We start from the raw sequence: 282479 nt of genomic DNA on the forward strand, positions 1-282479 counted from the left end.
TTAAAGTGATTCAAATGTTCCTTTGCTTTTGAAGTATTAAAATAACCTTTTGGAGCTAAACGCATAAGCAAAGCTGAGAAGTTGCAGTCACCCTGCCTTTTTAGGAAGTCTTATGTCTCCATAAACATTTTGGCCGGGCAGGCAAAGCTTTTAAGTTATGAAGGCAAAGGCTCCTGTCAATAGCTTACCGGAAAAGGCATATTATGAATAGGGAAATGCAGTTCTATCCCCCTAGGCATAATTTTTTTTATGCAATGATGAGTTGGGGCTTTGATTCTTATGTTCTGTGAGTTTGTTGGCACAGTGAATGTTGGCACCTTACCCCGTTGCTTCTTTCAGTATCTTACAGGTCAGACTAGATAGAATTTCTGACTCTTGAGCTCACACAAACGGCTTGACACATAAGAGTTCAACCTAAAATAGGGAGTGCTCTTCTTGACTGTTTAATTCCCAGATTAAATTTTGTTCATAAGTTGCTGCAAAACCTTTTCTGCTAGTGCATTTGTTTTAGTTATAGAAATAGGGAAAAAAAAAATACCAATCTTCTGCTCTAGTAGGGGACATTAGATTCTTCAGACATTTAATCCAAAGTCCAATCTTTGATTGGCAACCTTTGTATGATTGAAGAAGGCAGCTTCCTTCCTTCAAGCGCATTATGTTCTCTTGTTGCAAGTACCAACATGCATCGGACATCAAGCTCATTGTGTTTTTTCAACAGATTCCTGTTTAGCATGTATTACTTTGGATCTTATCCTAGTATTAGTTCAGAGCTGTGTGGGGCCAATCCCACCATCATGGCAAGGAGAAATGACAATGACAACATGAGTATTTCTTGGGACAGTGATAACATGGTCATAAGGTACATGAATGAGGCTTTAAGAAATGTTGCTGAACTTGCAGTTGACCGTAGTGTCGGGTAACAAGCCGTAGTGTTGGGTAACAAGGGTATGTTTTTTTGTTTGAACTGTGTCATGACACTTCATTCACCACATTAGACTATGCATTAGTGAACTGTGGAAACAAAAAACCTATTATACTAAAACGTTCATCAAAGTAGCTTCTCAGTTATGGTAGTTTAGTTTAGGACATGACAGTGCTTCTTCTTTTTGTACTTCTCAAGAAGTTTTGCCATGGTTGAGCTCTTTCTCCCACACGATCTTTCTGTTGCTTGTGAAGTTGTAGTGCAGTTAATAATGTGCTTGTTTTTTTTTTTTTTCGTAAGAATCAAATCTCTTTCCTTTCTTCCTTGTTTTTTCCCTTTTGGTAGAAACTTAGATCATGATGTCCGTTTCGAAATGACTTGAATACAGATGAAAGAAAGGACCGAGAAACTCGAGAACTGGAGGATGAAAGAGAAATCGAGGGAAGATAAGAAAAAAGAGGCCCGTGAGCTGTTGCGCCGGAAAAGCTCTGTGTGGGTTGATGAAGCTGAATTAGAGAAGAAAGTACTGGAAGCTATAGTTGATACAACCACCCTCTGAATCAAATCCCTCTGCATAGGTCTGCTACTACTTCATGGTAGACATACTGTGATGTTGAATCAAAATAACCTGCTCATTCATATAGACAGTCTCTTTAGTTGGGAGCATTTTAGTTTCAAGGGTTAGCTGAGGTTTTAGCCAAGTCTTGTGTTCCCTTTTAAGTTTAGAAACTTTTTCTGGCTGAGTTAGTCGACAAGTTTTGGAGTTGGTGCAATCTGCATATCATCATTCCTCATCCTGCTCATATATTATCCTTCATCATGAAATCTTTTGGGTCTGTGCTTCAATACATATTCTGAGAATGTTACGTTCAATGTGTTGTCTCACAAAACATGTAAAATGGAGAGAAATTGAGAACACTTTGCATGGCATGAACTCCGGGAACGAAAAATCATCAATTCTTTTCGTGGCGGAGTCGGTGGCCTCGAGAATCTTGGATGGTTGAATTTCAGTGAAAGAATATCTACTATGGATTAGACTATATTCAACCGAAGAAACAATGGGTTTGGCTAGTTTGAAAATAATTTTCTAGATTAGCATAACGTTTTGAAGGAATATGTATTTTTGGGTATCAAAGAATTAATAACTGCACGGAGGAATTAATCATTTTTGATTTGCTGAAAGTGAACTCAACGATCGGGCACCACCAGACATGGACCAAATTATGGAAATGAAACAATGCATTGCATCGATAGAGTTGCACTTGAAGCCCTCCAAATGGGTAAAAGCCAAAGAACAATTGCAACGAAACTCGATTGACCGCGGTGAGTACATTTAAGTCACTTTTCGATTGACCGCGGTGAGTACATTTAGGTCACTTTTAGCACCGTGCCAATCTGTCAAATCACCTTGGAATTCAATTTAATTCTTGGTTCACGACGTGGACATCAAGTAAGATCTTGGTTCTCATCTTAGAACTATTGATTCCACACAAAGCATGAAAAACATAAGGATCTTGGTTCTTATCTTAGAACTACCGATTCTACACGAAACATAAAAAACATTGAAGTTAGTAAATCATTATCTGTTTCAATTAATCATAAATCACATCTTAATCCTACATCAATTTCTTAATATACCTCTCCCTCTCTCTCTCCACACTCATTAGTCTCTTAGGCTCCATTTCGTAATGTTTTTTTTTTCTTTTATCCTAATTTCTATTATTTTATTTTTTAAAAAAAAAAAAGAATAGAAACTCGTTTGATAACGTTAACTAATTTTTCTATTCACCAGAATTTTAAAAAAAAAGTGGTTAGAAATAAATTTGAAAGAGAAACAAGAAGTAAGAAAAATAACTTCTTATTTTCGAGAACAATTTCTAAAAGTAAGTTATTTTTTCTTTTCTTCTTCCTTGCCGCTCATCACCCTCCATCGCCGTTGCCCCCCGCCATCGCCACTACCCGTTGCCATCGCCCCATCGCCATCACCACTGCCTACTGTCACTGTTTGTTGCCGTCATCCCCTGCCTGGTTAATAGCATGGAAGAATAAGAAGAGGAAAAAAAGAAAGAAATATTAAAAATTAGTAAAAGATTAAAAGAAATCTACGTCACAAAAAAAAATTATAGATCGTATCAAATGCATTCTCCTTTTTTTTTCTCTTCATTTCGAGAATAAAAATTTTATGCAGTCACCAAACGTGTTCTTTTACTTAAAAATTATTTTGGAGAATAGAAATAGAAAAAAATTATTTTCCGTAACATAAACATTACTAAATAGACCTTTACATTCTCGATTCTAATGTCTTTATCTATCCATTGATGCATCGTTATTGCCTTTTGGCCTTGCGACATTGATTTTGAGTGTCATCTTCGTGTTGTAAAAAAGCAACAAATATCACATTTTTTTAGCTATTAGAAGACAAGTGATGATCCTTTTCCTATTCGTTTAAGTCATTCCATGATTCAATTATGTGGTTTGAAAGAATCATTTGTGCCTTTTGTTCTTCAGTCAGAAGGTAGGAAAATCTGTCGCATGACCACTTTTTCTAAAATTACAGAACCAAAATTCAAAAAAAAAAAAGAAAAAGAAAAAGAAGAAGAGAAAATAATAAAGAAATTCAACTGACCATACTGCACTTTACTCTGGAGTATTGAGAACGTTTTAACCTGCTACCGGTCCTTCCGGTGGCAACTTCTAAAGCCCCCCAACCTGCTCCACCTTCTATTCGCAGTCTCAAATCCTACTCTTCCATTGCAGCTCCCGACCTCTATCAGCCTTTCTTGCCTAAATCCCCTTTGTTCTTCTTCGAGCCGTGGGAGATTTCTTCGAGTCGCGTTGCAGTTCGCTCCTTTTGGGGCGTTCCCGAGCCCTGATCATGTCAAGTTCCTCGCTTTCGCTGGTGAGGTGCGGACCCTTCGCTCTGATTTTGCTTTGTTATTGCTCGATTCGTGCCGTCGTTTCTCTTTTGGGTATGGCTTGATTGCCCTTCCGGTGGGGGCTATGATCATTCGATGCTAATCTTTATCAAACTGTTCGAGACGAACTTGATTCGCGCAGTTATTACCCGCCGGTTGCTGTTGAATTCGACTGAGAATCTGCCTGGCCGTGCTTTTGATCTCGTCTGGTTCTAGATGCATCGCTCTGAATCGCTAAACTTTAGTGTATGTTTTAGATTGAAGAGGTTGAAATCGCCGGGTCGTCTTTAGGCGTTGCCGTGGCTTGCTGTTTTGAAAATTAGAGCTAAGCTAAGCTCCGCCATGTTGTAGGACATTTTTCATCCTAGTTTCGATTGCGGTGTCGCTAATTACAGTTTTCATCGCCTGCTTAGTACGTGGTGAAAAGTATGGATCCATGTTAAGGTTACGTTTTGTCTACTGAGGGAGATAACTTTCGCAGTTTTTTCTATGAGCTAGCCCATGTTATGTACCTGTTGTAAGGGAGCTTGTATCTTTCCATGTTAAGTGGCGTAATCTAGAAAAAAATTTCAGGGACATAATGCTAGTTTTAAAAATTCGAATTGCTAGATGGATCCGATCACTAACTAAAGTGGAGGTATCAGGTGATCTATTGCATCGTAAATGTTTGTGTGCAAGCAGTGTGTCTCTGAATGCCAAGCAACTCTTTCAAAAGCACTTGGGTTTTGTTGATATCCGAGTAAAGAAAGGACAGGGTTTTTTGGATGTTTAGATGCCAGAATCAGATTATTTATAACCTAATGCTTGTTTTTCTCATCTCCTTTTAGATGTCATTGTTGAAATGTCTGGCAGAGGATCTTGGATGTTGTTTTTCAGTTTCAAGGTTCAGCCTGGCGTCACTTTCAGGTGTGAAGTTATCCTGCAGAGTTTCCTAAACCTACAATTTGATAGCTGAATCCTCTGGGTCTCGGAGGACTACATTCAAGACAGTAACTTGACACGCCCTGTTTGATCAAATAATGGCAGATATACTTGGTTACACAGCTTGCAGACAGTTGTCCCAATTGCTCTTGTCGATCATCTTCTTTCATGGGTCTGAGTATGTCCTTGCAGTTGCCTTTCATGGAAGATCGAATGTAACTCTTAAATCTCTCCTGATCAGCCGAAATTATCTTCTTGCAATGTTCTTTTCGCTGGTGGAGTATCTTCTTGAAATTTCTTTATTTCCGGCTTTGAAAGAATGCTGGTGGATCAGCAATTTCGGCTTAGCCATGATTGTAGTTGGGGAAATCATTAGGAAGATAGCAATTATAACTGCTGGGCGGGCATTCACGCATTTGATCAAAATCTATCATGAGGATCATCACAAGCTGATAACTCACGGAATCTATCGGTTTATTCGTCATCCTGGATATTGTGGATTTTTCATCTGGTCAGTCGGGAGTCAGATAATGCTGTGCAATCCCGTGTCAACAATTGTGTTTGCAGTAGTCGTTTGGCACTTCTTCTCGACAAGGATACCATACGAAGAATATTTCCTAAGACAATTCTTCGGGCGAGAGTATGAGGAATATGCCCAAACTGTCCCTTCAGGGGTCCCATTTGTGAATTGAATTCTACATCTCAACGTCTCAGGAAAGAGTCGCATCCTAAATTCAGTCAATATTGTCTGATGGCCCTATACAGCTGCTTGGATTGGATTGGACAATGTTGAGGCTTCTATTTGTGAGATGAAACTCTTTGAGCGCTCCAACTACAGATTGGATATTTATCAGTTGTGAAGCACAATTTTACAAATTATGAAATCATCTTCGTTCTGCATGTATATATCGGGAATTTTTGTGCAGACTTGACAAATTGCTACACAAAGGCTTATCATGCTTGTCCTTAGTTCTCCTATGTTATGGTTGTGGTGCATGTACAACATGCTTTGTGTTGACTTATCAAAATGGTTTTTCTGCACGACTGACCTTTTCAACCCCTGCCCGAAGGTAGGATGGTGGAGAGTACATGTTCCAAGTTCCAAAATTGAATCTTCTGTTCAAGATTTTGTTTCTGTCCAATGATGTTAGTTGACTCGACAATATTGCGAAGTTGTTTTTTTGGTTTTCTCTTGGTTTTCTTGCTTATCTGGTGGAAGTCGCGACTCTGTGGCAAGAGTATCATGTTTGACCTACTAATCACTTAATCGGGTTCTAAAATTTGCTGTCAAGGTGTTATTTCAAGTTTCCAGCTGTTGTTGTCATTCATTTGGAAGATTAATGTGATGCCATTTTACACTGTTTGTTAGCACGCTATTCTGGGTGTTTATATATAGGACACGGCTCAGGATGAACAACTAGCCAATAGGCATGTGCTAGTGGCTTTGTGAATTACACGTTGAACTGTTTGATTTGTTTCCTGGCCTAAAGTAGCAAACATTCCATTGTTCATTGAATTTAAACTTTTGTCTCTGGCATGCACTCAGGGCACACTACTCTGTATGGATACAATTATCTAGGCTAGCAAACTTTATCATAGTTGAAGGGCAAACTTGATTCACCAGATCCATAGGTAAGCGCAGCATATCATTCTGGATTATGAAGATGAAAATTGACAATAACACAAGTCTAAACACCCTCTACCAAAAGAAAATCGGTCATGTAGATAACGATTTTTCGTGGTATACTTGACGAAGAGCAAAATACTTGTGGATGAGCTTGTCGTGGGGTGGCCAACAATCTTTGATTACTGGAGCATCTGGGAACTCCTCTAACCATGCATTTAGAAGTGGGAACCTCTCCCCATCAACCACTTTGAAGCTGCATATCTCCTCAAAGAAGAGTAAGAAAGGGATGTTACGTCTGCATCCAAATCTTAAGCAAACATGTCATCAAACTTTACGTCAGTTTAGTTTCTAGTGTACACTATTTTGGTGACTAGTTTCGAATAGACTTCTCGAACCTTATATGATCAAATTATATGTGTAGCATCGTCTTGGACTTCTGTTAAATGCTGTATGGCACATGATCAATTCCCTTGTCATCGCCAAATCTGGCTTAAAATCACGCCATGGCCCTTGCGTAAGGATCTTGCGGGAGAAGCGGGTGTTGCTTCCATGTCTCGTCGAGGTACTCGAGAATTATCAGACTTTGAGATCGGTCTTCCGTTGTGGAGAAGCACCAGTACATTCTTATAAACTGGGTTATACCGAAGAAGAAAGTCACTTTTATTGGAGATATCTTCCAGGACGGATTCGTACTTAATGCCCTTGAGCTGCAACGCCCAAACGACCCTCAAAGCAAATGCGCTTGACCATGTCTCGAATAGTTTCACTTCCTCTATAGATCATAGGATTCGCATCAACCTTCAGGGACACTGTTACACAGCAAGCCTTCTTGTACTCGAGTCATCTTGGACAGATGCTTATTCTTCGTCCTACCTGGTCGTGCAAAGATTCTCCTCTTGTCCGGATTGTCTGCACGGAAACCACATGGACGTCTTGCTTTTGTCCTTATACGACTGTCTTCCAGGATTCCTTGATATTAAGATTAATGTAACCTTGCGTTTATCGAGAAATGTTGCAGAGAGATCATAATTTATGAACTTGAATACCCATTTGTACTCGAGTACTCGGATGGATTGACAGAGGCGAAAGAGGCCAAATTTCAAAGAAGACCCACAAATTTTTCACCAGGGTGATAAAAATTCCACCACTTTTCAAATTACCCAAAATATATACCCATGAACTTTCATTCGAGGGACAAAAATACCCGCTGAATGTTCCGTCCATGCAGGCTAATGTGGCATGTGGCGTGGCTAATGTAATATTTGACTTTTCAAAGGAGTGGTCAGACCTAGGGGATGTAAAGGAACCAGAATTGTCCAGATTGTCTGGAACCGGATTGGACCACCCAAAAACCGATGGTTCCTTAAAGGAACTAGTCTAGTTCTTAGTTCTAATAAATTGGAACTAATAGGTACCGATCCGGTTCCCCATTTGGGGTGTGGAACCACCCATTCAGACTAGACCAATATGATATATAATATTATTTAATTTTTAATATAAAAAATGAAAAATCCTAAATCCATAAGCTACTTACTAGTTTTTATATTACATAACTGTTTGCTTTTGCCCACTTATAAGAAGTATGGCGAGTGTGCTCTCTTACTCACACACTTTCTAATATATTAATATTGTTGATTTATTAGCTTTACCCGAGAGTGTCTTTGGTGAGATGATTGTGTTATGTAATTTTTTATTATATATTATAGTGCTAACATGTGAAGCTTAGTAGGACCGATTTTATGGAACCACTAGGAATCGTACAAGTTCGGCGGTTTAGTTTCCGAGTGGATTCATAAAATCAACGAGCGTTTCTCAATTTTAATTTTTTGGAACTAGTCTTTAGTAGGTGGTTCCTGAATTTAGGATCCAACCTGCTCACCCCAAATGAGGCCCACTTTTGTTTTAAAAAAAAGGGAAGAAAAATGAAATAAAAGGTTGAAAAGTCAAAAAGAGGAGGAAAAGAGATAAAGTGGGTGCTCAGCTCTTTTAAAAGAGCCCGAAGCAGATAGGGAGAAAGAGAGAAAAGAAGAGAGAGAGAGAGAGAGAAAGAAAAAGAAGAAGAAGGAGGAGGAAGAAGAAGAGGAAGGGGGTTTGGTGGGTGCACGCTGTATATGCCTCGCCAAGTTGACTTGACTATGTAACGTAATACCCGGTAAGCGCTTGCACCTTTCGTTCGTTCAATCGAAGTAGTTTCGGATTTGGGGCTTGAAATTTGAAATTATGTGGGATTCGAGCCATGAAGTCCAATTTTTGAATCGTTGAGCTACGTATATATATGAAAATGATAATTTAGGGTGTTGTGGAACCATAGTATTTTATAGAACTTGATTTGAACTTACGGTTTGCCGAAACAAAATTTCAAAGTTTCCCGCGTGTAATGAATTGTGCGCATCCAGCAAATTTGAGGCCGTATTTCGTGGGTTTTCGGCTTGATTTTTGGAGGATCAAGTTAGGATTCTAGTAGTACGTTGAAATGACTTTCTATTGACTATAAGTAAGTTTAGAATGGGGTGGTGGAGAAAGTTATGGTGTGACCAAATTTTGTGCTCCAGATTTGCGTTGCAAATGACTTAAATAATCGCTTTAGGTACGTGATTTGTTGGTGCATAGGAGTTGTTTTGTTAAATTTTAGTGCAATATAGTTGTTTCGTAGTTGAAGTGGTGTGTTATTCAATTTTAGCATTGTTTCTTGTTTATTTGTTAGGACTATGAGTTTACTCATATGAGTAATGTTTATTGGTTGGTCATAGGCGATGAGATAAGTGATATTATATTTTCTTTGAATTTGTAAAACTCATGTTCTGAAAATGCTACGGATTATATATAGTATAAATTACAAAATACGGCCCAAAGTTACTGGATGCGCACTGTTTATTAAGCGTGGGAAATTTCAAAATTTTGTTTTGGGCAAACTGTAAGCTCAAATCAAGTTTCATAAAATCCTACGGCTCCATAGCACTCTAAACTATCATTTTTGTATATATACGATGACTAAAAAATCAGGCTTCGTAGCTCAAATCTCATATAATTCCAAATTTCAACCCATAAATCCAAAACTACTCGATTAGACGAGCAAGAGGTACAAGCACTTACCGAGCGTTGCGTTATGTAGTCAAGAAAAGAGAATTTTTGTTGCACAAAGCGGGATCGAGTATTCACTACCTCTTGGTTATATGAGAACGGTTTGAGAAACATATTATGAAATGTGTCATGACAGTTTACATATATGCAATTATTTTGCAACTGGTTTATGAAAATGTTTATAAATGATTTGAGAAATGATTGAGAATTGGCGGATGACTATGTTGTGAAAAGTTATTTACTTGGTTTATGGGATTGATTCATGGATTGGATTTTGGTATTGGATGATGGTTGTTTATGCTTAATATGACTGTGAACTTGGTGAGGGGTTAAGGGGTATGCATACCGGTTTAGGACATCCTTTTGGGCTGATCCAGGTGAGGGGTCAAGGGGTATGCGTACTGGTTTAGGACATCCTTTTGGGCTGATCCAGCTACTTTGTAGGTAGAGACTTTGTCAATGTGGAATTTTGATTACTTGATCATCGAGCATTGTGTAGTGACTATGGTTGGTATTAAACAAAAGATTGGTCGATGGATGAACCATTGATGTAGTTATTGATAGACATTAATCAATGGAATTGACAATTGATATTTGAATCGTGATGATGGATTTAAATGTATATTTCTGACTTGTTGAACGACTTGTACTTGATTTGCTAATGTATATTTAATGAGTTGGATTATGAGTTTTTGGTAGTGCTCTATACTTGTGTGTGTGTGTGTGTGTGTATATATGCATAATAACTTAGAAGAGATATGTACTATTCATTGAGCTTATTGTTGCTTACCCTCCATTTTCATAACCTTTTAAAAGTTCTTTGGTTAGCCACTAGTAGAGTGAGAGTGCTATCAATGGCGACCTTTGGAAGTAGACATTGGATACGGTTTGAAGTTGTGTTTTTCGAGTGGAAAGACGGCCGTGTCATCCCTATTCTTAATAGTTTCGGGGTGTGATAACTAATGGCCCTAGCGTGTGACAAAGGCACGTCGATTAAAGGAAAAGGACGGCATGGACACCTCGGCAAAAACTAGCGGTCTTTGCGGAAAAGCACCAGTACCTTCTTATGAACGAGGTTATTCTGTAGAAGAAGGTCGCTTTTGTCGGAGAGATCTTCTAGGACGGAGTCTTAGTGAATGCCCTTGAGATGCAGTGCCTAAACGATCCTCAAAGCGATTGGTTTGATCATATGTTTCACTTCAGCCTTTCAAGGGACCCTTCAACAAACAAGCCTTCTTGTACTTCAAGTTATCTTATTCTTCGTCTTACCTGGCCTTGCGAAGATTCTTTTTTTTTTTTTCCTGGTTGTCTGCATGGGAATCACATGGATGTCTCCATCTACCCCAGCCGGACAAAACAGACGTTAATCTTTGATACATTTATGATGGGAGAATCCGGCATTCGAATCAACTCGCTTGTTCCAATTCTGATAGGTGTACCTGACATGCGATTTCCACTAGCTTTGTTTTCTTATGATCATCTTTCTGGATGCCTTGATATAAGATCAAGGTTACCTCGAGTCTATCAAGAAATGCTGCAGAGAGAGCATAATTGATGAACTTGAAGACCCATTTTGTACTCATATGCTTGGATGGATAGACAGAGCGGAGAAAGGCCGAAATACAGGTAAAGCCCACAAACTTTTATCAGCATGAAAAGTTCAGTTTTCTCTTGGTTTTCTTGCTTATTCCTACAGAACTATGTGTCAAGGTTATCGTGTTGGACCTATGGATCACTAAATCAAGTTCCATAATTTGCTCTGTTGAAGTGTTATTTCAATTTTCAAGCTACTGTCGTCACCCGTCACCTCTCAGAAAGTTCAGTGTGATGCCATTTTACACTATTTAGTCAGCACGCTATTCTGTATGTTTATACATGACAGCTCAGGATGAACAATAAGCCAGTAGCCATGTGCTAGTGGCTTCGTAAGATACACGTTGAACGTTCAACTGTTTCTTGCCCTAAACGAGCAATTATTCCACTGTTCACTGAATTCAAACCAATATTGTTTCTAGTATGCCCTCAGGTAAAACTATTATATTTACAGAAACATAACATCCAGGATAGCAAACTCTTTCACAGTTAAAGGGAAACTGATTTAAAAGATCAGTAAGCAAGCACAGCTTATCGTTCTGGATTATGAAGATGAAAATTGACTGCAGCAGGAGTCTTAACACCCTTCAACAAAAGAAAATAGGTCAAGTCGATGACGATTTCGTGTGATGCAGTTGACGAAGTGCAATAAACTTGGGGATGAGCTTGTCATGGGGTGGCCAACAATCTTTGATTGCTGGAGTATCTGAGAACTCCTTTAACCATGCACATAACAGTGGAAACCTCTCATAATCGACCACTTTGAGGCTGCATATCTCCTCAAAGACCCTAATTAGATTGGCCAGCCATCCAAGTGCGATGTCCAGATATCCGATGTTGTCTCCGCTGAAGAATTTTTTTCCCTCTAAGTACTTCTTCCAGCTTTTGCAGGTGCTCACTGGCCTCTGCAAGAGCTGCCTCTTGCTCTTTGCCTTCACTTAAAAAAGCAGTCCATGTTGATTGCATAACCTGCAAAACAACAAACGGATTATCAAATAGATACGCCATTGGGTGCTCTGTTTCCATTCAAATCTTAAAGAAACATGTGATAAGAATTTGGGTCAGTTTAGTTTCGAATATGCATTATTTCACTGAGTAGTTTCTAATAGACTTTTCAAGCTCATATGATGGATACTGTGTGTAATATTGTCTCTGACATCTCTATAACCACATAATCTAATGAAGTCAATGGACAACTCTTTCTTGCGATGAACATATGTCCATGTGCATGGTGCATGAGAGAAACAAACGCTAAACAACGTCTGATCAATTACCTTGTCGTCGCCGAATTTGGCCCAGAATCGCGCCATGGTCCTTGCGTAAGGATCCCGTGGGAGAAGCGGGTGTTGCTTCCATGTCTCGTCGATGTACTCGAGAATTATCAGGGACTCTGAGATCGGTCTTCCATTGTGGAGAAGCACCGGCACCTTCTTATAAACCGGATTATACCGACGAACAAGGTCGCTTTTCTCGGAGACATCTTCCAGGACAGATTCGTATTGAATGCCCTTGAGCTGCAGTGCCCAAACGACCCTCAAGGCATAAGGGCTCGACCATGTCCTGAACAGTTTCACCTCCTCTGCCATATGGCTGATCTGATCAAATGATCCACTTCAACCTTGGAAGTGACCCTTCAAAAAAACAAGCCTTCTTACACTTGACTCATCTTTGACAGAAGCTTATTCTTGGTCTTACCTGGGCTTGCGGCGATTCTCTTTATATCCTGATTGTCTGCATGGGGACCAAATGCATGCCTAGCACCATCTTTCCGGATGCCCTGACATTAGATTAATGTGATCTTGAGTTTATCGAGAAATGTTGCAGAAAGATCATAATTTTTGAACTTGAAGACCCGTTTTGTACTCATTACTTGCATGAATTGATAGAGACGAAAAAGGCCGTATTCCACCCAAAAAAAAAAAAAAAAATCCACAAATTTTCAGCTGAGTGATAAAATTCCACGGCTTATCGAATGAGCCGAAGTATTCGTAAACTTTTAGTCGAGGGACAAAAATATTCACCATTGATTTTTCAGTCCATGTAAACTAATGTGACCTTTGACGTGGCTAACGAGGCTAATGTGTTAAAAAAAGGCACATCAGTAAAAGCAAAAAGACAATACGGACGATTCAGCAAAATCCACACCTCATCGTTTCCAATTCATCTGGATTATGACTCATTCGCTTCGCATTTCAGGAGAAAAGAGAGGCAGGGTTTCGGCCCTTGTGATCTAGACTTATCTTCTTCACCCTTCAATGTGATGATTTTTATGCTCCATGTGGATCGTTTGAAAAGTCCGGTTTTTTTTTTTTTTTTTTTTTTTGGGAAGCTGGCTGACCGAAAAAAATGGGGAAAAAAGGGAGTACAAAGATTTTTTTGCAGCGAAACGTTGGCCGCTCCATTCCCTTTCCCAATAGCTCAAAGCAATCATAATGGTCAGGTTTTCAAATGGAATCGAGGGTCATTACTGGATGAGCAGTGCTGATCCCCTTTTTGGTTTTGTAAAAATAACAGTGATTCGAGAGACATGGTTTGATAAACATTTCTAGAAAGATTGTGCTTACTACTCTGTGAATTTGATTTAAAAGATATATTCCAAAAAGATTTGAAAGAGAATTTTGATGAACTAACTTGTGAAAGATGATATGTTTTGATTTGTTAAACCAATTTATGGTACGGATTCTAGATTGATTTTGTGTAAAGAATTGATTGTGGAAGGCTTTATGTTTGGATTGTGAAACCCATTATGGCACAAACTAGTTATGGACTAAGTGTTATATAATGACGTGAGTCTCATGGGAGTTACATCTAAAGCCTTAAGTTGGAATTTGAGTATTATGAAATTGATTATTGATGTGTGATTTGAAATTGATCAATAGAATGGACTGCTGATTTGTGATTTGAGATTAATTAATGGACTTGACTGTTGATATTTAATTTGTGATTATGAATTGAAAGAGTCCTCAAGTTTAAAGTTTTGTGGATAGATATAACCCACTTTTGGTAGTGTCTGTTTACTAAATACAATATTTAATAATAGTGAGTATTTTTGAATTGTGTAAAGCTTTGTTGAAAAGATAAAACACATCTTTGACCTCGTGCATGTGTTATTATTATGGATTTGATTTATATAAGTTTCGCGTAAAAATGTATAGTGATTACTAGATCTGCTTAGAGTAGATGTACTATAGGTTGCTAACCCATTCCTTTTAAATCTTTTCAAGCTCCTCGCATCCAATAGTACTAGAGCACTTGCGATAGGGAATTTTGGGAATTGGCTTTTGGTATGGTTTGAGAGAGTTGTATATATGTTTGAAATGACATTTGTTGACTTTAGTTGAGTTAAAATTGTAAATATTCTTTTGATGGATTATAAAAACTCTGATATTATTGGTTGTGTTTGAGGCTGTGTCGTTGGGAGGAAGAATGACCGTGTCATTCCCCTGTTCTTGATGGATTCGGGGTGCGACATTTGTGAAGTGAGTTCTACATCTCAAGGTTTCGGGAGGAGAGTGTAGCATCTTAGATTCATTTAATATTGTCCGGTGGAGGTCTCTGTGTAGCATCTCAAGGTTTCGGGAGGAGAGTGAGTTCTACATTTGTGAATTTTGGATTGGATCGGACAATATTGAGGCTTCTGTTTTGTTTGATGAAATCTGCGAGCCCTCCGGCTACAAATTGGACTATTTATCGGTTGTAAAGCATAATTTTACAGTAAGTGAAATCATGTTTGCTGAGCATCTTTGTTCTGAAAATTTTTCTGCAGACTTGACAACATGCTGCATGAGGCTTACAGTGCTTGCCCATAGTTCTCTCTTTTGTTATGGTTGTGCTGCATTTCCGACATGCTCTGTATAGACTTATCAAAATGATTTCTCCGAATAGTTGACCTTTCCACCCTTCGATGGTGGAATGGTGGAGTGGTACTTTCTGAGTTTCAGAATTAAATCTTCTCTTTCAAGATTTAGTTGCTGTTCAATGATGTCAGTTCACTCTACAAAATTTGCATGTTTTGTCTTGGTTTTCTTAGTCGGAGGAATTATGAACAATGTGGCAAGGTTATCATGTTCAACCTACTAATCACTAAATCAAGTTCCATAATTCACTTTTGAGGCATCATTTCGATTTTCAAGTTATCGTCGTCACTTCTTCTTTCCTTTTCTCTTTTTTTTGTTTTGGTCGAAAGTCATCACTTCTTGGAAAGCTTAATGTGATGCCATTTTACTTTTTGTCAGTACACTATATTATGTGTTTGTATATATGACAGCTCAGGATAAACAAGTAGCCGGTAGCCATGTTCCAGCGGCTTTGAGAATTACACTTTGAACTGTTAGATCGTTTCCTCTCCAAGCCAGCAAATGTTCCTTTGTTCACTGAATTGGAACCAGATTTGTCTCCAGCATACACTAAGGGCAAACTACTTTGCGTATCATCTCCGAACTATTTCATAGTTGAAGGGAAAACTGATTCAAAAAATCATCAAGCAAGCACAGCATATCATTCTCGAAAATGAAGATGAAATTTGACAGCAACGTGACTCTTAACACCCTCCAACAAAAGAAAATTGGTCAAGTTGATGATGATTTCATGCGATACACTTGACGACGAGCAATGAACCTGGGAATGAGCTTGTCATGGGGTGGCCAACAATCTTTGATCAATGGAACATCTGAGAACTCCATCCATGCAAGTAGAAGTGGAAACCTCTCACCATCCACCAGTTTGAGGCTAGATATCTCCTCAAAGACAGTAATTAGATTGGCCAACCATCCAAGTGCTATGTCTAGATATCCAATGTTGTCTCCGCCAAAGAATTTCTTCCCATTAAGCTCTCCTTCCAGCTTCTGCAGGTTCTCACTTGCCTCTGCAAGAGCTGCTTCTTGCTCTTTGCCTTCACTTATGAAAGCAGTCCATAATGATGGTAGAACCTGCCCCACAAGCCAACATGTAATCACAATTTAGGTCAGTTGAGTTCCGAATATACATTATTTTGATGAGTTTTATCCAAAAGAATTTTCGATGCTCATATAATCAATACTATTTCTAACCTAGTCTCTAACTTACTTAAGAGAAACGAATGCTAAACAGCACATGTCAATTACCTTGTCGTCACCAAATTTGGCCCAGAATCGCGCCCTGGCCCTTGCGTAAGGATCCTGTGGGAGGAGCGGGTCTTGCTTCCATGTCTCCTCGATGTACTCGAGAATTATCAGGGACTCTGAAATTGATCGTCCGTTGTGGAGAAGCACTGGTACCTTCTTATAAACCGGGTTATACTGAAGAAGGAGGTCGCTTTTTTCGGAGAGATCTTCCAGGACAGATTCGTATTGAATGCCCTTGAGCCGCAGTGCCCAATCGACCCTCAAAGCAAATGGGCTCGACAGTGTCTTGAACAGTTTCACCTCCTCTGCCATATCGTTGCTTTGATCATATGATTCCCTCAACCTTTGAAGAGACCCTTTAATAAAACAAGCCTTCTTGTACTTAGTCATTTTTGACAGAACAGATGCTTATTCTGTCTTACCTGGTCTTGCGAGGATTCTCCTTTTGTCCTGTCTCTGGTAGCTTTGCTTTTTTATGACTATCTTTCTGAATGCGTATTAGATTAATGTGACCTTGAATTTAAGTTGCAGAGAGATCGAACTATAGAAGCTTGCAGACCCATTTTATACTCTTTTACTTGGATGGGTTGACAGAGCCGAAAAAGGCAAATTCCAAAAAAAAAAAAAAAGACACAAACCCACAAATTTTCACCGGACTGATAAAAATTTGCCTACTTTTCATATGACCTCAATAAAATGTGCACCAATAAATGTTTAGTCCATACTTGCTAATGTGAGCAATTATATCAATTTAATCATAAACCTTTTAATAACGACCAATGTAGTTCTTCTTGCTACATAGTTGAAAGGAAAATTGATTAAAAATATCAATAAGTAAGCATAGAATATCATTCTGGAATATGAAGATGAAAATTGACAAGTGTTAACACCCTCCCACAAAAAGAAATAGGTCAAGTCGATGATGATTTTGCGTCATGCGCCTGACGACGAGCAATGAACTTGGCGATGAGCATGTCACGGGGTGGCCAACAATCTTTGATTACTGGAGCATCCGAGAACTCCTTTAACCATGCGCATAGAAGTGGAAACCTCTCAACATCAAGCACTCTGAGGCTGGATACTTCCTCAAAGACCCCTAGATTGGCTAACCATCCAAGTGCGATGTCCAGATATCCGATGTTGTCTCCGCCGAAGAATTTCTTCCCTTTAAGCTCTTCTTCCAGCTTCTGCAGGTGCTCACTTGCCTCTGCAAGAGCTGCTTCTTGCTCTTTGCCTTCACTTTTAAAAGCAGCATATATTGATGGCAGAACCTGCAAAATCCTCCCCCCAAAAAAAAAAAAAAAAAAAAACAACTGACAGATTATCAAAGAGATATGCCATTTCGGTGTTCTTTTTTCTTTTTTAATTCTTGAAGAATCATGAAATCGCATTTAGGTCAGTTTAGTTTCAAATAACATTATTCTGGTAAGTGGTTTTGAACAGAATTCTTGAAGCTCCACTGATGAATACACTCTGTAGCATTGTCTCTGACTTCTCTAAAGACTAAAACCACATAATCTAATGAAGTCAATAGACACGACTCTTTCTTCCGATCAACGTTTACCCTTATGCGTGGTGCATAAGAGAAACGAATGTAAATTACCTTGTCATCACCGAATTTGGCCCAGAATCGCGCCATGGCCCTTGCATAAGGATCCTGTGGGAGAAGCGGGTATTGCTTCCATGTCTCATCGACGTACTCAAGAATTATGAGGGACTCTGAGATGGGTCTTCCGTTGTGGAGGAGCACCGGTACCTTCTTATAGACCGGGTTATACTGAAGAAGAAGGTTGCTTTTGTTGGAGAGATCTTCCAGGACGGATTCGTACTGAATGCCCTTGAGCTGCAGCGCCCAAGCGACCCTCAAAGGAAACGGGCTCGACCATGTCTTGAACAACTTCACCTCCTCTGCCATATTGTTGGTTTGGTCATATGATTCACTTCAACCTCCTTTTAACAAAACCAAGCCGTCTTGTACTTTGACTCATTTCGACGTCTTACCTGGTCTTGCCAAGATTCTTTCTTTCCTCAATGCCTGCATGGGAACCACATGGATGTCTTGACATACCCCCAGCCGGACGGAACAGACATCGATCTTAAAATATATTCATCATGGAGAAGCTGGCGTTCGTTGGCTCCGACTCTGATAGGTGCACCCGACATGGCATTTCCGCTAGCTTTGTTTTCTCATGACTGTCATTCCGGTTGCCCCGATGTTAGATCAGAGTGACTTTTGAGTTTTATCGTGAAGTGTTGCAGAGACCGGATCATACTTTATGAACTTGAAAACCCATTCTGTACTCATTCACTTGGGCGGATGACCCAAGGCCGAATTCCAACAAGAAAATCCACAAGCTTTCACCGTCGTGAAAAAGATCACCCCACTTCTCAAATGGCTCACTTTATTACTCGCAGAATAAAAAGACCCACTGTTAAATTTTCCGTTCTAATGTGACACACGTTGCAAAAAGACGATGCCGCCACGCCAGCAAAAACCAGACGAACGTCCTTTCTCTGGAACGTCGTCATTTCTGATTCCTCTCAATTCGAGGTTGACGTGCTTCACGTCTCAGGTGGGAAGAAAGAGAAGGGGTTTCGACCCTTTGTGATCTAGACTCTCCTGCTTCATGCTTTAAATTTGTGATTATCTTTGTTGAGAAGGGCACCGCCTCTCTCTCTCTGGATTTTTCCAGATTACGCTCTCTCTCTCTCTCTTGAGTTCTCCGGATCTCTCTCCACTTCTCCGGACTTTTCTCTAGATAATTCTTCAGCTTCAGCCGCAATTGTTGACCAACTTGTAATAAAATATTACTTGTAGAATAGTGTAGAAGGCCAGCAAAGCCACCGACTTTGCCTCCTATAAATAGGGGCTCTTGCCCCTTGAGTGTGTCTTGCACGAGAGAGTTGAGAGGTAGGGGTGATAGGGGTCTTGTGTGAAAAGTGTCAGGAGTGTGTGATGTGAGTGGAGTACGTGAGTGTGTGACTGGGTGGAGTAGGTGACGTGAAGTATAGAGAAATAGAGAGTAAGTGGGTGTGTGCAAGAATTGTGTTTGTGTGAGGTGTGAGAGGTGTATGAGAGTGGTGTGTGTAAAGAGTTTGCAATATTGCTTATATAAAATAAAGTGATTATTTTACTTGCACATCCACTTGATTTCTCAACAAGTGGTATCAGAGCAGGTCGTCGAAGGCCGTGCGAAGACAGTGGTCGGGGACGATTGTAAGTGAGCAAGGCGGTCAGCCAAGGAGCGAAGAAGCAAAGGACGTCGGAGTTCTACCAGTGCACAATCTGGGATTGTGAAGTCGGTTGGTCCGGGACCAGGCTTACTTGGTATAGTGCGGGGCATTATACTCAAGTCACCATGGTGGATTTCTCGAGTCCGGTGAACGGGATGGAGAAGCTTAATGACTTTAATTATAATAATTGGAGTACCCGCATGCGGTATTATTTGCTTGGACAAAATTTATGGGATATTGTTGGCGGCAACAACACCACACCACCCACAAATGATGGTGATTTAAGAAAGTGGAACGTCAAGTCAGGTAAGGCTCTTTACGTTCTTGCCGTGACTGTTGATGATGAATTATTGCAACACATAAAGAGTGTGAAGACCCCGAAGGAGGCCTGGGATAACTTGGCAACACTGTTTGCAAGGACAAACGATGCCAAGTTACAATGCCTGGAGAACGAGCTCCTCTCAATCTCGCAACAAAATATGACGGTGAGTCAATACTTTTCTAAAGTTAAATCTATTTGCAAAGAAATTTCAAAATTAGATCCCGAGAATGCCATCTACGAGACAAGAATGAGAAGAATAATAATTCACGAGGTTAAGGCCGGAATATAATGGTATTGTTACGGCCACTCGTGGATGGGCAAATGAGCCAACTCTAAGCGAGTTGGAAAATATATTGGCCAATCAAGAGGCCTTAGATAAACAAATCCCTAAGGTCTCAATTAAGGAGGATGAAAGTGCCCTCTTCAGTAATAAAAGAGGGTTCAAAGGCCAGAATAGAAATAGAGCAGGTGCAAGAGATGGCAAACCATGGAAAGATCATGGAGATTGGTGGAGGCAACCCGAAAAGAAGGGTTATCAGCCGGGGAGCTCGTCAAGATCGTGACGACGACAACGACGAAGATAAGAGCAACAAAGGCGTAGCAAACGGTGCTACGTTTGTGGCAAGGTAGGACATATTGCTAGATTACGTTGGTACGGGGGGAAGAAGGAAATGTCGTCACTTCCCGCAAGAAGGAGATTGAAAGCGAAGAAGAATGGGACTTTCAAGCGCCTCTTGCAATAAAGGAACGAGAAGAGCTTGCAACAGCTTGTATAGTTGAGTTGGATAATTCGACAAGTTCCATCACGACCCCGAATAAGAGCAAGCCAAAGGAGAACTCGAAGAAGCAACTAACAATGCCAACAAGCAGTCGTGAAAAGAAATTGCATGAGATGCAAGATATGATAAAGAAGCTGAAAGTTGAGAAGGCAAATATGGAGAATATGTTGAAGAAAATGGATGAGATGATAAGGCAGAAGGATCGAGAGCTCAAGGCAAAAGAAAGGGAGCTAGAGAAGTTCCGATGTGAGTTCAAGAAGCTGCAGAAGCTTCAGGATCTCAAGCCCACTATGATGTTCCCAATTGGTTATGCCGAGAGAAATATCAAACACATGAAGGAGAAGAAGAAAGGTTTATTTGAGGAAAGGAGGCCATCTACATCCTACATCCCGTGGTGTAAGGATCGGTGGAATAAGATCAAGGGGAAGAAATTTTATGCGGAAAAGGATCAAGAGGTCTACATTGAAGTGCTTCGGATGGGATTGGATCGATTGAAGCACGAAATGAAAGTCACAAATGAGAGGGTTGACCGGATGAGTTCCAATCTCAAAATTCTTAGAGGAGATATGCTTAATACGAAGATCGAATTGAGTGAGAAGAAGGAAAAGGAGACCAAAGGACAAAATGAATTGGCATTGCAAAAATTCAAAGATCACAAAACTCAATGGAAAGTCGCAGCAAGAGAAGCAATTGGAGATGAAGCTATAGAGCCATCCACATATGAGGAAGCTTCGCAATATGTTGAATGGAGGAAGATAGTTGAAGAGTCCAAAAGCAATATCAACACGGCTACTATATCTAAGTTAAGAGAGAGTAGTCGGTGAGGGGGAGTGTTGAGAAGGGCACCGCCTCTCTCTCTCTGGATTTTTCCAGATTACTCTCTCTCTCTCTCTTGAGTTCTCCGGATCTCTCTCCACTTCTCCGGACTTTTCTCTAGATAATTCTTCAGCTTCAGCCGCAATTGTTGACCAACTTGTAATAAAATATTACTTGAAGAATAGTGTAGAAGGCCAGCAAAGCCACCGACTTTGCCTCCTATAAATAGGGGCTCTTGCCCCTCGAGTGTGTCTTGCACGAGAGAGTTGAGAGGTAGGGGTGATAGGGGTCTTGTGTGAAAAGTGTTAGGAGTGTGTGATGTGAGTGGAGTACGTGAGTGTGTGAGTGGGTGGAGTAGGTGACGTGAAGTATAGAGAAATAGAGAGTAAGTGGGTGTGTGCAAGAATTGTGTTTGTGTGAGGTGTGAGAGGTGTATGAGAGTGGTGTGTGTAAAGAGTTTGCAATATTGCTTATATAAAATAAAGTGATTATTTTACTTGCACATCCACTTGATTTCTCAACAAGTAATGCTTCATGTCGAGGAGTTCGGTTCAACCAAATTCACAATGGGTAATTTTGTGTTGGATAAAAGTACGCAATTTCTGAATTCTTTGATCCTACAATCGAAAGTTACAGAAGAACGGGGGAAATACAAAGATTTTTTTGCGCAAAATCTTGCCCGCTCCACCCCCTTTATTTTCCCAGTAGCTTAAGGAGATCATGATGGTCTCTGGTTGTTTCAAGTCCGATCTTAGTTTTCAAATGGCACAGAGCGTCACCTTCCCATACGTCTGCCTTTAACATGCAATCGCGAAAGGGAATGAACTGATTCAAATTTCGGCAATTTCATATAATAACTATATACAGGAGAGAATTGAGAACTGCCAGAATTAACGAACGGGGTAAAATCTAAAGATAGTTGTACATAGGGGTGTGCATGATCCAGTGGGCGGTTCCCGACCTAGAACCGGGAACCGCCCGCTAAGGACCGGTTTCAAAAAATTGGAACCGGGATCCACCCGTTTGTTGCATGGACCCACCCGGGAACCGGACCGGGCAGTCCGGTTCCTGGGTGGATCCATGAAACCGATCTTGACGAGAAACAATTTTGGTTTTCAACATAAAACGTTCAGGTCTATGAGTTGGGAAGGAGGGGAGGAGGTCTATAGTTGGGTTTTCAACATAGAACGGTCGTGAAACAATTTTTCACGGCTGTGGTGGGTGGCGGCCGACGCGAGGGGGCGAACAGCAGCGGTGGAGGAGCAGCGGCGGCAGCATTGACGCTCGGGGAGGAATTGAAATGGCGATAGGATTAGGAGGAACCGAGGAAGAGACAAAGAGAGAGAAAACCAAAGAAGAAGGGAGTGAAGAGATGAGATTTAATCTAGAGTTTCTTTTAGTAATTTTTTTTTTTTTTTTAATATTAAAGGTTCCGGTCCGGTCCGGGTGGGTGGATCCACCCATGGAATCGGGGACCGGTTCCGAAAAGTGGAATCGGGAACCAGACCGGTTCCCTCAAAAACCGCCGGTTTTGGGCGGTTCCGGTTCGGTTCCGGGCGGTCCGGATGGTTCCCAGGTATTTTGCACACCCCTAATAGTACATCCACAAAACGGGGATTGCAACAATCATTGAATTTATCTGACCTATACAATAAACGATTCATGTCCTTTATGGTGGAATTGAATTCCCCATTCTTTGCTCAATATCGTTGCTCTAGCACCATTTCCGGCCTGGAGGACCTCCAACCGGAACAGGTAGGTAACCAAGGGGTGTAAAAAGGCACTCTCAAAAGTGTTCCACACTCCCACCCATGTGAGAACCGCAATTATGAGAGAGGGAGCCGACGACGCTCCCTGTATATTAATTGTTCGCCCATGGATGAGGAAGAAAAACTCTACATGATGGTCGAAAGTGACATGCCTTTCCTTCCCCACTACCCAACATTTTAACACCCTGTCATATGCCGAGCCAAAGCAAGGTCTAGCAATCATGCTGTGCACTAAGTAAAAGGACAAGGACGCAGAAAAACTGAAGGTAAGCACTGATATATGCCGAATATATTTTGTCAAGCAACCATCTTCCAGAAGAAGATTTATCCGATACGACAGTCCAAAAACCCTTTAATAAATAAAAAATGTCTAACAAAAAACTTATGCATGCATGTTTGCATCTGTATCTACCTACTAACTACAGGTATCACCATACATGGAAATGCTCAAGGTCAAAATGCTTACACTTATCCACCATTAAAAACTCTGAAGATTTGATATAACAAAGTGCCTTCTCGTCACCAACCAATTTTTACATTAAGTCGTATCTATCATATGCAAGTGCACAGCCATACGAACCTCACCCAATTATTATGTGATTTGTGGAGATAAGTGTCCATGGAGGATGTTAAGACCAAAGCGAGTATATAAGCAGCATGTATGGAAAAAATCCACCCAACAATCAGAGAATCACTATGAGTTATAATTCTTCCTCCTAAAGAAACTAAGAGCAACAGCAGACCTGAATATATACCTTCTCACTCCTGTTTAATTTGATTTTGGGGTTGAGAGAAAAATTCTTTGGCATTGTGAGCCACCTCTGCCTCCAACATGGCCTCTAACACAATGTCAGATCCTTTTACATCATCTGCCAAATATAAAGATCCACTTTTAGACACAATTTAAACAGCATACAACCAAAACAACTCCAATACTTCATTCTTGATTTAAAAAAGTCCTCAATTTATCCAGGAGACCAGTCGAAAACCCAATGACCAAACCCTTGACAAAGGCTTTCGCCCATTGCGGAAAATTCCCCACTGCTGCCTCCTGTACCATAGAAAATCATACAATGATAGAACCTAAGAGATGGGTTACCTTTCCGATTTGGCAATAAACCGGCAGTTTCAGCTGACACGGGCAAAATGGTAGGAATACCAGATTCATCATCAAGTCTGTCTGCCTCAGTATTGCTTTGTGGTGAACCAGACCTAATCACCGGTGATTCAGCCAACTTTGCATATTTGATTGCCTGGCTATGCATATTAGTTAGGTTGGATCCAGTGGTACCACAACCCTACCAAAAGTTTTAACATTTCACGGTCAATTCAACTCTGTGATCTTAACAGATGAAAACAATAATATTGACAGAAAACCTTTGTGAAGTTAGTTATTTGTGCATCTCCTTCCGTAGGTGCTTCAGGCAATTTGTCACCTATATACCACAAGAGAGAACATGAGAATCAGAGATGCTTTATAGTTATAACAACCATCTTTCAGCAAACAATCAGCAATAATTACTGCTGCCAACAGAGGTGTTATTTGGATCGTCCACCAGCCTTCGAGTTAACGGGCCAGGATTTATGAAAGTTATGCTTCTGATTTCATGGCGTATGGCTTCCAACTGGGCCATCGTGTCCTGTAGATCCTTGTGCACCTGATTGTCCAAGTAAACTTGTAAGCGAGCGAAAACCATCCTATCCTAAATAACAGCCCAACTATTTGACTAATGACAATCTGACATCTTTCACAATGGTGTTTTCTCAGCAATATATTTATTTTTCACAAGTTCCGGTTTATGTGCTTGGAGCTAAACCGGGCGCCTCAATTCAAATTCGATCACTTGACCATGCACTGCTCACATCAACAGATTGTAACTCTTAGCGTTTCGCACAATGTACATTGCCACTCTTCCAAATCTTCATCTCAACATGGATTAACAATCTCTACCTTATCAAACCTCCCTATGACTACATTGCGGATGAGAAAAATAGACCAGCTAGCTAGTGAACCCTTAATTTGATACAAAATTTCAATGGGACGAGTGCGGAGACAATTATATCAATGAGGAAAAGGAAACAACCTGACGGGCTTGAGTCTGCTGCATGATAGAATCAAACTGCCCACGTGCTAATTGAACATACCCAATGGCTCGACCTGCCAACCGGCCCGCGGTTCTAGCTATGAAAGGAAGGTCCTTGGGTCCTGTCAACATTTCGCCATCGAAAACTCAACCCATCAAATCACCGACACAAAAGGAGAGGACTAATGCAAAAGCATTGCACGCATATGGATGTGTAAGAGAAAAGAGAGGGAGAGAGACCAATAAGGGCAGCGGTTGCTCCGATCAAGAGGAAGAGCTCGCCATAAGAAATCCCAAACATTTCGCTGTCAACTGTCGAGGGGTCGTCAGCTTCAGTCTTCGCGAGTCCGTGAATACGAACTTCTGGAGAAGAAGACAAGCCAGAGGTCGGTCAATTGGGAACACGGGTTCAACCCACGAATACCCTTACAATCTGTTAACTTCATCTAATCTAGGTTGATATACTTTCAGATTTAGACAGAAAAACAAAGCTATTCCGCACAAAACTATCACGGACATTACATCGAGCAGATTATGTGCAGCTAGTTATGGAGCAAAGATATGGCTATCTCAAGCTCGACTTTGCAACCCGACTCTAGTTTGATCAGTACATGACGTCCGCAATCAAGGCAATAAATCCAGACCCAGCAGATTTCAAGATAGCTGAGACACAATGCATCGGCTGTTTTCCTCGAAGGTTAGGCTATACGTGAGATTCGCGTCTTACCTCGCCGAGATGCAAATTCCGAAGGGAATCTACGAGTCGGACCGTCTCGCAGAGAACCTGGAAGATCGTCGTTGGGGAGAAGGAAAGTCGACAATGGAGCTTTCAACGAGAATGCACCATTTCGGGCTCTCCCGATCGAAGGCAGGGGCGAACATCCACGCGGTTCACCGGACGATGAACGAGAAGGAAAGCCGAGCAGGGCAGTCCAACGTGGCTGCGAGATGATTTGGTCCGGACGGCAATCCCGCGACGTTCGACCGCCTCCGAAAGATGATGACTGAAAATCGATACCTCAGCGAAATTCTCTCCGAATTTTCTTTTCTCAGCCTCCGGAAGATTTTTATTTGCTTCTACCCCCCGAACAACGCCCGGGACCGGGACCCTGGCTCACGGGCCTGGTTCGATTGAGGGCGGTCCGGGGACTTTGGTACCCGGTCCCCTGTGCCCCGGTCCATCAATGCTGGGTTCGGGCCCGAGCGCTAGGGATTAGGACTTGGCCTCGATGAATTCAGACACGGGCACTAAGGTCTCTAGTTTGAATGTTAATTGCATATTAATGTGATTGGTGTTGATGTATATGTATTTTTTAAATTTTAATTATATTTTTTCCTTTTCTTTTTGTCGGTGGCCAATCTTAGGCGATAGTTGGAGAGGATGCCTCGCTAATCTCAATAAAGGGAAATAAAGAAAATAAATAAATAAATATTAAAAAATGAAATTTATTTATATCAACATCAGTTGATATTTGATAGACGACGGCTACATTAGTGATTTATAATTAAAATTAATTTGATAAATTATATTAGTAAATTGTCAAAAAGTTTATGATTAAATTCATCGAATTAAAAAATTTATGACTAAATTGGTACAAGTACAATAAGTTTAATATTTTTTTTTTTTTGTAATTTTTTCATAATGATTGCTAATGGACTTGGCTTAAGAAAAACATGATGGAACCTTATCAGAAACGAGAAGGTTGTAAAATATATTCTAAGGGGTAAAGGTAGCAATTGACCGGTGTACATATTTTACTTCATTTTTGTAATTGCTTTAAGTTCATTGGTAGTTTGATCAAAGGCCATAGGGTTATTACTTGGTATAAATTTGGATGGAGGAGATATATTTGTAATTACATATAGTTGAAATCCACTACATAAAATACTACATTATATTTATATTGTGATTGATAGCACGGGAATTATTATGCAATTGTAGCCAATCTCAAGATACATGAAATATACATTAATATCATGAAATTACCAATCCAAATTAAAGTGAATTATCAATTATTAGGAGATTAAATTATCAACTAGTTTTGCATGAATAACTTTTCTTTGTCCCTAGGGCCGTCCAAAATGCGTATGCGCATGATGTGCCAACATCTCAAAAGGGATGACATAATTGCCTCCCTTCTTTAAAATTTGCCAGTTCCAATTGCACTTTGGTTTGCACCTTGGTATATCTAGGATATTTCTCTCGGGGAGGATTCCAAAAGGGTGCGACAAATGCCGAACAGGCATGGGGGAATAAGACACTAACAGGTAGGCAGGACATGCATCGCATCAAATGCTAAAGAGTAAGTGACAAAATTGCTCATCCACGACCTAGGATTAGTTGTTACCCACTAGGACAGACGGCAGCTCAGAAACCGATCACTTTAGAAGCAAAATATTCATGGGAAGCAACAACAGTTTGCATGGACATCTTTGTATAGTTTTAGCTTTATTAGCCTGGTTAATCCTACCCATCATAACAAGGAAGCAAAAGGGCAAAAGAACGAGAAAGAGAGACATCGATCCATGGCTGTTTCCTAGAGGATCATATGCCTTGCTGTTTGGTTCTTTTGTATTCGCATTGATCTGAAAGGCGATTCAGATCGTTCGATAGTGTATTGGATGTGTAACAGAATTAGATTTCAAGAGGAGACCGCCTGTGGCACGGCATTGACGAGCGTTCTTCTAGATTTGGAACATGAAACACAATATCAGGAATACAATTACTATAACCAAGACACATGCTTGGGCCAATTTTGCTACGGCCATGCAGCTTGCGATGCACCTCTATCACAAGATAATTGCTATACATTCTTATTTGGTGCTGGGAACCTGCTGGAAAATGTTTGCGTTGACAACACCGGGGCTCAAGTGCAACTTGCAGATTGTAGAATTAGGTACGAGAATTATCAATTCATTGAACAAATGAGGGATCAATTAAGACAATGAGAGTGTATCGGATGGTTGTCTGTTGTATTGCTCAATTCGTGTCTTGTGAGAGTGTTGGAGCTCATTACCTAAGTGGGGATGTGGAATCTTGGGGAAAAGCTTTCCCAAGTTCACTCCAGTGTCTCTGAATAAACACAAGCTTATGTTTCTCATGGTTTTATTGTTTAAGACCGTTTGCAACATCATGATAAAGTGTTTTATGTTGAGAAATGATTCGAGCTAATATTTAATTAAGTGTTCATTTGTTTGAAGGAAAACTATTATCGATAAATTATTTTCCGACTTTCTAGCATTTTGATAATGGGAAATTAATCAATCTGGGAAAAACATTTTTCATAGACTAAAAAGAACAAGCTTAGATTGGAGGAAAATGATTTCCCCTTTTAGTAAGAAGAAAATCATTTTGCTTCAACCACCAAATAAATGGAAACTAATTAATTTCCTCAAAAATGATTTCCATGACCAAAGCCATCATGAGTATTTAGAATATAAAAGTGGAAAGAGAATAAAAACGGAGAGAAATCATAGCCATAAAAATTATGCAAACAACAGTTTGGGCACCCACTTCTATTAAGGAAAATCCGTAGGCTATGAGACGCGTTTTTATACGTTTCATCAACAAATGGCATGAAATATCCAATGATTCTAGCAATGACAGACTATAATGAGGCTTTAATGAGCCAAGTTTCCATAGGATTATCATATCATAACTCTTGGATCAAGCATAAAAAGAAACATGAATGCCTAACGATACAATAATCCAATAGCTTGAGGTTAAATAATGATTGGAATGGCTACTGAACTCATTTTTTCTATGAACGCGCATTATTATGTCATTTACGCATTTCATCAAACAGGCAGAATGAATTCCCGCCAATGAACTTGTATGCAAGATTAAAATAATGATTCACTTCAGATCGCAACTTTTGAACGACTCCGAAGTCGTCAAGACTTTGACAGGTCTACTCAAAATATTCTTTCTCAGTCGTTTGGCTTACATGGAACGACCCGAATTGTTACTTTCTAGGACCGCGGAGCGAACATGAATGGACTGCACCCTGCGTTCATATGGAACAGATCGAGTTGCTAATTTCGGAATTTGCTACATGATGTAATGCACTTATTATCTCGAATCGAAGAGGGTCCAAGATCCGGTTCTTTTATGTGACAAAGGCTTGTCGCAATGGAGCAAGCACTAAACAGGACGGGAACAGGGGAAGACGAAAAATTAATGGAGCAAGGCTATTACGCATACAGAATGCGGACAGAGGTATGCACTATGCAATATGCACATCATCTTCTCCTTTTTGTTCACTTCACTAGCCCCAGGTTGAGAATCCCCCAGGAAGTGTTAGGCCAGGACCTCTCTCTGGCCTTCATGAGCAAGACCCTCGCCCAGGCCACCCACCCTTCCCAGGACGTCCTCTTGTCCCAGGGACTCCCCCACTCCAGCAGCAGCCGCAGCCCGGCCTCGGCCGCCCTCTCCGCCTCCTCGTACCGCCCTTGCCCCAGGCACAGCTGCCCCAGCACCACCCTCGGCTCCCCGACGAACGGGTTCTTCTCGATGCTCTCCCTCAGCCTCCGCTCCACCGCGTCGTAATGCCCGGGCCCTCCCGACTCGTTCACCTCGCACACCGCTTCCCAGTACTTGTCCCTCGCCTCGATCTGGTCCCTCGCGCCGAGCACCCGCGTGCAGGACTCGAACACTGGCGGCACCACGAGCTCTAAGTCCTCGTCCCGCTCTTCCGACGGCTCGGAGACTCCGTTGCTCTTGCTCTTCTTCTTCTCGAGCATGAAGATCTCCTCCTCTCTCACCACGAGCATGTAGACCGCGCCCATCCTCGATATCGAGTTCATCCAGAGCCCGGGCTTCACGTTCCCGGGCCATAGTGCCCAAAAATTGTTCCCAGTGAATTCCAACCGCCCGTCGCTGTTCTCGAACAGCATGTCCTGAAAAGTAAACTCGGTCAATTTCTCAACACAGCAAGACTCATACCAGATCAAATTAAGAGCAGGAGTAATGAAAAACCGATCCGAATACTATGACACCACATCCGTTACCTGAAATCCAAAGAGCTGGTCGCTGAAATCGGCCATGGTCATCATCAAGAAAACCGCTATCACCCTCCTCGAAACGAGCAGGTCCTCTCCGGTCTTTATGTGCTTCACCGTCAACCCCTCGGCGGGCAACAGCGACTGGACCTTCTTCCGCCACGCCTCGTCGCCTCTGAACACCCCCTTCTCCCTGGCGTTCCGGAGGGACGCCTCCGAGAGCTTCAGGTGCTCGACGAGCTCCGCGTCGTCGTAGCGGAAGAGCAGGTCGTCGTGGATGATGGGCTGCCTCGGGACGACGCAGAAGAGGTGGATCAGGCGCTCCGCGGCGTCCCCGACGTGGCTGCGGACGACGTCGCGGCCGGTGTTGGGGTCGAAGATGGCGAGGTTGACGTAGGAGTTGGAGTAGGCGGAGTGGAAGAGGCCGCAGAGGCAGACGGCGTCGGGGGCCCGCCAGAGGCGGAGGATGCGGTAGATGTCGACGAGGTGCTCGAGGAAGCTGCCGTGCTTGTGCCAGCACTCCCCGGCGCCGACCGAGCGGAGCGTGGCCACGAGGGAGGGGAGGCGCGGGTCGACGGCCTCGAGCTCGCCGCGCAGGAAGGGCCGCGCGGCGTCGAGGAGGGTTGGAGGTCGGCGGCGCCGGCGGCGGGGGAGGGAGAGATTGAGGCGGCGCTGTAGACGGCATCGTCGGCTTCGTTGCAGAGAGAGAAGGAGAGACGACGGGGCTCAAGATTAATTTGTTTTGTTGTGGGAGATGAGAGAGTCCGTCGGAGGAGATAAGGCTCTCTCGGGACGTGGAATCTGCGGAGATTTGGATAAGAATGATTTGAAAAATTTACTTAAGAAGTCTTAAACTTATTCAACGTATATCGATTTAGTTTTAAACTTTTCAATTGTACAAACTCAATTATAAACCTTTTAATGATTTGTCAATATAACATTCCCGACCAAATTTGATTGGAAAACATTACTACAATGGTCTGTGACTCAATTATAAACCTTTTAATGATTTGTCAATATAACATTCCCGACCAAATTTGATTGGAAAACATTACTACAATGGTCTAAATAGCATTAACTATCCTATAGGATGTAATCAATACTAATATATATAATTTTTAGTTTCTTTTATTTTTATTTTTTTCCTTTCCTCCTTGTCAATAGCTGGAGAGGGCTAGGCGAGGCTAGCGGTTGTCAAGGGCTTGCGACTTGCAATAAAGGAAAAAAATAGAAAAATAAGTAGATAGTTAATTTTAAATTGAAAAAAAGTTCAATTTTACAAAAAAAAAATTGCAAAAATTATCCGCGTTAGCATTGCCAAATGCCATGTAGGGAGGTCGGTGTTTATATCAACGATTTTCGGCAAAAATTGACTAAATAGACTATATTAGCAAATTATTTAAATATTTAGGATTAAATTGGTCATATTAAAAGTTTATAACTAAATTGGCATAAATAAAATAAATTTATGATTTTTAAATATTTTTCTGTAATGATTGCCAATGAACTTGGCTAAGATATAAAAAAAAAACATAATCGGATTCTTATCAAAATAATATTTGAAGGGTTAAGATAGCGAGTGACCCGTGTACATATTTTACTTCATTTCTGTAACTACTTTGAATTCACTGGTAATTTGATCAAAGCCACATGGTTATTACTATAATACAAGTATGAATGTTGATGGAGGAGATATATTTGTCATGACATATTGTTGACAATCCAACTACATAATATACTACATTTTGAATCTATCCTGGGTTTGATAGCATGAGCATTATTATGCAAGCACAAGTAATCTCAAGATACATGAAGAATTGACTAGCCTCATGAAATTACCCATATAAGTTAGAATAATTTCTCAATTATTACAAGATTAAATTATCAGCTAATTCTGCATAATTAACTTTTATTTGTCCCAGTTCCGTCCAAAATGCATTCGTGTATGATGTGCCAACATCTCAAAAGGGATGGCATAATGGCCTCCCTACTTCAAAATTTGCCAGTTCCAATTGCATTTAGGTGCGTCTAGGATATTCCTTTGGGGGACAATTCCTGAAGGACGGCATTTGGGAAGAAGACAAGTACGGGTAGGCAGGATCACATGCATCATAAGTTGCCATCGGGTTCATACTCATGTATGTATTTTAAACCAAATATCATATCGGGGAGATCACCCAATCAGTTCTAAACCTATTATATATGTGCCAATTTAGTTATGAACTTTAATTTTGTAGAGTTAATTATAGATATTTAAGTGATATTCCAATGTAATCCTTATGACAAATCTTTCTTGGAAATAGCTGACTTATATAGCGATGTCACTTAGGATGACCGAAGATAACTAAATTGCCACATGAGTGGCTTTGGGCAGAAATTAGCCACAAATATTTTATTAACATTTTAATCAAAAGTTTAAGGTTAAATTGACGAGACTATTATATACTACGGGGACTTTTTCGAATTTGAGATGCGATGTAATAATAGTGATATGGTAATAATGCTGAAATTATTGAAGCCTTCGCGAGATTTGCTCTTTGGAGTCATTGTAAGACGTGGAATGCACTGTCCATGAAAGCTCGGTTTGCGGCTGGCATGGATGCAGTACAAGCACGAGTGGAAAAAGCAATATAAGTGGAGACTTGCTGGGAAGGGTGACAAGGGACGGGGTAGGGATTGCGGACGAATCCCGAGCTCGACGAGCACGAATTCGACACTGCTTTCCCTTCGCTTGTCTACATCATGGCTTCACCATCATTTGCGTTTTCGGCCTGCAAATTGAGATGGCACCCACTTCGATTCAACATATGCGCTTGGTGGACCACCTCTTGAGATATTCCCCGGTTGGGGTGAGGCATGTGAACCTCCAACAAAACCTATCTACGCAGTGATTTTTTTTTTTTTTTTTGTTGATTTGTGTGCACTGCCTTGGTCAAGTGCCTCGGCTAGCACCGTCGCCGCCGCTTGACCTCGCAATCTTTGAAGAGCATGCCATCGGCCCTGTATGTCATTGGCCGCCTCTCTCTCTCCCCGCAAATCTTTTGCCCAAGGTTGGCGGGTGATTGTGGACCTTGAAAAACTCACCTACAATCGTTGTTGAACTTGACAACCATGGATCGTGGGTGATTGGGGGTTGTCAATCTGAAAGTGTGGTCATGTGAGTTCTATATAAGAAATCTAGGGATTGTATTGAGTATGGACGAGCCTAGGATTCGAGCTCCGCGCTCTACCTGAGTCTTGATCTCTCATCGTGGCAATAGCAGCGTGGGAAAGAGAGATCAGAGAGATGGCTTGAGAGAGAGAGAGAGAGTAGTTATTTTTTGGTTGGAGAGAACACATGCGTATAGCGGGAGAGTCTAGAGAATTGTGACACTCCTTATTTCCTTGGTTCTAATATGAGACTTAAAACTAAGCTAATGAAAAGAGACTACATGAATATAAGACACAGTCAAACCCTATACATATATATGAAATCCTTCCACATTAGGATTAAGAACCTCTTTATTTAGAGGATGAACTAACATGGACGTTTTTTACTTCACATTATTTATAGATAACATATCCATATTTGAAGATCTAAAATCACATTTAATCCAAAGGAACTAATTGTGCGTTCTACAAAAAAAAGGTTTTATTTTCCTGCATTCTTGATTCTCCAATTAAGTCACTGATTAATGGGTGACAATTATATAATTCACCTATATAAAAATTTAAATAAAAACAAATTTGTATAATGTTTGTGTTTATAATTCATCAATCAAAAGAACAATTGAAATAATCCATCCTATTAGGGATGGAAAAGAACCTGCTCTTGATGAATTGCCCACTCGTTTTTTCCCTTTATTTGGTCAAGTGTTTGAAATGGACCGAAAGGTCCAAAGTAGCCAAAGACGACAACATTATCACACGCCTCCCATGGAAAAAAAGAACGATACAACAAGAAAATTCGAAAGAGACGTGTTGAAGCTTTGCTTTTACGTATTCTGTTGTCTGCATGTACGATAAAGGTAACATAGGTTTACCCCACCCATTAAATTATTTCAACGGAAACGACAATACGAGACCGTGCAGATTCCTCCAGCCCAAACGATGGATGTCCTTGCTCCACATAATATACACTTAGTTAAAGCAACGTGACAAGATTGCTCCTCCAAGATCTTATACCTACTAAGGGCAGACGCCGCTCAGAAACTGATAACTTGGAAGCAAGTATTCGTGGGAAGCAACGACGGTTTGCATGAACAACATCTTTATATAGCTCTAGCTTATTAGCCTGGTTAATCCTACCCGTCATAACAAAGAAGCCAAAGAGCAAAAGAACTAGGGAGAGACATAGATCCATGGCTGTTTCGTGAAGGATTGGTGGGCCTATGGCAAGCAGGTGGAGAGCATTCTTAAAGATTTGGTACGAGTTATGGATATTGTCAGCTTTGAACAGTGGAAGTGTGCGCTTTGGCACGGATATGGTTTTATTCTTCTTAGGACCGCCATCCCTTAAGAAGACACGTATATATAGTTAGAAAGCCTATTGCCTTATAAGCCAGCCCAGAACTTTCTTCCTAGGCGATGTGAGACAAGAGATGCGCCTCCTCCCTGCACACGTCCAAGAACCAAGGCACGGACGCACCGCCATCCCTCCTCCCAGCAAACCGCCGCCCAGGCCATCATAGTTACTACAGCCACAACACATTCTCAAGCCAAGGTTGCTTCGGCCTATCACAGGACGATTGCTTTGCATGCTTATTTGCTGCTAGGAACCGGCTGAAAGACGTTTGCCCCTTAAACACCGGGGCTCAGGTGCAACTTAAAGATTGTGGAATTAGATATGAGAATTGTCAATTTATTGAATAAGTGAGAAATCGATTAAGACAATGAGAGGGGATCGATTGTCGTCTGTTGTGTTGTTCAACTCGTGTCTTGTGAGGCTGTTGGAACTTGTTACCTAAGTAGGAAGATGGAATCCGGGGAGAAGCTGTCCCAAGTTCAGCTGAGTGTGTGAATAAACTTATGTTTCTTGTGGTTTTATTGTATAAGACCATTTGCAACATGATACTAAAGTGTTTTATGTTGAAAAATGATTTGAGTTGATGATATTAATTAAGGGCTTAATGCCTAAAAAATCCTCAACTTTAAGTTTAGTCCCACTTCTACTCTAAACCTTTTCTGTCCCATCTAAAATCCCCAACTTTAGGTTCAATCCCAATATACTCTAAACTTTTTTTCTTTGTCTCATTAAAACTCATCAATATTTACTTGAGTTTCGAATCTTCCCTATTAACCCTTTGTCCAAAATTTCTCTTAACAATTGAGAGATGGAAAATTTCCAAGCATAAGTCATTGAAGCGTCTTGAGTGCGAGCATGAAAGAATGAATACTGAGTGCGAAATCAAAGATCCCCAACGAGATGGAAGAAAGACTCTTCAACTCCGTTTGTTTCATGGAAAAAAATTGAAAAATATTTTCCTAAAAATGATCATTTGTAGCGTTTATAAAAATGTTTCAACATAAATTGTTGTCAATATTAAAAATATTTTTGGATTCGTTTTTATAATCCATACAAGCAATTAGTTTATGAAAAATATTTTCCTAATTATTTATTTTCATCGAAACAAATAGCATTTTAAAATAAGAGCAATTGAAGAAGGCTAACTCTAATTGTTTAGGTTTACCCAAATTTCATATCCAAGTTGACATCGTTTGGGCTGACGTATATATTCATTTCCAAAAGACTTCTTGGATCTGGAATTTAGAGAAAAACTAGAATAATGACATGGAAATGTCACATCATTAAGAGTGATTTTGGACTAAGTGTTAACAGCAGCAAATATAGACTCAAGCAAAAGTTTGTGGTTTTTTATGGATGAAAAAAGTTTAGAATAGAATTAGAACTAGACTAAAAGTTGAGGGTTTATAATGAGATGAAAATTTTTCTCAAATAGAATTGAGACTATAGTTAAAAATTGAAGGTTATTTTAGGGTATTAGGCTTTTTAACTAAGGGTGCATTTGTTTGAAAGAAAACTATTTTTTCGGGAAATTAGCAGTGGAAAAGAACCTGCTCTTGATTACTTGCCCTCTTCTTTTTCCCTATTATTTGGACAAGTCCTTGAAATGGAACGAACGGTCCAAAATGGGCTAAAGATAGTCTTAAGTGTCAAATTGGGTGCTTGTACGAGAAGGGCGATATAGGTTTGTCCTGCTTACTAACTAGTTGTTTCGCTGTAAGCAACAATACGAGCCGGAATAGATTCCTCTAGCGCGAACAAGAGCAAATTCTTGTGTGAAAATACTTAAAAGCAAATTCAATGCGTGAAAATCCTTAAAAGAAAAATGTAGGAACAGAATCGCTCTTAAATTCAATATTGGCTTATCCCTCTTATTTCAATTGTGGTGTTATGATTAGGGGTGAGCATTGGTCTAGGGTCAACCCTAGACCAACCCAACCCTGCCTATCATTGTCCGGTTCTCAAGGAGACCAGGTCGATCCTTGATCCTGGGATTCTTGAACCAGCACTGTACGGATTGGTTCCCGGTTCTGAGATTCTTGAACCAGCATTGTACGGATTGGTTCCCAATCCTAGGAGTTTAGGGTCGGTCCAACCTGCACCAACCACGATTATATATATATATATATATATATATATATATATATATATATATATATATATATATTTCTAATATATTATTTCTAATTTTTCATATAGATAAAACCCTAAAATAAACGGCGTTAACAACATTAAATAACTCCTTAGTGAGGAATTCAAGTAATTTTACACTATTTTTTAATAACTTAGATTTTTTAATGTTTTTTACGGCGTTAACAACCATAATTTATAAAGGAAGAAAATGTTTTTATGAGGAGTCCTCACGGCATTCAAAATGGTATAATTAGCTCCTCATGGCATCTTTCTCTAGTACTTGTTCTCTTCTGTTTTATTTATTCTCTTAGTCTATAATTCGTCAAAATTGAAAGAAACAACTTCTTCGCTCGCCATTTGACACTCGCCTTACTCACTTTGGGTCACTCGTGCTGCTCGCCGCTCGATGCTCGCCTGGCTTGTTGCTCCTACTCGACGCTCGACGCTCACCCCACTCGACACTCGTCGCTCTCCTCTCTTAGTTAACCTCTCTCATCACTGAACCCATATGGTCGGTCCGGTCCTAGGTCGCCTTTTCAAGGAGTACAAAAAATGAAACAAAAAATTATCAGTTAATCCCGGGTTGACCCTGGAACTAGACTAAACCCATTGGGTCAATCCGGTCCTCGGATGCATTTTCAGATAGTACAAAAAATGAAATAAATAAATTATCGATTAGTCTCAGATTGACCCTGGAACCGAACCGAACCCATTGGGTCAATCCGGTCCTCAGTCTCAAACTCAATAGGGTCGGTCCTCGGTTTCAAAAATTAAGGACCATCACTGTGCATATTAGTCCAGGGTTAGGAGGTGGGCTGGCCCAACCCGGACCATACTCACCCCTACTTGTGATGCATGGATTTCTATTCCTCAGTCTAGTTAGGAATTGAATCTTACAACTTGCAATTGGTAAAAAATGCTACATAATTTTTTACTTGATGTTTAAATAAAGATTAGGTACATGAAAGACATATAATCAAGTCTTCAATTTGGTTGCACATGATTCAAATATTTTACTTAGGTTTTTATTTAACCTATCACAAATCAATTAGTAGTAACTACTAAATGAAATTAACTTGCAAGTTAAAAATTTGGACCATAAGTCGTGAATTAGCGGATTTAGGAAAGCCGAGACTAAGCCTATACTTAGCCAGCTGTTAACCTCCGCGTGCTTGTGCGTAGGGCTCAAGGAGGTCGCAATAGTCAGAGCCTTCAAAACGATATTTATGGTAGTAATATTACTATAGGACTCAATACTGATATTCACTTCATAAAATTCGCCCCCATCCATCGTGGTAGATGATTTCTGCAATGGCGTCTCGATTGCATAGTCCTTTCAAAAGTAAAACAAAAGATCACTACACGTTCCAGTGATTGAGCAAATGAAACAAGAACTTAAGTTCAAAAGTTCAATGCGAATTGATCTAAGAGGTCTCATTTCAGCAGGGGTTGATCCCATTCACTGCATTTATTATTAAAGAAATTTTCACTAAGGATCGTTTTGATTATTTCGTCACGAAGATGAACTCAAATTCTCAGGTGTTTGGATGCATTTTCTACTTCAAAGTAGCCATACCTGCCGACATCGTCTACATGAGAAATTCCCCGGGATAAGAACGCTTCAAGTGCCAAAAGTTGGCACAAAGGGACACTTAAGTGCCAAAAGTTACGAAAGTGACACTTAAGTGCCACTTTGTAAGAAAAGTGGGACACCTGAGTGCCACCTCCGGCGAAGGCAGCCGGAAATCATACGTGGCAATTAAATATGATTATTTCTTGTCGAGGTGGCTCGCCGGAGAGAGCCGAGTCGGCTCTAATTCACCCAAAACGACGTCGTCTCCTCGGGTTGGCCAAAATGGAGCCCTTAAATCAACCAAAACGACATCGTCTCCCCATTGCCCCAAATCTAAAACCCTAAATCCGGCAAATTGCCATTGAAGCGTTGGAGCCTTAATCCCGAACCCTAACTCGATTTGCCCCAAATTCTACGGTTGGATATTAAGAATGGAGAGCAGGACTTTCAGCAGCGACTCAAATTTCTCTCGCCAAAGCGAAGGAGAAGGCAAGCGTTTATGTTTTTGTGGGTTACCAAGTCCAAGAAGAACATCGTGGACGCAAAGGAATCTGGGAGAAGATTCTATGGATGTGCCCGATACGAGAAGGGTCGAAGTGCAAATATTTCGAATGGGTTGATGCGAAATTCTCTCACCGAGCCACAGAGGTGATATTGGACCTACTTGATGGATGTCATCAACCTCCATCTACACTGTGGACGATTTGGACAAGGTTGACTCAATGCAAGCTCAAGCATCTTCGCTAACCATTTGAAGAATGAAGTTTCAAAGATGAATATTGAACGAAAGTGTTACCGAGCGTTTATTGTGTTGCTGTTTTTTTGTCTATCCTATTTTATGATGAAATGTAAAGTATTGGAAAATGAAAAGAAGTTTCTCCGACTGCCATAGTTGTCAATGAGATCAAGGAAAGGGAATGAATGAGATGCTGTTTGAATGAATGAGATGCTATTTGTACTATATTTTTGCTTATTCTCGAAGATAAATCGGTGATGATGGAATGTATATTGGGTGGATGTGTTGTGGTGACTTCTTTTCTTCAACTGAATGTAAACCAGTAGCAATGAATCGAATGGAGTTGGCATAAGTTGAACATTCGTATATATAAACCAGCAGCTTCTCTGGTTTGCTGCAAATCACCATTTACATAGGACAAACATGAGTGATTACTCAAGTGCTATAAGTTGTATATAGTGATCACTTAAGTGCCAGTCGTGATTAAAAAAAATTCATTTAAGTGTCAAGTTAGTATCAAAAGTGATCACTTAAGTGCCATTTGTGATTAAAAGTGAACACTTAAGTGCCGAGTTTTTAGAATGTGATCGTTAAGTGTCAATTTTATTTGTACGTTTCATCTATAAACTACACCAGCCATCACCTGCTATCGCCCACCACGACCGCCCACCACTTTGGCCACCATCGGCCTCTAGCCATCACCACCAGCCACATCAAGCATTCTAGGCATCCACTTGAGCCATTACTATGTTGCGGGTATTCTGCAGTGCGAAGTTCCTAGTGCCTTACATCGGCTTGCACCAACACTACCTCGGAGCAAGATGTGTGCAAGATGTGCATATTGCACACTTACATCTTGCACCAAGTGCAGCACAAACCCCCAGCCCCCAACCCCTATAATAGACCCACCAGCCTATCAGTAGGCATCGGCACCAACATATTAGCTACCACACCAGCACGTAGCCACCACCATAAACCCACCATTAGCAGCCACTGTTGGTGGTGGGTCGTGGGTTTGTTGCAAAAGGGGTTCATGCAAACTATACTAGTTACAGCAAAAGGCCCCAACCCAATCCACATAGTGGACCCACCACCATCAAGTTTCACCAACCGCCACCACCAGCCACACAAGCACCCTAGTCACCACCACGGATCCACCACGGAAAGCGAGAAAGCAATAAGTAAAAGTAAAAACAAAATACAAAAAATGAAAAAGGCACCAAAGATGACAAGCAACAAAATCATTTCATTGATATTGAAATGAAGTCTCACAAAGTCGATGACAAACTATTTAAAAGAAAACATCCACAGTAAAACAATTGACTCGTCAGCCCCACAAACCATATCCCATCCCATTTCATTAATCAATATGCACAATGCCTCTGTTTGTGCTCCTTTCACTTGATTCATAATCCTTGTGCTTTTTCTAACTGGACGTGAGGTTTCTTCTTCAACTGTCTCAGGATGCGTTGATTTTGATGGAGGTGCAATTGTCCTAGGCCGAGCCGATTGAGAAGGAGCCGGAGCTGCAACTGTCGTAGGCCGAACCGATTCGAGATGGACAGAATCGGGTTTTTCTTACTCTTCTTTCTTGTTGGCGCAACCAATGTCTTCTTCTTTTTTTGTTGGTGTAGCCGTTGATTCTTGAGTTTGGCCTTGAGAGATAAGAACCTCGAACTTCTCCCGGGCTTCAAAAAGAAAACTCAATTATTAACAAAAGTTTGCACCATAAATTAAATTAAATACAGCCTCGTAAGCTTATAAAACTTACATTAAGAATAACTGTTCCTTAACGCTCATCCGTATAAAGCCCATAACCATACTTGTTTTAGCCTCTTTCCAAGAGCTCCTCTTGTTCGAAGGGGAACGTCGGTTTGTACTTGTGATTGATTAGCCCTTCTTCTCGCATGTGATTTCTTGGGCTCTTGTTGTGGCTGTTTAGCTACGGCAGGGGCTTCTTCCTGGGCATTCGAATGTTAGACGTCTTGTAGATGGCCTTCTTATAGGTGGCTCATGATTTGGCTTTCTTTTGGTTGTTTTTCTATTTAGCCCTTCAGCTTCAATGACACCTTATGTTGGCTTTTGTGGTGGCCCTTGTGATGACCCTTCTAGTGGCCTTTGTGGTGACCTTGGTGATGGATCTTGTGGTGACCTTTCGGTTGGGCCCTTTGTTGTGGTGAGCTCTAGCTTGCCTTCTTTGAACCCGAGAAAAGACAAATGATATCATAAATATAAACATCAGGCCATTGTAAAGGAAAACTAAACACAAATTATTTAAGTTACCGGGTATTTTTTTTCTCGCTTCGCTGAAGAACAGTCGACTGCTTGGCCCTCCAGTTGCTTCGGCCAATCCTTGAGCTGGCTGTCTACCTGGCCTTGTTTGAACAGACCCTTCAGTGGAAGGTATAGCAGGGGCTTCGACCAATTCTTCACGTGTCATTCTCCCGACTGACAAAGACAAAAACATTATGTCAATTAGTTGTACATATCTGTTTATACAAACCATAAAACAACATAAACACAATTGTCATGACTTACTTTGGGTTTATTGTTGTCGATCGAAGAACAGACGACTCACTTCGCATTTCTGTTTGTCCTTCTCCAATTGTCCCTTCACTAGGTCCTTCGACCGGCCTCAACATTCTCTTGCTTCCTTAATTGACAACCTTTAGTATTGTGCCCCTGCTATGTGGCAAAAAGAGCACTTCATCTTTACACCTATCCTACTCATCCTACGCCGACTTGAGACCTCTCCTTCCGCCATTCTTCGTTTCGCTTTGGTCTTCCCATTCTCTTCTTTAGTGGCAAAGGTTGAGGTGCTTCATGATCTGTTGGCTCCCGAACTTGGTACCTCGATTGGCTGCAACATGCATTGGTACGAAGCAAGATATCTCGGTTTCTTGTACCAATCATCAAGGTAGTCTTACGTGTTGTGGCCTTTCAATTGAATGGCACATATGGCATGTGCACAAGGAATTCCACTTACTTGCCATGCTCCACATGAACACTTCCTCGTACCTAAATGGACAACATACTTATCGAGCCCTTCATTATCTCATTTCCTTCATCCCCATTCCAAATGGGATGACAATACCTACTCGTAGCCAAGTTCTCATCCAATTTTTAGCAATCCTAGGACCACATTGCCTAGTCCGGTTTGCAGCCTCATCCCTTTGTTTGTGCAACCGAGTCATAACCATAACCCTTATGTCTTCAAGCATCGAGATAATTGGTTTGCATCGGCATCTATTATCCTCCCATTGAATGATTCGCAGATGTTGTTATTTATGTTATCGCACTTGAATTCCTCATTGAAGAACGCCCTACACCAATACTTTGGTTCTGTTTGGAATAGTGCATCATAACCTTCCCTTATCAATTGAAGAGTTCTTCTTTGGCCATCCTAAAATCAGCCATATTCGTGCTCTTTGCTAGCTGCCAAAATTTGAACTGCAGCTTATCCCCTTTATAGTTCTTTCCCCAATTTGCATATATGTGCCGCGCACACATTCGATGCTCGGCATAAGGCAACAACTCAGCTATTGCTGGAACCAATCCCTGCAATAATTCAAAAAAAGAAAAGAAATGTAAGCAAACGACATGTTCATATCAACAAGCAAACAATTGACCAAATCTTTCAAAGAGTACCTTCTGTTGGTCACTCATGAACGCCCACCCTGCACCATTTGTTATCTCCAAATCAACCATCAAATTTTTTAGGAACCAGGACCAATTGTCCTTGTTCTCTACCTTTACAACAGCCCAAGCCAGTGGAAACATCTGGTTGTTTGCATCTATTCCAATTGCAGCCAACAATTCTCCCTTGCACAAGCCTTTCAAAAAACACCCGTCCAATCCTATAATCCGTCTACAACCAGATAAAAATCCTCGTTTGCATGCATCGAAGCAAACATAGAACTTATCAAACTTGGTCCCAATATCGGAAGTGGTCTCTCCACAACCTCTACATACACTCTACTTGAAGGATTTTGCAGCCTACACTCCCAAGCATAATCCCACACCTGTCCATATTCGCTCTTTGTATTGATCAATGAGTATCTTCATCACCTTTTGCTTCGTTCTTTTGCATTGATTCCTGCTTATATTGATGCCAACCTGCTCCTTCACCAGCAACTTGAACCGAGTACTATTCATCGAGGCATCATCTTAATCATATTAAAGAAGTGCTTGCACAACCATGCACTTGTTACCCTTTTATTTTCAAAATTAATGGAACAAGTATGTTCCTCTTCGTACGCTCTAATCTGGAAAGATCCACTTCTCCTAACAAATGCACCATAGATCCTCCATGGACAATTTTGCTGCGAACACTTAGCTCTTACAAAGGCCTTAGTATTTCTAATGAAGTCAATGTTCCTCTGTGTAGCAATGGAGTTCTTCAGTATAGCTTCCCTAAATTGTTTTGCATCTTGAAATTTCATACCTACCGACAAAGTAGGAGAGGCAACGGATGGATCATAAGAAGGAAACTTACTTTTCCTTCTCCTTGTATGCACAACTCCTTCATCTTCTTCAAGCTCATCTTGGGAAGTAACATTCTCAAGGCTTTCTTCATAATCAGTCTCCTCACCAATGGCAACAGCATCTATAGGGCCTTCGGCTCTATTTGGAACTTCATCAGCTACATGCAAAGCTGCAAATTTATTTGTCAAAAAATCCCTTTGCCTTTTTCTTGACTGTACAAGCTCCTCGTCGTCGCTATCACTTGTGAAATTTGCAGTAGGCAACCCTTCATCATCATCATCACTTGATTCAGCTACTTCCCAATCTAATCCAGTGATTGTGACATCACCTATGTCATCATCACTATGGTGAAGCGCATCTGCGCTCCTCTCCTCTCCATCATGTCTATCCTGCCTTTCTTCGACCCTAACCTCAGTACTACCTTGAATACCATTTCCTTCTTGTTCTATTTGGGCACTTTCTTCATCATCATCTTCATCCTCACTTTCATTGTACTCAACATATATTTTTACCTCTTCACCATGAAGATAATGGTATAGAATATCCCTAAAGCCGTTATCATTTTCTAAGGTTTGCAAACCATCTCTTAAACCTTTCCAGGGAATACAATACAAAGCAACTTCCGAACTTTACAAGGCAAATAAGTTAGTATATCCCTAACAAATCCTATATAAGATGCCTTCTTAATGTCGACAAAAATGGTGCCCTCATTTCCACCCTCATACTCCCACTCATCCTCCCCAATTACAAATTCCCAGCATAGCAAACTATGACAAGCGACATAATCCTTGGCATGAGCCATTTCTGCACCAACAACAAGACAAAGAATAATTAGTTTTGGGACCACATCCACAAAGAACAATAGACAATCGCACAAGGGAGTCCCCCCACTCTCATAGACTTTATTAAACAGGTCCCCCTTTGTCATAGACTTTATTAAACAAGGTCCCCACACCGACAATATGCCCATATATGACAGCCAAAAAGAGGTCGACACTTTAATAATTTACCTTCCCTTCCTCTACAATATTAATAAAAACAGAGGCCCCCACACCGAGAATATGCCCTTTCATGACAGCTAAGAGGTCGCCACTTTAATTATTTGCCTTGCCTTCCATTCCTTAAAATATAAACCAAAAACAGAGGTCCCCACAACAAGCATAGGTCCCCACAACAAGCACAGCCCAAGCAATTTTGTCTACTATCTTTTCTGAACTAAACTCGCGATATGAGAATGTACATCCACTTAATCAAATCTATTTTTCCGTGAAAACACATAGAATTTCATTAAAGCAAGCTTGATGTAAAATTATAGGGTAAAAGTTCTGTTTCTCATCCAACCAAGAGGAGAAATCATACCCTAATCTATAATGTTTGGCCATTAATATATTGTGTCAAGAGGTCATTACACAATCCAAGCCCTAAATTTATCCATTGCACAGTAGACTAATACTACATGTCAAAAGAGCTCATAGTTTATAAACTTTAAAATGAGGTACTTACATACATGTGGTTTCAAATTTGTCCCTTGCAGGTAAATGAACTTATATAAAGTATCAAAACAAATTTTGCACTCCTCAATGCCCTGCATATATGTTGACTATCGATTAGAAACAACAATCAAGAAAGAAGACTAAAAGAACGAAAGATCGGAATCAAAGGAACAAAAGCAGATTGATAGCAAAGTTGCGTGCTCTTTGCAGAGCGCTTAAAGGCCATTATTCCAGCCACCTGATTCAATAACTTTTCACTCAAACACATTAGTTCCTAGTTCCACATTAGTCAATATTTTGTCTCACTCGAGCCTTGACTGCATAAATCATCGACTGAGGCAAGCATCTCCACACAAGGGAGTAACCAAACAGAGCGCGCGCATTTCAATAGCATTTCCATCGTAGCCTTAATAAAATAATCGAGCGAGCCCTAATAAAATAATCGAGCCCTAATTTAATCACGAGGGAGGGGGAAAAGGGGCCCAACCTAGAGGAGTGACGATGGTGGCAGGGATGACGACCAACGATGCCGAGTGGCTACGACAACCAACAACGGCGACCGATGACCACCTATGGGCGTGAACGGCGACGGAGAGAAGAGCGGCGACGGCGTGAACGGCGATGGAGAGAAGGCGGCGACGAGGCGAGATCTAATGTGAACGCAGATGGGAAGGAACAGCGACGGCTAGGTGTGCTTAAGCCAAAATGACCTAAACGACGTCGTTTAACACCAACGAAAAACGACGTCGTTTAGGTCAGCTCACTCAGTGTGGGTGGACGACGTCGTTTTGTCGTCCACGTGGGTTTTTTTTTCTTTAAACGTTTGCCACCTCAGTAAAAGAAGTCGCCGGGAAATGCCACGTATGCAATTTTGGCGGATTTTAGCCGGATTGGCACTCAAGTGATCCATTTTGCTCCGATTTTGGCACTTAAGTGTACCTTTCGTAACTTTTGGCACTTAAGTGTCCCTTTGTGCCAACTTTTGGCACTCCAGGGGTCCGTGTCCCGAAATTCCCCAGTGAAGAATCCACTTCCAGGAAGCGTAGAGCCAACCGTGAGCTGCCAATCTGCTCGTCCTTCCCCTGATCTGATCTCACAAATATCTTCCCTTACACCCGAACAGATACACGCACCAAACTAATAAACAACTCTCATTCTAATCGCACGTGAAATTCACAATCGAAAGGAAAAAGGAGCTCCAATACCAGACAGCATGCATTTACAACATCGAAAGGAGAACCGATCACATGCAAATTCAACACTTCCTCAGCAACTAAAGCCCGGAAAAGCACAAATCGCAACAAAGCAAACCGCGGCTCAGTGTGACCGGAAACATCCTCGGCGGATCATTACAGACGCTTACTCTATCAAATGAAACTACAAAACGCACGGACTATGCTATAGAGGCTAAAGTCCGCACCGTCTCAGTTCTCTGGAGAGGGAAGGCCTCCTTGGTCGGGAACCAAGGGCATGCAGCTAATAGCAATCGGTGGCCGGTCCAGTTAAAGGCCGGGACATTGCCTCGTGCTTCACTTGTTGTCCCAACCGGTTCATCGGCATAATATTTCAAGGGCTGCACAGGCCTTATCAAGTTAGCCAATTGCCCATTCTTGCCTTATTTTGAGCCTTTGTCATGAAAATAGGCTCTTGTATCGCTAAACTCATGATCAGATCCAGTTCGCGTCACATGAATTTATTTTTTTGGAGAAATGAAGGGCATATCGCCGAGTGCTTAAAGTAAGCCCGAAACCCTTATTTGAAAAGAATCCAAACCCAGTCAGGCTGTGTGATTATAATGGATAGCGATGGTAAGGCCATTGCAAGGGCCTTCCAAGGCAGTCAGAACCATGATTCCGACGACAAGGCTCGTGAAACGATAAGGTAAGCAGTGAATGGAGCTACTGTTGTGACTACAAATGAAGAAGAGGAAGAAAGTCTCGACTGCAAAGAGAACCATAGACTTAAGTAGATGAAAGAGGAGGATGCGCCGGCACGAATTTGTGATGGGAAAGGTGTTGGTACCTCGCAGCGGACAAGATCGGCGGTGGAGGAAGAAGGCGATTATAACTTGCGAGCATGATTATGATTGAGATGTGATAATTAGGCAAGCTTTAAAGATAACGTGATAGTTAGGGAGAAATCTCACTTGATAATTAGTTCAATTGGTAACGCGAGTGGGAGGGAGGGAGGGAGGGGTAGTATGTTAGATTATACATACAATTCTTAATGCGGAAATTCATAACAAATCAAGGATCTTTTGATCTTCATGATTTTCACAAATAGATAAAGACATTCCTTTATCCATAGAGCTACACTTGACGATGATCGTTGTGGAAAACCCAAACAATCTCATATCAAAAGAAGAAATCCGATTTCTCTCCCTTAACCCACTAAATCTTACTGTATTCAATCGATGGATGAGAGAATACCAAATTCCTTTATGTTATTGTTGTCCGTTGTGGGTGGAGAGAGGACCAGACTCTATTTATACGTTCGTTGAAAAGGTGCCTTCCATCAAAGCGATATACCCTTTCATTTTATTAGAGTCGCAACTTCGTAACCAATAATTATTTATTTTATAGCATTTCAATAATTATTAAACCATATAATAAATCATATCATGTGGGTCACAATAATTCTTACATAGTATTGCTGACAAGTAGTATAGCTCGTATGCACCGTTAGATCAAGTGAATACACTAGAGGCCTACCTCATTCGACAGCTCATGCAAGCTAAATTCAAGTGCATTCCAAGTGGGAATCGCTAGAAAGAGAAATAATCCTAGCTTGAAATGTATCTAATTTAAAATCCTTGGAGAAAATTGTGAAAAAGTCATAAATTTATTGCCTTTTTATTAATTCGATCTTAAACATTTTAATTTTATCAATTGAATCATAAACACTTTTATATTGTGCCAATTGAATTCATTTGTCTAATTTTAACCAAAAATCGCTGATGTAGATACTAGTTATTATATGTGATATAGTTGACGTTGACGTGGATAATTTTTAATAATATTTATTTTTATATTATAATTATTTTTGAATCTTTTTTTTTTTTTTCTGTGTCGGTGACCCTCACCGACTGCGTAAGCCTCACTCATGGCTGGCTTCGCGTGCCTTCTTCAAGCATAGATCAGCTTCGCCTGTCTTCAAGCTTGACAGCCCCTCCTGCAAGCTAGGGTTTCTAGAACAAGAGTTGAGGGAGCTCAAATTTTCCTGACGAAGCCTATTAAGAGAAGATCGGTCTCAGAATACCTCTGTAGCAGTTTTCTCTCGCGAGTCCTTGCACCAAGGGGCGTCCCCATTAAGCTTCCAAATTTGGGCTAGGGCCACGAAGGCCTCGCCAAAGGCTTTCGGGGCCCGTCGGTCGTGGGTGAGGCGGCCCTCGCCCAGTTCGGGCGAGGCTTGTTTAGATCGTCGGTGATCTCATTGGCACGGAAAAATAATATAGAAAAAATAAAAAAGCAAAGAAAAATAAAAATTCAAAATTCAAAAAATAGTTAAAAAAATTGAAAAAGTATTTAAAAGTTGTTCACATCAACACCGTGTTATATAAGGCGACTGAAATCCACATTTTAGATTTCTAGTCAAAATTGGCCAGATTGACATAAGAGACATAATATAAAAATATTTAGAAATCAATTGATAAAATTGAAAATATTAGGATTGAATTGACAAAAATATAATAAATTTATGATTTTTTAGATAATTTTCCTAACAAGTGCCGTGTCAAAAAAAGAAGTGAATGGCATGGGTTACATGATCATTCATGTCTTCCTTCTTGAAATAGATGTAAATTGAGAAAAGAAAGAAAGAAAGAAAAGGAAAAATCTTGGCATCATTATCTGCTTTGTTTTGGGTAGACGAACCTTTCTAGAACATTTCTAATGGAAATTACGCTTTTTGTTGTAGAGAAAATCGTCCTTTTACTTGACAGACAAAAGAACAGAAATATATATATATATATATCATTAGCATGTCATCATATATTGGTTTTTGGTCATTCATAGTCTGCTGAATGGACGAAGAACAAAGATAGAGGATCCCGAGTAGAAAAAGAGAGGAAAGTTTGCAAGAAGAACATTCGATTTATTTCGTATAAGATGAATGATTTGAACATTTTGTTAAAAATAATTGATTGTATTGCTTACAAAAATGAACGAATTAAAAATATTCATATCGTCTACAAAAATATTTAGATATAATTGTTATCGACAAATAATATATTTTTTATTGACCAATTATTTTTAGTTATACAAATAACCGTTTTTAACAAATATTTCCAAATTATTCATTTCTGTAACACAAATGGAGCCGATAGAAGGGCTAGATGAGTGGAAATAAATGGGAAAGAAAGAATTTTTTTTTTTTTTATACTGAGGGATATGCTTTATTTTTCCTTTCAATATTTCCAATTTCATTACAAATATGGATAATTAGAAGGAAAAATGCTAAAATACTCAAAATAAACTGTGCAGCTAATTTTGACCAAAAATAAAATTACTTAGCTAATTGATGGCTTTTTCTTATACTGCATTATTATTCTCTCTCTCTCTCTCTCTCTCTCTCTCTCTCTCTCTCTCTCTCTCTCTCTCTGTCGATTGATCATTCCATAGAATCCCATTGTTTCATTTGGAATTTGCTATTACCGGGGAGTGTTGAGGCGAATTTTAATCTTAAGTCGTTGCCCTTACGTTTTTCATCAAGTCAGGGAGATATTCAACCATTCCTGTTTATTTTACATGAGTCCTATCTTTACATCCATTTATATTCCATTCAAAATCGCCCTTAGTAGTACAGCATTTATTCGTCTTTGCTTCAGTTTAAGCAACTAATTTTAAAGTCGGGGAGTTATTCAACCACTCCGGTTGAATCTGCAACCAAACACGAGGACTGTTCAGACAGCCATTTTGTTTAAGCATTAGATGTTTCCACCGGAGGACTTATTCAAAATCAAATATCCCCTCTGCGATTACACCCAAAACAAGAAAAAGCAAAACTATACCACCACTCTAAGCACACGCAAATCCATTCTCCACTCATCTAATAAACCACATTCAAATACCAAATTGCAAAAACACAACAGACCAAACTCTAAGCTTCAAGAACAGCAAGGGCCAAATAAAAAACTCTATATAACCTAGTGGGATCGAGCTCAGCACGAAGAGCCATCCTCAGCTCATTCCCGCTGACCAGCACCGCCCCGCAACCCAACCCTCTCAAATGCTCCAAAATCTTCAAGTTATTGTTCGCTTTGATCGCGCCCTCCAAACCCTCCAACGCGTCCTTATAAGCCTCCACATTCCTCGAGATCTGCCTCTTGGTGCACAGGTAAAATGGCCTCCTCTCGACGCCGTCCATAACGTCCTGGACCTTGACGTCCTTGCAGGAGAGGAACCGTTCCCGGGACTTGGAGAAGCAGTGCTTGAACGCCGTCGCCTTTTGGTCCACGGCTGGGTTCTGGGAGACGGCGGCTCGCAGCTGGAGGCGCTTCAGGGTCAAGCGGCGGCGTCGTTGAGGGGCACGGGGATTATGGCTAGTTGGTTTTGCGATGCATCCTTGCATGGAAAGCTGACAACTGATCAAAATAAATTCCCTTCTTTTTCTTTTTTCTTTTTTTCAAGTAAATGGAGGCAAATGATCACAGATGGAGAGCCTACGGCGTTGACGGGTTCATTACCCCGTGTGCTTCCTGTCTGTCGCCTCCATCGGGGCCGTCGCCGCAACCTGCAAGCCCATGTACACTCTGTCCAAGCTGTCCAAGCAGGTCAACGACTGTAACCCCAAGCTGGTGATCACCCTGCCCGAGATCTACGTTAAGGTCAGAAAATTCGAATTGCCCATGATATTCCACGGCTCTCTGCGGCCTGAGAAATCCGCCAATTCCAGGATCTGAAATTGGCGGAGCCGAAATCCGATTTGCCGCAGAGTTGCGTGGCTCAGGATGACATTGCGGCGCTTTTGTACTCGTCGGGCACGACGGGGACGAGCGAAGGCGTCATCTTGACGCACAGGAGCTTCATTTCGACCTCTGTGATGTACAAGGAGGCCAAGAATGTGCTCTCGGCCTTCTTACCGATGCACCTGGGGCGGGTTCAAGCACTGCGCCTCCAAGTCCCGGGATGGGTTCCTCTACTGCGAGGACGTCAAGGTCCAGGACGTCATGGACGGCGTCGAGAGGAGGCCATTTTACCTGTACAGCAAGAGGCGGATCACGAGGAATGTGGAGACTTATAAGGACGCGTTGGAGGGTTTGGAGGGTGCGGTACGCGATCAAAGCGAACGATAACTTGAAGATTTTGGAGCACTTGAGAGGGTTGGGTCGTGGGGCGGTGTTGGTCAGCGGGAATGAGCTGAGGATGGCTCTTCGTGCTGGGTTCGATCCCACTAGGTTATATAGAGTTTTTGGGCCCTTGCTGTTTGAAAAAGTCCTCCGGTGGAAACATCCAGTGCTTAAACAAAATGGCTGTCTGAAGAGTGTTCCGTTGCCGATTCAACCGGAGTTGTTGAACACCTAAGAGTTGTGGTTGAATACCTAAGAGTTAGTTGCTTAAACTTAAAGCAAAGACACAAAAATGCCATGGAAATGCCATATCACTAATGGCGATTTTTTTCGTTCTTTCTTCAATAGCTTCTCGTTGCTTATTCATATTATTCTCCATTTTTCTTTTCTGCGGCCCCCCACCACTTTTGTTGACTTAAGTTTGCTTTTCTTTGGGCAATCACAGAAAGAGTCCAACTTCTTGCTGAGGAGTCAACATCACATGCTCATTTATCTTTATTTAATCCCTCTTACTTTCATATCATCTTGGACTTATCTTTTCCAACAACCTGCGGCTTCTTGCTTTCATGTTAGGTGTTGACTCCAACAGATTTTATTTTCCCAGTTCGAAAAGTACGTTTACAAAGGGAATAAAAGCATCACTAGTCTCATTTTTCTTTTCAAATTATACAATCTAGTCTTTGATATTTTTTCAGCCGATTTGATTTGTAACATGCTGTTTGTTCAATTTTGTCTTTCCTTCCAAAAAGGGGCTTGATGTCACCGGCGGTCCCTCCACTTTTGAAACCTTCCTTCTTCTTTTTTTCGGGTTCAAAGATCTCCCCATACTTTTTAAAATGTGCCAGATGATTCTCTTCTCATTTACGTTCATCATGATGGTGGATCAACCACAGGACCGGGGTTACGATCATTATAGTCGACATACACGAAAGGACCTAGGCTGTTCTAGCCGTGCAGCTTGAAACAGGCACCTTTTCGCACGATTGCTTTCTGTGCTTTATCTGATGCTAGGTATGAAATAAAAGATGACCGCTCGTGTAGATCGGAGCTCTAGTAAAGCTGAAGAATTGCAGAATAAGGCGGTAATCTTACTTGTTCCAGGACCGAAGGATTAAAAATGCAGTTCATGTGGAATGTGGATAGAGTCACTGATTGTTTTGGTTATTGTACAATTGGGTTGGTGTCGTGTATTATGAGTGAGGATGGGGGAGATCATGGCCTATATATATATATAACCGAAATAACGATATAGATAGAATTCTCGGATTCAACCCTAATGTATTGATATAAAGTGAAATAGGCTCAGTAGAATGAGATGCTAAGTTTGAGCATTGAATTTAGTAAAATCAAACTCCCTCCCTCCCTCTCTCAATGGCATTCGAGAGAGAATAATGAGCAACAGACCAATTAACTATTTCAGAAATTAACTGAAGATAATGACAAAAAGAATGTCATCAAATACTGTGTTGGCTAGAGATTCAAGTAGCAGGGCTAATTGAACACATCGAAACGATTGGAACTGGTAGTAAATATCTTAATTACCCTATCCAATAGAAAGAATTACGATGATGTCAACAATCTAGTTCCTAGACAAATTCTTGACATGGAGATTGTTGAATAGCCTTCAGATTTAATGCAACTTCAACAAAAGCCTTCTTTCTGTCCAATATTGTTGGAGAACGATATTTCGAGGTAGCACGCGATGACCTCATCAGAACTTCGCAGACCCCTGAGTAGGAATCATATTCAGAGCCTTCAGGAGAAATGCGTATGTGAAAGCATCTTCTTGGAGCTTCTCAAATCTGCGCCACGGAACGCCCATGTAAAGTAAACCCACTACCAAATTATCTACTCACTCACTGAAGTTTAGAAAAGATACTGTCAATACCCAGAGAAACTACACCGTGCGACCTTCCATGTGTTTAATGTCATGCTCGTTTTTTCAGAAAGTGAGACTAATTCAAAATATGTATCATAATGGGTTATTACACTGATTCTGAAATCATGTATACCTTAAAATTAGGGGAAAAAGAACAATTTCACCAACTTACCTCCCTGACTTTGAAAAATGTCCAGCACCCATTTCACACTTGAATAATAGCATATTATCATCCGTTTTCAGATCCCTCAATTTGGCAACAAACTTCGCAGGTTCTGAGTATAAAACTCGTGGATCTGTTATACAATGACAGAACAACATTAAGTCTTACTAAAAGAAAGGAGTGATACCAATACTAGCAAATACCTGCAGAAACATTAAAACAGATTATTTGCTTCGGTGCTATGTGAAAGCCTACTAGTGGGATATGCGTAAGAATATCTTCCAAACCAATCTCTATTCAGAGGCATGAGAATCCATAGGTGCTAAAGAAGGCTTAGTGATGTCGACTTTGTGGTCAAAAAGCAAGAGCCCAGCATTTTCAATTAGGTAGATAGACTCAAGTTTGAGATTTGAGTCTAAAGTAGGTTCTGGTTCTCTCTCTAACTCTAAAAATAGAGCCATCTATGTAATGTAGCATTTAAGCAAAGAGAGAAAAGATATAGCATTTGTATTCTCATGCCATGTCTCCTGTAATCACTAAAATTTTCAAAGCATATGAGTTTATTTTCTAATCAGCCAATAAAAAGGAAAAGAACAGCACATCCCCTTGGACATATATAACAAGCCAGGCATTCATCATCCATGGCCATCCAAATATTACAATATCAATTTAAGTATTTCTAGCCTGTTGCAGGGTCCCACAAATGCACTTCACTGGATATACAAGTCCAATAGATCGTACCAACATGTGAAGATTCAATGAAGAAACATAGCAACATGTTACAGGGGCGTTACACTTACCATTTAACCCAGCAGTAACAAGAATATGTGGATAGTTTTGAGCCCTCACCTGTATAAGACAAGGTCAGTAAAGAAAATCAAATTAGTGTCAGCTTATTAATGTTTCAAAATGATGTCCACTGAACATCAAAGAAATAAGATGACAGCAAAGATGGACATGAGCAAACGAGTAACCAAATGTTTGCAGATGATACATACATTGTCTACTGGAGAATATGACTTCATGTAGTGGTAGTACTCTTCTGTTCGAGGGTCACCCCATTCCTGCAGCAATAAGTACATTAACAAATAACGAGAGCTTGACTGAACTATAGAGGACACAGCCATCTCCAAATTAACAAAAAGTAGAGCCTTGAAGCCCACTAAAGTCACCAAATCACTTACAGTTAAAAACATTCCATATGCTTCAGAATTCAAGATAAGGCTCACCATGTATGTGTGTGATAGTCGATAGGACAAAAGGGTTATTGGTGATATTGCAAGAGAAGTTGCAAAAATTTCCTTTCAACGAATACATCCTAGGATGAATGCCTCACTGTCACCTTTACATACCAGGCATTTCCAAAAAGAATTCTCATTGCGGAATCCCATAAATTGATTGAATTTTCTTCCACTAAGTAGATGAATTCAAACACAGAGAAATGAAATTTCATCATTTATTAGAAAGCCATATATGAGGTGAAATCAAACTTATGCTACAAAACCAGATGTGTCATTCGTAACTCCTAGACTATTAGGCCACATGACACTCTCCTGCCAGTTTATCAGTTTATCCAATCAATAACAAATATTAAAATTCCACATGGAGAAAATGACCATTGCTTTTGTACCACTATTTTAAGTCTCAATGCTATGATAATGTAAATATCACCGTAGGGTGCCAAGAGGGTGCAATAGCGCTCAAAACTGAACTGTTCTAAATACTTCAACATATATCAAGAATTTTAAGGAGGTAAGACTCACCTCCCACTCTGATGTTGTGAGAGGTATAGTCGGATCAAGCATGGTAGTCAGAACATCCACGAAAGGTACTCCAGCAACTGCTGCCATGAACAAATCTGGTCTCATGTTCAGAACAGCGCCCATTAAGAGCCCCCCCGGCGCTTCTCCCATTAATGCACAGCTTTTCCTTTGTACAGTACCCTTTTTCTATCAAATACTCAGCACAAGCAATAAAATCCGTGAAAGTGTTTTTCTTCTTCAACAATTTTCCATTGTCATACCATGGCCTCCCCATTTCTCCACCCCCTCGAATGTGGGCAATCACATAAATGAATCCCCGATCCAACAATGAGAGCCTTGATCCCTTGAAACTCGGATCAATGCAAATCTAACCAGACCACAAAACAATGAGAGCGGTGAGCGAGTTTGAATAAATTCAGGGAACATAGGGAGATCGGACAGCATAAATTAGAGACTGTTCTGTGATTTGCATGTCCAAGCTTTTCCAAGGAAGTAAAAGAAAAAGCATATAGCAACAGAACAAGAAACTTCTGCATCCTCATGCACATCAGCAAATGCCAAGGAGATGTCCATACAAGCGTTTTAATTAAAATAATGTTTGATAAAAGAAAATTGCGATGGTGAAAAAAAAAATAGAAACTATCACATTGCTACATTTTTAACTTTAAGCTACAAAGAAAATTGCATTTGGCAAGAACACATATAACTGCTCTGATCCTCCACTAATGAAATTTGACCAGGGCCAGACTAACCACTCGCAGGTAATACAAGCTTTGAAAATCTCACGTACCAAATTGAGAAGCTAGGTTGAATAAGAACCAGCACGTAACAAATTGCAAATGAGAGGGATTGGATGCAGCAACAGACCCCAAAACATAAACCGAAAACTTTTTAAAGGCATGGAATAAAGGAACAATCACACTTTGTTAAGACTTGAGAAACTAAAGCACCGATTGTCTTTTACCAAAGAAAAAAAAAAGAAAAAAAAGAGCACCGATTGTCAATTGAAATAACCCGATGTTGTGTCATTGTTTACAAACGATAAACAGACTGATGCTTCAAGTCTTCTGTATCAAATCTGAAGCCGACGAGTCTCTTCATTTAACATCCAAACTTATAGAAAAAGCCAATATGGTTTCTCCCTGTCATCCTGATATAAACATCCAAATATCACAGGCAAACAACCGCGATACATTTGTTTCATCTTACCTCATATGAACCATATCCATAAAGCAACAAGGGATCAGATGCATCGAGTTTCACCATATTCTTCCGGTAGACTATTGACATGGGAATCTGAGTTCCATCAGGAGCTGTGGCCCATTTTCTTTCGATAACATAATTTGACTCATCAAAACCTCCTAATACCTGAGTAAAACAGAGGAAAAATTCTTCATATGTCATAAGCCATGAAAAATTAGACAGCTATACATTTGCAACACCACCACTCCCTTAAAAAACACTAATAAAATACACAAACTGAAAAAATCCAATTCAAAAGGAACAAAATAATGGTGAAGGTTGAGGTTTCAGGATGAAAAAACAAATGTCTTAGAGAGATGTCTTGTGAGATACAATGTCATTCAGTATTCATGAGACAGATTTAGGCTGAAGTTGAACCTATACAGATTAAAATAGCTCTGGTTATTCACATGACATAGCCTTTTCCTGGCATCTTTAGAAGGTAGTGGTCATATAATATTCATGAAGCATGAAAGCCTTTCAACTGTTTCTCGTCAAGATACTCCAAGACATGGATTTGTCTGTGATTGACTGACAAGCTAGAGATAATTTAAGGCCAATCCTCTTGATGACTAAATGCATTAAGAGCCAATGTGATTGTTGACTATACAATGGGGACAATAGGACAGTACACTTCCATTATGTTTCCACAGGACAATACACTTGCAATCAATTTTGAAATAAAGACTAACAGGAGGTATAGAGAACAAGTTCCTCAATGAGTAAAAAACTTGTCCATATTTGGACATTAGTCTAAAGATTTATATTGTGACCAGAAATATCTTGCGAAGGCGGAATTAATAGCAGCCGACCTTGCAAATGAATCATAAATACAAAATATAAGAGACAAAGACTCAAGATACAGAATAAAGTTTATCATCCTCATTATGAACTCCAGCTTCCAAAAAATGAATCATCGAGATTGAGAGAGACAGAGAGACAGAGAGAGAAGGGCCAGTATTTGCAAATGGCTACCCCACAGTACTTACTGTTTCAATTTTCTTCACAACAGATATGCCAGTGTCCATATCATGATCATAAGCAGAAGGAGGTGTTCTCATGGAGCTATAAGTGAACCTTAATATATTTGATGAAAACTGCGACTCTGATCGATCCACTGAAAAAACTGGATCAACAAAATCAATAGAACGACCGCCTTGAAGCTGTGTCAGCGGTTCCCCAAGAGCTGGAAGGCGATACACAGTAACTTTTTGCGAACCATTTTCACGTTCAAAGAGAACCAGATGATCAGCAAAAAGCTGCATGTCCGTGATTTTTACACTGGAAGGTTAGAAGATCAGTAAGCTATATATACCCAAAAAGAAGAAAAAAAATTGACACAATGGAGGGACGTATTCATTCACCAACTCAACAAATTTGTATCCATACACAATAGGAAACCTCCATGAGTGTCCATGCAAGGCACAATCTATGCTCTCACATGTGTCTGTACATGTGTGCATGCCTATGTGCATATATGTATATTCACACATGAAGGGTGAGAGAGAAAATCAAGAGGAGGTTGTCAAAGCAATGCACCATAAAATTAATCAGCTGATGCTCAAAGCTTCCACTAATGTCCATCGAAAGATATATGCTTTTAACAAAAAGCAAACAACAATAGCAAATAAACAGCCCCTTAGGCGCTTACTCCATTCCTCACTTCTCTCTTTAACATTTTGTGAGTTGGACAGGAGAAACTGAACCACTTTATGATCAAATATATCTGAGTTACCACTTATTCAACGTTATATTTTACCATGAGCAGTAATATATAAAGCAAGGAAGGATTTAAGGAGGGGGATGACAGGAGCCACAGTCCAGCCAGGACATCAGTCCATCTCCTTATTCTCTAGAGCTTTACAGTGACATGCACAATATGGAAAAGCATTAGCTCCCCAGTCATTCTGCTACACTAGCATTAGCAATGGCTATTCACCTTAGATAATAAATAAAGACAGGTAAAAACATCTTTCCCCCAAATAATCGGAGATATGAAATATTATAGTCCTAATTGTAGCCATCAAAATCCCATCTTCCTTTGTCTTTTGGTAACATGATCTTCCTTCTTCTATTATCATGATTATCAGACTCACTCCTTCTTCAATTTAATGGTACAAACACCCAGTGTGGACAAAGACATTGCATTTCAATCCACCACAACAGGCTCAGCTATAAAGTGATAGCGCAAACGTGAAGTTATAGGCAGGTAAACCAATACAAGGGTCAATTATTAAGACATATTACCTTTCCCTGTGAGGGATAAGAACGGTGGTGTTCGACACATCATCCAGTGGGCAAGCCAAAAGTTCCGAATTGTAAAACAAGTCACTTCTCCTCCGAAGAAAAAAATTATTTCCCCGATGGCTGACGCGCGTTTCCTCTCCATATATGCGAGGAGTCAGAACCTGAAGACCATCTTCTGGCTTTGAAACGTTAAAATAGAAAGTAGATGTTGTGTTTTTGCTCTCAGATGCAACAAACAAGAACTTCTTGCTCTCAGAAACTTCAAGATCAAGAGAAAAGATATCATCCTTCTCATGATAAAGGCAAATGTCATCTGATTGTTCGGTCCCCAACCTATGCAACCACACCTAAAAGTGAAACGAAGTGTTATCACAAAATGTCATGCCATTGCCAATACTACAAAAATTAATAGGTCAGAATCTGAGAACAACTATACATCACAAGTGTACAAGTGTACAACAACACTTCATGACTGTTATCCATATTGCATGACTTTAAGTCTTCCTGCCAGGGGATGTTTGGCATATTACTGTCGTGCTGCTCCCAGTTCACCATTCTGTGCCCTTTATGTGTGTACACATTAAATTCGATTCAACACATAACTCTTAGAAATTTGCAACAAGGGATTTTAAGCTACATTAACTAATCAACAGTAGAAGATTAGACAAATGCAGCTTGAATGTGATGTACTGACAGTGATGCAATGTATTACACAATGATTGCAAAACTCAATGGTTGTACCAGGTTGAGAAATGAAATCGAGAGTACTTTAATAGAGAGAGAGAGAGAGAGAGAGAGTAGTGATGCAATTAAATTGACAACAACCTGCCTATATCATAAGGTCATTCTGGCATGGAAACATTTGAGTGCTGGAAAATAAAACTCTGATCAGAGGAAATAGGCTTATGGTTTTACCCTTTTAGATTTATGGCTACAAATTTCAGTGCTGAGAATACTAAATATCAGAGCAGGGCCAGATCTCAACTATATGAATGAGGACATTAATGAGATCCCGCATCCATTTCATTTCAACCGCAACACCTATAATGGCAGCACATTACCGATATTTCATTTATTTGTTTTGAAGTTCAAGCGAAACTTGATTTATTAGAAAACCTAAAGGTTCCCTGTGTATCCAGAAAATCCTAATATCAAGTAAAGTCTTTTGGATCCTATAAATTGAGCAAAATGCCTCAGGTCAAATCAGAGTAGATAAATGAAAATTTATCAGTATGCCGTGATAACAACACTGAGAAGTATGCCTTAATATCGGTAATGAATTTGGTGGAAAAGGAGCAAACAAAGAGAACTTTCAATAGCAAGAGATCCTATACTACATAAAACATACCTTGTCCGGGCGAAGGATCTCATCCATTGTGATGTAAACTAATGCATCATCACCAGCCCATTCCAGGTAAGATGTCACATTTGCTAAAGGTTTTCCTACTGTAGCTCCTGTCTCAGCATTGATTACATAAACGGTATGTATCTCGTCACCCTTAGTGTCCTCTGCATATGCCACCAACTTATTACTTGGATTAACCTATAGCATCAAAGAACTAGCACAATGAAGTTACGAAAATGAAAAGCCGAGGCAAGAAAATAGTTCATGATGGAACCAAATGTGGGTGGAAAAGAAGAAAAGCAAGGACACTCTTGCCTGAAAAGCAGCGACATGATAGAATGAATGATTTTGAGCCTTGATATTCTCATCCAAGATAACCTGCTCAGGAGGAGCCTCAGGACCAGTTGGCATCTTATCATAAACAGAAGGAGGGGCCTCGCTATCCGGAATTAACCGCCTACAGTGCTGGATGTACTCCTTTCCCTCTAGATATCTATTGTAATAGTAGTAAGGCCCTCTGCGTGTGGGTGCAGATATGTCATCTTCCTTAATACGTCCTCTTATCTCAGCAAAAAGATTGTCTTCAAGTTGTTTGGTCCCTGTGTCATTTATCAGAGATAGTAAGCTCATCACATATTTCTTTTCTGATTAAGTTGTCACTTTTGATTGGAGTAGAGTATATCAGCACTCAGTACAAAAGATTAGACTGTGGAGCATGCTTTCGGAAAGAAATAGAATGACTGGGATATTAGAAGCCTATTGTCCTTACCACCCATGTAAATCTTCAGATAAAGACTCCAGACTCTAGCTTCCTGACTATTTATTCGAGACAGAAAGAAGAGAATTTTGCCACTTAGCCAAACAATTCTGCTCAGGCACTTGGTACCTCTTAAAATTGCCCATGCCTATAACCATATTCTCAAGTCTTGAGCCAAACTTCCATAATCTCATCCAAAGTGGCTTTTTTCTCTCCGTTTGAATCATTCCTTGACACATAAATTCACGCTAAATTCAAATCTCGAACCTACATATTCCCACACCTAAACCACATTTTCAATACCAGAGAAACACAGAAATGAACATCAGGCAAAGAAAAAAAAACACGCTCGCCTCACAAACCATTAAGTACATCAAATCAAGTTCTCACTAGCAAGTGACCAAAACCCCATGTCCAGCCCGACTCCCTCAATCGACAGACTCGAACCTTTCACACGAACGGGGACTGCAGCCTTAGCGTGACATTTACACGGACAATCAGCACCGCGAAAAAAGCCGACTCACCGGCCATCACTGAATCGGTGTAGGCGTTCTCCCGTTGGAGGTGGGAGAGGACGTCGGGATCGGCGCGGGAGTCGTCGCGGAGCCAGTAGTAGTTGTCGATCCTCACGTCGCCGAACATCTCCATCCGGTGCTCCACCTTCTTCGCCGCCGGGGGAGCGACCGGATCCGAGCAGTTGCCGGCGGCGGCGCTCATCCTCGCCGTGGAGCCCGACGACGTCGACGACAAGGCGGTGCGAGAGCAGCGGGGGACGGCGAGGGGCGGCGTCGTCGGCGGTCTCGTCCGGTTTAAATAGAAGAGAACGCCCGGTAAATAGAGGACGGCGCTCGCGCCTGCGCCCCGCAAATTTCTTGCCATGATTTGACTTTTTCTTTCCTTTTTTATCCATCTTATCCAACATATTTTGGAATTTATTGAATTTTAGGATTTTCTATTTTAAATATATACTTTTTAGGGCAAAAAATATTTTAGGTAGTGTATTAATGAAAACCTTCCTAGTTACATCTACTACACCTATTCTTTTGGGCTAATATCATGAAAAATTCCAAACTAGTATTTTTTATAATTTTAACCTTTGTAAAATTGAATTAATATAAAATAAAATAAAAACTAAAAAATACTCATGTGACAAATGGAAACTAAAATCTCAAATTGATAAATCCATGTCATCAAACTTAAAAATATAATGATAAAATTTAACGGAAATCAACGTAGGTTAATTTGCCACAAGTATATTAGTTTGAATAGTTTAAGGTAAATTTGTTATTAAGCATATTAATTTGAAATTTTTCGTGATATTAACTCTTTTTTTCAAGCATGGTTATCTTCAAAAAAGGTCAAAAATATAGTAAAAGTGTTCATAATAAATAGATTATATTAAATATTACCTATTATAAGTATCAGGAGAATGAACTCGCGAGAATATGACATCATCGTATACTTTTCCGCCTACAAATGAAGAGGAAAAAATTGAAATAAATTATCAAATTGTGCGTACTCCATGCATATTTCCCATTCACACATGCATAATGACGCCAATTCTCTTCACACACATGCATATTTGATCGGAATAATTACATAAGCAACTCTAAACTTTAACCAAATATGTAATGTGATATCTAAGTTTTTTTTTATTTTATTCAATGTGATATTTGGACTTTTTGTAAATATCTAATTTAATCCCTAAACTATATGAAAATACCAAATATTATCCTTCCATTCATTTAAATTGAGAGAGAATAGAGAGAATACTAAATACTTTCATATAATCAAGGCATTGAACATGTACAAAAAAATTCATTAACCACATTGAATAAATTAAAAACTTACAGATCGTATTGTATATTAAGTTAAAGTTTATGAAACATATTAAACAAATTAAAAGTTTAGGGATTATATTGCATATCTAGCCAAAGTTCAAAAATTATTTGTGTAATTTTAGTAACAATCATATTTCGCTTATTTCACGAAAAGTTAATGATTTAAAAACTACTTTTCAAAAATGGTCACTTCTATATATGATAATTGCCTTACAGTTTCCTCTCTCTTTTTCTCCTCTTGTTCTTGTCAATTATTACTCTTTACTCTAATAATTGGAGATGGAACAGTTATGAACCATCTTACAAACAATGATGGAAAGGTAATGATCATCACAAACCTTAATTGAAAGATATAATGCATAACTTATCGAAGCTCGAAAGATAAAATAAAAAACTATTTGTGATTTCCTATATGTAGCTTAAAATTTTTTTTGACGAATTGCTCATCAATAAGAAACAGACAAAAAAAAGAAAAAAGAAAAAGTAACTGTTCTCCCCAATATGGATTGATCTGGAAGTACCTGCCTCGTCTATTTTGGCTGAAATTACAGAAGCAATTAGACCATAATTAGCCAACTGCAAAATTAAATCACCGACTCGCTATCACTGAAAGTTCTTTTACCAAAAAGAATTGATAGTTTTGGTTTAAATCAATCAATCTTAGGACCACGATAATAATGTTAATAACGAGAATGACAACATTAAAACAGAAAGCTTCGACATAAAGGTCATCGATAAAATGATATAATAGACGTTATCAAGAAATAAAGCTGATGAACTATATAGTCAATTGCTGACCCAAAAATCCACGTCCTTACATGTAGAAATAAATTATATATGGGAACGAGCCCACCCTATAATTTACTTTTATAAATAATCGAGAGGCGGATTGGGACTTTGATATAAAATCAAAAAGCGCACATTCAATCTTTAGATTTCTTTCATTTTTTCCGTCAAAATTCAATTTTGAGATTATGTCTAAATGGATTAGATAAGATTTAAAGAGGTAGGAACAATTTCTACGTAGAAGAGTTAAAATGCGCCGGTGAAATAAAATGTAACTTACGTGAGTGCCTATTTATGTAAGAACATGCAAAAAAATTCAAATATTTTGAAATTTGATGAACTTAAGGTTTAAAGTTTAGAATTTGATTTCTCTTTGGTGAAATTCTTTTGGGAAGATTAATTATACAGTTAATTCTAATATTTCCACCAGATTTAATTTTAGCTAAATCGCACATCTCTTTCAAAGCTACGACTTCAATAGAAATGTGAATAATACAGAATCGATGCTCCATAGGATCATATAATATGTTAATTTCTCATTCGGTGTCACACTTAAAAAGAGTAGCAATCATGTCTAATTTGTTGGGAAAAGATGCAAATTTACCCGTAAGAGAATTAGAAATCCTTCGACTTCGATAAAAGACGTTCTATCGTCCATAACTCTTCAAATCTTTGAATTATATTTCTCTAAATATAAGCAAAAGTTTTGCTCGTTTCTATTTTATGCGCAAATAAAGTGGTTTCCTTTTTTTTTCTTAATAGTAATAATAACAAAAGAACTAGAAATAAATAATTTCATAGAAAAATCTACACCAATTTACCATACCTTAATCCATGCAAAAGGTTTACGCTAACAGAGTATTGCATCCCGTTTTCATTATCTTCCTTACCTGCTCTAGTAATGCATATTCCTTGAACTCATTCAAATACAATTCGAGAAAATCATGCAACTCTGTGCGGAGACAATTTGTATGAAAACAAACAATGTATTATGATACTTAATTATGCAAAACCTACAGTTACTCTTTGAAGAGTACTTGAGCAGTTACTGCAAAGCTATCTATAGAGTAAACGCTGATTAATGACCTATGTTATCGATGGTGAAATCTACCAAGAGTGCTTTGCACCCAGATTTCTTTCTTAGCTGCTCTAGCAATGCATATTCCTCGAACTCATTGAAACACAACACAATGAAACCAGGCAGCTCTTTTTAACTATTTTTGGAGAGAAATTGACGATGTTGCAAGACTTAAATTATGCAATCAAAGATAGGTAAGCCTATGTTACATCATGCAACGAATGTTCGAAGAGTGCTGGAGCGATTAAACACATAACCTTGTGATTATGACCTATGTCATCACACGACATATGAACAAGCATAAGTTCCTTTGAATAGTGACATCCATTATTGAAGAGGACATAGCGACTAGGCGTTATCGGGGATCCTGAGACAAACACTTAAATAGCTAATAGATGGTTGAGATCCAAAATCAGTAATAAGAGAATTCCCCAAGTTGAAAAACAATCCCGCTGTGCATATCTACGAAATTATCTATCTCTGCACTTGTGGCAATCTATGTTCAAATTCTTCCGTTCAAGATGGAGGAAGTGCCTGCAAAATCAGTAAGACCATCACATTGTGATTGCATGTACAAAAAGAAAGTCAATGTCTATTTTCTTGGACTTCCTCTTCCATGGCATCAAATGGAGGAGAGGATGGTGGTAACCAAATCTGATCTTACTTATGGAAAAGTTGGAACTTAGGAACTGTTGGGAAAATATGGCTTCAAATTGGGTAGAATAATAAAGTCGGAACTTTAAAGCAATCGAGTCAGATTTTGAGGCGTGATATTACTTTCTTTAAGGATTTATTTGCCCCACAATATTGCTAATAGTCACCAGCAAATATCATCTAGGATATAACAAAGTCTTAAAATGCGGTTACTAGATAACAATTCTAGTATTTCTCCAAGATTTCTCTAGAAAACAATTGGAAACAATGGCTATATATTCTTTTTAAAGAAAACGAAAATGGAAGAAGAAGAAGAAGAAGATTATGATCAGACAGACATATTCAATAATTTATAGCAAAAACAAGAAGTTATATCTGAACAAACACAACTTTCCAACAATTCAAAAGTTATATTTGAACAAGTATGAACTCTAAGATAACCATTGGAAGAAATAATAAAATTCGGAATTAAATAATTAATAAATAAAAAATAACCATAACTCATTATGAATAGTCGCACTATTTCACTAGGACTAGGACGTAGTGGTTACTTTTTTTATAAAAATAAATTCGAATTTTCTAGTAAATAAATAATAATAATCATCAATTAGTGACAAATCTCATCCACGTGCGCACTCACATCTTTTTCGAACTGGGACAAGGCATCTATTTGTTTGTTACAAACAAACTATCGACATTCCCACATTTTGAACTTTACTCCCCGTTCGGGGGGGGGGGGGGTTCAAAACCCTACGTCCTCATTGCACGACTCACTTGCGGCTGGGCCTGTGGTGGTGGCTCGGTTGCCCGGGTTTACGCTATTCCCTGTACAGTGGTTCCCGGGTCACCAAAAATATATATATATATTCCCACATTTTTGTTTGTAAAACAATAATATAAATAAAACATTGAAAACATACAGCCAAAATTTTCGTGAAATTAATATACATAAATAAAAATCTCTTTCGAGTTAATCTTTATTTAGTGTAAGTATCTCAAAACTTTATCAAAGTGACGAGTAACTGGGTTTTAAACTTGTACTTTTAAATAATAGAATCGGACATACAACACATACATTAACCTCTTGCTTTAGCAAGAAGTTTTATATTACTCTACACTATTATGGCCTTGTGTTTGATCTTGTTTCATGAGCTCTCTAGAAAACAACTCTAACTTTCGTAAAAAGTAACACAACTTCTAAGCTCATATAGGTGAAGTATCTACCATACATTTCTATTACTATTAACACATTACAAATTTGTACTATACTTTATTAATAATTCAATTCAACCTACAAAACATAACAAATGATACTGACTTTTCATATCATGGCAACATTAGTATCAAACAATCATATTCAATAACTTGTTTTTATCCATTAATCCTTGTAACTAGTGATGTTCTAGAAAAAAAGGTTGGGTTACCATAACTAGCAATTTTAATTAAAGGATTTCAACCCTGTTTTTAGTGAGATTATATTTACCATGTCTCTTGATAAAATCTTTGTCAGGAGATCTAGATTCTTGTTTGACCTCATGTAGACAATTGTTATGATACAATTTTTAATCAATTGTCTCACATATTCATATCTTAGACTAATAGTTTTAGACTTACCATTATAGGTGCTACTATAAGCTCATACCAAAGTGATCTGACTATCACGATTGATGGAAATATGAGGCATAGGATTGGGCAATAATTTGATATCTAACAACAAATTTCTAATCCATTCAGTCTCTTTCCCAATTGCTGTTAAATCAAGATTCAAATTCCATAGTTGAGAAAGTTATGCACATTTGTCTCTTGCTCACCTAAGAAACAACACATTCCCTAATGTGAACTTCATCCAGAAGTGGATTATTTATCTCTCACACTTATAATCCAACTAGTATCGGCGTATCCTTCTAATATAGCCGGATTATTATAGAACAACAAGATAACCAAAAATTTTGGCAATAACTTTTCAATGTTTTTGGATTACTAATATATCTACTCAACTTATACAGAATAAGTAATATAGGGTCTAGTACAATGCATTGCATATATTAAAGACCCTATAGTACTCGTGTATCCAAATTGTGCTACTAGTCTACTAATATTATAATTTAATTTAATACTGAATGAATTGGAGTGCCCATTTCTCTGAAACCAAAATGATAAAATTTACAACATTTTTTTTTACTTTGGCTCGAAGAATAACCCCCACTATGTTTTAACTATAATATTGAAGAAAATATCTACTTCACCTAAATCTTTCATTTTAAAAATGGTTATTACCTTGAAAAGCCCCAAACTGGTACACGTGTAACAAATTTATCCCAAACTAATTTTTTGACCATGAAAAATCTCAAATCGATACGTCTATGACAAATTTATTCTAATTGACCATAAAAAACGCTAAATTGGTATACTTGTGATAAATTTATCTCAAACTAATTTATTCAACCATCAAAAACCCTAAACTGATGCATTTGTAACAAAAATACACTCCGTTAAATTGAATTAATATCACAAAAAAATCACACAAATTGTATAACACAAATTGTGACAAATAGAGAGTAAAATCGCAAATTGATACACTAGTCAACCATTACGTGTCATTTAATTTAGTAATTTGATAGTAAAATTTAACGGAAAATAACATAAGGTAAATTTGTTGCAAGTGTACCAATTTGGAGTAAATTTGTCAAAGATGTATTAGTTTTGGGTTTTTTGTGGTCAAAAATTCGTTTGGGGTAAATTTGTTATAAATATAATTTGATATCTAACAACAAATTTTATCATTCAGTCTCTTTGATATCTAACAAAGATATCTAACAAACTGGGCAATAATTTGATATAAGCACTTTTGAGTTTTTCAGAATATTAACCGTTTTAAAAATGAAAATTATATACTTCTTAGTCTCGATAACTTCAATCATATTGGTTCCAAAGATAAGCATATCATCATTGTATAAGCACACTAAAACACCATAATCTTTCGTGAATTTAGAATAAACACACTTATCATCACTATTTTGCTTGAAACTACTAAATGATATGATTTAATCGAATTTTCATGCCACTACTGATGTGCTTGCTTAAGCCCATAAGGACATCACATTCATGCACATACTAATGTGGGACATTAGTGTAAATATGACAGTACAAAACAAGATCATTCGCCAACCCATATAAACGTCTTAACAAACGAGGTGCATAGTTGCACATCATAAATAAACCATGCTAAAGGCAAAGATTCTTTACACGCCATAAAGAGATTATCCACATATTAAGAAAATAGAAAAACGATCATTGTAAAAATATTTTATTGAGGACTCCAAAACCAAGATGATTAATTGAAGACTGTTTCCATTGAGGAAATGGAGGATGAAACTTAATGGTTTTAGTTTTTAAGCACCGAAGGGGTACTATCGCCAGAACAGCATCTCCTAAAAGCTCATGGCCATTTGAAGTGGAAACTTTAACTCTGTAAGAGTCTCCATCCATTGACCTACTCTAGTTGGTACCATAGGAAATGTCCGTTACTATGCGATTGGGATATATATTGAGGTCTTTCGCAAGAAATTCAATCACAATACTACAACACCCCACCACCCCCCCCCAAAAAAAAATATATATATACAGTGAGCACCCCCAAATCCTCCATATATGTCATCTTGATTCCAATGTGGAAGGGATACTTCCTTTAGCAATGCCGCGCAACCATATTCCAAATGGGCAAAAAGCCGATTCATCACCCTTCTTTCAAGGGGACTCAATACGTCCTCTTTTAAAACTATTCCTCCAATATCAGTCCTAATTTAAATTGAACAAATATGGAGTTCACTTTCTCCAATATAGACGACACTCTGAATGAGAAATTAACATCCACACACAGTTTTTATTTTTCACCCAACCATTGCAACACAAAAAACAAAAGCTAGAATACAGAACCTGAGAGGCATGTCGCGAAGGGGTAGAGAAGAGGAAGATCCATGATTAATGAATGACAACTTGAGGATTGCCTGATAGTGAGCCACCATGGGCATGTACTTCCTTTGGTTTTGACTCCATTGTTGTACAAAATAAATCCTTAAAATTGTTGGCAAAATTGTGAGGTAGAACAATTAAGTCGGATCTTTAGAGTAATCAAGTTGGATTTTGAGGCATGTTACTTTCTTTAATGATTTATTTACCTTACAATGTTGCTAATGGTTATCGGCAAATATCCTCTAAGATACAACAAAATTTCAAAATGAGATTACTAGATAACAATTCTAGTATTTCTCCAAGATCTCTTTAGGAAATAATAAGAAATAATGACTAGATATTTTTTTTTGAAAGAAATCAAAAATGGAAGAAGAAGATTATGATCAAACAGACATGTTTAGTAATTTATAGCAAAAACAAGAAGTCATATCTGAACAGACACAACTTTCCAATGATTCAAAAGTTATGTCTAAATAAGTATGAACTCTGAGATAACCATCAGAAGAAATAATAAAATTCGAAATTAAATAAATAAAAAATAAAAAATAACCAAAACTCCTTCTAAATAGTCACATTGTTTCAATAGGATGCAATTGTTACTTTTTTTATAAAAATAAATGCGAATTTTCTAATAAATAAAAAATAATAATCGGTTAGTGTCAAATCCCATCCACTTGCAAACTCGCATCTTTTTCGATGGGGAATAGGGCACCACTTAATTTGTTTTACAAAAAAACTATCAACATAAACTAGGTCAAGCCCAGGTTTCTTCTCATCAGCAGAAAGTTTATAAGGAAAGCACAATCATAGTCCTGACTCTTACAAGGCAGGTGTTCGGCAAGATGACAGAACTTTGTCTTGATAGGCAAGATAACAACCTTGATGTCAGGAAATTGCAACCAAACGAATATTCAATTGCTAAACTGCCAAATATCATTTCACTAGCCTGAGAAATGGTAATCATAATTTGCATAAGGATCAATTTGCTAAAACTATTGTCAGCATCTTAACTGTCAGCAAAGCCTGTGCTCCGACCAAAAAATTTAAGCAGCAGGCATTCTAGAAACCGAATGACAAGCGCATCGTTCAGATTATTATGTACACCAGGAAGTCACTAGAAAGTGGAAGGTACAGTCATTTGTTTTTCTTGTCATCGGCCTTAACAAGCTGAACGGGGGATGTTGGTATTCTGATACACCATTCTCTCATTCGCCTTAGCCACCTCTCGCTGCTTTCTTTCTTTAACGGCATCTCCCGCGTGAAAACTTCAAGAAAGGCTAACAGAATCAAGTGCCTCGGGGGCACAAAGGCAAAAACCACAGCCATAATTATCAACAATAGGGCAACCTTGTCGGTGGTCTGGGAGACAAAAATATTCGATTCAGTCAAAATAAAACCATGAAGTCCATTTTAGGATTGAGTTTCACAAATAGATATATTAAGCTCCAAATGCTAGCACAAATCATTTGATCAAAGATCAAAGACAAATGTATATGAAACATGCTTAGGTCTGAGGACAGCAACAACGTATTTGCAGTTTCAAAGAAAAATTGCCAATTATATTGGGTTGGGCTTAAACATCTTCAGGGTGTTAATTTTCTTTATTTACAATGATTTTTCCTGTTTCTGGTTCAGACAGAAGGTCGGCTCAGCTAGATCATGTTGTTGGCTGGAATGAGAGAGAGGCTACAACTAAAGCAATTTTACCTCACTTACGCCAGGTCAAGGTCTTGTGTCCGCTTAAAGGTTCCTAGGGCTCCATGGTCTTATAGCTCTCACTCAATCTTTCATCGTCAGACATGATGATCAAATTGAAGTATACTGAATTGTATGTCCCTTGAATTGTAAAATATTTTTAAATTTATGGCAATGTCTGTGTATGCATGCCTTGAATTGTAGAACTTTATAGAAAAACTCTTGATTGTTAGAACTTGAATGCACAGAGAAGTCGAATTTGAAGGAGAGAATGCCTTACCAATGTATGCCAAGTTTGTTAACTTGTGTAAATAGACAACACATGGAGTCAGAAGTTGCACGACTCATGTAGAATGGTAATGGAAGGATGAAAACTTCCAGCTAACCAGGTCTTTAGTACATGCTGAAATCATCGTTCCAGGAATTGATTTCCCACCAGCTAACGGATGATGATCCACATAATCAACCAGGGAACCCAACCTAAGATAAATTCCCACAACTCGATTGTCAGGATAGAACTCACCAGGCCAAGTTGAGATACCAATGTGCTGCAATACAGGTTGCAGAGGAACATTGCCATCTATATCAAGAGGAACAGTGCCATGAGGAGGAGAGGAAAAAGAAAAAAATAATAAAATTTTGATAAATTATTAAAATTGTCGGTGGTGTCACGTAAGTGGGCCGGTCATCCATGTTATTAATATCTAGCCAAAATTAGCTAGAAGATTTAAATTAGCACCAAGTCAAAACATTTCGAACTAAAATGACACTAAATAAAAAGGTTTAGTACTCAATTGGCACCATTAAAAAGTTTAGGATTGAATTAGCATCGACATAATAGGTTTAGAACTTTTTAGACACTTTTTCCTGCTAAAAAGGTTATATTTTCTTGCATTGTTGGTTGTCCAATTAAGTCACTGATTGATGGGTGATAACGATATAAAACACCCATATGAAAGTTTAACTAAAAACATATTTATCTAACGTTCTTGTTTACGATTCATCAATCAAAAGAACGATTGAATAATCCATCCAATTAGGGATGGAAAAGAGCCTGCTCTTGATGAATTGCCCACTCCTTTTTTCCTTTATTTGGGTAATTGTTTGAAATTAACCGATGGGTCCAAAATGGCCAAAGACGACAACATTATCACACCCCTCCCATGAAAAGATGAACGATACAACAAGAATATTCGAAACAGACATGATGAAGCATGGTTTTACGTACTTAGTTGTCTGCATGTATGAGAAGGGTAACATGGGTTTGTCCACCCATTAAATTATTTCAACGGAAATTAGAATACGAGACGGTACAGATTCCTCCAGCGCCAAAGATAGACGTCCTTGCTCCACAGAATATGCACTCAGTTAAAGCAAGGCGACAAAATTGCTCATCCAGTATCTTATACCTACTAAGGACAGATGCCGCTCAGAAACTTATAACTTGGAAGCAAATATTCATGGGAAGCAACGACGGTTTGCAAGAACATCTTTATATAGCTCTAGCTTTTTAGCCTGTTTAATCCTAGCCATCATAACAAAGACGCTAAGGGTGCGTTTGTTTGCGTTTCGTTTAAAAATTGTTCCGAATGAAATAGAAAAAAGTGTTTCGATCCGGGGAACAATTTTTGAACAAAAAACGCGTTTGGTAAACTTGTTCGGGAATAAAAAATAAACAGAAACACGTTTGGTAAATTTGTATAATTTTTTTATTTCTTTTATTTTTTATTTTTTTATTTTTTTCTTTTTCTTTTTCCTTTTTTCATTTTTCTTGCCGACGAGGGCCGGCGGCCTCGCCTTGGCGGGCGAGGCCGAGCTCGCCCGGCGGTCGGCAAGGCTCGGCCTCGCCGGGCCACCGCCGAGCGACGCCGACTCGCCCAGATCCCAGGCGAGGCCGAGCTCGCCCGGCGGCGGCGGGCTCGGCCTCGCCGAGCCACCGCCAGTCGGAGTCGCTGGTGGTGGCCGGCGAGGCCGAGCCTCACCGTGGCCGGGCGAGGCCGCCGGCCCCTCGTCGGCCTGTCGCCGGCCATGGCCGAGGCCGGCGACCGACGAAAGAAAAAATAAGAAGAAAATAAGAAGAAAATAGAAAAGTGTTCCTCAAATGTGTTTCAGAAATAAGAAACACAAATTTGTTGTTTCTTATTTCTGTTTCTTTTTTGTTCCTGGGAACAAAAGAACAAAAGGAATGTAAACGCACCCAAACGCGTTTGCTTTTTTTTGTTCCTGCGAAAAAAAACAGAAAAAGTGTTAAAAAAAAAAAAAAAAACACAAACAAACAGAGCCTAAAGAGCAAAAGAACTAGGGAGAGACATCGATCCATGGCTGTTCCGTGGAGGATCATATGTCTTGCCATTTGGTTCTTTTGTATCCGCATGGATGTGAAAGGCAATCAGGATGTTGGGTTGGAGTACAAGTTATGTAACGGAATTAGGTACCAATGGGGAGACACCTACGGCACGCGGGTGGAGAGCGTTCTTAAAGATTTGGTAGAGGAAACGCGATATCAGGGCTATAGTTACTATAGCTAAGACATGTACTTAGGCCAAGGTTGCTTCGGCCATGCGGCTTGCGATGGAGCTCTATTGCAGGATGATTGCTTTGCATGCTTATTTGCCGCTAGGAACCGGCAAAAAGATGTTTGCCCCTTAAACACTGGGGCTCAGGTGCACCTTAAAGATTTTAGAATTAGGTACGAGAATTATCAATTTATTGAATAAGTGCGGGATCAATTAAGACATTGAGAGGGGATCGGATAATCGTCTATTGTGTTGTTCAGCTTGTGTCTTGTAAGAGTGTTGGAACTCATTTCCTGAGTAGGAAGATGGAATCCTGGGAAAAAAGCTTTCCCGACTTTACCCGAGTGTCTGAATAAACACAAGCTTATTTTCTTGTGTTTTACTGTATAAGACAATTTGCGACATGATAATGAAGCATTTTATGTGGAGAAATGATTCGAGTTGATGATATTTAATTAAGGGCCTAATATTCTAAAAAAATTTCAACTTCAAATCCAATCCCAATTTTACTCTAAATTCTTTTTGGTCCATATAAAATCCCCAACTTTGGGCTCAGTTCCAATCTACTCTAAATGTTTTTGGTCTTACTAAAAACAGCCAACTTTCACTTAAGTTCCAAATCTACTTTTGTTAACCCTCCGTCCAAAATTAGTCAAAAAAATATTTTTAGTATTGACAACAATTTATGTTGAAACATTTTTGCAAATAATGAAAGTATTTTTCGTTCATTTGGTTTGTAATCTATACAAGCAATTATTTTAGGAAAACTATTTTGCCAACCATTTATTTTCAACAAAGCAAATAGAGTTTTAAAATTAAAAGTAATTGAACAAAGCTAACCCTAATTGCTTTAAGTTTATCGAAATTTTAGATCCAAGCATACATCGTTCGGGTTGACTTGGAGATTCACTTCCAAAAGATGTCTCCCTCGTTTTGGAATTTAGAGAAAAACTAAAGCAATGACATGGAAATACTACATCACTAAGGGCGATTTTGGACTGAGTGTTAACGGGAGCAAATATGAGATTCAAGTAAAAGTTTGTGGTTTTTTATGAGAAAAAAAAAGGTTTAGGATAGAATTAGGATTAGACCAAAAGTTGAGAGTTTTTTATGAGACGAAAATTTATTCAAGATAGAATTGGGACTATAGGTAAAGGTTTTTCTAGGGTATTAGGCTTTTAATTAAGGGTTCATTTGTTTGACAAAAAAAAAACTACTTTCCAGGAAATTAGGAATGGAAAAGAACCTGCTCTTGATGACTTGCCCGCTCCTTTTTCCCTTTATTTGGATTGGTCCTTGAAATGGAGCGAACGATCCAAAATGGGCCAAAGATAGGCTTAAGTATCTGATTGGATGCTTGTACGAGAAGGCTAATATAGGTTTGTCCCGCTCACCAACTAAGTCGTTCCACTGTAAACAACAATACGAGCCGGTATAGATTCCTCTAGCGCGAACAAGAGATGTCCTTGCTCCGCAGAAAATGCTCCCAGTTATAGCAAGGCGACATCCGGGATCCTAGTTCAGCTGACAACTACTAGGACAAACGCAAGTGAGAAATTGATAACTTAGAGGCACCTATTCATGGCAAGCAACGACAGTTTGAGTGAACAGCATCTTTATATAGCTCTAGCTGCCCCTGGTTAATGCTGCTCATAGTAACAAAGAAGTCGAAGGGCAAAAGTACGAGAGAAAGAGAGACGTCGATCCCTGTTTCTTGGAGGATCGTAAGTTATGCTGTTTGGTTCTTCTGTATTTGCGTTGAGGTGAAAGGCAATCCGGATACACGAGAGGTACCTACTGCATATGGTTGATGGCATTCTTCAAGATTTGGTAGATGAAACACAAAATCATGGCTATGATTACCATAGCAAGATTGAGGACTCAGGCCGAAGTTGCTATGGCCATGCGGCTTGCAATGGAGTTATATCGCATCAAGATCGCTTTATATGCTTATCTGCTGCTCGTGACTGAATAGAAAACGATTGCCACTTTGACATTGGGGCTCAGGTGCAACTTAAAAACTGTAGAATCAGGTACGAGAATTATCAATTCTCTGAATAAACTAGGGATCAATTCGGACAATGACAGTGGATCAGATAGTCGTCTACCGTATCGTTTGGCTTGTGTATTGTAAAACTGTTGAAGTTCATTGCCTAAGTATGAACATGGAATGAAGGGGGAAAGCTTTCCCATATTCACTTCAGCGTCTGAATAACACGAGCCTGTGTCTTTTTTCTCTTGATTAACATGGACAAAATGGCATTGAAGAGAGAATTATGAGCAACATACCATCTAAATATTTCAAGAATTAATCAAAGATAATAATGAAAATCTTCAGAATCTGAATTCTTGTGTTCGCAAGAGATTTAGCAGAGCTAGTCGAACACATCGAAACGAATGAAAGTGGTCGAAGTAGGTTCCTCTAATTATCCTCTCCACTGAAAATAATTATGATGTATAGTTTCAAGAGAAAATCTTGACATGGAGCTCGGTGACGAGCCTTCAGAATAACGCAAAGCGCTCTTTCCGGCCAACATTGCAGAGGAAAGGTAGTTCCAGGTAGCACGCGATGACCTCATCAGATCTACGCAGACACATGAGTAGGAATCATATTCAGAGCCTTCAGCAGAAATGCGTACGTGAAAGCTTCTTCTTGAAGCTTCTCGAATCTGCGCGACAGAATGCATATGTAAAGCAAACATACTAGCAAATCATCAACTCACCCACTCAAGTTCTAGGAAAGATACCGTCAAATATCCAGAAAAACTACACCCTGCGACCTTTCATGTGTTTATTACCTTGTTCATGTTTTCAGAAGCTAAGAGTTAAGTCGAAATGTATTTATCATAATGGTTTATTACACAGATTCTGAAATTAGGCACCTTAAAATTAAGGGGGAAATGAACAATTTCACCACCTTACCTCCCTGACTTTGAAAAATGTCCGGCGCCCATTTCACACTTGAATAATAGCATATTATCATCCGTCTTTAGATCCCTCAATTTGGCAACAAACTTCGCAGGTTCTGAGTATAAAACTCGTGAATCTGTTACATAATGCGCCAAATATTAAGTCTTACTAAAAGAAAGGAGTGATACCAATACTAGCAAATACCTGCAGAAACAGTAAAACAGATTGTTTGCTTACGTGCTATGTGAAAGCCTGCTACTAGTGGGATGCCTAAGAATATCTTCCAAAACAATCTCTATTCAAAGGCATGAGAATATATATAGCATGTGCTAAAGAATGCTTAGTAATGTTGATTTTGTGGTTAGAAAGCAAGAGTCCACTATTTTCAAATAGGTAGACAGAGATTTGGGTCTCGAGTTTGAGATTTGAGTCTCAAACAGGTACTGTCTTTAACTCTAAAAATAGAGCCATCCACGTAATGTAGCATTAAGCAAAGCGAGAAAAGATGTAGCATTGTGTTCCCTCGCCATGTCTCCTGCAATCGCTCAAATTTTTAAAGGATGTAAGTTTATTTTCTAATCAGCTGATAATAAGGAAAAGAGCAGCACTTCGCCTTGAACATAAAAATATATATAACAAGCCATGCACTCATTATCCACGGCCATCCATATATTATATTATCAATTTAAGTATATCTAGCCTGTTGCAGTGTCCCACAAATGCACTTCACTGGATATACAAGTCCAATTGATCATACTAACGTGTGAAGATTCAATGAAGAAACATAGCAACACGTTACAGGGGCATTACACTTACCGTTTAACCCAGCAGTAACAAGAATATGTGGATAGTTTTGAGCCCTCACCTGTATAAGACAAGGTCAGTAAAGAAAATCAAATTAGTGTCAGCTTATTAATGTTTCCAAATGATGTCCACTGAACATCAAAGAAATAAGATGACAGTGAAGATGGACATGAGCAAATGAGTAACCAAATGTTGGCAGATGATGCATACATTGTCTACTGGAGAATACGACTTCATGTAGTGGTAGTACTCTTCTGTCCGAGGGTCACCCCATTCCTGCAGCAATAAGTACATTAACAAATAACGAGAGCTTGACCGAACTACAGAAGACACAGCCACCTCCAAATTAGCTACAAGTAGAGCCTTGAAACCCACTAAAGTTATAAACATTCCATATGTTTCAGGCTTCGAGATAAGGCTCACCATGTGTGTGAAGGTTATTGGTGATATTGCAAGAGTAGTTGCAAAAATTTGCTTTCAACGAATACATCCTAAGATGAATGCCTCACTGTCACCTTTACATATCAGGCATTTCCAAAAAAATTCTCATTACGGAATCTCATAAATTGATTCATTTTTCTTCTGCTATGTAGATGAATTCAGACACATCGAAATCCTTAAATTTCATCATCTATTAGAAAGCCATATATGAGGTGAAATCAAACTTATGCTACAAAACCAGACCTGTCATCTGTAACTCCTAGACTATTAGGCCACATGACACTCTCCTGCGAGGTTATCAGTTTATCTAATCAACAACAAATATTATAATTCCATATGGAGAGAATGACAGTTGCTTTTGTACCACTATCTTAAGTCTCAATGCTATGATAACGTAAATATCACTGTAGGGTGTCAACAGGGTGCAATACTGCTCAAAACTGGACTGTTGTAAATACTCCAACATATATCAAGAAATTTGAGGAGTCAAGACTTACCTCCCACTCTGATGTTGTAAGAGGTATAGTCGGATCAAGCATGGTAGTGACAGCATCCAGGAAAGGTACTCCAGCAACTGCTGCCCTGAACAAATCTGGTCTCATGTTCAGAACAGCGCCCATTAAGAGCCCCCCGGCGCTTCTCCCATTAATGCACAGCTTTTCCTTTGTACAGTACCCTTTCTCTATCAAATACTCAGCACAAGCAATAAAATCTGTGAATGTGTTTTTCTTCTTCAACAATTTTCCATTGTCATACCATGGCCTCCCCATTTCTCCACCCCCTCGAATGTGGGCAATCACATAAATGAATCCCCGATCCAACAATGAGAGCCTTGATCCCTTGAAACTCGGATCAATGCAAATCTAACCAGACCACAAAACAATGAGAGCGGTGAGCGAGTTTGAATAAATTCAGGGAACATAGGGAGATCGGACAGCATAAATTAGAGACTGTTCTGTGATTTGCATGTCCAAGCTTTTCCAAGGAAGTAAAAGAAAAAGCATATAGCAACAGAACAAGAAACTTCTGCATCCTCATGCACATCAGCAAATGCCAAGGAGATGTCCGTACAAGTGTTTTAAATAAAATAAAATTTGATAAAAGAAAATTGCGATGGTGAAAAAAAAAAAAAATAGAAACTATCACATTCCTACACTTTTAAATTCAAGCTACGCAGAAAATTGCATTTGGCAAGAACACATATAACCGCTCTGATCCTCCACTAATGAAATTTGACCAGGGCCAGACTAACCACTCGTAGGTAATACAAGCTTTGAAAATCTCACGTACAAAATTGAGAAACTAGGTTGAATAAGAACCAGCACATAACAAATTGCAAATGAGAGGGATTCCATGCAGCAACAGACCCCAAAACATAAACCGAAAACTTTTCAAAGGCATGGAATAAAGGAACAATCACACTTTGTTAAGACTTGAGAAACTAAAGCACCGATTGTCAATTGAAATAACCCGATGTTGTGTCATTGTTTACAAACGATAAACAGACTGATGCTTCAAGTCTTCTGTATCAAATCTGAAGCCGACGAGTCTCTTCATTTTAACATCAAAACTTATAGAAAAAGCCAATATGGTTTCTCCCTGTCATCCTGATATAAACATCCAAATATCCCAGGCAAACAACCGCGATACATTTGTTTCATCTTACCTCATATGAACCATATCCATAAAGCAACAAGGGATCAGATGCATCGAGTTTCACCATATTCTTCCGGTAGACTATTGACATTGGAATCTGAGTTCCATCAGGAGCTGTGGCCCATTTTCTTTCGCTAACATAATTTGACTCATCAAAACCTCCTAATACCTGAGTAAAACAGAGGAAAAATTCTTCATATGTCATAAGCCATGAAAAATTAGACAGATATACAGTTGCAACACCACCACTCCCTTAAAAAATACTAAGAAAATACACAAACTGAAAAAATCCAATTCGAAAGGAACAAAATAATGGTAAAGGGTGAGGTTTCAGGATGAAAAACAAATGTCTTAGAGAGATGTCTTGTGAGACACAATGTCATTCAGTATTTCATGAGACAGATTTAGGCTGAAGTTGAACTTATACAGATTAAAATAGCTCTGGATATTCACATGACATAGCCTTTTCCTGGCATCTTTAGAAGGTAGTGGTCATATAATATTCATTAAGCATGAAAGCTTTTCAACTGTTTCTCCTCAAGATACTCCAAGACATGGATTTGTCTGTGATTGACTGACAAGCTAGAGATAATTCAAGGCCAATCCTCTTGATGACTAAATGCATTAAGAGCCAATGTGATTGTTGACTATACAAACGTTTCCACAGGACAATACACTTGCAATCATTTTTGAAATATAGACTAACAGGAGGTATAGAGAACAAGCTCCTCAATGAGTAAGAAACTTGTCCATATTTGGAGATTAGTCTAAAGATTTATATTGTGACCAGAAATATCTTGCGAAGGCGGAATTAATAGCGGCCAACCTTGCAAATGAATCATAAATACAAAAATATAAGAGACAAAGAATCAAGATACAGAATAAAGTTTATCATCCTCATTATGAACTCCAGCTTCCAAAAAATAAATCATCGAGATTGAGAGAGAGAGAGAGAGAGAGAGAGAGAGGGAGAGGGACAGAGAGAAGGGCCGGTATTTGCAAATGGCTACCCTACAGTACTTACTGTTTCAATTTTCTTCACAACAGATATGCCAGTGTCCATATCATGATCATAAACAGAAGGAGGTGTTCTCATGGAGCTATAAGTGAACCTTAATATATTTGACGAAAACTGCGACTCTGATTGATCCACTGAAAAAACTGGATCATCAAAATCAATAGAACAACCGCCTTGAAGCTGTGTCAGCGGTTCCCCAAGAACTGGAAGGCGATACACAGTAACTTTTTGTGAACCGTTTTCACGTTCAAAGAGAACCAGATGATCAGCAAAAAGCTGCATGTCCGTGATTTTTACACTGGAAAGTTAGAAGATCAGTAAGCTATATATACCCAAAAAGAAAAAAAAATAAAAAAATTGACACGATGGAGGGACATATTCATTCACCAACTCAACACATTTGTATGCATACACAATAGGAAACCTCCATGAGTGTCCATGCAAGGCACAATCAATGCTCTCACATGTGTCTGTACATGTGTGCATGCCTATGTGCATATATGTATATTCACACATGAAGGGTGAGAGAGAAAATCAAGAGGACGTTGTCAAAGCAATGCACCATAAAATTAATCAGCTGATGCTCAAAGCTTCCACTAATGTCCATCGAAAGACATATGTTTTTAACAAAAAGCAAACAACAATAGCAAATAAACAGCCCCCTAGGCGCTTACTCCATTCCTCACTTCTCTCTTTAACATTTTGTGAGTTGGACAGGAGAAACTGAACCACTTAATGATCAAATATATCTGAGTTACCACTTATTCAACGTTATATTTTACCATGAGCAGTAATATATAAAGCAAGGAAGGATTTAAGGAGGGGGATGACAGGAGCCACAGTCCAGCCAGGACATCAATCCATCTCCTTATTCTCTAGAGCTTTGCAGCGACATGCACAATATGGAAATGCATTAGCTCCCCAGTCATTCTGCTACACTAACATTAGCAATGGCTATTCACCTTAGATAATAAATAAAGACAGGTAAAACATATTTCCCCCAAATAATCGGAGATATGAAATATTATAGTCCTAATTGTAGCCATCAAAATCCCATCTTCCTTTGTCTTTTGGTAACATGATCTTCCTTCTTCTATTATCATGATTATCAGACTCTCTCCTTCTTCAATTTAATGGTACAAACACCCAGTGTGGACAAAGACATTGCATTTCAATCCACCACAACAGGCTCAGCTATAAAGTGATAGCGCAAACGTGACGTTATAGGCAGGTAAACCAATACAAGGGTCAATTATTAAGACATATTACCTTTCCCTGTGAGGGATAAGAACGGTGGTGTTCGACACATCATCCAGTGGGCAAGCCAAAAGTTCCGAATTGTAAAACAAGTCACTTCTCCTCCGAATAAAAAAATTATTTCCCCGATGGCTGACGCGCGTTTCCTCTCCATATATGCGAGGAGTCAGAACCTGAAGACCATCTTCTGGCTTTGAAACGTTAAAATAGAAAGTAGATGTTGTGTTTTTGCTCTCAGATGCAACAAACAAGAACTTCTTGCTCTCAGAAACTTCAAGATCAAGAGAAAAGATATCATCCTTCTCATGATAAAGGCAAATGTCATCTGATTGTTCGGTCCCCAACCTATGCAACCACACCTAAAAAAAGTGAAACGAAGTGTTATCACAAAATGTCATGCCATTGCCAATACTACAAAAATTAATAGGTCAGAATCTGAGAACAACTATACATCACAAGTGTACAAGTGTACAACAACACTTCATGACTGTTATCCATATTGCATGACTTTAAGTCTTCCTGCCAGGGGATGTTTGGCATATTACTGTCGTGCTGCTCCCAGTTCACCATTCTGTGCCCTTTTATGTGTACACATTAAATTCGATTCAACACATAACTCTTAGAAATTTGCAACAAGGGATTTTAAGCTACATTAACTAATCAACAGTAGAAGATTAGACAAATGCAGCTTGAATGTGATGTACTGACAGTGATGCAATGTATTACACAATGATTGCAAAACTCAATGGTTGTACCAGGTTGAGAAATGAAATCGAGAGTACTTTAATAGAGAGAGAGAGAGAGAGAGAGAGAGTAGTGATGCAATTAAATTGACAACAACCTGCCTATATCATAAGGTCATTCTGGCATGGAAACATTTGAGTGCTGGAAAATAAAACTCTGATCAGAGGAAATAGGCTTATGGTTTTACCCTTTTAGATTTATGGCTACAAATTTCAGTGCTGAGAATACTAAATATCAGAGCAGGGCCAGATCTCAACTATATGAATGAGGACATTAATGAGATCCCGCATCCATTTCATTTCAACCGCAACACCTATAATGGCAGCACATTACCGATATTTCATTTATTTGTTTTAAAGTTCAAGCGAAACTTGATTTATTAGAAAACCTAAAGGTTCCCTGTGTATCCAGAAAATCCTAATATCAAGTAAAGTCGTTTGGATCCTATAAATTGAGCAAAATGCCTCAGGTCAAATCAGAGTAGATAAATGAAAATTTATCAGTATGCCGTGATAACAACACTGAGAAGTATGCCTTAATATCGGTAATGAATTTGGTGGAAAAGGAGCAAACAAAGAGAACTTTCAATAGCAAGAGATCCTATACTACATAAAACATACCTTGTCCGGGCGAAGGATCTCATCCATTGTGATGTAAACTAATGCATCATCACCAGCCCATTCCAGGTAAGATGTCACATTTTTTAAAGGTTTTCCTACTGTAGCTCCTTTATCAGCATCAATTACATAAACGGTATGTTTCTCGTCACCCTTAGTGTCCTCTGCATATGCCACCAACTTATTACTTGGATTAACCTATAGCATCAAAGAACTAGCACAATGAAGTTACGAAAATGAAAAGCCGAGGCAAGAAAATAGTTATGATGGAACCAAATGTGGGTGGAAAATAAGAAAAACAAGGACACTCTTGCCTGAAAAGCAGCAACATGATAGAATGAATGATTTTGAGCCTTGATATTCTCATCCAAGATAACCTGCTCAGGAGGAGCCTCAGGACCAGTTGGCATCTTATCATAAACAGGAGGGGCCTCGCTATCCGGTATTAACCGCCTACAGTGCTGAATGTACTCCTTTCCCTCTAGATATCTATCATAATAGTAGTAAGACCCTCTGCATGTGGGTGCAGATATGTCATCTTCCTTAATATGTCCTCTTATCTCAGCAAAAAGATTGTCTTCAAGTTGTTTGGTCCCTGTATCATTTATCAGAGATTTTAAGCTGTTCACATATTTCTTTTTTGATTGTGTTGTCACTTTCTCAGGACCAGTTGGCATCTTATCATAAACAGAAGGAGGGGCCTCGCTATCCGGAATTAACTGCCTACAGTGCTGGATGTACTCCTTTCCCTCTAGATATCTACTGTAATAGTAGTAAGGCCCTCTGCGTGTGGGTGCAGATATGTCATCTTCCTTAATACGTCCTCTTATCTCAGCAAAAAGATTGTCTTCAAGTTGTTTGGTCCCTGTATCATTTATCAGAGATATTAAGCTCATCACATATTTCTTTTCTGATTGTGTTGTCACTTTTGATTGGAGTAGGGTATATCAGCACTCAGTACAAAAGATGAGGCTGCAGAGCATGCCTGATGAAAGAAATAGAATGACTGGGATATTAGAAGCCTATTGTCCTTACTACCCATGTAAATTTTCAGATAAAGACTCCAGACTCTAGCTTCCTGACTACTTATTCGAGACAGAAAGAAGAGAATTTGCCACTTAGCCAAACAATTCTGCTCAAAAACTTCGTTGGGCACTAAGTCTCTAACTTCCACAAGTTGGTACTTCTTAAAATTGCCCATGCCTATAACCATATTCTCAAGTCTTGAGCCAGCCTTCCATAATCTCATCCAAAGTGGCTTCTTTCTCTCCATTTGAATCATTCCAAGATCATTCCTTGACACATAAATTCACGCTAAATTCAAATCTCGAACCTACATATTCCCAGACCTAAACCATATTTTCAATACCAGAGAAAAAAAGAAATGAACATCAGGCAAAGAAAAAAAAACACGCTTGCCTCACAAACCATTAAGTACATCAAATCAAGTTCCCACTAGCAAGTGACCAAAACCCCATGCCCAGCCCGACTCCCTCAATCGACCGACTCGAACCGTTCACACGAACGGGGGACTCCAGCCTTAGCGTGACATCTACACGGACAATCAGCACAGCGAAAAAAGCCGACTCACCGGCCATCACTGAATCGGTGTAGGCGTTCTCCCGTTGGAGGTGGGAGAGGACGTCGGGATCGGAGCGGGAGTCGTCGCGGAGCCAGTAGTAGTTGTCGATCCTCACGTCGCCGAACATCTCCATCCGGTGCTCCACCTTCTTGGCCGCCGGGGGAGCGACCGGATCCGAGCAGTTGCCGGCGGCGGCGCTCATCCTCGCCGTGGAGCCCGACGACGACGACGAGTGTGAAGATCAGAAAGAAGGAAAAGAATACAGAGATAATGTTCAGAGATAAAGATAACAGAGAGAAGAGAGAACAGAGAGAACATGCGAAGACTTCTATATTGAGTAATGATCGAAGAAGAAAATCTTCTCTGTAAACCCCTTACTTCATGTTTTCTCCTCGTATACTATTTATACAATATGAAGATAACAACATTCAGTTGAACAAAGAACAACTAACTGACAACAAACTAACAGAAAACACTTTAACAAGTACAACTTAAAACAGAGTATCTATTCTTCAATGAGCACGTGTTGATGAAGTTGCTTATCCCATCACCTTTCTTCCACTTGTTTCTGTTCATATCAGTTTCTTCGACTAAACCAGCAGTGGTGTTCGAGTGCTGCGTTTCTTCATTTTCTTTGATTTCATCAGAATTTAACTCTCCAATATCAGCAACATTTACAGCAGCATGTGTTCTTAACCTTTGTCCTTTAACATCCAAGGGGTAAAGAATCCATACCCAATCTAATTCGTATATCAAAATGTGCAAGACGTGACAAAGGTTTTGTAAAAATATTTGCAAGCTGACAATTGCTTGGAATGTATCTCACAAGTAGTGATGCTAAGGAAACTTTCTCGCGTACAAAATGGAAATCAACTTCAATATGCTTAGTGCGAGCATGTAAGATAGGATTGATAGTGAGAGAAATGGCAGACTGATTGTCACAGAATAGAAGAGTGGGAGATAAGAGAGACCAATATCACGAAGAACAAAGCTAACCCAAGTAAGATCAGCAGTAGTAGAGGCAAGAGCACAATATTCGGCTTCTGTAGAAGATCGACTAACTATTGGTTGCTTCTTTACTGCCCAAGAGATGAGGTTAGAACCAAGATATGTGCAGAAACCAGTTGTGGATTTTCTGGTCTCAGTACATTCGGCCCAATCAGCATCTGAAAAACCATAAAATTCATGGAACTTCGAGAATGAAGAAACACCCCAAGACGAACAGTTCCTTTAACATATCGCAGAACTCGCTTTAGCTTATGAAAATATGCAACAGTGGGCTTCTACATTTTCTGACATAGCAAATTTGTAGCATATGCAATGTCAGGACGAGTTAATGTCAAATATTGGAGACCACCAACTAAGCTTCAATATTCAAGAGGATTAGATAGAAGGATGGCATCAGTGTTCAGAATAGTTGGTCTCAATGACAGGGGAGTAGAGATTGGTTTACAGTCAGCCATATGAGCTCGAGTAATAAGATCAAGAGCATATTTGGTATGACAGAGAAACAAATTTTCAGAGGTACATTTAGCTTCAATGCCAAGAAAGTAGTGAAGATCACCAAGGTCTTTCATGTGAAATTGAAGATTGAGAGCATGAATCAGTTCAGAAAGTAACTGGTCTGAGCTACCAGTTAAGACAATATCATCAACATAGAGTAACGGAAGGATTGTTTCTGTACCAAAATGAAGTATAAACAAGAATGGATAAGTTGTACTACAAAAAAATCCATATTCAAGTAAGAAATTACTGAATTTATCAAACCAAGCACGGGGGGCTTGTCGGAGTCCATAGAGAGATTTCTTGAGAAGACACACATGGTGAGGTGTCTGTGGTTGTATAAAGCCAGGAGGCTGCTCCATATAGACTGTTTCATGTAACATTCCATGTAAAAAGACATTTTTAACATCAAGTTGATGAATTGACCACTGTTTCATCATTGCTAGAGAAAGCACTATTCGAATTGTAGCATGCTTGACAATAGGGCTGAAGGTTTCATTAAAATCAATGCCTTCCTCTTGATGAAAGCCCTTGGCCACTAGTTGAGCTTTCAATCTATCGAGACTTCCATCAAGTGCAAGCTTTGAAAACCCATTTACAGCCTATCACATTCATTTGATTAGTTCTAGGAACTAATACCCAAGTCTAATTCTGATACAGAGCATCCATTTCTTCTTCCATAGCTTTATGCCAACCTTTATTTGCTAAGGCTGATTTAACTGATCTTGGTTCAGTAGATATTTCATATGCAGCAAGACATGCATACTTGGGTTTTTTTCTTTATAATGCCAGATTTTGATCGAGTCTGCATGGGATGAGCTGAGGTTATACCTTGTGAAACAAAGTGAGAAGTGGAATGATTTGATCCAATACTGATATCATTGGATGTGGCAGCTTCAGTAGCAGATACTTCTTGATCTTGTGAGATAGAGTGAGAAGTGGAATGATCTGATCCAATACTGATATGTGGCAGCTTCAGTAGCAGATACTTCTTGTGCCACATTTTGCAAATGTGATGGACAGTCAGTACATGGCATTGTGATTGGTTGGATAGAATGGAAATTATCTGTAGTAATGTTTCCATTATCCTGCAAATGTCTTACATAAATCTGTGAAGATGTAGACACTGGTCCTTCACTTACTGAGTTCAGAAGTTTAACCTCTTCTGTCCATAGTTGATAGAGTGTTGTAAGTGGTGTATATTATGCTATACAGGTCTTAGTAAAAGGGAAGAAATTTTCGTCGAATATGACATGTCGACTAATATATACACGACCAATGGTAGGGAGAAGACATCTATATCCCTTATGGCGTTCACTGTATCCAATGAACACACATGTGACTGATCGTGGATCAAATTTGTGCTGAGCATAGGTCTGAGACAGGGACAACATGCACAGCCGAAGACACTAAGATAATCATAACTTGGTTCTTGCTGATACAGCTTACTGTGGGGTGATTGTTTGTAATTTTGGTGTTGGCAGTATATTGATAACATGATTAGCTGTCATGAATGCATTGACCAATATTTCAGAGGAATTCTTGCATGATAGAGCATAGCAAGACCCAATTCAACAATATGACAATGTTTCTTTTCTGAAATGCCATTATTTTCTGAAATACCACAGCTCTGTAAATGACTCTAAAACTTATGGCTGATGAATTCTCCTCCACCATCACACTGAAAAATCTTGATTTTGCAATCAAATTGATTTTCTACTTGTTTTTGGAACAAGACAAAGATGTTATAGAATTCTGATTTCAGTTTCATTGGATAGATCCAGCTGAATCGAGAGAAATTGTCTATAAAAATGACATAATACTTGAAGTGTTGAAATGAACTGACAGGGGAAGGACCCCATATATCACAATGAACTTTTTCCAGAGGCATTGATGCTACAGACTTTGATAATGGGAAGGGCAAAACAGTGTTTTTAGCAATTTGACAACTTCTACACATAATCTGCACTCTGGTATTGCAATGAATCAGTTGTTGATTTTGCAGGTACTTCAGTGTTTTAGATTGGTGTGTGCTAAATGTTGATGCCATATATCTTCTCCTACCGCCCTGTGTCTCGAGTTAGGAATGCTTCTATGGTATGAGGATTTACTCGATACAATCCTTTAACTTTCCTCCCGAGCAGTAGAGTTGTGTTGGTGTAATTGTCCTTTACATATACACCAGTTTTATCAAAAACAAATGAACATGGATAGTCATTTATTAGTTTTGATACTGATAGAAGATTCTTCTTTATATCATGAACAATTAATACATCATTCAGAGGTAATGAATCCACTTCAGTGTGTAGCAATGCAATACCAGTATAAGTAATAGGCAAACATGATCCATCACCAATCATAACAGTATCAGTACCATTGTATTTAGAAGGATTATGAAGTATACCAGGATTTGCAGTGATATGAGCGGTTGCACCAGTGTCTGGATACCACTCATTTCCTTTAGAGTCTTCGAGGTGTATTGCTACTAATGCTGTTGGAATTTTCTCAGCTTGATAAGAGTTGTCAAAGTGATACCAGCAGTGCAATGCGTCATGTCCTGGACGTTTACAGATTTGACACCCCAATCTAATACTGTCAGTTGATTTCTTAGCCTGCAGATCTCTAGAAAGATTTAGATTTGGAGTGGGATAAGATCTAGTTTCTTGATATCTTTGCGAGGAACCAACAAAAGTCTTCGCATTTTCTTACAAACCATCTTACAAACAATGATGGAAAGGTAATGATCATCACAAACCTTAATTGAAAGATATAATGCATAATTTATCGAAGCTCAAAAAATAAAAATAAAAACTGTTTGTGATTCCCTATATGCAGCTTAAAAGAGAAATTGACGAATTGCTCATCAATAAGAAACAGACAAAAAAAAAAAAGGAAAAAAGAAATAGTAACTGTTATCTCCGATATGGATTGATTTGGAAGTACCTGCCTCGTCTATTTTGGTTGAAATTACAGAAGCAATTAGACCATAATTAGCCAACTGCAAAATTAAATCACCGACTCGATATCACAGAAAGTCCTTTTACCAAAAAGAATTGATAGTTTTGGTTTAAAGCAATCAATTTTAGGACCACGATAATAATGTTAATAACGAGAATGACAACATTAAAGCAGAAAACTTCGACATAAAGGTCATCGATAAAATGATATAATAGACGTTATCAAGACATAAAGCTTCGACATAAAGGTCATCGGTAAATTGCTGACCCAAAAATCCACGTCCTTACATGTAGAAATAAAATATATATGGGAACGAGCCCACCCTATAATTTACTTTTATAGATAATTGACAAGCGGATTGGGACTTTGATATAAAATCAAAAGGCGCACATTCAATTTTTAGATTTCTTTCCTTTTTTCCGTCAAAATTCAATTTTGAGATTATGTCTAAATGGATTAGATAAGATTTAAAGAGGTAGGAACAATTTCTACACAGAAGAGTTAAAATGCGCCGGTGAAATAAAATGTAACTTACGGAAGTGCTTACTTATGTAAGAACATGTGAAACCCAGAAAAATTCGAATATTTTGAAATTTGATGAATTTAAGGTTTTAAGTTTAGAATTTGATTTCTCTTTGGTGAAATTCTTTTGGGAAGATTAATTATGCAGTTAATTCTAATATTTCCACCAGATTTAATTTTAGCTAAATCGCACATCTCTTTCAAAGCTACGATAGAAATGTGAATAATACAGAATCGATGCTCCATAGGATCATATAATATGTTAATTTCTCATTCGGTGTCACACTTAAAAAAGAGTAGCAATCATATCTAATTTGTTGGGAAAAGATGCAAATTTACCCGATAAGAGAATTAGAAATCCTTCGACTTCGATAAAAGACGTTCTATCGTCCATAACTCTTCAAATCTTTGAATTATATTTCTCTAAATATATGCAAAAGTTTTGCTCGTTTCTATTTTATGCGCAAATAAAGTGTTTTCCTTTTTTTTCTTATTAATAATAATAACAAAAGAACTAGAAATAAATAATTTCATAGAAAAATCCGCACCAATTCACCATACCTTAATTCATGCGAAAGCGAAAGGTTTACGCTAAGAGTGTATCGCATCCCGTTTTCGTTATCTTCCTTACCTGCTCTAGTAATGCATATTCCTTGAACTCATTCAAATACAATTCGAGAAAATCATGCAACTCTGTTCAGAGAGAATTTGTATGAAAACAAACAATGTATTATGATACTTAATTATGCAAAACCTACAGTTACTCTTTGAAGAGTACTTGAGCAGTTACTGCAAAGCTATCTATAGAGGAAACGCTGATTAATGACCTATGTTATCGTACTACATATACGCAACCATAAGTTCCTTTTAGATGGTGAAATCTACCAAGAGTGCATTGCACCTAGATTTCTTCCTTAGCTGCTCAGCAATGCATATTCCTCGAACTCATTGAAACACAACACAATGAAACCAGGCAGCTCTTTTTAACTATTTTTGGAGAGAAATTGACGATGTTGCAAGACTTAAATTATGCACTCAAAGAAAGGTAAGCCTATGTTACATCATGCAACGAATGTTCGAAGAGTGCTGGAGCGATTAAACACATAACCTTGTGATTATGACCTATGTCATCACACGACATATGAGCAATTATAAGTTCATTTGAATAGCGACATCCATTATTGAAGAGGACATAGCGACTAGGCGTTATCGGGGATCCTGAGACAAACACTTAAATAGCCAATAGGCAATAGATGGTTGAGATCCAAAATCGGTAATAAGAGAATTCCCCAAGTTGAAAAACAATCCCGCTGTGCATATCTACGAAATTATCTATCTCTGCACTTGTGGCAATCTATGTTCAAATTCTTCTGTTCACGATGGAGGAAGTGCCTGCAAAATCAGTAAGACCATCATCATTGTGATTGCATGTACAAAAAGAAAGTCAATGTCTATTTTCTTGGACTTCCTCTTCCATGGCATCAAATGGAGGAGAGGATGGTGGTAACCAAATCCGATCTTACCATCAACCAAAAAAAAAAAAAAATCCAATCTTACCCTTGGAAAAGTTGGAACTTAGGAACTATTGGAAAAATATGGTTTCAAATTGGGTAAAACAATAAAGTCGGAACTTTAGAGCAATCAAGTCAGATTTTGAGGCATAATATTACTTTCTTTAAGGCCTCAACATTATTGCTAATAATCACCGGCAAATATCATCTATGATATAACAAAGTCTTAAAATGAGGTTACTAGATAGCAATTCTAATATTTCTCCAAGATTTCTCTAGAAAACAATTGGAAACAATGGCTATATATTCCTTTAAAAAAAATGAAAATGGAAGAAGAAGAAGAATATTATGATCGACAAACATATTCAGTAATTTATAGCGCAAAAACAAGAAGTTATATCTGAACAAACATAATTTTCCAACGATTCAAAAGTTATATTTGAACAAGTGAACTCTAAGATAACAATTGGAAGAAATAATAAAATTCGGAATTAAATAATTAATAAATAAAAAATAACCATAACTCATTATGAATAGTCGCACTGTTTCACTAGGACGCAGTGGTTAATCTTTTATAAAAATAAATTCGAATTTTCTAGTAAATAAATAATAATAGTAATCATTAATTAGTGACAAATCTCATCCACATACGCACTCACATCTTTTCGAAGTGGGACAGGGCATTTCTTAGTTTGTTTTACAAACAAACAACCAGCATTCCCACATTTTTGTTTGTAAAACAATAATATAAATAAAACATTAAAAACATACAGCCAAAATTTTCGTGAAATTAATATACATAAATAAAAGTCTCTTTTGAGTTAACCTTTATTTAGTGCAAGTATCTCAAAACTTTATCAAAGTGACGAGTAACTGGATTTTAAACTTGTACTTTTAAATAATAGAATCGGACATACAGCACATACATTAACCTCTTGCTTTAGCGAGGAGGTTTATATTATTCTGCACTATTATGGCCTTGTGCTTGATCCTGTTTTATGAGCTCTCTAGAAAACAACTCTAACTTTCGTAAAAAGCAACACCACTTCTAAACTCATATAGGCAAAGTATCTACCATACATTTTTATTACTATTAACACATTACAAATTTATAGTATACTTTATTAATAATTCAATTCAACCTACAAAACATAACAGATTATACTGACTTTTCATATTAGGGCAACGTTAGTATCAAACAATCATATTCAATAACTTGTTCTTATCCATTAATCCTTGTAACTAATGATGTTCTAGAAAAAAGGTTGGGTTACCATTACTAGCGATTTTAATTAAAGGGTTTCGGCCCCGTTTTTAGTGAGATTATATTTACCATGTCTCTTGATAAAGCCTTAGTCAGTAAATCAGCTAGATTCTTGTTTGACCTCATGTAGACAATTGTTATGATACAATTTTTAATCAATTGGCTCACATATTCATATCTTAAACTAATATGTTTAGACTTACCATTATAGGTGCTACTATAAGCTCATACCAAAGTGGTCTAACTATCACGATGGATGGAAACATGAGGCGTAGAACTGGACCATAATTTGATATCTAACAATAAATTTCTAGTCCATTCAATCTCTTTCCCAATTGCTGGTAAAGCAACCATTCAAATTCCATAATTGAGTAAGTTATGCACATTTGTCTCTTGCTCGCCAAAGAAACAACACATTCCCCTAATGTGAACTTCATCCAAAAGTGGATTATTTATCTCTCACACTTATAATCCAACTAGTATCGGTGTATCCTTCTAATATAGTCGGATTATTATTGAACAAGAAGATAACCAAAAATTCTTGCAATAACTTTCCAATGTTTTTGGATTACTAATATATCTACTCAACTTATACAGAATAAGTAATATAGGGTCTAGTACAATGCATAGCATACATTAAAGACCCTATAGTACTCGTGTATCCAAATTGTGCTACTAGTCTACCAATATTTAATACTGAATGAACTGGAGTGCTCATTTCTTTGAAACCAAAATGTTAAAATTTACAACATTTTATACTTTGGCTCAAAGAATAACCCCCACTATGTTTTAACTATAATATCAAGATAATATCTACTTCACCTAAATCTTTCATTTTAAAAAAGAGTTAATACCTTGAAAAACCCCAAATTGGTACACGTGTGTGACAAATTTATCCCAAACTAATTTTTTGACGATAAAAAATCTCAAATCAATGCGCATGTGACAAATTTATTCTAATTGACCATTAAAAGCGCCAAACTGATATACTTGTGATAAATTTATTCCAAACTAATTTATTCAACTATCAAAAATCATAAACTAATGCATTTGTGACAAATATACATTGTATTAAATTGAATTAATACCGCAAAAAATTGCACAAATTGTATAAATGTGACAAATAGAGAGTAAAATCGCAAATTGACACACCAGTCAACCATTACGTGTCATTTAATTTAGTAATTTGACAGTAAAATTTAACAGAAAATAACATAGGGTAAATTTGTTGCAAGTGTACTAGTTTGGGGTAAATTTGTCAAAAGTGTATTAGTTTGGATTTTTTTATGGTCAAAAAATTCGTTTGGGATAAATTTGTCATAAATATACCAATTTGGGGTTTTTTATGGTCAAAAAATTTGTTTGAGGTAAATTTGTCATAAATATATCAGTTTGGGGTTTTTCAGAATATTAACCGTTTTAAAAATGAAAATTAGATACTTCTTAGTCTCGATAACTTCAATCATATTGGTTCCAAAGATAAGTATATCATCATTGTATAAGCACACTAAAACACCATAATCTTTAGTGAATTTAGAATAAATACACTTATCATCACTATTTTGCTTGAAACTACTAAACAATATGATTTAATCAAATTTTCATGCCACTACCAATGTGCTTGCTTAAGCCCATAATGACATCACATTCATGCACATACTAATGTGGGACATCAGTGTAAATATGGCAGTGCAAAACAAGATCATTCGCCAACCCATATAAACGTCTTAACAAACGAGGTGCATAGTTGCACATCATAAACAAACCATGCTAAAGGCAAAGATTCTTTACATGCCATAAAGAGATTATCCGCATATTAAGAAAATAGAAAAAGGTTCATTGTAAAAATATTTTATTGAGGACTTCAAAACCAAGATGATTAATTGAAGACCGTTTCCATGGAGGAAATGTAGGATGAAACTTAATGGTTTTAGCCTTTAAGCACCGAAGGGGTACAATCGCCAGACCAGCATCTCCTAAAAACTCATGGCCATTTGAAGTGGAAACTCTAGCTCTGTAAGAGTCTCCATCGATTGACCCACTCTAGTTGGTACCATAGGAAATGTCCGTTACTATGCGATTGAGATATATATTGAGGTCTTTCGCAAGAAACTCAATCACAATACTACAACCACCCAAAATCATACAGTGACGCCCCCAAATCCTCCATATTTGTCATCTTGATTCCAATGTGAAAGGGATACTTTCTTCAGCAATGCGGCGCAACCATATTCCAAATGGGCAAAAAGCCGATTCATCACCCTTCTTTCAAGGGGACTCAATACGTCCTCTTTTAAAACTGTTCCTCCAATATCGGTCCTAATTTAAATTGAACAAATATGCAGTTCACTTTCTCCAATATAGACGACACTCTGAATGAGAAATTAACATCCACACACAGTTTTTATTTTTCACTCAACCATTGCAACACAAAAAAACGAAAGCTAGAATACAAAACCTGAGAGGCATGTCGCAAAGGGGAAGAGAAGAGGAAGATCCACGATCCATGAATGACAACTTGAGGATTGCCCGATTGTGAGCCACCATGGGCATGTACTTCCTTTGGCTTTGACTCCATTGTTGTACAAAATAAATCCTTAAAATTGTTGGGAAAAATGTAACTTCAAATTAGGTAGAACAATTAACTCGGATCTTTAGAGTAATCAAGTCGGATTTTGAGGCGTGATATCACTTTATTTAAGAATTTATTTACCTCACAATGTTACTAATGGTCACCAGCAAATATCTTCTAAGATACAACAAAATCTCAAAATGAGATTACTAGATAGCAATTCTAATATTTCTCTAAAGTCTCTTTAGGAAATAATTGGAAATAATTGGAAATAATGGCTATATATTTTTTTGAAAGAAATCAAAAATGGAAGAAGAAGATGATTATGATCAAACAAACACGTTTAGTAATTTATAGCAAAAACAAGAAATCATATTTGAACAGACACAACTTTCCAATGATTCAAAAGTTATGTCTAAACAAGTATGAACTCTGAGATAACCATTGGAAGAAATAATAAATTCAAAATTAAATAAATAAAATATAAAAAATAACCAAAACTCCTTCTAAATAGTCACATTGTTTCAATAGGATGCAATGGTTACTTTTAAAAAATGCGAATTTTCTAATAAATAAAAAAATAATAATCATCGGTTAGTGTCAAATCCCGTCCACTTGCAAACTCGCATCCTTTCGATGGGAATAGAGCACCTCTTAATTTATTTTACAAAAAAACTACCAACAGAAGTTGGGTCAAGCCCAAGTTTCTTCTCATCAGCAGAAAATTTATAAGGAAAGCACAATCATAGTCCTGACTCTTACAAGGCAGGTGTTCGGCAAGATGACAGAACTTTGGCTTGATAGGCAAGATAACAACCTTGACGTCAGGAAATTGCAACCAAACGAATATTCAATTGCTAAACAGCCAAATATCATTTCACTAGCCTGAGAAATGGTAATCATAATTTGCATAAGGATCAATTTGCTAAAACTACTGTCAGCATCTTAAGTGTCAGCAAAGCCTGTGCTCCGACCAAAAAATTTAAGCAGCAGGCATTCTAGAAACCGAATGACAAGCGCGTCGTTCGGATTATTATGTACACTAGGAAGTCACTAGAAAGTAGAAAGCAGAGTCATTTGTTTTTCTTGCCATTGACCTTAACAAGCTGAACAGGGGCTGCTGGTATTCTGATCCACCATTCTCTCATTCGCCTTAGCCACCTTTCGCTGCTTTCTTTCCTTAACGGCATCTCCCGCGTGAAAACTTCAAGAAAGGCAACAGAATCAAGTGCCTCGGGGGCACAAAGGCATAAATCACAGCCATAATGATCAACAATAGGGCAACCTTGTCGGTGGTCTGGGAGACAAAAATATTTGATTCGGTCAAAATAAAACCATAAAGCCTATTTTAGGATTGAGTTTCACACACACACACACACATATATATATATATATGGTGACTAAGGATCCACTTTACCTTGTTGGCTTATGCCGATTCAGTATTCGCGACTATATCTTGAGGAGAGATTAGCACAGCAACCCACCGCCATGAACCCCCACTTAAATCACGGAGCCGATTAGGGAGTTCAAATCCAAAACCTCTAGGAAGGAAAGGCAAGCCCTCAACCACCTTAGCCATGCGTGGGTGGGTCACATATAGATATATTAAGCTCCAAATGCTAGCACAAATCATTTGATCAAGATCAAAGACAAATGTATATGAAACATGCTTAGGTCTGAGGACAGCAACAACATATTTGCAGTTTCAAAGAAAAATTGCCAATTATATTGGGTTATCCTTGCTGTTTCTTAAGGGCTTAAACATCTTCAGGGTGTTAATTTTCTTTATTTACAATGATTTTTCCTGTTTCTGGTTCAGACAGAAGGTCGGCTCAGCTAGATCATGTTGTTGGCTGGAATGAGCAATTTTACCTCACTTAGGCCAGGTCAAGGTCTTGTGTCCGCTTAAAGGCTCCTAGGGCTCCATGGTCTTATAGCTCTCACTCAATCTTTCATCGTCAGACATGATGATCAAATTGAAGTATACTGAATTGTATGTCCCTTGAATTGTAAACTATTTTTTAAATTTATGGCAATGTCTTTGTATGCATGCCTTGAATTGTAGAACTTTATAGAAAAACTCTTGATTGTTAGAACTTGAATGCACAGAGAAGACGAATTTGAAGGAGAGAAAGCCTTAGCAATGTATGCCAAGTTTATTAACTTGTGTAAATAGACAACACATGGAGTCAGAAGTTACACGACTCATGTAGAATGGTAATGGAAGGATGAAAACTTCTAGCTAACCAGGTCTTTAGTACATGCTGAAATCATCGTTCCAGGAACTGATTTCCCACCAGCTAACGGATGATGATCCACACAATCAACCAGGGAACCCGCAACTCGATTGTCAGGATAGAAGAAGAAGAAGAAGAAGAAGAAGAAGAAGAAGAAGAAGAAGGAGGGAGAAAAAAGAAAAAGTAATAAAAAATTGAAAATTTATTAAAATTGTCAGTGGCATCACGTAAGTGGGCCGGTTGTCCATGTTATCAATATCTGGCCAAAATTAGCCAGAATGATTAAATTGGCATCAAGTCAAAACATTTTGAACTAAAATGACACTAAATAAAAAGGTTTAGTACTCAATTGGCACCATTAAAAAGTTTAGAATTAAATTAGCATCAATATAATAGGTTTAAAACTTTTTGGACATTTTTTCCTGCTAAAATGGTTATATTTTCTTGCATTGTTGATTCTCCAATTAAGTCACTGATTGATGGGTGATAACGATATAAAACACCCATATAAAAGTTTAACTAAAAACATATTTATCTAACGTTCTTGTTTACGATTCATCAATCAAAAGAACGATTGAATAATCCATCCAATTAGGGATGGAAAAAGAGCCTGCTCTTGATGAATTGCCCACTCCTTTTTTCCTTAATTTGGGTAATTGTTTGAAATTAACCGAGGGGTCCAAAATGGCCAAAGACGACAACATTATCACACCCCTCCCATGAAAAGATGAACGATACAACAAGAATATTCGAAAGAGACATGATGAAGCTTGGTTTTACGTACTTAGTTGTCTGCATGTATGAGAATACGAGACGGTACAGATTCCTCCAGCGCCAAAGATAGACGTCCTTGCTCCACAGGATATGCACTCAGTTAAAGCAAGGCGACAAAATTGCTCATCTAGTATCTTATACCTACTAAGGACAGATGCCGCTCAGAAACTTATAACTTGGAAGCAAATATTCATGGGAAGTAACGACGGTTTGCAAGAACAACATCTTTATAAAAGCTCTAGCTTATTAGCCTATTTAATCCTAGCCATCATAACAAAGACGCTAAAGAGCAAAAGAACAAGGGAGAGACATCGATCCATGGCTGTTTCGTGGAGGATCATATGTCTTGCCATTCGGTTCTTTTGTATCCGCATGGATGTGAAAGGCAATCCGGATGTTGGGTTGGAGTACAAGTTATGTAACGGAATTAGGTACCAATGGGGATACACCTACGGGCACGCGGGTGGAGAGCGTTCCTAAAGATTTGGTAGAGGAAACGCGATATCAGGGTTATAGTTACTATAGCTAAGACATGTACTCAGGCCAAGGTTGCTTCGGCCATGCGGCTTGCGATGGAGCTCTATTGCAGGATGATTGCTTTGCATGCTTATTTGTTGCTAGGAACCGGCAAAAAGATGTTTGCCCCTTAAACACTGGGGCTCAGGTGCACCTTAAAGATTTTAGGATTAGGTATGAGAATTATCAATTTATTGAATAAGTGAGGGATCAATTAAGACAATGAGAGGGGATCGGATAATCGTCTATTGTGTTGTTCAGCTTGTGTCTTGTAAGAGTGTTGGAACTCATTTCCTGAGTAGGAAGATGGAATCCTGGGAAAAAAGCTTTCCCGACTTTACTCAAGTGTCTGAATAAACACAAGCTTATTTTCTCGTGGTTTGATTGTATAAGACAATTTGCGACATGATAATGAAGCATTTTATGTTGAGAAATGATTCGAGTTGATGATATTTAATTAAGGGTCTAATATTCTAAAAAATTCTCAACTTCGAATCCAATCCCAATTTTACTCTAAATTTTTGTTGTTCCATATAAAATCCCCAACTTTGGGTTCAGTTCCAATCTACTCTAAATGTTTTTGGTCTTACTAAAAACAGTCAACTTTCACTTAAGTTTCAAATCTACTTTTGTTAACCCTCTGTCCAAAATTAGTTAAAAAATATTTTTAGTATCGACAATAATTTATGTTGAAACATTTTTGTAGATGATGAAAGTATTTTTCGTTCAGTCCGTTTTGTAATCTATACAAGCGATTATTTTAGGAAAAATATTTTGCCAACCATTTATTTTCAACAAAACAAATAGAGTTTTAGAATTAAAAGTAATTGAAGAAAGCTAACCCTAATATCTTTAAGTTTACTGAAATTTTAGATCCAAGCATACATCGTTCGGGTTGACTTGGAGATTCATTTCCAAAAGATGTCTCCCTGGTTTTGGAATTTGGAGAAAAACTAAAGCAATGACATGGAAATACTACATCACTAAGGGCGATTTTGGACTGAGTGTTAACGGGAGCAAATATGAGATTCAAGTAAAAGTTTGTGGTTTTTTATGAGAAAAAAAAAAAGTTTAGTATAGAATTAGGACTAGACCAAAAGTTGAGAGTTTTTTATGAGACGAAAATTTATTCAAGATAGAATTGGGACTATAGGTAAAGGTTTTTTAGGGTATTAGGCTTTTAATTAAGGGTTCATTTGTTTGACAAAAAAAAAAAAAAAACTACTTTCCAGGAAATTAGGAATGGAAAAGAACCTGCTCTTGATGACTTGCCCGCTCCTTTTTCCCTTTATTTGGATTGGTCCTTGAAATGGAGCGAACGATCCAAAATGGGCCAAAGATAGGCTCAAGTATCTGATTGGATGCTTGTACGAGAAGGCTAATATAGGTTTGTCCCGCTCACTAAGTCGTTCCACTGTAAACAACAATACGAGCCGGTATAGATTCCTCTAGCGCGAACAAGAGATGTCCTTGCTCCCCAGAAAATGCTCCCAGTTATAGCAAGGCGACATCCGGGATCCTAGTTCAGCTGACAACTACTAGGACAAACGCAAGTGAGAAATTGATAACTTAGAGGCACCTATTCATGGCAAGCAACGACAGTTTGAGTGAACAGCATCTTTATATAGCTCTAGCTGCGCCTGGTTATAATGCTGCTCATAGTAACAAAGAAGTCGAAGGGCAAAAGTATGAGAGAAAGAGAGACGTCGATCCCTGTTTCTTGGAGGATCGTAAGTTATGCTGTTTGGTTCTTCTGTATTTGCATTGAGGTGAAAGGCAATCCAGATACACCAGAGGTACCTACAGCATATGGTTGATGGCATTCTTCAAGATTTGGTAGATGAAACACAAAATCATGGCTATGATTACCGTAGCAAGATTGAGGACTCAGGCCGAAGTTGCTATGGCCATGCGGCTTGCCATGGAGTTATATCGCATCAAGATTGCTCTATATGCTTATCTGCTGCTCGTGACTGAATAGAAAACGATTGCCACTTTGACATCGGGGCTCAGGTGCAACTTAAAAATTGTAGAATCAGGTACGAGAATTATCAATTTTCTGAATAAACAAGGGATCAATTAGGACAATGACAGTGGATCAGATAGTCGTCTACCGTATCGTTTGGCTTGTGTATTGTAAAACTGTTGAAGTTCATTGCCTAAGTATGAACATGGAATGAAGGGGGAAAGCTTTCCCAAATTCACTTCAGCGTCCGAATAACACGAGCCTGTGTCTTTTTTCTGTTTTGTTGTAGATGACCGTTTGCAACCTAATAATGAAATATTGTATGTTGAGAAATGAAGCGAGTTGATTATATTTTGGTTTAAGCAGCAGAACCAAATCGAATCACAACCCAAACTGCATCGAAAATCTGGTTCATTTTTTTTTTTTTTTTTTTTTTTTTGCCTAGCTTACAGGAACTAAGCTGAATAAGGAGTGACAAAGAAAAGAGATTTAAAGTTATGCATTCAATCTTTTATTGAGATTTTCAATTCAGCTCAATTAATCGAACCAGAAAAAGAACCATCATTTTTTCATTATCCATACTGAAAATCGAATCAAAATAAACCCACCTGAAAAAAAAAAATGATTACTTTTCCATTATGAATCAAAAGCACATGAAATTTCGGTTCAATTTTTCGGTTGAGTTTTGACCCCCTAATAGCCGGTCTACAAACTCAAGTTGCCATGGCCATGCAACCCGTAGCAATGAAGTCTTCCCCCACTATTGTATTCCACAAAAATATATCGTCACTAGTGAAAATATTTTTTATTAACTTAAATTTTTAAGTGATACAAATAAAATCATTTTTAAGGAAATATTTTTCAAATTATTTATTTTTCGTGAAATAGATAAATAGAAGATCCTCCTGATCAGTTCAACTTCAACTAAGCTAATCCCTCTCTGAGCCAAGGGACATCATTAGTTAATTATCATCCCCTCTCTCAAAAAGAAAAAAAAAGGATTTCATTAACTTGATTAACATGGACAAAATGACATTTAAGAGAGATTTATGAGCAACATACCATTTAAGAAAATATTTTCCAAATGATCCTTCTAAAGAAAATATTAACGAACAAATAGGAACGTCCTCCTGCTTGTCAGTTTGATCGAATTTAACCAAGCTAGTCTCTCTCGGAGGGACAATGTTAGTTAACTATCATCCACTCTCTTACAAAAAAAAAGGATTTCATTAACTTGATTAACATGGATAAAATGGCATTTAAGAGAGAATTATGAGCAACATACCATTTAAATATTTCAAGAATTAATCAAAGATAATAATGAAAATCTTCAGAATCTGAATTCTTGTGTTCGCAAGAGATTTAGCAGAGCTAGTCGAACATCGAAACGAATGCAACTGGTCGAACTAGGTTCCTCTAATTATCCTCTCCACTGAAAATAATTATGATGTACAGTTTCAAGAGAAAATCTTGACATGGAGCTCGGTGACTAGCCTTCAGAATAACGCAAAGCGCTCTTTCCGTCCAACATTGCAGAGGAAAGGTAGTTCCAGGTAGAACGCGATGACCTCATCAGATCTACGCAGACACATGAGTAGGAATCATATTCAGAGCCTTCAGCAGAAATGCGTACGTGAAAGCTTCTTCTTGAAGCTTCTCGAATCTGCGCAACGGAATGCATATGTAAAGCAAACATACTAGCAAATCTTCAACTCACCCACTCAAGTTCTAGGAAAGATACCGTCAAATGTCCAGAAAAACTACACCCTGCGACCTTTCATGTGTTTATTACCTTGTTCATGCTTTCAGAAACTAAGAGTTAAGTCGAAACGTATTTATCATAATGGTTTATTACACAGATTCTGAAATTAGGCACCTTAAAATTAAGGGGGAAATGAACAGTTTCCCCAACTTACCTCCCTGACTTTGAAAAATGTCCGGCGCCCATTTCACACTTGAATAATAGCATATTATCATCCGTCTTCAGATCCCTCAATTTGGCAACAAACTTCGCAGGTTCTGAGTATAAAACTCGTGAATCTGTTACATAATGCGCCAAATATTAAGTCTTACTAAAAGAAAGGAGTGATACCAATACTAGCAAATACCTGCAGAAACAGTAAAACAGATTGTTTGCTTACGTGCTATGTGAAAGCCTGCTACTAGTGGGATGCCTAAGAATATCTTCCAAAACAATCTCTATTCAAAGGCATGAGAATATATATAGCATGTGCTAAAGAATGCTTAGTAATGTTGATTTTGTGGTTAGAAAGCAAGAGTCCACTATTTTCAAATAGGTAGACAGAGATTTGGGTCTCGAGTTTGAGATTTGAGTCTCAAACAGGTAGTGTCTCTAACTCTAAAAATAGAGCCATCCACGTAATGTAGCATTAAGCAAAGCGAGAAAAGATGTAGCATTGTGTTCCCTCGCCATGTCTCCTGCAATCGCTCAAATTTTTAAAGGATGTAAGTTTATTTTCTAATCAGCTGATAATAAGGAAAAGAGCATCACTTCGCCTTGGACATAAAAAATATATAACAAGCCATGCACTCACTATCCATGGCCATCCGTATATTATATTATCAATTTAAGTATATCTAGCCTGTTGCAGTGTCCCACAAATGCACTTCACTGGATATCCAAGTCCAATTGATCATACTAACGTGTGAAGATTCAATGAAGAAACATAGCAACACGTTACAGGGGCATTACACTTACCGTTTAACCCAGCAGTAACAAGAATATGTGGATAGTTTTGAGCCCTCACCTGTATAAGACAAGGTCAGTAAAGAAAATCAAATTAGTGTCAGCTTATTAATGTTTCAAATGATGTCCACTGAACATCAAAGAAATAAGATGACAGTGAAGATGGACATGAGCAAATGAGTAACCAAATGTTGGCAGATGATGCATACATTGTCTACTGGAGAATACGACTTCATGTAGTGGTAGTACTCTTCTGTCCGAGGGTCACCCCATTCCTGCAGCAATAAGTACATTAACAAATAATGAGAGCTTGACTGTACTAGAGATGACACAACCACCTCCGAATTAGCTACAAGTAGAGCCTTGAAACCCACTAAAGTTAGAAACATTCCATATGTTTCAGGCTTCGAGATAAGGCTCACCATGTGTGTGATGGTTGATGGGACAAAAGGGTTATTGGTGATATTGCAAGAGAAGTTGCAAAAATTTCCTTTCAACGAATACATCCTAGGATGAATGCCTCACTGTCACCTTTACATATCAGGCATTTCCAAAAAAATTCTCATTGCGGAATCTCATAAATTGATTCATTTTTCTTCTCCTAAGTAGATGAATTCAGACACATCGAAATCCTTAAATTTCATCATTTATTAGAAAGCCATATATGAGGTGAAATCAAACTTATGCTACAAAACCAGATATGTCATTCGTAACTCCTAGACTATTAGGCCACATGACACTCTCCTGCCAGTTTATCAGTTTATCCAATCAATAACAAATATTATAATTCCATATGGAGAAAATGACCATTGCTTTTGTAACACTATTTTAAGTCTCAATGCTATGATAATGTAAATATCACCGTAGGGTGTCAACAGGGTGCAATAGCGCTCAAAACTGAACTGTTCTAAATACTTCAACAAATATCAAGAATTTTAAGGAGGTAAGACTCACCTCCCACTCTGATGTTGTGAGAGGTATAGTCGGATCAAGCATGGTAGTCAGAACATCCACGAAAGGTACTCCAGCAACTGCTGCCACGAACAAATCTGGTCTCATGTTCAGAACAGCGCCCATTAAGAGCCCCCCGGCGCTTCTCCCATTAATGCACAGCTTTTCCTTTGTACAGTACCCTTTTTCTATCAAATACTCAGCACAAGCAATAAAATCTGTGAATGTGTTTTTCTTCTTCAACAATTTTCCATTGTCATACCATGGCCTCCCCATTTCTCCACCCCCTCGAATGTGGGCAATCACATAAATGAATCCCCGATCCAACAATGAGAGCCTTGATCCCTTGAAACTCGGATCAATGCAAGTCTAACCAGACCACAAAACAATAAGAGGGGTGAGCAATTTTGAATAAATTTAGGGAACACAGGGAGATCGGACAGCATAAATTAGAGACTGCTCTGTGATTTGCATGTCCAAGCTTTTCCAAGGAAGTAAAAGAAAAAACATAAAGCAACGGAACAAGAAACTTCTGCAACCTCGTGCACATCAACAAATGCCAAGGAGATGTCGATACAAGCATTTTAAATAAAATAAGGTTTGATAAAGAAAATTACGATAGTAAAAAAAAAAAAAAAATAGAAACTACCACATCGCTACATTTTGAACTTTAAGCTACGCAGAAAGTTGCATTTGGCAAGAACACGCATAACCCCCCCGGTCCTCCTCCAATGAAATTTGACCGAGGCTGGACTAACCACTCATAGGTAATCCAAGCTTTGAAAATCTCATGTACCAAATTGAGAAGCTAGTTTGAATAAGAACCAGCACGTAACAAATTGAAAATGAGACAGATTGGATGCAGCAACAGACCCCAAAACATCAACTGACAACTTTTAGAAGGCATGGAATATAGGAACAACCACACTTTGTTAAGAATTGAGAAAGTAAAGCAATGATTGTCAATTGAAACAACACAATGTTGTGTCATTGTTTACAAACAATAAACAGACTGATGCTTCAAGTCTTCTGTACCAAATCTGAAGCCGACAAGTCTCTTCATTTTAACATCCAAACTTATAGAAAGAGCCAATAGGGTTTCTCCCTGTCATCTTGATCTAAACATCCAAATATCCCAGGCAAACAACCACAATACATTTGTTTCATCTTACCTCATATGAACCATATCCATAAAGCAACAAGGGATCAGATGCATCGAGTTTCACCATATTCTTCCGGTAGACTATTGACATGGGAATCTGAGTTCCATCAGGAGCTGTGGCCCATTTTCTTTCGCTAACATAATTTGACTCATCAAAACCTCCTAATACCTGAGTAAAACAGAGGAAAAATTCTTCATATGTCATAAGCCATGAAAAATTAGACAGATATACAGTTGCAACACCACCACTCCCTTAAAAAATACTAAGAAAATACACAAACTGAAAAAATCCAATTCGAAAGGAACAAAATAATGGTAAAGGGTGAGGTTTCAGGATGAAAAAACAAATGTCTTAGAGAGATGTCTTGTGAGACACAATGTCATTCAGTATTTCATGAGACAGATTTAGGCTGAAGTTGAACTTATACAGATTAAAATAGCTCTGGATATTCACATGACATAGCCTTTTCCTGGCATCTTTAGAAGGTAGTGGTCATTTAATATTTATGAAGCATGAAAGCTTTTCAACTGTTTCTCCTCAAGATTCCACAAGGCATGGATTTGTCTGTGATTGACTGACAAGCTAGAGATAATTCAAGGTCAGTCCTCTTGATGACTAAATGCATTAAGAGCCAATGTGACTGTTGACTATACAATGGGGACAATAGGACAGTACACTTCCATTATGTTACCACATGACAGTACACTGGCGATCAATTTTGAAATATAGACTAACAGGAGGTATAGACAACAAGTTTCTCAATGAGTAAAAAACTCGTACATACTTGGACATTAGTCTGAAGATTTATACAGGTAAGTGACCAGAAATATCTAGCAAAGGCAGAATTAATAGCAGCCAATACCTTGCAAATGAATCATAAATACAAAAATATAAGAGACAAAGACTCAAGATACAGAATAAAGTTTATCATACTCATTATGAACTCCAGCTTCCAAAAAATAAATCATCAAGATCGAGAGAGAGAGAAGGGCCAGTATTAGCAAATGGCTACCCCACAGTACTTACTGTTACAATTTTCTTCACAACAGATATGCCAGTGTCCATATCATGATCATAAACAGAAGGAGGTGTTCTCATGGAGCTATAAGTGAACCTCAATATATTTGATGCAAACTGCGACTCTGATTGACCCACTGAAAAAACTGGATCAACAAAATCAATAGAACGACCGCCTTGAAGCTGTGCAAACGGTTCCCCAAGAGCTGGAAGGCCGTACACAGTAACTTTTTGTGAACCATTTTCACGTTCAAAGAGAACCAGATGATCAGCAAAAAGCTGCATGGCCGTGATTTTTACACTGGAAGGTGAGAAGATTAGTAAGCTATATATACCCAAAAAAAATTGACATGATGGAGGGACATATTCATTCACCAAATCAACAAATTTGTATGCATACACAATAGGAAACCTCCATGATTGTCCATGCATGGCACAATCTATGCTCTCACATGTGTCTGTACATGTGTGCATGCCTATGTGCATATATGTATATCCCCACATGAAGGGTGAGAGAGAAAATTAAGAGGACGTTAAAGCAATGTACCATTAAATTAATCAGCTGAGGCTCAAAACTTCTACTAATGTCCATAGAAAGATATATGTTTTTAACAAAAAGCAAACAGCAATAGCAGATAAATAGCCTCCTAGGCGCTTACTCCATTCCTCGCTTCTCTCTTTAATATTTTGTGAGTTGGACAGGAGAAACTGAACCGCTTTATGATCAAACATATCTGAGTTACCACTCGTTCAACATTATATTTTACCATGAGCAGTAATATATAAAGAAAGGAAGGATTTGAGGAGGGGGATGACAGGAGCCACGATCCACCCGAGACATCAATCCATCTCCTTATTCTCTAGAGCTTTACAGTGACATGCATAATATGGAAATGCATTAGCTCCCCAGTCATTCTGCTACACTAGCATTAGCAATGGCTTTTCACCTTAGAGAATAAATAAAGACAGGTAAAAACATCTTTCCCCCATATAATCGGAGATATGAAATATTATAGTCCTAATTTTAGCCAACAAAAACCCATCTTCCTTTGTCTTTTGGTGGCATGATCTTCCTTCTTCTATTATCATGACACTCTCTCTCTTCGACGACAAACAACAGATTAGTAACTAGTTACTTGGGGCATGATGAAATGAAGAACTTAATTGTAGAGCTAGTCAAGTATATCGAATCTCGAAACTATTTACAGGTACATTATCATTCATATTTAACAAACACCTAAAGAGACAAAGATTCCATATTTTCTCTTACGTGTTAAATCACATGAAAAAAGAAAATCTTTATGGACTAGCTCATTACCCCAATTTTAGAGTGATTTAATACCTGTTTGCTTTTGTCTATCCATTATAAATCTCCCCAGGTAATCCAGTCATTAGAAAAGCCAATTTCTATGTCATCAATTGGTCCTAATCCATTTCCTATACCCAAAACCAACTTGGTCAGATCTACTTTTCAATTTAATGGTATAAAAACCCAGTGCGGACAAAGACGTATTGCATTTCAATGAACCACAACAAGCTTAGATATAAAGTGATAGCGCAAAAAGTAAAGTTACAGGCAAGGTAAACCAATACAATGGTCAATTATTAAGAAATATAGTACCTTTCCCTGTGAGGGATAAGAACGGTGGTGTTCGACACATCATCCAGTGGGCAAGCCAAAAGTTCCGAATTGTAAAACAAGTCACTTCTCCTCCGAATAAAAAAATGATTTCCCCGATGGCTAACGCGCGTTTCCTCTCCATATATGCGAGGAGTCAGGACCTGAAGACCATCTTCTGGCTTTGAAATGTCAAGATAGAAAGTAGATGTTGTGTTTTTGCTTGTAGATGCAACAAACAAGAACTTCTTGCTGTCAGAAACTTTAAGACGAAGAGAAAAAATATCATCCTTCTCATGATAAAGGCAAAGGTCATCTGATTGTTCGGTCCCCAACCTATGCAACCACACCTAAAAGTGAAACAAACTCTTATTACAAAATGTCATGCCATTGTCAATACTAAAAAAATTAATAGGTCAGAATCTGAGAACGACTGTACATCACGAGTGTACAAGCATCCAACAACACTTCATGACTGTTATCCATATTGCATGACTTTAAGTCTTCCTGGCAAGGTATGTTTGGTATATAACTGATGTGCTGTTCCCAGTTCACCATTCTGTGCCCTTTATGTGTGTACACATTAAATTCGATTCAACACATAACTCTTAGAAATTTGCAACAAGGGATATTAAGCTACATTAACTAATCAACAATAGAAGATTAGACAAAGGCAGCTTGAATGTGATTTACCGACAATGATGCAATGTATGATACAATGATTGCAAAACTCAGTGGTTGTACCAGGTTGAGAAATGAAATTGAGATTACTTTGATAGAGAAAGAGAGAGAGAGAGAGAGAGAGAGAGAGAGAGTAGTGATGCAATTAAATTGACAACAACCTGCCTATATCATAAGGTATCATAGAGTCATTCTGGCATGGAAACATTTGAGTGCTGGAAAAAAAAAAACTCCAATCAGAGGAAATAAGCTTATGGCTTTACCCTTTAGATTTATGGTGACAATTTTCAGTGCTGAGTATACTAAATATCAGAGCAGGGGCAGATCTCTACTATATGAATGAGGACATTAATGAGATCCGGCATCCATTTCATTTCAACCGCAACACCTATAATGGCAGCACATTACCGATATTTCATTTATCTGTTTTAAAGTTCAAGCGAAACTTGATTTCTTCGAAAAGCTAAAGGTTCCCTGTGGATCCAGAAATTCTAATATCAAGTAAAGTCTTCTGGATCCTATAAATTGAGCAAAATGCCTCAGGTCAAATCAGAGTAGATAAATGAAAGTTTATCAGTATGCCGTGATAACAACACTGAGAAGTACGCCTTAATATCAGTAATGAATTTTCTGGAAAAGGAGCAAACAAAGAGAAATTTCAATAGCAAGAGATCCTCTACTACATAAAACATACCTTGTCCAGGCGATGGATCTCATCTCTTGTGATGTAAACTAACGCATCATCACCAGCCCATTCCAGGTAAGATGTCACATTTGCTAAAGGTTTTCCTACTGTAGCTCCTGTCTCAGCATCGATTACATAAACGCTATATCTCTCATCGCCCTTAGTGTCCTCTGCATATGCCACCAACTTATTGCTTGGACTAATCTATAGCATCAAAGAACTAGCACAATGAAGTTACGAAAACGAAAAGCCGAGGCAAGTAAATAATTCATGATGGAACCGAATGTGGGTGGAAAAGAAGAAAAGAAAGGGCACTCTTGCCTGAAAAGTAGTGACATGATAGAATGAATGATTTTGAGCCTTGATATTCACATCCAAAATAACCTGCTCAGGAGGAGCCTCAGGACCAGTTGGCATCTCATCATGAACAGAAGGAGGGGCCTCGCTCTCTGGTATTAACCGCCTACAGTGCCGGACGTACTCCTTTCCCTCTAGATACCTCTTGTAATAGTAGTAAGGCCCTCTGCGTATGGGTACAGATATGTCATCTTCCTTTATACGTCCTCTTATCTCAGCCAAAAGATTGTCTTGAAGTTGTCTGGCCCCTGTGTCATTTATCAGAGATATTAAGCTCATCACATATTTCTTTTCTGATTACACTTTCACTTTTGATTGGAGTAGAGTATATCAGCACTCGGTACAAAAGATGAGACTGCAGAGCATGCTTGATGAAAGAAATAGGATGACTGGGATATTAGAAGCCTATTGTTCTCACTAGCCATGTAAATCTTCAGATAAAGACTCCAGACTCTAGCTTCCTGCCTGTCGATTTGAAACAGAAGGAAGAGAATTTGCCACTTAACCAACCAATTCTGCTCAGGAACTTCATTGACCACTAAAGTCAGTTCGTTTCACAGAAAACAACTTCCGAAAAAATATTTTTCAAATAAAACAACTTCCAAAAAAATATTTTTTGAATTTTTTGATATTCATTTCACAGAAAATGATTAGTTGAACCAAGAGAAAAAGTCTTCCTATTTAACATTTTCCTTACTCCCTCTCTCTCTTGTCTCATGCCTATTAACACCCTTCCTTATTGTTTTCTTTTTTTAGTAATTTGAATTTTAAATTCTTTTTCTTTTTTTCTTTTTTCTCTTTTTCCTTTTCTTTTTTGCTTCTTCTTTGGCCGGTCGCCGGCACGGCTACGACCGGCGGCGAGCCCGGCCTTGAGTCTCACCTGGCTCGACAGATAGGCGAACCAACGGCGAGCTCGAGGCCGGCCCTCGCGCTCGCCGCTAGCCAGATCGGCGAGCCAGTGGCGAACGCGAGGGCCAGCCTCGAGCCCGCCGGCCTCTGGCCTCGCCAGATCGGTGAGCCAGCGGAAGCTGGCCTTTGGCCGGTCGTCGGCCGTCGCCGTGGCCGGCCATCGGCCCAAGAAGAGGAAGATAAAAATTAAAAAGAAAGAAAATAAAATTAAAAATCGATTTTTTAAAAATAAAAATAAAAATTGATTCTTTAAAAATAATTTTAAATTTTGATTTTAAAAAAGTAAATAATAATAAAATTATCGAACAGGGAAAAATATAAGAAAATAAGGATATTTTCCTAAAAAATGACTTCATGAAAAACACAATTTTTTCTCAAACTTTCGCATGTTGATACTTGTTAGAATTGGCCATGCCGTTAACCATATTCTCAAGTCTCGAGCCAGCTTTCCATATAACTCATCCAAAGTGGCTTCTTCTCTCCGTTTGAATCCTCCCAAGATCATTTCTTGACGCATAAATTTACTCAAGATTCAAATCTCGAACCTACATATTCCCAGTCCAGGCCTAAACCACGTTTTCAATACCAGAGAAACACAGAAATGAACATCCCGCGATCGAGATCCCCTGAATCGAAACTCATCAATCTCAATCACGAGCGAGCGATCAAATTCCAGACCTCACAACACCATAACCCCATACACGAACGGCGACTGCAGCCTTAGCGCGACATCTACGCGGACAATCAACACAGCGAAAAAGGCCGGCTCACCGGCCATCGCCGAATCGGCGTAGGCGTTCTCCCGTTGGAGGTGGGAGAGGACGTCGGGATCGGAGCGGGAGTCGTCGCGGAGCCAGTAGTAGTTGTCGATCCTCACGTCGCCGAACATCTCCATCCGGTGCTCCACCTTCTTCGCCGCCGGGGGAGCGACCGGATCCGAGCAGTTGCCGGCGGCGGCGCTCATCCTCGCCGTGGAGCCCGGAGTCAACGAAGCGGTGCGAGAGCAGCGGGGGGAGCACCAGGGGCGGCGTCGTCGGCGATCTCGTCCGGTTTAAATAGAAAAAAAACACCCGGCAAATGGAGTGTGGCGCTCGCGCCTGCGCCGAAATATCTTGCCATGATTTGAATTTTTTTTTTTTTTTTTTAATTGATCTTATTCAATATATTTTGAAATTTATTGAATTATAACATTTTCTATTTTAAATATATACTTTATAAGGGAAAAAAATATTTTAGGCAATGTATTAATGAAAACCTTCCTTAATCACATCTATTACACCCACTGGATTAATATCGTAAAAACCCCAAACTAGTACAATTTCAATAAGTTTACCATCCGTCAATTTCTATTAAATTGAATTAATACCACAAATTGATACTCATATGACAAACTGAAACCAAAAACCCAAACTAATACACTCTTTTAACGATATGATAGTAAAATTTAACGAAAATTAACAATCATAGGTATAATAGTTTAAAATAAATTTATTATATGTATACTAATTTGAGATTTTTCGTGATATTAATTTTTTTTTTGTTTAGGTAGGGCTATTTTCAAAAAAGCTCAAAACATAGTAAAAGTGTTCATGATTAATTGATTATATTAAATATTATCTATTGTAAGTATCGGGAAAATGAACTCGCAAGAATGTGCCATCATCATGTACATTTTCGCCTGCAGATGAAGAGAAAAAAAAAATTGAAAGAAATTATCAAATCGCACATATTTCATGTATATTCCCCATTCACACATGCGTAATGACGCCAATCCAATAGTCTAAGACCGATCCGATCTACTAGCTGTTAATGATTATGAAGCTGCAAAATCCAAGTCCAACGGCCTCTTCACACACATGCATAATGACGCCATATGTGAGTACTTCAAATTTGACTTTAATTTTGTTTTTTCAAAAAAAGGGCATGGTTTTTTTTTTTTTTTCTTTCGAGTCGAAATCCACTTCTTGGGGGTTTTTGAAACTTACGTGTTCTGAAATCACCTCCTCCTTCCATGTGGTTTTAAAAAGGGGCATGGTTTAGAAAATAGGAAAATGTCCGGAAATGGCAAGTGGGCACCACCATATTGTCGATAACCTTAATCCATGCGAAGGGACGGGCCATGGGAACGCCCAATTGCTTCCTTAAGTGCTCCGTCCATTCATATTTCATCGGAATAATTACACAAGCAATCCGAACTTTAACTGGATATACAATATGATTATCAAATTTTTAATTTTATTCAATATGATCTTTGAACTTTTTGTAAATATCCAATTTAATATCGAAACTATATGAAAATATCAAATATTATCCTTCAATTCATTTAAATTCAGAGATAATATTAAATCATTTCATATAATCTAGAGATTGAACATGCACCAATTCATTAACCACATTGAAAGAAATTAAAAATTTAGAAACCATATTGTGTATTAAGTTAAAGTTTATGGAATATATCAACAAATTAAAAGTTTGAGGATTATATTGCACGTCTAATCAAAATTCAAAGATCATTTATGTCATTTTTTGTATTTCATCAAAAGATAGTAACAATCATATTATGTTTATTTCATGGAAAATGAATAATTGTAAAATATTTTTCAAAAATCGTTGCTTCTATATATGACAATTGCCTTACATTTTTCTCTCTTTTTCTCCTCTTGTTCTTGTCAATCATTACTCTGATAATTGGAGAGGGAACGGTTATAAACCATCTTATAAACAATGATGGAAAGGTAATGGTCATCACAAACCTTAATTGAAAGAAATAATGCATAACTTATCCAAGCTCGAAAAATAAAAAAAAAACTATACGCGATTTCCTATATGTAGCTTAAAAGAGGAATTGACGAATTTCGCATTAATAAGAAATAGACAAAAAGAAGTAATTGTTATCTCCCGATATGGATTGACTTGGAAGTACCTGCCTCCTCTGTTTTGGCTGAAATTACAGAAGCAATTAGACCATAACCAGCCAATTGCAAAATTAATTCACTGACTTGCTGTCAGCAACATTAAACCAATAAATGAAAGTCCTTTTACCAAAAAGAATTGTTAGTTTTGGTTTAAATCAATCAATTTTATGACCACGATAATAACATTAATAACGAGAATGACAACATTAAAGCAATAATGAGAATGACAATATTAAAGCAAAAAGCTTTGACATAAAGGTCATCGATAAAATGATATAACAGACATTATCAAAAATAACACTAATGAACTATAGTAAATTGTTGACCCAAAAACCATGTTCGTACATGTAGAAATGATTTATATATCAAAATGAGCCCACCCTATAATTTACTTTTACATATAATTGACAGGCGGATTGGGATTTTGATATAATATCAAAAAGCGCACATTCAATTTTTAGATTTCTTCTTCTTGTCAAAATTCAATTTTGAGATTGTGTCTATATGGATTAAATAAGATTCAAAGAGGTAGGAATAATTTCTATGTAAAAGAGATAAAATGCGGCAGTGAAATAAAATGTAACTTACGTAAGTGTTGACTTATGTAAGAACACTATGAAATTCAGAAAAATTCGAGTATTTAGAAATTAGATGAATTTTAATATTTTAAGTTTAGAATTTGATTTTACTTTAATAAAATTCTTTTGGGAAGATTAATTATACAGTTAATTCTTATATTTCCACCAGATTTAATTTTAGCTAAATCCCACATCTCTTTCAAAGGAGAGAATTACCAAAAAAGTCCTAAACCTATTGCAATTGTGCCAATTCAATCATAAACTTTTTTTTTAGTCAATTTAGTCCTAAACCTTTTACAATTGTGCAGTTTAGTCCATCCGGCCAAAATTGGCCGGCCGCGCCGACGTGGTCTTTGGCCGTCCGATGAAAGCCGACATGGCAAATTTTTTTATTTTTTTCAAACTTTTAAATATTTTTTTGAACTTTTTAATTCTTTTTTGAATTTTTTAGCTTCTCCTCCCTCGGCCCGGCCGAGGCGAGGGCCGGCGAGGTCGACCGTCGCCTTGCTTGGGCGAGGCCGACCCTCGCCTTGGATCCGCGGGGCCTCGCCCGGTGACGGCGAGGCCGGCCTCACCGGTGACTTTCGTGAGTGTGGCCGGCGCCCTGTTCACTTTGCCTCCATTGTCGGAGCTTGTCGAGGACCCGAGGGTTTTTCAGCTCGTTTTGCGAGAGGGTGGATTGGAGAAGACGACGACCTAACTCGGCTTTTGCAAAGCAACAAACCGCAGAAGCCGGAGCCGCCGGAACGCGGAGTAGCGGGCGAGACCGTCGCCTTGGATCTAGCAAGGCTTGGCCCGCCCACCATGGCGAGGGCCGGGCTCGCGAGGAGGAAGGAGAAGCTGAAAAAAAAAAAAAAAAAGAATTCAAAAATTCAAAAAAATATTTTAAAATTCGAAAAAAAAATTAAATACAAAATAAATAAAAATTTGTCATGTCGCTTTCACCAGGGACAGCCGGTGTCCACGTCAACATCGCCTAACCAATTTTGACCGGATGGACTAAAGCTGGCATAATTATAAAAGATTTAGGACTAAATTGGATAAAAAAAAATTATGACTGAATTGGCACAATTGCAATAAGTTTATGACTTTTTTTGGTAATTCTCCCATTTCAAAGCTACGAGTCCCAAAGAAATGTGAATAATTTAGAATCATTGCTTCATAGGATCATATAATATGTGAATTTCTCATTTGGTGTCATACTTAAAAAAAGAGTAGCAACCATATCTAATTTGTTGGGAAAAGATGCAAATTTACACGATAAGAGAATTAGAAATCCTTTGATTTCGATAAAAGATGTTCTATCGTCCATATCTCTTCAAATCTTTGAATTCTATTTCTCTAAATATATGCAAAAGTTTTGCTCGTTTCTATTTTGTGCGCAGACAAAGTGTTTTCCTTTTCTTTTTTTCTTACTAGTAATAGTAACAAAAGAACTGGAAATAAATAATTTCATAAAAAAATCGACACCAATTTACCATACCTTAATCCATGCGAAAGGTTTACGCCTAGAGAGTATTGCATCCCGTGTTCGTCTTCTTCCTTACCTCCTCTAGTAATGCATATTCCTTGAACTCATTCAAACACAATTCGAGAAAATCATGCAACTCTTTTCAAAGAGAATATGTAAGAAAACGAACAATATATTAAGATACTTAAGTTACGCAAAACCTACAGTCACTCTTTGAAGAGTACTTGAGCAGTTACTGCAAAGCTGTCTATAGAGTAAACGCTGATTAATGACCTATGTTATCGACGGTGAAATCTACCGAGAGTGCATTGCACCCAGATTTCTTTCTTAGCTGCTCTAGCAGTGCATATTCCTCGAACTCATTGAAACACAACATAATGAAACCAGGTAGCTCTTTTTAACTTTTTTGGAGAGAAATTGACCATGTCGCAAGACTTAAATTTATGCAACCGAAGATAGGTGAGCCTATGTTCGAAGAGTGCTCGAGCGATTAAACTCATAGCCTTGTGATTTATGACCTATGTCATATAAGCAAGCATAAGCTCCTTTGAATAGCGACATCCATCATAGCAACTAGGCTTTACCGGGGATTCTGAGACAAACACTTAAATAGCCAATAGATGTTCGAGGTCCAAAATCGGTAATAAGAGAGTTCCCCAAGGTGAAATGAACAATCCCACTCTGCATATCTACTAAAATTATCTATCTCTACACCTGTGGCAATCTATGTTCAAATTCTTCCATTCACGATGGGGGAAGTGCCTGCAAAATCGGTAAGACCATCATTTTTGTGATTACATGTACAAAAAGAAGGTCAATGTCTGTATTCTTTGACTTCCTCTTCCATGGCATCAAATGGAGGAGAGGATGGTGGGAACCAAAACCGATCTTACCCATGGAAAAGTTGGAACTTAGGAACGGGGTCAAGCCCAGGTTTCTTCTCATCAGCAGAAAATTTATGGGGAAAGCACAATCATAGTCCTGACTCTTACAAGGCCCGTGTTCGGCAAGATGACAGAACTTTGTCTTGATAGGCAAGATAACAACCTTGATGTCAGGGAAAGTGCCACCAAACGAATATTCAATTGGTAAACAGCCAAATATCATTTCACCAGCCTGAGAAATGGTAATCATAATTTGCATAAGGATCGATTTGCTAAAACTATTGTCAGCATCTTAAGGGTCAGCAAAGCCCGTGCTCCGACCAAAAAATTTGAGCAGCAGGCACTCTAGAAACCGAATGACAAGTGCATCGTTCAGATTATTATGTACACCAGGAAGTCGCTAGAAAGTGGAAAGTACAGTCATTTGTTTTTCTTGTCATCGGCCTTAACAAGCTGCACGGGGGCTGCTGGTATTCTGATCCACCATTCTCTCATTCGCCTTAGCCACCTGTCGTTGCTTTCTTTCCTTAATGGCATCTCCCGCGTAAAAACTTCAAGAAAGGCTAACAGAATCAAGTACCTCGGGGGCACAAAGGCAAAAACCACAGCCATAATGATCAACAAGAGGGCAACCTTGTCGGTGGTCTGGAGACAAAAGTATTTGATTCAGTCAAAATTAAACCATAACGTCTATTTTAGGATTGAGTTTCACATATAGATATATTAAGCTCCAAATGCTAGCACAAATCATTTGATCAAGATCAAAGACACATGTATATGAAACATGCTTAGGCCTGAGGACAGCAACAACATATTTGCAGTTTCAAAGAAAAATTGCCAATTATATTGGGTTATCCTTGCTGTTTCCTAAGGGCTTAAACATTTTCAGTGTGTTAATTTTCTTTATTTACAATGACTTTTCCTGTTTCTAGTTCAGACAGAAGGTCGGCTCAGCTAGATCATGTTGTTGGCTGGAATGAGAGAGAGAGAGACTACAACTAAAGCAACTTTCCATCACTTATGCCAGGTCAAGGTCTTGTGTCCACTTAAAGGCTCCTAAGGCTCCATGGTCTTATAGCTCTCACTCAATCTTTCATCATCAGACATGATGATCAAATTGAAGTATACTGAATTGTATGTCCCTTGAATTGTAAAGTATTTTTAAATTTATGGCAATGTCTGTATGTATGCCTTGAATTGTAGAACTTTATATAAAAACTCTTGATTGTTAAAACTTGAATGCACAGAGAAGTTGAATTTGAAGGAGAGAATGCCTTAGCAATGTATATCAAGTTTGTTAACTTGTGTAAATAGACAACACATGGAGTCAGAAATTACACGACTCATGTAGAATAGTAATAGAAGGATGAAACCTTCCAGCTAACCAGGTCTTTAGTACATGCAGAAATCATCTAGATAATGCATCCACTTTGACAATTTAAGCCTTATATAATTTCATCACATTTATTCCTCTATCAGGCTCATTATTCTTTATGTGGACTAACAGTTTTTTTTTTTTTTTTTTTTTTTGGTCAGAAATGTGGACTAACAGTTTGTGGCCAAATAAGAAGATGATTTCATATATTCCATAGAGTAGAATATTGGGGCAGCACATGCTCGAGTCAAGACAGTATACACAGAGCAAAAAGTGATGTTCATGCATTTATCGTGTCATGTTTGATCATCCAAGATATTCACAGAAATATAAGAAGTACGTAGAAAATTTGCTTGCACGATACTTTGAACTATGCACAAAATATAACCTTCACAAGTAAGACACTTTGTGAGTAAAGCTGATCTATAGTCATACACATAGTTCTTATAAAGTACGAATTTAATAAAAGTCAAGAACGGCTTCAGGGCTATACCTGAGGAACTACAGCAAATAAGAGTGCTCTTATCTTCAAAAGAACAATATTTGCAGCTTGGATAACTGCTTCAGCCTGGCTGACTGCATCTTGTAATGTCAATAGCTGCTCAACTGCATTACGATTCGGAGGAGGGGTAACTCTGAAGGCTTCTAATGACTTTCCCCTGTTAAAATACCTTCTCCACAGCATGACAAGGGCGAGTGATACCAAAATAACTGGAATCACATACTGAATCCATCCCCTGTGTCAAATAGAAGTTATCACATAACATTGTCATCAAATTTATCACAGAATGTCATCAAGCCAAATCTGAAAGCACAGATGAGTTGGATTTCATGACTCTCAATCACATAGGGTGACATGTCCCAATTGATTTTCCACTTTCAATATATGTTAGTCCTATCAACTTGCTTCACTGTACCTGTCTTACTTACAGGGTGTGTTGGTCCTATTAACTTACTGTAGTTGTGTCATGCAGAAACCTTTTACAGAGATCAAATTCAACTATATCCACTAACCCAAAAGACAGAGAAGCTTCAAGAGGCAGCCTTAAAAATTAATTTTGATAAGCACATGCAAATCTCTTGATTTTGGTTTCAAAGACTATAGATATTATGAGTATCTAGAGTGATAAATGAGATGAACATAAGGTACAAGCAACTAAGTTTCAGCACCACTAATTACTACATTTACACCAAGCATTCATGAAGATTTTTAGTGGCATGCAATAAAGCTTATTGAACTATATAAGGAAAATTATCATAAGGCAACCTACCTGTGTATCGTATAGCAAACTAACGCGAGAAATACAATTGACTTGAGAGCATCTTCCCATGAAGCCAAACTCTGAAGACGGCTAGCCAATGCAAAAACTGGGAACAGTAGTTCCTTCATAAAAACAATAAGTATCACTGAGGCCATTTTCTAAGGGAAAATCCCATCAACCAACTTATACAAACATCCAACCGCCCGTACAGCTATGTTCATATTCACAAAAACATAGCCAAAAAGTTAATGAAAAATCCACATTATGCGAAGGCATTGCACTCACGGTTCACATACCATCATCTTGCAGTTGCCAGGGAAGATGCAAATTCAGGGTCTATGGGGCTTAGGTGGTGCATCAATGACAAAGCAATTTTACAAGATGTAATGTGTCTTTGCGACTTGGTTAACCAAGTAACTTATAAGAGTCAAATCTCCAGTTTTTATCAAAATGTATTGTTCCACTGACTCACGAAGCAAGAGGAACGTTAAAAGAACAGTCAGAAGATGCAAGTTCTGAGTATCAAAGTGAAAATGTATACCATTCAGTAATTTAATCTGTCAACTGGATTTTTTGCTATATTCATCAAAGAGTATTGCAATAGAATCAATTTATTAACCTTCATCACAGCAACATTTGTGTCAATACCCTCCACTTTTACTTGGTCTACAGTTGCCTGAGCAGCTTCAGCCCTTCCTGTATCCAATATTGAGTTCTTCAGAGCTATCTCCAGGGGATTGATTTCAGCAACACAAACCTCTCCTACAGCAACTAAATCAATATCCAGTTTTATCTGTTTTAGTAAAGTGAACCCGAGTCGATTAAGCGCCACAACGGACACAGGAGAGAGAATTTTCTTCTGTTTTGTGAAGGGACTTGCAGGGTCATCATGACAAGGAGCATCAACTTTTACAAGTTCCATGCGACTGGCCAATGTTTCCAAGATTACATCTCCCCCTGGAAGACTTTCAGCCAAATTATATGGAAGTATCGTTTTGTAATTTGATGGGAATATATTAAAAGCTTCCCTAATAGCACGGTATCGGAAGATGCCTAAAATGGCCCTCGCAATTATTTCTGCTCGCTGTATCTCTCGGAAATTGTACTTCCTGGCAAATCTATGTGCTCGTAGAACCTCAAGGCATATGTCCAACCAATAATCCCGGCGGGAGCTTCCTTTCAGTTCAGGAAACTCCATGTAAACAGACTCCACTCTGTAAATAATAGTCGAGAGTCATCAGCTTTACAAATAGAGCTGACAAAAGACATGGACTGAGAATTGTCCAAAAAATCCATTGAAATCTCAATATGATGTGTATTGAGTAAACATACACAGAGGCCGACTTGTACATCACAGCCCTGTCAAAAAGGCGAGCGCCCAATGGTCCAGTTAATTCAGGCTTTATGACCTGCTTCACGTCTGTTGCCAGATCATATCTAACAGCTTTGTCATATACCCCAACTCCCAACGATTCAAAATAGAGAGCATAGTTGGTCAATGTCAAACGACCTACCCATAAATGAAAAAGACAAAATTATAATAGACAGAAGCAAATGTTTGAATAAGATCATAAGCTAGCATTCACAACACAAATCAGTCATTCTGAGATGGTGTGTAAGAAAAGTCCAGTTTTGACTGCAATCTACAGATTTCTGTACAAGTCTGCAATATAAGCATCATTTGCATAGAAGAGTCCCCCGACAACCCATTCTAGAGTTTTTCTTATCCAAAGTGCCATGCTCCATGACAGAATTAACTGAGAGCCTTGTTGATGTAGAGAAACGGCACAAAAAGGTTCATTTTCCCTGAATTCCACTTGACACGTTCTTGAGCTCACATAGTACATGGTTAACCAGCAACACTAAGCAACCTAGAAAAAAGTTCCAGTTTCTCCATCTTGGACATGTCTCTAAAACTGACAAGCTAGTCTCTGTCTTAACAGTGCATGAGATGTTTAGCCAGAGTTTGTGGTAGTTAAGGCAAACCAGCCCTAAAATCTAGGCCCCCACCTTGAATTCACCATATGAAGTTTGAAGCAACATTGCCCGTAGAGCTATACCTTGACCTATGTTTCAAAATCCATAACTACTATATGGGAACAAAACCACCAAATTAAATAAATAAATAAAAATTGCCCACTTATTACCTCTGTCATTTCCTAAATCCTGACTTTGCTGCAAATTAGAAGATATTTGGATGAAATCATCTTAAAGCTGAAGTATGTGGGACATATATTTCATTTGGCAAATTCAAATTCAATTTGCTCTGCCCATAACAAATGGAAGCTAGGGATGAGAAGCAAAAGTTTCTAAGGCTCAAGAATTCAATCTTCAGTCAGAAGTAATCTTGCATGTAAAAGGTCCATGATTATCAAACTCCAGCAGCTACGACACAGTCAAATCATCATTCCAGGAATTGATTTCCCACCAGCTAACAGATGATGATCCACACAATCAACCAGGGAACCCAACCTAAGATAAATTCCCACAACTTGATTGTCAGGATAGAACTCACCAGGCCAAGCTGAGATACCAATGTGCTGCAATACAGGTTGCAGAGGAACAGTGCCATCTATATCAAGAATAATCTCTCCTTCAGCAAGCTGGAGGTTAGATAATGTTGGTCCCGAGACATTCTTTGCAGCCTTAATCACTCTGCATAGATGGAACAAAGTAGTAGTTGACAACCATTTGCTAGTGAACATCCAATCTATTAAAAAGTGTGAAATAGCAATCAAGATGCATAATGAATCTGCAACACTTGAAATAGTATGAACAGTGCCTCTCATGTAGTTGTAAAAACTATATTCTTCTCAAAATGAAAAGAAAGCGACAAAATCTTTCTCAACGGCTATGAATTAAAAGGTCTTGCTTCGCATCTTCAAAAGCCTTCTTAACATACCATGGACATCATAAAATTTTAGAGCAATCAACTAGATACTGCATCGAATAGCAGTTACTATCAGTAATTCAAAAATTGTAGTTCCTGCAAGTCAACTTTCTGGTCTGCTTCCATTTTTAGGGCCTGGTCTTTCTGAGTTTTCTATCGTCTGCTACATGGCAGCGGTACCATTTTGGTTCAAATCTTTCCACCTCCTAGTACTTTTCGCTGTCCTCCCTCTGGTCATCATCTCAATCTGGCTAATAAACCTGAGTAGTTAGATGACTTGTGTATAGCTGTTGACTCCTACTTTGAACAATTATGTCATCCAAACATAAGGTATAATTTTAAATCTCCAAAGAACTGTACTGAATTTCAAAGGATCAAAATGAATGTCTTTGTTCTATGCTTCTCAGTCTGTTTCCTAGTCACCCTCCCTGCCAGGATGTCATGGTCTTCTGGAGTGTTTACCTTCACCTAACAACTCAATCAAATCGCCAGTCCAATATGCAGGTGCTCCAAGGGAACAACCTTCAGTTTTAGAGATAATTGACTTTGACCTTGCCTAAACAACACAATACAGCGGTCTGTATTGTGAAACTTCATGCAAACAATTTGGAGCCCTAACTGAAGCTAACTCTGATTGGTTGATCTGATTAATCCACTGATGTTGGGCTAGTTGATGATCCTTCTTTATCTTGGTGGACATATATTATGCTTGGAAGTACAGAAAATCACACTAGCAAAGCCTATCAAGTACATGTTGCATCTTTTTGTGCTTTGTCTATGGGTTGAATTAGTAGAGAAGCCTATCAGCTGCATGATGTTTAAATTAACCTTGCTAAAAAACAAAACTAGATCCAGCGTTATCTGGTCAATTCATATAATCCTGTTATGAAAATTCAACTATCTCGACCAAACACTAGAAGGAAAAGAAACACAGAAAGTTCTTTGTAAAAATTCTGGCGAAAAATAAGTAAAGTGGCAGACGATGTCACAGTACAAACTATAACAGCCAGAAAAGCAAGAAAGGGAGCAAGTCTTTACTTATTGAGACTTCGAAGGTACTTGTCATATAAAAGAAAATGAAGCTGGTTGCCTGAGGAGCTTGTGAGAGCATAAAAAAGATTCTTGACAGTTATTACATCAGCAATGGCAGCACAAGCTGGAGCAATTCGTGCAAACGCATCGATCCCAGCAGTTTTCTTGTCATCAACCTAATGGAGTAAGAAAGCAAATCTCAATTCTATGTTTTGCCCTACTATCAACAGGACTATTGTGAAAGCAGTAACCTAACATTTGGCATTGAGCAAGACACTGGAGACTCCATGCAAGAGAACTGTGCACCTGAACAGCCGTGGTAGTTGAGGATGCGTAAAAGAGTGACCATCCATCAGCACCTTCTGCTTCTTTGCAAGTAGGTGTTTCCTGCGATCAAGATAATCAAAGTCAGTTGTATGAAGCAGTAGAGTTCCAGTTCCTTCAAATCACCAAAATGAGGATTTCAGCACCCATAAAATAAATAAGTGGGTGTTTTAAAAATATCAGTAGGTTATCAAAAAACTTGTCTCACTTTGGCCAGCACTTCACTCGCCACATCTGGGGACTCCCAGGCAAGCATCATATCAAATGTCAAGCGGCGGAACTCCTTGTCATCCAAATAATCAGGAGCTTTTGTTGCCACATTCATTGCCTTGTATGAGCAAAACTCTACAAAATTCCTAGGGTAGACTGAAGGTTGCCTAGCACTTTCAGGTATCTCTTCATCAAAACGATGACGCAGTTCTTCAGTGGAAACTTTAAGGATCCTGAATATATAAGCAAGTAGATAAATCAAATCAATTTATAAGAAATACAAGAAAAAGCACCCAATCAGGCTAATAGTTAGGTCGAGGTAGCTACATGAGTGCAAGACTACAATCCTAAAAGTGCCATTTTCATTTTGAATGCCAATACCACGTTTTATCTAAACTCCTGAAGCCCACCTGGACTCATCATTCAGGTCCCCACTCAAGTAGAGTCAAAGATAAGCAGTGGCACATTCCCATAAGCATTGAGGAATATCAAATATTCCATTTGAGCAACTTTCCAGGATTAAGTTAAAGCTCCATATCTGAAACAATACCAAAGTAACAGTATGTACTGCCGCACCCTATCAAAAACCACTTCTCTCTCCAGAATATTTGCCCAAAACCATCAAAAAGCAAGAAGCTGCTGACTGCTTGCCCAAAACACATGGAAACACTCACGTCCACACATGCATGTGCACATCAGAAACAGCTGACTGATTCCCTGAACATCTTTCATCTTCTCCAAGTTCATCATTGTTTAATCAGCACTAAATAAAAGACTGAAGGCAAAGGGACAGATGACTTAACACTCAGTTACAGACACTTCTCATCGGCATCTCGTTGAGCGAAACCATCAATTACATGCCTTAAACATCAAGCAAGCGTGAACAACAGACAGGTTCCTCACAATCTCACGCGAACATTTTGGCAGCAACTACAACAGACAAGCTCATGTACAATTTCAGTCACTGCCCGATGCCAACATAAGCCCAATATCAAAACCGCCATTCAAGCCCAATCAAGTCGGCACAAGTCATCATACATTACAGCTGCCGTCACGGATTCAACTTTCACAAGCATTCCTAAGTCCACACAAAATTTTCAAAAAACAAAATGCATGTCGCGGCATAGTCTGAACCTAAAGCCGCCGCCGCCGCCGCCGCTCTTTCGAACATTGCGCACCGAGCAGCACAAACCTCCGCCGACACCTCGAGGTACGTTCACTCGATAGAGAGTTCGAATCTCCCGGGAAAGCACATCCACTTTCAGGTCGGTCGGTCGGTCGGTCGGTCGGTCGCGAGCGGAGAAAGGAATCGGAAGCGCGCTCACCTGGAACAGCGAGACGCGACGGAGTTGGCGACGGGGGAGAGGAAGGGGAGGGGCCTGGGGGAATCGGCGTCGTCCCCGGCGCCCGATTTCTTGCGGACGAAGAGGGACCTGAGCGAGCTCTGCTGGCCTCGCATGAAATTCTCGAAAAGCGCTCCCACCTTGCCGCCATTGCTACTGCCGTCGCCGTCGCCGTCGCCGTCGCCCCTCACGACGGGGACCTCCATGCTCCGGTTCCGCTCGCGAGCTCTCTCGATGTTCGTCTTCTCCGCTGGGAATGAAGGAGCGAGGATCGACGCGCCTCGGCGCCAAATGGAGATGCCTTGCGTGATTCGGCCGTGTTTCGATTCTCGATGCTCTTCGCTTTCCGTGGGAAACGAAGGGAAACGACTCGAAGCTTGAAGGTGACATTGCTCTTTCTTTTCCTTTTTTTAAAATTTTCATTTATTGGGAAAATTACGCTGGACGTCCCAAAATTAAAATCTTAAAACCCTTTAATTGGCGCGATCTAATTCCAAAAGCATATATATATTGATGTTCTCTTTTAATATTTGAGTTTTCTCTTTTCAGTAGTTATACATGGATTGGGAGTTGAGCGGAGGAAAATAAAAAAAAAACATTTCAAATCATTAAATCAATCTGAATTGAATAAGTTTTTTCGAAGTTCAATTTGATTCAAGAATAATTTCTTAAAAAGTTCACAAATTACTTTTTGGCATTTTGATTCGGTTGTATGCTCAATTATAATTACACCATTTGGTTTAGTTCAATTTGACATTTTCAATGATATTTTTTTTTTTTTTTTTTGGTCAGTGCCTCATACTTGATATGGAATGTTCAATTGTTCATATTGGCATTTTTCTTATGGCTCAACTTACTTCGTGGAAAATGAATAAATTGAAAAGAATTCTAAAAAATAATTACTTTGATTAATTGAAATTATAAGTTAATGTAGAACGTTTTCATAATCGATAATAATTTATTTATAAGTTTTTTAATTGTTTTCGTAAATAAGTTAAATTTATTTTTGATATTCCCTTTCCAAATAATTACTCTCTCCCGTCAAAATAAGCACAGGAAAACCCGCGGTGCGTCGTGCGCTAACCCCACGGGACGGTCTTCCTCTGTCGATCGCGCCGCCGCTGCAAATTTTCCAGTCCGACGCCGCTGACTGGCGTCTGATAAGACCCCCGTTTTTTCGGACACGACACTGATCAGCGAATAAACGATCCGAGGCGTTGGTCGCATTTTCACGCTATCCTTTTCTTTCGATTGAGATAACCGCCCGCCTTTTTCACCGCACGGAAAAAGATGGGTCAAGCTCAGAGCGGCGTGGCAGCAGCGAGCGAGGCGGCGACCTCGGACGATCAATCTCGAGGCGGGCTGTCGGCATCTCCGTCTTCTTCCGGCGCTGCTTCGAGCATGGATTCTCTGATTGCGGGTGCTTGCTCTTTTCCCTTTTTCTTCTTCTTTCTTTTTTTCCATGGGGTCAACGAGCGATGCCTGTTTTAGCTCGAAACAAGGCTCTGATTCGTCCCCGCATCTCGCTGCGGTCGGATGTTTTGGTGGATGGAACATGTCGGGTGTTCTGTTGCCGAAATTGGGTATATGAGTTAGTCGATGTCCTTTATGTGTTGGATTCGCCTGTTTCATTGGAGGGGTTTGTGTATTCGGCGTTTCGGGTGGTGGTCAGGGATTCATGTTAGCTTATGAGTTTTCTCATTGACGGTGAAATGGGGATAAATGGTTTAGGGTAATCGAGAACTTGAGCTGAAAATTGTTAGTGAGGGCTGAGAGCCGTGTCGGTTCTCGTTTAGAATTACAGTGGACGACTTTTAATGCAACGCAGACAAAGAGTTGCACATGGACTTGCTTAGCAATGAATGAAAGATGTGACATTTTTACCTTTCGTTAGGAGAAACACAGGATGTTCTGGAACAGATGGTTTCCTAAGATTGAATGGACTATGTGTCTTTGACCAAATTCGGTCGTTTCTCATCAAGCCGAAAGGGGCAGTTGGGAGGATTCTTCTTGTGCCCTGTATGATGCTGTATTACTATTGGAATACTGCTGAGCCCAATAAAAAGAGTCGTAGCATAGTGTGCTGAGGTGAATCCTCTGTATTGTGTCTAGCTGTATAGGAAGACCTAAAGAGGTGTGGAAGGAGATGTTATGGAAACATGTGAAGCACTTGGAGCTTACGAGAGACCATAAACAATAACGAGGGCAATTGTGTGATATAACAGGGCTCGTGCAAGTGAGCTCGCTTAGTGGAATAAGGTTTAGTTTGTTCTGTAGTATTGTTGTACTTGCCATTTTAGGAGACATCACACATCCCTAATTAGTGAGAGGGATTCAGTTGTCATGATCTTTAGTTTGAACTTTGAATCCTTGAAGAGCTGCTAGTAGTTATACATCTCTCTTGGTTACCAAATCAAAGAACGGCTGGTATACTAGTTGAGGATTATACTTTGAAACTGGGGAAAGGTGTGGTTCATATAGCTGAATGGACTGATGTTAGAGTTTTGCCTTATGGGGACCAGAGTGCACACCTTGAAGTACATTTGTAATCCTTATTTTCATAGCTTACCCACAGATTCATTTTTCTAATGATTTCCTTCTGTAGAGTTTTAGGTTATTACCTTTGGATTTCTTGTTTTCATTATGAATTTGCTGATAGCTCTGTTTGTGCGGGCAAAGAAGTTTAGAGACCTATGGAGAAACTTAGAGGAAGTTTGTGTGTGTGTAGAAGTAAAAGCTCCAGCTTTATCGTGTACTTGTAATGTCAGAGGTGTGGTAGATTTGTACCATAGGAGCCTACCTTATCAGACCTTTTGATCGTTCAATTATGGGGAAATTTGAACGTGGATTAAAAAAACACAGGTCATGCTTTTCCGGTTGGTTTATCCTGTTAAAATCTGGGAAATACAAAAGATTTCCTTGCGTATCTCTCTTTGTTTTGTTTTTGTCTAGAAAATGCTGTAAATGAGATTCCATTTTTATTGAGGGCTAATTCTTTACAATGACGTCATCATACCAATATTGTTTTAATGATTCAATGAAGTCATCCTATACTTTAACTGGTTTATGTGAATAATTCATTGTTTTGTTTTTCAGAAGCTGCAGCATATGCCAATGATGAAAATGAGGTTAATTCTCTCTCACGAACTTGTTCATTTAAATAAATAAATTAGCAGGGATCTGATGTTTTTTCAGTCTCTAGATGCGAAGGCACAGAAAGCTTTGGAATGTCCATGCATAGCTGACTTGAGAAGTGGCTCATGTGGAAACCAATTTTCTGAAGCTTTTGTGTGCTTTTTGAAAAGCACTGCTGAAGAAAAGGTATTCATATTGTACTTATTCATGGAAAGTCAATGGCTTGTTCAATCAACAGTGTTGAGTCATATATTGGTCCCTACCTGCTATAGTGCTATTGCCTTTCTTTTCTCGTAGTCTCTCGAGTGAAAATGGCATAACTGCTTTGATTTGAAAGTGAAAGGAAAGGAAAACAGGAATGCTTTGTACATTTCTTGCTCTCTTCATGCTATCTTCGCAACATTCAGTATTTTGTTTGACCTTGTTCTAAAGTTTAATGGCCTGGCACTAATGGAAGATAGATTTGGTCTCTGGGGGTCAGGTCTTAATATTTTGAGTCTTTTGACAAGTTAATAGTTAGCAAGAAAGCTTTGCAGCTATTCACTTATTGCGATTATTAGTCTGTCCATGAGAACAGTTTTAGCTAAGTGTAGCTCTCTATTAGAATGCATACTGAAAAGTTTGAACCATTGCTAACAAAGATAAACCTGCTCTGTTTGTAAGGGCTCGGATTGCGTCCATCCGTTTGTTGCTCTGCAGGCTTGTATCAAAGCCAATCCGGGCGCATTCTCTAAAGACGTTTTAGAAGGTGACAACGACGATGTCAAGAAGAGGAAGAGCCGAAGCAAGAATACCGAATCATCCCTCCCACATGGTCCAAAGAATCGCACAATGCGAACTCCAAGCTTTAGCACCATTTCCCTTAGCCTCCCCTCTTGCTTGCACAAGGACATCTAGCAGTTAGAAAAATTGTTAGTCATTTCATCTCCGTCATTTAGGTATCACAGGAGCATTCATTACTATGCAATAGCCAATGATCTTCTCATTATGATAGCCTTGGAAATATTCTCCTACCTCTGAGCCCGAAATATAATTCATAAGATGTGGTTCCATTTAACATTGGAGCAGTTATTACCACCTTGTCGGATATGCGAAAAGACCGCTCGCGTTTATTTGCTAATAAATATTACGGAAACTCGATTAGTATGTTTTAAATCAGAGCAATGTGTAGTTTGGAGTGCTTGAAATAGTGTCATATCATTACTAATATCATAGAACAGACATTGTTGTATGAAAAATATACAAAAGTAAAAAGCACATGTATGCTTTTAGCTATCTCGATTATGGATAAGTATACTAGAAGTTTTAAGATTTGTCATGAAAATGCAATTGCGTCTTAAAATTTTCAAAATGTCCAATCAAGTCTTAAAATTTGTCGTAAAAGTGCAATTGGATTTTAAGACTTTTAAAAGTGCAATCAACAAAAGGGTTTGATTGGACTAGCTTGACAAGTTTGAGGAATTAATTATGTTTTTTGAAAGATTTAGGTACAATAATTGAATTTTAGGATTTAATTACATTTTTTGAAAATTCTAAAAATCAATTATACTTTCGTGACATGCGCTTATCTTTTGAAGTTATATCATTGTTTGATGACATGGTGTTGAACACTGTTGACACTACATAAATTCAAGTCTCGACTTATAATTGCTTAATCAAAGTGAACATCCTAGTATTTCTAGTTTGCTAATTGCACTTAATAGAGTCCTCCAGTAGACATCCTCAGATCTTCTAGAGGAGAGGAATAGAAAAGTCCATCTTGGTATTTCTAGTTCAACCAATTTTGGAGAGAATGAGGACTTTTCTAGTCAGACAACAAAAGTCTAAATCCAACATCAAATTCTTCATGAACACTAGCAATGACAAAAGTCATTCATTTGGGATGTTACTGCCAAGTGAGAACTACTAGGAGATCTGCTCAAGAGTAGGTTGTGTAGTCTAGTTCATGCATTAGTAGAAACTAGGACAAAACGTAACCCAATACCATCACTATATGTAGCAACCTAAGCAGATGTCGAACCAGCTGAGTTCAAACGAAAGAGAGAACCATACATGGCTGTTTTTCGAAGAGTCATGGTCCTTGCGATTAGGCTCCTTTGCATCCTCAACGTCGCAGGGCACACTCTCAACACGACCAGAGTGTACACAACATGCAACAGAATTACGTTCCAATTCGGAGGAACCTTCACTAATGAGTTAAGCCATGTTCATTAGGATTTAGCAGATGCGATGGCAGACAATGGCTATGATTACTATAGCCAGTCGGCAAGCTCCAAGGATGGTTGCTATGGCCACGTGGCTTGTTAAGCTTTTGAATCATGACTATGTGTCTCATGCGTCGATTCAAACCCACAAAACACGTGAGATCAGTTGCAGCTCCAGATTGTAGAATTCGAAACGAGACTTATCCGTTCCATGAGTGATAACTTTCCAAACTTTCTATTCTTCTATATTAGTTTGGTCATGTTGGCATCTCCAGCATAGTAATCCATCTCTGTATATCCACTAGTCTAGAGAATGATATAATAGTTTGAGGTTTAATTGTCACATTAGATCTGTAATTTAGCTTAGTCTAGTTTCCCTATAAATGGATTCTAGGGAGGCCAGATTTTGGGTTTCATGTAATTTGAGTATCGTGTTCATCTCCTTTCTGGGTGAACAAATTTATTTAGTATGCAAAATTCAATTCTATCACATATTATCAATGACCCTAACTTCAAGTGATTTTTAGATCGGACTTCGCACCGAACTTTCAACTAATTGAACTTAGAGAATAATGTGGTCACTTGGCATGTACCGAATCACCTGACAAAGGCAACTTGACTAAACGTCTTAACATGGAAACATATCATTTGAATGGCCAAAAGAACCAAGGTATCTTACATTACTTATAGTAGGCTGGCATGCTTGGAACACATTAATTATGATACTCACTTGCTTTAGAATAAGTTAAAATGAAAGTAATATTCAAAATGATGTGATAGTAGATAGTTAATTATAATTAAGTGAGCCAACTTCAATATCCGAAAACAGTTTGCCACACTTATTTTGTAATCTATTTTGTAAAAGATGATATTAAACATGAAGATTCAAGGCAGATGAAAGGACTAGATGTGCCATAAAAGTTGATGTTATTTTGGTCACAATTAAAATTTGTCCAACGACAATTAACTATGGCGCAACCCAAAAATTAACGGTTGCACTAAGGGTCAAGGTTTGTGGGAAGAATCCGTAACTCATCAAAACTTGGCAGTTTATCATGCCACGGTGCGAAAAGTTCAGGAGAGTAATTCGTGACTTCTGGAAGTTTGGGGGGTCAATGTGCAATGTGTGATAGTTTAGAGGGGCTTTCAGCAATTAACCTAAAAAAAAGCAAAAAAGAGAGAGAGAGAGGGAGAGAAACGGGGAAATTCAAAAGCTCATCATGCACATGCCTCTCACGTGAGCTATCCCGGCGGCGAGCTACGGCAATCTGCCCTGAACCCAAAGCCAAAGGCCCACTCGAAAATCCTCCACCTCCTCCGCCTCCGCCTCCAGAAATTTCAATCTCGGCGGCTGCAGCAGAGAGAGGGAGATGGGGAGCGCCGCGCCGCCCGCTCAAATCCCGACGAGCTTCGGCCACGAGCTCCGAGCCTGCCTCCGTTGCCGCCTCGTCAAGACCTACGATCAGGTCCTCTCTCTCTCTCTCTCCATCTCCCGCTTTTCTTCCGATTCCGCGGTTCTGCGCGACGGGTGCCCTTTCGCGATTGTTCGGTGTGATCTTTTCCTCCGTTCACTGTACGTGCGATCGTCGCCTTCCTCTTTGGGGCGTTTTCGTTATTCTGAGGTTTTGTCGCGCGCGATTTGCAGTTCAGAGACTCGGGCTGCGAGAACTGCGCCTTCTTCAAGATGGACGAGGACCACGAGCGCATCGTCGAGTGCACCACTCCCAATTTCAACGGGTACGATTCTTGTTGGCGCGTCGTTGCTCATCGCGAAACTCGCGATCCTTGCTTAGCATGGGATTTTTCGTTACTTGGGTCGGTTGAATAAGTTTGGTGGAATCCTCTTTTCCAGAATTTGGACCTAAAAGTTTCGAACTTTTTGTAGGAATAGTGATGTTTTATAGAATAGGATGGCCTGCATGGTTATGTGGCTCGGCTTGTTCGTACTACTGATGAATGCACTTCCTCTTTTCTCTGAAAGAGAGGAAGAAAGAAATGGGTCTGCTTCTGCCTAGGAGCAATGAGCCGGTAGCTCAGTTGGGCAGGGACGGGTTTTGTCTGGCGTAGGGGCCGATTGAACCCTTTGTTTAGTCCACCGTTAAGAGGACAAAAAAGAATAGTTCTAGTCCCCTTTTGGTTGAGGAATAAGGAGTAACCTTTCATTCGATAATTTGGCTTTAAGAGTAACTCAGCTTTAAAAAGGATGATGAGGGTTTCACTGATGCACTTCCGTTTCATCTCCCTGCTAAAATTGATGTCAACACCTTGGAATTCATTCTCGCAGGATAATTTCTGTCATGGATCCTAGTAGGAGCTGGGCTGCTCGGTGGCTAAGAATCGGTATGTTTTATTTTGTACTAACAGATGCTCCAAGTAATTTTGTTCTGCTAGTATGTGGAGTGGTGTACATGTATATTTTATGCAAGTTCCTGCACCTTGGTGTTATTTTCTCATCTACTCACAATAGAAGTTATGTGGAGGATTGTGCTCAAGACTGTATAACAAAAGTTATGTCAAGTAGATTGGTTGTCTCTAACGCATTGCCTCTATAATTGGGTAGGACATGAGGAATCGCTTTTTTGTATAATCGTGGCAACACAACAGTTTATTTACTAGTGCTGGTGAAGATTTTTGTGGTATTAAACTGGGAACTGTGATCATCTGGGAGAACTAACCTAGTACCTGGTATCGAAATTTGTTTTTTTCTTGGGCATAGGTGAGTAAAATGTATATCATGAGGGATGAGTTTCAAGCTCTGATTTCTGGCATTTTTGCTTAAAAGAAGATCACTTCATTTCTGGGAAGAGGCTTTGAGATTTTATGCATTTCAATTTTGTAGCGGGAAAAGTTCGCATACACAACAAGTCCTGCAAAATTTGTTGTTACAAACTTTAGGAATGACGTATTTAGAAAATTTTCTCTAGTTCTGTGAGGTTGATTTTCTTTCCTTACAGTTTCGTAGAATATTGATGTTTTTTCCTTCTCAACATATTTGCCAGTGTAAAGATTCTGCAACTTGGCAATTGCTTCATTGCTGAAATTACCTTGGATACCAAGTCTTATATTCTACGTTTTTGTAGGAAAATTTGTTCCTGGCGTGTACACACTTGCAGTCTCAGAAGCACTACCTGAGGACCTGCAGGTCTGTAATTCATCGGGACGTGAATTGTTGACATCTTCTTTTATGCGATAGAATTTATGTTGAATGTGCTCCATTTGTCATCTTTCTGTTCATAATATCGAGGGTGCCCGATTTGCATAATTCTGCCATATATAAGCTATGGCATGAAGTAAATCACTTTATGCAGACAATTATCGCATTGGGCATTTTAACTATGATGTCTTAGCTCATGACAAGTTTCCTTTTGCATATATGGTCGTCGAAAGCCAATTGCCGAATTTACATGAAATAGAGTTTCTGTTGCTCGTTATAAATAATATAACCAAGAGTGCCACACTTCTCAGATGTCGAGGCAGTTGTTGTGTAGTTTAACATGCAGAAACGCTGCAATTCCTTAGAGAAGCTGTGGTGGGATATCACAATCAAATCTTCTTCATTCTTTGTCTGTTGCTGAGAGTGAAGCATCCTTTCTTTTACACCACTTAGCCTTAAGATCGAGTGCCTGTCAAAATAATTATTCAATATGATGCTTACTGCCCAGACCAATCTGTTGAAGAAAATACTTCACATATAGGTGCCATCATATCACTAATCAATTGTAGGCATGCCCAGTTCTTTGTTCTGCTCATATTAGGCCCTTCGAGACCCATCAACCCTGGGATTAGCATGATCACTGTCTTCTGGCTTTGAGTCGACTATCTCATCTTAATCACTGTCAGTATCCACATATCGGGGTTGTGATGAGGACAATTAGAGGAGTAAAAGATGAACTCAGCTGCACTTTACTGTGCTGAGTATAAATTCGGCATATATATTAAGATGTAAGTAGTTATGAAGATGTAAAATTTGTTAAACGGCAAGGCAGATACACCAAGAGTTTGATGATCAGGGATCAACTAATTATTTGCGGTAGAATGCCATAATGATCAGATCATCATATGATTTGAACAGGGTTCAACTAAACTACTTATTAGTATTTGAGAATAATGAGGCTATTTAAAGGATGAAAATAATTTCACCTGCCATTAGTATTTTGTATATTAGTGGATGTCTGGAATGTTGAATCCGTCCATCTTGAGCTTGTCCTTTGTATGTATCAATTTCAAGCAAAGTAAGTCCAGACCTAGGGACTGGGGAGGACAATTCCATTTGCTATTCTTGGTGTTGCGATAGTTTAGTTCTTTGTTGAGCTGTGGAAAAGCATTCTTCGCATTTCCTGCTCGTGGAAAAGCATTCTTCGCATTTCCTGCTCTTTCTCTTCTATAACTCATGGTCAGATGATTCACTACTTGTGTTAGAATTGTTCTTGCACTTTTTAATTTTGGATTTAGGGTCTTCAGAACCCTTGCTATGTGCACATTGATAATGGTCATATAACTTTTGCTGATTTCTTGCAGAATTTATGTGAAGATGAACGTGTGCAGTATGTGCCTCCAAAACGCATATGATTTTTCAGTTGAGGGTTATGTCTCGATATCTGCCACACTTGTAGGATCAGTAGTTACCAGATGTAGTATAGGAAGCGTTCCAAAGTCCTTGATCTTCAGGGTAATCGATCCTTTTGAAAATGATCGATGAAATGTATGTGATCAGAGATTCTGAAAATGCAAGCATGAACTTTTCGAAAGCACTTGTAGGTTTTATGCTTTCTTTTGCCCTCTATTTCCAGGTGCCATTGTGTTTTATTTTACAAGGGGATAGATTGGACCATCGTGTTCAGATGCATAGTCTTCAAGTTTGATCGGCGATGGTCTCTCGGAAGTTACGGCGGTTAGCTTAGAAGAGGCTCTAATCTAAGCATGTTCCGTGACTGAAAATGATCAGAAAGGAACTTATATTGGTCTAGGACTGATCCAGAATTAGAGCTAGGAAGTTTGCGTGTGTATATATTCTCTCATCCGATCACCAAATCTCTGCAAGTGAACCCAGAATTTGCCCTTAATTACTAGCGCAAAATGGTACGCCACGCCTAGAGCTTTTCGATCTTGAAGCAGAAATTGAGGAAAAATCTGGGCGTGGCGGTGGCAAAAGCTTACCAGCAAATCAGAGAAGCAAACAAAGGACTGCTCTTTTGATAAGCAAGAGAGATGGAGGACTTCCTTCGCAAGCTCATGTTACGGTGGACTTGTGGATTCAAAGGGAAACCGATGCGTAAAGCAAAATCAATCGCCCCACACGAGTGAAGCTTCCTCGACAATCATGTGAACTTGCTCCTCCATATACTTTGGCTTTCGAAGCAAGGGAGAGAGGGCTTTACACATAAACATGGAGCTCCCCCGTCATGTTTACGTACATCAGGAGAGAGGCAGGAATTCCTATGCATCAAATCCAGCGTCCTTGATGCTTAGTCGACGATCTGCTCTGTCACTCGTGCGCTCAAGCCAGGGACCTCATGAGATGTGTGAGCGTGAATTCTGCGCCTAATGAACCAGGGATGTCGGATTGATAATGCCCGCTTCTCGGGGCTAATTAATTTGGGATTGCATGATCATAACCATTTCCAGGACATGTAAGACAGACAATGTGAAGATAAAGTCGAAAGAATCCCCCAGTGGACACGCCCCCACAAATCATCGCATGGGAAAAAGCACTACTTGATGTGTACTGGATAAGAAACCACAGGCGTGTGATCAGAAGCTATCGATAGCAAGAAGTGCCAGAACTTCACGTCCCCATGGACCTCGAACACCCCCATCATCAACCTCCTCCTCCTCCTCCTCCTCCTCTATATATATATATATATATATATATATATGCTTACACATCCATGTTATTTCAAAGAAGAAGAAGAAGAAGAAAACATAACCCAAGAAAAAAAGAAGAAGAAAGTTGAAAAAGGCTACAGCCATGGCCATTTCTTCAACTTCAAGTGGGTTTCTTCGCAATTTCATGGCGCTCTCCATGCTGTCGCTTGTTATGATCAACGCTCGCCGCGAGATCAGTGCTCGACCGGTGAGGCATGATGATGAGGTCGGGCCGTCGTTTGGTTCATACAGAAGATATCTTCTAGATAACGGCCTCGGTCTAACTCCACAGATGGGGTAATGTTTTGCTGTTTCTTCATTGCACCATGCACAGTATGAGCGCTTAATAAAATTTCATAGCGGGAATGTTCTTGTTTGTACTTTCACCGCTTTTCTACTCGAGCTCTCGTACTTTTACTCTTTCTAATCAAGTCCTTCTATTACTACACAAATTATTAATGAAGTTTCTCGGGCACCAAATTCAATCAAATCCAACTTACGTGATCATCGAACGATGCTGAAGTGTGACCTGAATTAAATATTGCACACAGACACACACCATGGATAATGAATAGGTGGGAGATCGAAGAACATAAACAAATAAATAAAAATAAGGAAAACAAAGGTTTGCATGGAGTTTTTGATAGCCATGACGAGCGTGCACAGGCAATATTTAACTCGTATTACACTTCCGCGTCCTCCAACAATCACGTTGGCTGGATTTAGCTAGATTTGGTGTCAGCGAGATCTGTTTAGGTGTCTTGTGTTAGTAGGAGGACTAGATTAAAATTGAAAATACAAAAGTTCAATTAGAAAAGAGTGAAAAGTACGGAGGGAGAGTAGAAAATTTTCGTTTTTCGTTTTCTTGCTTTCTCTGATTCTGCATGTATTAGCAGAAATCTCACTATTCTCATGAAAAAACGGCTACAAACTGACTTATGTTGGCTATAATCAACTCGAGGGACAATGGCTTTGCTAGCTACTTAGTCTCAAATAGGTGCACAAAATCTTTGTAAAAGTATAAATTACTTTGAGAGGTCATATTGGAGGTATTGGTCCCAATTATTATGTGCTTGTGCTTTGTTTAAGTAATAACAATTATATTAAATACTAAACTAGCCTATAAGTTTACAAGTATTTATATCCTACAAGTGTCTGTTTTTTTTTCCTTCCATATCATATCATAAATCATATTCTAGTACTTGGTATGACGATATTCACTTTTAAACATTTGATTATGTTTTCGCAGTGCAAAACTCACATAACGATTGAATTTATATAGCATGGAAATGATATCGTGAATCTTATCTAGTGGATTGTTGTGGTCCACTTGAAAATTGAGCATATTTGCTTTTTACTTTGGATCTACGTTCAAATTGACATCGAATATTGGGAAACTTTCTTTGTTCTTTTTCCATCTTCACTTTGCTTCTCTCCCACACTTCTTGAGAAGTGGTGGGGCCTTTGAGCATATGAAATGAAATGATGCCAAAAATCCATCACTTTATAAAAAAGTTCCATCACTTTGATCATGTTGATCGTATTTTTTTATCTCAAAATAATTCAAGAAGGGATGCGCTACTAGTTTTGGTGAGTTGGGTAAATTATTTTGACCAGTGAATCATCGCGGTCGAATCATTTCTTCAAATGATTTTCCAAATTGTCCGGACCAACAAAAAACTGGCCTATTATATATTTGGAAAATCAACTTATTATATAACGATTTGCCGCCTATTGAATATTATGAGTTCATTTTCTCCTATTCCTGCTTATACGAAATTAATTTGAGCTTTTGGGCAGGTGGAACAGCTGGAACCATTTTCAGTGCGACATAAATGAGACGCTAATCAAGGAAACTGGTAATTATTTCGATAATTAAAAGCATATTATATATATATATATATATATAACGAAGTATTTTGAGCATGAAAATCAAAATTATTTATTGGTTATTAAATGTTTAAACTGTGAAGCGGATGCGATGGTGTCGAGTGGCCTCGCTGCCTTAGGATATGAATACATCAATTTAGGTACGTGATTCAACTTTCTAATTTCTTGGTTATTAATTTATCTTTTTACTTCTTTTGCAATTCGTTCATATAATTACTAGCAATAATACTATTTAAACAACGACTCAAATTCTCTGATTTTTCTTATGGCTTTTAGATGACTGTTGGGCTGAACACGACCGCGACGCCAATGTACGTGCATTCCCTTACTCTATTGTCGAAATAATCAGTTTACCTTAATTACTACGATATACCTCAAATTAGTTTTTATAAGGAATTGAGATCTTGCGATTATTAAAAAATGAAACGAATTAATGGTGGTATTAATTATAAGCAGGGCAATATGGTCCCAAAAGCTTCGACATTTCCCTCAGGCATGAAGAAGCTGGCACGTTATGTGCACAAAAGAGGTCTCAAGCTTGGAATTTATTCTGATGCAGGGTATATAATCATGCATTATTATTTAAATCATTATTTCGAGGGAAATTTTGTATTCGCAAAATTAATTTATTTTCGCATGCTGAAAGTATTTGAATCGAAATGTTTGTAAAATTTTCCAGAATCCAGACTTGTAGCAACGGAATGCCGGGATCGCTTGGGCATGAAGAACAAGATGCCAAAACATTTGCTTCATGGGTAAATTATTTTTCACTATTCTTTTGATATTTTATGTGAAATGATATTTTCATGCCTTTATTAATTTCTATTTTCATGCATTGATAAAGGGGATTGATTATTTGAAATATGACAACTGTGAAAATAGAGGCATCAGCCCCAAGGAGAGGTACGTCGATTCACTGTCTTCATTTATGACGTCATAAATACTAACAATTTCTCTCTCTCTCTCTCTCTTTTGAAATTTTCTTTTTGTGTAGGTATCCTGTGATGAGCAAAGCATTGCTGAATTCAGGGAGACCCATATTTTTCTCTTTATGCGAATGGTAAGTTACTTTCAGTTCCAACAAAGGATTTTTAAACATTAAATTATACACAAAGATTATTAAACAAGGTCATTTATATTTAATAATTTACTTTGGATTTTCACATATGTATTTTTGCTATGAATGAAGGGGACAGGAAGATCCAGCAACATGGGCACCAAGTATAGGCAACAGTTGGAGAACCACCGGGGACATTCAAGACAACTGGGATAGGTACATACCAAATCATACTTTTTTAATTAGTGGAGCAAATGACGGTAATAAGTTTTTTTTTTTTTAGCTAAATTAATTTTTTTAATCAAGGTCTTTTTTTTTTTTTTTTCATGTTTCATTGGTGTAGTATGACAGCAATTGCCGACCTAAATGATAAATGGGCAGAATATGCTGGACCAGGCGGTTGGAATGGTAAGGATATGCACTGAACATTTTCTAAGCTGTATCATGTGATGCGTTATAAAGTAAACACCATTTGTTTCTTCCTTTACAGTTTTTTTTTTTTGAAGTGATGAGAACAAAAGGGTGCTAAAGTAGAAGTGAATTCTCATTGGTTTTTTTTATTGAATCAGATCCTGATATGCTTGAAGTAGGAAATGGGGGCATGACTGCAGAAGAGTACCGCTCTCATTTTAGCATTTGGGCCTTGGTCAAGGTTATTTATCAGTAGCAGCTGGAGTTCGCTTACTGCATGATTTTCTATCTACAATTGTGGGTTTGTGCTAAAAATTTGATTATTAGGCTCCATGTGATTTATGATCTAGCCCTTTTTTTCTTTTCACCTTTCCCTTGTAGGCTCCGCTGTTGATTGGATGCGACATCCGGTCCATGGACAATGCGACGTTAGAGATACTAAGCAATCGAGAAGTCATAGCAGTCAATCAAGGTATATCAGTCACTCTTGTTTTACCTTTTGGTTTTGATTTGTTAAGATCAATTCTTGTGGTCATGGTAATGCAAAGATTTTACGTTGGACAGATGGGCTTGGAGTTCAGGGGAAAAAGATCAAGAAAGATGGAGACCTGGAGGTAATTATCTTCATCTTCTTGCTAAAACTTGGAACACAGACATAAGGAGGAGAATTTCTTATATGAGCCCCCATCTGGATTTCTCAATTTTCACGGCATCCTGTGAATGAACTTTGTTGGGGCAAAAACTGCTAGGTCTGGACTGGTCCTTTGACTGATCATAGAGTGGCTGTTGTGCTTTGGAATAGAGGTGCTTCACCAGCAAACATCACTGCATCTTGGACCGACATCGGTCTTAACTCAGCAGCGATCGTCAATGCTCGAGACTTGTGGGAGGTATCATCAAACAATTTTCCATAATGGGATTTTGAGAATTCTGATATTTTTTTTTTTTTCAAATTATTCTGATTGTTTTGCATTTCTTGTTTATCTTTCCTTCAATTTGCCAGCACGTAACTCTGGCATCTGTTCGAGATCAAATGGCCGGTTGGGTGGATCCTCATGCCTGCAAAATGTTCGTCCTCACGCCACAGTCTTAGCTTTAGTGAATATGCATTCAAAGATATGCGATGTACTTCATCAGTTTAGTTCTATTGAAGAAAGTGCTGTTGGCATGGAGACTGTCTTGATTGAGAATGCGATTGCATATTAAGAAAAAGGCATTGCATTCCATTTCCTAGCCAACAAACACTGCCAAGCTGACTTTTGTGTCTGTATTAATCTTCTTGTTTCATGCACGGTAAAAGATTCCCCCAGGAACTTTGGAATGGACAACAAACAACTCTCTTGGCAGGCATTAGTTCGAGCTTGCAACCTTCCCCATATTCTTATGCTTTTGGCCGGCCATTTACAGATATTCACCAGCTGTATCAGCGTTACCTCACACTTCTGTTGGTTAAAAATATTTTTTCTATGTGACATTTAATTGTTGAATATGATATGAGTCCTCTTTCTTTAAAGGGAAAGCCTTTCGAGGATGTGCTTTTTTGAGGGATAATTTAGAGCAGGCTGCAGGCAGTTCGGTAGAAAGTGGCGTTCGACTGCCATCTCAACGGGGAAGGCCAAAGCTGTCATGTGCAGCAGAGAGATCGCTGCATATGTGATTCGAAGTCCACTTGTTCCGACTTGTATAAGGGACAAATTCTCGCTTTCGCAAATGAATGAAATATGTCTGTGAAAACAAAATCTCCGATGCCAGCATAGATGACCGTGACTTGCGAGATGGAAACTTAACTTGCCTGTTAAAAATAGCACCTTTAAAACAACACCTGACAAGGCGATCCTTGCAAAGCTCGATTTTTTTAAGTGAAAAAGTGACATCGGACTATCCGATAGCACTGCTGTTAAAACGAGTTATCTCTTCTGACCAAAAGATTCCATTCGGGCACGTCAAGTAAGTCACAATAATGACAAACAATCTGTGAAAGTTGACATACCATTCCTAGATTGTGATGTTCTTGTTGCTTTCTTTTTGGAAATACATCGTCACCTAGGTTCAAAGAGCCGAACTGTATCTTGCCTTGTGAAATTAGTATGCACCTATTTATAGAGCTTTCGTGCAGAAAAGGAAATACACGAGCTTCTCATGGATTGCTTTTCACTTTCTCTTCCCTTGTTCTTGCTTGTTTTGAGCGCTGTATCAGCAGGTGCAGCAAGTGGTATTAACCAAAACAGGAAGCTCGGTGAATCCAGACCAAGAAGAGATCTGTTAGATAATGGATTGGGTCGGACTCCGCAGATGGGGTAGGCCTACTTAGCCTCTGCCATTTATGAAAAACATCTGTTGTGGTTCTTTTTCAAGGGACAGCAATATGACAACAACCCATTAGCATCTTTTGGGATCATTGCAAGAGGAGACAGGAAATTCTTTAATATATTTATGTGTTTATTATACCAACTACAACTCTTCCCATGCTGCCTTTTCAAGATCTAAGCAAAAAGGTATTTTGCAATAATGATTTGTGCCATGCAGATGGAACAATTATAACCACTTCCCTACCCAGCTCAATGAGGAGCTCATTCGTCAGACAGGTAATTTATTCTGGAAAAAATCTTGCACTTTTTTTCCCTCTGGTACTTGCATATGCAAATATTAACGCATTACGTGGAAGCCTACAGTGTTCACCACACCTGGCGAATTATCTCCTTCTAGCTCTTAATGCATTGGTTCTCACATTTCCTTCACTCTCACAGCCGATGCAATGGTTTCCACTGGGTTGGCAGCTCTGGGATATGAGTACATTAATCTTGGTAGCAGCTTTCCCTTTTGGGTTTTTTATGTATTGAAGAAGTGGTAAAATTCTCTATTTTGGCTGACTCTAGCTTGTGATCAGATGATCGTTGGGCTGAACAGAACAGAGATTCTCAGGTACAAAATCATGACAATTGAGAGTCAATATATTCTTACCTGCAGTCTTTTTTGGTGGATCTCGCCATATAGTTGACCTCTTAGTCATGAAGTGTGGATTCTTTCTTAGTCAGGAAGCTATGACATAAATTGTTTGGATTCTGATTGTTTCAGCACATTTGCTTGTAAATCCAGAATGACTATCTTTTCAGGATGTCAAATAAGTTTAATTCTTGTAATGAGTAATGTTTTCTTGAACCAGCAAGTACTTGGTTTTCACACTCGTGCTTCTTGCAGAGCTAACACAATAAATATTGGCTTAGCATTTGATATAATTCTAAGTGATGTCATGCCATGGTTGTTACATATACTCCACAACTATGGCCAGTCCTTAAGAGTGCATTAGTGCGGTGCAAATTAGTTTCAGCAAGTCATTGTTTGGCTGCAAGAGCCTTGCATGATGCAGGTGTCTATCAGCGAGCTTGCAAAGATGTGTTGATTGCATGATTCAAAATATTTGTGCAGGGGAATTTAGTTCCAAATGCTACTCCCTTTCCCTCTGGTATTAAGGCACTAGCCGACTATGTCCATAGCAAGGGTCTCAAGATCGGAATATATGGAGATGCCGGGTACGGACATCTCATGGATCCTTTAAGTCACATATCTTCCAGATGAACTTATGCTGATGATTGCAGTCTTTGCACGATGAACAAATTTGACAATGTTCAAGTGAATGCTCACTAATATCTTTCTAAACTAGAGCAAACACAAGCTAATGTCCCATTTTTGTGGATTACATGTTTAGCATTAAAGTGAGCTGGCAGATTCACTAAGGCACCTTCAATGAACTACAGCTTGACATTTCCTCTGTTGAAGTGTTGAAGATATAATTAACTGATGACAGTGATGATATTGGAGATGTTTTAATTACCATGTTGGGATAATGTTGTAACAAGAGCAGATTAACTCAAGAAGATATAATTGCTGTAGGTTCTTGACTTGAGAGAGGAGAGAGAGAGAGAGAAGTCAGGCTTAGCATTACTCATCATACGGGCCACCCCATAACAAGCTGTTTTATCTTGACCAGGACATTGACATGTGCAAAGACAATGCCAGGGTCCCTCGGCTATGAGGAACAGGATGCCAACACTTTTGCCTCATGGGTACGTACTATCTGCAAAAAGTGTGTAGATGCACAAGAAGTAACAATCTCTGAGATTTTGTGATATTACAGCCGATTGTTTTAATAGTTTAAGCTGTTAGATGAAGGTACGGTTCATTATTTAAATATTCTAACACACTCCAGCATTGAGAGTTTCTCCCGAGAGCATCCAAAACCATTGGATTTTGATTTGACATCAGATGTTCTAGATTATGTTGTTATTGTTAACGGACTTTGGTTTTCTTATTTAAGTGAAAAGCATTCTCCTACTGATGCTACTGGCGTGATTAGCAGTTTTTTTTTTCCTCAGCAGCATGATTTTGACATGTCATCTGAACTTTACATGGCTCAGTTCAGCTCACTCTTATGCAATCTTTTCTGAATTTTTTGGTCTTTCAAAACTGAAATTCTACTACATGTCATTCTATATAATGCTTTTGCTCTTGGATTTGAAATCTTATATTTCTCAAATCTCGAATTTATTGTCTTGGTACATTCCAGATCGTTTATTTCTGTATGAAATTACCTGAAAGTTACTAGGTGAACCTCCAGAAAAATAGTAGGCCTGCCAATGGGGTCTATTCTGAATATTTATCGTCCATAGTCTTAAATCTTCCAGTGTCAGACATGCATAATCTCACCAATTAATTTCCCCTCTTGGTTTAATCACTGCAGCGGATTGATTACTTGAAGTATGATAACTGTCACAACGATGGGATTAGACCTCAAGAAAGGTAAAGCAAATTGTGATTTGATTGTGGAAGGTAATCCGCTATGACTTGTGAATGAACACTCTCATATTGATTGGCAGATACGGAAAGATGAGCAAAGCCCTTCTGGCCACTGGAAGGCCAATCTTCTTTTCTCTGTGTGAGTGGTACGTGACCACATCAAACCCTGGTAACTGCTTTTGGTGTACGAATCATCTACGCATGAGAGTGTTCAGAGACTGAACAATTATAGTAATTATCAGTCACAAAATGTGTAATATGGTCTCTGTAGGGGCGATGCCAATCCTGCAACTTGGGCACCGAGCATTGGAAATAGTTGGAGAACTACTGGAGACATAAAGGATACCTGGGGAAGGTAACATCAACTAATCAGTGGAAATGAATTATTGGTTTCAATAATCAGATGAATGAGAAGTTACTTTTCTTGCTCAACATGGAAAAACCGATTCTTTGCTGTTGCAGTATGATATCCAAGGCTGATCTAAATGATATGTGGGCATCGTATGCTGGACCAGGCGGATGGAACGGTTATAATAATCGATATGTTCAAATGCAATTAGGATATAAAACTCAATCTGTCTAATGGATGTCCTAATCTCTGGCAACTGTTCTGTGGTTTTTCAGATCCCGACATGCTTGAAGTAGGTAATGGAAATATGACTACAGAAGAATATCGATGTCACTTTAGCCTTTGGTCTTTAGCAAAGGTAAAAGTTCATCCTATAAAAGAATCGAGTAGCATTTAGGTTACCTTATCGAGAATTACGTTTCCTTACAGTTAATCACTTTGCAGGCTCCACTAATCTTAGGTTGCGATATTAGGTCTGTGGACAACGACACGTTTGAGTTGGTCAGCAACAAGGAGGTCATCGCTGTTAATCAAGGTCTGGAGAAAATAGTTGATTTTTATGATTATCTTATGGTCAATGGAAAGGCAAAAGGAAGTTACAGCTCATGATCCTTGTTTTCTTTGGGCGCTTGTAGCAGATGTTCTTGGAATTCAAGGCAAGAAGGTGAATAGAACTGGAGATTTAGAGGTGAATCCGCCTACACAATGCATTTACTTTACAAGGGGCGCACAAGATTTTCACGTCATGATATGCTCACTAGTTCTCCCTTTTTTATGTTGATGTGTAGGTCTGGTCGGGTCCCCTGAGCGGCAACAGAGTGGCTGTAGTCCTTATAAATAGAGGGCTTTCTACTGCCACCGTGACTGCCGAATGGAGTGACATTGGTCTAAATTCTTCCGTGATCGTTGACGCTCGTGACTTATGGCAGGTATGAATGCAATAATTTCCATTTTTTTCAAGCTTCCATATGACATGATATGTTGTGGATAGGATCGAATCTTTCTCGAAGTACTTGAAGCTGCATATTGCCCAGTTTAACGTGAATATGGCTTGAAATTTTTCAGCATTCAACGACAACCACAATTCAATATCAAGTGAATGCAACGATTGATTCTCATGCCTGTAAGATGTACGTCCTGACGCCACAATAATGCCCCGTTCATCTGGGATACAAGTGTGCAACGACACCTCTAGACATCAGTCAATATGATGCAATAAGAAAGAATAAATGTTTCCACATATGCAGAAAACAACTTGTACCTCTGTCTGGATGGTATCTAAAATCTATATCCATCTGAATTTCACGCACGACCAAGATGAGATCAAGACAGTTGTATTAACTGTTCCTAACAAGCAAAATGTAATCAGGAAGCTCTAGCCCATGAAGCAAGTCACAGGTGATGTCGTGAGTTTGGAAGCTAGGACAGAAAATATTCTATTAATGCTTAAAAAATTCGTAACTCTCTGGAGGTCTCTTTGAACAGCAAAATGATCCTGCCAACACTACAAAAACAGCAAATACTATCTTTAGACCGTCATATAAATCTAAAGATTCTGCGGATGCTGTAGCGTGTCCACTAGAAGAAACGCCTTGTGAGCTGAAGATAAAGTACTTCATAACAGCATAGTTATTACCTTCAGCTTATACTAAAAAGAACCCAATAAACAAAACCGGGGGCAAAAGAATTAGGGAACAAAAAAGGACAGATTCTTTGGGTTGAACAAGGTCTAATGGATGCCTTACCAGTTACCACCTGTATTACTACGATGTACAAGGGTGGGCACTAAATGATACCAGAGCGATATGGAGTCAAACGGATCTCAATGCAGCTCAATACATAGGCAGGAAAATAAAATTCTAGTGTACCGTGCTCAATATGTATGATTCGAAGTAAGATTCAACTTGGATTAGCCAATGAGACCTAGGGATATGTCCCAATAATATCAGCATAACCTGTGATCTTACCACTTTCACAAAACCTTCCCTAGAATTTCCTGAGGGAAAAAGGAAAAGCCAAGCAAAAAAGGGAAGAATCAAAAGCTCTGCAGTGTGTACCAAGATTCAAAAAATTGTGTAGCAATATCTTGATTAATGGATGTCAAACTTACAAGAAGTCCAGCTGAAGTATGTAAACAATATATTTCAAGACATCATCGTTTTGACTTGAGCATTTTTGCTTTTCTGACGCATTATTAAAGATGCAAAATCACCCAAGCCCCAAGCCCAGATCGCTTTTCAGGTTCTCAAACCACATGGAACAAAAAAACTGTCATAGCTAAGGCACATCCGGGGTATGAGTATCCAAAAATGGAATAGAAAGTTCTCCAAATTCTGTAAACAAGAGAAGATTACAAATGGCAAGGCTAAAGGTTTTTTGAATTCAGTTACAGCAAGAAAGAATAAGGAAAGCACAAGCTCGAACAAAGATTTTCAATGATCTGGGAAACTAGAAAGCAAGTCTTGACATCGTGATGACTACTGGACATAAGTTACTGACTGGCTATGATAGGTTATCAGAGTGATGGAGGCAAAAACCCTCCAGGAAAGCTAAGACCTCCTTCACTAATTTAAACTGATCACTAAGCTTACAAGATCATCGCTTCCCATCTATAAATAGTCCAACCCTACTGGCTTTTCTGACCAGTGAAGTCATTACAGAGAGAGATTACAGAGAGAAAAAGATCATAAAGAAGTCAAACGTCATGGTCTTTTCGGACGACGACATTTCTCGCGATACGTCTCCTTCTGTTCGCCGGCAACAACGTCAAAGACGACCATGTCCATTACGGGCACGTGGCTTGCATTAGGAACCTCTAGCCGGGACGATTGCTCCGGGCGCTTGCCCTATGCCATGACCGCCAAACGGTACCGTTGCCTGAAGAACACTGGTGATGGATGCTGGATATGGAAAACCAGATTAACTTTGTTCTCCCAAAAAAACAGAGATGAAGATGATGATCAAATCGTATGAAAACTCAAAAAGTCTCAACTCGAATAATGAAAAATCAAGTGGGAACATACCAATTCAACGACACATCCCATCATATTTTGTGAACATCATTTTTTATTGGGATTTATTTAATTCGTGAAAAATAAATAATTTAAATGACGAAAATGCTCTTTGACTAATTATTTTAACAGATGCAGGTGATTTTTTTTTTTTAATAAAAAAATATTTTTAAATTGCTCATTTTTTTTACTAAATAAATATTCAAATAATACCAAGATGGAATATCCTCTAAAAGAAAACCACGCATCCTGAGATAGAGTGCTGAACCAAAAAAAAATCACCACTATCGGAAACCGCTCCGATAATTCTCGATTCGAGCAACAGAAGATGATTGCAACTGCCGGTACCGGCCACCGTTGGATGTTGAAGACCGGTTCTTGCGCACTCCTTCTTCCTCCGCACTCCTCCTCTTCCCCTCTCGCCAAGACGCTCCCTTCCCGCCCCCGCCTTTTCAAGACCCGCCACCCCATTTCGTGTTCGCGTGCCGCCCGCGAACGAGACGACGCCGACGACGATGCTCCGATGGGCGGCGCCGGGGGTGAGGCGAAGGGGTCGGGGACCACCGCGAGGGCGCGGAGGCTGCTCAAGGTCCGCGAGGAGAAGCGGAGGCGGGAGCACGAACAGCTGCACAGCTATCCTGCTTGGGCCAAGTCAGTCGCGCCGCGAACTTGTTCGATTATATTCCCGTGCGAGTCCGCATTGCTAAAAAGGTTCGATTTTTCCGTGGTCTGCAGGGTTCTAGAGGGCGCCTGCAAGGACGACACCGAGCTTCGGGCCGTTCTTGGTGATAGCATCGGCAACCCCGAGCTCATGAGGAAAAGGGTTGGTTTCGTTTTGGTGTTTCTTGCTTCGTTGGTGGCGAAAGCTTGAGTTTTTGAAGAATGTAGTTCTCGTATCTGTCTTTCGGTTACGTTTGATAGTAAATCCGTCAATGCTGCTTTCCCTTGTCTCATCTTGGCATTCAGTTCGAGAACAAAAGCAAAAAAGAAAAAAATATTTCTTGTGTCTTGTCTTCACTAGAGTTGAAAGTGTTGTCAAGTGAATATCTGAGATGATGTTCATATGCTCCAGGTTGAAGAACGAGTGAGAAAGAAGGGTCGAGATTTTAGAAAATCAAAGACTGGATCGGTCCTCGCTTTCAAAGTTAGCTTTAGAGAGTACTCTCTCTCTCTCTCTCTCTCTCTCTCTCTCTCTCTCTCTCTCGCGCTCATTTTGCGTGCCACTATAGGGGCCATGTTCATGTCAAGCTTGAGTCATTTCAGAATTCATTTGTAACAATTACTGCTCAAATATGTAGTTATGCGGCACCATCATGTTTAGGAGTAAATAATGAGATCCTTATTTTCAAAAGTACCTGTACTAATTTATTACAGATGTCGGTGCATGTTGCTTTTGATTGTTCTGGCTGCGGTATCTAGTTTTGCTGTTATTTTTCAGTATCTCCAGTTATGCTGTTCCACTTCTATCCCATTTTAGTTTTCCGTTCTAGCCTACTTTCTAGAGACTACGTGTGTCATCTTTTTTTTTTTTTTTTAGTATGCTTGCTTGTAGTGAATCATTTAAATGTATATACCTGAAGGATGATACTTCGCATTAGTCTGCGTGGGGTAGTACTTCCTCCCCCCCCCACCCCCACCCCCACAATAAATCAGGTTTCTTTGGCACTTCTCACTTCAGGTAAATTGTGTTACCTTCTTTCTTAATGATTTCTGCTTTGTCTCCATTTGCAGTTTCAATCCTGCTGAATCTTACATTTGGTTTGAACTCTATGGATCTCCATCAGACAGGGAGGTTGATCTAATTGGAAGTGTAGGTTAATGTTTTAACATTCTGTTCCTCAGTCTTCTAATCTTGGTTGAGTATTATCTGTTTGTTCTTTTGTTTCTTGATACTTCTATATGTAGCTTGTTTATGAGGACTAGATATGCAGGTTATTCAATCGTGGTATGTCATGGGGCGCCTGGGTGCCTTCAATTCTTCTAATATGCAGGTTGGATTACTTCCTTACATATATTTATATTATATATCTTATTCTACAATTTTAGTGACATTGTGGGCATCAATCATCACCACAAACAAATTAATATGCTTATATGGGTTTAAGATAAGATCAAACTGGAGTTTAAAGAACATTACATGACCAACCTTCTCTCATGGCAATACTAAATCAGTGTGAGGCTGAAATCGCTGGGTAGTTGATTTGTTTAGACTTTAGAGAAAATGGCATCCTTTCATTGTTCACCATGACCTTTTTCCTTTATCATGTTTTGGCTGATAGCGTGCCCTTAAGAAGAGAAGTTTCCCTAAAATCGTAATTGTTGCAGCTGGCAAATATGTCAATGGACTATGATCCTCTCTATGATGCTGATAAGGGTGCAAATGTGATGCCATCATCATTCCATGATATCAGTGATGTGGAGTTTCAGGACAACTGGGGTCGTTTTTGGTATGTGGTTTAAAGGCGCTTGGGTTTCTTTCTCTACTTTTGTCTCTCTGTGAATATTTTTTCATTGGAAAAGAATTCTTTCAATCTGTCATGCAGGGTAGACCTCGGTACCTCTGATTACTTTGCTATTGATGTACTCTTAAACTGCTTGACAGTTTTAAGCTCAGAGTAAGTCTCAAGCTACTGGATAGGAATATATTAGCTCTTTCATTTTTGACATTCAATATGTTCATTGATCATGGTCTCCATTTCAACAGGTACTCAGGCATTCAGCAAATTGTTTTTGGTGGTCGGCGCATGGGTGACTGGGAAGAAGGGATGACCAATCCAGAGTATGGATATAAGTACTTTAAGATTTGATTTATGTGCGATTATTGTTTAGATGGTCCATGCTTTATGTACATTCTTACACCTTGGCTAGAGCACATAGGTAAAAAGTCCTGGTTCTGGAAAGTGGATTTTGATTGCAAGTCAATTGCCGACTAAGAACACTGGAGTTTTGTTGAAGAATGGGGAGTCAATAAGTAATAACATGACGATCCTGATTCATTTATCCAGAATCCCTGGTTCTTACATGAATATCATTCACTATGGTCTTACTTATTGAGAAGTTCTATGCCTTCATCCAGTCATTCATTATACATTTCCAGCTTATTCATACTCCAGAATCATCTTATTTATCTTATTAAGAAAAACTGCTTCTCAAGCATGAAATTTTGGACCAATTAATCTAGGCAACCCTTCCCTAGTCACTAAAATTTGGGTCTGATATTCATCATAATGATTCACTCTTTATGTAACAAGACTAAATGCATGTAAAGTTTGGACATAAATGGGATTGACAAATCTGGCTCCCTTACACTTGAAGTATCGTTACATATTCACACATGTAAATTGTTATGTAAAGGTCTCAAATCTTCTCACTGATTTCATTACTGTCTAAAAGCTTTTGTATAAGATAGCAAGTACTTGCACCAGGATTTCTGATTTTCCTATACCATCTCAATAACTGCTCTTGGCCTGGAGAAAATTCTTTCTGTCTTCTGCACAGACTTCTATTATAGATTTTTGTGATTATAAACCCCTAGTTCTTTATCTCCGCATCAGATAGATACATCATTTGCCCAAATATGTACATGGCTAATTTTAGGGTTTGTGTAACACTGTCTTCCTTGATTGACCAGAAGCTTCACAATGTCAGAGATGGCTATTTCCTGTTTTCATTCCTCTTATGTTTTGTCATTGTTTCATGGGAAATACAAAAGAAAAGATAGATGTACTAATCCACCTACCATGTATAGATTGGTTATTTATAACACCAAGCTAATAATAAGATGAGATATAAATAAAACCTTTGATGTAAGAATCAAAAGGCAATATGTCAACCTTGAAATCATGCATAGCCACAGCAACTCACAGGAGAAGATGTACGAAGCAAAATAGATGGGAAAGAAATCCAACTCAACACGTTGGCAGAATTCAGTTGTAGAAGCAAATAAACAACAGAACACGCAAGAGTTTAATGTTTCTCTCTAGGTATTAGCTTAGCCTAATAGGGTTCGGTCATTGTGCTCTGCTTGAAACTCCTTAAGAAACATTTTTGTTCCTTGGAAAAGCACCTCTGAGAAGGTATAGATGAGGGCCAGGTGATTGACATGGTAAGACAGGGCTTACAGCTGTATATTTATCATATACCATGAGACACAAAGAAATTATAATCATGATGACTAAAATTGTGCCCTCTTAACCAGAACCAAGCAGCACGCTGGTAGGAAACCATCAGCTCATGATCAGCCGTCTTAGGATTGACCCAAAACGCTCCATGCATCTTATATGTGCTCATTGCAAATGGAGGAATCCCGATCTCATACTTACATTCTCCATTTTTGGGGACTTTACTTTCTCTTCTTGGTGGTATAATGGATTCAATTCTCTGATTGTCTTCTGGAATGATATTCACCAGACCTGGAAATGAAATTGTCAGTTACATTGCTTGAGAAATAGACCTGTATGAACTTACAAGTAATTGGTAGATCATATACCAAGGAGGACACATAAACTGGGTGAAAAGAAAATGAACAAATTAAACAAGTTTTGAGCACATGCTTGTACTGTTAATCACGATTTAAACACTTCAAAGCTAAAGACATTCATGTAAAAATTAAATATGATCTTCTAGCATATGGGAAAAAGAATGAAGCTGTATACATCTACTTCTTCAAAAATGGGCAATGTATGCGGAAAGTTGATCTACATGTGATTCACCTAAAATATGAATGATCTTCTAATACAGCTACACTTCCAAGAAAAACTCAACTGGCAAAAGGACATGTGCTAAAAAGCATGTTTGGGATCATTTTGATCTGTGAGAAGATCATGAATGCTTGAAAAACTGTAGTTTGTCAATGTCATCTCCTTAGTAAGCAACTACTGTAAGCTAGTGAGCTGGTCTTTCAGAAGCCAAAGTAATTTGATTGAACATCTCATATTCATTACGCGATAGACATGATTGCAAGAATTATCATATTGAAAATATGCCAAATATGATCAATTAAACTACAATGTCGATGCTTCATTTTGGAAGCCTAGAGTACTTAATCACATATGGTTATAAATAATGGAAAATATTATTTGATAAAGGAAACTTATATATGATTAAGATTTTTCAAATATGTGGGTTTTGGAAGATCTTTTGGATATGAAACAAAAGATTCTTACTACATTGAGATTCATGAGCACATCATTCCTGTTAGATGATGAAATTCCTTAAATCAGATATTTCCTATAAAATCGGAGAGAAAAATGTAGGAACTCCAGAAGACAAAGATCGAAGTAATTGTTAATACTACATCTACAATATCACTAGAAAGATTGATTAAGTGATAGAGCAAAACTTTTAGTTTTAGCGGTTTACTTCACTATGGATTATGCAAAAATAGTTGGTTGGACATACTCAGCAACAAAACCGAAATTCATTGCTACATTGTACCCATCTACTAGGAAAAACATTTTACCTTTAAAGCTTGAGGATTCAATCATGAGTATCTGATATTCATCACCATCATTTGGCGAGAAAGTTCGTGGATAAATTACAAGAAATTTAGTACTGATTAGATCGAGTACAGTTTTGTATCTCTCGGTGCTACTTGTTAATCAATTGAACTGCGTGAATTGCGTCTTTGAGTAGTCAAAATGTGCACTTAATTACAGTATCTTTTTATTATAAGGTTGCTTTTCTTAATACACATATTCAATGTCAGAAAGCACTGTTGATTAAAGACGGACTTCAACAGCCGAACATGACTTTCAGTGACCAAACTTCCTTCAATAATGGCACTGGAAGAACTTTCTTCACCTTTTGTGCATGAACAATAGAGACCCAAAATTTTGAATCAAAGTTTCCACCAAAGACATCCATGATCATCACTCTTAGACATCCACAAGCAGAATTCCAATCTCTCAGGCTTAGACATCCACAAGAAGAAGTCCTTCCAAACAATGTATTCAGTGTTGCTTGTACACTAGATCACGTTTAACTTGCAAAGAAATTTTCTTATAGATGCTTACTTTATAGAGTGTCCCTTGTCGAATGACAAATTGTTGTGATCATGCATATAAGGACATAGACGGTAGGGGAAAAATGAATATCATTTTTCACTTGGGTTGCTTCTTTCATTGCATAAGTTCTATCCATACCATGTTTGGCCATTCAAATCAATCAATGTACCAATTCTGACCTTGAATAACAGATTCACTTGTGAATTGGACTGAAAAATACTTACTATAAGGTAAAATGAGAACCCAATATATAAATGATAGTTGATATGTTTCCGGGATGATGGATAGTTTTAAAATGGCCATCGTCCAACTTTTTTGATAAAGTAGGGTTTGCTGGAAATTCCCTTTGTCGTACTCCAACTTAGTTTCAATCTCTTAAGACATTCAAGTAATACCAGGCTATGATTGCTTTGGAATTCCTCTGTAACGTGGTGCTATTATCTGGTTCTATTGTGATGAAGTCCATACATGGCTATTTCTCGTCTTCGATCCATTGAGCTTGGACAATGAGAACCGTTTTGTATTGACAAATAGACTATAGTGGCCGTGATTTAACAAAGATCAAGTTGAGTTGAGGACCATCAAATGAAATCTTGCTCTTGATTGTTATGATTATAAGGTGTAAACAGAGATCCAAAGTCATTTGATAGAGATTGAGTAGCTATAGCAAATCCTTTTAGAGATCATAAGTCCATTCCAGGTACACCATTTGAGTAGCAACTGCGTCTAAGCCGGTGGTAGGTCTCATTCAAAAGCCACTTTAGGGGATGTGCCCCAGTCAATGTGTTTGGTGGCGATGTTGTCATGACTGACGTGCAAGTTGCTTTAGTTTATTTTCAGTGTCTTAAGAAGTTAATGGTTCCACTTTAAACCAAAAAATATATGATTTCTGACACTAGTGCATTTGAGTTTGCTAAGTGTTTAAAGGGAGCAACATTGATTCTTAGGCTCTTGATCAGACCTTGATATGAATCCATTATAGCGTAAGGAAAGAAAGTGATTATAGTTCGAAGCTTGGCTAGCAACTGTACAAATGCCTTTGGCTTCTATGAAGATTCACGAATTCAGAGTTTAGTAAGAATTAGCGTAGGACTCATTCTCGTGCCATGATGGGGATAGGCATTTGTCCTCTATCGACATCTAAATTGTGCGTGTCATGGTAAAGAACTAGATAGTATGAAGATGACGATCTATCTGAAAATGTTTTCAATTGCTTGACAGAGTAGGATCCTCAGTGCCTGCGCTTACTGTACTCCAACTTGATAGTTTCCACCAATAGAAATAGAGAGCTTTCTCCATTAAATATTTGTGAAGGAATGAATTGCGATCTCTTAAGCAATACAAGGCTTGTGATTCTTTGTAGCTCATTTGAATATAGTGCTAGTATCTTGCTCTATTTTGATGTTGTCAACCCATGGCCATCTTTCTTGTCTTCAATCCTCAATAATGAGATGGTCTCTTGTGGACACATATAATCCTCCATAATGAGATGGTCTCTTGTGGACACATATAATCCTCCATAATGAGATGGTCTCTTCTTGACAAATACACTATAGTGGTGTAATTGAAGGACAATCAAGATGATTCGACAACAGTTGAATGAAATCTTGCTCTTGAATGTCATTATATGTGATCAAGGCATTTAATTAAGAGAGCAATTTTCATTCTGAAGCTTTTTCAAGGCCTGAATGGTATAAATGTATCGTAGCATCATGAAAGACAGTGGTTGTAGAAGTGGTTATAGTTTGAAATCTGGCTAGTAGTTATTCAATGCTTTTACCATATGGTAAGATTTGGAGTTATTGGCCTCTGTTAAGATTTACCAAGTCTATCGAGGACTTATTTCCATGTCATGATAGATTCATACATTTGTCCTTCATCGCCATCTTTATTGTGCATGCCATGTTGAATAAATAGATAATATGAAGATGATTGCTCACTCTAAAACTTTCTTTTGATTTTTTGATAGAGTAGGATCCTCAGAGGATTTCACCGTTCCATTAGAATTTTCCTCGCCTTTTGTGCTCCAGCTTGGTAGTTTCCACTGCCTATCCTGTGTCATCTTGATAAAGAAAAGGAAAGGCCATGCTAAAGAGGAAAGCATTACTTTGTCATCACAAAAATCCAATTTACTCGATTAATGCATTTCATTGCTCTATCGAAAATTCCCTTGCCCTACTGTGCTCCAACTTGGTACTTTCCATCGTCTGTCCTGAGTCATCTTGATAAAGTAAAGGAAAGGCCAAGCTAAAGATGAAAGCACTAATTTGTCATCATGAAAACCTAAATCTACTCCATTTGGTGAATCCATTTATTTAAAAGACCTTCATATCCGACAACTGTCTGGAGCGGCGCTGGTTAGAGTGAAGGACTGAAAATCCTTATGTCACTGGTTTGAATCTACTTCTAAGCTGGCAAAGGGTCCAAAGGAAGGGTGGCCAAGAGTGACACAGATTTGGAAATTCTAGTGAACGAGGAACCCAAAAAATGTGAGCGCTCCTACACTATAGTGGATCAAAATGCTTCGGAGGGTGAAACGAGTCCCTCTCCTTTCAAGCCAGTCAAGCTAGCCCCATAATTGTCCTCATGACTGCAACAGAGTGACTGATGTGATACCCCTCCATCTTTATTGAGCTTCCCTTTTCGGGAGTCAGATTGCATGAGAAATCTGAGAAGCTGGTGATCGTTGCTTAAAAGCAATAGATTTAGTTCATGAAGGTTTATATTTTGAAAATATGCATTCTAAGAGGAAATAGTCATCTTTGACATAGTCTATTTGGCTAAATTACCATGAATCATGCACAAAAGTAGCATGATAGGAATCGAAGCTTTTCTATCCTCCCATGTTACATGTGATTGGCCGGACGTTTAATGATTAACAAAGGCAACGAAACGGATTCATGGTCAACTCCTGCCACCTTGGTCTTGGTGTGGAAATCACATCTCAAGTCGAGCCTGTCCAACCCTCCTTTCGTGGGAGAATTGGCCCAAAGTTGGATAGGGTTCAAGACATAGTCAGGCTAGCAGAGGTGATATTGATTTGTACCTCCATGCGAGGCAGCCTAAAATGTCCATTGTATCATCCTTCTTTCCAATCTGAGCCGACAAAGCTGCCCTGGGAACCTTCTTTCCAATGAATCTTCAAGCCTACCTCTTGATGAGGAGAGTATCTTCTTTAAACCTTCGAACTGATGGAAGTCTGCTCATTAGTAATGCTCCTTGATGAAAGGGAGAAAAGATGTCTTCCTTGCCATGGTGCAGTTAAGTTTCTAGATGGTGGACCTTCCTTCATTGTCCAGTTGCAATTGTCGTGAAGGACCATCTTATAACGCTCGACTTTCTCAAGCATTGACGAATGTTCAATGCCATTCATAACAATTTGGATCGTTTCATATGTCTATATATCTTAAGTAGTTCGTCAGACCAAATTGTTTGTTAATGGTCGCTTTCCCTTCATGTTCACCTGAGTTGGCCTAACCCTATCTTGGAATTGTACTACAAGAGTTAGTATTTGTCTATGACTTGATCTTAGCCAAATGGCCAAGAAAGGAATTTCCGTTATAGGACACTAAGCTCATATTCCATGGATCTTCATGTCCACTGTGAAATGTCGTTCCCTGAAATCGGCGACTCCCATTTTCTTTCTGAATAAAGTCGCTGCGGCCTGAAATTGGTATTCAATATCCAGGTGGCATTCTTTCTAGCATGCACTAATGAAAATTTCCACCTAGGTTCTTTACCAGGTGCATCGACATCGTAAACTAGCTTACCAGCTCACAAGCTTTTACACGAGAAAGTTGCACAATCGAAGAAAAAGAACCGATATGGACTTCAAAGAACAAGGAGGAAAAGGTTGTGGTATCGTGGGAATGCTTAGAACAGACCTTGAGGAGACCACGACAGCATGTGGTAAGTAAGGAAAGATGCAGATAATTCCTTTCGGCTTCTCATCACGGGTATCTGAAGGATCGGGTACCTAAAAAGCATCAACGTCAATAAACGATCTCAGTCGGCATTAAGCCAATCCTCCTTTAGCTAAAGAAGAAAGGGATAGATCAGGAAGGTATATTAATTCGTTGACAATTCAGGAAAAACAGTAGCATACCAAGCAATGGCCAGCCAACTGTGAGGAGTGAGGTCGGTGCTCCGGAAGGTTGTCAAGCCAGGATACTTCCGTGCCAATTCTTTGATCTGGTCCCCAAAACAATTCACCATGTACAAGATCAGATTTGTTCAGGGCCCTTAAAGATTGGATTTAATCCGATCTTTGGAATCAAATGCGATATTCTCGAAATACAAGGATTAATTTACCTTCTCAGCTAGGGGGTATCGGACATACGGGCTCACTATCTCATTGTATTGGCAGTACAGTTCGCCATGATACTCTTCGGCTCGCTCCCGGCCTTCTTGCTTCGCAAAAGCATTGTCTGAACGCCCCCGAAAACACACATCCAAAGATCAAAAGAAAAAGATTTTTTTCGACGAAATGAAATTGAAAATAAGCAGGAAGGTTATCTGGAATTTGCAAAAATGTGAAGGAGCTTACTTGAGCCACTGCTTGGGGAGTTTGAGCTGCTCTTGCTTCCATCACTGATCACGGTCTGGTGCTCGGACTCAGTTGAAGACGACGACCCCTCTCCGGACCTCCTTCAAACACCGAACAATATAGCAAACACATTAGACTAAACGATCGTCTTGCCATTTGAATTGTTGCTGTCTTGAGCTCAAGACGTTAATCTTTCAATATTCTACAATCTGTAAGTGCTGGAAAAGCATTAAAGCCATACAACAATGTATCTCTTAATTCCAGGAACTGAATTACTGAATAAGTGAGGCAGGTTATCATACTTGGATGATTTGAGATCGGGATGCGCCTTGCCGAACTTCTTGTAAGTGAAGATTTGCATCGCGGACAATGAAGGGAAATAGTATTGCACGGTGGACTCTCCAGTAGGCAGCACGATCGGGACTCCGGCGCCGTAAGCGCTCCACTCCTCGTAAGCTTGCCAGAAATCTGTGAGGCGAAAGGAGTCCACCATGTCTTTCTCTTGCTCATGGGATTCCTCATTGCTTGCACGTTGCACATTGGGCTGTGAACGAAATAATAAACCGAAATGTCAAGAAGAAAAGGACTGGAAATTTTCGAAGTGACTGCGCCGGATTCACGTGAACACAGATCATCGCTACCATCAAATCATCAAATCCAAGAGTTACGACGCGATGGGGTCACGTGAGTGCGCATTTTACTGTGCACAAGAATCAAGATCGGGCGTGTCTATGATCTCTGAGGACCAACGTTCTTCGAGGTTGATATCCGTTGGATCACAAAACACAGATCTCGATCGCCTTTGTCTATCACAAGATTTTGCATAAAACATAAAATTGGTCTCTCCTTTTCGTGTCTGAGAATTATGTAATGAAGATGTACAATTATCCATAATTGAATTTTATGTGTCATTGTCCTGAAAGTCAAAACGATCTAGTTAATACGATAGGAGATCGGATTTGGGCTTTTAGGCATTTATTGTTCTAACCTCAGATCTTTTTCGTAACGAATCGAACTAGATAAATAAGTGGTCGGTGGCAGAATCGGGTTAAACTAGTCCCAATCAGAGTGATTCCTAATTGAGCCAATTGAGTTGGCATGACGTACTGAATAATCTATTCATCCCCATCAAGTGAAAATTGAATTAATAAGTGGTAGGTGGCAAAATCGGGTTAAACCAATTTGAACTAGATCAATCCTTGATCAAGTCAATTGAAGCGATATGATGTATTGAATAATCTATTAATCCCCCATCAGGTGAAAACTGAAGTAATAAGTGGTAGGAGGCAAAATCGGTTAAATCGGTTCAAATTAAACCAATCTGTCATCGAGTCAATTGAACCAGTATGACGTACTAAATAATCTATCTATCCCCCACCAAGGGAAAACGAGATCTAAGTCCCAGTGATATTAGCCTAGGTATAAGATGAATTTGGAAAATCGAAAACTCCAGATGAAATTAAAAGAAATTGAAAGAAATGACAAAAAGAACAGAAAAAGAGAAAAAGAAAAAGTAAACGATCAGAGAGAAATATGAAGAGAAGTACCCTGGGAACCTCCTCGACTGCAACACTGGGAATCACAGAGGAACTAAGGCACTCCAAGTTTGTCCAGGACTTCATTTCTCGAACCAGCCTCAAGTCCCATTTTGATGGTGCCATTCTCTCTCTCTCTCTCTCTCTCTCTCTCTCTCTCTCTCTCTCTCTCTCTCTCTCTCTCAATGAGAGAACTAGAAGTGAATAATTTGATAAAGAGAAACTGGCCTTCAAGCCTTGATGTCATAAAAGAGTCGATTAGCAAATTCCCAGGAGGCTTAATTAATGCACAAAACCCAAAACTCACCCAAGAACTATGCATTAAAATTCATAATCTCGACCCTCATTTATCCTCTCTTCTACTTACCCATTAATCATCACTTTTCCCTTACATGCATCTATCCACGTATGGCAAAAACGATTTTGCCAACCTAGTCCTCCTCACACGGCAGGTTGGCACACCCCCTTTGTCAATTACCTTTCAAGGAAAACACTTAGGTTCAAAAATTTCGAAATTGGGAGATAACTAAAGGGATTATTGTTTTTTAGTGCCTTTTTAGCTGCGTGATTGTGTTTATGATGTTGGGTTTGGTGAAGTTGGTGCATGTGGTTCTTATGTTTCTCATAAAATCCTGCATTAAGTACTTCGCAATCAGTGAAGAAAAAAAAAATTAGTGAAGGGAGGCATACATGCATGCCCAATTGTTAAGAGAAAAGGGACTCTAATTAAGACAAATTAAGATAACCGGAGAGAGCCGTTGCAATTGAATTATCTCTTTTCTTTTCCTTATCCTTTCTCGATGAGCCTTAAAACCGAAAGCAACAAATTTTGTCGGCTTCTTCATTACTCAAAAGAAAACAAATTTATGCACCAGCTTCCTCTCTTTTCTCATTTTTCGCGAAGCAAGTGGGCGCCCACCGGATTCTAGATCGAGTGGAGTTAAAAGTTACAATTCTAAAATAAATAAAATAAATAAATTCTAATAGATTGCCATAATCCGAAGTATATTAATGATTTATTACCTAATGACTTCTGAAGGTAATGAGCATTTTCCGAAATTAACATGCATTTACGTCCCACAGTAGTCAACGATTTTAATTGACTGCAGAACAAATATTAATCAAGGTTATAATAGCTCCCGCTTCCCTTGTCCCTCCTGAGGAGTTATGTAGACTGGTCTATCGACGGCAAATACTCATTTATTGTCCATTATCCTTCAAAGAGAGAGAAAACCCACGACTCACATTTTGTAAATAAAAAAGACTCGTAGTTGGACTCGAAATCCAATTTATTTTTATATTATATTAACTTCCTCTATGAAACGAGTGGATTAATGAGTCCAGAAAAAAAAAAGATTTCCTCTTTCAAACAAAAAATGTAGAGATATGATATGTTATTCCATTGATCATCAAATCTAACTAACGTTTCGATTAGATCTATAGCTGTTATGGTCTCACACTCCGAATCCTACAATTATAAGTGAATGACACGGTCAAGATGCAGCTTCAAACACAAACCAACATAAACTTGTTACTAAAAATATATATCTATCTATATATCTAATAAAATAGTGAGTTGATTACAAAATCAAAGTTCTAACTTCCATCAACAAGTATATACACATATAAATATTTATATGTACATGTACGCAACTCAACTAAACACAACAAAAATTATCTGAAATATATACCCAGTTGTCTCAACTTATAATTGAAATCCAATTATCAAAAGTTCCCGTTGATATTGTTCTGGTCCTATTGACCACTAGCTTAAGAACCTGAAAAAGATTTGACATGAATGGTAATAATACAAATCAAACACTTACTCTACGTATTTATAAAACAATAGCCAAACTCAGGTATCTCAAATTCAGTATATAATATTCCTATAGGATCAAAATAAGTTTTATCAAACTAATGTAACCATATACTTAAGTACTCATTCAATCAATAATTTCAAGCAAACATCAGTAGTCCAGTCATCGATCAATCTCGTGTCCAATATCAAACTATGGTCACCCTTATTACTCCGTGACAAAGCTTGTCAAGATTTTCCTTGCCTAGTTCTCTACCTATATCAGCTAGCAAGTTGGCCACAAAAAAATCTTGAGAATAGCGTAGACATTCACAAGCCTCTAAATCGGTTATGAACATAGCGAGAACGCATAAATCATTTTAAAAACCAAGTAAGACCTTTCACAAATCAATGCACAATGCATTTCATAAGGCATTTTGAACCATTTCAGAATTCATTTCATTAATCAGATTCACAAATAAGTATTTATAATCTTACGCAATACTTTTCATAAAACATTTCCCAAATTATTTACAAAGAACCAAAAGTTTGTAAATGACCGATCCAGCTTTATGCAATAGATATGTTTTTCCTTGACTCATAATATGTCGAATCTTTATTACAGATATGATTTTACAAAGTCATAAACGAGATAATGACCATTAACCTGAAAATGCAAAACCAAAAGCTCAAATCGGAAGCGACATAGCCATCGGAAGCGACGTAGTCCGTAATGCTTCAAAAACCTGTCAAAGAAATATTAATCGAAAGCCGGACATATGCGCCAACTTATCTCAACAAAGACTACTAGGTTGGGGTCAAGTCGCTCGCTACCGGTCGACAAAAAGACCTCAAGAATAGCCACTTTGCTGCAATTAACAGCAGCAGCCTGTTTGGTTTCACTTTGGGCAACAACATTCCCTCACGCAACGAGCAGCCCCACTCACGCGACGAATTTTCTCCCATCATCTCTCTCCACCGAGCTCCAACTCATGCGAGTTTATGGTCAAAAGAAAGTTCTTTCGAAACACTAAAGACCCTAAATTTTGCCTCCTCAAAAGACAGCCGAAGGCAGGCGAAAATTTACACCAAACACAGTAATTTGACACTATTTTTCCAGCAGTCCACGAAAGTTCAAAAATATATTCCAACCAAATCGTAATTTCAAATCAACTTCTGTAAAATCAGAGTTTCGTCACTAACTGATTTCACAGCTAAACAATTCTTAGATTGGACCAGCAACTCAAAATTTGAATAGATCCGAATTTGCAACTCAACCTCAAAAATTCTTTCCATCAAATTAATAACGGGTTTGAATCCTTATCGAACGCTATGAAGTGGAGATAATCTGGGAGTGGGCATGCAAAGACACGTCTCTCTCTCTCTCGCGGTCGGGCACTCTTCTTTTTCCTCTATTTCTTCCTGAGTCTGGGCTGATGATCTGGTTTAATAGAATTTGAGCTTTGAACCCTCTTTTTTCTTCTTTTTAATTTTCAGCCCAAATATTATAATTACGTATACATTACATTTTACCCCATAATTACTTACAAATATATACTTTCGAAATTGTCTCAGTTTTATTTTTTAAGACCACCGTGAATGTTTACATCAATTATCTGTATGCCTCTCTTTACGAAAATTCCATTTGTCCAAATATGCCACCCCCTAAATCCCATTAGACCCACTAGAAATGAAATCGCCACAATCCCAGTAAGATGTTAAAATGAATTTTCAAGAAGAGACCATTTGATCTTTTGAGATTTTGGTTAGAGGTATGTGAACGATATTTACCAATATAAGATTATGTAAGTCATCATTAAATCAAAAGTAATGTATATTTTCAGTACTTTCCGTATTATTACCGTTTTCTGGAATTATTGGAAGGTTCATTGAGGAGTTTTGCTTTCTTCTCAACCTTTCTTAGCTGTGTTATTTTAGCTCACATCCGTGTGATAGGTGATGCTTTACCACATCTTGGTTTCATTACGTTTGGACCATCACAACGCAAGAACACAGGTTAAAAAGACAACAAGAATCCATAGACAAAAGAATCAAACATGCGTCTTCTGCAATCGTGGATTTGAAAGAGCCCAATCAGGATCTGCTACAGCAAAAGAACATGACTCGAGCACGCCGAGCTCGCGACAGTTTCTCCTGAAAACCCTTCTAAAATTCAATCAATCACTAACTTCGCCGCGAGTTTCAGATCTCCATTAACACTGAAATTACGCTAACTTCACCGATTTGCAAGGAGCCCTTAGCTTTCAGGATGGAGAAAGTAAAAGCTTCCAAGAAGTATTCAACAACAGATACAGATGGATTCATAATGCCGCTTTGTACCAATTGAATGTCTTCCAACAAATGATCATTTGACAATTTTGTGATTCCGTATCCCAAAAATAGTATCGAAATAAATACACGCTCACTCGTGGCTAAAACTTACAAACCGAGCTTCACGATGGGTTAGTGTGAATATTGACTGCTTGTCTCCACTGCCAAAGCACATCCACTGGCCACGATGGTGCTGGCGCAAAAACCACCAGGCACTTTGCGGGAAAAGTACTTGGCTGTCCACTCCAGTTAAGGTAGTTATATTAGAGTGAGGTTAATGCTTCCACATTCGAGTATATGCACTGTGAATGGGCAAATAAGTATCATCGACCCGTAGCTGCTGCTTGACCATGAGGTAATCAACTCCTCAGAAGAATCAGATTCACTTCCTTCAAGATACATGGGGAATGTATCCTACATAAAACCCGTAAGTGAAAATCTACTCGGCTGATCTGTGTTCGTCAAACTGCTTCAAGAGCTAGACTCAACTCATGCGCGGACTTTGCAACAGATCCCCCTCTTCTATGAACAAAGAAAATCAGAACATCATCACTTCTATAATTTCTTGAGAAGCATAAAACAAGTCTTCAGAAAAGGCAAATTAAAATGAACCTGGTTAGAGCAGGCAAACAGCGCTTAACCCTTTCAAGCTCTACATAGCAGAGGTTATAACGTTCCAACCTGTGCCAATCCACCATTATTGCCGTCAAGTTAGTTTTTGAACCAAAATTCTATCCAAGGACATTGAAGAATTGAACACACCTTTGTTCGGCTTCAATATCAACACCAACTGGTGTCGATGCCAATACTGCTGAATAAACCATGGAACCAAACACTCTGACCAGTTTGAGTAGTATGTCCAAAGAGATGCTCAAATGCCTGCAGAGTGAGAAGCTTTTAGAAAAATGGAATGTCTTTGAAACATAGAAGAGGCAAACGAAGAGCATTAATCAAACAAAAGAAGACTGCACATAAAGAGCGTGACGTCAGGCCGTTTGACCCTGTGCCACATTCAACATAAGGCAGGATAACATTGTCTAATTAAAGCTACATATCTCCAGAAAGATAAAAAGTGAATGCACTACAACAGCTACAATGCCAATGAAGCATATGATCAAAGCTTTTAATACTTCACCAATCACAAGAAATGAGGATGTTCTTTCACTGTGAGTAGGCAGGTAAAAAAAAGACAAATTCACTCATAATAAGTGTATAATGCAAACTCGCGGCTTGTTCTCAACAAAGGCTTCGTGTATTAATGAATAATCCAATTGCCACTGTAATTTTGGCCAAACACCAGCTATAGAATATGTTCAGCATGAGTTGAGCTCAGTGATATCATGCCTCAAGAGTAACAGTCCCTGGAAAAGTCATCTCATCAGATCCATCATGATCATGGCATCTAAGAGTGCGTTCGATAACATTTCTGCTCCCAAGAACAATTTCTATTCAGAAATGGTTTTTTCCATTTCTATTCCTGGGAAACAAAGAAACGGATTTTTTTTAACTTCTTGTTTCTGTTCCAAATCTATCCCCTAGCCACTCTTTTATTCTGAAGAATGGAAAAATTAACTAAAGTTATCAAACAAATTTCTGTTCATTTTCTCTTCCAAGGAACAAAAGAATGGAAAAATAGAAAAACAGGATAGTTACCAAACAGGCCCTGATGGTGTGGATACCTTCACATATTAAAAAATTAAAGCTCAAGAGCGAGAAAAAAATTATCAGGGATAGAAAAATGAAGAAAGCTGCAGCATCAAAGTCCACAACAAGAATCTGGCTGAAAGTAAATGTCTAAAGCAAGAAAAACCATTTTGACAATACAAAGATGAGTAAATTTGCTAGCAAAGAACCATTAAGTACTTGTTACTCACCTATCCAGGTCACTCTCAAGAAGTCCATTCAGAAGGGGCAAAAGACAAGTGAAAATATCCAGAGTAACCGTGTCAATTTTCTCTGTCATTATACTAACTACATCAGCAAGCACCTGCAGTTTAGGGCATAGAGAAAGTGGTTAACACAAGGATTTTAATTAAGACCTCATCAGGCAATCCATGTTTCTTCAAGGGCAAGAAAGTTAAAACACTATGGAGTCACTGGAAAGCTACTCACAGAATTATCAGCCATCTTCTCCATAGCACCAATAGCCCCTTTGATATCCCTTCTTCCCCAGAATCCAATGACAACCTACCACATAATTTACAGAAGATTGTCGCATTTAATGACAAGATGACATCATCGCAATACTATGCTCGTGAGCTTATACTATTTTCACGTCATGACCACCAGGATCTCCAGATGATGACATGCCACCAAGTAAGAGCATCCATACTACCTTAGAACATAAAAGCGCATTCAAGATATGACGCCAACAATATAATAGAGGAAAAAGATAAAATCATCATTGAATTATATACTAGAATGCAATTTTAAGAAAAGGGACAAAATGAATTAACAACTTTTTGGTGGACATCGCTTAACTTGCTGAATAAGGGGAGGTGAGCTCATAGTACTCACATCCTAAACTTTAAATCTCCATCTCTGACATCGTCTCTAAGTTAAGCATTCAAGCAGAGAAAGATAGTCACCACAAGTTGTCCTTAGCAATTTGAGAAATATAAGCAAATGTCCTATTGATTAAGCATGTGCAGATTGCAGATCTGAGTGAAAAGCATTTTCTAAGGAGTTACATTCCAACTAATGCCCCATCTAACTTTCAGCCTTATACAGCTACTGACGTGACCAAGATTGACTTGTATAAGCTGTTGCTTATCAAAAGCATAGAGATCACAACCACATTACAACTTTCAAAGATTAATTGTATACAGCTATTTAACAGATATCTATATGAAGTACCTGCAATTTGACTAACCGAGACTGCATAGAGCCAACAAACTGGTCATGATGCTCCATCACATCTGCAATGGCATCCTCATCACTAGCAGAAACTGTTTCCTTCTCAGCAGAGGGTCTATGTCCTCTCTGTTTCACAACAGAAGTTGTCAAAGACAAACCATAATAACAAATGACATGTTGAAATTTGTCAGAAGGAAATACAAAACATTGAAAGAGAGGACCAGTGAAAAAGTAGTCCATTTCCTTACCATACTAAAAGGCAGCACATTTGCACCAGGCCCCATTCTCGAGGTAATACCGGGTGTAGGTCCATCAATATTAATTTTCTCTCTTTTCTCCCAATTAACAACAGGGGGACGCATCCGCCCTAGATATTCACAAGATTGTATGAGCAGACTTCCTATAATGCCCAAACAAAAAATAATATTTGAAAATAGGGTGTACCTCCCCTCTGTCCGTCCGCAAAAATTTGCGCTCTGTTTGTTTTCTGCATTCGAGACTCATCTGCAACAAAAGATTGGATATTGAGAATCATCCTTTTAAGGAAAAAAAATGCACATTTGCAGATCCCAGCTTCAATAAATCCAAAGAGTTGGAATCCGAACATTCCAGCTTTATAATAGGCAGAATGTGAACATTATGAAGGTGAAACCCAACAAACACATAAGAGTTGTTTACTTTTGCAAGTAGTTGGCAGTAAATTTCACAGAGACCATCAATATTTCACTGAGGTGGAAAGAATTCTTCCAACTGTGATTCCTTACGACTCATCTCAGTATATGATGCTCAGCTCTTTCATTGAATAGCTTTTTCATAGTTCAAGGAGTCTAACCAAATCCTATGCTTTAGAGGGGAAACAAAAGTTTTTTCACCAAGTTGCCACCCTCAGACCAAAATGTGAATTTCTAAGAGATGTTTTAGCATGGTCACTCACTACTATTTCTGCACCCAGCTCACTTACACTACACACAATATATCAGTTTATCAACTTTGCCAGACTAATACTACTCTGTTACGAGGTATTTTCTATTCACCTATCAGGTCCTTTGTTGAGCATTTACCAAATTATACTAAGGTGCATAATCTCCTCATTTTACATTACTCTAACTCCCTCCTCAAATTCTTATCTTCAAAATGGTCCTATTGATGCTCAGACCAGGTCCATACCAAGTTGGAAGCAATTCTCTGGCAATAAAATCCAGCAAAATTAGCATAACATTGTGGAACAGGCAACAATAAAAGAAAGGTGACCTGAAATTAGACAAGACTCAATATTCTACAACTACTGGTTGCAATTAATATCAGAAAGCATTCTTCTTCTGATAATTGAACACATACAATTTTCACGCAGGTAATTGGCCGGTGCATCCATTACTAAACTTGTGTCACGCTTGCTTGGAGGACCAGATGAATCATCCATTGCATTTCTTTCAGCAGTAGACAATCCTTGAGCCGGGGCTCTCACTACAGAGAAGATGTTCCTATTTGCAATGTTGCTCAATGAACTGGGATTTGGGCCAGCTGTTTCAGATCGACCCGAGACCGTTGGCTGATCTAATTCATCTCTGCCATTTGACAGCTTTCGTAATTCAACTGATTTTGACTGCAAAGAAAATGGCATCGTTCTTGAAGCAAGATCAACTTCTTTTTTGGATTCAGCAGCCAATTCTGATCTAGCGTCAGTTCTAGGAACAATGACAGGTACGATATCTGATTTACTGAAGCTGAGAAGACCGATTGTGGCATTGGCCCTTGCACTACTCCTCCTTGGAGCTGCTGTGCTCTGAGCTGTCACCGAGGTGACCCTTTGAGGAGTACCAGGTACACTTCCTGTGGCTTTAGGCATATGCAAAGCAAGAAAATTGTCATATTCTGGAATCCATTCCAGATACCAAAGCAATATATAAAAGAAACCAAAAAGAAAAAATAGATATCTTACATGCCAAACTTTTCTGCTCCTTAACAGGGTCTGAATTTTGAGAAACCGACAATCTCCCAAGGGACTTTGTTTCCTTCACTAAAGAATCTGAAGTTTGGGAAACAGATAACCTCCCTGAACTGGCCTTAGCAGTATTCTCATTCAGTACGGTGAGATTCCCAACTGTAGGAGCTTTAGATTGAGGAGGAACTTTAAATCGGTTATTACCAACAGCATACGGTTCTATGCGCTGAAAAGAGGTGAAAGAAAGGACAACATTTATAATTTCAAATATGATACAGGAAGCAACTTTAGACTACAACCGAGCACAAAAATTAGGTGCAACTTACCGAGATGTCAACAACCCAAACACCAACACAACTTTGATTAAATGAGCAGCCGAGGAGCTTTCCCTCGTGCACATTAAGGTCTGATAATCTAGACCATCCCACGTCTACAGTATCATGGCACAGCATCGGTTCCCAGGAAAGAACCTACAAAGTAGCATGGAACAAAGGAATCAATAATGAACCATGTACCTTTTCATTGCAACATGAAATTGTCGCCATTTTTACCTTAAGATTTTCATGCAATCCACAAAGGAGGGTCCTTCCATCAGGATTGAATGTCAAACAACGTACTCCAGTGCTCTGTCATAATTTTGGGATGTCATGGTGGTTTGTAAGAGCATCATACTAAAGACCCATCGATAATTTACTTCCTCTTTAGATACCAAAAACTCATTCAGACAAAACTCTTACCTCGGGTCCACTGGAACCAATCAGTTCAAAGGTCTCGAGGTCCCAAAATTTTACAGTCCTGTCAGCAGAACCTGTAAAATAGCCGAACCATATGAACAATTAGTGGAGACATAAAGAGACATGCAGCATTGAGTAAAATTGCAGTAGAATGGTATCTCACCTGTTGCCAGTAAAAACTCATGGGGATGGAAATCTATACACTGAACTTGGCCCTCATGAGACTTAAAATCATGCAATAGCTTTCCGGCCGTCAGATCCCAGAGCTATTAATTACATTCAGAAACTTAATCAGCCATAAATTATTAAGGAAACATAACAAAAATATAGATAACACCACTTGCTCCAATCAACATGGTCCAAATGATCTTGGCACCTCAGGTAATCATGTTAAATGAGATCCTACAACACATTTCCTTGCACAAAACCATGTATTTATTACTCACAAGGAACTGCAGTCTCAGTTCCCTAATCCAGAACTAGATGTTATGATAATCCAAAGAATGATATGGGTTTTAGGCATTAGGTTATCGTTTCAGAGCTATCCAATAATGTACCTAATGTAGGTCTCATCATCTGTCTACTGTCAGTGTTGCACCAAGTAACCTACAAATTTCATCAGCTAGTGGCAAGTGCACTTGTCTTTTAAAGAATCTACGCTCGCTTCACTATATTGACAAATCACACCAGACTCCATATGTGCATATGGCCCTCTTAAAAACATTTAAACAAGACAATACCATGGCACGAAGTAACAACTATAAAGCCTCCACAACCATCATCCAACTACCACATCCGCAAATTAAGATGCTTTCTAAGTATTATTAGAAGAAGACACCTAGATGAATGATCACGTACTTTATCACATGAACTATTTTCGCAAACAATTTATAGATTAAAGAAAGAGTTTAACCTTCACAGTGTTGTCCTCTCCACCGGAAACCACCCAACGACCATCAGGAGTAAACCTAATTGCATTGACCCCACGTGTGTGGCCTTTGTATGTGTGGATACAACCCTTTTTCCTGATATCCCATATTTTTAAGTTCGTGTCAAGAGAACCAGATGCAAAGAACTCCCCAAAAGGATGGAAATCCACTGATATACAATTAGATCTATGACCAGTAAGAGTCCGAACAACTGCAGAGAAAATCACGTTACAAGTCGTTGTTACACATCAATGTGATAAGAAAACAAATAAGCAAAGACATTTTTCCAAGATATAACTAACAGATTATGAGTTTGAAATCCTGCTTAAGAAATAGATGAGCATACTCTTTGCCTCTTCTAAATCCCAAATCTTGATTGAACCACTGGCTGCTCCCGCAGCTACTAACACCTCCGAAGAATCAAAACTCACTGAATCAATTCCACTGCTATGTCCAGACAAGCTCTGAAAACAATAATGAATATTAGACGGGGTGTATTGATGAAAAGCAGATTCTAATTAGCATGGCCACTGCTCCAAGCAAATTGATGATTCATTAATGGGTCAGTTTCTACAGTGCCCAGATCCATTTATCTGAAGAAAGCAATCATATGAAACCTCTTCCCACTGGGAAAGAAGATGAACTAAAAAGAGTACCTATTGCTAAGAGGAACTCAAAACTATAAGCCGCCAGACCACCAGTAAGGGATTTCAAATTTCCTCAAATATTTCTAATTCTTAATTGACCATCAGACACTCAAAAGCCCACAATTTACTTGGTCACAGGAGAAGGCATAAAAGAAACATACTGTAGTCACATTCTGTACACCATGACTGTGTCAAGACGAAGAGTATAAGTATCACATTGTATCAAAGGAAAATGGCAACAACAGCAGCATAAGGAACAAGCCACCATCGTTCAGGCATAAAATCATTTGTTAGACAAGATTCATCAGATGGTTGATAATTAACGTGTAATTCATATAACAGTGTGACCACAGAAAACTGACCTGTATGGCATTGGGTTTTCCAATAGCCCAGAGATTGACTTTATGATCTTCTCCGCCGGTGACCAGAACCCTCGACGACTTCCTTCCAATTTTGAGGCAATTGACTGCTGCAGAATGCGCTACAAATTCCTCTGCGTTTGCAGCGCAAGTTAAGGAAAACCTAAAATAACACCACCAACAATACAACAGCTTCCAACGATTCCCAACCGAAACACAAAATGTCCGAATCCACAAAACTAGTAAGTTCCCCATATAGCAGCAAACGGAATCGCATTTCCATTTGCTATTCGCAAAGCCGCGACACACAGCATCAGCACGCGTAAATTCAATTCAAGGATACGTAGCTTGTAAGCGCGCTTCGTAGTCATGGCGGAGACGCGAGCAAAACCCTAATGGCAAGAACAGCTCCGGAGACATTCAACATACGACGGGTCGTCCCGAACGAGCCCAAGATCCGACAAAGGAAGCCAGATCTCAAGAACCCAAGTCAGGTTCTCCCCGTATCACGCCGCCGTTGCCAGCACCTACCCACGATATTCAACAACAACAGAACAAAAAAAAATTAGCTGGCTTTCTAGATCACCAAGGAATGGGAACCAGCAAGAAGACAGGAGAAGAAGAGGGGGAGGGAAAAAAATGTCACCTTTACGGAGTCGTTCGAATGGCACAGGCGAAAGGAGAAGAACCCTTGTCTTCTCTTTCCCTACCTTCTTGACTTTGAGGTCCCTCCTTCGTCGTCTTGGCTCGCACTCAAGGAAAGATGGTCGCGCAGAGTAGAGCACAAGCATTCAAATTTCAGGAAGCAAAGGATTTTTTTTCCCCTTCGTCAGTTACGGAGAGTCATTACACAAAATCTATTAGCAGAAAGTATTGGACTAAAAAAGTGACAGCTTTTCCCTCTTTTCCTCCTTCCCCTTAAATTCTTGAAGGCGAGATGCCACCCCAACCCAAGAAGAAAATGAAAACTTGAACGACAGCAATGGCAAGAATGCAGTGATGCTAGGTGGGAGAGGAAAAAAACCAGGGAGGCAAAGAGAGAGAAAGAGAGAGAGAGAAGGGGAGTGAGGAGGGGGAAGGGCAAAATGGAAAAGAGCAGGAGGAAGCTTTCAAGATTTGTGTTTCAGGGTCAAAAAAAAAATAAAAATTGTTATTATAATATTTCCTATAATATAATCAACAATAATTAGGAGTGATGATAATCTTATTTCTTTAAAAAAGAATAAAAGAGAGAGTGGGAGGGAGGGAGGGAGGGAGAAAAAGTGAAACAGAAGAAAAATGAGATGAGAAATGTGGTGTGTGCCCAATTTGAAAACTACCCAACGCCTCCTCTCTCTCTCTTTCTCTCTCTCTCTTCACTTGGGACCAGACCCTCCTTCCTCCCTCCCCTCCCCTCTCAAAATCAAAAACGGTAAAGTCTCATAACCAGCCCCTGCCCCACCCCCCACTCTCATTACTTACAATACCATTCCCTCTCTCACTTCCTCACCTTTCTCTTATAAATTATTTACTTTCTTTTTCTCCCCGACTTTAGACGATGTCTCTTTCGTTCAATTTTATGTAGCCATAAAAAAGACAAAAATTGATTACACTTACTACACGTAATTGAAGAATGAACCGCACGTCACACGACAAAAACTACATTAAAAAAATTGTAGCATATATATCTACATAATTATTCAAAGGGTATTTACAAACGGTCGCCATCAAAATTGATAATTATTGTTTTTATAGGCTTATTTCGCTGTCTTCCCCAGGGGGGTTGTTTTGTGAGGTATGTTTTCCACGCTTCGTTCCTTGCTTTCTTGGACTTCATCTACCCTATTTTTAAAAGAATATATATATATATATATATAAAATAAAATTTGCTTTTTCTTGATTAAATAATGCAATGTGGGAGCCACACGACAATCATCAAGATGCAACTCCAAACTGGGACAACTCCAAAAAGCCTCATATGCCAAGAAGGTGCTCCAACACTTTAAGGTTGAACTTAAAATGCTATCTTGGGTCTAAAGCCATATTCGGTATCCGTTAGGTTTTGACCTTTGGTGGCATTTAGGTGGATAACTTTTCCTGCTCTTTATCCCTTGTACACGACAAAACATAGGACCTCTATTAGGATGGAAACCATCTTCATAGTGGAAATTCCGATCGCTAAACCAATTCTTAATCTTAAGTTCTCCCGCAATTTTAGGCCTTTTCAAACTGTAGTTGCGAAAAGATGATACTCCATTAATAATCTTAAGGAGCATGTGAAAAGTCACTCCCGTACATCACATCTATCTAAAGTCAAAATCACAATCACAATGCATTCATTTTATAGAAAATTTAATGATAAAGAAAAACAATTTCCCAAAAAGCATTTTCCATTAATGCGATTTGTTTTTCTTTGTTTGGTAATGTATAATTGAAAATGTTTTCCGTTGTTTAGATTCCATTAGGAAATAATTTCACACTTTATCTCAACCACAAAAATCGATTTTTTTTAATTTTCCATTATAAAAACTTCGAATCTTTAACTATTTTATTTTTTATTTACTTTTATTTTCTGTTTTTTCTTTTCTTTCTTTTATTTCCGTTTTTTTTTCTCTTTTCTTCTTCTTCTCTTTCACTCCTCTACTTCCTTGTGCCATCCTTTCTACTTTCTCAGCGATTCATCCGCGGTGGCTTATGAGGGCAAGCTTGAGTCATCACTGAAGGCCTCGAGCTCATTGATGTGGTGGGGCTCAAGGTTACCGCTAGAGGCGTTGAGCTTGCCCAATTTGATGAGGCTCACGGCTCATCACTCGACCCTTGTCGCAAGCTTGCCGGCCTCGAGCGAGCTAGAGTCTTGCCACCTAAGGTCGCAAGCTCACCCGATTTAGTGAGGCTTTAGGCTAGCTAGTCTTTGGCAACAAGGCTCGAGGCTTACTAGCTTGCCCAATCTAGCAAGGCTCAAGGCTCATCGCCAGAGGCCTCAAACTTGCCCGATTTGGCAAGGCTTGAGGCTCATCAACCTCAAGTGAGCTCAAGCCGCGTCGCCAAAGGTCATGAGTCACTTGATCTGGTGAGGCAAAGCTCATTTGTCGTTCTCGTGGCTAGCAACAAATGGAGAATAAGAAAAAGAAAAGGAAAAGGAAGAAAAAGAAGGAAAAAAATTAAAAATAAGAAATTTGAATTAAAAAATAAAAATAAAAGTAAAAATTTCAAATGTTTTTAAAATATATTTTTACAAGAATATTTGTAAATAGAGCATCAAATCTGAAGTTTTGGTAGATTCATAAAACATTTTCCGATTCATTTAAAAAGAAATCATTTTCTTAAATTTAAGTTTTGTTAGGAAAAAAATTTCTATTGACTAGAAAAATGTTTTCTATTAACCCATTTTCTTGAGCGAATCAAATGTCGAAAAGAGGAAAATGTTTTTTCTTGATAATGTGTTCCACAAAATAAACACACTCTTAATTTGGGTATACTGTACGTGGTCAAGCTCAGGTCGTTATGATTGAGCCGCCAAAAGGAGCAATAAACTAAACGATTGCTGTCGGTGCGATGGTCTCGGCAAGTTTCTTGATGGCTATCCACCGATAAAAGATGCAAAGTCTCGTTTTTTCCCGATAACTTCAGAGTAGAATTGAGAGATTATGCGTCAGAAAAAAAAGACGAATTTTCTCAAGTCCTCGTTACAAAAATGAAATTCAATGAAATAACTTCCCACCACCACCGCTTTTCTTTCTCCAATTAATTTGTCCACCCTTCTGTTCTGGCAAAGGGAGGGCTGGCCAGGTTCCACTTGAGTCATTTAATCGAGAGTCCTTCGCAACCCCAGACAAACCGTGAATGAACTAATGGCTTCAATGGCCAGAACACAAGAAAGGCGTGCCGATGCGGCCTGCCGGTGTTGTGATTTGTTCGTAAGTCACCAAACCGGTGTCGGTGGTGGCGCCACCGTGGGACACCCCCTCCGTCCCTTCCCCCACCCTCCCCAAATTTCACGTCGCCGACAGTTTTCCTTTTCCATCCACACGATCCCATCGTCGCAAGCCATATAATCACGTACGAAGCATTTCGTTTATGAGAAGAGAAGCTATGTCGGGTTGGACCCATTATGGGAATTACATAATGCGTAAAATCACTGATTATGTTTGACTTTCATTGTATTGTCTCCTTCCGGAAAGGCGGAAATCACGATGTCACTCGAGATTGAATTATCTTGACATAGTTTTTTTTCTGAAGCCTTGGTCTGGAACAGAGCTCCAAGAGCAGAGCAATTCTCACACCTCAGCCAGACCATAGAAAATGTAATTTTGGACGGTCGCACCAGTGAATTTAGGGGTGAAAGTTTTCTGTTGGCACGTCGTTTTCATGTTTAACTAAATTTGGTGAAACGATTTTCAAATTTCCTTGTTTTTAAGGTGAAGGAATTAAAGAGTTGGAGTGGTCCCCCGGTTACAAGCATAGTTCCCTGCATTCCTCAATCGAAACAAGATTTCAAAAATTCTCATGAAATTGTCTTGTATTTATTATTATTTTTTTTTTGGTAATGTTTCGGTTTTATCATGTGATAACTGCACATGGAAAAGCTCTAATATGATAAATGGTCATGTGGACAGTACACAACGGACATGTTCACCTAGTCTGACGCATGCCGTCTTATCCATCTTTTCATAAGGAAATGAACCCAAGTATCACAATTACTCCACAAGAGAAATAGTTACCTTTGACAAGTACCATATAAGAAGACGACAAGTTCATATAAAATCTTAACAGAAATATCATAGTAGGTTGAACCCGATTGGCTTTCCTTCTATTATATGCGAGTGCCGTTACTAACTCTAACCATAGGTTGGCCTGCATTGACTAACGTTAATCAAAGACCCAATTTGTTCTTCTTCCTCTCTTTTTATTGGATAGATCGGACTTTGAGTGTAGTTTAATCCAGTCTGATGGGTCCATTCTTCAGCCGATCCTTTGTTTCTGTCTCGAAACTAATTTCTCCCGGGCCTTTTTCACCAAGAGAGGAGAATCCTTAAGAGACATCGGGGCATGCCCTCATACGAGGCTCACCGCGGAGACGGGATGGGATGGGCGGACGACATGTTGTTCTATGAATGAAATGCGCGGCCGAGAAGCACTCGGAGTTGATGCGTGTTGACCTTAAGTGGGCATAAAAGGAAGCATGTGCCAACAGCTACAGAGCTCAAGAAGCGTTTTAGTGGAAGATCGCACGCACCAAGAACATTCGCTCAATATTCATTTTATCAAAATAATGTATCCAAATCTTGAGGCTATATACTATCAGCATTCTCGGCTGCATTCCCCGGGTTCTCAACATCTTCACATGTCGAAGCACCGTATTTCCCAAAACTGTCTGGACGAAATGGCACAGACAACAGATCAAACAGATCTCAACTCTTTTGTATTCCCCAAAATTAGTGTCAACAGATCCAAAGCTACTTCAGACAACAAGGAGCAGATAAGGTGGTGCACTTTCACGAACCTTTTTCTAGTCTTTAGAGGTATGTGAGTGCGTGCGACGAGATTGAAGTAAATTGAGATTTTCCAAGGAAAACAAGAAGAGCACGCCAACCAGAGGTGGCGACGTGCCTAGAGAGGCAAAAAGGTCTGCCGTATCGAGGCCACAGCAACCTTTTTGCAGTTGATATTGACACTGGTGATCAATCTTAGAAGAAGACGAAATATAACTCAGGGAAAAATCAATATTTAAATCCTTAAAGATGTAGGTTCTAAATAATTCAACCACCCCGATCTGTCAACAGCCCCAAATTCTGGAGTTTAGTTCCAGATTTCTTTTAAGAGCCAGACAATTTACCGACCAAAAAAAAAAAAAAAACAGATGTCAAGCATTCATTAGTTTCGTTAAGTAAGAACACGTTTTATATACCGGTCAGCCAAAAATTCCTGACAATCACGAAAAAAGGATCCACGGGGGGCTGCCAGTAATCAAAGTAGAAGCACAATTGCTACATTTTACTTTTGGCAAGAATTTGCTTTCTAGTCGCCAATACTTTAAAAAACTCGCACCCTACAGAGAAAGGAAGAGTGCAGAAGGTCCTATCGCGAGAGAAGTTTCACTCTTGAAGTGAAGTGCTGCTGCAGAGCAAAAACAAAAATAACCATGATGACAGTGCTACCACGCAAAGTGATATGGAATGACGCATTGATTCCATATGTAACAGCCATTCCCATCATGACTATCAGTGACTTATTCGCTGCTGTAAGGAAGTTCCTCAATTATTCAACAAGTTTATCAGATAGGAGGAGGACTTTGCTAGAGAATGGAAGATAGCAGGTATGTGCCCAAAAAAGAAAAAAACTATAATAGCTCAATCCTGGTCTGAGAACAGTTCTCTTTCTCTGCATGTGGGTGCATGAGTGCGTGCATCTACAAGACTTTTGAGTCTCTCCTCGATAACAGAAATAGGTTGCCAAACACGAGACACGATAACTCATGCATGACTAAATCATGTGACAAGAATGAATTTGGAATGAGTTGGAGCCTGACAGCAACACAAATGATAAATGAAAGGCAAACCATGAGGTAGATTGGGTAATTTATTGCAGCATAATAACTCCTATATATGGGAATCCATTTTGCCTCCTAAAGAAAGCAAGAACCAAATACATTTGTGAGAACAGCAACTCAGGAAATAACATTATGGACCCATCAACCTCAAGAGGGTGAAGAAAACAACCTCTCATTCTTAATTGGTGATTGGGCAGTTTAACCCAAAAAAAAAACCACATTTACCAAGTATTCATAAATCTGGCAAAGCATTCTGCACCAAGGATAACACCGCCTAAATATGCTACTTTGCTGAACATGTTATATCTAATGACAAATGGAGTAGTGTCACTATGAATTTTCTGTTATTAAAATCAATATTGTCACTGCAAGAGTGAACAACATGTACAGAAAGTCCTTTTTATCTTGGCTTGTTCATATGGTCCCTTGATGAAGGGGACAGTTTGCTAATCAGTGCATTTTCATCAGGAATATTCAAAAGTTGAGGAGGCAACCCTCCATAGATCACATGGAATATTTCATGAATTGGCTACACCTTATCGGTAGTGAATCGAACAACGCTAGAAGGAGTTATATATACCCAGAACAAAGTCATTGGAAAAAATAAACGACTTCACTGAGCAAGAAAGTCCCAGTCTCCAAAAATCAATTAGCATCCAAACTTCTGACCTCATGAAGCACATAGGACCACACAACTCTCACTAGCCCTAAAATGATAGATCTCATAAATGAGAGTAGCTGCTAATGGCTAAAAATTTCAATGATTAACAAGATAATGAAGTGTAAAAACACCAAGAAATATGATGCTAAAAACACCAAGAAATATGATGCATTCAGCATATATTGCAAAATCTGAAAGAGATTTTAGCTATGACCATTATTGTTGAAATGTAAAATTTGATGAAAGGTGCAAACACTTAAATTACTGGGAGTCCTAGAAATGACACCCCAGTGAATTTGGTCTTCTGGTGCATTATCAGTTATACATATTTATAAAGGTATACAGATGCAGAGATGGATATACAGGCTAAAATGAGGGGACAAATGGATTTCCCCACTGATCTTACTAGACTAGTTTCATTTGGAAAAGATTTTTTATGAGTGCCCACATGAAATTCCTCATAGGAAATACTTTGACAAGCTACCATTGAATCTCTTATCAAGTTTGCCCCCACCCACACTAAAGGTACTTCACATAAAATGTATTAACATAAATAGACATAACTTCAACCTAATGTAATAAACATCTACGTAAACTTTAAGCACAAAAATAGATGCGAATCATTCAAGTAATGAACTAACCAATTTCTAGATCTTACCCTGCACAGATGTTTCTTTTTACACCTATTCATTGCCACAAGCAGGAAGCAGAGTCCTTTCTTTTTAATTTTATTCCAGATTATACCACGTCATGGGAGATGAGTTATTTGGACCCCGGATTTAAAATGGTGAAGTGTTAGTTTTTGAATACGAGATATCCACGCTAGTCACTGTAGATGCCTTTACCCAATTGACCCGTCTGAAGAAATTGAAGTTGGACTTATTGGATCTTTAAAAATACATGCCGTGGGGGTGGGGGGTTGCCTAGAAAGCCCATTTTATGAAATCTCCAAGTGATCCCCCAAGTATTTTGTAAAAGAACCACTCTTTTCCTTTTGAGCTCTCTAAACTAACTTTGGAAACAATTTCGTCATATGACTATATCAATTGAAGCAAACAATTCCCAGCAACTTCAAGCTTCACGAGCAGATGACTTGTTAAACAGTAGTCACACTCATCAGATCAGATATAAAATCATCTCATACATTGCCAAAAGTAAAGAGGGAAAAAAAGGATTAATTTGTAATCATTGCATATAGCTACAAATTTTCCACTAAAATGCTTATACAAGTACTGAAAAGGACTAAACCGTGTAACAAGATTCAGTTCACATTGAAGAAGTTTCGCATTTCTTCAAGCCAGTTGCAGCTGATGTGGAGCTTGGATTCTTAAATTATATGAAGTGCAGTTGAAATATTCAGGAGTGAAGTGACAGGTCCAATATCAACAGGACTTACCGTGTTTATTCTGACAAACAAAGTTTCCATGACACCATCAAAACATTCTTGCGCCAAAGAAGCAATTCATATTCTCTGCTCATTATGGAATTATCACCACAAAGCAACAAATCTGGTCACTCAGTTCAATTATCACTTCTTTTAACAGCAAGAACCACGACCAAGTGATGCAAAAGCTATTCTCGCATTCCATTGTTAAGGTCACATCCCATGTATGTAAGAATGCAGAACGCATGATCAGCGTGCCCGAATTCAATCATCAAGGACCAAGCAAACTGCTCCTCAGGAGGAGGCAAAACAGCACTCTCGTGATAAGAATGAATGATCGCACCATCGAGTGCGACAGCCGTAAAAATCGAGAGCAACAGTAGAACAAACAACCATCCACAAGCACTACGCTAGCAAAAAAGTATGTACGAATATCGGAACAGAGATTAGAAATGGGAGAGAGATTAATTTGCTTTTTGTATAGGGAAGCAAATACACAGTGCCGAAGCGCTTATACACTGATCGAGCTCATCATCACATCGCACGGGCATCAATCAAACATACTCGAACTCATCCTCCTTAAGATGCGCAAAGAACTTGACAGGTCCGCGGCCTTCAATTTCCTTAACGAACTGCACCTTGAAAGGAAGATTAGCCGAAATGCGCTTACCTTTGAACTCCGCGACGTACTGCTTCAGCTCGCCTTCCATCCCGGTCAAGTCCACCTCCGGCACGCGCGGCACGTGGTACACCTTCAGCGGCACCGTTACCCTAACTCTCGCCCCAATCCTCGCCGGGCCGCCGTCCGGGCCGTCTCCCTCGCCCGACACCGACGGAGAATCGCTCTCCGCCGACGACGAAGAGGAGGACGGCTTCGAGTCCGGTTTCAGCGCGACCTCGCACGAGACCTTCCACTTCCTCGTCCGCAAGGTGTTCACGGCGGTGCTCCCAGCCGCCGCCGCCGTCCGGGGGAGGCGGAGGGAGGCGCGGGCCGATTTGATCGAGTCCAGGGGAGACAGGGAGGAGGAAACGACCTGCGTGCTGGGGCGATTGATGGCCGCCGCCGGGACAGCGGCGGTCCCGGCGGTCGCCGGCGAGAGCAGAGCCATGTTCGCGGTCATCGCCGTTGAGAAGCGGAGGAGGAGGAAGGGAAGAGGTATTGAGCGTCCTTCGTAATTCTATCGCGTGTCGAGCGAGTGATTCTGGTGAATTGGCCGTTTTGTTAAAATTTCTGCTCCTATATTTCTGACGAGCATTTAAAAAAAAAAAAAAACGAAAATGAAAAAGAGGAAATTGCACACGAATTTCTATTTCTATATAACTGATATAACCTCCGACCCGAAAATAAAAAAATTATTTATCCGAACAACTGATGTAACCGATATTTATTTATTTATTTTAAATTTTCCCCCTCCACCAACCAACAAAGGCCATGCTGCTCTATTTATTTCTTCATTTCCATTCTTTTATACTCAACATTTAAAATTTCACAATTTCTCAACATTAAATGAAGAGTACGTCTAAGCTCCTTTACAATTTTAAAAAAAATAAATTAAAATCTGCCATTTATTCTCTGTCAAATCAAATAGATTCTCGAAAAAGAGGGGGTCGAGTCCTAATCGAAAATTAACGGGTAAAGAGGATAGTTAAATACCTCTTATCCTTTTTAGGCCTTTCGTTTTTTGCTTAAAGATTATCGGCTCAGAATAGATTTTTTTTTGTCCCTTCACTAAACAACAAATGTAGATATTTTTTCTTATTCGAGTGGGGCCGAAGGACTGACACGTGGCGCAGGAACATGTGGCTGTAAGCCTGTAAGTGAGAATGGAAGGGGGAGGCCGCGATTCTACTCCAACCATTTTGGATTTGGATAACGCAAGGAGCATGACGCCACCACGGATCTAGAAAATATCCAACACCGATGGTCCCAGAGAAGTTAAAATATTAATAACGTGAAAATAAGTTGACGGGAAAATAACATGAATTTAATTCAATGTGTAATACGATTCTTAAATTTTATCTCAATATATAATATAATTCATGAACTTTTAATTTATTCATGTGGTTATGTATTTTTTTTTTTTTTTTTTTGTATATGTTCAATTTAGTTTTCAAACTATCTAAACATATTCATTCTATTAATTCAAATTCAGAGATCTATAATTGGACTGAAATTGAATATGTACCAACATAGACCATATTGAATAAATTAAAAGTTTAAGAACCGAATTAAATAAATTAAAAATTTAGGAATTGCATTGCATATGTGAATCAAAGTTTATGAACCATTTATATAATTATCCCTATATCGACTAAATAACTAAATAAATAAATAAAATAGGCTTTTTTATTTTGCATAAAATAAACAGTTTGACAATATTTCCAAAAAATGGTTGCTTATATCACATACAAAAATGAATAAATAAAAAAAATATCTTCATAGTTCACAAAATGTGCTAGTTAGAAATTGTTATTTCTAATGAAAATATTTGTCATTAACTAATTACTTTAAATACTATAAACGGTTAGGAAAATATTTTTCAAATAATTCATTTTTCGTGAAAGTCTTATTTTTCTTACATAATTAACATTGCTCATAGCAGATTCCACAAAGTAAACGAATTATCTAGGATATTAATAACACCGGCAATTCAGTGCCACGACTAACTCTATTGAGACAATGCAGCATTGGAATTTGCACTTTCCTTTAACCCCTCCACCTACCCCCAAGATTGTGGCACTATCTTGAAATATTCAATGCCGTGTCGGGGATTCTGACATACCTCAATGGAGTAGTTAGAATGCATTTAGTAACTATTCTATTCTCGTGAATAATTCCTGTTTAGAAATAATTTTTTCTAATTATGTTTCCTAGACGAGTTTCTGAACATTATTGGAATAGATATGCATTTGGTATAGCTCTCGAATTTTTCATGACTTAACTTTTTTAGATTTTTTAAATAATTTTATTACATCTCTCTCTCTCTCTCTCTCTCTCTCTTTCCATCTTCTTCTTGTTCTTCCTCCTCTAGCTGGTCGCTAGCCTTGAAGGACCTTGCTGTGGCTCAACCTTCCCGCTGCCATGAGGTTGGCCTTGCCATGGTCGAACCTCGCCCAACCATGGCGAGGTTGAGCCTCACTCCATGTTTAGCTAGTCGTAGGCCATGGCGATGGCTGAACATGTCTAGAGGAAGAAGGAGAGGAAGAGAAAAAGAAATAAAAGAAAATGATTTGGGCTTGATTTTTGAGTTGTTTTCGTCAATAAAGAAGTAATTTCTTCTTCTTGATTATATTCCCAATCTATTTCTTGGAACAAATTCGTTTCCGAGAACGAAAATTTACCAAACGGATTTGTCTTTTTTTTTGGGAATAAAAGAACATAAATAATTACTGTTTGGCTAGTTACTAATGGTGCGAATGGTAACGTTTACGTTCTTTTTTTTGGAATAGCAGAAATAAAAAAAAGTATTTCTGTTCCTGGAACAATTTTTTAACAAAAGAACGCGTTTGGTAATGTTTGTTTCGAGAATAAAAAATGAATAGAAACACGTTTGGTAAATTTTATTCTTTTTTTGTTTCTTTTAATTTTTTAAACATTTTTATTTTTATTTTTTTCCTTTCTTTTTTTCTTTTTTCGGCCGGTCACGGCCTCCGGCGAGGCTCGGCCTCGCCGGCCCTCGACGGCCGGTCGCCGGCCATGGCCGAGGCCGGCGACCGGCCAAAGAAAAAGAAGAAAAAAGAAGAAGAAAAGAAGAAGAAAAGAGAAGAGAGAGAAGAAGCGTTTCTTCAAAATTGTTTCGAACAAGAAGCAACTTTTTGTGTTTTTTTTTTTGCTCCAATTTTGTTAGGGAACAAAAAAAAAAAAAAGAACAAAAACGCAATCGAACGCGTTTGTTTTTTTGTTCCAGGAACAAAAAAGTACAAAAGTGTTCCAGAAACACTTTTTTGGAGCGTTTCCATGCAGGGCCTAAACAAATCTTTAGTTGCGCATGACAACGCTTCGTTCCGAGAAGAGTTTTTTTTTTTTTTCAGAAATAGTTCTTTTCTATTTCGCTCCGGGAACAATTTATGAGTAAAAGAACCCGTTTGGTAACGACACAAAATTTCTACTCCTAGAATAGAAAAAGAATAGAAATGTGTTTGGTAACGTAACAATTTCTTTTTTGTATTTATTCATTTTTTATTTTTGTCGATGGATCGCCGCCGCCAACCGGCGACCGGCAACCGGCGGCGACGACCGTCAACCGGCGATCGGCGGCGATGGCGACCGGTGGCGGCGACGACCGGTGACGGCGCGAACGGCGGCGAAATGGCGGCGGCGGCGGCGACCGGCGGCGGTGGCGGTGGGCGGTGGCTCCGGGCGGTTGACGGTGGTCGCGGCAAGAAAATAAAATTAAAAAAGAAAATCAGCTTACTTCTAGAAATTGTTAAGGGAACAAGAAGCAACTTTTTTTTTGCTTCTCAAAACTATTCCTGGGAACAAAATGGGAACAAAAATTGAGAAATTGTTAGGAATAAATGTTTTACAAACAGGTTTCTGTTCTTTTTTTGTTCCGGAGAACCAAAGAACAGAAATGTTGTCATGCAGCACCTTAGTGAAATGATGATATCTCTTTTGAGCAATTTGATACCGAGTAAAGATTGTGTATGCTTTTCTGCCAGGTGCCGAGCCTTCTCTTTTCGGTCGTGATGTCCCTACTAAGGCTCATAAGGGAGTTGCTTCGGCACAAGCCGGAAGGAGGCGCAAAATGGTGCAGCAATGTCAATGAATTGAGCCATTGAAACTCCTGAGCGACCCAACTGGTTTTTGTGTTTTCAATCAACCTCTCTGTCCTTATGATGCAACGGACTAATCCCTTTTCGGACGCTAATTCTGCAAGAGATTACATGATATAGAACAATGCATTATATTTCTATTCGGCATTATTGTCGGAGGAATAAAAATATCAGCACATTGGTGCGGAGTTGCTGATACAACTAGGATTGTGGCTCTTGGCCTGAGCAGGGACGACTCGGCGTCGTGCAAGGATCGAACGGCAGCTGATCTTTTGAGAGCTCTGCTCTGAGCTTTTAGCAGGGCCATGCTTAGAATTCATGCGGGTTAGATTCTGTTTTCTTTGACTCGGGGCGTTCGACTAGGAACGGCTTGAATGTCATCAGCACCCCGATTGCCATGACCAAGTTCATGACGAAGAAGATCATCTGGTCGCCTGCACATAGGCACGGAACCGTCAAAGTTCCGCAGTCGGCTGAGAGCTCGAGTGCGATCTATCACGGTCGCATAAACTCGTTTCTTATTATTGTACTTCATGAATAGCAGATGACAGCACATGAGCTAGTCATGGTTATGCAAAGAAGGCCGGAGCCGTCATTGCAGAATTGGAAAAAGTCGGTTTACCTGGGAGCAAGGCCGCGTCCTGACGCTTCTGTGTCCATGAGAATCTGCGAAAGATCGTGAGCAGACGGATGAGAATATTAATGGAGCCTACTCCTTAAGCATGCAGAAGCAAATTTTTTGTTTCCAGCGACAAGTTTAATATGATCGACTACTCGGTTGTCCTGGCACAGTGATGTAAAGAAGGTCGACAACAATTAAGCAAGAACTCACATTGAACCTCCTCCAACTGGACCGGCTGCCTTGAAGAGAGACATGGCAGTCATCGCGATTCCATTAGCAGCTCCTCTCTGATCTTGGTCCTGTGAATTCAGATTCGGACTTGAGCCAAACTTCTCGATGAAGGCACGTATTCGAGGATGTTAATAAAGATCATACTGGCGAAGATGATCATTAGAAGCTCACCACGGCTTTGTTTTGCAGAAGCATCAAGCTGGTCAAGGCGCAAATCTTTCGACATGCAAAATGTTACAGTTAGAATTAGGTATGAATAGAGGCTTTGCTTGTTCTCTTTTCCATACAGGAAAATAAATCGAAATGATTCGCATGCTTATAGACCGGGAAGTAAGGCATACTCACAGACAGAACATTCAGGGCGACTGAAGCGCAGTTCAACACTATGGAGAGACTTAGCCCGGTCAGCATGGCTATAAAAGGGTAGCTGGACAAGATGGGTATCGTTAAGACCTGCATTCATGAAAGAAACACGGCGGATTATCGTCCTTTTATCCAATAGATCGTGAATAGCTGGAGATATAATAGCCAGAAGATATATCTTTCACCAGCATATGCTTGAGTTTAAGTAACGAGATGTTGAAAACATACCCCACCGACGCGAGCTACCACGACAGGGCCAAGAAGGCCGTCCAGATATGGGTATAACCACATCTGGAAGACGAGAAGGCCGGCACCTGGCAGTAGAATTTGGTAATTAATGATTCCCGGAAAATATATTGAACGAGTACAGGTATGTTAAATGATAATGACCACCATACTTCTAAGTTTCAAACAGAAAGAGAACATATGAATAACAGACGTTTGAACTGCAGTTTTAGTGACTACCTCGTTGTTTTCCTGAACGAATGTTTGTTGAAATACAAGGAAGAAACTGGAGTATATACCTGAGATGGAAAGAACAGTTCCAACATCTTCAGTTGTGAAGCTTAAACCCCCGTATTGCCTGGGGCTTACGGCCCATAGCGAGAAGATCTACGAAGAGAAAGTAGCACGGAATGGCTGATGAGAGGATTGGATGGAAAGAGATTAAATTGACTTAGAAAAGAGTTTGTTTGGAATCCGACATGGTATGCTGATGCCATTTTCCGCTGAACTACTTCCAAACAAGCCAAAGTAATTTCCTCTGGACAACCATTAAATTATAACTGGCCAATGGAATGTCCTCTGACTACTGCATTGCAATCACAAGTTTGTGTTCGTCCAAAATAAAACAATTTTGCTCTTTAAGCGATTGTCAATGAAGCACTCGGCAGCACGAGTACTGAAATCATTGCGCTTGTGATTGTAAAAAACGGTGAACCAAGAAGAACTGAGAAGGCATGGCAGACAAGTGCGTGACATTTCACATTACCTCAACATAAGCCACCTCGTGAAGCGAAAAGACGCAGTACGGAATGATGGACGACATCAAGGGCCAGTTACAAACCAGAGACTTTTTCGATGCTTTCCCTCCAACCTTTTGCGTCTTGCATTTCACACCGGACTCGAGGGGTGCAGTCTCCGCATCTTCGCAAGACTCATCAAGCTCACTACTCACGTGGTGCATATGCAATGTTTCCTGCAGTAAAACCAGATTTCGACACTCGATAAAGCACAACAAGCAGTTGCTAATCCTTTCACGGATGAAGTGAAGCAGAGGCGATGTCTGGTGAAACGGGAAAAATTAAATGAATTCAGTATCAAGAATGACGAACATGAGCTGAGTTCAGTGAAGTGCATACCGGAAGCCAGAAGGATGCGACAACAGAAACTACCAATGAGAAAAGCGAGATGGCAAGACAGGGCAAGAAGTAGGGAAATCTGCATCCAAATCAAGAAATCAAATGTTTAAAGCTCGTGTGGATCATCACTTAGTAGGATCTGCAATATTAATGTAGAAGAAAGCAAACTCCACTCACCTTCCAAACACTGATTCTTTCGAAAATATAGAGGGGAACTTTTCTGCAGGCTGAACCGAAAAACAAAAACGGAAAAACCAGGAACATCAGAGGAGCATGAAAATGAGAGAAGTGATTCCAGAATGCATGTCCAAATTGTCGTCGCCATTGGAATACTCTAATTACGCATCGAGATATGATGAATCCGAGTACCTGCGCAAGATAACCTCCCAGAGCTGGACCTATAATCAATCCTATCCCCCATGCTGTCACAACCTGAGTCCAAAGTGTAACTCTCAGCTTCATTTACTTAGCAGAAAAACTAGGAATCTGTATAGAGATCTCAAAGGTTTTTGCAAAGGTCGGAGATCTTACGGTTGATATTCCTAGCGCTTGGTACTCCTCACGGAACATTTCGCACGCATAAGCCTACAAGGATGATCGCAAGTTCGTGGAACAAAACGAGAAGGGATAGTTTATTTGAGGCTTAAAATAACTTGAGCCACGACAATTCCCAAAGTTCATAAGCTGTATGAGATCTTACCTTGATCGGTCCGAGTATACCATTTAAACTTCCTAGAAGGAACCTCGTTGCAATGGCCATCCAAAAGTTCACACTTAGGCCAAAAAGAGTGTTAAAGATAACCCTGATACAAATTGAATCATAATGATCAATTGACTGTATTTGTCGGAGAAGTTTTTCTTTTTCACTGGGAACTCAAAATCAGTGGCTATCTTGTACTAACACTGAGATTGTTCCCATAATTATGACAGGTTTCCGTCCATAGCGGTCGGCCACGATTCCCCAGAAGACCGACGTCAAGGCTCTGCCAAACATGAATGAGCAACCTTGGAGATTTTGAGGAGTTTGTCAGTGAAAAGTTAAATGGAAAACAAACAAAGGGGAATCTGCAATGAACAGAGACAAGCAACTCAGATAGTCTCACCTAAATAACCGGCATAATACCCGATGTCATCCTCTCTTTCGGCAATATGAAAATCTCTAATCTGCCATTCAAAATTCAAAGAACAAATGAAGATTTCTTGGGTAGAAGATGCTATCCAGTCATCTATACAATTATCTGCCTAGGAGGAAAACTACCTGACGGCATGCCAATGGCTAATTCTGATGCTTCATAGTTGGACAAAAGAATGTTAACTTGCGCATACTTGTTTCATTTGCAACAAAAGCAAAAATTTTCAGGACGAATCGACCAGGAATAACAAACTGGAGCCTAGAGAGATGTCATCGGAGAAAACAAAGTCCAAACCAGACAATTTAGGATACTATATCTCAAGTGTAGACAGAACAATTACATACACGTCATATCTAAGTTGGGGTATAAAATGTTTACCATGAAGTAAAGGAACGGAAATAGAGATGATATTGGCAGTGCTGGAAAGAGGAAGGACAAGATGCAGGTCAGTAACATCATAAATCACCCAAGACATAATTTCAATCTTATTAGTTACTAGTCAAGTGACTACAAGTACATCTTGTTAGTATATCTTTTTAAATTGGCGCAGATCTTCTGATTATTGAAAGACTTAACACTATAGTTCTATGAGATTTCACAATCAGCTGAGTGGACTAATACTGAAAATGAAACATCTGGGGGCATACTCTCCACCACTAGGCAATATCAACGTCGGCTTAACTTCACATCAACCATTGAATTATTCCGAAAAAAAAATAAATACGAAATATCACATAAGTGTCATCGCTATGTCCAGTTACTCAGTAAGTTGAATGAATCCAGCAAAGAAAATCCAAAGGTTGCCAGAACGCTTATGAACAACAACAGTGCTCTATATGGTCATTACTGGCACAGATCACGACGGTTGAGATCCACGTGAGCTCACGGATGGGCAGACCCGTCTGTGATTCCTTGATCTTCTTGACTTTGCAGCCAGGGCAATTCTCATAGTAATGCTTCTTCAACAACGCCTGCTGTTGTTCTTCCTCTGCCATTGATATTAACCTCGACAGAAAGAGCTGAACACGCGAAATTCAACTCCCGAACAAATGAAATAGAAAACCCGTCTTGTTCTCATGCAAAATATCTGTTTCAACAGAGAATATTCACAAAGAGTAAGTGAAAACCAATACCACATGGTATCTTATGTGATCGCGAAACATGCACCTCACCTGCTTTCTTTCTGTCTTTCCTACCTTATTCCTTTGATGAGATTGTCCACTTGAAGGTATGTAAACTGAGAGCACGTAAAAAAATTAAGATGCTTCATGTTTGATTGTAGCTAAAAATATAGATTGTAAGTTTGATTCCCAACCTTGCAAAAACAATATAAAAACAAAAGCTGCTTTGGTAGATGCTTCATGTTTGATTGAAGCTAAAAATATAGATTGTCAGTTTGATTCCCAACCTTCAAAAACAATATAAAAACAAAAGCTGCTTTGGTAATGTATGATTAAGGGATATTGTTTTCTTTTCGGCAAGTGGGAGTGAAATTGCGCAGGAGCTTTTTGTATGGTTGGCTTTTGAAAAAGGAGCCAGGAAATGTGACAAAGTAAGAACAAAATCGATACATACGAATTGAAATCTTCTGGGTGTTGCTTGAGACCGTGAACGTTGAGCCACATGACAAAGTTATAATGAATTACGCCAAACATTCCAAATTTTCGTTTTTTTGCAGAGGCATGATTAGTACAAGGTCACAGATTATTAAATTAATGTTTCGAGTTTGAATTTGGATAACGATTTGTTAAACCAAATTTATCGATAAAGCTTTCCCAAGCAGATTTTAACTCGGTTGAAGAAAGAAGAAACAATTTCCTTTCTTGGACAATACTTTCGGATGTACAAAACAAGACACAAGAGGAAATAAAAGATAAAAGAAAAAGGAAGGCTTTCGCTTTCCTCACCTTTATGTGCAGCGTCCCACCTCACATTGAAGTTCTCTGCACGTGAAGAATCGAAAGTGGTAGGGCCAAGGTCAAACACACACAAAAAGGCATAGGTTTTCTTTTCTTTTCTTTATGTAGTGACTGCTGCACGTGCTAGCCGCAGAAGGGAGCCGCGAAGGTTAAAAAAACCTAGAGAAGCCGCGTGAAGCCGTACGTATGTGGACCAAATACAAACGCCGGAGTTCTTGATTTTGGTGTACGTAGAGCGTTTTGTTTAAAACTTGAATGAGCGGTAATTTTATACTTTTATGTTCAAGTGAGTTGTTTATTTATAAATATTTTGGTTTGGGGTTAAATCTAGGTGTAGGAAACACTCGGGCGTGTGAGTGATTGTAAACTTTGATTCTCCGATTATAGTGGATTATTTATTCTATTCGACTCTCCAAGTGGACGTAAGTACCGATACTCGGACCAAATCACATAAATTTCTGGTATCCTTATTATTTCTTATTTATTTTCTGGTGATTTCGCGTTGACATAAATTGTAAAATCCTATTGTTTCCGCGTATTATATTCAAATACAAACATTTATTTCCTAAACGGCGGAACCGTGGGAAAGAAGAAAAACTGGCATGGTCCTTTTGGAGTCATACAGATGCGATCTAGGGCGCATCTCTGGAAATGGTAATTGCTATCATGGGTTCGTTCTTTCCTTTTTGACGTCGTTCATTCACAGGAAAAAGCAACAAAAGGTTTTAAAAATCATGGTGGCAACGATGCATGATTGAAAACTGTGGTCTTAGTCAGAGGACAAGGCTATGATTTTCTGGTAAAGGGTTTTTAGTATCGAAAGTACAATTTCCTCTAGTGGATCCATTCGTCGGCCCATGCATTTAAAGCGTAAAAACAGGGACTAAGTTTGCAATCATTGCATGTGGCTGCCGCCAGTCATTTTGCCAACGAAAATTTTTCACTCAGCTGCTGATGCAAGTGCTGAAAGAGACTAAATCTTGTCACGAGATTCAGCTCCCTGTGGAAGAAGCTCTGCATTTCTCCAAGCCAATTGCTGATGGGGAGTGTGGATTCTTGCATCATGTGGAGAGCAGTTGAATAGGACAGGAGTGAATTGACGGATCATTATCAACAGGACTTACCATTTTCATCCTGAGAAACAGAGTTTCCGATGACCATTAAAAGATTCTTGTGCCAAAGCTTCCTCGCATCACATTGTTAAAGTCACATCCTATGTATGCAGGTATTGTAATAGAATGCGGAAATTGATGGGATCTTGCAACACAAAGCAACAAATCTAGTCACTTAGTTCACACATCAGTTCACTTAACAGCGAGAATTATGACCAAGCAAAGCAAAATTTTCCCTGGCATCCTGTTGTTACGGTCACTCCCATGCATAATATAATGCTAAAATTGATAGTTTTGCAATTAAATCAATGCGAAACCATCACAAAAATAAAATGAGGAATAATAAAAAATAATTTAGGTAGTTCAATATGAGTGTAGGTACCTTCTTCGCGAAAAGAGCTAGTAGCAAATATTTTATTAATAATCGGAGAATCAAAATTACAATGTTCACCTGCTCCAATATTACTCTCGTGATAAGGACAATCGCGGTATCAAATTCGATGCCCGAAGAACAAACAACCATCCACGTTAATCACTTGTAAGCCCTACTACAATAGCGAAAAGAGTGTATGCATATCAGAATCAAGATTAGAACATGAGAGATTTAGTTGCTGTGATGACCTAGACCCTAAGGGTGGGAACGTGGCTGGGATGGCAGGGGAGGCTGCATTGACAGAGCGACCGTGACCCAAAAATGGGCGAGGTTAAGTGCATGTCTTATGTCCCACATCGCAAAGCTTGGGTTTTCTACTCTATGTAATGCGTTTTAAAACTGTGAGGATCAGAGGCTCAAAGCGGACAATATTGCACGGTGATAGCTCCCGGGTCTTTACAATTGGTATCAGAGCCAACTCTTGATAGCGTGTGGGGCCACAATAAGGGCACTATGCTGTAAGGAGGGCAGAAAATATGACGACCTAGACCCTAAGGGTGGGTAGCATGACCGAGATAGTAGGAGAGGCTATGCCGGTGGGCACTGTGACCTAAAAGCGAGTAAGGCTAAGCACATGTCTTCTATCCCACATCATCAAAGGAGAGTCCTAAGCTAGTTGATAAGGCTTAGATTCTCTATTTTGTGCAATGTGTTTTAAAGCCGTGAAGGCTAGAGGCCTAAAGTAGATAATATTACTTAGCCCCTGAGTTCTTACGGTTGCCTTCTGGATGAGGAAGCAAATACACGATGCTGGAGCACTTCTATACTGATCAAACTCATCTATTACGCAGACATCAATCAAACATACTCAGACCTCATCCCTCTTAAGATGCGCAAAGAACTTGACTGGTCCGTGGCTTTCCATTTCCTTAACGAAATTATGCACAAGCTAAATTGAGATCATGCCGAATTTTAAAAAGGTTTTTCAAATTAAGAACAGTTGACTACTAATAGGAAATTGACCGGTAATTTTTTGCTTTGAAAAAAAGTGTAGACGAGTTAAGATTAATACTCATTGTCATTTTTAGACCTTTCATTTTTTTTTTCTGAATTACTACTATTATGATATAGTCATTTACCAAAAGATTGCCAGCCTACAATAGTTTTTTTGCCCCCATAAATAACTACAGCGGGGGCCAAGGAAAGTTCTCTTCTTGGCGCAGAGAAGGAAAGATCAAGAAGGTGGAAAAACTTGAGTTAATAACTTAATAAATAAATTGTTGGGAATGACTGATCCCCGAAAAACCGGATTCGACACTCAATCGAACCCCTAAATCAATGCGGAAGACGAAGCTCGGGAAAACACGTATCACCGATCGTAAAGCACACCACGGATTCGAGCGTACCTTGTTAGCCACAGATTAGACACCAATGCCGATAGAGGAAGAGAAATTTGTCCTTTGTTCGATCCGATGACGCTTGAAGGGAAGAAAACAGTGGCCTTTGTGCTTACTGTTTCTTTTGGAGGGAGAGAAAGCATTGAAGAAGACGTACGTTCTTTTCTGTTTCCAATAGTTGTCTTCTCCCTCTCTCTCCTCCCTTTTATACCTTCCCCCATCCACGGGCCTTATTCCCGTGGGCCGGGCCTTTTGGGCCCAGCGTGGGCGGACGGGCCTTAAGCCCATCCCCAATTAAAACCATCATCTCCCACTCGCACATGGTGGGCCGAACAGTATTCTCTTTACCTCTCTTCAACAATCATACCGGTGAATAATCCGTGGGACCAAAGATACTTTGAGAGCTCGTTACTATACATCTGTTAGGAATATATAGCAGCTCATAATGGGCGTCGCACTCCGAGTAGATTTAGTATGCAGTACCCTAGATCGATTGATCACATTTATATCTCCCTTGATCTCTTTTAAACATAATATATATATTGTATTCACAATTATAATTATCACAAAGACATTCATAATTGGTCGACCAGTGAATACAAAACCACAATGTGATTCTCCGAAATCGATCTTCCTCTTTCCTTCAAACTCTCAATTTCAGTCTAGCTTACTTTTCTAGAAATGCCCCATTAGATCGAATCATCTCATGACCATTGGCAACACCCTAAGATAGCAAACACTAAATAGAAATCTTGAGAATAAGTAAGAGTCATGAGGGGACTTAAAAATTGAGGAACTCTTTTCCTCAAGAGTCTCACACGTCATAAAAGTTGAGATCAAACTTTTTGCCACTCTTATTGGTCGTCTCATGCATACGTAGTATGAAATACGTATTACGGTATTAACTCCTTTCCCATGGAGCGTATGTCTATACCTTTCAATACCGTACAGATGATAGTTCAGACATACCCAATGTCTGACTTGAGTTCACGTATCTACTCTTTTTACAAAATTTATCAGAACTCACATCTGGCATCTTAAACAGATAAAGTAAAATATGTGGGGTATTTTACTTTCGGACATAGTAAGTATTATGTCCTCATCTTAACACTCGAGTTAAGGCGACATACGTATTTTAAGCTTGAGCTCTCGATTATCACCTAGATAATAAGCTTAAAAACAGTCTCATCTCTATTTATCACACAAGTAAATAGAGGCGATTACCCGTGTGAGTGGGCTAATCTTATATCTGTCCGACATACTTCTCAACAAAAAATAATGCACTGAGCATTAAGATGCATAAAGATCATATAAAGATTCATAGGCATTAATAATGAAACAACACAAGTTCATTGATGTGAACAACTCAGGGAAATTACAATATCCAGTACATTAGCTTCTACGCAATCCTAGAGATTTCATATGGCCACAAAACACATCTCTAGGTATTGGCTTTGTCATAGGATCTGCTACCATTCTATGCGTAGTATGTACTCTAAGTTCACATCTTTTCGTGCAACCATATCCTTGACAAGATTATACTTGGTATCTATATGTTTGGTCTTGCCATGATAGTTTGGATCTTTGGTATACGCTTTTGCTGCTTGGCTATCACAGTTAACCAACAATTAATCTGCAGCACTTCCAATAACACCAAAATGATCCAAAAAATCTCTTAAGCTAAACACTTTCTTACACTGCTGCTAACAATTGCCACGAACTCAGTTTCCATCGTGGACAAGGCTATACACTTTTGTTTCTTACTGCTCCAACATATGGTGCCATTATTCGGTAAGAAAACAAACCCAGAGATAGATTTTCTTTCATCTAAATCTCCTTCACAATCAGTATCAAAATAGCCTTTGAGTTGCAGATCCTTTCCTTAATAACTCAGCGTATTATCAGCAGTCCCCTTTAGATACCTTAGTATTCTTTTAACGGCTTATCAATGTGCTTGACCTGGATTGGATTGGTAACTACTCACCATTCCAACTGCAAAACATATGTCAGGTCTTGTACACATCATAGCATACATAAAGCTTTTTATAGCACTAGCATAAGAAACATGTTTCATTTGTTCATTCTCTTGTGGAGTCCTTGAACACAGTCTATGGCTCAATCCTTCACCTTTTGCAATAGGAGTGATAATGGGTTTACAATCCCATATCATTCAATTCAAAAAATTTGGAAGACAACCAACTTTTGACAGTATTGACTAGCTCCATATTGCTTCCGGCAATTAGTATATCATCAACATATAATGATATGATCACAAATTGATCCTTGGATCTTTTGATATATACACAATGATCCTCATCTATCATTGTAAAGTCATGTGCCATTATGGCATTATAAAATCGTATATACCATTGTCTTGACGACTGCTTAAGGCCATATATCGACCCCAAAGTCGACATACTTTTTCTTCTTGGCCTTTCACTATGAAACCAACAGGTTGTTTCATATATATCTCTTCCTCTAATTCTCCATTGAGGAAAGTAGTCTTTACATCCATTTGATGTAATTCAAGATCCGACTAGCCACTATTGCCGAGTAATGCGAATTGAGGTAAATCTCACTACGGGAGAAAACGTATCTTCATAATCAATTCCTTCCGTTGATTATACCCCTTCGCCACAAGGCGAGCCTTATGCCTTTCAATCGAGCCATCAGCCTTTCGCTTTATTTTGAGAACCTATTTGTTCCCAATAGCTCTGCGTCCTTTTGGTAGATCAACCAGTTCCCAGACTTGGTTTGATTTCATTGACTCCATTTCCTCTTCCATTGCATTAATCAATTTTTCCTTACTAGGGCAATTCAGAGCCTCATTAATATTTCTTGGCTCATCCTCATCTTGTGGAGCAACCATAAAAGTTTCCCCTTCAATGTCAAAACGTCGACGGGGAATACTTTGACGACTTGTTCGCCGTATGGGAGATTGTACACTTTGCACATCATCCCCCATCATGCTCTCACTTGGATTAGGTAATGATGATGTCGTCTCATCATGTGGTTGCAATTGAGAATGAGTTGAATTTAATTCATCACTTCTCATATTACTCCCACTTGGACAAAGTCCACTAAGGTCATTATCTTGATCCAAGGTTTCAAATAGGGAACAATCTTCCCCTATTTCGCCCTTCTTAGGAAATTCATCTTCTAAGAATGTGACATCTCGTGATTCAAATTCAGTTATACTCCCACTTTCCTGCTCACCTATAAACACATACCATTTCGAGTGTTCGCAGTATCTCATGAAAATACTCTTATTTCCTTTGGGACCCAATTTCCCAAACTTGTGAGAGGACTCATGAGTATAGATAGCACAACCTCATGGCTTAAGAAAACTTAAGTCCGGTTTTTTATTTGTCTACAACTCATATGGAGTGAAAGTAACTAATTTGGAAGGCATTCGGTTAAGTATATAGGCAGCAGTTAACAACGCATCACTCCAAAAAATTGATAGGTAAGTTAGCATGCACCATCATGGACCTAACCATTCCAGTCTGTTTATTCTCTCTACAACACTATTTTGTTGAGGAGTATATGGAATAGATAACTGTCTTTCTATTCCTTTTTCATCACTTAATTTTCTGAACTCATCAGATAGATATTCTCAACCTTGATCGGATCTCAATACATTTATTTTCTTGTCTAATTGATTTTCTGCCAGGTTCATAAATCTTCTGAAACAACTTATGCTTCAGATTTATGAGAAATCAAATAGACATATCCGACTCGAGTATAATCATCTATAAAAAAGTGATGAAATAAACAGCCCCCTTGCCTTCCTCTCACATTCATTGAACCACAAACGTCATAATGGATTAAATGCAGAGGAAATTAAGCTCTTTTACCTTTTCCAAATGGTTTCCTTGTCATATTCCCTACTAGGCAATGCTCACTTATGGACAAATTGACTTTTTCAATATTACCCAACAAGCCCTCTTTGGCTAATCTATTCATATGTTGTTGGCCCATATGACCAAGTCTAGCATGCCACCATATTCACATCATTATCATATAAGGTAAAAGACGTGAAACAAGGGAATAACATATTGACATCACCACAGTCAACATTCAGTACAATAAAACCATCTAGAAAGTGACCACAACCATAGTAGTTTGTATCTAAACACAAATCTACACCTTATGGAAGTTCATGCCAAAATCAAGCTTAACCAACATCAAAACAGACACTTAAATTTTGACGAATCTCCGGAGCATATAGAACATCATGTAGGAACAAGTTGCGTCCACCACGCATGTTCAATTGGCAGGTGCTAATCCCTTTAACTTCAGCTTTGGAGCTGTTTCCCACATAGATCCACTTAGTTCCAGTTGGTATCGTCAGAATTCCACGAAGGATTTTCTATCATTCGCTACATGGTCTGTCTTTCCTGAATCTACAGTCCACAAAGGATTGGATTCAGCCAATAATTCAGAACTTGACACATAATCAAAGTTCTCAAATGTACAAAAGGTGTTTACCTTTTTTCGGCTCACAACAATTGCGAGCATAGTGACATTTTCTTGTCACAATTGTAACACCTCACACTTGACTTTTTCTTCACTTGAGGACGTTTTCCTCTTTTGTGTTGGTTAACTCTTGATTTCTTACAACAAGGACTTGATCATTTGCATTCCCACATATTGAACGAATCAATACGCTTGCGCTTAGAGCTCAAAACCCTTTCGAGCTAGGACCAAGATAGCCAATGTCTATTTTCGGCTCAAATGCCGATGGCGATCCTCTACTAGCTCAAGGTGGCGCACGGCATCCTCTAGATCTTCCATAATATAGTCAAGAGCTTCTAGTGCTTCTAGCTTTTCCAGCACATATTGAATCTTCATATTCAATATTTCACAATTGTTGCTGTTCATATCAGCAATTACGTTCTTAGTTGTTGAAAACATCGATCCAACACATTAGACATATATGCACGAATAATTAATGCCTATCATTTATGCATCCCTATTTGCCTGAGACCCATCATATTAATGAATAATTTCAAGTAAGGTTTCAGAATCAAAAGGTCACTATGTTTCCAATCATCCTCCAAAATCCTAACTTAAAACTATCATTAATATGATTGTCATATGCAAAATCAATTCTATGAAGCTACAAAAACTTCTAAACTACCCACACTAATTACCCACAAAGCAACCAGCAATAATGAAAGCAATATATAATAGAACATCCAATAAAAAACAATAATGCTTTCAATTAACACAATTAGGTAGTAATCATTACATAATATGTAAACAAATCACACTTAACAAATATCAGCCAATACAACTAACACCAAGTCAGCACACAAACTGGGAAAGATCCTCTTTTGTTCAATTTCTTGATCTTTTCCCTTGAAACAATACAATAATATTCATTTACAAAATCCATCACAATTTTCTTATAGGAAGCAGCTCCGTTGACATCCCATATGCGATTCAACACATCTTGCCATTCGGGTGGAATAGTGTTTATGAAAAATCGCACCATCTCGACGTGACATAGGACGACCATTCCATACGACCTGTTGAATTTTCCCGTTGACTTCAAGGACATGATCAATTAAGTCACCTCTCTCCCATCGATGATCGTCGCTCGGCTATCATCTTAGCATGCCCTATCCTTTTGTCCATCGGTAATTGCGCGAATATGTGTGCGCAACCTCAAGGGAGGCATTGTTCCTGCAACAAATGCAGAACAAATAAGGGATCACATTATAATCCACATAGACTTAATTGAAAAAGAAACACATTCTTTTCCTTTTTTTTTTTTTTTTTTTTTTTTTTTCGGGTCAACGGTCAAAGTCAACGGTCAATGGTCGTCAGTCAACGGAGGTCAACGGTCAACGGTCAACGGAGGTCAACGGTCGTCGGTCGTCGGACCGGTCGCACCGGTCGGGCCGGACAGACCGGTCCGACCGGTCGGGCTGGTGGGCCCGGTTCGCGCGACCCGACGGCACATGCCGTGCGCGTGCGCGGGCTGACGTCATGTGCGCGCACGTGCCGGGTCTCGCGCGGGTCGGGTCGATTCGCCGGTTGATGACCGTCCGACGAACCGTCGCTGTGCTGACGTCATCGATGACGTCACCCTAGCGGTTATTGACCATTGGGTGACGTCATGCGACGTCAAGCACGCGTCGGTCCGCGGGCCGGCGCGTGCCGGCTCGCCGGCCCGGCGATGCGCACACGCCGGTTCGCCCATCGGCACGTGTGTGCCGCACGCGCCGGGCGACGCAACGCTTCCAGGCGTCGCGCCCACGCGCAGCGGCTTCGGCCGCGCGTGTGGGCGCGCGGCGGCCTTCGGCGGCGCACGACGTACCTCCTGCACTCGTCTCGATGTCGCCTTTCTCCCCATCTTTACGTAAAATAGTTTCGACATACGAAAACTCAGTAAAAGGCATTAGAACGCTCGGGTGTCGGGATTTTTGTCCCGATCCGTACGGCCGAAAGTTTCTTCGCGAAAACTCAATCAAAAAGCACGAAACAAGATCGGGAAAACATGAAAGCGGGCTCGATACCAATGTTGGGAATGACGATCCCCGAAAAATCGGATTCGACACTCAATCGAACCCTAAATCAATGCGGAAGACGAAGCTCGGGAAAACACGTATCACCGATCGTAAAGCACACCACGGATTCGAGCGTACCTTGTTAGCCACAGATTAGACACCAATGCCGATAGAGGAAGAGAAATTTGTCCTTTGTTCGATCCGATGACACTTGAAGGGAAGAAAACAGTGGCCTTTGTGCTTACTGTTTCTTTTGGAGGGAGAGAAAGCGTTGGAGAAGACGTACGTTCTTTTCTGTTTCCAATAATTGTCTTCTCCCTCTCTCTCCTCCCTTTTATACCTTCCCCCATCCATGGGCCTTATTCCCGTGGGCCGGGCCTTTTGGGCCCAGCATGGGCGGACGGGCCTTAAGCCCATCCCCAATTAAAACCATCATAAATAAACAGCCGTTTGCTCGGATCTTATTTCGCAGACATTATTGACACTGCTCATGGTAAATTTAACAAAAGTAAATCAAATGATCTGGGATATGGATGACACAAATAGTTTTAGAGCAACAGTTGACTCAATGGACGTTGAGACAGCATCGGGGATTTGCACTTTCCTTCCATTTCCCCTTTCGTCTTAAGATTATCGCGACACATTATCTCGAAATGTTCGATTCCATCCTGAGGATTCTTACATGTGTAGATGGACCAACTAGCGAAAGAAGGATCTCTCTTTTAGCAATCTGATATTGAGTAAAGATTGTATTCGCTTTCCGCCCAGTGTTGCTGTATATCTGCTAGGCTCATGGGCTGGTTGGTGTGGCACCAGCAGGAAGGAAGCGGAAGTTGTGGCAACGTTAATGAATTGAACGAAACTTCTTAATAACCCAACCGTTTTTTCTGTTTTCAATCGATTGCACTGTCCTTACAATGTCGCGGACTGATCGTTTCTAGACACTAATTCTGCAAAAAATCACATGATGCAGAGCAATACGTAGGTGCCAAATTGCTAATTCAACTAGGATGGCGACTCTTGGCTGGACAGGTCTGGGTCGGCTTCGTGTCAGGCAAATGCTACTCCACCTTGTGAAAGAATCAAATGGCAACTGATTTTTTGCAAGCTCTGCTCTGAGTTTTAGCAAGACTACAATTAGAATTCATGCGGGTTCGATCGCGTTTTCTTTTAGTTGCGGCGTTCCACTAGGAAAGGCTTGAACGTCATCAGCACCCCCAATGGCCTCGAAAGATAAAACAAAGCTGATTCTGTAGTGTATGGTTGACTTTAAAGGAGATGATTCGGGAAATGATTGAGGTCAGCTTTTAGTTTTTTAAGCAAATGTGACAAAGTGAGTGCTAGGGATAATTAGGATAATCATCTTTAAGGGGGAGCAAGAACAAAATCCATACGTATGAATCAAAATCTTCTGGTTTTGGCTTGGCACCATTGATGTCCAGCAACGCACTTAAATTTTCTTTAAGTTTGCTCTTTATTTGGTTCATAATATTCAAGAGTGGTTTAGTGCCCTTGACCTACTATCTCGAGGGGCTTTCTTGTTATTAAAATTATTATTGAGCCTAAGAAAGTGAATTTCTCATATGGCCAGATGACTTGGCAAAATCATCTAATTGAATACACAAAAAGCACATAAAATTGAATATCAAGATGGTTTGGAAAATTAAATATATATCAAGCAATATGACGACTTATCATCATATGTTGAACGAGGCTCGCCTGATGAAATGCGACTTTAACTTACACAATATTCTCTCCTCAATTAAATAAAATGAAACCGCGTGAAATCATAGTTTTTATATGAGCTTAGAGCATCCCCTGCGACTTTAGTTGTTAAGATTGCTTCTTAAAACCCCAGACAGATAGGACATGCTCAGCCATCATAAAGCTGGACATTGAAATGACAGAAAGTGACACGTGAATCACACAAAGGGAAGAAGAGATGATGAGGATTGCTTTATTTATGGACCACATGCATATATAATTAACCGTTTGCCCAAATAGGACATGATAATTGTAGGAGTATAGTAGATCGGTCAAAAATCTTGAAAAGCAAACGGTAGATAGAAATCATTGGAGTTATCTCAGTGATCATTCTTTTCAAATAAGAAGTAAGATATGAGGAGTCCAATTACTACTTTCTCACGGGGTTAGGGTCTATGGACATTTAATTTTTAATGTAGTTCGACTCTCACATTTTGCAAAAGATAAGACAAAAATTTGATAATGATTTGAGAGTTAGATTATGATAAATAAAGAATAAAATTGCAAATAAAACCTTGAAATATATTACGAAATTATGCATTAAATTATAGGTTATTAATGACTCAATATTAGTGAGACGTCTCTTCGATTCAGTTGTAGAAGATTTAATAGTAATCTCTTTAGTTCATGTGTAATAATTGTAACAGAAAGATGAGTTCTTTATCTTAAAAAAGGCATGTCCTTTAGTTCATTAAGTGTGGTTCTTAAGGCGTGTTGATTTCGAGAAGTGTTCGACTGAGTCCTACTTATATAATACTAATACAAATAGGTTCTAGTATTGTATCTTGGAAGGCATAATTTACAAATTTGAAAAATATTATTGGCAGGAGCTAATCGGCTTAAGGGATCTGGTAATTTCTACCTCACCTCTTATATAATTCATTTAAAATTTTATAGCATCTAGCAAATTTATATTGGGTTCGGTAATTCTATCATCTTACTTGTTAAGTTTACATATATATATCATTGATTTGGTTCGTTATTAGATTTGTCATCACTTTTTGACAGAGTTATTATTTCTGTTTATTTTTCTGATTAAAACAAGCGATATTAAAAATGAAAAAAGGAACAATAATTATGAGTGAAATTTCATCTAGCGAAAAGCCAATATCTTGTGCTAATTAATTGAAGGCGCCGAATCAAAACGGGGTATTCAAAGATGTTGATGATATATTTTATGGGTGCATTCGAAAGTCTGGAGAGACGCCATAGGTTGGTAAGATGTGACAGACATTCATTCTCTAATCGACAAACTCCGAAAGGAAGAGGAATAGAATATGATCCATTTTGGCGTTGCCTGTCGGAAGGGTTAGATGAGATTCAGCACACGTCTCTAGGACCAATGATGTTGAGTATCATACGCCAATTCGACTTTTCCTTCTCGACGTCGTTCATTCGCAGAAAACAGGGCAAGAAAAGTAGCCTTTGCGACTCCCATGAAAACATTTCCTTTCATCAACTGTAAAAAGACGAGGCTCCGTTTGGGAAGACGAGGAAAAATGGAGGGAACGATAGGGGGAGATGGAAAGATGTTAAAGATGTTGGTTGCTGGTTGCACTGTGATATGTTGCTGGACTTTGTACTGATGGTGGTGGTGGTACTAGTGGTGGGGAATCAAGTGTCATATTTTCCTTGACCATAGAGGTTAGGGTCCAACTAGAGGCTCGTGTTGTTTGGGCGAGAGCAAATGCCTGCGATACGCGAATGATTCAAGTGCACATCAATTTAATGAATATTAGCCGTTGGATCTCGTGAATTTAGTGACTATGATTTACTAGACTCAAGTGCTTTTGAAGAATTCAAGAATTTCTCGCGACACATATCACATCGTAATGTCAATTTTGAAAGCCAGAGGCGCCAATACGGTGAAAACAGAGTTTGTGACGAGAGGTTCAGGATGCAATTATTATCAAAGGGGTGTGTGTGTGCGGTCCACTACTGATAACTTGCATTGGGGACTGAAGAAAATATAACCCTATCTTGGTATACACAATTGTAAAGTGCCGACTTTTTATTTATTTATGGCATATATTCATTGTAAGTTATAAAAGATGTTACGAAAGTATAGTTGAGTTTTAAAACTGGCAAAAAGTGCAATTGAGTATTAAAATTTATCAAATTGATGCAATCATATTCTTCCATTAACTTTGTCCAACTTTGCTTATAGAAAATGTTGATGTTGTTTTTAATTTTTCATTAGTATTTTCCCTATCATATGTGGCGATGACGAAGCTAAAACGACGTTATTTTGATTTAAATATAATTTTTATATATTTTTATATAATTAAATAAAACAATTAAAAATAGGGTTTGAACTAGGCGACGAGGGTGCCCCACTGTAGTTGGGAAGGGTTGATGATGGTGGAGAAATAGTTAGCGAGGCTCATTAGACAGTAGGCACTACCTAGGGGTCGACTACCTCGCCAACTGCATGTGAGGGCTTGCTGGGCCTTGTCTAGGGAAAGTCGTGGGCCCTTGCCCAGTTCTAATCAAGGGTTGCTAGTGATAGTTGACCCTTGCTAGTGATGGCCCTCACCGACCATTGCCCCACCATCACAGCTCCTTCTTGGCTATGATAGGAGTGGCGGCGGGCGGCAGGGCGCTCTTTCTCTCTTTCAATTTAAAAAATCATGTATTTTTAATTTAATTTAAATACAATTTATATTAAAAATCATATTTGATCAAAACGACGTCGTTTTAGCCTTATATTTTGAGTTTTGACCACTTCATCACTAAGTAGGAGAGAAAATATTAAGAAAAATCGCGTTAACATTTTTCATTAGCCAAATTAGATTAGAGGGTTTGGATTTTTTTCTCTCTTCCATGCACAATCAGTAATTCGAATGATTAACGTGCATATTAGCTTCATGTATAGCAACTTAGTGTGTAAGGCATACTCACAGATAGAACATTCTTTGCAACTGATGCACAATTCAACACAATGGAGAGACTTAGCCTGGCCAGCGTGACTATAAAAGGGTAGCTTGACAAGAGCAGAATCGAAAAGACCTGCATTCACGCATTTGTGAGAATTAAGCACAGGGGATCATCATCTTTTTATCAAATAAACCATGACTGGCCGGAGATACAATAGTCAGATAATATAGTTTTCACAAGCAAGTGCTCGAGTTCCAGTTAGGAGACGTCGAAAATGTACCCCATTAATGCAAGCTACCACAATGGGGCCGAGAAGTCTATTTAAGTATGGGTATGAACACGTTTGGAAGATGAGAAAGCTGGCACCTGGCAGTAGAATTTAGTAATCAGCAATTCCTAGCACGTAGAACGAGTACACAGAGAGTTGAATGATAATAGACCACGATACTTATAAGTTTTAAATAGACAGAACGTATATCAATGAATACAGACTGACACCACTTAAAGTTTCGTTTGAATTACAGTTTTACTGACCACCTCGTTTTTGTTTTCTGAAAGAATCTATCTTGAAATATAAGAAAGAAACAGGAGTATATGCCTGAGATGGCAAGAACATTTCCGACATCTTCAGTCGTGTAGCTTAAGCCCCCGTATCGCCTGGGGCTTACGGCTCATAGTGAGAAGATCTACAAAGAGAAAGTAGCACAAAATGGCTAATGAGAGGATCAAACTAAAACAGCTTAAATTAACTCAAAAATGAATTTATTAGGAAACCGGCTTGATATGCTTATGCCATATTCTTCGGACTACGATAGAGTTCAAGAACAAGCTGAAGTAATATTATTACGACAGCCACTAAATCATAACTATACCAAAAGAATGTCCTCTGACTACTGCATTGTCGGATTATAAGTTTGTTTTCACCCACAATGAAATTTGTTTTGCTCTTTAGGCTACTGTCGATGAAGCACTTGGCAGCATGAGTACTGAAATCATCGCACTCGTGATTGTAGAATGTCTGAGACAGTAAATGAAGAAGAACTGAGAAGGCAAGGTAGACAAGCGTGCGACATTTTAGGTTACCTCCGTGTAAGCCATGTTATGAAGCAAGAAGATGCAGTACACGATGATTGATGACATCAAGGGCCAATTCCGAATCAGAGACTTTTTCGGAGCTTTCCCCTCTGCCTTTTGAGTCTTGTATTTCGTGCTGGACATGCTTTACTCGATAAAAATTTCATCTGTGGGGTGCGGTCTCCACATCTTCGCGAGAGGTCCAAGTGAGAGAATGTAAGAATTTTCCTAATGTGGACTAAATTAATTGATATTGTAATTTACTGTTTTTACGGTTACTGTAAAACATGGTTGGTCTAAAGTGAGATAAAATATTAGTCTAATATGGGCATGCATCAGCAATAGAGGAGAATGACTCGTAGAACATTGTGTTTCCGCTTCCACTTCAAGAACAATGCTTGCTACTTCAGTGGTGCGTATGCAATGTTTCCTGCAACAAAACCAGATTTTCCGACCCTTAATAAAGCTCAACAAGCAGTTGATAATCCTTTCATAGATAAAGTGAAGCAGAGGTAACGTCTCGTGAGAAGAAAAATAATCAGATTCTTTTCCAATATCAAGGATGAGAAACATGAACTGAGTCTGGTGAAGTGCACACCGAAAGCCAGCAGGACGCGACAGAAACTGCCAATGCAAAAACGGAGATGGCGAGACAGGGCAAGAAGTAGGAAATCTGTATCGGCATCAGGAAATCAAATGTTTACCACTTGTTTCCATGATCACTTAAATGGATCTGCAATAAATTTGGAAGAAAGTAAACTCCACTCACCTTCCGAACACTGATTCTTTGGAAAATATCGACAGGAACTTTTCTGCAGGCTGAAACGGAAGAAATAGAAAACCAGGAACATCAGAGGAGCATGAAAAATGAGAGAAGCATTTCGCATGCCGTGTCTGAATTGTCGTCGCTTTTGGAAACTAAATTTCATCCGTCGAGATATGATAAATCAGAAGTACCCGAGCAAGATAACCTCCCAGAGTTGGACCGATGATCAATCCTATCCCCCATGCCATACTAACCTGAGTCCAGAGTGTGACTCTCAGCTTTATTTACTTAGCAGAAGTATTGAGAGCTCAAAGGTTTTTACAAAGGTCAAAGATCTCACGGTTGATGCTCCTAGCGCTTGGTACTCCTCACAGAATATTTCGGTAGCATAAGCCTGTTATGAAATTGCGAAATACATAAATGAGAATGGTCGCAAATTCATGGAACCCCATAAGAAGGGATACTTCATTTGAGGCTAAAAGTAACCTGTCCCACGACCAATGCCAACAATCATAAGCCGAATGAGATCTTACCTTGATAGGTCCGAGTAAACCATTTAAAGGAACCTCATGGCAATGGCCATTCAAAAGTTCACACTTAGGCCGAAGGGAGTAGGGGTGTGCAAAATATCTGGGAACTGCCCGGATGGGCGGATCCGCCCGCCCGCTCGGGAATCGGACCCCGAACTAGGGCCCGGAACCACTCTGACCGTATTTGCGGTTCTTGAGGGAACCGGTCCGGTTCCCGATTCCAATTTATGAGAACCGTTGGGTACTGGTTCAATTCCCGGTTTCATGGGCGGATCCGCCCGCCCGCCCACTCGGACTGAACCAAAAATATTTATAAAATAATAATTTTAAAATTAAATTTAGTTAAAAACTTAAAAATTAAAAATTTTAAAATTAAAAATTTTAAAATTAAAAATTTTAAAATTAAAAATTTTAAAATTAAAAATTTTAAAAATAATTCAAAAATAATAATTTTAAAATTATATTTAGTTAAAATATTGAAAAAATAATAATTTTAAAATTAAATTTAGTTAAAATTTTAATATTAAAAAATTTGCTAAAAGAAACCCTAAATCTCATCTTACTCCCTTCTAGGGTATGCAAAATACCGGGAACCGCCTGGACCATATTTGTAAATTCACTGCGTTTACTTCTCCCGCCGTCCGCATCTCCACGTACTTAAATTTGGTTTTTCTTTCTTTGGCTTTTGGGTTTTTTGATGTCACGTAATCGTTCTATGTTGAAAACCAAAACTGTTTCACGTCAAGACGGTTTCATGGATCCTTTGGGGAAATGGACCGAACCGGCGGTCCAGTTCTGAAATGGATCCATGTAACAAATGGGTGAATCCGGTTTCAATTTTTCGGAACCAGTTCTTAACGGGCGGTTCCCAATTTTAGGTTGGGAACTGCTCGTTCGGACCATGCATACCCCTAGAAGGGAGTGTTGAAAATAACCCTGGTATAAATCAAACTAGAATGATTAATTGACTCTATTCGTCGGAGGAGGCTGTTCATTGGGAACTCAAGATGAATGGCGATCTTGTACTAACACTGTGACTGTTCCCATAATTATGATGGGTTTTCGCCTGTAGCAATCCGCCACGATTCCCCATAATACTGATGTTCTCTACCGAACATGAATGAAGAACGTTCCGGATTTGAAGGAGTTTGCTAGTGAAAAGTTGAGTCGAAGACAATCAAAGAGTCTGCAATTGACAGCGACAAGCAAATCTTGGATAATCTCACCTACATAACCAGCATAATACCCGATATCTTCCTCTTTTCGCAATATGAAAATCTCTAATATGTCACCACCCATCGTTGGAGCGTAGATGGTAGGGCTGCTGGACTCCAATGCAGGAGGTCCCAGTTTTGAAGCCCCTACGAAGCAGGGAGGCTGAAGCGTTGCGTGGTGTCTTGCCCGGGGTGCGTGGGTGGTGGTTTCTTGCGTGCCTCCCCAGGGTTTACTCCCTGGCTGCCGGTCGTGCGGTGGGTTCCTTAGGTCACAAAAAAAAATAAAAATCTCTAACATGTCATGCAAAATTCAAAAAAAAAAAACAGAGATTTCTTAGGTTGGCGAGGAAAGTAATGAAACTTTTTGTCAAGTTTAACCATCCTGAGCAACTATTCACTTCGCGCACACTTGTTGTACTTGCAACAAAAGGAAAAAAAAATTTGGGATGAATCAACCAGGAGCCTAGAGAGACGGCATTTGAGAAAACAAAGCTCAAACCATACAATTTAAGACACAACGTTTCAGGTGTAGACAGAATAGTTATATGGATGTCACACTTAAAAGTTGAAGTAGAAAATGTGAGAACTCACCATGAAGTAAAGGAATGGGAATAGAGATGATATTGGCAGTGCTGGAAAGAGAAAGGACAGGACACAGGTCAGTAATTATGTGACTACAAGCACATCTTTTCGAAGTGTCAAAGATCAAATTATGGAACGAATTAATGTCATAGCTATAACGACACCAGAGAAATAAAACATCTGGAGATATACTCTCCATCACTATGCAATATCGTCATCGGCTTAACTTCATATCAACAGCTGAATTATCCCAAACAAATTAATTCCAATATATCATGCAAATTCTAGTCATTATGCACAGTTACTTGGTAAGTTAAAAGAACCCAAGAAAAAAAAAAAAAAAACCCAAAAGTTGGCCAGAAGCTTATGAACAACGTTAAAGCGGGGGCTTCGGCCGGTGGGTTGCTGGGGTAGTCTCTCCTGAGATATAGTTGGTGCTGTGCTCTCATAAGGTGAGTTAAGCTGGATCCTCGACATAAAAAAAAAGAAAAGAAAAGAAAAGTTAATGCTATAATGCTCATTACCTGTGCAAAGCACGATGATCCTGACTGACACGAGCTCATGGATCGACAAGCCTCTCTACGATTCCTTATACTTCTCGACTTTGCAGCCAGGGCAATTCTCATGGAAATGCTTCTCCAAGAGCGCCTCCTCTTGTTCTTCCGCTGCCATTGTTATTAACCTCGACAGGGAGAGCTAAAAATATAGATTGTAAGTTTGATTCACAACCCCGCAAAAACAATTTTAAAACAAAAGTTGGTTTCATAATTTATGATTAAGGGATATTGTTTTTTTTTCGCAAGTGGGAGTGAAATTATGCAGGAGCTTTTTATATGGTTGGCTTTAAAAGGAAGCCAGGAAATGTGACAAAAGTAAGTAAGAACAAAATCGATCCATCTTCTGGGTTTTGCTTGAGACCGTTAATGTTGAGCCACATGACGAACTTATAACGAATTACGCCAAACCGTCCGGATTTTCCTTTTTCTGCAGAGGCATGATTAGTGTGAGGTCACAGACATTCATTTCCTAAACGACAGAAACGTGGGAAAGAAGAAATAATGATATGGTCATTTTGGAGTTACATAGATGCGATCTAGGGCACATCTGTGGAATTTATAATTGTGCTGTCAGGGGCTCGTTCCCTTTTCCTTTTCGGCAACGTTCATTCACAGGAAAAAAAAGGAACAACAGGTTTCAAAAATCATGGTAGCAACGATACGTGATTGAAAACTGTGGTCTCTGTCGGTGGACATGGGCATGACCTTCTTGAAAAAAGTTTTTTAGTATCGAAAGGACAATATCCTCTTGTGGATCCATTCGTCGGCCCGTGCATTTAAAGCGTAAAAACAGGGATTAAGTATGCAATCATTGCATGTAGTTGCTGCCAGTCATTTTGTCAACGAGGATTTTTCACTCAACTGCTGATAGAAGCACTGAGAGGACTAAGGGTGCATTTGAGAATAGCATCAGGAAGGAGCTTTGAGTGTCCAAAGCCTATTTGGCCAAATAATTGGCGTTTGATAAAATTTTTGAAATCCATTATGAGGGAATGTTTGCCCTTTAAAGATTGAAAGTGTTGGATTTTTAGCATTTTTGGAATGCCTCTTTAGGGTTTAGTATAAAATTTTTATTCTAAAATGATCCTCATTCAATTTTTGTTTTTTTTTTCTATTTTTGCCATTGTGATCCATTGTTCATCTTCTTCTTCATTGAGTCACGTGGCGTGGTTGCAATGGGTTGGCGACGGGCTTGAGAGAGGCCAGCGAGGTCGTGGCTACCCTGGCGACTATCACCAGCAGTCGCACGAACTTGGTGATCCCCATGAGTCGTGTTGCCGCGACCTAGATCTAGATCGCGTGAGCTTCATAAAAGGCCACTTGAGGTCGTGCGACATCTCATGAAGGTCGTGCGACCAGGCAACCCTTGCCGATGGTCTCTGGGGGTCACCTGACCCCAGGTGGCCTTTGTTGGTTGTCTCCAGGGGTCACCTGAGGTCTTACAATTTCATATGTCGGCCACCGACAACAAATTTGATTGTCGGCAGTTGTCTATCTTTGTCGGCCAACTTTTTTTCTTTTGATGAATATCTTTTTTCCTTTTTTTAAACACAAAAGCATTTTGTAAATATAATCTCTCTAAATATTATTTTATTCAAAAGTACTTCATAATACGCTTTTAGATTATAATTTAATAAATATAATTTGTATTTTGAAAAATCCCTTTAACTTAAAATCCTTTATAATTTTTTAAAGATTTTCTCTAAAAATCCAACCAAACTAACCTAGATATCGTCACGAGATTCAGCTCCTTGTGGAAGAAGCTCCGCTGTCTCCGAGCCAATTGCCGATGGGGAGTGCGGATTCTTTCATCATATAAAGTGCTGTTCAAAAGGACAGGAGTGAAGTGACGAATCATTACCATCAGGAATTACCATGTTCATCTGAGAAACAGTTTCCGATGACCATTAAAAATTCTTGTGCCATAGGGACAATCATATTCTCTGTTCTTACCATTTAAACATTAGATCTTTGAGAAATAATTTTTTTCAAAAATATTTTTTCCTTTTTTATCCAGTAAAATAATTTCTGAGTAAATGAATGCATTTAAAGTGCGTTTAGTAATATTTCTATTCCAAAAATGATTTTCTTAGAGACATTTTTTTTAATTTATGTTCGAGAACAGTTTCAAGTATTTGAACGTATTTAGTAACTATACAAAATTTCTATTCCCGAGAGAAAAATGTGTTTGGTACGACCCTATATATTTTTGTGACTTAGAATTTCTTTTAATTTATTAATAATTTTATTTCACTTTTCTTTTGTTTTGTTCTTTTTTTTTTCTTTTCCTAGGTCAACAAGGTCACCCTGAGCCTCGCCCAGCCATGGCGAGGCTCCCAGGGGGGGGGCTCGCAGTGGCTGGGTGAGGCTAGTGGGAGTCTCCCCAGCCACAGCGAGGCTTGAGGGGGCCTTACCAATGGCTGGCTAAGCTTACAATGTCATGGACTAATCCTTTCCAAACGCTAATTCTGCAGAAAATCACATGATACATAGCAATACATTATATTTCTTTTTGGTATTACAGTAAGAGGATAAAAAATATTAGTACATAGGTGCCAAATTGCTAATTCAACTAGGATGGCGACTCTTGGCTGAACAGGTCTGGTCGGCTTCGTGTCAGGCAAATGCTACTCCACCTTGTGAAAGAATCAAATGGCAACTGATTTTTTGCAAGCTCTGCTCTGAGTTTTAGCAAGATTACGATTAGAATTTATGCGGGTTCGATCGTGTTTTCTTTTAGTTGCGGTGTTCCACTAGGAACGGCTTGAACGTCATCAGCACCCCAATGGCCCCAACCACGTTCAAGATGAAGAAGACCATATGGTTGCCTGCGCATTGGCATCCGGTCATTACAGTTCCATAGTCAGCTGAGAGCTCAAGCGCGGTCTATCATGGCTGCATAGACTTATTTCTCATACACACATCATGTCACCTTCTTCATTTCTTTTAGCAGATGAAAACAGATTAGCTGGTCATGGTTATACAAAGAAGGCAAGAGCCATGATCGGAGATTGGAAAAAGTCGGTTTACCTGGGAGGAAGGCTGCGTCCTGACGCTTCTGTGCCCAAGAGAATCTGCCAAAGATTTTGAGTCCATGGATGAGAACATTAATTAAGTCCACTCTTTAAGCAAGCAGTAGTAATTGTTTGTTTTCACTGATGAGTTTTATATGATCGCCTGCTCAATTGTCCTGTCGTTGTGATTAAACGAAAGCTGACCACAATTAAGCAGAACTCACATTGTGCCTCCTCCAGCTGGACCAAATGCCTTGAAAAGAGACATGGCAGTCATCGCTATTCCATTAGCAGCTCCTCTCTGATCTTGGTCCTGCGATTTCAGATTCGTACTTAAGCCAAACCTTAATGACAAAGATATGCATTCAAGGATGTTAATAAAGATCAGACTCATCGAGGATGATCATCAGAAGCTTACCACGGCTTTGTTTTGAAGAATGAACAAGCTGGTGACAATGGAAACCTTTCGACATGCAAAATTTGACAGTTAGAATTAGGTACGAACAGAGGTTTTGCTGTTTCCCTTTTCATATAGAAAAGCCAATTGGAATGGTTTACGTGCATATTAGCCCTATATAATATGGTTTAGAGTGTACGGCATACTCACAGACATAACATTCTTTGCGATTGATGCACAATTCAATGCTGTGGAGAGACTTAGCCCAGTAAGCATGGCAATAAATGGGTAGCTTGACAAGAGGGGTATCGATAAGACCTGCACTCACATTTTTGCAAAGGGAACACCGGTATATAGGTCTTTTTATCAAATAAGTTGTGAAGGGCCGGAGATACAATAGCCAGAATATACTTTCCACGAGCAGGCACTCAAGTTCAAGTTAAGAGATGTCGAAAACATACCCCACCAATGCGAGCTACCACAACAGGGCCAAGAAGTCTGGTCAAGTGTGGGAATAAACAGGTTTGGAAGACAATAAGGCCAGCACCTGGCAGTAGAATTGTGTCATCAGCGATTCCCCCACAAATAATTGAACGAGTACAGAGAAACGTTAAATGACAATAGACCACCGTACTTCTAAGTTTAGAATAGGCAGATTGCATATCAATGAATACAGACTGCCGCGTCTCAAAGTTTCGTCTAAATTGCAGATTTACTGTCTACCTTGTTGTTTTCCTGAAGGAGTTTATCTTGAAATATAAGAAAGAAATTGTGGATTACATACCTGAGATAGAAAGAACAGTTCCAACATCTTCAGTTGTGTAGCTTAAACCACCTAATCGCCTAGGGCTTACGGCCCATAGAGAGAAGATCTAAAAAGAGAAAGTAGCACGGAACAGCCAATGAGAGGATCAAAATGAAAGAGATCAATTTAACACATAAATGAATGTATTTGGAAACTGGCACGACATGCTGATGCCATATTCCGATGAGCTACTTAAAAACTAGGATAGAATTCCAAAGAACAAGCCCAAGTAATTGTCTCGCAACAACCACTACATCATAACTAGCCGAATGAATGTCTACTGACCGCTGCATTGCAAATTATCAGTTCGTGTTCATCCACAGAAATACATTTTTGCTCTTTTAGCAACTGTAATGAAGCACTTTGGCAGCATGAGTACTGAAATCATTGCACTCAAGATCGTAGAATGTCTGGTACAGTCCAGAAAGAAGAAATGAGATGGCGTCATAGACAAGCGCGCAGCATATTACCTCCGTGTAAGCCATGTCATGAAAGGAGAAGACGCAGTACAGAATGATGGACGACATCAAGGGCCAATTTCGAATCAGACACTTTTTCGGAGCTTTCCCTTCGAATTTATGCCTCTTGTTTTTTGTGGGGGACTCCAGGGATGCGGTCTCCATATCTTTGCAAGACTCATCAAGCTCGCTACTTCCATGGTGCATATGCAATGTTTCCTGCAATAAAACCAGATATTAAGACACTCGATAAAGCGTGACAAGCAGTTGGTAATTCTTTCATAAATAAAGCGAAGTAGAGGTAATGTCTGAGGAAAGGGTAAAAAAGAACAAAAGTGCATACCGGAAGCCAGAAGGACGCAATAGAAACTACCAACGCAAAAATTGAGATGGCCAGACAGGGCAAGAAGTAGGGAAATCTGCATGGAAATCTGGAAATCAGTCGATGATCACTAAAAAGAATCTGCAGTATTCATTTAGAAAAAAGCAACTGCGCTCACCTTCCGAACACCGATTCTTTGGAAAATATTGACGGGAACTTTTCCGCGGGCTGAAGAGAAAAGAATACAAAACCGGGAACCTCAGAGGAGCATGAAAAATGAGAGAAGCATTTCGCACACGTGTGTCGGAATTGTCATCGTTCTGTGGAATACTCAATTCTAAGTGGGAGATACGATAAAAATCAGACATACCTGTGCAAGATAACCTCCCAGAGCTGGACCGATAATCAATCCTATCCCCCATGCCGTACTAACCTGAGTCCAAAGTGTAACTCCCAGCTTTATTTACTTCGCAGAAAAACTAGGAACCTGTATTGAGAGCTAAAGGGTTTTGACAAAGGTTGGAGATCTTACCGTCGTTATTCCTAGCGCTTGGTACTCCTCACGGAATAGTTCGGTCGCATAAGCCTGTTAAGAAATTACGAAATGCATTTATGAGAATAATGGCAAACTCGTGGAACACTATAAGAAGGGATAGTTTATCTGAGGCTCAAAATAATTCGTTCCCTGGTGAGTCCCAAAGTTCGTAACTGTATGAGACCTTACCCTTATCGGTCCGAGTAAACCATTTAAACTTCCTAGAAGGAACCTTGTCGCAATGGCCATCCAAAAGTTCACACTTAGGCCGAATAGAGTGTTGAAGATAACCCTGATATATATATCGAATCTTAGTCATTCATTGAGTGTAATTGTCGGAGAGATGTTCTTTCATTGGGAACTCAAATGAAAGGTAATATTGTACTAACACTGTAATTATTCCTATAACTATAACGGGTTTTCGCCCATAGCGATCGGCGACAATTCCCCAGAATAGTGACGTCAAGACTCTACCGAACATTAATGAAGAACCTTCAAGATTTCAAGGAGTTTGTTAGGGAAGAATTTAGTCAGAAACAAACGAAGGAGTCCGCAATGAACAGAGATAAGCAACTCTGACAGTCTCACCTACGTAACCGGCATAATACCCAATGTCTTCCTCTCTTTTGGCGATATGAAAATCTCTAATCTGCCATTAGGAATTCCACAAACAAATAAAGATTCTTCATTACAAGAGGCTAAAGCATATACTTCGAGTCGTTTATGCAATGGTTTGGTGAGGAAAGTGATGGAACTTTTTATCGAGCTTAAAAGTTAGACAAAAGAATGTTCACTTCGAGCATACTTGTCTCATTTGTAACGAAAGCAGAAATTTTCAGGACGAGTCCACCGGGAATAACAATTTGGAGCCCGGAGAGACGACAATTGAGAGAACAGAGCCCAAATCATACAATTTAGGACACAATATCTTGAGTGCAAACACAACAGTCATATATACATCATGCTTAGAATTGAAGTATAAAATGCAAGAGCTTACCATGAAGTAAAGGAATGGGAATAGAGATGATATTGGCAGTGCTGGAAAGAGAAAGGACAGGGCATAGGTCAGCAACATCATAAATCAGCCAAAACAGAATGTCCACTCTAACTGGCTACTAATTATATGACTCCACTTACACCTTGCCAGCACATCTTTCGGAACCGGCAAAGATCTTCTGATTATTGAAAGAATTAATGCTATAGCTAAATGATATTTCACAATCAGATAAATCGGACTAATAGTCTAATAGTTCCAGAGAAATTAGACATCTGGGGACATACTCTCCGTCACCAAGCAATATTCCATTGGCTTAACTTCTAGTCAACAACTGAATTATTCAAAACGAATTAACTTCAACATCTCATGTAAGGGTGTGTTTAGTAATAATTTTGTTTTTAGGAAAAAATTTGCTTAGAAATATTTTATTTATTTATTTTGTTCTTGAAAACAATTTTTGAGCTTTCGAAAGCGCTTCGTTATTATCCAAAAATTTTATTCTTGAAATAGAAATGCATTTTTTAGGACTTTTATTATATTTTTCTTATTTCCTCCTCTCTCTTTTTTTCTTTTTCTCTTTTTTTTCCTCATTCTTTGTGGCTAGTCATTGGCCATGGTTGTGGCTGGCGACCAGCTTGGTGACATCTAGCGAGCTCGCCATGGCCGGCCTCGCAAATCTAGGCGAGCTTGATGCTAGTTGGTGAGGTCAAGCCTTGTTGGTGGCAAGGCGAGGCTTGCCTCGCTAAAGTCTGGCCACTGGGTGAGGCAACCTCGCCCATATCTGTGAGGCTGAGGCTCATGGTGGCCAAGTGAGCCTCTAACGAGCTCTCCACATCTCGCCCAGTCGGTTGTTGGCCATGCCATCAGCAGTGGCCGACAGTCACTGATGACCGATTGGGATAGTCACTGATGACCGATTGGGAGGAAGAAAAAGAGAGAAGGAGAAAAGAAGAAAAAAAAAAGAGAAAAAAGAAAAAAGTTGGGCTGATTTTAGAATTATTCTTAAGAACAAAAAGTAACTTTTTGTATCATTTGATTCTCTTCTAAATTTATTCCTGTGAATAAAAAAAAAAACGGATTTTGTTCCCCGAAATAAAAAGTTTACCAAACATATTTGTGTTCTTTTTTTTTTCTTTAGAACAAAAAAAGAAGAAGGAAAAAATAATCATACACTATTGACCAAACAGGCCCTTACTATGCGTCTCGGTCATGTCCTATAAATCAGTAAAGTCCAATGAACCCAGACAAGAAAATCCAATGGTTGACAGAAAGCTTATGAACAACAATAAGGCTTTATGTGCTCATTACCGGTGCTGAGCACAACGATCCAGATAGATACAAGCTCGCGGATCGGCAAGCCTCTCTGTGATTCCTTAAGCTTGTCGACTTTGCAGCCGGGGCAGTTCTCATAGTAATGCTTCTTCAACAACACCTCCGTTTGGTCGTTAACCGCCATTGTTTTTAACCTTAACAGATAGAGCAGAACACGCGAAATTCACCTTCCCAACAATTCTTCTTTCACACGAAAAATCTGCTTAAAGAGAGAACAATCACAAAGCTCTCTCGATGCAAGGCATATTCTGAGAGGGAGAGCGCGTGGGAACGTCAGATGCTTCCCGATCAAAGCTGATGATATAGATTGTAACTTTAGATCATTTCATGAAAACAAAAGCAAGGTTTTGATCACTTACCCGAAAGATAAAACAAAGCTGATTCTGTAGTGTATGATTGGAAGGTCGGTTCTTTTGCAGGTGGGAGTGAAATCATAGAGGACCTCTAGATGGTTGGTTTTTAAAGAGATGATTCATGAACTGTGAGAATCAACTGGTTACAGATGTCATCATTGCACGCGTCAGTTTTTACTAGCTTAAGCAAGTGTTTTTTTTTTTTTTTTTTGGTCGGTTTTTAAGCAAGTTTGATAAAGTGAGTTTTAGGGATAATTAGGATAATTATCTCTAACAGTGATTAAGAACGAAATCCACGCGTATGAATTGAAATCTTCTGGTTTTGGCTTGGCACCTTTGATGTTTCTCCAGCCCACTTGAATTTTCTTTAAGTTCGCTCTTTATTTGGTTCATGATATTCAAGAGTGGTTCAGGGCTTTCTTGTTATTAAAAACATAGTTGAGCCTAAGAAAGTGAATTTCTCATTTATGGACAGATGACTTGACAAAATCATCTAATTAGATACAAAAAGTCACATAGAATTGGATATCAAGATGATTTGTAAAATTAATATATCATGTAATGCAGTGACTCGTTATAAGATGATGAACGAGACTCGCATGATTAGATGCGATTTTAACTTACATGATGTTCTCTCAAGAATTATATAAAATGAAACAGCGTGAAACCATAATTAGTATCCCTTGCGACTTTAGTTGTTGGGATTGCTTCTCGAAATCCCTGGAGAGATGTGGCATGCTCAGCCATCGTCAAGCTGGACATTGAAATGACATAAAGTGACGCGTGAATCACACAAAAGGGAAAGAAGAGATTTATGGCCTAAGTGCATGCATAATTAACCAGTCGCCCAAGTAGAACGTGAAAATCGTACGAGGAAAGATCACTATCAGTAAAAAATCTTGAAAAGCAAGCGGCAAATAGAAATCATTGAAATTGCCCGGTAACCACTCTTTCTACGTAAAAAGTGAAAGGTGAGATGTTCAATTTCCTACGTACTCAAAAGGCTGAGGTTATGAATATTTAATTTCAAGTGTGAAGTTAAAATGCAAAAAAAGAAGTCTGAAAATGAATTTAGAGTTAGAGTATGATAGATAAAAATAAACTTACAAATAAAATCTTGAAATATATTACAAAATTATGCATGAAATTATAGTTTATTAATGACTCAAAATTAGTGAGTAATAATTTTAATAGGATGATGAGTTCTTTATGTTAAAAAAGACGGGTCCTTTAGTTCATTAAGGGTGGTTCTCAAGGTGCGTCGGTTTCGAGAAGTATTCAACCGAGTCTTATTTGTATAGTGTTAATACAATAGGTTTTGGTATTGTATCTTGAGAAGCATAATTTGCGAATGTGCAAAGTACTTTGGTAGGAACTAGATTTGCTAATTTATATACCTTGCCTCTTGTTTAATTCGTTTGCATTTTTATAGTATCTAGCAAATTTATATTTTGTTTTGTAATTCTATCGTTATTACTTGTTAAGGTTATCTATATTTCATTGATTTGGTCGTTATTAAATCTGTCATTGCTAATTCTGTTTATTTTTTTTATTATAACAAACAATATTGAAAACTGCAAAAAAGGAACAATAATCATGAGTGAAATTTCGTTGAAAAGCCAGTATTTGGTGCCAATTAATTGAAGGCATTGAATAGAAATGGCATATTCAAAGATGTTGATGATATATTTTACAAGTACATTGGATATTTTTTAGTTTTAACGTTTTTCCCATTTGATTACTTAGTAATTTAAGAGTGCGTTTGTTTCATTTAAAACTTCTTGATAAACGAAAATATATTTTAGGGAAAATTTTTATTTTTCACTTATTTTGTAGTCTATGAAAAACGATTTAATTCTAATCAGAAAAGGAAGTCGTCTTTTTTTTTTATATTAAAACTTATTATTTTATAGTTCATAAAAACGTTTTTATAAATTAATTAATTTTTTCATTTAAATGTCGAAAAATTGAAAAATAATTTCTCAAAAATAGTGTTTATTTGAACAGACTGACTCAAAGTACATTAACGAAGAGCGTCGACAGTAGTAAGGACACTGACAGTGACAAAACAAAGTCAAAATGACGACGACACAAAGGTCAAAAAGTCTGGAGAGACGCTATCGGTGAGATGTGACAGGCATTCATTCTCTAAACGACAAACTCCGAAAGAAAGAGAAATAGAATCCGGTCCTTTTTGGCATTTGCTTGTCTGTCGGAAGGGTTAGATGCGATCCAGCGCACGTCTCTCGGACCAATGATGTTAAGTATCATAAGGCCAATTCGACTTTTCCTTCTCGACGTCGATCAATCGCGGGAAACAGTACAAGAAAAGTAGTCTTTTGCGACTCCCGTGAATACATTTCCTTTCATCGACTGTAAAAAGACGAGGCTCCGTTTGGGGAAGACGACGAAAAATGGAGGGAACGAAAGGGGGAGCTGGAAAGATGTTAAAGATGTTGGTTGCTGGTTGCACTGTCATATGTTGCTGGACTGATGATGGTCACATTTTCCTTGACCATCAATAGCGACGCGTTAAAAAAGGTTGGGATCCAACTAGAGGGCTCCTGTTGTTTGGGTGAGAGTAAAAGCCTGCAGTTCGTGAATGATTCAGTGCACATCGATTTAATAAAATATTAGCCGTTGGACCACGTGAATCCAGTGGCTATGATTTACTGGGCTCAAGTGCTCTCGAAGATTTCAATAATTTCTCGCGAGGCACATCATCACATGGTAATGTCAGTTTCGAAAGCCCCGTGATATGAGCCACCAAACTGGGGATGATAAGAGTTTGTGATGAGAGGGTCAAAATGCAATTATTATCAAAGTTGTATGTGGGTTTGGTCCCCTACTCATAACCCGCATCATATGTATGCACATTTGTGAGGTGCTGACTTTTTGTTTATATAAATATTTTTTTTTTCTGGGGTGAGGTAATGAAACATTGGACAAAAATGGAATGTGATGCATAAAGTTGCTACTGTCTATCAATAGCGACATGGTGGACCCCAACACAAGCAAAGGGAAACTAATAGAGAAACGCACATAGATTTGTATTTATAAACTATCGATCATAGCTGCCATATGAAAAATTGACTATGGAACGGCTTCTTTTAAATGGATAAGGTAGGTTTTAGGTTTCATGACGTATAGAGTAGATTCCAGATTTTAAAATAATGTGAACTCTGTTCCAATTGGTATTTCCGACGGATAGATTCTAATAAAACTTGTAAATAACCTAAAATCGTTCACCCCATAAAGAGCTTTGGTTCTGCGTTGCAGCTGACTTAATAGATGATGAGATATTATCGGACATTTGCACTATCCTTCCTTTTCTCTCTCATCTTAAGATTATTGCGGACTTTATCTTGAAATGTTCGATGCGGTGTTAAGGACTCCTACATAACTAGGTGGACCAATTTATCGAAACAATGGTATCGTTTTAAGCGATCTGATATGGAGTACAGATGGTATCTGCCTTCTGCTCGGCATCAAGCATTCCGTTCTGGTCGCGATGTCTCTGTTAGGCTCATAAGCTGGTTCCTGTGGCACTAAGAAGGAAGCGGTAAGTGCAGCAATATCAATGAATTCAACCGATGAAACTTTGATTGACCCGACTGGTTTTTCTGTTTTCAATCAATTGCACTATTCTTACAATGTCGCGGACTAATCCTTCCGGAGGCTAATTCTGCTGAAGGTTACATTATAATGAGTAATAACATCGTAATTCTATTCGATGCTGTTGTTGGAATATTAAGAATGTGAGCACATAAGGGCCAAAACGCTGATTCAACTAGGATCGAGATTCTTGACCTGAAAGGGGCCGCCTCCGCTTTGTGGATGGCAAATGCTGCTCGACCTTGTGAAGAAGAAAAATTGAATGGCAGCTGATCTTTTGCTGGCTCTGCTCTGAGTTTTAGCAGGGCTCTCCTAAGAATTCATGCGGGTTTGATTCTGTTTCTTCCACTTAGCGGCGTTCGACTAGGAAGGGCTTGAAAGTCATCAGCACCCCAATTGCCTCAACCACGTTCAGGATGAAGAAGACCATGTGGTTGCCTGCACATAGGCACGAGGCCGTTAAAGTTCCTCATTCGGCTGAGAGATCAAGTACGGTCTATCACGGTGGCCTCGACTTATTTCTCATCATTGTATATCATGAATCGTGTGCATATGCACAGCTTCATGTGAACAACTGCTTCGTTTCTTTTAGCAGAAGACAACAGATGAACTAGTCATGTTTATACGAAGAAGGCCAGAGCCGTCATCGTAGAACTGGAAAAGGTCAGTTTACCTGGGAGAAAGGCTGCATCCTGACGCTTCTGTGCCCAAGAGAATCTGCCAAAAATTTGGTTCCATGCATGAGAACACTAATTAAATCTACTCTTGAAGCATGCAGAGGTAATTATTTGTTTTCAGTGATGAGTTTAACATGACCAACTGCTTAATTGTCCCGTTTTAATGACATAATGAAAGCAGAGAACGATTAACCGGATCTCACATTGCGCCTCCTCCGGCTGGACCAGCCGCCTTGAAGAGAGACATTGCAGTCATCGCAATTCCATTAGCAGCTCCTCTCTGATCTTGATCCTGCAATTTTAGACTCAGAGTTAAGCCAAACCTTCGAGAGAGGTATGTATTTGAGAATGTTAATAAAGATCAGACTCTTCGAGGATAATCTTTAGAAGCTCACCACGGCTTTGTTTTGCAGAAGGAACAAGCTGGTGATGATGGAAGTCTTTCGACATGCAAAATATGACAATTAGAATTAGGTACGAGCAGAGAATTTGGATTTTTTTTTTTCTCTTTTCCATGCACAAAAAGTAATTTGAATGATTGACGTGCACATTAGCTTCATATATAGTAGCTTGCAGTGTAAGACATACTTACAGATAGAACATTCTTCGCAACTGATGTGCAATTCAACACTATGGAGAGACTTAGCCCGGTCAGCATGGCTATAAAAGGGTAGCTTGACAAGAGCGGAATCGCTAGGACCTGCACGCATTTGTGAGAATTAAAACCAGGGGATCATTGTCTTTTTATCAAATAAATCTTGAATGGCCGGAGATACAATAGCCAGAAAATATATTTATCACGAGCAGGTGCTCGATTTCCAGTTAGGAATACCCCATTTAAGCGAGCTACCACAACAGGGCCGAGAAGTCTATTGAAGTATGGGTATAAACACGTTTGGAAGATGAGAAGGCCGGCACCTGGCAGTAGAATTTAGTAATCAGCAATTTCCAGCAAATGGAACGAGTACACAGAGAGTTGAATGATAATAAACCGCCATACTTCTAAGGTTTAAAAAGACAGAATGCATATCAATGAATTCAGACTGCCACCGCTCAAAGTTTTGTTCAAATTACAGTTTTTTTCAGAAAGAATCTATCTTGAAATATAAGAAAGAAACAGGAGTATATACCTGAGATAGCAAGAACATTTCCAACATCTTCAGTCGTGTAGCTCAAGCCCCCATATCGCCTAGGGCTTACGGCCCATAGTGAGAAGATCTACAAAGAGAAAGTAGCACAGAATGGCTAATGAGAGGATCAAACTAGAAGAGCTTAAATTAACACAAATATGAATTTATTAGGAAACCAGCTTGATATGATAATGCCATATTCCAATCAACTACTTTGGAATATGATAGAGTTCCAAGAACAAGCCAAAGTAATATTATTACGACAACCACTAAATCATAACTATACCAAAAGAATGTCCTCTGACTACTGCATTGCGGACTATAAGTTTGTGTTCACCCACAATGAAATTTTTTTTTGGCTCTTTAGGCAACTGTCAATGAAGCACTTGGCAGCATGACTATCGAAATCATTGCACTCCTGATTGTAGAATGTCTGAAACAGTGAGCAAAGGACTAAGAAGGCAAAGACAAGCACGCGACATTTTAGGTTACCTCGGTGTAAGCCATGTCATGAAGTGAGAAGACGCAGTACACGATGATGGATGACATCAAGGGCCAATTCCGAAACAGAGACTTTTTTGGAGCTTTCCCCTCGGCCTTTTGAGTCTTGTATTTTGTGCCGGACATGAGGGGTGCGGTCTCCACATCTTCGCAAGCCGCATCAAACTTGCTACTTTTGTGGTGCTTATGCAATGTTTCCTGCAATAAAACCAGATTTTCGGACCCTCAATACAGCTCAACAAGCAGTCGATAATCCTTTCATAGATAAGGTGAAGCAGAGGTAACGTCTCGTGAGAAGAAAAAGCATCGGATTGTTTTCCAATATCAAGGATGAGAAACATGAACTGAGTTTGGTGAAGTGCGTACCGGAAGCCAGCAGGTTGCGATAGTAACTACCAATGCAAAAACGGAGATGGCGAGACAGGGCAAGAAGTAGGGAAATCTGCATCGACATCAGGAAATCAAATGTTTACCGCTTGTGTCCATGATCACTTAATTGGATCTGCATCTAAATTTGGAAGAAAGCAACTTCCACTCACCTTCCGAACACTGATTCTTTGGGAAATATCGACGGGAACTTTTCTGCAGGCTGAAACGGAAGAAATAGAAAACCAGGAACATCAGAGGAGCACAAAAAATGAGAGAAGCATTCCACACGTAGTGCCAGAATTTTTGTCGCTTTTGGATACTAAATTTCATGCGTCGAGATATGATAAATCAGAAGTACCTGAGCAAGATAACCTCCCAGAGCTGGACCGATGATCAATCCTATCCCCCATGCTGTACTGACCTGAGTCCAAAGTGTAACTCTCAGCTTTATTTACTTAGCAGAAGAACTAGGAACTTGTATTGAGAGCTCAAAGGTTTTTACAAAGGTCAAAGATCTTACGGTTGATACTCCTAGCGCTTGGTACTCCTCACGGAATATTTCGGTAGCATAAGCCTGTTACAAAATAGCGAAATACATATATGAGAATGGTCGCAAATTCATGGAATAATATAAGAAGGGATACTTCATTTGAGGCTCAAAATAACCTGTCCCACGAGGAATCCCAACAATCATAAGCCTTATGAGATCTTACCTTGATAGGTCCGAGTAAACCATTTAAACTTCCCAGAAGGAACCTCATGGCAATAGCCATCCAAAAGTTCACACTTAGGCCGAAGAGAGTGTTGAAAATAACCCTGGTATAAATCAAATCAGAATGGTCAATTGATTGTATTTGTCGGAGGAGTTTTTTCACTGGGAACTCAAAATGAATGGCGATCTTGTACTAACACTGCAATTGTTCCCATAATTATTACAGGTTTTCGCCCATAGCGATCTGCCACGATTCCCCAGAAGACCGATGTCAAGGCTCTACCGAACATGAATGAAGAACCTTTGGGATTTGAAGGAGTTTGTTAGTGAAAAGTTGAGTCGAAGACAAACAAAGGAGTCTACAATGAACAAGCAATCTCGGATAATCTCACCTACATAGCCAGCATAATATCCGATGTCTTCCTCTCTTTTGGCAATATGAAAGTCTCTAATCTGTCATTCAAAATTCAAGAAACAATCAGAGATTTCTCAAGTTGGAGAGGCTAAATCATATGCTTCGAGTCATTTATACAATTATCTGCCGAGGAAAATAATGGAACTTTTAGTCAAGTTTAACCATCTTAAGCAACTATTCACTTCGCGCACACTTGTCGTACTTGCAACAAAAGAAAAAAAAAAATTGGACTAATCGACCAGGAGCCTAGAGAGACGGCATCTGAGAAAACAAAGCTCAAACCATACAATTTAGGCTCGGGTGTAGACAGAACATATCATATATATATGTCATACTTAAAAGTTGAAATACAAAACGTATGAACTTACCATGAAGTAAAGGAATGGGAATAGAGATGATATTGGCAGTGCTGGAAAGAGAAAGGACAGGACACAAGTCAGTAATTATGTAACTACAAGCACATCTTTTCGAAGTGTCAAAGATTAAATTATGGAACCAATTAACGTCATAGCTATGACGACACAAGGGAAAGGAAACATCTGGAGGTATACTCTTCATCACTATGCGATATCGTCATGGGCTTAACTTCATATCAACAACTGAATTATCCCAAACAAATTAACTCCGAAATATCATGCAAATTCGCGATGTTGTTATGTGCAGTTACTCAGTAAGTTAAAAGAACCCAAGAAAAAGAAAAAAAAAACTAAAAGTTGGCCGGAAGCTTATAAACAAATGCTATATATGCTCATTACCTGTGCAAAGCACGACGATCCAGATCGACAGGAGCTCGCGGATCGGGAAGCCTTTCTGCGATTCCTTATACTTCTCGACTTTGCAGCCGGGGCAGTTCTCATGGAAATACTTCTCCAACAGCGCCTTCTCTTGTTCTTCTGCTGCCATTGTTATTAATGTCGACAGGGAGAGCTGCACTCGCGAAAGTCAGCTGCCCAACGAAATCTGCTTCAAGGGGAGATTAATCACAAAGCGTTAGTGAAGAACAATACCCCACAGCATAGTATACGATCCTCCACTTTTAAGGCATAATCCGAGAGCGAGAGCACTCGAAAACGTTAAGATGCTTCACGTTCAATGCTGAAGATACATAGATTGCAACTTCGGATCGTTTCGTGTAGAGAAAAAAAGGTTCTAATCACATGCCCTGAAATATAAAGGAAGAAGATTTTGTAATCTATGATTAAGGGTTTTTCTTGTTTTGCACTGGCTTTTGAAGGGAAGCGCCATAAGAGGACGATGAGTCTGGAGAAGGAGGTGATGTAGGGAATATGAGAACCAACTCGTTCCAATTGTCATCATGGCACACGTCATTTTCTCTGGTCGAAGGACACGTTTCAAAGAGAGTTAGAACAAGAGGGACAAATATGATCGAAATCTTCTGGATCTTGCTGGGCACCATGGAAGTCGGAGACTCGGAGCAACCCACTCAAATTTCGTTTCGCTTTTTTTTTTTACTCCAAGACATTAGAAACTGGTGTTAGTACCCTTAATTTACTATCTAGACAGGGGTTTCTCGTTATTAAAAAATATTTTCAAACATAAAAGGTCAATCTATTACTTTTCTTTTTTGGGATTGAAAGTAACTTTCCGCCATTTCCGTGAAAAATAAGAGAGAAACAACACAACATAACTGGAAATCAAGACAAATCCCAGATAATTTCAAAGTAAAGCAAGCTCTCAATAACAAGATAAATCATCAGGACAAAATTAAAAATCATATGTTCAAAGAATAGATACATAGAGAATACATAAAATTGTTATGTCGCGAGTTTAGGATGATATCGCTTCTCATGCCAATCACTTGTGCATTTTGTAAAAACCATAAGATCGAGAATTGCACAGAGAACTGACAAGATATGACGTACTCAACTCAACCGCTGTCGGAGCTGGAACTTTGAAACAAGGTGAAGTGGCTCTTGGATGACGAAAGGAGAGCAGAGACGATAGCCTTATTTATGGACTGCGTGCCAAAAACACCAGCTGTTCCCCAATAGAACGTGTAATAATAGGAGGCAAAGACAATTGCAATCAGAATACTAGGGCTCTGTCCAACGTTTGGAAAAGCAAATTGCAAATAGAACTCTCCAGCCTTAGGTAGGAGCTTCCCGGAAAGTCCCGTAGAAAATATTACAAAAATAAAGAAATGGGTCATTCAAAGATGTTTCATGAGAACACTCAATACATCGATATTTTAAGATTCATTCTTATTCGATGACTTAATAATCTTAAGTACCTTCATTTAAGATAAATGGTGGACATAATTTTCAAATAAAACTGACTTGTATTCGAAAGTGGTTTTTGAAAAGAAGAAGAAAAAGAAAAAGAAATAGGTCTCCCGTCGGTATATTCGAAATTAGTTTTGTCAATAGTATTTCTAGGTCAGTTCGAGTACAATAAATTTCACGTTCACCACGAGAATTAAATTTTAAAATCCCGACAGCAACGTGATCAAGTCGCAATGAATTAGGGACAAGGTCAAATGCCTACTGAAGAACTACATTTTTTTATATTTTTCTGCATCGCACATGACTAGCGCGGGGTCACTAACAATCATTTCCTAAACGACAGAGACATGACTGTCTTTTTGGAATTATATGATTGTCTTTTGGGAATTATTGACGTGAAGAGAGATAGATGCGATCAAGGGCACGTCTCTCATTGATAAGCTGGTGGAAAAAGGGGACAAAGAAAGGTTCCGAATGTTTGTGGCCGCAATACTTGATTGAAACCTGAGGTCGCAGTCAACAGTGTGAAATTTAAATAGAGAGAGTAGGGAAAGATTGAATTCTCCTCTCGATTTTCGGCCGAAGTAGTCAAGAACAAGTAATTATCTCTTGTTGTTTTGACTTTGTCAAAGAAAAGTAGAAAAAAATAATACACCTATTGATGGATGATACTTTGGTAATAAACTTTTAAATCTTGCTACTTTAGTTCTAAACTTTTTAACGATTTACTAATTTAATTCTCATAGCCAATTTTAGTCGACAATCATCGCTGGCATAAACATTAGGCTTATTATATGGTATTACAGGTTGATTTGGACAATTTTTGAAATTTTTTAAATTGAATTTTTTTATTTCTTTTCTCTTCTTTTTTATAATTTATCCATGTATGCATCAATTGCGTTGCATAGGATGACTAATATCACATCAGCAAATTCCTACCAATTGGTTGAAAAGACTAAATTGGTAAATTGTTAAAATATTTATGATTAAATTGGTCAAATTTTATGATAAAGTTGTCATCAGTCTAATCCAGTCCAGGAAGCAAGATACCTAAAACATGGTTATATGACTTCTCTAAAAGTTGGCGGAAGCTCTCCCCTCCCAATTAAGATATACATTTAATTTTGCAAGCTTTTCTTTCTTGATCTAAATCTAAATAAGAGGTTCTTAGAAGCATTCAATCTATGGTGGCTTAACATCCTATTGTTCTTGTTGTCTTCATATGGCGATCATGTTGAGGACGCTGAACTTAGGCGAATACTATAGGTTGTAGTTTCTAAAGGGAAAGATCTCAGAATGTGCCTATTACTGATGTTTCCTATCATCAGCCGGTGATTTGCTTTTGGTTTTTTATGTTGCAATGGATTGTTCTTTTGAAATGAGAGTGTGCTTAAAGCTATAAGCCGTACTCTTTAATTTTGTAGGTTTTGTTTTGTTTTACAGTCCTTTTGGGATTTGCTGTGCTTGGAAGCTTTTTATGTTTCTCTCATGTTTAATTGTGATGAATGAATGATTTTTTTTTTTTTGAAAAAAACGATCAAATTAAAAAAAATTAGGATTGAATTGGTATTTATAAAAAAGATTTAAGATTTTTTTGATAATTATTAAAGAGAATTAGTCTTGCGACTTCCATAAAACATTTTCCTCAACAATTTTAAATGATCAAGATCTGTCGATCTTCCTTAAAGAAAATGATACATTGTATCTTTCGTTTTTAAACAGTAATGAATTGGTCTACGAAGGGCCAAAATCAAACAAGAGAATTTGGACGAGCCAATGGCCACGTTAAAAATTGAGAAAATATTAAGTGGTTGAAAACCACCACGTTTGCCACAGACGTGTGGCATGCGTGTTTTAATTCCAACCACCCATAATTTGAACATGTGTCCACTACCGACGTGGAGTTAAATTAAAAATAAAAAAATTGCCCAAGAGCTATTCAGCCACGGAAGTTTTTCTTTGTCCGAGTTACAGCACGTCCCCCTCGCCGCGTCCTGCGTGTCTAAGCCGAGCCGCCCCTTCTGTCGTCACTCGATGCTAAGGATGACCATGGACGAGCAATGTGACGCCTGAATGCCTTCCGCCATGGAAGGCCAGATCTTGAGATCTAGAGAGTGATGCCAGCAAAGGTGACGATGACCATGGCCGAGCGCCAGCGACGCCGGAAGGGGACCTCCATCATCCATGGCTTGGCTGGGTTCTTTGCCCCTGTTTTTTGGACGAGCCAGTGGCCCCGTTAAAGATTCTTGTCGCAGTACAATGTATTGCAGGACTTTGTCTGGACGATGTGATGAGTGAAGTTTCACGTTTCTCCTGATCATCGATATCGACCCGTTGCGACTCCAGAAGACAATTTCTTGTAGTGGTTCGAGACGAGGTAGGGGTCCAATTAGAGGGCCGGTGCTTGGAGACGAGCGAAGCCTGTAACGTAGGAGCAATACCTACATGATTTGGGCGCACATCAGTCCAGCGAATATCACCGGTTTCCTTGGGTAGCGTGAATTTTATATGGGGTCTACATGAACCAACAGGCGGGATTCTCTAAGGTCAAGTGTTCCCCGAGAATCCAAGAAAATTTTTCCCAATATTATTCACATGGTGAGCCACATGATATGAGGTACCCATTTGTGGACGAGGAAGTTTGTCACGAGAGGATTAGATGTAATTATTATCGTAGTTAAGGTGTACATGTGTGATGTCCACAACTTTTAGCCCACATGATATTAAAGGGAAAATTACTTAATTAGTCCTAAACCTATTATATTAAATTATTAATGTCCATTCGATCATGAATTTTTCAATTTTGTCAATTTAATCTTAAACATTTTCGTGAAATTTCAATATAATTCTTTTAATCAATTTCATCAAAAGCTGCTGTCGTGATATTACAATCGTCGCCAGTCATCATATGTGACATACTGCCAATGAAGATTGACCAGAATGACTAAATTGAATTTTGCACAAAGATTTAGGACTAAATTAGTAAATTGGAAAATTTTAAAATCAAATTGATATTCATACAATAGATTGAGTTTCTAATATTAATATATTTGAATGAAATTTTCTGTATTAGGGATGGAAAAATATATGACTCTCTACATACATAATTTGAACAATTGGACAAACAAAAATGTGATTGGTAATATGCATAACATTGATTTTGACTAATAATAGCAATAGCTGCACCACAACACAAGTATTTTGCAATCGAGAGATTAATTCATACATTCAAAGGAAACTAAGGCTCCGTTTGCCTTACGAAAAATAATTTTCAGAAAAATATTTTCCATATTTTCTAATATTGTTTCACAAAAAATAAACAGTCAAGGAAAACATATTCCGCTAATGGAAAAAACACTATCAAAAGTGGAGAAAATATTTTCCACTTTTATTTTCCCTCATCTCTCTTCCACCACTTATTTAATTATTTTTCTTTTTCTTTTTTAATTTGATTTTTTAATTATTTTTTTTTTTCCTTTTTCCTTTTTTCTTTTCTCTTCTTCTTTAGCTCGTCGTTAGCCAAAGGTGAGCTCAAACTGGTCAAAAGGGCGACGAGGCTCAGCCCTCCAAGATCAGTGACGCTTAAGTGTCCCTAGAAGGTCACAAGAGCGTCACTAGAGGACGGCAAGGCTCGGGTCTCGTGGATCGGCAACACTCCAGCGTCGCCAAAGGGGGAGGGGCTTGAGCCTCGCTAAATCGACGATTGGTGGCGAGGCTCGAACCTCATAGATCAACCACGTTCCAGCGTCACCAAAGGCCGACGAGCTCGTCCCTCAGGTCGATGGATATATATTAAAGATTTTCTATTATGCACTTTGGTAGCTAACCCCAATGGAGCAAATATTTTATGCAATAGTCATATGACCTGACGTTTCCATGTGACATTTCTCAAGTATATAATTTTGTTAATTTTGTACATGAAAAGCTTGAAAACTATAATGGAAATAACCTAAGTAATACCAGCACGAACATGCGAAATGTGACACGACATAGCACGATACACTAACATGTTATTTTTTAACAAATAGATAATTATGATACGTTGAGACACGTTATATATTAAATTTATATTTGTATATATACATGATAAATTGTCATTTTTATTATGATTTGAATCAAATTAATTTGATTCAAATTCACAATTAAACAAGTAATATAAAAGAGTATAGAATGAATTTATGCTAAAAATATTAATCCATCATTTATTAATATCATTTATTTTTTTAATTTAGCAAATCCAACTTTATTCCAATAATTCATAAAACTTGGAGGAAAAAATAAAACAATTTACATTATGGACTCGCGTATCAAAGCATGTCGGAAAAGAAGAGAAATAAACAAACTTGAGGTAAATTGTGTATCAGGGAAGTGAGAATTGAAAGAGATGAGAAGATTAGATTTTTCTTCTTTCTCCATTTATTTTTTATTTTTTACATATTTACATATTAACCCCTCATTTATTGAAAATTTTTAAAATTGATCTTGTGCATGTCGAAATTCCGAACTCATATGTTGAAATTTCAGACTCTATTGTTGGGATAATTGATCAGGTGTCAGATTTTTTTACACGTGTTGATCGAGTGTTGGAGAATGTCAAACACGTGTCGTAATGTTCGATACGATATAAAGGTTTTCGAAAAGTGTTGGTTTTATGAGAAATAACAAATCGTATAATTTGTCATTATAATGCAAAAAGATGGGAATGGGCCCATTCAAATCAATCTTGCGAGCGATTCTCGAGGCTTCGGCCCGTATTTCATGTAAAAGGTAGTGAGAATAATGGCTTATATGTGATATCCACCGGCTTGATCCATTTGTCGAAAAGTAATGTGAACTCATAAATAAAAAATTGCCCAAAGGAGAAACCGGCAATCGGAGAGCTCTCGAGTATACAGTATCAACTTCACAAATTAGGATTATATGTGACATTCGCCAGCTTGATCCATTTGTCGCCTTTGATGAAGGATTTGACCGTGAACTTGCTAGCTTCGTTAGTAGAAAGGTTCAATTTCAGTCCATTCCACTTGACTCTGCTTTTTGTGTTAGACCCTGGTCCGTAATTCTGAAGTTCTGCATAGTATATGGTGTCTGGGGCTGAGTTGCCGACCCACGGAAGCCAACCGTTCGGGCTGATGATGTCTGACATCATGGAGCGCATGTACACCGTGGTAGAGTAGTTCTTCCACGGTCGCCCAAGGAACGTTTGGACATTGGTCAAGTTCCCCGCTGGCCAGATGGTGCAGTTCTGGATTGAGATGCCGGTGTTCTGATTAGGGTCGATCTTGCCTTGAGCGGTGATGGTGTTTTGCTGGCCAAGCATGGGCGTCCTGGGTAGAATGTTGCAATTCTGGAAGACAACCGCGGAGTTTCCGAAGATGAAGTCGATTGTCCCGTAGATGTTGCAATCCCGATAGAATTGGCGATTGGAGTGAGCATAGAGGGAATCCTGGAAGGCGTCGATGCGGCACCGATAGAAAATGGACCGATCGGCAGTTGACATGAGGGCCACTGCTTGGTGCTTGGCCGGGCCAGCGGTGTTGCGGAATCCCATGTCCCTAGCAATGAAGCCTTGGCCAAAAACAGCTGCAGAGTAGAAATGTTAATCTAACCTTACTTTTCACAACTGGAGTAATGCTAAAACAAGAACGTTATCATTATTATTAAACCGGAATTCTAACCATATACTAAAAATAAAACTGCTTTATATATCTTTTCTTCTTGACAAAGTTTGTCTTACATAATGACGTGGTAAATAGCAACATATAGGCCAATAAATCATTAGTTCTTGCACTCAAATTATGGTTCGAAACTTTCAAAGTTAATAATCTCGTATCTTGATAAAATTTGTCATCCTAGAAGAGTTCTAATGAAACTTTCTAGGAACATGTTTCTTGCACTCAAATTATGGTTCGAAATTTTTAAATTTAATATTCTCGTACCTCAATAAAAGTTGTCATCGTAAACGAGTTCTAATCAAACTTTCTAAGAACATGTTCATTAGCAAAATAATAACGGTTTACTATTATTACTGTTCATCCCTAAAAATCTTCTACCAAACAAACAAGCAAAAAGAGCAGGAGATTGAGAAGGAGTGAATTTTACCGAAAGTTGCAGTCTTAAACGTTGGAGTCCCGTCGATGAAGTTCAGGCTGCCGGTGACCAGCGTTGCATCCATCCCGTCGCCGACCATCATGACGTTCCACTTCGACTTCTCAACCCGCACATTCTCGCTGTACACCCCCTTCTTCACGTAGATCACGAACGTGTTGTTGCTCTTGTCAGGCACAGCATTGAGTGCGGCTCCGATGGTCTTGTACTTGCCGGAACCGTCTTTGGCCACAACAGCATTCGCCTTCTTCCTCAAATCGGAGCTCTGAAGCAGCTCACGCTCTTTCCGGTGCACCCATTTTGGCACTTTGTGATGGCCGAGGTGGTGGCCGAGGTGGTGGGAGGGGTGAGGCATGCTCATGAGCCGCCTTAGCTTGAACGAGCTCGTGATGCTCGAAATCCAAGTGATGATCGCAAGACTATTGCTTATCAGTTCACCTGAATTCTTGAGATAGCTCGCAACATTCTCTTTAATTGCTCCTGCTGATTCGTCAAACCCGTCGATGCACGTCTGTTGGCACGTCCCGGCCGCACTGAGCCAGGTCCTGAGATCATCCCCTGAACTGAGCACGTTCGAGGCATCGCTCGATGACAGCGAGCTGTTCAAATGGTCCAGCGCAAGCCCTAGGAGCTCACGGCAGCTCTCCAGCGCCGAACTTGCCGTCTCATTCACCATGGTGTTATTGAAGATCGTTCCTTGCTCGGAGAAATAGCCGGCGGCCTTGGCCAACTCCTCCAAGGCCACTTGGATCGACAGCTTGAACAGATCCCCAGGGCGGACCTGGCCACTTGAGTTAGCCCTTGGGGCGAGGGAGCTAAGGCACGAGTCCTTGTACAGCGTGACGTCGCACACGGCCTTCACTGAGGTTGAGAGAGGTCGAGGCTTTCCGCTGCTCATGTTGTTGGCGTGCACCGAAGTACCAACCACTGCTGCGACCCCGATGGCAACAAGAACAATGGATGATAGGCTTATGACGATGGTTCTCTTCCGGGTGCAGCGGCGAGCATCGAGCATCGCTTGCTCTGCTTCGCTGATCTTCCCATAGGCCTTGGTCGAAGCCATTGATGTGCGACTTCGAGATTATCTTTTGTGCTTCGCTGCTGTGGTGACGCTGGTATGGACGTTGGTGGTATTTATACATGTGGCGGTGCATGGGCTAATGCGCAGGACTACGTGCGAGGCACAAAGCAATATGAAACGGGAAACATGGCCAAGATGATATGTCTGGATGTTCAAATTTTTCTGGGGGTTGGAGTGGTTCTCATGTTTGTGGTTCGAGACAAAAGTCCATTTTGGGATAGCAACTAAGGAGAACAGGTTTTATCTTTTCTTTTTTTCCTTTTCCGGAAACTAAGAGGAAGAGGTGGGATTTCAATTTGAGTGCCATTGTTTGCAGACGGGCGAAGCCCGCAATATAAGAGCAATATTTGCATGATTCGGGCGCACATCAATGCAACAAATGTCAGTCATTTTGTTGGATTGCGTGAATTTTATATGAGATTCACATAATTCAATGATCGGAACTTACTTGGGTCAAATGTCCCGAAGAATCCAAGAAATTGTCCCTATTATGGATTGGATGGTATCGTTGCTTTTCAAAAGCCACATGACATGACATACCAATTTCTGGACGACAAAGCTTGACACAAGAGGGTTAGATGTAATTATTATTTTAGTTAAGTTGTATGCGCGTGACGTTCATAACTTTTAACCTGCATAAAGAGATTGATAAATAATAAATGTGATTGGTAACGTGCATAACGTTGACATTGACTAATACTAGCGACAAAGTCCACTACAACACAAGTATATTGCAATAGAGAGACTGATTCATATACTCAAAGGAAACTAGGAATGGAACATTTATTTCCCAAAGTCAGGATGATAACACAATCACTATGCGCTTCTGTAGGAAACTAGATGATAACACATCTACAAAATGATTGACTATGAATGGGTTTCTTTTAAGGAGTTTCTCTATGCACTTCTATAGTAAATCTAAAGAAAGAGTATGTTACGCAACAATCATACGCAACAATCATACGTGTGATATTTTGATGTGGCATGCTTGGGCATATAATTGTGTTAAATTTATATATGAAATGCTTGAAGACTATAATAGAAACAACAAATCATATAATTTATCATGTGACGCTCACATATCATTAGGGACCATTCCCAATTTTTGGAATCAGGAATTGGATTGACCAATCTGATCTGGTTTCCGTATGAGTAAATGGAACCGGATGCCCTCCCCCCTCCCCCTCTCTCCCTCCTTCTTCTTTGTTCTTCACTCATTGAGAGCACCACTTCTTGGCAATCACATTTGAGCTCGCTTGCCATCCCTTCCATGTAGCTCTTGATCTCAACTTCGTCTCTCCTGGACTTGAAAATCTCGGCTTCTCGGCTCTCTCTCTCTCTCTCTCTCTCTCTCTCTCTCTCACACAGGAAGCCTCGACGTGTTCGGTTGGCGATGGAATCGAACAAGTCCTCCTTGTCGGAGCGGGGCAATGTGACGGATTCATCGAGCAAGGGAAAGAATATCATTGGAGGAGGCATGAGCGAGAGAGATTAGGGTTTCTGTTTAAATGTGGAAAAAAGAATTAAGAGGTGTGAAAGACTGAAGATATTAGGGATTTTTCACATTTGTAAGAAATAAAAATTAAAAAAGTTGGTTTGATCAAGGTAGTCTGGTGGGCAGTGTCATACTTGAAATTAGACCGAAATTCACCAGTTCTAATTTGCATATAACCAGAAATCATATCGGTACCCTCAAGAATTGCCTAGAACTAGCTAATTTGGTCCAATATGAGTGTTTCTTGATACGGACAATTCCTTTTGTTCACCCTTACATATCATCTGGTATAACTTGTCGATGGGTAAATGGCTGTTTTGATGGCATAACATGAGCCTCGTAGCTCAAAAAGATGGGAATGGGCCATTCATCGATCTTGCAAGCGATCCTCGAGGATTTGGCCCGTATTTCGTGTCAAAGTAGTGAGAATAAGGGGTGTCTATAAAATTAAGACTCGATCAATGAGAAGGCAGTGTTGATATGTCGAACCTAAACTTTCGTATTTAGGCGACCCGATGACGCAAAATATGTAGTGTCCTATTCATATAATGACCAGGCTAAAGAAGTCCTTAAGCCACTTAAATTGTGCTTCCGGTCTGGAGGGCCTAACATGATTAGGTCTATGATAGTACTAGTTTACGAGCCTGAGATCGATGGACCTGCCCACTCTACTTCAGGCCCGACTCGGCTTGTGAAGGAATCGAATGGCAGCTGATCTTTGCAAGCTCTGCTCTTAGTTTTCAGCGCTATGCTGAGTTTAGTAGTGGCGCTCGACAAGGAACGGCTTGAACGTCATCAGCACCCCGATTGCCGCAACCACATTCAAGATGAAGAAGATCATCTGGTTGCCTGCACAAAGATACGGGATCGTTGAAGTTCCTCAGTCAGCTGAGAGCTGAAGCGCGGTCCATCACAGTGGCATAGACTTATTTCTCATCATTGTAGATCATGAATGCGTGCACATACACATCCTCCTCACATAAAAATCTTCTTTCCTTTTAGCAGATGACAGCAGATGAATTAATCACGGTAATACAAAGAAGGCCAAAGCCGTCGTCCCAGAATGGGGAAGTTCGGTTTACCTGGGAGGAAGGCCGCATCCTGACGCTTCTGTGCCCAAGAGAATCTGCGAAAGATTCGAGTCCATGGATGAGAGATTGATCTAGTGTACTCTTTATGCAAGGAGAAGTAATTACTTGTTTTCAGTTATGAGTTTAATATGATCGACTGCTCAATTGTCCCGTCGTAATGACATAATGAAAGCAGACAACAATTAACCGGATCTCACAATGTGCCTCCTCCGGCTGGACCAGCTGCCTTGAAGAGAGACATGGCAGTCATCGCGATTCCATTAGCAGCTCCTCTCTGATCTTGATCCTGCAATTTCAGATTCAGACATAAGCCAAACCTTCATGAGGGATGTATGTATTCGAGAATATTAGTAAAGGTCAGACACGTTGAAGATGATCATTAGAAGCTTACCACGGCTTTGTTTTGCAGAAGGAACAAGCCGGTGAAGACAGAAAGCTGTGGACATGCAAAATTCAACAGTAAGAATTAGGTATGAACAGAGGTTTTTCTTACTCTTTTCCACACAGAAACAGTAATTTGAATCATTTCTGTGCATATTAGCGTCATTTATAGTAGCTTAGAGTGCAAGGCATACTCACAGATAGAACATTCTTCACGACTGATGCGCAATTCAACACTATGGAGAGACTTAGCCCGGTTAGCATGGCTATAAAAGGGTAGCTTGACAAGAGGGGTAACGATAAGGCCTACATTCAAGCATTGGTGCGAAGCAAACGCGGGGATTATCATCTTTTGACTCAAATAGATCATGAATAGCTGGAGATAGAATTAGGCAGAATATATATTTGTCACATGCACGTGATCGACTTCAAGTTATGAAATGCCGGAAACATACCCCACAAATGCGAGCTACCAAAATGGGGCCAAGAAGTCTGTCCATGTATGGGTATAAACACGTTTGGAAGATGAGGAGGCCCGCTCCTGGCAGTAAGATTTGGTAATCAGCGGATCCCCGGCACCCCGGCAAATATGTTAAATGAGTATAGAGATATGTTAAATGATAATAGATCACCATATTTCTAAGTTTTAAATAGGCAGAACGCATAATCAACGAATACAGACTGCCGCATCTCAAAGTTTTGTTTGATTTACAGTTTTATATGACTACCTCGCTGTTTTCCTGAACGATATCTTGAAATGTAAGAAAGAAACCGGAGTATATACCTGAGATGGAAAGAACAGTTCCAACATCTTCAGTCGTGTAGCTTAAACCTCCGTATTGCCTAGGGCTTACGGCCCATAGTGAGAAGATCTACATAGAGAAAGAAGCACGGAAAGACTAACGAGAGAATCGAATTAAAAGAAAAAAACGAACTCATTTGGAAACTCGCATGATATGCTGATGTCATATATTGATAAGTCACTCCAAACTAGGATAGAATTCTCAAGAACAAGCCCGAGTGATTTTCTCACGACAACCGTTGAATCATAACTAGCTTAGGAATGTCCCCTGACTACTGACTTGCAGATTTCACGTTCGTGTTCATACACTATATAACAATTTTTGCTCTTTAAGCAACTGTCAATGAAGCACTTGGCAGCATGAATACTGAAATCATTGCATTCATGATAGTAGAATACGGTGAATGAGGAAGAACCGAGAAGGCATGGTAGAGAAGTGCTCGACATTTTACGTTACCTCTGAGTAAGCCATGTCGTGAAGTGAGAAGACGCAGTATGCAATGATGGCCGACATCAAGGGCCAATTACGAAGCAGAGACTTTTTCGGAGCTTTCCCTTTGACATTTTGCATCTTGCATTTCACACCGGCCTCGAGGGATGCGGTCTCCACATCTTCACGAGGCTCATCAAGCTCGCTGTTTGCATGGTGCATATGCAATGTTTCCTGCAATAAAGCCAGATTTTCGGGCACTCATAAAGGGCAACAAGCAGTCGCTACTCCTTTCTTAGATAAAGGGAAGTAGAGGTAACGTTTCAAGATAGGAAAATAAATATATAAATCCAATGTCAAGAATGAGAAACATGAAGTGAGTTTAGTGAAGTGCATACGGGAAGCCAGCAGGACGCGACACAAACAACCAATGCGAAAAATGAGATGGTGAGACAGGGCAAGAAGTAGGGAAATCTGCATCAAAATCAGGAAATCAAATGTTACCGTTCATGTCGATGATCACCTAAAAGGATCTGCAATATCAATGTAGAAGAAAGCAACTTCCACTCACCTTCCGAACACTGATTCTTTGGAAAATATCGATGGGAACTTTTCCGCAGGCTGAAGTGAAAAAAGAATAGAACACCAGGAACATCAGAGGAGCATCGAAGATGAGAAGCATTTCGCACATGTGTGTCCAAATTGTCAATGATAAATCAGTAGTACCTGGGCAAGATAACCTCCCAGAGCTGGCCCGATAATCAATCCTATCCCCCACGCTGTACTAACCTGAGTCCAAATGTAACTCTCACCTCTATTTACTCAGCGGAAAAACCAGGAACCAATATTGAGAGATAAAAGGTTTTGACAAAAGTTGGAGATCTTACGGTTGATACTCCTAGCGCTTGGTACTCCTCACGGAACAATTCGGTCGCATAAGCCTGTTAAGAAATTACGAAATGCATTTATGAGAGTAATAGCAAACTTGCTGAACAATATAAGAAGGCATAGTTTGTCTGAGGCTCAAAATAACTTGTGCGACTACGAATCGAAAAGTTCATAAGCTGTATGAGATCTTACCTTGATCGGTCCATATAAACCATTTAAACTTCCAAGCAGGAACCTCATTGCAATGGCCATCCAAAAGTTCACACTTAGGCCGAAGAGAGTGTTGAATATAACCCTGATTGTAAGTCAAATCGTAGTGATTAATTGATTGTAATCATCTGAGAAATCTCTTTCGCTGGGTACTCAAAATAAATGGTGATATTGTACTAACACTGCTATTGTTCCCGTAATTATGACAGGTTTTCGCCCGTAGCGATCCGCCACAACTCCCCATAAGACTGATGTGAAGGCTCTACCGAGCATGAGCGAACAACCTTCAAGATTGGAAGTACTTTGTTTAGGAAAAATATAGTAAAAAACAAACTAGGGAATTTGGCGAAAATCGCCTAAAAAGTCCTAAATTTATTATACTTTTATTAATTCAGTTCTAAACATTTCAATTTTGTCAATTTAATTCTAAATATTTTCATTTTTTGTCAATTTAGTCAATCTAACCAATTTCGTCCAAAAATTGCTAATATAGAAGGCCAATGCTCACGTGGTGTTTTTTTTTTTTTATAAATAATATTTTAATAATATTTTGAAATTTTTATGGTTTTTCTTTTTTTTTTTACTTTTTTGGAGGGATTTTCGGATCTAAGGTCATCGACCACGGGCGAGGGCCAGCCAACTCTTACCGGCTCGGGCGAGGGAGTCACGCCCCCGTTCGTGAAAGTGAGGGCGAACAAACCCTCACCCAAAATGGTGAGGGCCGTGATGCCCTCTCTAGATTTGACTAGGCGAGGGCAGCAACCTTGCTCAAGGCTATCACTTGGGGCTGATGAGGGCTTGCATGCCCTCGATTTGCCAACAAGGTTCGACCAATCCTCACCTATGGCCTTCGCGGGTCATGGGCCCTCACTTGTGGCCAGCAAGGGTTGGGCAGCAACCCTAGATCCGAAAACCCCAAAAAAAAGAAAAAAAAAGAAGAAGAAGAAGAAAAAGAAACTATAAAAAAAATCAAAATATTATTTAAAAAGTGCCATGTCAGCATTGGTTGTCTATGTTAGCAATTTCCGACCAAGATTAGAATGATGGAATTAATTGGCAAAAAGTGAAATTTTAGAATTGAATTGACAAATTTGAAATGTTTAAGACTTTTTGGACAATTTTCTCGAGACGCAATGAAGAGATAAGCAACAGGATAATCTCACCTACATAACCAGCATAATACCCAATGTCTTCCTCTCTTTCAGCGATATGAAAATCTCTAATCTGCCATTCGAAATTCAACAAACAAATTAAGATTTCTTGAGTAGAAGTGGCTAGGTCATATACTTCTAGTCATTTATTATTATTTGCCGAGGAAAGTAACAGAAATTTTAATCGAGTTTAACCATCCTATGGGAATGCATTCCAATGGCTAACTCTTATGCCTCAAAATAAGATAAAAGAATGTTCACTTCACATATACTTGTTTCGTTTGTAACAAAAACAAAAACTTTCAGGATGAACTAACCAGGAACGATAATCATTCAATATAGGACACAGGAGAATTACCAAAAAAGTTCTAAACATTTTGCAATTGTGCCAATTTAGTCATAAACTTATTATTTTAGTCAATTGAATCCTAAATCTTTTACGATTGTGCTAGTTCAGTTCTTTCGGCCAAAATTGGCCGTCCATAAACCGGCGCCAACAACAAATTTTATAATGATTTTTTTCAAATTATTTTATTAATTTTTAATCTTTTTTTACCTTTCTTTCTTTTTTTTTTTTTTTCCTCCCTCCCTCCCCCTCCCTCCTTCTTCCTTTGGCTATGGCGATCGGCCAACCCTCGTCATTTGCCGGACTAAGGTGGCCAGAGGCGCTCCCCTTGTTGTCATTGGGCGAGGGCGAGCTCACCCAGCCACTGGCGTGGCGAGCCCCTACTGGATGTGGCGAGGGCTGGCCTCGCCAAACCCAGCAATGACGAGGGCCCCCTCACCTGGATCAAGTAAGGGCTGACCTCATCATCGCTTGGCAAGGGGCGAGAGCTCGCCTTGTTGTCACTAGGCGAGGGGTGAGGACTCCCTAGCATTGTTGGGCGAGGGGGAGGTCCCCCAGCCACTTGCGGAAGGACTAAACTAGTATAATTGTAAATTGTTTAGAACTTTTTTGATAATTTTCCTTGTAAGACTCTATATCCGAAGTGTAGATAGAGCACTAATATACACACCATCCTTAAAATTGAAGTATAAAATGCAAGAACTCACCATGAAGTAAAGGAATGGGAATAAAGATGATATTGGCAGTGCTGGAAAGAGAAAGGACGGGACAGGTCAGCAACATCATCAGTCTAATTTTCTTTACGTCAACAACTGAATGTTCAAACAAATTAACTTCGAAATACCATGCAAATTAGCATCATTGTTATGTCCACTTACTCGGTAAGTTCCAAAAACCCAGAAAAGCAAACCCGAAGTTGACAGAGAGCTTATGAACAACAATAAGGCTATGTAAAATCATTACCGTTGCAAAGCACGACGATCCAGATCGAAAAAAGTTCACGGATTGGCAAGCCCCCCTGCGATTCCTTAAGCTTCTCGACTTTACAGCCGGGGCAATTCTCATAGTAATGCTTTTTCAACAATGCCTCCTTTTGTTCTTCCACTGCCATTGTTATTAACCTCGGCAGATAGAGCTAAGGACACGAAATTGAGCTCCCGAACAAATGGAATAGACCCTTCTTTTCTTTCGCGAAAAATCTGCCTCGAGTGAAGAACAATACGACACACTGTCATTTATGATTCTTCAAGTCAAGGCACTTTCGGAGCTCTAAATGGTTGGCCTTTATAGGGAAGCCATGTTTAACAATCTGTCTGTAGAAGGAGGTGATTTAGGAAATGCGAGTACCAACTTGGTCCAAATGCCATCATTGCACACGTCAGTTTTACTTGTTTAAGCAGATGGGTCAATGTGAGGAAGAACAAAATTATATATATGAATTAAAGTCTTCTGGCTTTTGCGTTGGCGCCGGTTGTGTAGAGCAACCCACGCAAATCATGATTTTGTTAAGTCCATGGTACTAAAAAGTGATATGTGGACTTATTTCATGATGCTGAACAAACCCCACACATTGGAAGGCGCACTTAGTGCATCAACTTTGTAGATTTACTTTAGTTGACATGATATTCTCTAATGAGTAAGATGAATAAAGAACACAAAATCATAGACTTCTTAGAGCTGAGGCTACATTTGGTAGTCAAGATAAAAGTCAATATTGATCTTATCTTGTATTTGGCTCCTCCCTATGATAGGATAAGATCGGATATAAGAGAAATATAGTCTGAATAAAAATAATTCATGAAGGAAATGGGATAAAGGTTTATTAATATTTATATTTGAGTTTCCTTCTATTATATATTTTACGTTTATTAGTAAAGTTCGTTATTTGATAAAGAAAATTATTAAATCAATTATGGAAGGGAATAAAAAGAAAAAGAAAGAAAAATAGAGAGGGAAAAATAATAAACAATAAGAAATAAAAATGAAGTAGAAGAATCATATTTTAAACAAACAAATTTAAACTTGAAAAGGATCTTTTTAATTCTAAAAAATATGAGAGGCAATAAGATTTCAAAAAAATCCTATCCTCTCCATCTCCTCTTCCATATCTTTGGTTCATGTCAAAACTTCACGACTTCTCTGTAATACTCTAATTAATGTTAAAGCCCCATGTAAATCAAGGAGAGTGTCGAAACTCAATAGTCCGCGGAAACAACAAGAAAATCGAAATCCCTTCCCTTCCATAATTGTGTGGCTGATGTTAAAGTTTCGTAAAAAGAGAGTTGAGGCCCTATACTTTTCAAAATTATGAATGAGTGATTATGTTTTCTCTCTCTTACTTGGTTTAGCATTGATTGGCTGATTTACGTCGCAGTAACCTTTTTACATTTCTTGTCGTAAGCAAATGTCTGGAGAGACGCGATTTGTATAATATCAGAGGCATTCATTCCCTAAACGATAGAAACTCGGAAAGAAAGAGAAACAGAATATGGCCCATCTGGAGTTGACATGTCGGAAGGGATAGATCCCATCCAGCGCACGTCTACTGTCATACGCCAATTCAACTTTTGCTTCTCGACGTCGTTCATTCGCAGGAGACAGGACAAAAAAAAAAGCAGTTTTTGCGACTCCTATGAAAACATTTCCTTCATCTACTGTAAAAAGATGAGGCTCCGTTTGAGGAGACGAGGAAAAATAAAGGGAACGAAAGCGAGAGCTAAAAACAGGCAAAACTTGGATGTTTTCCGTGAGAAGAATAGGAAAAGTTGATATTTTGTTCTAGTCGAATTTCATTCGCCGCCCCTCTGTTTTCTTCCCCTCATTGGTTGACCAAAGAAGCGAGGTCTCGAACATTCGATCTCGCCCGAAGAAATGATACGTTGACAAGAGAAAGATTTTTCTGTAACTGTTATCATTTCTGTGAAACATGACGAAGGGCACATGGTTGAACGAGCGATTTTGAAAAGGAGCCAATGGCCACATTAAAGATTTTGGTTGCACTGTGATATGTTGCTGGACTTTGTTCTGATGATAGTGGCGGTGGGCAATCAAAGGTCACGTTTTCCTTGATCGTGAGAAGAGGTTGGGGACCAACTGGAGCAGAAGCCCGCGATCCCCAAGCAATACTTGCATGATTCGGGTGCATATCGGTTTAATGAATAATAATCGTTGGATCACCTGGATCAGGTATAGAATACACATGACTCAATGACTAGGATTTTCTAGGCACTAGTGCTCTCAAAGAATCAAAGAATTTCTTGTGACACATATCACATGATAAGGTCACTTTCGAAAGCCACATGAGATGAGGCACCCATTTGTGCAATACATAGTTTGTGATGGGACGGTCGAAAAGTCCATAATTTTCATATTTTATCGTATTCACTCCTAATTAGAAATCTAGATAATTAAACACAATCAATATTTCATGCAATTTCAATTGTTGAGGCTGGCATTCAAGATAGTGATGCTTCTCATGCTTATCACGTTATTTCCTTGAATAAATGAAACGGTCTCAATCGTTCTCATGCATTTTTCAAAACCCTAGATCGAACAATGATTGTCTAGGGATTGCTTTATTCATGGCGGTCTCAATCATTCTCATGCATCTTTCAAAACCCTAAATCGAACAATGATTGTCTAGGGATTGCTTTATTCATGGACTAAGTGCAAATAACACAAACCGCTTGCCCAGAAAAGACGTGCAAAATAGTAAGAGACAACATCTTTTGCAATTATAATCTGGAGAAAGCAAACTGCAAATAGAACTCTCAAGTCTCAACAACGAGCTTCCAGGAAAGTTCAGCAAAAATATTACAAAATTTTGTGTGAAAAATTTCGACTTAGCTAAAAGGGCGAGTATCTCGTACCACTTGATCAAAGGTACAGCATAAAGAAATGGGGTATTCAAAGATGCTGATAATAAAGTTTACGAGAGCATTCATTACATTAAGAATTTTAAGTTTTTTCTTATTCGATTGCTTTATAATCTAAATACCTTATTGAAGGATAATGTTTGACATAATGGTGTTTTTTCTGCATTAAATGTGGTCCACAAATGGAATTTACATTTCATAGTGCACAAAATAATAATTTTCAAATACGACAGCAATATATTAAAATTAGGATTATTACTATGAAAAATCTCAAATTTGTACATATATAGTAAATTTACTTTAAATTAATTTTTGAGTCATTAAGAATTTTAAATTGATATATATATATATATATATATATATATATATATATATATGATAAATTTATTTTAAATTAATTTTTAAATATCAATTTATGATTCTCCATTATATGGATCTTGAACTTATGATAAATTAGGACGAAAAGTTCAGAAGTCTGGAAAGACATGATTAGTACGATGTCACATGCATTCATTCCCTAACGGACAGAAACTCGGAAAGATAGAGAAAAAGATCATGGTCCATCTGGAGTTAATATATGGGAAGAGAGAGATGCGACTAGGGCACGTCTCTTGAATGAATGACGTGACATCATAAGCCAATTCTTTTTTTTTTTTTTTTGGTCGATATCATAAGCCAATTCAATTTTCCTTTTTGACAGGAAAAAAAAAATACCAGGAAAGGGTCCCATAATTATTGTGGCAACATGTGGTTGAGAACTGGGGCCACAGTCAGATGACACGACCATGACCTCTTCTGGAAGAGGTTTTAGTACAAAGACAACAATTTCTGCTGCAATTCCGGAGTAGGTTTGTCTTGATGATGGTGGTTAATCAATTTTCACGTTTCTCTTTTATCTCGATTGATGCGCCGTGACTTCAGACGAAGTTCTGTCGTGGTCTCCGGGACAAAAGTCTATTTCATAATAATAAATAAAGAGAAGTGGTTGGGATCCAATTACAAGGCTTGTGTTGTTGGGAGACGACCGAAGCCTGCAGTGGACGGGCAGTACCTGCATGATTGGAGGTGCGCATCAGCCCAGTGAATATCTGCCATTTAACCTTGCAAAACATGTGCCATTCCTGCTTGACTCGACGTGCACATCAGTCCAATGAGCATTGGCCGTTAAATCATGTGGCTCGCCAGCTGGGATTTAGGGTTAAACTGCTCCCGAAGAATCCAAGATATGTCACGGATGGAATTCTCCCGTGCTTTAGTACTAGTGTGAGTGGAGTTTGGTGTCATCGGGGTAAAAAATAAGTAATACAAAGAAGATGAAACAACTAATTCTTAAAAGTGGTATTAAGGCATTTGTGCTAGAAGTTCTAAGATAGATTTTTTATAACTTTGAAGAGATTTGAAAATAGGATTAGCCTCCCATGCACAAATTAATAGGAAGCCGATACTACTCTCCTAATAAGATTATAATAGACCAAAACTAGTGATTCTACCGAAGTGTTTTGTCTATCTCACTCAAGATACTAGCTAAATTAGACATGATACGATCTAAAGTGAAATCCGATTTGTCGTATTATTTTTAAGAACAAATATGGAAAAAAAAGGTTTGTTTGGTATTCTCGACTCATCAAGTGTCACATAGGCTATTCCACTAGCAAGAATTTGTCGGCCTATGACATATACATGGTATAGTCGCTTTCAAAAGCCACATGACATGAGCCACCAATCTATGGACTATAGAGCTTGTGATAAGAGGGTGCGATGCAATATCAAAGTTTAAGTTGTCTGTATGGTATGGGTATCGTTCCTTCAAATGAAGATGAAGATAATTCTTTTTTTCTTTAACGCAAATATAATGTGTTGGCTCTTTCTTTTCTTTTGTTTTTTTTTTTTTTTGGGTGCTCGCGAGGGGGTAGCCATAACAAGCCTCGTTTAGGTGAGGTTGGCCTCCTTGACACTGAATCGACCCTTGCTTAGGTGAGGCAAGGCAAGGCCACCCTAACCCGGGTGAGGGTTGGCATTGTCGGCACTTACGCTCACCCAAGCGTCCTATGGCCAATGAGGGCAACCCTCGCAGGCCATGAAGGTGGCCAGTGACTAATCACTAGCCAAAAAAAAAAAAAAAAAAAGAAGATAGAAAATGGACAAGAAAAAGGAAATGAAAAATTGTAAAAACTATTAAATTTTTTGATAAAATATTAAAATATTAACTTAGCACTGACTATATTGATACCAATGTGAAAAATGTTTAGAATTAAATTGATCAAATTAAAAGGTTTAAGACTGAATTGGTATAAATACAATAAGTTTAGGTTTTTTTTTTTTTTTTGGTAATTTTCCCAATATATCATGCAGTAAGCAATGCATGGACTTGTCTATAGGTGAATGGCTGCTTTGATGGTGTAACATGGGCCTCATAGCCCCATAAGAGGGAAATGAGCCCATCCACATCAATCTTGCAAGCAATTCTCGAGGCTTTGGCCCGCATTTCATGTAAAGTAGCAAGATTAAATGGGTGCCTCTAAAATTAAGTAATAGAACAATAGACTAGAGCACCGAACTAAAAAAAAAAATAGACTAGAGCTGATCAACAGGCAAGTAGTGCAGATACATCGAACCTAAACCTTCATATTTAGGCTCGCCCCGTGACATAACTCTTCATACAATGAAAGGGCCAATGAAGAAATTACTTCCCTAAGCCGCTCGAATTGTGCTTCCGGTCTGGAGGTCCTAACACACCCTTAGATAAGTTAACGAGCCTAAGATTGGTGGACATGTCTAACTCTTCCATTTGGATGAGCTTGCGAGCAAATTTTAGGCTCGACTTGGCTTGTGAAAGAATCGAATGGCAGCTGATATTTTGCAAGGTCTGTTTAGATTTCATGCAAGTTCAATTCTACTTTCTTTTAGTTGTGGCGCTGGACGGAACGGCTTGAACATCATCAGCACCCCGATTGCCCCGATCACATTCAGGATGAAGAAGATCATTTGGTTGCCTGCACATAGGCACTGGGTCGTTAGAGTTCTTCAGTCGGCCAAGAACACTCATAGCCTTAGCAGCACAAAAAGAGTTTGAGAACTTTTTCTTCTTGGCCTTTGAGGATAAAGCCTTGTGGTTGTTCTATGTATATTTCTTCTTGAAGATATCCATTTAGGAATGTTGACTTCACATCTAGTTGATGGATCTTCCATTCTTTTTGTGCTGCTAAGGCTATGAGTGTTCGAATAGTATCGACGTGATCGATGGGGGCAAAAGTTTCAGTATAGTCGATGTAATAATCTGGATCATAAACTTTCTGATCCAAGATGATATACGTTGTAATGCAATTTCGCATATCAATAAAATTCATGTTTTGTTAATAGACGTGTGAGGCCAAAATCAGTCCTATGATGATGCTTTGAGGCCTGAGCCTTCACACGATCTATAGTTTCAAAATATTTTGGTGGAACAAAGACGTCCAATGACATGAGGGCTAGTTCCCAATAAATTTTTCAAAAAAAAAAAATTTGTTTAGCCTGTCGCGACCCGATCTCACCGCCCTCAAATCCCTCATTATCGCGAGGAGAGAAAAAGGGGGAAAGGTCGGATTTAGGGGTACTTGATCACGAAAGTTCCCTCATAGCTTGCATTCCAAAAGACGTCATCACCTCGCCTTTTGGATCAAGCCTCTCATGAGTTCACTCCCCGAGATCGCGAGCTCTCCCAAGCTCGTACCCCCGCGTGACAGCGGAATGTCACGATCCATACCCACATAAGCGACACCTAAAAAAAGGAGTCAAATGTGGATATCGAATTTAAGGGTACTTTTACCATGGTAGCCCTCTTGATAGTTAGCTTCACCCATTAGGATGGCATCACTTCATCCTTTGGGTTATTCCCACATCAAGTATGCTAAACCATAGTGAGTTTCATCGAAACTCATACCCCGCGTGACAGCGGATTTATTTATACGATCTATTTATTTATGACAACCTAAAAATAGACGGGAGTCGCCACTAGCCTCAACTTTGGGGGTTGGCTAGAAACCCAATCGAGGGTCGGGAGTGTTCCCTCGATTCCTACGCTACCAGATATCTAGGTTCGGGGACTTGGGTTACGCTAATATTGCTATTAGCGCCCTTTCGGTACCTAAACAGTATGTTGTGTTTTTCCTAACATGTCCATGCGTTTCTTTTTATATTTTCAGGATCATCAATTCCTATACTAAGTGATCATGCGTGGTTGATCATTTTCATGCTATTCTATTTCTAAAAAAATAAAAAGGAAAACAACCAATGAAATTGAAATTACAAAACATGAAGTAAACAATCAAGAAAAGCAGTTAAACCTATCAGGCAGTCCTAAAAAATATAAAAGAGAAAACAAACGAGAAAGAAAGGAAACCCGCAACTCGTCGGGCTTTATACAATGCATAAAACCCGAGACATATGTCGGGAAAACAAAAAGTACAAGACAATGGTCGGAATGGACATCGACCTCCACCACCTTCATGCCTTCTCCATCCTCAAGGTCCTAATCTAAACCTAATCTAAGAAATTTATGACTAGGTGCATACAAATAAAAGAAAAAAACAAACACATCAAGCAACCAAAAACAATACATCATATCAAAATCAATTGTTTAAAAGAAGTTCAATGTGAAGTCAAATTTCGAGTGATATCCTAAAGTTCAGCATTAATATGTGTCGCACTAAAATCATTTATCAAATGATTACATGCAAAGCATATAATATGACATACATCCAAGTCATATAACTTTGGTTCTCAGTTAACCAAACACGCGAATTTGCTGATAAAAGATCATTCACCAAACAATATGCATCATCAATCGTGTTCAGGCTACATGTATGTCCATCTAATCAATGCTTAATCCACAACTTCCAGCATGCAATCAATGTTGTAACAGAACACGTGGGACTATAAATTGTAATTGTTTGATGACAAATTGCCATGAAATTGAAGTCATGTCTTGCCACAAGCACGTATGAATTTTCTTGATCAAAATGGCATCAATTAATAACCAAACTAACCTCATGTTAGAATCAAATGCACATCCAATCATAAGCAGCGATTATAGCATACTGATATTCATATATGGTGTGTGTCATGGAAAATCAAATTTGCATTTGCATTGAACAGTTTGAAGTTAGAAATGCCATACACACAGACATAGATTTTTAGCAAGCAAGCAAGAGGGATATACCACAAACATATGCTTCCCTAGTACGCAATTACAAGAAGAAATCAGCAAAGACTAACATGTTACCACAGTCGATACCTGGTTGTTGCAAGTACCCTTTCGCCACAAGCCTTGCTTTATGCTTCCGGATTGATCCATCCGCGTTGAGCTTCGTCTTGTAAACCCACTTGATGCCAATGATCTCTTTGTCTTTGGGTCTATCGACAAGCTCCCAAGTTTCATTTTTCTCGATCATCTTGATCTCTTCCTCCATGGCTTTTATCCAAACTTCTTCTTTGGATGCTTGTTCGTAGTTTTCTGGTTCCAAAATAGCAAAGTTGCATGTGTCGTAAATTCTTCTAAGGGCTTTTACCCTTAGTACTAGAGACTCTGGAGTAGATTCTTCTTGTGTTACTCTTGGAGAGCTTGGTGGAGTTATGTCGTGGGTGGTGGAATACAGTACTTCTCCTTCTTCTTGTGACGTTGACTCCTCTTGAGAAGGTGGTATGTCTAGCAAGGTGATGTACTTCTTCTCAATCTTCTCATCCTCCCAATTCCAGGCAGCATTCTCGTCAAACTCGACGTCTCGACTAATCATAAGCTTCTTGATTCTTAGATTGTAAATCCGATAGCCTTTTGATTGGTCACTGTAGCTAAGGAATATTCCATTTTATGTCTTTTCATCTAGCTTACTCCTTTTTTGAGCAGGAATGTGGACGTAGCATATGCATCCAAACACTTTGAGATGCTTTGCTGAAGGCTTCCGTCCACTCCATGCTTCAACTGGTGTTTTATTTTGAACAGCTTTAGTTGGACACTTGTTTAACAGGTATATTGTAGTATAAACTGCTTCTGCCCAAAAAGTGTTGGGAAGACCTTTCTCCTTTAGCATGGACCTCGCCATCTCCATGATGGTTATATTCTTCCTTTCTGCTACTCCATTTTGCTCTGGAGTGTAGCCAACAGTCAGTTGATGATGGACTCCTTCATCTTCACAGAATTTATTAAACTCCTTTGAATTGTATTATGTGCTTCTATCACTCCTTAGAACTTTGATTCTTTGGCCACTTTGATTCTCGACATGGCTCTTAAATTTTCTAAAGATAGAGAAAACCTCTGATCTTTCTCGAAGAAAGTATACCCACGTCATTCTTGTGTAGTCATCAATGAATAGGATGGAATATTTATTTTGATTGGGTGTAGGTGTCCTCATCGATCCACACATGTCCGTGTGAACAAGTTCCAATGGCTTCTTAGCTCTCCATGCACCTCCAGATGGGAAGGACTTTCTCTGTTGTTTTCCAAGAAGACAGCCTTCACAAACATCTGAAATTTCTGTAATGGCTGGAAAATCTCTCATCATATTTTTCTGATGGAGAGTTTTTAGCCCAGCAAAGTTGAAGTGGCCAAATCTTCGATGCCATAGCCACGAATCATCAAGTTGAGCTTTCATGGCTATATCTTTGACATATTTCCATCGAATAGGAAAATTGTTATTTTTCCTCTTAACAGAGGCAATGACATTTTTATATTTATCATAGATAATGCAGGCATCTCTATTAAAATATAGAGAATACCCACTTTGTATTATTTGGCCCACACTTAAGAGATTTTGTGCAAGATGAGGGACTAGATATACATTATGTATATATTTTGGGCCTTTATTCGTTTCCACGGTGATGGTGCCTTTTCCTTTGACATCTACTAATGCACCATTGCCCAACTTTACTTGGGATTTCACCAACTTATCAATATCAGTGAATATAGATTCGTCCCCTGTCATGTGATTGCTACACCCACTATCAATGTACCATGTTTCATTTTTATTATCATTTACCGCTTGGCCTGCGTAGAATGTATTCTCTTCACTTTCTTCTTTTCCTACATAGTTTGCTCGATTATTTGTTTTTGAGCGACAATCTTTTTCTACGTGGCCATCTCTTTTACAAAAGTGGCATTGTTTTTTATTTTTAAACCAACAATCCTTCTCCAAATGATTTGTTTTCTTGCAAATACCACAAGGTGGATAATTTTCCTTTTGTATAGTTTCTCCTCCTTTTTTATTTTTCCATGAGCTCCTTCCACCATTTTTAGATTGATCAGACCGTATATTTACTTTCAACTGAAAGGCACTTTCAACTGAATCTTCATCTTGTGCCATTAGTCTTTTCTCATGTGCTTCTAGAGAGCCAATTAATTCACTTATTGATAGCGTCGTCAAGTCTTTAGTTCCTTCTATAGTTGTGACTATGGGGTTGTATTTTTTGGTAAGTGACACCAATATTTTCTCAACAACCCTTTGATCAAATTATCCCATCTCCATAGGCTCTCATTTGATTAACTAGTTCTTTTAATTTTCCAAAATATTCTTGTACAGTCTCATAATTTTTCATTTTAGAATTCTCAAAATCTCTTCTTTTGAAGAAGAATAGTGCGTACCTTTTCTGATCCTTGAAATTCTTCTTGTAATATATCCCAAGCCCCTTTTGCAGTCCTTACTCGAATTATTCTTGGAAATATGGTTTCGGAGAGTGCTTGCTGGATAAAGTATAGTGTCCTTGCATCCTTTTGTAGTTGATCCTTCGAAACACTTGCACCTTCTTGTGGAGCCTCGCAACCTTTTTCCACGATGTCCCATAAGTCTTGGGCCATCAAGAATGTAGTCATTTTTATGCTCCAAAAATCATAGTTGTTCCCATCAAAAATGGGAATGGGAAATGAGGATGAGGTAGAGTTGGCCATGGTTTAGTTAGTGGGTATTTGGAAATGGTAGTTTTAGGAATGGGTAGGTAGGACAAACGCCCAATACGAACCAAAGACGTGGCTCCGATACCACCGTTGCTATTTGCAGAAGCTTGTGATTAATTTGTGTGCAAGGAAGTGTTTTGTGTGTGAACTATCAAGGGAGCAAATTAAGAACAATGTGGGCAAGAAATGGTTGGAAAAAGTAATTATAAGAATATATAAAAGAGAGTGGCAGCAAGGGAACATCAAAATAAAGCTTTTTTTATTTAGTTGTAGTACAAAGGGAAGGGTGGGAGCTAACCATAAAAACCACATCATGTAGCTCCTTCACCAACACCTCATTCAACTATTGTAAAATTATTTTATCCAACTAATGAAACTATTTCCCATATCTCATGTTCTTTGTCCTTCAATTATCCTATCCCTTGTCCATTCTCTACAAACTATATCATACACTTGCACACGTCACTAACTAAAAACTATAACTAATACCAAAACCATGCTTCCGCACATACATCCAAAATTTTTTAACAGAAGCCTTGGCCAAAAACAGCTGCAGAGTAGAAATGTTAATCTAACCTTAATTTTCACAATTGGAGTAATGCTAAAACAAGAACATTATCATTATTATTAAACCGGAATTCTAACCATATACTAAAATAAAACTGCTTTTATATATCTTTTCTTCTTGACAAAGTTTGTCTTACATAATGACGTGGTAAATAGCAACATATAGGCCAATAAATCATTAGTTCTTGCACTCAAATTATGGTTCAAAACTTTCAAAGTTAATAATCTCGTATCTTGATAAAATTTGTCATCCTAGATGAGTTCTAATGAAACTTTCTAGGAACATGTTTCTTGCACTCAAATTATGGTTCGAAATTTTTAAATTTAATATTCTCGTACCTCAATAAAAGTTGTCATCGTAAACGAGTTCTAATCAAACTTTCTAAGAACAAGTTCATTAGCAAAATAATAACGGTTTACTATTATTACTGTTCATCCCTAAAAATCTTCTACCAAACAAACAAGCAAAAAGAGCAGGAGATTGATAAGGAGTAAATTTTACCGAAAGTTGCAGTCTTAAACGTTGGAGTCCCGTCGATGAAGTTCAGGCTGCCGGTGACCAGCGTTGCATCCATCCCGTCGCCGACCATCATGACGTTCCACTTCGACTTCTCAACCCGCACATTCTCGCTGTACACCCCCTTCTTCACGTAGATCACGAACGTGTTGTTGCTCTTGTCAGGCACAGCATTGAGTGCGGCTCCGATGGTCTTGTACTTGCCGGAACCGTCTTTGGCCACAACAGCATTCGCCTTCTTCCTCAAATCGGAGCTCTGAAGCAGCTCACGCTCTTTCCGGTGCACCCATTTTGGCACTTTGTGATGGCCGAGGTGGTGACCGAGGCGGTGGTAGGGGTGAGGCATGCTCATGAGCCGCCTTAGCTTGAACGAGCTCGTGATGCTCGAAATCCAAGTGATGATCGCAAGACTATTGCTTGTCAGTTCACCTGAATTCTTGAGATAGCTCGCAACATTCTCTTTAATTGCTCCTGCTGATTCGTCAAACCCGTCGATGCACGTCTGTTGGCACGTCCCGGCCGCACTGAGCCAGGTCCTGAGATCATCCACTGAATTGAGCACGTTCGAGGCATCGCTCGATGACAGCGAGCTGTTCAAATGGTCCAGCGCAAGCCCTAGGAGCTCACAGCAACCCTCCAGCACCGCACTTGCCGTCTCATTCACCATGGTATTATGGAAGATCGTTCCTTGCTCGGAGAAACTGCCGGCGGCCTTGGCCAACTCCTCCAAGGCCACTTGGATCGACAGCTTGAACAGATCCCCAGGGCGGACCTGGCCACTTGAGTTAGCCCTTGGGGCGAGGGAGCTAAGGCACGAGTCCTTGTACAGCGTGACGTCGCACACGGCCTTCACTGAGGTTGAGAGAGGTCGAGGCTTGCCGCTGCTCATGTTGTTGGCGTGCACCGAAGTACCAACCACTGCTGCGACCCCGATGGCAACAAGAACAATGGATGATAGGCTTATGACGATGGTTCTCTTCCGGGTGCAGCGGCGAGCATCGAGCATCGCTTGCTCTGCTTCGCTGATCTTCCCATAGGCCTTGGTCGAAGCCATTGATGTGCGACTTCGAGATTATCTTTTGTACTTCGCTGCTGTGGTGACGCTGGTATGGACGTTGGTGGTATTTATACATGTGGCGGTGCATGGGCTAATGCGCAGGACTACGTGCGAGGCACAAAGCAATATGAAACGGGAAACATGGCCAAGATGATATGTCTGGATGTTCAAATTTTTCTCGGGGTTGGAGTGGTTCTCATGTTTGTGGTTCGAGACAAAAGTCCATTTTGGGATAGCAACTAAGGAGAAGAGGTTTTATCTTCTTTTTTTTCCTTTTCCGTAAACTGAGAGGAAGAGGTTGGGATTTCAATTTGAGTGCCATTGTTTGCAGATGGGCGAAGCCCGCAATATAATTTGCATGATTCGGGCGCACATCAATGCAACAGATGTCAGTCATTTTGTTGGATTGCATGAATTTAATATGGGATTCACATGATTTAATGATCTGAACTTACTGGATCAAATGTTCTGAAGAATCCAAGAAATTGTCCCTGTTATGGATTGGATGGTATCGTTGCTTTTCAAAAGACACATGACATGACATACCAATTTCTAGACGACAAAGCTTGAAATAAGAGGGTTTGATGTAATTATTATCCTAGTTAAGTTGTAAGCGCGTGACGTTCACAACTTTTAACCTGCATAGAGAGATTGATAAATAAGATATGTGATTGGTAACGTGTATAACGTTGACATTGACTAATACTAGCGACAAAGTGCACTACAACACAAGTATATTGCAATAGAGAGACTAATTCATACACTCAAAAGAAACTAGGAATGAAACATTTATTTCCCAAAGTCAAGATGATAACACAATCACGATTGCCATCTACAAAATGATTGACTATGAATGGGTTTCTTTTAAGGAGTTTCTCTATGCGCTTTTGTAATAAATCTAAAGAAAGAGTATGTTACGCAACAATCATACGCATGATGTTTTGATGTGGCATGCTTGGGCATATAATTGTGTTAAATTTATATATGAAATGCTTGAAGACTATAATAGAAACAACAAATCATATAATTTATCATGTGACGCCCACATATCATTAGGAACCATTCCCAATTTTTGGAGTCAGAAATCGAATTGACCAGTCCGATCTGGTTTCCATATGAGTAAACGGAAGCCGGATGCCCTTCCCCCCCGCCCGCCCCCCTCCTTCTTTGTTCTTCACTCATTGAGAGCACCACTTCTTGGCAATCACATTTGAGCTCGCTTGCCATCCCTTCCATGTAGCTCTTGATCTCAACTTTGTCTCTCCCGGACTTGAAACTCGATCTCCGCTTCCTCTCTCTCTCTCTCTCTCTCTCTCTCTCTCTCTCTCTCTCTCTCTCTCTCTCTCAAGGTTTAATTCGGGAAGAAGGAATGAAGGAAGCCTCGACGTGTTCGGTTGGCGATGGAAGCGAACAAGTCCTCCTTGTCGGAGCGGGGCAATGTGACGGATTCATCGAGCAAGGGAAAGAATATCATTGGAGGAGGCATGAGCGAGAGAGATTAGGGTTTCTGTTTAAATTTGGGAAAAAGAATTAAGAGGTGTGAAAGACTGGAGATATTAGGGATTTTTTACATTTGTAAGAAATACAAAATTAAAAAAGTTGGTTTGATCAAGGTAGTCTGGTGGGCGGTTTCATACTTGAAACTAAACTGAAATTCACCGGTTCTAATTGCATATAACCAGAAATCATATCGGTACCCTTAGGAATTGCCTAGAACTAGCCAATTTGGTCCAATATGAGTGTTTCTTGATCTGGACAATTGCTTTTGTTCACCCTTACATATCACCTGATATAACTTGTCGATGGGTAAATGGCTGTTTTGATGGCATAACATGAGCCTCATAGCTCGAAAAGATGGGAATGAGCCATTCATCGATCTTGCAAGCGATCCTCGAGGCTTTGGCCCGTATTTCGTGTCAAAGTAGTGAGAATAAGGGGGTGTCTATAAAATTAGGACTTGATCAATGAGAAGGCAATGTTGATATGTCGAACCTAAACTTTCGTATTTAGGCGACCCGATGACGCAAAATATGTAGCATCCTCTTCATATAATGATCGGGCTAAAGAAGTCCTTAAGCCACTTAAATTGTGCTTCAGGTCTGGAGGGCCTAACACGCCCTTAGATCCATGATTAGGTCTATAGTAGTACTAGTTTACGAGCCTGAGATCGATGGACCTGCCCACTCTACTTCAGGCCCGACTCGGCTTGTGAAGGAATCGAATGGCAGCTGATCTTTGCAAGCTCTGCTCTTAGTTTTCAGCGCTATGCTGAGTTTAGTCGCGGCGCTCGACAAGGAACGGCTTGAACGTCATCAGCACCCCAATTGCCGCAACCACATTCAAGATGAAGAAGATCATCTGGTCGCCTGCACGAAGATACGGGATCGTTGAAGTTCCTCAGTCAGCTGAGAGCTGAAGTGCGGTCCATCAGTGGCATAGACTTATTTCTCATCATTGTACATCTTGAATGCGTGCACATACACATCCTCACATAAAAATCTTCTTTTCTTTTAGCAGATGACAGCAGATGAATTAATCATGGTAATACAAAGAAGGCCAAAGTGGTCGTCCCAGATTGGGGAAGTTTGGTTTACCTGGGAGGAAGGCCGCATCCTGACGCTTCTGTGCCCAAGAGAATCTGCGAAAGATTTGAGTCCATGGATGAGGAATTGATCGAGTGTACTCTTTAAGCAAGGACAAGTAATCGCTTGTTTTCAGTTATGAGTTTAATATGATCGACTGCTCAATTGTCCCGTCGTAATGATATAATGAAAGCAGACAACAATTAACCGGATCTCACAATGTGCCTCCTCCGGCTGGACCAGCTGCCTTGAAGAGAGACGTGGCGGTCATCGTGATTCCATTAGCAGCTCCTCTCTGATCTTGATCCTGCAATTTCAGATTCGGACATAAGCCAAACCTTCATGAGGGATGTATGTATTCGAGAATATTAGTAAAGATCAGACTCGTTGAAGATGATCATTAGAAGCTTACCACGGCTTTGTTTTGCAGAAGGAACAAGCCGGTGAAGACAGAAAGCTGTCGACATGCAAACTTTGACAGTTAGAATTAGGTATGAACGGAGGTTTTTCTTACTCTTTTCCAAACAGAAAAAGTAATTTGATTCATTTCTGTGCATATTAGCGTCATTTATAGTAGCTTAGAGTGTAAGGCATACTCACGGATAGAACATTCTTCACGATTGATGCGCAATTCAACACTATGGAGAGACTTAGCCCGGTTAGCATGGCTATAAATGGGTAGCTTGACAAGAGGGGTAACGATAAGACCTACATTCAAGCATTGGTGTGAAGGAAACACGGTATCGTCTTTTAATCAAATAGATCGTGAATAGCTGGAGATAGAATTAGGCAGAATATATATTTGTCACATGCACGTGATCGAGTTCAAGTTACGAAATGCCAGAAACATACCCCACAAATGCGAGCTACCAAAATAGGGCCAAGATGTCTGTCCATGTATGGGTATAGACACGTTTGGAAGATGAGGAGGCCCGCACCTGGCAGTAAGATTTGGTAATCAGCGATCCCCGGCAATTATGTTAAATGAGTATAGAGATGCGTTAAATGATAATAGAGCACCATACTTCTAAGTTTTAAATAGGCAGAACGCATAATCAACGGATACAGACTGCCGCATCGCAAAGTTTTGTTTGATTTATAGTTTTATATTACTACCTCGCTGTTTTCCTGAACGATATCTTGAAATGTAAGGAAGAAACTGGAGTATATACCTGAGATGGAAAGAACAGTTCCAACATCTTCAGTCGTGTAGCTTAAACCTCCGTATTGCCTAGGGCTTACGGCCCATAGTGAGAATATCTACAAAGAGAAAGTAGCACGGAAGACTAACGAGAGAATCGAATTAAAAGAGAAAATGAACTTATTTGGAAACCCGCATGATATGCTGTTGCCATATATTGATAAGCTACTCCAAACTAGGATAGAATTCCCAAGAACAAGCCAGAGTGATTTTCTCGCGACAACCATTGAATCATAACTAGCTTAGGAATGTCCCCTGACTAGTGCCTTGCAGATTACACGTTTGTGGTCATACACTATATAACAATTTTTGCTCTTTAAGCAACTGTCAATGAAGCACTTGGCAGCATGAATACTGAAATCATTGCATTCATGATAGTAGAATACGGTGAATGAGGAAGAACCGAGAAGGCGTGGTAGAGAAGTGCACGACCTTTTACGTTACCTCTGAGTAAGCCATGTCGTGAAGTGAAAAGACGCAGTCTGCAATGATGGCCGACATCAAGGGCCAATTACGAAGCAGAGACTTTTTCGGAGCTTTCCCTTTGACATTTTGCATCTTGCATTTCACACCGGCCTCGAGGGATGCGGTCTCCACATCTTCACGAGGCTCATCAAGCTCGCTGTTTGCATGGTGCATATGCAATGTTTCCTGCAATAAAGCCAGATTTTCAGGCACTCATAAAGGGCAACAAGCAATCGCTACTCCTTTCATAGATAAAGGGAAGTAGAGGTAACGTTTCAAGATAGGAAAATAAATGTATAAATCCAATGTCAAGAATGAGAAACATGAACTGAGTTTAGTGAAGTGCATACGGGAAGCCAGAAGGACGCGACACAAACAACCAATGCAAAAAATGAGGTGGTGAGACAGGGCAGGAAGTAGGGAAATCTGCATCAAAATCAGGAAATCAAATGTTACCGTTCATGTCGATGATCAGCTAAAAGGATCTGCAACATCAATGTAGAAGAAAGCAACCCCCACTCACCTTCCGAACACTGATTCTTTGGAAAATATCGATGGGAACTTTTCCGCAGGCTGAAGTGAAAAAAAAAATAGAACGTCAGGCACATCAGAGGAGCGTCGAAGATGAGAAGCATTTCGCACGGGCGTCCAAATTGTCATCGACTTTGGAATTCTCAATTTATGCGTCGAGATATGATAAATCAGAAGTACCTGGGCAAGATAACCTCCCAGAGCTGGACCGATAATCAATCCTATCCCCAATGCCGTACTAACCTGAGTCCAAATGTCACTCTCACCTCTATTCAGTCAGCAGAAAAACCAGGAACCAGTATTGAGAGCTAAAAAGTTTTGACAAAGGTTGGAGATCTTACGGTTGATACTCCTAGCGCTTGGTACTCCTCACGGAACAATTCGGTCGCATAAGCCTGTTAAGAAATTACGAAATGCATTTATGAGAGTAATAGCAAACTTGCTGAACAATATAAGAAGGCATAGTTTGTTTGAGGCTCAAAATAACTTGTGCCCCAACGAATCCAAAAGTTCATAAGCTGTATGAGATCTTACCTTGATCGGTCCATATAAACCATTTAAACTTCCAAGCAGGAACCTCATTGCAATGGCCATCCAAAAGTTCACACTTAGGCCGAAGAGAGTGTTGAATATAACCCTGATTATAAATCAAATCATAGTGATTAATTGATTGTGATCATCTAAGAAATCTTTTTCGCTGGGTACTCAAAATAAATGGTGATATTGAACTAACACTGCTATTGTTCCCGTGATTATGACAGGTTTTCGCCCAAAGCGATCCGCCACGATTCCCCATAAGACCGATGTCAAGGCTCTACCGAGCATGAGTGAACAACCTTTGAGATTGGAAGTAGTTTGTTTGGGAAAGGCTTAGTCTAAAACAAACTGGGAGTCTGGGGAAAATTGTCCAAAAAGTCCTAAATTTATTATAATTTTACCAATTCAGTTCTAAATTTATCAATTCAATTCTAAACATTTCCATTTCTTACCAATTGAGTCTATCCAACCCATTTCGGCTAGAAATTGTTGATATGGACGGCCAACACTAACATGGCGCTTTTTAAAATAATATTTTGAATTTTTATGGCTTTTTCTCTTCTTCTTTTTTTACTTTTTTGGAGGGGTTTTCGGATCTAGGGTCGGCAACCCTCGCCGACCACAAGCGAGGGCTGGCCAGCCCTCGCCAGCTCGGCAAGGGTGTCACGCCCCTCGTCTGTGAAAGCGAGGGCGCACGAGTGGCGAGGGCCATGACGCTCTTGCCAGATCTGACCAGGCGAGGGCAGCAACCTTGCTTAAGGCTATCACTTGGGGTCGACAAGGGCTTGCGTGCCCTCAGTTTTGCTAGCGAAGGTCGGCCGACCCTCACCTATGGCCTTCGTGGGTCACTTGCCCTTGCCTGTGGCCTCGAAAACCCCCAAAAAAGCCAAAAAAAAGTTAAAAAAATCATAAAAGAAATTCAAACTATTATTCAAAAAGTGCCATGTCAACGTTGGTCGTCCACGTCAGCAATTTCCAGCCAAAATTGAAATAATGGGAATAATTGGCAAAAAGTGAAATTTTAAAATTCAATTGATAAATTTGAAAGGTTTGTAACTTTTTGGACAATTTTCTCGAGAGTTTGCAATGAATAGAGATAAGCAACAGGATAATCTCACCTACATAACCAGCATAATACCCGATGTCTTCCTCTCTTTCGGCGACATGAAAATCTCTAATCTGTCATTCGAAATTCAACAAACAAATTAAGATTTCTTGAGTAGAAGTGGCTAGGTCATATACTTCTAGTCATTTATTATTATTTGCCGAGGAAAGTAACGGATATTTTAATCGATTTTTTTTTTTTTATCAGTCCTACTCAATCCCCCTTGAGAAGGTGGGGATTTGAATCCCCCACCTCCCCCTTCCAAAGCCACTAGGGCGAACTCTTAGTGATTAATTTTTTTTTTAATTGAGTTTAACCATCCTAGGGGAATGCATTCCAATGGCCAACTCTTATGCTTCAAAATAAGATAAAAGAATGTTCACTTCACAGATACTTGTTTCGTTTGTAACAAAAGCAAAAATTTTCAGGATGAATCGACCAGGAACGATAATCATACAATCTAGGACACCATATCTGAAGTGTAGACAGAGCGCTAATATACACATCATCCTTAAAATTGAAGTATAAAATGTAAGAACTTACCATGAAGTAAAGGAAAGGAAATAAAGATGATATTGGCAGTGCTGGAAAGAGAAAGGACGGGACAGGTCAGCAACATCATGAGTCTAATTTTCTTTACGTCAACAACTGAATGTTCAAACAAATTAACTTCGAAATATCATGCAAATTAGCGTCATTGTTATGTCCACTTACTCGGTAAGTTCCAAAAACCCAGAAAAGCAAACCCGAAGTTGACAGAGAGCTTATGAACAACAATAAGGCTATGTAAAATCATTACCGTTGCAAAGCACGACGATCCAGATCGAAAAAGTTCACGGATTGGCAAGCCCCCTGCGATTCCTTAAGCTTCTCGACTTTACAGCCGGGGCAATTCTCATAGTAATGCTTTTTCAACAATGCCTCCTTTTGTTCTTCCACTGCCATTGTTATTAACCTCGACAGATAGAGCTGAGGACACGAAATTGAGCTCCCGAACAAATGGAATAGACCCTTCTTTTCTTTCGCGAAAAATCTGCCTCGAGTGAAGAACAATACGACACAGTCATTTATGATTCTTCAAGTCAAGGCACTTTCGGAGCTCTAAATGGTTGGCCTTTATAGGGAAGTGTTGGAAGTTTGTTTGTAAAAACAAACCAAGTGTGGGCTTATTTTTTGTGTACCTAAAGGAATGATTGGACGTTGGCTAGACCCCACCATACCTGCGTACAGATGCGCGAATAATGGCGCACTTAGCATTAACCCCTTTGTTATTTTATACTTTTTTATGGTTATGTTATTAATTTTAATCAATTCAAAGGTTGCTTTTTGTTTTTGAGAATTTTCGGAAATTATAAAAAATCGAAATTTAATTTTAAAAAAATTATTATTATTCCGAATTTTTATTTGTGTTTTTTCAAGACAACCTTTGGAAATAATACTCGTTTAGTTTGCAACTTTTTCCGAAGGGTTGCATTTGTTCATTTTTCAACTTCAAATTTTTTTTTTTTATAGTTGTGTTATTAATTTAATCAATTCAAAGGTTGCTTTTTGTTTTTCAGAATTTTCAGAAATTATTAAAAAATTGAAATTTAATTTTTAAAAAATTATTATTATTCCGAATTTTGTTTGTGTCTTTTCAAGACAACTCTTGGAAAAGATACTCGTTCAGTTTGTAATTTTTCCTAAAGGGTTGCATTTGTTCGTTTTTCAACTTCACATTTTTTTATGGTTATGTTATTAATTTTAATCAATTCAAAGGTTGCTTTTTGTTTTTCAGAATTTTCAAAAATTATAAAAAAAAAATCGAAATTTAATTTAAAAGAATTATTATTATTCTGAATTTTTGTGTCTTTTCAAGATAACCTTTGAAAATATACTCATTTAGTTTGCAACTTTTTCCGAAGGGTTGCATTTGTTTGTTTTTCAACTTCTTCGAATGGACGCCTTGGGTCAATTAGGCAATTTTCAAAATGACATGTCCATTTTTTTTCAAAAGGACACGTTTGTTCATTTTTTGCAATTTTCACGAAGAGTTGCCTGTGTTTTAAGAGTGTTTTATATATATACATGTCGGTTTTCGGAAGAATGAGAGTGATCATTTTTGTCTTTTCGAGCATTCTTTTTGAAAACTACAGCCATCATTTCAATTGTTTCTTAGAGAGACTATGGAGAAATAATAAAATTGCTATCTAGTATTCTCATTTTTGAGACTTTGTTGTATCTTGGAGGATATTTGTCGATAACCATTAACAATGTTGTGGGGCAAATAAATCATTAAAGAAAGTGATTTCACGTCTCAAAGTCCGACTTGATCACTCTGAAGATCCGACTTCATTGTTGTATCCAATTCGAAGCCATATTTTCCCAATAGGAAGCCATGTTAAACAATCTATCTGGAGAAGGAGTTGATTTAGGAAATGCGAGTACCAACTTGGTCCAAATGCCATCATTGCACACGTCAGTTTTTACTTGTTTAAACAGGTGGGTCAATGGGAGGAAGAACAAAATGATACATATGAATTAAATTCTTTTGGCTTTTTGTTTGGCGTCGTTTATGTAGAGCAACCCGCACAAATCATGATTTTATTAAGTCCATGGTACTAAAAAGTGGTTTAGTGTCTCTTGATTAACCATCTAAAGGGGCTTTCTTGTTATTAAAAAAATTATCGAGCCCAAGAAAGTGAAATTTTTATTCGTGGATAAAGGACTCGGCAAAATCATCTAATTGGCTACATAGGAAGCGCATATAATTGAGTATAGAGATTGTTTGCAAAATTGATATATCGAGTGATATGTGGACTTATTTCATGATGCTGAACAAACCCCACACATTGGAAGGCGCACTTAGTGCATCAACTTTGTAGATTTACTTTAGTTGATGTGATATTCTCTAATGAGATAAGATAAATAAAGAGCAAAAAATCATAGACTTCTTTAAGCTGAGGCTACGCTTGGTAGTCAAGATAAAAGTCAAAATTTATCATATTTTGTATTTGGCTCCTCCCTACGATAGGATAAGGTCAGATATAAAAGGAATATAGTCGAATAAAAATATTCCATGGAAGAAATGGGATAAAGGTTTATTTATTGATATTTTATTTATATATTTGAGTTTCTTTCTATTATATATTTTATGTATATTAGTAAATTTTGTTATTGATAAAAATTTATTAAATCAATTATGGAAGGGAATAAAAAAGAAAAAGAAAGAAAAATAGAGAGGGAAAATTAATAAACAATAAGTAAATAAAAATGAAGTAGAAGAATCATATTTTAAAAGAACAAATTCAAACTTGAAAATGATCATTCTAATAAAAAAAAATATGAGAGGCAATAAGACTTCAAGAAAATCTATCCTCTCCATCTCCTCTTCCATATCTTTGGTTCATGTTGAAACTTTTCTGTAATACTCTAATTAACGTTAAAGCCCCATGTAAATCAAGGAGAGAGTCGAAACTCAATAGTCCACGGAAACAACAAGAAAATCGAAATCCCTTCCCTTCCATAATTCTGTAGCTGATGTTAAAGTTTGGTAAAAAGAGAGTTGAGGCCCTATACTTTTCAAAATTATGAATGGGTGATTATGTTTTCTCTCTTTTAGCATTGATTGGCTGATTTACGTCACGGTAACCCTTTTACATTTCTTGTCATAAACAAAAGTCTGGAGAGACGCGATTTGTATAATATAACAGGCATTCATTCCCTAAACGATAGAAACTCGGAAAGAAAGGGAAACAGAATATGGCCCATCTGGAGTTGACATGTCGGAAGGGATAGATCCCATCCAGCGCACGTCTACTGTCATACGCCAATTCAACTTTTGCTTCTCGACGTCGTTCATTCGCAGGAGACAGGACAAAAAAAAAAGGCAGTTTTTGCGACTCCCATGAAAACATTTCCTTCATCAACTGTAAAAAGATGAGGCTCCGTTTGAGGAGACGAGGAAAAATGGAGGGAAAGAAGGTGATAGCTGAAAACAGGCAAAGCTTGGACCGTGAGAAGAATAGGAAAAATTGATATTTTGTTCTAGTCGAATTTCATTCGCCGCCCCTCTGTTTTCTTCCCTCATTGGTTTACCCAAGAAGCGAGGTCTCGAACATTCGATCTCGCCCGAAGAAATGATAGTTGACAAGAGAATGATTTTTCTGTAACTGTTATCATTTCTGTGAAACATGACGAAGGGCACATGGTTGAACGAGCGATTTTGAAAAGGAGCCAATGGCCACATTAAAGATTTTGGTTGCGCTGTGATATGTTGCTGGACTTTGTACTGATGATGGTGGCGGTGGGGAATCAAATGTCACGTTTTCCTTGATCGTGAGAAGAGGTTGGGGACCAACTGGAGCAGAAGCCCGCAATCCCCAAGCAATACTTGCATGATTCGGGTGCATATCGGTTTAATGAATAATAATCGTTGGATAACCTGAATCAGGTATAGAATACACATGACTCAATGACTAGGATTTTCTAGGCACTAGTGCTCTCAAAGAATCAAAGAATTTCTTGTGACACATATCACATGATAAGGTCACTTTCGAAAGCCACATGAGATGAGGCACCCATATGTGGAATACATAGTTTGTGATGGGAAAATCCCTAATTTTCATATTTTATCATATTCATTTTTATTCTGATTAGAAATCTAGATAATCAAACGCAATCAATATTTCATGCAATTTCAATAGTTGAGGCTGGGATTCATGATACTGATGCTTCTCATGCTTATCACGTTATTTCCTTGAATAAATGAAACGGTCTCAATCGTTCTCATGCATTTTTCGAAACCCTAGATCGAACAATGATTGTCTAGGGATTGCTTTAATCATGGACTACGTGCAAATAATACAAACTGCTTGCCCAGAAAAGACGTGCAAAATAGTAAGAGACAACATCATTTGCAATTATAATCTGGCGAAAGCAAACTGCAAATAGAACTCTCAAGTCTCAACAACGAGCTTCCGAGAAAGTTCAGCAAAAATATTACAAAGAAGGACAATGTTTGACATAATGGTGTTTTTTCTGCATTAAATATGGTCCACAAATAGAATTTACATATCATAGTGCACAAAATAATAATTTTCAGATACAATAGCAATATGCTAAAATTAAGGTTATTATTATAAAAAATCTCAAATTTGTACATATGTAACAAATTTACTTTAAATTAATATTTGAATTATTAAAAATTTTAAATTGATATATATATATGTGTGTGTGTGAGAGAGAGAGAGAGAGATAAATTTATTTTAAATTAATTTTTAAAATGATTCTCCATTATATGAATCTTGAACTTACGATAAAGTAGGATGAAAAGTTCAGAAGTCTGGAAAGACATGATTATTACGATATCCCATGCATTCATTCTCTAAAGGACAGAAACTCGGAACGATAGAGAGAGGTCCATCTGGAGTTAATAGATGGGAAGACAGATTTCTGAAAGAGGTTTTAGTACCAAGACAACAATTTCTGTTGCAATTCCGGAGTAAGTCTGTCTTGATGATGGTGGTGAATCAATTTTCACGTTTCTCCTTTTATCACATTATGCGCTGTGACCTCAGACGAAGTTCTGTCGTGGTCCGGGACAAAAGTCTATTTCATAATAATAAATAAAGAGGAGTGGTTGGGATCCAATTACAAGGCTCGTGTTGTCGGGAGACGACCGAAGCCTGCAATGGACGGGCAGTACCTGCATGATTGGAGGTGCGCATCGGCCCAGTGAATATCAGCCATTAATCTTGCAAAACATGTGCCATTCCTGCTTGACTCGACGTGCACATCAGTCCAATGAACATCGGCCGTGAATCATGTGGCTCGCCAGCTGGGATTTAGGGTTAAACTACTCCCGAAGAATTCAAGATATGTCACGGATCGAATTCTCCCATGCTTTAGTACCATTGTGAGTGGAGTTTGGTGTCATTAGACTAAAAAGTAAGTAATTCAAAGGAGATGAAACAGCTAATTCTTAAAAGTGATATTAGGGCATTTGTGCTAGGAGTTCTAAGATAAAATGGTTATAACTTTGAAGAAAATTGAAAATTAGCCTCCCATGCACAAATTAATAGAAAGCTAATACTGCTCTCCTAATGAGACTATAATAGACCAAAACTAGTGATTATACTGAAGCGTTTTGTGTATCTCACTCAAGATACTAGCTAAACTGGACATGATACGATCTAAAGTGAAATGCAATTTGTCGTATTATTTTTACGAACAAATATGGAAAAAAGGTGTATTTGGTATTCTTGGCTCATCAAGTGTCACACAGGCTATTCCACTAGCAAGAATTTGTCAGCCTGTGACATATACATGATATAGTTGCAAGCCATATGACATGAGCCACCAATCTATGGACTATGGAGTTTGTGATAAGAGGGTGCGATGCAATATCAAAGTTAAGTTGTCTGTACGTCACATTCCTAACTTATAATAGGCATGGTATGGGTATCGCTCCTTCAAATGAAGATGAAGATTCTTTAACGCAAATATAATGTGCTAGCTCTTTCTTTTCTTTTGTGTCTTTCTTTTTTTTTTATGCCAGGGTGGAGGGGCCTAACAAGCCTTGTTTAGGTGAGGTTGGCCTCCTCGACACCGGACCAACCCTCACTCAGGAGAGGCAAGGCAAGGCCACCCTAACCCGAGTGAGGGTTGGCCTTGTCAAATTTGGCAAGGGTGGCCTTGTTGGCACTTACGGTCACCCAGTGTCCTATGGCCAACAAGGGCAACCCTCGCGGGCCATGAAGGTGGCTAGTGAGTAGCCACTAGCCAAAAAAAAATAAAGGAAAAAAATTGGACAAGAAAAAGGAAATAAAAAATTCTAAAATCTCTTAAAAAATTCAATAAAATATTAAAATATTATTAAAAATACAAACTTATCGACTATATCACATCAAATAGTTAACGTCTATATTAACTAAATTAAATGAATATTAATACCAATGTGAAAATGTTTAAGATTAAATTGGTCTAAATGAAAGATTTAAAACTGAATTGGTATAAGATTTTTTTATTTTTTTTTTTTGTAATTTTCCCAATATATCGTGCTGTAAGCAACGCATGGACTTGTCTATAGGTGAATGGCTGCTTTGATGGTGTAACATGGGCCTCATAGCCCAACAAGAGGGAAATGAGCCAGTCCACATCAATCTTGCAAGCAATTCTCGAGGCTTTGGCCCACATTTCATGTAAAGGTAGCAAGAGTAAATGGGTGCCTCTAAAATTAAGTACTAGAACAATAGACTAGAGCTGATCAACAGGCAGGTTGTGCAGATACATCGAAACTAAACCTTCATATTTAGGCTCGCCCATGACATAAAAAATGTAATATACTCTTCATACAATGAACGGGCCAAGAAATTACTTCCCTAAGCCGCTCGAATTGTGCTTCGGGTTTGAGGTCCTAACACACCCTTAGATAAGTTAACGAGCCTAAGATTGGTGGACATGTCTAACCCTTCCATTTGGATGAGCTTGCGAGCAAATTTTAGGCTAGACTTGGCTTGTGAAAGAATCGAATGGCAGCTGATATTTTGCAAGGTCTGTTTAGATTTCATGCAGGTTCAATTCTACTTTCTTTTAGTTGCGGCGCTGGACGGAATGGCTTGAACATCATCAGCACCCCGATTGCCCCGATCACATTCAGGATGAAGAAGATCATTTGGTTGCCTGCACATAGGCACAGGGTCGTTAGAGTTCCTCAGTCGGCTGAGAGCTCAAGCACGGTCTATCATGGTCACGTAGAGTTATTTCTCATCATTGTAAATCATGAATGCGTGCATATACACATCTTCATATAAGCATCTTTCAATTTGGCAGATGACAACGGATGAGTTAGTCATGATTATACAAAGAAGGCCAGATATGTCATATCAGAATTGGATAAGTTCGGTTTACCTGGGAGAAAGGCCGCGTCCTGACGCTTCTGTGTCCAAGAGAATCTGCCAAAGATTTTGAGTCCATGGATGAGAACATTAATCAAGTCTAACCTTTAAGCATGCAGAAGCAATTGTTTGTTCTCGGTGATGAGTTCAATATGATCGACTGCTAATTGTCCCTTCGTAGTGATGTAACGAAAGCTAACAAAACTTCAATGGAACTCACATTGCGCCTCCTCCACCTGGACCGGCCGCCTTGAAGAGAGATATAGCGGTCATTGAGATTCCATTAGCAGCTCCTCTCTGATCTTGATCCTGCGATTTCAGATTCGAACTATGAGATAGGTATGTGTTCGAGGATGTTAATAAAGATCAGACACGTCGAAGATGATCATTTGAAGCTTACAACGGCTTTGTTTTGCAGAAGGAACAAGCTGGTAAGGATGGTAAGCTTTCGACATGCAAACTTCAACAGTTAGAATTATATACGAACAGAGGTTTTGCTTTTTCTCTGTCACATACTAAAAAAGTAAGTCGAATGTTTTCTGTGCATATTAGCTTCATACACTGTAGCATAGAGTGTAAAGGCATACTCACAGAAAGAGAATTCTCTGCGACTGATGCGCAATTCAAGACTATGGAGAGACTTAGGCCGGTCAGCATGGCAATAAAAGGGTAGCTTGATAAGAGCGGTATAGATAATATCTGCATTCACGCAATTGTGCAAAGGAAACACAGGATTATAGTCCTTTTATCAGATAGACCATGAATAGCAACGAGAAAAAGTGTTTTTCACAAGCACGTCCTCAAGTTCAAGTTATGAGATGTCGAAAACTTACCCCACAAATGCGAGCTACCCAAACAGGGCCGAGAAGTCTGTCCAAGTATGGGTATATAAACGTTTGGATGACAAGAAGACCGGCACCTGGCAGTAGAATTCGGCAATCAGCAATCCCCCGGCAAACATATTGATAATAGACGACCGTACTACTAAGCTTCAACTAGGAGTACTCCTATCAACATTACGGACAGCCACATCTTGAAGTTTCGTTCGAATTGCACTTTCAATGACTACCATGTCGTTTTCCTGAACGTATTAACTTGACATACAAGTAAGAAATCGGAGTATATACCTGAGATGGAAAGAACAGTTCCAACATCTTCAGTCGTGTAGCTTAAACCCCCCAATCGCCTAGGGCTTTCGGCCCACAGCGAGAAGATCTACAAAGAGAAAGTAGGAGGAAAAGGCTAATGAGAGGATCGAATTAAAAGACAACGAACTTATATGGAAACCGGCATGATATGCTGATGCCATGTTCCCAAGAACTACTTCAAACTAGGATAGAAGTCCAAAGAACAGGTCAGAATAATTTTCTCGGGACAGCCATTAAATCATGACTAGCCAAAGGAGTGTCTTCTGCCCACTGCATTGCAGATTACAAGTTCGTTTTCGTCACCAATAAAACATTTTTTGCTCTTTCGAGCAACTGTCAAGGAAGCACTCGGCACCATGAGTACTGAAATCATTGCATTCTTCATATTAGAATGCTTGAAGAAGGGCTGAGAGGCCGTGGTAGGGAAGCGCATGCTATTTTACATTACCTCTGAGTAAGCCGTGTCGTAAAGTGCGAAGACGCAGTACGCGATGATGGTCGACATCAAGGGCCAATTACGAATTAGAGACTTTTTCGGAGCTTTCCCTTTGACTTTTTCCGTCTTGCATTTCACACCAGACTCGAGGGATGCGGTCTCCGCATCTTTGCGAGACTCATCAAGCTCGCCAATTCCTGGTGCATATGCAATGTTTCCTGCAATAAAACCAGATTTTTGCGCTCAATAAGGCGCAACAAACAGTTGCAAATCCTTTCATAGATAAAGTCATGCAAAGATAAGGCATGAGAACACGAAAGGTGCTATAAGTTTTGAAACACTCATTTTGGTACCAAAAGTTTTTACCGACTTATTTAAGTACTAAATTGGAGCCTCTAGTGAATTCCGACCAAAAATATTAGGTGGCTTTTTTAATTATATTTCAATGCGGTGGCTTTTTCATAGAAAAAAAAATAAAGGATGAAGATGAAGTGGCCGCGATTTAATCTCTCGTTCTCTTTTTCTCTCTCATTCAAGCCTTGTTCGACAATTTGAAGCAAAGATGCCGTGGTTTGAAGAGTAGCCTTGTTCTTGAGTACCTAAGAGTGGAAAGATGTCGTGGTTTGAAGCAAAACTTCAAGTGCTCGTGATCGGCACTGGGGGAGCGGGCACGAGGCACTTTAACACCTGGATCAGAAAAATAGGAGAGAAGAGAGGCACAGCCGACGAGACTTGGAAGCGATAGACAGTGTCAATCGATAGTGGCGAGAACGTCCAGAGAACGATGGAGAAGGATCACCGACGATTAAACTTGGAAAATCCTCGAGAAAGGATTCCTTTTTGAGACTCGTGTGTATGCTATGGTGTGCCTTGTTTTGGCTACAAGGCACTCGAGGTGGCCAGTGATGGAGATTTGCCTGTGGAAGACAGCAATTGGAGTTGGTGGACTTTGGATGGAAGGTGATCAAGAGGGTATCAAGAGTAAAAATGGCTTTTGGATCTTCCTTCCTGGTTCGACAATTCTGAGGTTCTCATTGGACATTTGAAATCCACTTTTGCCGTCATTGATCTTGAGAATTAGGGTTTCTTATTTGGGGAAATGCTGATTGTCCGATTTAGGACTTTTATTTGGGACAAAACATGTACATGACGTAGTTTAAGGTATATATATTGACTAGGTGCACTGGCAAGTCAGTGAAATTAATAAAAAATTACTAAGTCAAATTTTCGACAATCCAAATCAGAGTTAACACTTAAGTTATCATTTTTTTGTAAAAATATGGCACTAAATGATCTAATGAATAGTTTGACATTAAAATAAGCATCGTCCGAAACTTCTAATACTTCTAATATCCTTATGCCTAGAGATAATGTCTGATGAAAGGATGAAAAATAAAAAACCAAATAGTTCCAATATCAAGAATGAGAAACGTGAACTGAGTTAGTGAAGTGCATACCGGAAGCCAGAAGGATCCAATAGAAACTACCAATGCGAAAAGTGACATGGTGAGACAGGGCAAGAAGTAGGGAAATCTGCATCCAAATCAAGAAATCAAATGTTTAAAGCTTCGCGAGGATGGTCACTTGATAGGATCTGCAATATCAATGTAGAAGAAAGTAACCTCCACTCACTTTCCGAACACTGATTCTTTGGAAAATATCGATGGGAACTTTTCCGCGGGCTGAAGTGAAAAAGAAAAAGAGAACAGCCAGGAACATCAGAGAAGCTGAAGATGAGAGAAGCAATTCCCGCAGGTGTGTCCGAACTGTCGTCGCTTTTGGAATTCTCAATTTCATGCGTCGAGATATGATAAATCAGAAGTACCTGCGCAAGATAACCTCCCAGAGCTGGACCGATAACCAATCCTATCCCCCATGCTGCACTGACCTGAATCCAAAGGGTAACTCTCAGCTTTATGTACCTTGGCAAGAAAAAAAACTAGGAATCTGTACTGAGAGATCAAAAGTTTTGGCAGAAAAAGCTAGGAATCTGTATTACGGTTGATACTCCTAGCGCTTGGTACTCCTCACGGAATATTTCGCTCGCATAAGCCTGTTATGGAATCACGAAATACATATATCAGAATGGTAGCAAAATTCGTGGAACAGAACAACAAGGGATAGCTTATTTGAGGCTCAATATGACTTGTGCCACGACCAATCCCAAAGTTCATAAGCGGCCTGAGATATTACCTTGATTGGTCCGAGTAAACCATTTAAACTTCCTAGAAGAAACCTCACCACAATGGCCATCCAAAAGTTCACACTTAGACCAAAGAGAGTGTTGAAGATAACCCTGATATAAATCGAATCATAATGATTAAATCAACTGTAATCATCGGAGTAATTTTCCATCTCTGGGAACTAAAAATGAATGGTGATCCTGTACTTACACAACAGCAATTCCTATAATGATGACTGGTTTTCGCCCGTATCGGTCCGCCACAATTCCCCAGAAAATCGACGTCAAGGCTCTGCCGAACAGGAAAGAACAACCTTCCAGATTTCGAGGAGTTTGTTAGTGAAAAGTATAATCAAAATCAAACCAGGTTGTCTGCAATGAACAGAGATAAGCAACAGAATAATCTCACCTACCCAACCGGCATAATACCCGATGTCTTCCTCTCTTGTGGCGATATGGAAATCTCTAATCTGCCATTTGAAGTTCAACAAACAAATGAAGATTTCTTGACCAGAAAAGGCTAAATCATATGATTGGAGTCATTTACAAAATTATCCATGGAGGAAAGTAGCGGGACTTTTAATCGAGTTTAACCATTCTACGCAACGGCATACCAATGGCTATCTTTGATGCTTCAAAGTCAGATAAAACAATGTTCACTTCGCTCATACTTGTTTCATTTGCAACAAATGCAAAAAAAAATTAGGACTAATTTGACGGAAAATAACAATCTGGACCCTAGAGAGACAATATTTGGGAAAACAGATCCCAAACCATACTGTTTAGGACACAATATCTCTAATGTAGACAGAACAGTTATATATACATCATACTTGAGTATAAAATGTAAGAACTTACCATGAAGTAAAGGAATGGGTATAGAGATGATATTGGCAGCGCTGGAAAGAGAACAGACAAGACACCGGTCAGTGACATCATAAGTCTAATTAGCTATTATGTATGTGAATATGGTACCTCTTTTCGAATTGGCAAAAAACTTCTGATTACCGAGCGAATCAACGTCATAGCTATTTGATATTTTACAATCCGCTAAATGGACTAATAGTGCCAGAGAATTAAAACATCTGGGTTTACGCTCCATCACTATGCAATATCGACATCGGCTTAACCTCACATCAACCACTGAATTATTCCAAACAATTAACTTTGAAATATCATGTAAATTCGCGTAGTCCCTATGTCCAGTCGCTCGGTAAGTTCCATGAACCCAGAAAAAAATATATATCCTAAAGTTGACAGAAAGCTTATGAACAACACTAGTGCCATATATACTCATTACAGCTGGAAAGCACAACGATCCAGATCGACAGAAGCTCGCGGATCGGCAAGCCTCTCTGCGATTCCTTAAGCTTCTCGACTTTGCAGCCAGGGCAATTCTCAAAGTAATGCTTCTGCAACAACGCCTCCCTTTGTTCTTCCATCGCCATTGCTATCGACCTCAACAGATAGAGCTGAACCCGTGAAATTCAGCTCCTGAACAAATGAAATAAAAAATCCTTTCTTTCTAGAGCGGAAAATCTGCTTCGAGAGAGAACAATCACAAAGCGTTAGCGAAGAACAGTAACACATAACATCATATATGATTCTGCAGTTCAAGGCATATTCCAAGAGTGATAAGACGTGAAACGTTAAAATGCTTCACGTTTAAAGCTGCAGAAACAGATTTTAACTTCAGATAATTTAATGTAGAGAAACAGGTTTGAATTACATACCTTGAATGAAAAAAGAAGATGATTTTGTAATTTATATCGAGGGTTCTAGTTTTCGCATGTGGGAGTAAAATTATACAGGAGCTTTATATGGCTGGCCTTTATAAGGGAAGAAATAAGAAACCGTTTAAGGAAATGTGACAAAGTGAGTAAGAACAAAACTGGCAACTACGGATTGAAATCTTCAGGATTTTGCTAATGTCTAGCCACCTACTCAAAAAATAATCGAGCCTAAGATTGTAAATTTATTATTTAAGGTAACTGACTTGGCAAAATGATCTAACCGGATTCACTTGAAGCACATAAAATTGAAAGTTACGATAATTAACAAAATTGATATAATAAATTGATATTGTAACCACTGGGATCCCTTCCAACATGGAAGGGGGAGGTGAGGGGTTCAAATCCCCACCTGAGATGGGATAGGACGAGTAAGTTGCAGGTGTGGATTTCGACTCCCACGCCCTGCAAGAGGCTGGGCAAAAGTGAGTGTATAGTAGACATAGAATAGGACTGACCAAAAAAAAAAAAAAATTGATATTGTGACTTATTGATAGATAATGAACAAAGCCCCTAAATTGAAATGCGCATCCAACAATAAGATGTGAGATACTCGGCAATCGTCAAGCTAAACATTGAAATTATATAAAGTGAGGCAAGTATGACAAAGCGGAAAGAAAGATGATGAGGACTGCTTTATTTCTGAACTAGGTGCAAATAACACTAATTGTTTGCGCATATAGAACGTGCTTAATTGTAGGAGACAAGAATATTTGCAATTAAAATACTAGGGATCGGTCCATAATCCGGAAAAAGCAAACAGCTAATAGACCTCTCAACTCTTATATAAAAAAAATGAGTTATTCAAAGAAATCGATAATATATTTTTCGAAAAATCTAATACATTAAGATTTTAGTGTCTATGCTTTCCTTATCAAAATCTAAGTACCGTTGTGGCAACATCTTCATATATATGGATCCAAATGGACTGCCATTTTTTTTCTTTTTTCTGGTCAAAAATGGACTACTAAATGGAAACCTCACGAGGCAACCATTCAAGTTTAGTGTAAACTTTTCCAAGTCTGCCAATCGCAACTTGGCTATCAGTATTCAATTTAACATGTAATTTTTTTATATTTTGAAATCTTCATTAGTCAGTTAAAGTCGATTAGACACTTAAGTAAAATGATAGGAGTACATTTTACTTTTGTGAGCTAAAAACTCAATAAATTCGGAGACTTGATTGTACTAAATTAATCTAACACCCTTTGGATACATTTTCTTTGTATTTTGAAAATGTTTTTTGCATGTAGTTTTGGTCAATTATAATATTAGGCCACTAACATATGATGAATGATCATGGAGTGCACAATAAAGAAAATAACAACCAATAATCAAAGTAGTATATAGATTATAAAAGATTTTAAGACCTAGATGCGCTAAGTACGCAAAGTGGGTCGCTATCCATCACCACGAGATTTCTACAAACTATTACTTAGAAAAATATGCAAACAAAATGTATAAATGTTATGCATGGATTAAGATTAACGGGGAAAGTGCTAAAAAAGTCCTAAACCTTTTGCATTTGTGCCAATTTAGTCCAAAACTTTTTTTGTGCTAATTAATTTCTAAACATTTTTATATTGTGCCAATAAATTGGCAGATTTTCTTATTTGGGCCAACCAGTGACGTGACCTAATCGGACCAGCGTGAACAATTTTTTTATTTTTTATTTTATTTTTTTATTTTTTTATTTTTCTTTTTTCCTTCTCCTCCTTCTTCCTCTAGCCGGTCACTAGATCTCGACGATCGACCAGAGGCAACGGCCGGCAAGGTCGACCTCAACCTCGCCGACCACCTCGCCAGTGGCTGTGAGGGCGGCCTCGCGGCCGGGCGGCGAGGCTTGCCCTTGGCGAGGGCGAGCCTCACCTACCCGGCGCAAGGCTGCCCTCAAGGCCTAAGCAGTGAGGCTCGCCCTTACAGGATCTAGCGAGGGTCGAGCCTTGCCCATGGCCGGCGAGGGCGGCCTTATGCCGAGTTGGCGGGGCTCGCCCTTGCCGGCCATGGGCGAGGCTCTACCCTTGCCGCCAGACCTCAAGAGTGCCTCGCGCTAGCATTGCCAAATTTGGCACAAGGCCGCCATCGAGGCCTAGGCGGCGAGGGTGAGCCTCGCCCATGGCCGGCGAGGGTGAGCCTTGCCAGCTTGGCGTGGGACCTCCCTTGAGGCCTAGGCGGCGAAGCTCGACCCTCTCCAAATCCAGCGAGGGCGAGCCTCGCCCGCCCGGCGCGACCCTCGCCAGATTTGGCAAGGGCGAGCCTCACTGCCCAAGCCTCTAGGGCGGCCTCGCCGCCCTTGCAGCCACTAGCGAGGTCGACCTCAACCTCGTGGTTGAAGGAAGAAGGAGGAGGAGAAAAAAATAAAAAGAAAAAAAATCAAAAAATTAAAATATTATTAAAAATTGTTCACATTAGCGCCGATCAGGCCACGTCAACCGGCCAGCGTCCAATTAGCAAAATCTAGCCAAAACTGATCGGAAATGACTGAATTAGCACAACATAAAAATGTTTAAGACTTAATTGGCACAAATGCAAAATATTTAAGACTTTTTTAGCACTTTTCCCTAAGATTAACTAGTATGCAATCTATACTTTTTATTTATCTTGTATTTAATTAACATGCCTAATTTAAGAAAAAAACATAGATACACCTTAAAAATTCTATGTCAAAAAGGGAACGACTCATATGCTCTAACGAAATAACTAGATGACAGGCAAGAATGGTGTAGCTATATGATATGTATGCTGAATTCTAAATGACATGTTATGAAAATAATATATTCTGCGACACTAATTAAAAATAGTCCTTAGTGACCTACGAAACGCCATACAATTGATTATCCTAGTTGATGCAATCTATGTGAGACTTTCCAATGTGATTTTTTGTTCTTTTTTTGTTTAATAAAAACTATGGATTACAATAAATTTATATGCATTCTATTGCTTAACAAACTGAGGATAAGTACATTGGAAATTCTAAAATTCATACGAAAAATACAATTGAATCATAAAATTTTCAAAATTTTCAATCAATGAAAGAACTTGATTTGATCAATTTAACAACTTTTTAAAATTTAATTGTATTTTTTGAAAGTTTGAAGTACCTCCCTTCTACCACTTCCAATCGCCCCCTTTTACAACAAAAATCTCCGGCGTATCATTGGAAGTTCTGAATCCAGGGAGATTCCTTCCATGGCAAACCACCCCCTTCTGCCCTTTTCCTTCCTTTACGAAGATGACTGACGATCCTCTATTGATTGATGAATTCCGTGAATGTGTCCACAATCATTTTCCATCATTTTCATTTCTTCCTTTCCCAAACTAAGCTCAATCTCTGGTCGATTTTGCCTCTCGCCCGCCATATCTTTAAAAAAAAAAAAAAAAAGTTGATTCCTCCCCTTGGTTGGCCGAAATATGCTGCAGAACAGTGTGGAAAGATTTCCCCGATTGATTGGTGTCCTTCATTCTTGGCCAAGAATTACGAGCTGAATATATGTCCAAAATCATCCTCTTCAATTCTTTTTTTTTTTTTTGCCGGTCCTACTCTACTTATATTTTAATCATTCTCAAACTTTTGACCTATCTCTTGCAAAGTGTAAAAGTCAAAACCCATATTTGAAACTAAATCGTCTCCACCCAAACTCTCGAGAATGTGAAAATTCGAACCCCCCACCTCCCCCTTCCATGTTGGAATGGTGGCCATTAGGGTAAATCCCAATGGTTATCATCTTCAATTCAATGGGATAGGAATATCAGTCCCTCCCCTTTTGCTCATCTTGGACAAATAATGCACATTGTGAGTTCAATTTTTTTTTTTCGCGATTTCAGCACTTTAAGTTAATTCCAAGATAATTAACGAACGGACAAACTCAAATACAATTGATGTGGATTTAAATAAATTAATATTTTGTTTAGAAATCAGATCGACTTTTGATTTTTTATGCAATGAATGACTAAATAAATTGTCAAAATTTAGATATCGGAAACTTTAATGGAGGAAGTGCTCGACATAATATTCAAATAAAATTGACCTATCTTAAATGGTGATTTAAAAAAAAAAAGAACAAGCTTACAATTGGCATATGAAACTAGTCTTGGCGACGGTGGAATTCGAGTAAAATAAATTCTATCTAAATTAAGGGTGGCCCACAAATAAAAAATTTCATCGACAGCCTCACAAAATAACAACTTTTAAACAAAATAGCAATTTTTAAAATACTAACAGCAACGTTTGCTCCCAAAAAAAAAAAAAATACTAACAGCAACGTGATGGAGTTATAATGAGTGAGGACAAGAAAGGACAAGAAAGGACAGCAGAGACAAGATTACTGTAAGGTCACAGAAATTCATTCCCTAAACGACAGAAACTTGGAAAGAGAAAGAAATGAAAGATGGTCCTTGGGGATTATATGTAAGGGAGAGATAGATGCGATCTTGGGCACCTCTCTTGAATTAATTATGTGCTGTCACAAGTCAATTCATCTGTTGTTTTTTTATGTCGTTCATCCACAGGAAAAAGGACCGAAAAGCGGTTCCAAAATTATTTTGGCAGCACATGATAGAAAACTTAGGACCTAGGTAGCTCCTTAGACTACCTCACCCTGAATGGTTTCCCAGGATGCCTCTCCCCCTACGAGTGGGAGTAGGAATACGGGATAGTACCCCCACTGGGCTCTTCAGCCACAGCGCCTCTGGTGCCGGGATCCCGCCTAGAGAGAGGCCATTGTCATCTCCTAGCATACTAGGCTAATAAACGCCTAATGAAAGATCTGGAAGGAGATGACATCCCCTTCTGGGTGGCCAGCCAAAATTATTTTGGCAGTGGTACATGATAGAAAACTTCGGTCACGGTCTGAGGACATGGCCATGACTTTCTTGGAAAGAGTTTTTTAGTACACAAAAGAACACTTTCTGTTGCAATATTTTGGAGTAAAATAGAATGAAATTCGGTTGAAAAAAGTCAGGATAGAGCAAATTGTCGTCTTGATCTTAGCCAAAATGGTCAAGAACAAGAGCTCTAGTGATTCCTCTCCGTAGGAAGTTTTGTTGTGGTCGGAGACAGAAATCTTTTTTGGAACTAAAGAGAAGCGGTTGGAATCCAATGAGAGCCCCGCGCTGTTTGGACAAGAGTGAAGCCCGCAAGAATAATAGTTGCAGAATTCGAGTGTACATCAAGCCAACATCTATCAGCCATTTCATTAGGTCACGTGGATCTTTCATGAGATCCAAATGACTCGATGGCAAGGATTTTCCAGGATCAAGTGCTCCCGAAAATTCCACGAATTTTCAATTTCATCATGAATATAGTGATCCAATCATCATTGGTTGTGGCATTACCACGTCTATGATTTTCGATGTAAATTGATTAAAATGATTATATTGAAATTTTGCATAAATGTTTGATGAAAAAATTGAAAAATTTAGAATTGAATTATTCCTATAATAAATTATGGATTGATTGGACAATTTTCGATAAAGATATAATTGAAGGAAATTTCCCCAAATGAGGGATGGAGAAAACTATAACCCTTTAATAAATAATTGTATAATTAGGTGGGAGGATAATGAATAAATCGGACAAAAAAGTAATATGGTTGGTAAAATGCATAGCATCACTATTCTCTATAATAGTGATAATATGCACAAATGTAATAGTTTTAGGGTTAATACCCTGAAAAATTTCAAATTAGTACATTTGTGACAAATTTACCCCAAGTTATTTTTTTTTACCATCAAAAACCTCAAGCTGGTATACATTTGACAAATTTATCCAAAACTGGTACACTTATGACAAATTTACTCCATATTAGTTTTCGTTAAATTTTATTGCTAAATTATTAAATTAAATGACACGTGACAGTTGATTGATATACCAATTTGAGATTTTATGCTCCGTTTGTCACAGTTTACAATTTTTGTGATTTTTTGTGGTATTAATCTAATTTAGCGGATAGTATATTTGTTACAAATTTATCAGTTTGGGATTTTTTGGGGTCGAATAAATTAACTTGTGGTAAATTTGTCATAAATGTACCTAGTTTAGGGTTTTTTATTGTCAATCGGAGTAAATTTGTCACAGGTGTACCAGTTTGGGATTTTTCATTGTTCAAAAAAATAGTTTGGGGTAAATTTATCACGGGAATACTAGTTTGGAGTTTTTCAGGATATTAACCCATAGTTTTAAGATTTTTTTAGTAATTTCCTAGAGAATAAGGGGTGCCTCCAAGAGCATACTCTTGAATCAAGTAACAAAACCATAGACTAGACCTGATCAACGGTCAGAAAGTGTTGATGTATCGTACCTAGACTTTCATATTTAGGCTCGCCCATGACATAAATTATGTACTATGCTCTAAATACAATGATCGGGCCAAATAAGGAGTTACCCTAAGCCGCTTAAATTGTGCTTCCGGCCTGGAGGTCCTAACACACCCCTTAGAACCATGATTAGGTCTATAGGAGACAAGCTCTACTCGACTCGGCTTGCGAAAGAATCGAATGGCAGCTGATAGTTTGCAAGCTCTGCTCTGAGTTTTGGCAGCGCTGTACTTAGAGTTCGTGCAGGTTCAATTCTACTCTCTTTTAGTGACGGCGCTGGACGAGGAACGGCTTGAACGTCATCAGCACCCCGATCACCAAGACCACGTTCAAAATGAAGAAGATCATCTGGTTGCCTGCACATAGCCACGGGATCGTTTAAGTTCCTCAGTCGGCTGAGAGCTCAAGCGTGGTCTATCTGGAGTTATTTCTCGTTATTGTGCATCGTGAATGCGTGCCTATACACATCTTCTTGTAAATGCCTTTTCTTTTAGCAGATGACAGGCAGATGAGCTAGTCATGGTTATACAAAGAAGGCCAGAGCCGCCATCTCAGAATTGGAAAAGTTCAGTTTACCTGGGAGAATGGCCGCGTCCTGACGCTTCTGTGACCAAGAGAATCTGTGAAAGATTTCGAGTCCACGGATGAGAACAATAATCAAGTCTACCCTTTAAGCATGCAGAAGTAATTGTTTGTTTTCGGTGATGAGTTTATAATGATTGAATGCTTACTGTCCCATCTTAGTGATATAATGGAAGCCGACAAAAATTAAGAGGAACTCACATTGCGCCTCCTCCAGCTGGACCGGCCGCCTTGAAGATAGACATGGCAGTCATCGCGATTCCATTAGCAGCTCCTCTCTGATCTTGATCCTGCGATTTCAGATTCAGACTTAAGTCGAACCTTCATCAGAAAGGTGTATATTCGAGGATGTTAATAGAGATCAGACGCGTTGAAGATGATAATTAGAAGCTTACAACGGCTTTGTTTTGCAGAAGGAACAAGCTGGTGAAGACGGAAATCTATGGACATGCAAAATTCGACAGTCAGAACTAGGTATGAACAGAGGTTTTGCTTTTTTCTCTTTTCCATACATAAAAAAGTAATTCTACTGTTTTTTTTGTGCATATTAGCTTCATATATATTGTAGCATAGTGTAAAGGCATACTCACAGATAGAACATTCTTCGTGACTGATGCGCAATTCAGCACTATGGAGAGACTTAGCCCGGTCAGCATGGCTATATAAGGGTAGCTCGACAAGAGCGGAATCGATAAGATCTGCATTCAAGCATTTGTGTGAAGGAAACGCAGGGGATTATTGTCCCTTTATCAAATGGACCATGAATAGCCGGAGATAAAACAGCAAAAGAAAAATGTTTTTCACAAATAGGTGCTCGAGTTCAAGTTATGAAATGTTGAAAACATACCCCACAAATGCGGGCTACTAAAACGGGGCCAAGAAGTTTGTCCACGTATGGGTATAAACACGTTTGGAAGACAAGAAGGCCGGCACCTGACAGTGGAATTCAGCAATCAGCAAACCCGGCAAATACGTTGAACAAGTACAGAGATACGTTCAGTGATAATAGACCACCATACTACTAAGTTTTGAATAGGCAGAGCTCATATCAACAATATGGACCACCACATCTCAAAGTTTCGTTTGAATTGCAGTTATAGTGACCACCAGGTTATTTTCATGAACGAATTTATCTTGACATGCAAGGAAGAAACTGGAGTATATACCTGAGATGGAAAGAACAGTTCCAACATCTTCAGTCGTGTAGCTTAAACCCCCTAGTCGCCTGGGGCTTACGGCCCACAGCGAGAAGAT

The 282479-nt window shown here is 39.0% G+C and overlaps 25 protein-coding genes, 1 long non-coding RNA gene and 3 pseudogenes across 46 annotated transcripts in view; 8 read left to right on the forward strand and 21 right to left on the reverse strand.

The window, feature by feature from the left end:
- Positions 1–1807, forward strand: part of LOC104454026 (troponin I) — a 2950-nt gene extending 1143 nt beyond the window's left edge. Inside the window, exon 2 of the mRNA XM_010068728.3 lies at positions 1311–1807. Coding sequence (XP_010067030.2) covers positions 1311–1481 — 171 coding nt within the window. The 3' untranslated portion in view covers positions 1482–1807. The remainder of the gene's footprint in view (positions 1–1310) is intronic.
- A 1802-nt stretch (positions 1808–3609) lies between these two features.
- On the forward strand, positions 3610–6043 carry LOC104454027 (protein-S-isoprenylcysteine O-methyltransferase A). 2 transcript variants are annotated; one of them, XM_010068730.3, is made up of 3 exons: positions 3610–3826; positions 4665–4743; positions 4864–6043. In XM_010068730.3, the coding sequence occupies exons 2-3, from the start codon at positions 4665–4667 to the stop codon at positions 5448–5450; spliced, it is 666 nt and encodes a 221-aa protein (XP_010067032.1). In that variant the 5' UTR covers positions 3610–3826; the 3' UTR covers positions 5451–6043. The 2 variants fall into 2 exon arrangements, with proteins under 2 accessions (XP_010067032.1, XP_010067031.1); XM_010068729.3 differs by having other exon boundaries at positions 3631–3821.
- A 2354-nt stretch (positions 6044–8397) lies between these two features.
- Positions 8398–11226, forward strand: LOC120295261. Its single transcript, XR_005552620.1, has 2 exons — positions 8398–8537; positions 10970–11226. It is a non-coding gene; the product is annotated as an uncharacterized LOC120295261 (long non-coding RNA).
- Positions 11227–11664: 438 nt separating this feature from the next.
- Positions 11665–12645, reverse strand: LOC104455772 (annotated as a pseudogene).
- A 2943-nt stretch (positions 12646–15588) lies between these two features.
- LOC104454029 (probable glutathione S-transferase) lies at positions 15589–16614 on the reverse strand. Its single transcript, XM_010068731.3, has 2 exons — positions 16162–16614; positions 15589–15987 (listed from the first exon to the last, which is right to left on the reverse strand). Exons 1-2 carry the CDS (start codon positions 16549–16551, stop codon positions 15628–15630), a joined length of 750 nt encoding a protein of 249 aa, XP_010067033.3. The 5' UTR covers positions 16552–16614; the 3' UTR covers positions 15589–15627.
- A 274-nt stretch (positions 16615–16888) lies between these two features.
- LOC104454030 (glutathione transferase GST 23) lies at positions 16889–18793 on the reverse strand. Its single transcript, XM_010068732.3, has 3 exons — positions 18163–18793; positions 17765–18069; positions 16889–17432 (listed from the first exon to the last, which is right to left on the reverse strand). The coding sequence occupies exons 1-3, from the start codon at positions 18200–18202 to the stop codon at positions 17073–17075; spliced, it is 705 nt and encodes a 234-aa protein (XP_010067034.2). The 5' UTR covers positions 18203–18793; the 3' UTR covers positions 16889–17072.
- Positions 18794–22920: 4127 nt separating this feature from the next.
- LOC104454031 (sec-independent protein translocase protein TatB) lies at positions 22921–26284 on the reverse strand. Of its 4 annotated transcripts, none has more exons than XM_018877678.2 (8): positions 25893–26284; positions 25406–25528; positions 25166–25287; positions 24604–24739; positions 24459–24517; positions 24181–24379; positions 23837–23950; positions 22921–23246 (listed from the first exon to the last, which is right to left on the reverse strand). In XM_018877678.2, the coding sequence occupies exons 2-7, from the start codon at positions 25464–25466 to the stop codon at positions 23841–23843; spliced, it is 687 nt and encodes a 228-aa protein (XP_018733223.2). In that variant the 5' UTR covers positions 25467–25528; positions 25893–26284; the 3' UTR covers positions 22921–23246; positions 23837–23840. The 4 variants fall into 4 exon arrangements, with proteins under 4 accessions (XP_018733223.2, XP_018733224.2, XP_039172393.1 ...); XM_018877679.2 differs by having other exon boundaries at positions 22921–23266; XM_039316459.1 differs by lacking the exon at positions 22921–23246 and having other exon boundaries at positions 23560–23950.
- A 2893-nt stretch (positions 26285–29177) lies between these two features.
- Positions 29178–38389, reverse strand: LOC104454032. The gene is made up of 3 exons (XM_010068738.3): positions 38380–38389; positions 30176–30891; positions 29178–30064 (listed from the first exon to the last, which is right to left on the reverse strand). Exons 1-3 carry the CDS (start codon positions 38387–38389, stop codon positions 29426–29428), a joined length of 1365 nt encoding a protein of 454 aa, XP_010067040.2. The 3' UTR covers positions 29178–29425.
- Positions 38390–52765: 14376 nt separating this feature from the next.
- On the reverse strand, positions 52766–61651 carry LOC104454033 (protease 2). The gene is given in 12 exon segments (XM_010068739.3): positions 52766–53178; positions 53428–53551; positions 54219–54267; positions 54417–54482; positions 55182–55316; positions 55318–55548; positions 56391–56549; positions 57413–57704; positions 58671–59017; positions 60019–60213; positions 60331–60614; positions 61297–61651. Coding segments are annotated over 12 exon segments (2328 nt in total). The 3' UTR covers positions 52766–53087.
- Positions 61652–75600: 13949 nt separating this feature from the next.
- Positions 75601–111312, reverse strand: LOC104454034 (dipeptidyl aminopeptidase BI). Of its 4 annotated transcripts, none has more exons than XM_039316748.1 (12): positions 111220–111293; positions 84353–84546; positions 83076–83626; positions 82765–82959; positions 81413–81759; positions 80150–80441; positions 79136–79294; positions 77967–78332; positions 77239–77304; positions 77041–77089; positions 76237–76360; positions 75601–75983 (listed from the first exon to the last, which is right to left on the reverse strand). In XM_039316748.1, exons 2-12 carry the CDS (start codon positions 84543–84545, stop codon positions 75899–75901), a joined length of 2427 nt encoding a protein of 808 aa, XP_039172682.1. In that variant the 5' UTR covers position 84546; positions 111220–111293; the 3' UTR covers positions 75601–75898. The 4 variants fall into 4 exon arrangements, with proteins under 4 accessions (XP_039172682.1, XP_039172684.1, XP_039172683.1 ...); XM_039316750.1 differs by lacking the exon at positions 111220–111293 and having other exon boundaries at positions 83076–83161; positions 83429–83626; positions 84353–84589; XM_039316749.1 differs by lacking the exon at positions 84353–84546 and having other exon boundaries at positions 111026–111312.
- A 4970-nt stretch (positions 111313–116282) lies between these two features.
- LOC104454035 lies at positions 116283–124913 on the reverse strand. Its single transcript, XM_010068741.3, has 10 exons — positions 124521–124913; positions 123194–123428; positions 122968–123048; positions 122668–122837; positions 121255–121394; positions 120072–120249; positions 119359–119953; positions 118749–118861; positions 117971–118214; positions 116283–116747 (listed from the first exon to the last, which is right to left on the reverse strand). The coding sequence occupies exons 1-10, from the start codon at positions 124742–124744 to the stop codon at positions 116523–116525; spliced, it is 2205 nt and encodes a 734-aa protein (XP_010067043.2). The 5' UTR covers positions 124745–124913; the 3' UTR covers positions 116283–116522.
- A 671-nt stretch (positions 124914–125584) lies between these two features.
- On the forward strand, positions 125585–128831 carry LOC104454037 (mitochondrial intermembrane space import and assembly protein 40 homolog). Its single transcript, XM_010068742.3, is given in 5 exon segments — positions 125585–125958; positions 127635–127666; positions 127734–127859; positions 128337–128433; positions 128436–128831. Coding segments are annotated over 5 exon segments (474 nt in total). The 5' UTR covers positions 125585–125828; the 3' UTR covers positions 128525–128831.
- Positions 128832–131119: 2288 nt separating this feature from the next.
- Positions 131120–134660, forward strand: LOC104454038 (transcription elongation factor SPT4 homolog 2). Its single transcript, XM_010068743.3, has 5 exons — positions 131120–131343; positions 131523–131614; positions 132162–132217; positions 132958–133019; positions 134396–134660. Exons 1-5 carry the CDS (start codon positions 131248–131250, stop codon positions 134444–134446), a joined length of 357 nt encoding a protein of 118 aa, XP_010067045.1. The 5' UTR covers positions 131120–131247; the 3' UTR covers positions 134447–134660.
- Positions 134661–135767: 1107 nt separating this feature from the next.
- Positions 135768–140613, forward strand: LOC104454039 (alpha-galactosidase). The gene is made up of 15 exons (XM_039317121.1): positions 135768–136039; positions 137543–137601; positions 137716–137772; positions 137909–137943; positions 138089–138192; positions 138312–138387; positions 138477–138535; positions 138627–138692; positions 138822–138905; positions 139033–139097; positions 139259–139341; positions 139482–139572; positions 139665–139714; positions 139850–139990; positions 140104–140613. The coding sequence occupies exons 1-15, from the start codon at positions 135846–135848 to the stop codon at positions 140191–140193; spliced, it is 1254 nt and encodes a 417-aa protein (XP_039173055.1). The 5' UTR covers positions 135768–135845; the 3' UTR covers positions 140194–140613.
- A 1848-nt stretch (positions 140614–142461) lies between these two features.
- Positions 142462–145483, forward strand: LOC104455774 (alpha-galactosidase). Its single transcript, XM_039317911.1, has 12 exons — positions 142462–142467; positions 142527–142630; positions 143089–143164; positions 143839–143897; positions 143975–144040; positions 144166–144249; positions 144357–144421; positions 144519–144601; positions 144688–144778; positions 144882–144931; positions 145032–145172; positions 145309–145483. Exons 1-12 carry the CDS (start codon positions 142462–142464, stop codon positions 145393–145395), a joined length of 912 nt encoding a protein of 303 aa, XP_039173845.1. The 3' UTR covers positions 145396–145483.
- A 2016-nt stretch (positions 145484–147499) lies between these two features.
- Positions 147500–150325, forward strand: LOC104454040. Its single transcript, XM_010068746.3, has 8 exons — positions 147500–147905; positions 147990–148077; positions 148327–148412; positions 148986–149064; positions 149186–149245; positions 149580–149701; positions 149798–149869; positions 149959–150325. Exons 1-8 carry the CDS (start codon positions 147583–147585, stop codon positions 150059–150061), a joined length of 933 nt encoding a protein of 310 aa, XP_010067048.2. The 5' UTR covers positions 147500–147582; the 3' UTR covers positions 150062–150325.
- A 7445-nt stretch (positions 150326–157770) lies between these two features.
- Positions 157771–159427, reverse strand: LOC104455775. Its single transcript, XM_010070508.3, has 3 exons — positions 159353–159427; positions 158108–158349; positions 157771–157906 (listed from the first exon to the last, which is right to left on the reverse strand). The coding sequence occupies exons 1-3, from the start codon at positions 159425–159427 to the stop codon at positions 157771–157773; spliced, it is 453 nt and encodes a 150-aa protein (XP_010068810.3).
- Positions 159428–163403: 3976 nt separating this feature from the next.
- On the reverse strand, positions 163404–172067 carry LOC104454041 (katanin p80 WD40 repeat-containing subunit B1 homolog KTN80.4). 2 transcript variants are annotated; one of them, XM_010068748.3, is made up of 19 exons: positions 171580–172067; positions 171277–171460; positions 170937–171067; positions 170274–170391; positions 169912–170138; positions 169162–169264; positions 169002–169072; positions 168816–168890; positions 168591–168734; positions 168262–168490; positions 167661–168158; positions 166767–166826; positions 166571–166689; positions 166323–166448; positions 165579–165653; positions 165341–165453; positions 164229–164345; positions 164079–164147; positions 163404–163985 (listed from the first exon to the last, which is right to left on the reverse strand). In XM_010068748.3, the coding sequence occupies exons 2-19, from the start codon at positions 171302–171304 to the stop codon at positions 163928–163930; spliced, it is 2361 nt and encodes a 786-aa protein (XP_010067050.1). In that variant the 5' UTR covers positions 171305–171460; positions 171580–172067; the 3' UTR covers positions 163404–163927. The 2 variants fall into 2 exon arrangements, with proteins under 2 accessions (XP_010067050.1, XP_010067049.1); XM_010068747.3 differs by having other exon boundaries at positions 163404–163988; positions 171580–172064.
- Positions 172068–179887: 7820 nt separating this feature from the next.
- On the reverse strand, positions 179888–180727 carry LOC104454042 (ferredoxin-thioredoxin reductase, variable chain, chloroplastic). Its single transcript, XM_010068749.3, has one exon. It carries the CDS (start codon positions 180626–180628, stop codon positions 180062–180064), a length of 567 nt encoding a protein of 188 aa, XP_010067051.2. The 5' UTR covers positions 180629–180727; the 3' UTR covers positions 179888–180061.
- A 3421-nt stretch (positions 180728–184148) lies between these two features.
- LOC104454043 (protein ZINC INDUCED FACILITATOR-LIKE 1) lies at positions 184149–189277 on the reverse strand. Of its 3 annotated transcripts, none has more exons than XM_018877803.2 (18): positions 189190–189277; positions 188841–189080; positions 188372–188412; positions 187964–188024; positions 187763–187865; positions 187561–187663; positions 187392–187445; positions 187230–187292; positions 187038–187087; positions 186861–186939; positions 186491–186697; positions 186024–186111; positions 185728–185813; positions 185482–185589; positions 185308–185352; positions 185116–185204; positions 184906–184949; positions 184149–184717 (listed from the first exon to the last, which is right to left on the reverse strand). In XM_018877803.2, the coding sequence occupies exons 2-18, from the start codon at positions 188986–188988 to the stop codon at positions 184593–184595; spliced, it is 1494 nt and encodes a 497-aa protein (XP_018733348.2). In that variant the 5' UTR covers positions 188989–189080; positions 189190–189277; the 3' UTR covers positions 184149–184592. The 3 variants fall into 3 exon arrangements, with proteins under 3 accessions (XP_018733348.2, XP_018733347.2, XP_018733353.2); XM_018877802.2 differs by having other exon boundaries at positions 189166–189247; XM_018877808.2 differs by lacking the exons at positions 188372–188412; positions 189190–189277 and having other exon boundaries at positions 184151–184717; positions 188841–188976.
- A 15194-nt stretch (positions 189278–204471) lies between these two features.
- On the reverse strand, positions 204472–208791 carry LOC104455776 (annotated as a pseudogene).
- A 2351-nt stretch (positions 208792–211142) lies between these two features.
- On the reverse strand, positions 211143–217027 carry LOC120285899 (protein ZINC INDUCED FACILITATOR-LIKE 1-like). 4 transcript variants are annotated; one of them, XM_010068754.3, is made up of 18 exons: positions 216896–216989; positions 216513–216784; positions 215205–215245; positions 214796–214856; positions 214597–214699; positions 214397–214499; positions 214205–214258; positions 214043–214105; positions 213851–213900; positions 213694–213769; positions 213363–213569; positions 212872–212959; positions 212549–212634; positions 212298–212405; positions 212109–212153; positions 211915–212003; positions 211707–211750; positions 211143–211504 (listed from the first exon to the last, which is right to left on the reverse strand). In XM_010068754.3, exons 2-18 carry the CDS (start codon positions 216658–216660, stop codon positions 211413–211415), a joined length of 1458 nt encoding a protein of 485 aa, XP_010067056.2. In that variant the 5' UTR covers positions 216661–216784; positions 216896–216989; the 3' UTR covers positions 211143–211412. The 4 variants fall into 4 exon arrangements, with proteins under 4 accessions (XP_010067056.2, XP_039174036.1, XP_039174034.1 ...); XM_039318102.1 differs by having other exon boundaries at positions 211143–211750; positions 216513–216670; positions 216896–217027; XM_039318100.1 differs by having other exon boundaries at positions 211143–211750.
- A 3439-nt stretch (positions 217028–220466) lies between these two features.
- Positions 220467–226412, reverse strand: LOC104454045 (protein ZINC INDUCED FACILITATOR-LIKE 1). Of its 4 annotated transcripts, none has more exons than XM_039318107.1 (18): positions 226196–226412; positions 225064–225268; positions 224677–224717; positions 224286–224346; positions 224092–224194; positions 223895–223997; positions 223702–223755; positions 223540–223602; positions 223352–223401; positions 223179–223254; positions 222804–223010; positions 222312–222399; positions 222014–222099; positions 221774–221881; positions 221577–221621; positions 221385–221473; positions 221178–221221; positions 220467–220942 (listed from the first exon to the last, which is right to left on the reverse strand). In XM_039318107.1, the coding sequence occupies exons 2-18, from the start codon at positions 225209–225211 to the stop codon at positions 220854–220856; spliced, it is 1455 nt and encodes a 484-aa protein (XP_039174041.1). In that variant the 5' UTR covers positions 225212–225268; positions 226196–226412; the 3' UTR covers positions 220467–220853. The 4 variants fall into 4 exon arrangements, with proteins under 4 accessions (XP_039174041.1, XP_010067057.1, XP_010067059.1 ...); XM_010068755.3 differs by having other exon boundaries at positions 226192–226412; XM_010068757.3 differs by having other exon boundaries at positions 225064–225271; positions 226192–226412.
- A 4895-nt stretch (positions 226413–231307) lies between these two features.
- LOC104454046 (probable pectinesterase/pectinesterase inhibitor 46) lies at positions 231308–233739 on the reverse strand. Its single transcript, XM_010068760.3, has 2 exons — positions 232654–233739; positions 231308–232134 (listed from the first exon to the last, which is right to left on the reverse strand). The coding sequence occupies exons 1-2, from the start codon at positions 233720–233722 to the stop codon at positions 231455–231457; spliced, it is 1749 nt and encodes a 582-aa protein (XP_010067062.2). The 5' UTR covers positions 233723–233739; the 3' UTR covers positions 231308–231454.
- Positions 233740–235695: 1956 nt separating this feature from the next.
- LOC120285965 (protein ZINC INDUCED FACILITATOR-LIKE 1-like) lies at positions 235696–241878 on the reverse strand. 4 transcript variants are annotated; one of them, XM_018877807.2, is made up of 17 exons: positions 241498–241877; positions 241242–241282; positions 240201–240261; positions 239219–239321; positions 239020–239122; positions 238827–238880; positions 238666–238728; positions 238511–238560; positions 238338–238413; positions 237967–238173; positions 237492–237579; positions 237163–237248; positions 236906–237013; positions 236718–236762; positions 236524–236612; positions 236318–236361; positions 235696–236230 (listed from the first exon to the last, which is right to left on the reverse strand). In XM_018877807.2, exons 1-17 carry the CDS (start codon positions 241643–241645, stop codon positions 236211–236213), a joined length of 1386 nt encoding a protein of 461 aa, XP_018733352.2. In that variant the 5' UTR covers positions 241646–241877; the 3' UTR covers positions 235696–236210. The 4 variants fall into 4 exon arrangements, with proteins under 4 accessions (XP_018733352.2, XP_018733350.2, XP_039174039.1 ...); XM_018877805.2 differs by having other exon boundaries at positions 235696–236084; positions 241498–241876; XM_039318105.1 differs by lacking the exon at positions 236906–237013 and having other exon boundaries at positions 235696–236084; positions 241498–241878.
- A 10979-nt stretch (positions 241879–252857) lies between these two features.
- LOC120296208 (probable pectinesterase/pectinesterase inhibitor 46) lies at positions 252858–254486 on the reverse strand. The gene is made up of 2 exons (XM_039317912.1): positions 253403–254486; positions 252858–252883 (listed from the first exon to the last, which is right to left on the reverse strand). Exons 1-2 carry the CDS (start codon positions 254469–254471, stop codon positions 252858–252860), a joined length of 1095 nt encoding a protein of 364 aa, XP_039173846.1. The 5' UTR covers positions 254472–254486.
- A 1913-nt stretch (positions 254487–256399) lies between these two features.
- On the reverse strand, positions 256400–262004 carry LOC120296294 (annotated as a pseudogene).
- A 6984-nt stretch (positions 262005–268988) lies between these two features.
- LOC104455777 (protein ZINC INDUCED FACILITATOR 1) lies at positions 268989–273986 on the reverse strand. Its single transcript, XM_010070509.3, is given in 16 exon segments — positions 268989–269081; positions 269173–269217; positions 269364–269471; positions 269606–269691; positions 269900–269987; positions 270369–270541; positions 270544–270574; positions 271814–271889; positions 271989–272038; positions 272182–272244; positions 272356–272409; positions 272550–272652; positions 272750–272852; positions 272948–273008; positions 273397–273437; positions 273839–273986. Coding segments are annotated over 16 exon segments (1323 nt in total).
- A 6570-nt stretch (positions 273987–280556) lies between these two features.
- Positions 280557–282479, reverse strand: part of LOC104430065 (protein ZINC INDUCED FACILITATOR-LIKE 1) — a 6455-nt gene continuing 4532 nt past the window's right edge. For both annotated transcript variants that reach the window (XM_039318103.1, XM_010042836.3), the window contains exons 12-18: positions 282392–282479; positions 282073–282158; positions 281816–281923; positions 281621–281665; positions 281427–281515; positions 281220–281263; positions 280557–280999 (exon numbers count right to left, since the gene is read on the reverse strand). In XM_039318103.1, the coding sequence (XP_039174037.1) occupies positions 280908–280999; positions 281220–281263; positions 281427–281515; positions 281621–281665; positions 281816–281923; positions 282073–282158; positions 282392–282479 (552 nt within the window). In that variant the 3' untranslated portion in view covers positions 280557–280907. The remainder of the gene's footprint in view (positions 281000–281219; positions 281264–281426; positions 281516–281620; positions 281666–281815; positions 281924–282072; positions 282159–282391) is intronic.

This window comes from Eucalyptus grandis, chromosome 7 (assembly GCF_016545825.1).
Source record: "Eucalyptus grandis isolate ANBG69807.140 chromosome 7, ASM1654582v1, whole genome shotgun sequence".
Lineage (NCBI taxonomy): Eukaryota > Viridiplantae > Streptophyta > Magnoliopsida > Myrtales > Myrtaceae > Eucalyptus > Eucalyptus grandis.

What these genes read in the sequence shown, in the direction of transcription:
- LOC104454027 (XM_010068729.3), top strand. Translation starts at nt 3,798, where the DNA reads ATGTCAAGTTCCTCGCTTTCGCTG. An exon ending in CAAGTTCCTCGCTTTCGCTG is followed by an intron (nt 3,822 to 4,664) that starts GTGAGGTGCGGA and finishes ATCTCCTTTTAG; the next exon opens with ATGTCATTGTTGAAATGTCT. An exon ending in CAGCCTGGCGTCACTTTCAG is followed by an intron (nt 4,744 to 4,863) that starts GTGTGAAGTTAT and finishes AAATAATGGCAG; the next exon opens with ATATACTTGGTTACACAGCT.
- LOC104454029 (XM_010068731.3), bottom strand. Translation starts at nt 16,551, where the DNA reads ATGACTAAGTACAAGAAGGCTTGTTTTATTAAAGGGTCTCTTCAAAGG. An exon ending in CCAAATTTGGTGACGACAAG is followed by an intron (nt 15,988 to 16,161) that starts GTAATTGACATG and finishes CTTGTGGGGCAG; the next exon opens with GTTCTACCATCATTATGGAC.
- LOC104454030 (XM_010068732.3), bottom strand. Translation starts at nt 18,202, where the DNA reads ATGCAGGCATTGAGGAAAGAAAGAATCTTGGCAAGACCAG. An exon ending in AAGAATCTTGGCAAGACCAG is followed by an intron (nt 18,070 to 18,162) that starts GTAAGACGTCGA and finishes ACAATATGGCAG; the next exon opens with AGGAGGTGAAGTTGTTCAAG. An exon ending in CCAAATTCGGTGATGACAAG is followed by an intron (nt 17,433 to 17,764) that starts GTAATTTACATT and finishes AGGATTTTGCAG; the next exon opens with GTTCTGCCATCAATATATGC.
- LOC104454031 (XM_018877678.2), bottom strand. Translation starts at nt 25,466, where the DNA reads ATGTTTGGGATTTCTTATGGCGAGCTCTTCCTCTTGATCGGAGCAACC. An exon ending in AGCAACCGCTGCCCTTATTG is followed by an intron (nt 25,288 to 25,405) that starts GTCTCTCTCCCT and finishes AAATGTTGACAG; the next exon opens with GACCCAAGGACCTTCCTTTC. An exon ending in TAACACCTCTGTTGGCAGCA is followed by an intron (nt 24,518 to 24,603) that starts GTAATTATTGCT and finishes TGTGGTATATAG; the next exon opens with GTGACAAATTGCCTGAAGCA.
- LOC104454032 (XM_010068738.3), bottom strand. An exon ending in ACCAGCTCTTTGGATTTCAG is followed by an intron (nt 30,065 to 30,175) that starts GTAACGGATGTG and finishes TTTACTTTTCAG; the next exon opens with GACATGCTGTTCGAGAACAG.
- LOC104454034 (XM_039316749.1), bottom strand. Translation starts at nt 111,218, where the DNA reads ATGAGCGCCGCCGCCGGCAACTGCTCGGATCCGGTCGCTCCCCCGGCG. An exon ending in CTTATCCCTCACAGGGAAAG is followed by an intron (nt 80,442 to 81,412) that starts GTAATATGTCTT and finishes CTAACTTTCCAG; the next exon opens with TGTAAAAATCACGGACATGC. An exon ending in TTACAACATCAGAGTGGGAG is followed by an intron (nt 77,305 to 77,966) that starts GTAAGTCTTGAC and finishes TTATTGCTGCAG; the next exon opens with GAATGGGGTGACCCTCGGAC.
- LOC104454035 (XM_010068741.3), bottom strand. Translation starts at nt 124,744, where the DNA reads ATGGAGGTCCCCGTCGTGAGGGGCGACGGCGACGGCGACGGCGACGGC. An exon ending in TACCTTCGAAGTCTCAATAA is followed by an intron (nt 121,395 to 122,667) that starts GTAAAGACTTGC and finishes CCATCTATGCAG; the next exon opens with AGTGATTAAGGCTGCAAAGA. An exon ending in TGGTATCTCAGCTTGGCCTG is followed by an intron (nt 120,250 to 121,254) that starts GTGAGTTCTATC and finishes ATTTATGGGTAG; the next exon opens with GTCGTTTGACATTGACCAAC.
- LOC104454038 (XM_010068743.3), top strand. Translation starts at nt 131,248, where the DNA reads ATGGGGAGCGCCGCGCCGCCCGCTCAAATCCCGACGAGCTTCGGCCAC. An exon ending in TCGTCAAGACCTACGATCAG is followed by an intron (nt 131,344 to 131,522) that starts GTCCTCTCTCTC and finishes CGCGATTTGCAG; the next exon opens with TTCAGAGACTCGGGCTGCGA. An exon ending in ACCACTCCCAATTTCAACGG is followed by an intron (nt 131,615 to 132,161) that starts GTACGATTCTTG and finishes TCATTCTCGCAG; the next exon opens with GATAATTTCTGTCATGGATC.
- LOC104454039 (XM_039317121.1), top strand. Translation starts at nt 135,846, where the DNA reads ATGGCCATTTCTTCAACTTCAAGTGGGTTTCTTCGCAATTTCATGGCG. An exon ending in ATATGAATACATCAATTTAG is followed by an intron (nt 137,773 to 137,908) that starts GTACGTGATTCA and finishes TATGGCTTTTAG; the next exon opens with ATGACTGTTGGGCTGAACAC. An exon ending in AACACGACCGCGACGCCAAT is followed by an intron (nt 137,944 to 138,088) that starts GTACGTGCATTC and finishes AATTATAAGCAG; the next exon opens with GGCAATATGGTCCCAAAAGC.
- LOC104455774 (XM_039317911.1), top strand. An exon ending in GGAATATATGGAGATGCCGG is followed by an intron (nt 142,631 to 143,088) that starts GTACGGACATCT and finishes TATCTTGACCAG; the next exon opens with GACATTGACATGTGCAAAGA. An exon ending in TTCTTTTCTCTGTGTGAGTG is followed by an intron (nt 144,041 to 144,165) that starts GTACGTGACCAC and finishes TGGTCTCTGTAG; the next exon opens with GGGCGATGCCAATCCTGCAA.
- LOC104454040 (XM_010068746.3), top strand. Translation starts at nt 147,583, where the DNA reads ATGATTGCAACTGCCGGTACCGGCCACCGTTGGATGTTGAAGACCGGT. An exon ending in TCAATTCTTCTAATATGCAG is followed by an intron (nt 149,246 to 149,579) that starts GTTGGATTACTT and finishes TAATTGTTGCAG; the next exon opens with CTGGCAAATATGTCAATGGA. An exon ending in TTGACAGTTTTAAGCTCAGA is followed by an intron (nt 149,870 to 149,958) that starts GTAAGTCTCAAG and finishes CCATTTCAACAG; the next exon opens with GTACTCAGGCATTCAGCAAA.
- LOC104455775 (XM_010070508.3), bottom strand. Translation starts at nt 159,427, where the DNA reads ATGAAGTCCTGGACAAACTTGGAGTGCCTTAGTTCCTCTGTGATTCCC. An exon ending in CAGTCGAGGAGGTTCCCAGG is followed by an intron (nt 158,350 to 159,352) that starts GTACTTCTCTTC and finishes TTTCGTTCACAG; the next exon opens with CCCAATGTGCAACGTGCAAG. An exon ending in CCCGATCTCAAATCATCCAA is followed by an intron (nt 157,907 to 158,107) that starts GTATGATAACCT and finishes CGGTGTTTGAAG; the next exon opens with GAGGTCCGGAGAGGGGTCGT.
- LOC104454041 (XM_010068747.3), bottom strand. Translation starts at nt 171,304, where the DNA reads ATGACTACGAAGCGCGCTTACAAGCTAC. An exon ending in AGAAGATGGCTGATAATTCT is followed by an intron (nt 165,454 to 165,578) that starts GTGAGTAGCTTT and finishes CCTAAACTGCAG; the next exon opens with GTGCTTGCTGATGTAGTTAG. An exon ending in GATATTGAAGCCGAACAAAG is followed by an intron (nt 164,148 to 164,228) that starts GTGTGTTCAATT and finishes GGATTGGCACAG; the next exon opens with GTTGGAACGTTATAACCTCT.
- LOC104454042 (XM_010068749.3), bottom strand. Translation starts at nt 180,628, where the DNA reads ATGACCGCGAACATGGCTCTGCTCTCGCCGGCGACCGCCGGGACCGCC.
- LOC104454043 (XM_018877803.2), bottom strand. Translation starts at nt 188,988, where the DNA reads ATGGCAGAGGAAGAACAACAGCAGGCGTTGTTGAAGAAGCATTACTAT. An exon ending in TTCCGTTCCTTTACTTCATG is followed by an intron (nt 188,025 to 188,371) that starts GTAAACATTTTA and finishes TTTGAATGGCAG; the next exon opens with ATTAGAGATTTTCATATTGC. An exon ending in AAGCGCTAGGAATATCAACC is followed by an intron (nt 187,293 to 187,391) that starts GTAAGATCTCCG and finishes CTTTGGACTCAG; the next exon opens with GTTGTGACAGCATGGGGGAT.
- LOC120285899 (XM_039318102.1), bottom strand. Translation starts at nt 216,660, where the DNA reads ATGGCGGTTAACGACCAAACGGAGGTGTTGTTGAAGAAGCATTACTAT. An exon ending in TCCCATTCCTTTACTTCATG is followed by an intron (nt 214,857 to 215,204) that starts GTAAGCTCTTGC and finishes TCCTAATGGCAG; the next exon opens with ATTAGAGATTTTCATATCGC. An exon ending in GTATTATGCCGGTTACGTAG is followed by an intron (nt 214,700 to 214,795) that starts GTGAGACTGTCA and finishes GAAATCTTGAAG; the next exon opens with GTTCTTCATTAATGTTCGGT.
- LOC104454045 (XM_039318107.1), bottom strand. Translation starts at nt 225,211, where the DNA reads ATGGCAGCAGAAGAACAAGAGAAGGCGCTGTTGGAGAAGTATTTCCAT. An exon ending in GTTTACTCGGACCTATCAAG is followed by an intron (nt 223,756 to 223,894) that starts GTAAGATCTCAT and finishes ATTTTGTAACAG; the next exon opens with GCTTATGCTACCGAAATATT. An exon ending in CCAGCCGGAGGAGGCGCAAT is followed by an intron (nt 221,222 to 221,384) that starts GTGAGATCCGGT and finishes AATTTTTGGCAG; the next exon opens with ATTCTCTTGGGCACAGAAGC.
- LOC104454046 (XM_010068760.3), bottom strand. Translation starts at nt 233,722, where the DNA reads ATGGCTTCGACCAAGGCCTATGGGAAGATCAGCGAAGCAGAGCAAGCG. An exon ending in GTTTAAGACTGCAACTTTCG is followed by an intron (nt 232,135 to 232,653) that starts GTAAAATTCACT and finishes TCTACTCTGCAG; the next exon opens with CTGTTTTTGGCCAAGGCTTC.
- LOC120285965 (XM_018877805.2), bottom strand. Translation starts at nt 241,645, where the DNA reads ATGGCAGTGGAAGAACAAAAGGAGGCATTGTTGAAAAAGCATTACTAT. An exon ending in AAGCGCTAGGAGTATCAACC is followed by an intron (nt 238,729 to 238,826) that starts GTAAGATCTCCA and finishes ATTTGGACTCAG; the next exon opens with GTTAGTACAGCGTGGGGGAT. An exon ending in CCAGCCGGAGGAGGCACATT is followed by an intron (nt 236,362 to 236,523) that starts GTGAGATCCGGT and finishes AATCTTTCGCAG; the next exon opens with ATTCTCTTGGGCACAGAAGC.
- LOC120296208 (XM_039317912.1), bottom strand. Translation starts at nt 254,471, where the DNA reads ATGGCTTCGACCAAGGCCTATGGGAAGATCAGCGAAGCAGAGCAAGCG. An exon ending in GTTTAAGACTGCAACTTTCG is followed by an intron (nt 252,884 to 253,402) that starts GTAAAATTTACT and finishes TCTACTCTGCAG; the next exon opens with CTGTTTTTGGCCAAGGCTTC.